This window comes from Labrus mixtus, chromosome 7, assembly GCF_963584025.1.
Source record: "Labrus mixtus chromosome 7, fLabMix1.1, whole genome shotgun sequence".
NCBI lineage: Eukaryota > Metazoa > Chordata > Actinopteri > Labriformes > Labridae > Labrus > Labrus mixtus.
Genome location: NC_083618.1, coordinates 17,609,662 through 17,898,019, shown reverse-complemented (window position 1 = coordinate 17,898,019; position 288,358 = coordinate 17,609,662). Strand labels below are relative to the sequence as shown.

The 288,358-nt window shown below is 40.4% G+C and overlaps 7 protein-coding genes across 10 annotated transcripts in view; 3 read left to right on the top strand and 4 right to left on the bottom strand.

The window, feature by feature from the left end:
• Nucleotides 1-48,408, bottom strand: part of tafa3a (TAFA chemokine like family member 3a) — a 113,512-nt gene extending 65,104 nt beyond the window's left edge. Inside the window, exon 1 of the mRNA XM_061043366.1 lies at nt 47,956-48,408. The gene's annotated coding sequence lies outside the window, so the exon portion shown is untranslated. The remainder of the gene's footprint in view (nt 1-47,955) is intronic.
• Nucleotides 48,409-58,720: 10,312 nt separating this feature from the next.
• ppm1j (protein phosphatase, Mg2+/Mn2+ dependent, 1J) lies at nt 58,721-78,055 on the top strand. The gene is made up of 10 exons (XM_061043354.1): nt 58,721-59,316; nt 67,060-67,174; nt 68,554-68,883; nt 70,106-70,218; nt 70,505-70,589; nt 71,002-71,120; nt 72,043-72,106; nt 72,470-72,577; nt 73,345-73,496; nt 75,797-78,055. Exons 1-10 carry the CDS (start codon nt 59,051-59,053, stop codon nt 75,942-75,944), a joined length of 1,500 nt encoding a protein of 499 aa, XP_060899337.1. The 5' UTR covers nt 58,721-59,050; the 3' UTR covers nt 75,945-78,055.
• Nucleotides 78,056-81,598: 3,543 nt separating this feature from the next.
• On the top strand, nt 81,599-101,196 carry LOC132978232 (rho-related GTP-binding protein RhoA-D-like). Its single transcript, XM_061043365.1, has 5 exons — nt 81,599-81,749; nt 92,149-92,306; nt 95,327-95,447; nt 96,065-96,195; nt 98,601-101,196. Exons 2-5 carry the CDS (start codon nt 92,151-92,153, stop codon nt 98,772-98,774), a joined length of 582 nt encoding a protein of 193 aa, XP_060899348.1. The 5' UTR covers nt 81,599-81,749; nt 92,149-92,150; the 3' UTR covers nt 98,775-101,196.
• Nucleotides 101,197-102,370: 1,174 nt separating this feature from the next.
• Nucleotides 102,371-115,603, bottom strand: mov10a (Mov10 RNA helicase a). Its single transcript, XM_061041703.1, has 21 exons — nt 115,260-115,603; nt 114,699-114,883; nt 113,326-113,567; nt 111,401-111,422; nt 111,171-111,311; nt 110,862-111,024; nt 110,618-110,772; nt 110,302-110,472; nt 109,469-109,616; nt 108,962-109,123; nt 108,133-108,236; nt 107,899-107,996; nt 106,648-106,746; nt 106,424-106,526; nt 106,197-106,314; nt 105,039-105,230; nt 104,886-104,957; nt 104,587-104,712; nt 104,375-104,463; nt 103,047-103,165; nt 102,371-102,892 (listed from the first exon to the last, which is right to left on the bottom strand). Exons 1-21 carry the CDS (start codon nt 115,575-115,577, stop codon nt 102,846-102,848), a joined length of 2,874 nt encoding a protein of 957 aa, XP_060897686.1. The 5' UTR covers nt 115,578-115,603; the 3' UTR covers nt 102,371-102,845.
• Nucleotides 115,604-118,227: 2,624 nt separating this feature from the next.
• On the bottom strand, nt 118,228-125,534 carry capza1a (capping actin protein of muscle Z-line subunit alpha 1a). The gene is made up of 10 exons (XM_061043363.1): nt 125,431-125,534; nt 123,853-123,916; nt 123,713-123,764; nt 123,566-123,629; nt 123,237-123,443; nt 123,067-123,146; nt 122,843-122,921; nt 122,686-122,757; nt 122,438-122,500; nt 118,228-119,189 (listed from the first exon to the last, which is right to left on the bottom strand). Exons 1-10 carry the CDS (start codon nt 125,464-125,466, stop codon nt 119,049-119,051), a joined length of 858 nt encoding a protein of 285 aa, XP_060899346.1. The 5' UTR covers nt 125,467-125,534; the 3' UTR covers nt 118,228-119,048.
• Nucleotides 125,535-128,393: 2,859 nt separating this feature from the next.
• Nucleotides 128,394-138,380, top strand: ncoa5 (nuclear receptor coactivator 5). Of its 3 annotated transcripts, none has more exons than XM_061043353.1 (12): nt 128,394-128,504; nt 129,907-129,966; nt 131,395-131,668; nt 131,952-132,059; nt 132,966-133,029; nt 134,276-134,683; nt 134,769-134,890; nt 135,278-135,407; nt 135,567-135,769; nt 135,901-136,105; nt 136,435-136,526; nt 137,406-138,380. In XM_061043353.1, the coding sequence occupies exons 3-12, from the start codon at nt 131,500-131,502 to the stop codon at nt 137,960-137,962; spliced, it is 2,058 nt and encodes a 685-aa protein (XP_060899336.1). In that variant the 5' UTR covers nt 128,394-128,504; nt 129,907-129,966; nt 131,395-131,499; the 3' UTR covers nt 137,963-138,380. The 3 variants fall into 3 exon arrangements, with proteins under 3 accessions (XP_060899336.1, XP_060899335.1, XP_060899334.1); XM_061043352.1 differs by having other exon boundaries at nt 135,260-135,407; XM_061043351.1 differs by having other exon boundaries at nt 135,260-135,407; nt 135,552-135,769.
• A 2,004-nt stretch (nt 138,381-140,384) lies between these two features.
• slc12a5a (solute carrier family 12 member 5a) lies at nt 140,385-247,332 on the bottom strand. 2 transcript variants are annotated; one of them, XM_061043357.1, is made up of 26 exons: nt 246,274-247,332; nt 191,029-191,129; nt 190,317-190,454; nt 173,075-173,221; nt 162,736-162,790; nt 161,444-161,574; nt 157,468-157,715; nt 156,739-156,950; nt 155,771-155,938; nt 155,460-155,558; nt 154,306-154,363; nt 154,056-154,230; nt 153,841-153,959; nt 153,462-153,560; nt 152,852-152,971; nt 151,549-151,653; nt 151,194-151,362; nt 149,908-150,103; nt 149,318-149,487; nt 148,782-148,913; nt 147,871-147,978; nt 147,241-147,366; nt 146,400-146,632; nt 146,157-146,171; nt 145,791-145,924; nt 140,385-144,573 (listed from the first exon to the last, which is right to left on the bottom strand). In XM_061043357.1, exons 1-26 carry the CDS (start codon nt 246,326-246,328, stop codon nt 144,482-144,484), a joined length of 3,405 nt encoding a protein of 1,134 aa, XP_060899340.1. In that variant the 5' UTR covers nt 246,329-247,332; the 3' UTR covers nt 140,385-144,481. The 2 variants fall into 2 exon arrangements, with proteins under 2 accessions (XP_060899340.1, XP_060899341.1); XM_061043358.1 differs by having other exon boundaries at nt 146,400-146,593.
• Nucleotides 247,333-288,358: the final 41,026 nt, after the last annotated feature.

The following is a 288,358-nucleotide window of genomic DNA, read 5'->3' as shown; positions in this document are numbered from 1 at the left end:
AGATTTGCTTGATCAGAACTTTCTGTTGTATAATGTTCAATACGTTTAAATGTCTGTGGTTAGTAACATTTCGGAGTGCGAGAAATAATAAGGGAAGGTAAACTAAAGAGAAAACATGAGGTCATTAGACAGACAACATGAAGTATACATGGAGTGATATGGTTGCTGATAACTTTTGGATGTGATCTTTGTTCGACTCTAAATCAACAAAATGATTGTTGCCTCGTGACAGGAGCAAAGAACCACAGAGGACATTAAAATCGGTTTCATTAATATTGCAGGCAGATGTTTAAACAGCTCCACGCACTAAAACACATCCAGTTGGAATATGTGATATCTGGTAATCCTCGCTCCGCCTAAACTGGCAGAACAAAAACAATCCACGCACATTAGAAGAAGATTTACAGAAACAAGATATGACCTGATTTGCCACAAGCTCAAGTCTTTAAATTCTGGGCTCAGAAAAGAAGAAGCTCCGTGTTTTCTTCAAAAGACAATAAGCGGTATTAGCAGACTCTGTGTGAGGTTTTTCCCTCCATGGCGGAGAGATCTGCAGCGTGGACTGCACAGTCTTGGCAGGGTCTCGTGTATTCTGGGAGGAAGAACTGCGACGCAGAAGAGAGGAGCTAAAAGAATCCCTTTTCAAACTCGAGCCAGTTTCATTTTTTGACAGGCCTGCTTAATTCCCTTTTAGAGTCCCTTCAAAAGATTTGGTTCTGTGCTGCTCCTTTGTGCCTCTCCGGCGGGGAGCCTTGTGTTTGTGTTTTCCGGGCACACTTCAGCCTATTTATGCGAGCTAATTTAAAGTATAAATGAGGCCGCAGTTTTGGTGAGTGCACAGTCAATCGCAAGAGGGAATAGAGTTTACAGTTTATTTCTTTCACCTATAGTCAGCTGAGCGAGGATACCGTCTCTCCTGTGACTTCTGTGAGAACGCTCTGCTGCATATAATTACACTTCCAATGAAATCCTTGACTTACATTATATAAAGCCGAGGTCGGTGTAACTGTATTACAGTATACAATCAGGAGTTTTAACATTGGGTAAACAGAGCTCAGATAACAACAAAATGAATTAATCAGATAAACAACAGGAACAGTACTTTAAACCTAATATGCATCACAGTATCAACTCACATCCATTCAAGAAGTCTTCAGTGTGACTTTACCTACTTCATTAAACTCAACTGAAATCGTTTTCATGACCACAAGCAATAAGTCTTACTGCCTTTCAAAACTATGACCATTTAACAATAAGAGAGTATTTGTTTTTATTAGGGCTGGGCAACGATTAAAAGTTTTAATCGCATTAATCGCATGATTTCCTGCGATTAATCACGATTAATCGCATTGTTATACGCAAAATCCAATAATGAATTCAAAAGTAGTGTATAGCGCACTTTTATTGTAAATGTACTTCTCAACTTAAACAATGTCATCAAAGCAAATAAATACAAAACTAAAGCTTATTGCCACTGCAAGGGCATAATGTCATCCTGTTTGTTATATTAAAAAAAAAGCTGCCCAGAAAGGTTTTAGGCTAAGAGGTATAATGAAAATGTCGGGACGTCATTTTTAAAGTGGGGGAGAGTGTGACAGGTCAATTGAGAACATTGATGTTTATTGTTTGGTTATCGAGGACCCCACAAACACATTTTTGTTGTACTTGTCATTTTGAAATTCTTCAGTTTATAATCTTTTTGAATTCATCTTCAAAGTTGCTAATGTTAATGTATTTTTCTGAACTGCAACATTATTCAAGCAGGTGATGTTGACATGTTATTAATTAAATGCGCTGCATAATCTACGCCACAAGGTGGAGTCTGTGAGTGAGAAACAGTGACATGCAGGAGTTCAGAGAAGAAGAGTGTTGTTGTTGCGATGCTCCGGAGTTAGCAAGAAAGCTGTAGTTATTATTCAGCAGCTGAAGAGACTCGTAGGCAGAGTGAATGAAGGTACTGGGTCTTTGTTAAACGCTTAAATAAAGTGAAGACAAGTGAAACGACCTTTCAGCGTCCGCCTGAGTTTCTGGCTGCAACATATTTTGGAGTACTTATCAAGTACTCCGGTGATAAGAAAATTAAACTTCGCAGTGGTTACAAATAACTTCGGCTCTGTCGACTGCGCCGTCTGGAAGAACTTTAAAATGAAAATGGCCATGTAAAAGTTCCGTACACTTCTCCATGCTTGATTATCCGCCAATTATTTTCTGACTGTTTCCTCTTTCCTGTGAGCGCCGCAGCAGTAAGCAACATACTAGGCTCGCTCACGATGGAATTTTACAAAATAAAAGCCAGTGAGCAACAGACTTTTACAATAAGAAAATAAATAATAAAAACTGTGTTAATGCGAGATAAAAATAATTGTCGGCGATAATTAACTGATTAGTTAACGCGAAAATAATGCGTTAACTTTCCCAGCCCTACTTTTTATCCTATGTGCACTTTCCTTTAGCCTTCGTTCAAAGGTTCTGCCATGCAGCCATGGTGCTGTGTCAAGGGATCATTAATATTTTGTCTTTGTGTTACCAAACCAAGTCTTTTTATACATTAACATTAGTTCATGCTTCAGTTACCACTAGAGTGGTTAATACATGGTAAACCTTTTGCAGATACAGTCATTAAAAACAGTTAAGTGGTAATTTAGAAAACTGTGATAAAAAAAAAAACTATCAAATCTGGGCATTGTAATGCTGCTTGCGAGATGTATTTAGCCAAACAAATTGATTTAATATAAACACAATGTCCATGCTTCCGGACATGGTCATCTCAAACTAGTTACCAGAACGTATCCAACTGTGTGACCTGCAGGTAGTTTAAAGGAAGAACGTGCGACATTTTAAACATGAATACAGCAGAAATCAAGAATATTGTGTAAATGTCTCTCTGAGTCATGACTGTCTACAATGAGTGAGAAGCTCGAGTCCCGCTAGCTGTACTGTTGTCAGAGCTGTGTTTACATCATGTTTACATGGACGGGTCAACCTTGCGTATAATGCTGTTTTAGTCAAGGACAAGAGAAAAGTGGAATAACATACTCACTGCTTATTTAGATGTCACGTAAGTGATTTTAGATCACGGTCATTCTGTGTCAATTTATGTGCAATGTGAAGCTTTGAGTTAACCAAAGTGTGCTAACATTAGCCAATTGCAGTTCGAGCAAAGGACAATTTCGCGCTTAATGGTGCGTTCTAATTCCTAACTCCTTTGTGCAAATTCGAGTGGAGAGGGGTTGGAGGTGTGCTGCTTCAGAATAGCGGAGGTGTCACCAAACAGCATTTTTTTTTGGTTTCATGCTGGTGCTCAAGGCGACGTCTACTGAATCAAAAAGCCGCACATTCTTCCTTTAAAGAAAAATATATTTTATGATTAAATATTGTTTAATTGTTTCTGCAGTATAAATACAGTATGTCCAAGTATCACAGGAGGTGTGATTTACTGCAAACAAAAAAAAAAAAGTTATAGCAGTTATATGCATCATCACATTTCAGAGTTGCATCAGGATCTGAGTGATGAGTCTGTTTCTCTGAACAGCAGAGCTTCCTCGCAGGTGTCCTGCAGCTCTCACAGCAACACTTCCGTGGCAATCATCAGTTCCTCTCTGAGCGTGTCACTGTGTTAGCACGGCACCAGCGCAGGAGAGAGGGAAGAGCCTGAGGGTCTTCCATATAGAGCCAGATGTTTCACTGGGAGGCAGGTGATTATGGGGATGGGAGGCAGGACTTTCCTTTTTACTCCTTGACATGTTTCTGCATCACCCTATAAGTTTGAATTCCATTCGAAGTGCTGTCACTGTAAGAGCAGATTTAGCCACGTGAGATCGTGAAGCTTCTGTAAAAAGACAAACATTGACGAACCTTTGATTGGGGTGTGCACTTTTGGCCATGTGAAGAGAAAATATCCCAATAAACAAGGATAAAACACAAACATGGTTATCAGTGAGAGAGTGTCAGGCAGATCACATGCTTAGATTATTGAATGATGATTATTTATTTTTAGATTCTACTTGATTTGAGACACTTGTCTCATGTAACCTGAGATATCCAAGTAGCCTTTTCCCCACTTTTGTTTGCTTTGTAATTACCAATATAAATGGTAAATAGACTTGAGCTTGTATTGCGCTTTTCTACTCTTCTGACTACTCAAAGCACTTTTACACTACAGGTCACACCTACACATTCACACCAAATTAACAGAATGATGGAAGAGGTTTCCATGTAAAGTGACCATCAGAAGTAAATAATTCATTCATACACATCCACACTCCACCCATGGAGCATCAAGAGCAACTTGGGGTTAAGTGTCTTGCCCAAGGACACATCGGACATGTGGCTGGAGGAGCTGTGGTTCAAACCCTCGACCCTCTGGTTGAGAGACGACCGACTCTACTAACTGAGTACACAGTTTTCAAAAATTCATTTTTATGTTTAACTTGTCTCTATAAAGGAGAAATTATGTGTCTCTTCGGATGTTTTAAAATGACTATCTGTAGTACACTTAATATTAATAAGTACCAGGATGGTAGAGCAGGTTCTGCTGCTGTTATAGATCACAAATCTCACGGTTCTATCGGATCACAGATTTATTGATCGGCAAAAAAATATTTATAATGTATCACATTATATATAGATATTTATAATACAACTGCTCAGCTATAGCTACAAATAAAATTGCATCGCTGTGCATTTTAATATTGTATCACATTCTCAGTTCTCTTCACTATAAGCCATACGCATTGCTTTAACTCCACTAATAAAACATACAAGTAGTGAGATAAACCTGAACTTTCAAACACTAAGAAGAAATCTTTTTGTGAATAACAAGTTACTACAAGTTTCAAATCTTGTTTTTTTTTTTTATCTTCTTTGTGATCTTTTACCTCCTTGACAGAGCTAAACATGTAATACACACCCTTTCATTCAGTGGATGTGTGTGTGTGTGTGTGTGTGTGTGTGTGTGTGTGTGTGTGTGTGTGTGTGTGTGTGTGTGTGTGTGTGTGTGTGTGTTTGTGCACAGTCTGCTCCTGTAGTGCATGCTTTGAGAGTCAGACATAAGAAACAGGCGCGCGCGTTAAGGACGTATATCTTCAGTTTTTGGACTGAACAAAGCTGTCTGTAAAGGAGTACGTTTGGCTAAGTTCACGGATAGAGAACAAAAACAGGCTGTGACATTACTCACGTTGAGTTTACGAGTTTACTCACGTTGAGTTTTACGATGGATGCTATACGCAGAGACCGGAGACAGTGAGATGAAACAGAGATAGGTCGAAGTAGCTATTAAATCAAATTAACCATCAACAGTGAAATCAACTCTTCATGAGCTGTCTCTGTGTGGAAATCAGGTGCGGCCCGAACCGTGGGGTTTGATCCGAACTGATCAGGGATCAGCTGTGATCCATTTCACCACTAGTCCTTATGGCACTGGCTGTAGGTTTAACACCCGATCATGACGCTGTGTGGTGCATATCATCCCCCATTACTCTCTTTTTATTATTACTCTCATTATTTCTTGTCACTCCATAGCTCATCCTTTGCATATTTAGCTGTGGCACCTCTTGAATCACATGACCTGTCAGTTTCCTCTCCCAAGTATCTAAATACTGCGCATACCTTGTCGTCTCCGGTGTCAGAAAAAGAAAAAAAAAAACCTGCTCTCAGCTTATCTTACAAACCCACTCAGGAGAATTGATTGATTCATCACTGCGAGCTGTTTTTAATTACAGTGTCAAATGATCTGTTAATGGACAAAGTGAAATCTATTACATCATTCTATATATAAGCGAGCTTTCTGCGTCTACAGCCAACAATCGTCGGCCTCCAGTGGCCAGGGTCATACAGGATTACTGATATATGAAACTGTACTTGGAGGCATAAGCAACACTTAATTAGCTCGGGCCCTGCTCGCTTATCATTGTCTCAGTCTAATCCTGCAGCTCAGACGGCGTTTGACACCACTTCACAAAGGACGTGTACTTTAACGCCTCAAGTGCCAATCAGACGGAGACCGAAATTATAATATCAAACATAAAAGAAGCCTGATTTTAAATGCCGTAGTGTAGTATTTTGAGCAGATATAGCACGTGAAAGGCTTCAAAATGCAACCTTGATATTGGGGTGAAATAATTGGCAGTGTTGTTGCCGGCCCGCGAGGCGAGCTCAAGGCCCCGAGGTTGAAAACTGCTTTCAATGCGTTTGGCCCGAAACGATAGCACAGCACATATTCTAATGGCATTCCACCTAACGTCAGGTGAATGTTGATATGTGCTGTGTTATCACTTTCACTGAGACTCTTTGAATGCTTTTTTTCCTCCGCTTTGTTCTTTATTCAGTAAATTAAAAATTAATCTGCAGATCAAGGGCGGAGAGTCTCCATAATCTGTCTCTCCACAACATATGTCTAGACTTTCTTTCTTTTATTTCTGCTTTGTTTTTTGTTTTTTGTTTATTTCTCACTTTTTTTCTACCCTGTTTCAATGAGGAATGAGGAGGGGTGGAGGAAGGAATGACATTTTCAATAAGGAAGATTTATGGATGCTTTCTGACCCAGAAATGTAAGAACTCCAGGAGTTGCTTTGCCTGGTAAAAAAAAATCCCTCACAGGACTCAGATGTTCTGTTCTAAAAAAATCTGTCTTTGTGATCACCGCTATATCAAGCAGCCTTGGAAATATTCAGGAGTTGTTGCCATCAATTATGCTCTTGAACTATCTCAGACATTGGTTTGTGGTCCCCGAACACCTCTGAAATCTTGTTTTCACTGAGTGTCGAGTCTCGTAGCTTCCATTAGCATCGAGATCAGCTGAGAAAATGTTTCGTTTAAACAATACAAGGCACTAAATCCCTCTGTAAACGGTTACACTTGCATTGATGTACAGTAATGACTGAGCCAATTCCCTCAGCCAGGCTGCAAAATTCATGAAAACATCAACAGAGAGTCAACACAGGAGTGAAATTGAAACAAGTCATTCTGTCAAACAACAACTGTTAACATTTAAAGCCGCTCACAGTGACAACTAAGAGGCAGGGATTCTCTCGAACGCCACCTCCTTTGACTTGAGACGTGGATCGGCTCTGAGGGGGCTCAGGTGATGATCTACTAATTGCCGCTCATTAAACTATATTACATTACGCTGCACCACCCGTGTGAAAAACACCGTCCACACGTCTGAAGCCAATTTCAACTCTTTGCCTGTTTACTACCCACTCTATCCCTTTTATCCACACTTAACACTCTTTTCCACTTAGTGTTGCCCATATTCAGCGGCCCCCTCTCTCCGGGGGACGAGCAGTGCGCACACGTGTGTTGGAGGAGGAAGAGATGGCAGAAGAGAGGGAGCGATTCCACACACAAGTCCACTAGATCTTCAATCTGCACACGACTCTCACCTTGTCCTCTCACCACTTCTCAAAATCCTGTCAGTGTTAAAGCTCTGACCGGTTCATGGTGGAAGACCTACTCTCTATGTACGCTCATTTTAATGTAAACTGCAAGCTCTGGGAAACAGATTGGGTCATGCATTAGGAAAGGTTCTGTAGCACTGATGGGGATTTGTAATTGGTGGAGTGATGGAGGGGCTCGATTGTTTAAAGGAGACATTTTGGGAAAACTAAATGATACAAATTAAAAGTATAATCTTTTATAATGAGAATGCATGTTACCAAAGGTACAGCACCAGCAGATTGAATTCTGCTCATTCCTATTTAACAAATCCAATATATTCTCAAAATTAACGACAACAATCTCAATCCAAACTGCGGTCACCACAGAAAGCATCTGGAAGTTCAGCTAGAGTTAAAAACAAGAAGTTAATTTTATGCATTTTACCATTTATTGGAAACAGCCCAGTACAACTCATGCTACCCAGCAGCTGCCTGCTAGCTGTAACTAATATAAGCTTGAGGCAAACAGCATATGACAGAATGGTCTTGCTTTCGGGTAACCAATGCTAACTGCCGGCATTAAGGCAGCCTGTTTGGCGGAGGGGGTTGTGGTGGTGGCTCAACACACTGCTTGCCCCCTACCCCTTTCTCAAACTGTTGAAAGGACCTGATTGGTCCATCAGATGAGTTTTAGTAAAGTAGAAGGTTTTAACTAATCCAGATTGCATACTGTTTATGGAGAAAGAGCAAAAGGGGATGGTTGGGTGATATCAAATAAATGTTAACATCTTTTAAATTAATTCATTTGCTGTTGTGTCCGGCTTTCTATTGACCCACTTCTTCAGAGCAAACACACACTTGTTTGAATCCATTCTGTGGTGTAAAACAATGACTATGAACGCACTGTTTGTGAATGAAGACCGTTGTCCTTTGTCATTTTTAACTCAATAAACTGAGAGCAAAGAAACCAGGCAGGTGTAATAACGAAGAGTTATTTCAGTCCTAATTATACACATTAGATCTATATTTTTATCATGTGGTAATTTACTGTACAGCGGATGACACTGGATTAGATATGCTGTGATTGAACTGTCATCAGTTAGCATGATCAATAATGTGACGAATGACACTTGGTTATTCACAAATGAGAAACTGTGAGAGGAGCGGATCGTGCAGCGGGAACAACAGAAGTTGGTGCAACGTGACAGAACGAGCCGACGGCTTCACAGCAGAGTGATGACAGCTGATCTGAGCTGAAGGGAATTCAATGGAGGCTCATCCCTACATGTGTTTTTAAAATCAGATTAATTGATTGACACTTCTCTCTGAGCGTGATTGGAGGGGAGGATGGAGATGACGTGCGTCGCAGGGCTTGTCATTAAGTCTTAATGAGATGAATCAAGGAAGAGAATAGAGTAGAATAAAGTCTATTTATCAGGACCTGCAGATTGTCTTATATGACAGTGAGTTCATTTTCTAGAAGTTTTACATCAGCTTTGTTTGAAGGGATTCTTTTAAAAACATTCTGAAATTGCACAGAAAATTAAAAAAGCCATATTTACACTGTGATTAATTGATGAAATAAATCCTGGCTTTATTTCTCGGTCTCTCTTTGATCAACCTCACCATTCAGCGACAAAAATAGTCGTCACAGTTTTAACCATTTCTTTTATCTCGGATTTATTTGGCCCGTGACTGTGCATGGTAATACTTTATTAAAGCCTGTGTGCTAAGTGGATCTTATAAGCTTGCTTTGCATAATCTCAGAGGTGCAAGCATATGCACCACCGCACGCAAAAAAAAAAAAAAAACAGAAACACACACACATGCATGCCATGCACACACAGACACGCACATACATGCAAACTCTTAGCTAACAGATGCTAAACCTTCAGTTGATCCAGGAGCTTACTTAACAGTTTGTGATTAGCAATTCTTTCATCTTTTTCATAAAGTATGACCCAAAATGCATCATCTTTGTAAAGTGTGTGACCACAAACGTAGCATAAAGGAGGTGTGTTAGTACACCAGGCTATCTTCTCGCCCTTTTGAGAGCACTTGGTAACCTGGAGAGCAGTTTGACGTGCTGCTGACTGCTGACCCAAGCTGTTTTTTTTTTTCTCCTTGTCTCCTCGTTTCCTCCATTCCACTCTACTCTTCTCCTTTTCTTTTTTTTTTTAATCATCGCTGTTGTATCCTTTCCTCCTATTTCTTCCCTTCCTTCTCCTCTTCTACCTCCCTTCGTCTTTGGCAGCTTTCACCCCCCCCCCCACGTTCAGCATCACCTTCCAGACATCCAAGTGTACTGTACAGCTCACAGAAATAAGCCTCTTTTCTGCACTACTGTTCTGCAGCAGAGGTGCAGATAAGGCAGAGAGAGGTCTGCTGTGAGAATGACCTTTGCTTTTTCATTTAGAGAAAAAAAAAAAAGCAGAAGCATTAGCACGGCTCATGTGAATAATCTGCTTACATTCATGCAAAATATGCACACAAGATTTATGTCCTCTCATGTTGGTATAAAAAACATTGGCTTTCTTTGAAGAGTAAACTATTCCAAGAACACCTGAAATGTATTCTAAATGCTGATTCGGAGCGTATTCTAAGTGTGAATACTTCTGTTTTCTCTTCCCCTTGAATCTGATCAAAGCATCGCCACCTCAAGTGTCCCTCTCTTGTTGTATTCAGTCCTCATAAGAAACAACATGCAATCACTTCCCTTCAGCTGAGGCAGACAGATGAACAATGTGCTCGTCTACAAAAATATCATCTGAATAATAAAGTCACACTTCATTTGACCCACAACATATTTTTTATGAATAAGAGAAACTGATCCGAGGCGTGTAGCAAAAACATGAATCTGAAATGGGAAGAGAAGCCGAAATACAAGACAAGAGAAATCGAGAAAACCTGTTCCTCAACATAATAACTAAATGCCTCGACAATGACATGAATGAAGGTAACTTGATGAATATCTTTCCATCCTCTTGATAGGCAAAGATACAAATGTTTATAAGAAGAAGGTCAATCACCAACTGGTGCCTCTTTTCAGTATGATGAATATTAACTTATCCTTAGGAGGCTGTTAGCTTAGCATAACGAGGACAGGTCTACATGCAGGAGGTCAGCTCATCCAAATATTAAAAATTGCATCAAAGAGTTTCTTTTAGAAGACTAAAAATGTGTATATCAAGTTTTTCATAATAGATCAATGAAAAAATGAAAGAGAAATAGAGATGGGACATGTTAGAAGAACTAGATTATTGATCAAAAATGAGACAATAAGTACAATATTTAGTAAATAAGCTGGTTTGTTTTTTCTTTCAGGAGTTAAATTGACCTCTTTTGTGTGTTTTTTAGATGTCATGAGTGATTACTGATAAGTTATCTGTTCTGCATGTCTACCAGTGTGATAGTGCTCTGAAGTGACTGACATCAGAGTCTTACGCTGTCAAAGGACACAGATTCACAGACTGGTGTTGGCGTAATCAGAATTGATTGTATGTAACAATCCACCCCAGGATGTCTTTGTGAATAGAAACAGAAGAAAAGGCAGTGAAATGTAGTAATTGTGGTTTACGTGGTCTACAAAGTGAACTGTAGTGATTGTACATATACAAATTGAGACATTGTTCTGGAATCTCCGTTGCCTAGCAACCACTATCACTATGACTGCAGTAAGTCAGTAAGATGTGGATTTTAGCTGTTTCCAGTCCTTATGCTAACCCTGACTGTAGCTTCATAATGACAGCAATCAGAGTATAATTAGGTATATTTTTTCTTTTTTACTGTCTGAAAGAAAGAGAAAGACTGAGTATCCAGAAATGTTAAACTAGTAGGCTACCTAAATTTAAAAAACAGTCTTCCCCTGTAAAAGACCCTCATTCACTGGTGACGGACGAGCGAGCAGTTAAAATCCCCAAGCCTCAGGTTGTGCAGCAGACATGAACAGTTTAGCAGATGTAATTTGTTTCAAAGATTGCAAGACTCACTGAGATAAACAGCCATGTAGAGATAAATTCCTTTGATGAGACTACCTTGTACAACAATCAAAGTCAGGCTCAGATTCCTGGCACGCTCGCTGATGGTGTCTCAGAAGTGGAGCTAAGTGGCGATCTGTTATTGACATCACCCTGCAACCTGAGAGGCCTGTCACATCGAGTCATATCAGCTCTGTTGTGCTGCATTATAAAGGACAACTGAAATGTGTCACCGACACAGACAGGCACACACACAGCACTGCTGCTCTGAATGTGCTGAGGAGAAACAAAACAAAAAAGAGTGTAAATAGTCTGAATGCTGTTTGAGTTGCTATTTTCTTAACAAATGTTTCATCGTTCCACATGAGGGTATAAATCTTTTATAAACTTGTTTTTTATGTAGGCTACACAGCAGCATTTAGGGGAACAAGTGTGCTTTTGAACGTCTATATTTTTGTACTAATATAAATGCCAGCATGTTTTCACATAAGGCTCAAGTTTGTTGTACCGTGCCCAAGCACGATTGCTTCCCCCTCCCCCTCTGGTCTGTATATAATATCAGGTACACTTGTGTATGTACACAGTCTGATACAGCAGTAGCCTATGCACATAGTTTGCAACTCTGCCAAGAAGCAGAAAGAAGAAGAAGCCACCGTGTCAACCACTAGCACTGAGTCCATCTTGCTAACTGTGGATATTTTGCTATTTCTTAAACGCCAACTATGACCCTCTTCCTACTTCCACATGCGCCGTGCAGCTAAGAGGATGAAATTGGCCCATGCTGTGTGGCTATAACTGTTTTTGAAGCAACAGAAGCCGTGAAGCATCACGTCATAAAGCAGTCCACTTCCTTGTTTGAGCTCAGTTGCGTTCACATCTCCCTTAGACTGTACTTGAGTACACATGAATCGTGCGCGACACCATCTCTTCCAGCTGAATCGGATAAAATGAACCAGACTTTGGGGTCAAGTGTACTCGGACCATGGGCCCAGGTCGTTAATGTGAAACCACCCTTACTTCCAGATACGTTAGATTTCATGATGATTTGATTGTATGAAACAACATAGATTAGAATAGCACCTTGTGTTTACTGTGATGTCTAAAGGTGTGGATGGTGCAGCAGGTGGACTTCAGGACTCTTACAGAAACAATTTAAACCTGAACTCTAATGGACGATGCAAGTCAAGAAATATTAAGAAGAGTGCTAATGGATTTCAGAGAAGACTGAAAGTCAATGGCAGTGTAGAATAAGAAGCACAAAAAACCTTTACAGCCAGGATGTATTGAGAGTGTGACATTAGTTGGGGTTATTTTTTGGTGACTTTCCTGGTATGTTTTGGATTCGTTGTGTCTATCCTTCTGAACTGCTAAAACAGCTTCCTATGTTAGACTGCTGAGTGTCCAGCTGGGCTGTGCCAGTTCTTCTTTTGGACACTCGGTTGTTTTGCCTTTCTTTGGGGAGTCAATCCTTTTCTGGCAGAAAGTCATTTCAGAGTTTGTCTTCAGAAGTTTTATTTCAAAGTCTCCCTAAGCCTGGCCCACTCCAAAAGACATGAAGGTAAAGTTTGGTTTAGGCAGGGTCTGGCTGAGCTATATTCATTAGCAGAAACATTTGAAAGAGATCTGTTTTTATTGTGAAAAGGAGCTCAATTCTTTTTTCTGTTTTTTACCAACAGAAAATGGTTTGCTAATTGGTGCTTCTTTTTTTTACATCTAGTGCCAAAATTCTTCTAAATTTTCACTTTGTACTTTAGCTGTTCATGGCACTAAACATGGTGAGAAATCATTCATTTTGCAAACATAAGAAGTCAATGGCTCATAATAACTAACTACTGCCGTGACATTTTTTTCGATAAGAGGATGTGATTTTAAGAGCGCCAGATAAACCTCCAACAGTTAAGAAATGTTGTGGAAAAAAATGTGCTGGAAACATGCTCTTTGTTTTTGTTTGATGTATTAATTTGAGGAACGTTTTAGTCCCATTCTCTCCCCCCCAAACAGATCTCATGTTTTCATATGCTGCTATTTTTAGTCTTCTCACTGGAGCGGAGGCGTCACTGGATGTTCAAGTCGCACTTTGCTTTTATCGACTCACCAACATTTCCACCTCAGCCATGCGGAACAACTTTATTCTGTTTTTTTTTGTTTTTTTTGGGGGGGGGGGCACATCCATCCTTTTTTTCCATGTGCAGATTGAATATGCACATAAAATGAGGTAGATGGAAACCCACAAATAAAACTACAAGTGTTTGTGAATGTGACCTGCAAACAAACACAAATAAGCACATCACTCAGACTCAGAGTGGAAACCTGCAGCTTCCAACACACAGACATCTGGTGTGTGATGATGACATCTTTCTCTCACATCTAAATCTGCCTCTTTCACTCATCTCACACAAACATACCATAACAAAAACAGAAGAAACACACAAACAACGGGTTACTAACTGCACAAACAAGGGCTGCATGGATGTTTTTTTTTTATACACAACTATTGGCAGAGGACTTTGTGAACACAGGGGAAAGAAAGAGAGTCGGCCATCTTTGTCCAGGCTGTCTGCTTCGACATTCAAAATGGGGAATATTGATTTGTCTATTAGTGTCTGCATCTTTCCTCTCCAATCCACGTCACACTCAGCGATGACTAACCCTCCTCCCCTTGTCAGAGTGGATGTAGCTTATACTGCGTTTTGCTGAGGGGGGATCAATCCATCCGCCTAACAACGTGACAGCTCACAGCAGCAGGTTGAAGGAAATGATGATGTAAAAGTATTAATCCCCCTTGATGGTTGAGTAATGCGTAAGAATTCCTGTTTTTGTGTCTAATCATAAGCATTGCACTTCAGGTAAAATTGTAATTTGGAAATTACAGAACAGGAAAGCCTCCCGGGTATCCTAAATGAAGTTGGATGGACATACAGTATGTCAGAACCAGGGATGTTCCAAGACAGCTCTCCTAGTCGGTCAAACAGAAATTTTAATTCACCGTCGAGGTATAAAAAAAAAAACGTATTTAAAATTGTCTGCAGGTAAACGTGATTTTAACAGTCACATGTCTGTTCTGGTTGATATGAAAGTTTAAGCTGACACAACCTACCAACATTTTAAACTCTACTGTCTAGATCAAACTGCAGTGCTTGTACAAGACGCTGTGTGTTCACGGTTTGTTTACATCTTGGTAGTAGAGCGGGGAGAGCAGGCCCATTAACCAGAGTCACCAACCAGTCTTTAGCTACAGCTCCACCTAGTGGCGGGTGGCTGCGTTGCAGATTGAGCATAACGTTTGACCGGCATCGAGGGCCAACACAAGTATTAATATTAAGTTCAACTGACAATTTTTAATCATGGTGCCAACTAGTGTGGGTTGCAACATCTTTCCATATAGTCGACTGAATGCGCACATCCCTATTCAGAACAGGAAGGGGCCGGATAAATCTGCCAGGGCACATGAAAATAAACATGAGCAGATTTGTCCGCTATCTAACCAAATGACATCCATTCATTATCTATACTGCTTACCCCGTAGTTGGGGTTGCAGGGGGGCTTGAGCCTATTCCAGCTGTCATTGGGCAAACGTGGGATACAAGTCGACTGATAATCTTTGGGTTGACACAGAGACAATTAACCCACCATGCTCACATTTAAACCCATGGGAAATGTAGAATGACCAATTAACCTACCCTGACATATTAAACATCTACATAGTCCCAGTGACGTCAACCACTGGATTATGAAGAGCAGAAGCCCAAAGATGGGACTCCCCATAAATACAATACTGTCTCAACCAAACTTTCGGTCAACCTAGTAACAGGCAAAGATCTGGAGCTGAGGCGGACATTTTACCTCCTGACAAACAGCTACAACATGCCCGATGCTCTCCCATCGGTCACACCCCTTATACTGTAATGCGCATGAATTATGAATCCCTCCCCGCCTATTTTTACAACCTGATACAGCTGTATCAGGTTGTAAAAATGATATTTCTGCTGTTCAAATTTACATTTTGAAAATGAGGTATGTATGGGAGATGTGGGTCGTTCGCAGCCAGAACAAACTCGCCACTGTAGGAGCTGCAGTTTTTGTACATCCACATTGGCTTTATTTTGGGGGGGGGGGGGGGGGCAGGATGCAGAATACCCCTGTTCTCTGCATCACAATCATGTGTTATGCATGCCCAACCATCAGCACATCACAAATTCCTCCAGCAGCTATAGATCCATATGTGTATTTAGCAAAAGAAATTAGTTGTAATGTGCAAATGTATTTTTGTGGGAGACACTGAATTAAACTGAGCAAACCCTTCAGTCTCCTTTAGTCTCTAAGATTCAAACACAGATGTCACAGCCATAACACACAGGCACAAACACGCTGTCATCACCCAAACACGCTCATGAGTGACAAGACGCGCAGGCGGTGTTTTGAGTGCTGCTGCCGACAGTGTGAAGCCTTCTTACTCGACTGGTTAATGAATTGGCAGAAGCCCCCTGTGTCCTCTGCCAAACAGCAGAGGGTATCACAATGAAAACCCTGACATCTGTTTCTCAACCAGGAGGGCCCGTCCCTGCTACACCCCTTTTCTGTTCCTCTCTCTCCATTTATTCATCATCACTTTTTCACGATCTTGTTTTTCTCCTGGAAGAGCAGCGTGTTTCTAATTACCTCAGGGCTATTCATTACAGATGACACCCTCCACATTGCACTGCGGAGATACACGGGGTGCAGAAGAAGAAAATGAGGTTTGCCTTCACACTGTGTTCTTCTATATTGATGAAAAAGGGAGATAGAGGGGAGTACGGCTTTTATCTTTTGACAAAATGCTACGCCAGGGCATGAATATCTGCTTTTATTGTCAGACTATCTTCTGTGTGAAGAATCTTTTAAAAGGGGAGCTGGTCCTGCTTGAGAGAGCACAGAGGAGAGTTTTGATCTGCAGCGTTGAATCACCTGGAGGATGCGTTCAAGTGACGTGAGATAAATTAATTATGCTGCAAAATGCATCAAACTCACAGGAGACATTGCCTCTACTTAAAAGTGGAACAACAACCTTGCATTTCTGCCTCTGCTGGTGGCAAAGTGGAGGATGCACTATTCTTCAAATCTCTCCGCATTAAGAGTTTGTGGTAACAGTCGTGGTAATCAGGCACCCGGCTGCCTGCATCGCTTCTGGACAAATATTAAATAAACATATTCAATCAGCCCCCAGTGGTGTGCAATATTTACCTCCTGCTAGTTAAGGCATAGCGAGTACAGCTGTCGACAAGGCTAATATTGCAATCAGAGAATCAATGGAGTGAGGTGATTGCTTGGTCCAGGCTGCTCGGAGAGAGTTTCTAATGTTTGTCGGTTCTGTGTAAAGCAGAGAAGGCGAAAATGTTTTTCAAATTACTGATCGCCTCAGTCAAAAGGTTTGCAGCTGTGTTAAAAGCCTAAAGTAGATTTATTTTCTGTGAAGATAAAAGTAAAAGTGAAAATAACTGAATGAATTTCCCTTAAAAGTTAACATGTTGGAGCGCCGACAGCCTAGCGGTTATGTTTAGCGCCTCATGTACAGATAATGTAGTCCTCGTCTCAGAAGCCGCGGGTCCGGATCTGACCTTGGCCCTTTGCTGCATGTCATCCCACCACTCTCTCCTCAACATTTCCTGTCTCTCTTCAGCTGTCCTAGCCAATAAAGGCATGCTAAAGTTAGGAGATTTTTAAGTCTACAGCTTTGTCATGCTGCTATGTGGCTCTGCACTCTGAAACAGTGGTTTAGTTTCTAGACTCCAACATGATCAAAATCAGGACATGAACCCAGTAGCATCAGTTGGTTGCATCATTACATCCCTTCTACATCTCTTCCTAATAATCATAAGATTTGTAAAAATGTATTGATTAATTTAGGGGATCCCTTGGATGTATTTTTGGCACCCACAGATGTCCATCTAAAATTATATATATTGTATCATGTGGTTATTTAAAAGTATAAATTAAACACTGACTGTCTAGTGTTATTAAAGTCAGTATGATTCATCAAGTGTGTAACATAAATATCTGTTAGTTTCACTCCAACCATAGACCTTTAACCTTTAAGTAGAAGTAGATGTAGCCTCTTGGTTTTAAAAGTGAAGCTAATGTGGCAGTGCCTTCAAACTGCATTCTTTCTAACAGCCAGCAGGGGGAAACTGCACTGGTTGTATGGAAGCAGATGGACCCTGTGCAGATGTTTTATTACCAAAGGAAACATTTGGCTGTTGAGTTTATGGTCTCTATCACTCAATTTAAGTCTTCGTCAGCAAAGTATGATGTCATATTGTAATCATGGTCCTACAATAAAGCACAGAAGGCTTCAGGGCGTGGCATCCTGTAATTAGAAAGTTACCACTATAGCAACCTGTCAACCAAGTTAGAGATCAAAGGTGCACCAATGGATCGGAGGGTGACCGGAATTGGACAATTTCCCTCAAAAATATAAACGATTTTGTGCCGATCTCAGACTCACACATGAGCTGTTTAAAAGCCGACTGCACAGCGACACGAACACTAAAAGGACGGCTACACACACAACAAGCTAACATGTCGTCACGTGTGAACGTTAGGTGGCCATCAGCAGAGGAGAAAAAGGTTTGACATACAGGAGGATCAAAACACTGTTTCAAGCAGTTGCTCCTCTAGCTTTAAAGCACCTCTCAGCTCATGCCGGATCCACTTGTCCGTGCTGCCCATACGTATGATCTCTCTCTCTCTCTCTCTCTCTCTCTCTCTCTCTCTCTCTGTCTCTCTCTCTCTCTCTCTCTCTCTCTCTCTCTCTCTCTCTCTCTCTCTCTCTCTCTCTCTCTCTCTCTCTCTCTCTCTCTCTCTCTCTCTCTCTCTCTCTCTCTCTCTCTCTCTCTCTCTCTCTCGGGCCGGGGCAGCCAGCGAGGGGGAGTTACATTAATGACTTACATTTCCAATAAACTCATGTATTATTTTAAAAGATAATTCAATACCTCTTTCTGGTTTTACTTTACACATATAAAGTCACTTCCACCATAAATTATGGCGTCATAATAAAGGACATACAGGTTGGACTCTTCAAATGTTCTAGTGGAGATTAGTTTGACTGAGAATAAGAGATGATGTTACCCGATGCAGTTTTTTTTACATATTTTGAAACACACAGTTACTTAACAGCCTGTGTGTTATTATGAATATTAAATTAATTTCCATTAAAGAAAAACTCCAAAGAATCGTTTGTTTTTGCTGTCGTTACACTTGTACAGATACAATAAAGATATCTTATATCAGTAATCGGCAGGTCAAACTTGGTAAAAATTAGAAATCGGAATCGGTCAAATAATTTGCTATCTGTGCATCTCTGGTAGAAATACCTCTGCTGTCCAAACATGCTCGACTTTTGTTCCAGAAGAACAAGATAGCAACGTCTTCATGCCATGTTTAACGATTTGAAACAGTAGTCCACAAACCAAGCGATGAAGTCACAATGACTGTGTGAACATCATATAGGCTATACAGTCTATGAGTGCAGCCCATCAAAGTTATTATGATCATTAAAGTTGATCAAACTGACTCTGACTCTGCAGCCCAGTGAAAAGAAAAGAAAATAGGCAAACCAAAAGTTCACTTTCAGCTCTGATGGATAAACGGACAAATCTGTAGCATCTGGTCCTCACAGCAGGTTCAATAAATATTACCATCAAACACTGTTTTCACAGATGCAGGGAAAACCAATCCAACATGGGCTGAACAACTGTCCTCCACGGCTAATGATCTCTTTGTGCTCTAATGTTTCCTCGACATTCATTTGAAGACATTTACTTTAAAGTGAAACACCACAGAATGGCTAATGACTGAGGGGGGTGATACTACAGTTCTGATCACGTATTTGCCCTTTGGGGATCCAGCAGATGGAAATATGTAACATCTTCATATTTTAAATATTCCCCCCAACTGAAAAATTCTTCTTCTCCAACCTAGAGGCGTTTTAAATATCGACCTGGAACACATCATTAGCTTATTATTTGGTGACTTATTATTCTCGTTTCCTGCCAAACATGTAAGGTTACACAAAGCTGTAGTAAACACGGCATTGCATTTTTTTATTCAAGGAGCAAAAAATAAATAAAATATTTCCATAGAAATGTATTTGTGCTGGTTTCACATACAAACAGGAAGCAGCGACAGCTGTCTGGGTTTTTCAAATTAAATGTTTTAAACTGAGGTGTAAGAATTGTACTTTTGATCAAACAGAACGAGCTGTACCATCCCGTCTGAACGTCGTCATGGAGACGATTCGGGGGCATTTCTTTCACTTTAGTCTGAACGTCTTTCAAACGAGACGGTGCGAGTTGAGAACATTTAAAGACACCAACCATCTTTCTTGATCGGTGACGTGGATCGACGCAGTCAGTCTAATACCCGTTATGTGAATTACGGATCGTTCCCTTCTCTAAAAGTAACATGACATTGAGGTCTTTTGCAGCTACAACCAACTTCTAAAGTTGAAAAGTTTGAGTTATATAATATCAGTAAATATCATATTTACGGTAGGTGTTAGTCACTCTCAAGGAGAAACAATGAAACTTTCTTCAGAGTCAGTGACACAAAGCTCTCCGCTATTAGCCCGTAATGCAGCGCACCCAGCAGACATGTAATGATGTGACTTCAGAGTGGGACTGTCACATTTCCTGGAATAGAAATACACTTTATCTCTCATCCTTATTATGTGATCACAGTTACTTTTGCTCTCTCCACCTACACTCACAACCCTCAGCTGAAAGAACGAGTTCAGCAGTGAAGGTGTGATCTCTGTGTTCCTGTTTGTTCTCTCCACGGCATGTTGGAGGAGAGAAAAAAAAATGTTCTGCACAGTCACAAAAGTATGAAGCAGGCATTAATGCATCAGCAGATTCACCTTGATGCGTCACACTGAGGGTAAAAATGTGGCGAGAGAAACATAAACATGAAACATTTGCACAGAAGTTGTGATCAAAGGAGGAACATAAATGTGAGGAGTCTTTCTAACAGGCACATGGTCCAAATGATCTCTTTAAATATTAGCCAGCAAAATCCTCAGCATTTCAGAGGAAAAAGCCAAAAACTCATATCCATCTCATAAACAGTACGGTTTGATAAAATGATGAAAAGCTCTGCAGTTAGTTACAACAGAGCAAAGAGCTTCATGAAGGTGCATCCTAATCACCTCTTCACTCTCTATGTAGACATGGAAGTTGTTCCTGTTGCCCGGCCGATTAATCGGAGAGCCGATAAAATCGGCCGATATTAGCATATCAAGTGACTATCGGTACCGGCTAATTTTATAGCTAATATTAGCTGATATAACTTGATGTATTCACCTGTCAAATAGCATTTCATTGATATTCATTGCATTGCACTAGCAGTTCACTCTCTCTCAGAGTGGTATTTGAATTACAACAAGCATTATCACTCTCCAGAGTTGCAAATGCTGACACACGTACGCGCGGTTACTTTCCAGTTGAGTGTCCATCTTGTCTTCATTATATATCTTTTCCACAAGTGTTTGAAAACATCAACACAATAAATGTTGATATCTATATCTATCAGTCTCTAAGGATCAAACAGAGATCTAAGAAAGATATAAGACGATATATTGGTCTCTGATTTATTATCTCCCTAATATCGAAATCGGTATCAGCCCCAAAAAAATCAGACAGGCCCTGTTACAGACCAAGAGATTTACAGCAGGTTGCAGACTTTGATTAAAATTTCCATGGATTCCAAGATTCATGCTGAGTGATATGAATTACTTTGAATTAATTACAACTGGTGATTTTGATTTTAGGAAGGATAAGAGCTATTAAGAGCTGGCAGACTCCAGCTCTTTATCTGTTACTAAGTTGACCAAAAGTTAGTTTGACACAGCATTTCTAACATGGCGACTGCCATCGATGGGCTTCCAAACTTTGCTTCAAAACCATTGGGTAACATCTTGAGATCACGTCCATGTTTTATACAGCCTGAATCCCTCACAGGAGCTTTAAAATGTAACATGAGGACAAAATGGCATGTTTTACATTTAAAACTTGTTGAATTAGTTTTCTTTTTCCATTCCATGAAAGTTTGCGTTTTGAAAAGTGTTGTATTTCATATCTCCATCTGCGGGAATGTCAAGGTGACATTCAAAGAATATCTCTCCCTTAGGTGCCTAATGTCTGTAACTAAATTTACTTCACAAAGTTTTTTTTTCTAAGGCAGGAAACAAAAACTCTGGATATAGAAAAGAGCTGAACTAGAGACTGCTCTGTCCCTGGTCGACGTGTATCATCAGCCACCTCTGAGACGAGCTCCAGCGAACAGTAAACACACTCAGGCTCAGACCAGAGGCCCATGTGTGGAGCCTCTCAGTGAAGACATGTGGGAGAAGCTGGAGGAGTGATACTCAGGAGAGAGAGAGAGAGAGAGAGGCAGGGAGGGAGGGGCTGACAGAGCACAGAGGGAGTGAGGAAGAAAAAAAAGAGGAAGAGGAAGCACGGGAGGTGAGGCAGAAAATGAAGAATTAAACCGAGGCAGGAAGATGGAGTCAGGGGAGGAAGGCAGAAATTTAGGGATGTTAAGGATGAAAGGATGGGGGGGGGGGGGGGGGGTTGGAGAGAAGGAGATAATCTAGGCTGAGTTGGAGTATTTATGAAACAAAATGAGAGAGAACGAGGTAAAGAAAGAGAGGATGAGGGGAGAAAATATGGCACAAAGATCTATAGCGACAGATAGACAGAACTGTAGGAGCTCAATTATCCACATTTCCCGCTGCTTCTCTCTCCGTCGGTGATTGGACAGCATGGATTTACCACCACTCACTGCTAAATAATTATTGTTTGTTTTAGGGCTATCATTTGAAACAAAGTGTAACTTTGTGTCAGTATTACTCGTGAAATTCCAAGCTGTTAGTGCATTGTAAACATTTGATTAAAATTAATTGAGTGTCGGGAAGCTCTGTCAGAACACGCGGCTGCACAAGAAATCAGATGTTTTGGAAAAATTGTCGATTCCTCTGAGAGATGATGTCATAACAGGCTAATAATAACAATTATTTTTCACACTTTCTCTGCTGCCTGCACTCGGCTCCCTGCTTGATTTTTTTTTTCCCTTCTTCAGTGTTTGCAAGAGCCCGAGCAAACAAGACCCTCGCGCAAACACAGAAAAACCAACACACACAGTTTTATTGAAAATGGCAGCAGAGAGATCCAATGCTTCTGCAGCTGACGGGGGCCAGATCAATAAAGCTTTTGGATATTTTAAGAAAAATGACTGAGGAGCCACGCAGACAGCCAAAAGCTGTGCCATGGCTTCAGAGCTGTGTGTATTTAGAGAGCTATTCCTGAGGGGGAAGGCAAAGAGCAGCAGAGCTCAAACAGAGCCACAGAGTCATTATTTTTAGTCCTGTTTGCTGTGGGCTCGTTCCAAACGCCTTCTCTCCCTCCACGGGGATAAAGAGCAGCAGCATGAGAAGACGAATGGAACAGGGCCCCTAGGAGAGCGCACGCATCAATATCAAATCAGATACAGCCGTAATTATAATCACTCAGTTTTCTGTTTGTTCTTTACAGTTGTGCAAAATCATTATGAGCCGAGATGCAGACTGGAGGAGAATAGTGTGGAAATAGAGGTTTCTCTGAAACATCATGGTGTATAGGAGATAAAAAGCTAAATATTCAATGAGAAGGATATTCATGAAAAGATGTTCAAATGCACAATTACTTTTGATAATGTGCATCATGTGAATGGATCTCTAAAGGGTCATAAAAGACCTCAGAACTGCAATGAATGTACTTTTTTTTTCTGCCTTTTCATCTATCTCTTTATGATAACTAATGGATTTGTTTATTTGTTCTCTAGAGTGTGTTAGGCATGTAAATCTTTTTTTTTTTTTTTAATGAGATGAAGAGTACATTTTGTTCAACAATGCGCTATGAACATTAAGGCACTCATTTCAAGTCTAAGAGGACAAGCGTGTGAGGTCTTAAAGCACACATCAGTCTGTCGTCACCAGGATGCCTGAAAATGCTAGACTGAGTGACTACTTCATCTACGACAGACTCAACATCTTATAGGTCCATAAACTGTACATTCACCGCCATTTCTCACTACAACGCTGTCTTCGAGACATTATTGTTTTATGCAGCTAACCTACTTTCCTAGTGACTAGACTCTGACCGATTCATCGGCTGGCTGATAATATCAGCGGATATTAGCATATCGAGTGACTATCAGTATCGGCTCATTTTTATCACAGATATGAGCCGACATTACTAGATTCACATAACAGTCAAGTCCTATGAGTAACATCACGTCAACATAGTTAACGTTAGAAAAAGGTTTTTGTTAAAGCAAATCAACTGCTAAGGCGCATCCGTCTGTGTCACGCCCTCTCTGGGAGATTCATTTGTTTCCACTGCACAGCTAGTGTGGCCAGTATACGCATACATATTTTCAGTTAGGTAAAGAGCGCGTCTATAAGTGACTTGGAAATGTGTATACTGGCCACACAATCAAGCGCATCCCAGAAGAGCCACTTAGATCTGCTCTGCTACAAATAAGTGCCGAGTCTTTATTCTACTGAGGTGCTTCCAGAGCGTGTCAAGATGAACAGAGGTCGACCGGGGCAGAAAGTCAGACATGTGAACGCATAGAGCTATCCCCAAGAAAACACCATGTAGAGATTCCTGATCCTATGTCCCATCAGTATTTATATCAGTATATATATATCATAATGAAAAGCAGCAAATCAACCTCCGAAAGGCAAAAATCTGATGGCAAAGTAAACTATTGTTTATGTGTTGTTCTCTTTATTATTATCGTGAACCCATCAATCCGACTGCCCACGCTTCAGAATTTGTACACATGCTGTGGGGTCTAGGAGTTGGAATTATGTACATCACACCAGGAGGCAGGTTTGTCATCCATTTCTGAACTTTTGTGCTAACCTTCCGAGTCTCCTGAAACTTCTTCCATCAGACGTGGAGATTTCCATCGGCTACAGGAGCTAGAAATCACGTGTTAGCATGGCGTACGTGTAGCTAAAACATTTTCCACATCAGACTGCATTATACTGTTGGCTCTCTGTGCTGCTGGACTTTTACAGGTCGTTAGAGAGGAGGAAAGGTCTGACACTGGGCCGCTGTGGGATTTCAGGGCTGGAAAATGCTCCTTTATCATAGCCGCTCTGCTCTTCCCTGCAAGTGTGTGCGGCTTCGGGAAACCCTGAACATGCACACAGAAATGAATCCATGCATTTAGAGGAGGACGTTTATGTGTGCACGCATATGTGTGTCTCTATGTCCTTGTACCTGCACAGGGGCGTCACTGAAGCACCGCAGACAGGAATTCATTCGGCTGGCGCTAATACAGAACAAAGCAGAGCCAGAGATGACATCTATGATCTATCACACTCAGCCACCTGCTTCCCAAAAAGAAGGCCATTTAAATGCCACATCTGCTCCTGTGCAACACCATCCGCCAGCCATAAAACACAAAGGAACACCTTACAGCACACCCAGAATACATCAAATAACTCCCATATATATATATATATATATATATATATATATATATAAAAAAGCACATATAGTATTCTCACACACAAGGGAAGAGCTCACACAGGACTCTGACAACCGTTTGAAAAGAAGAAAAGATATATATAACCTAATTTTTTTTTTTGTTCCCAGTAACCCAACAGGAGCCCAGTGATGCATGTGCAGCTGTCGTGTGTGGTAGAAAAGGCCGAGGATAACTTCAGAGGTCACTGAGGCGGCGCACGCTCAGAGCCAAAAGCCCACCAGTCATAGAGCAGATGAAGTCCAACACAATCTGACCGACTGTCTGTGTTCAGTGGGCTCCAACTGTCTGAGTGAACCTGGCTGCACTGGTGTGAACACAAACCTTAACAACCTTACAAACACCATTGTCAAATTTCTGCTGTTTGGCTCCCTCCGCCAAAAGATATGTGAGTCATGTGTTATATCTTGTATAACACAGGTGTAGTTTGTTTGTTTGGCTTTGCAGTCCAGAGAAAATACATCGTCGAGAATGTCACACACAAACGGAGGAAGAATTCAAAAGGCTTATGTCAAGATGTAAAGCCTTGAATATTTGTAAAGGTAAACATTTCTGTACTGTATGTTTGACACGGTCTTGACACACGTTCAATCACCTTTGAAGATTTGGACTACATAAATAACTGAATCTCGATTGAGGCGCCCCCTGTGGACAATGCTGAACATCTTATCAAAATGCAAATGCATAACTCATTGTGAGTATTTGCTGTGTAAAGTGTCTTGTAAAAAACAGTCCCGTTAAAAATGTTGTGCCTTGTTAATATTTTGCTTTAGAGTATTTTTTGAAACTGAAAAGCCCTTTTGAAGGTACATGCTTTATGAATGATTTCTTATTCACCAGTTCTTGGGGTTTTGAGGTGAGTCAATGTCTGATTTTTCTTTTCATGTGACACAAAAAATCCCTGAACAGTACATTCAAAAATCCTGACCATTTTTGCTGGACACGTTATGGCTTTTAGACGTATACAAAAAAAGCCTCCTGACGGTGTTTCTTGACAAACTGCTTGATATACAGTATACAGTTAACTCACTCATCCTTGATCATTTGTACTTCAGATTGTATTGTTGCATATCTGATCAAATAAACCACGCAGAGAAGGGCTTCTAGCACCGTCTACACCGTAATTCTGGACAAAGATGACGCTAGTGAGATATAAGAAAGGTTTCCAGGCAACATAAAGTGAGGTAGCAAGTAATGCTGTGCCAAGCATAAAGGTTTAAATCATTAGAAAATGCCAAACCATTGTAACAGTATATATCACACCAACAGCAGGTCTAAACAGGCTTCACTGCAATGTGAGTAACAAGCCATGAAAAAAGAAAAAGTCTGTCTGCCCCTCTGCTGTCAGCTCGTCCCCTGTGTGTTTGTCAGTGTCACGCTCAGCTTCAAAGAGGGACGTTTTCTTAAGTTCTTTATTTAGCATCAAACCAGGTAAGATTGCAGCGAGAGGAAATATCACTGTGCTTATCTGTCCCTGCAAAGAAAACTCCCATGCTTCATCATTAGACACAAGGCATTAAGAAACACGTGGATACATAGCCAGACATAAAGGAGGTTTCTGCTCTCGAGGCAGTAAATGTTGCACAGTTATGTTCTTTATATGTGGAATTTACAAAGTGAGCAACAGTGTGACAGGGAATAAAATAAAAAATAGAGGGACGGTTGGTACGGCTACATCGACTTCCTACATCATGGTCCTAAACAACAACAAAAAACAGGGGAATTCAATAGAAGAATATAAAGGTTTTAATTAAACCAATAAATTCCAGCTGTAGTGAGCCTGTACAAGACTACTGATACTTTTAGTTCAGGAGCTCCAATAAACGAGCCAGTGGCTGGTATTTGTCGAGCTGCTTTATTTTGCAGTATTTCTTAAAAACTGGACTACATTGAGGATAAAACTGGATGCCTGGGGATTTGATTTTGCTGCATGCATAGTGTAGCTTGAGACAGGTTTAAACTGTTATTATGTTTTGCTTTGATGATAGGGGTCTTAAATCATCGTAACAGTCTCACTCCTGGCTGAAAACTTTTGGAAGCTCTGTTCTGCTTGTGATTTTTTTCACTTTAAACACCTCTGCTCAGCCAAGGCCTTCAGGGACGAAGTTATGGAGGCAGAGTTACAAGTTCTGGTGTGAAAAAAAGTCTCCTTCATCATCAACTGTTGCATTTACCTGCATCCATGTGGTTTGTGATTGTCTTGAGTTTTCTCAGAACCATTATTACACAGAGGTTTCTATCTGTCTGCTTTATGAGCAGACACTGCTCCATTTCTTTTTACTGTATTTGTTTTATTTGAGATCGTTTTTACCCCAGCAGACATGAGGCAGAGAGGATATGTGTACAAGACGCAATCCGCAGACGGCAAAAAGTATGGGGAATATTGTACTTCTGGTAGAGAGCGCAGGTGACGACAACAGCGCCTTTCTAAAAAGTCTAAAGCTTTTCAACTCGATGCTCGCAGGGCAGGCGCACAAAAAAGGTAGAAAGGTAGAGCACTCAAAAAAAAAAAAGATGCTGGGTACTGCAGGCTGCATGCTGCTCCAAACGCTCTCTACTCATTGAAAACAATTGAAAAAAGGCGCTGGTGCTCAGAAAAAGCGCTAGGTGGACAGAGAGCCCATAGGGATGATAAAATAGTCAAATCAATGTTGTTGGGCTGGGGCGTCTGTAGCCTAGCGCTAAGTACACGGGCCCCATGTACGGAGGCTGTAGTCCTCGAGAGCGGGCAGCCTGGATTCAAATCTTCCCACTTTCTCTTTCCCTGATTTCCAACTCTATCCATTGTCCTATCTCTAGAATGAAGGCAAAAAAAAGCCCAATCATAAATCAATGTGGTAGGGCCTATATTTAGTATTTTAGCTTAATGATCTTCTTAATACTCTGTTTATTTACTGTGTACAGCACTTTTGTGGTTGCTGGTTGTGGTTCAGGAGCCACACAGGAGGCTGCGTGGGCTCTTTTAATGGACTCCTGCTTCACAGTGATGAAGGGGTTTGTCTTAGCTTAGAGTCTGCTCCGCCCCGTCACAGGGATCAACTACCAGGGTGATCGACAGCAGAGCCGTGTGCCTCCCACACACATTCATACAAATATTCATGCATACATGTACATCATATATACCAATAATGAACGCGTAAAAAAACACATATGCATGAATATGAAGGACTCAAATGATCAACACATCAGAATATTCCTGGAAAACTTAAAAAAGAGAGATTTCTCTTGAAGAAAAAACACTGAAGATGAAGGAGCTTATAAATATAACTGAACCAGACACCGCTTCACAAGGTAAATACTGAAGAACGTTAAGTTACTGTTGCTGTAATTAAAAGATATATATGAATATGAAGAGAATGAAACCCCATGTTCCCACACAGTGTCCCCATATGGGCAAAGGGGTCTTAAAGGTCCCATATTATGCTTTTTCTGGTTTTATATGCCCTTTAGTGTGTTTTCCAAGTGTCCTGTGCATGTTTAGGCACATCTATGTGCAAAAATTCAAAGTCCGCAGAAACGCGGCTTCTCCTACGTCCTCCTGTTAGCTGTAGCATTAGCTGCATGTAACGCTCGGTTCTAGCCCCCCTCGATAAAAATGTGTCAGTGCAGCGTCAATGTCAGTGTGAGATTACTGATCTAAGCCCATTGGCTCGTTGTGGCAAGCCCTGCAGCTCATGTTGAAATTTCCGAGACGCGTGCTGAGTAACTGACCAATAATGACAGAGCGGATCGGCAGACCAATCGGAGCAGACTTGGCCCACGTGGGGGCTCAGCAGAGAGTAGCTGACGGACTCAGAGCATAGATGGAGCAAGAAGGAGCAGTACATGAAAACAGACACTTTTTTCAGACTTTAGCTATTGTGAACGTACAAAAGTAGGTACATAGAATAAATATACGAACCCCGAAAAGGGCATAATATGGGCTCTTTAAATGAGTTCACTATTTTCTGCAAAAGTTGGAACAATTATCTTAAATGTGCACCAATGACATCAAAAAGTATCTGGAGAACTCCAAAAAGCAAACAGGATCCTGTGGCATGTATACGCCTCATGCTGGTTTCTGACTACCTTCAAATTCAAAAAACTTTATTTGTCCCCGGGGGGCAATTCAAAGGCACACAGAGCAGTAAATTAACAACAGTGCAAGTAGACGAAACATTTTAATCTAAATATAAAGTGTCAATTTAAATACAACTTAAAGCTTAAACTTAACTTAAAAATACAAAATATAAAAGAGTAGATATAAGTGGACAGTGATCGGACTAACAGATGTAAACAGATGTAAACAGAACTATGTGCAGTAAACGAGAAATAAATATATATATACAGAGCTATGTGCAAGTAGGCAAATACTAAATGATAAGTTATAAGGTGCATGTCGAAAAGTGGAACAACAGAACTAATATATACAATATAACTGTAAAGGTAAATATGAGATAAATAAAGTGACCGAAGTGCAATGATGGATAAGAAACAACAGGAATAAAGTAACCAGAGCTGTATGAATACTGAAATAGAAAGGATAGAATAAAGTGATGTAGTGCAGGAGACCAGATAATGCAGAGCCTGTTAAGGTGCATGGCGGTGGCGCAGCCTCAGCCAAGTGATGTATCAACAAAACAAACATGGTGGCGAACAACGAGAGTGTCTTACTTCTGAAGCAATGAAGAAGCTGAGTTTTTTCTTTCAGTAATGAAAAATATAATTGGAAGTTTAGATGGGAGAAATGCTGACCTATTTAAGTCTGTGGTGAGCAGACACCTAACACCCAGGTCACCTAAACTGTCCACCACAGCAGACAGTGGACATCACAGTCACCTGCACAAATAAGATGCAGTAATCAGAAACTGGGATATTAGTATTGATCACGTATACAGGGATATTAATAACCAGGCTTCTCTGTGTGTATGTTAATGCCAATCCAAGCAATCAATCTATATTTGTACAGCGCCAATTCCTAACAAGTGTTATCTCGAGATACTTTAAATGAAGCAGCTAAAGACCTTACTCATTGTTTTATCACAAAGACCCAACGTCACTCCATCATGACCACTTCGCAACATTTAGCAAAAGTTACAGTGGCAAGAACAACGTCCTTTAAAGAGGCAGAACTCTTGGGCAGAACCAGACTCATGATGAACAGCCATTGTGCCAGGTTTGAAAATAGGATTGGGGTAGACAGGATAAGATGTATATCCCTTATATTATCAAGTCCATGTAAACGCAGTCCATCATACAACAACCTCTCAGTTATGCTTTCAGATATTTTTTAATGCAAATATCATAATCCATATCACTCGCTGTGCATTTAAAAGATCTAACAGACCACCAGGAAGTACCCAAGTTTTGTGGTCAGGGTTAATTCTTAAATTACTTAATTATAATGTAAGAACTTATTAGCAGATATTGGTGTCAGCAGCACTTTTGGCTCCATCAAACAAGATTGTGCAACCAAAAGCCAAAATCCAGGCCACAAAACAACAGTTCTATTTTGGTGCCGTCATCTTGGCCAAGTCCAGAAAGTTTTTTTCAACAAGTTACTTGGAGGTCAAACCCAACCAGGCACAATTATAATATTGGAAGCGAGCATGCAAAAATCTAAAAGTTGGTTCGACTTTGATTTGTATTCAACATAAGGGTTTTTTTCTGATCATTTGAATGCTTATATTGGTTGACTTGATGGACCTTTTTGTTTGTAATGGTTCCACTTTCCCAGTTCTCAGCTGTTATTTTGGTACGTAAAATTATATCATGAACGATGAACAACAGCTAGAGCTAAAAAAGTAAAAGTCATGTAATAAAACCCCGAACCAACCCTTTCAGAGAATCGACTCGAGCTTGAATGAAACTAGAAAGAGAAAATTGTACTGGAGCACAGTTATCCGGTGTTTGTGCTGTATAGGGATGTTAAGCCAGGGTCTCAGGAGCTGGATGTATTAACCTTTATTTATCCACGGTAGACTTGAGGAAAAGATCACCTCGTGGTTTTTGCGTTTCACGTACACCAAACTGCCTGCGAGGACTGATGAGCCAGAAACATACAGTCTCCCATCCCCGCAGCCTTTCAGCTTTTCACTTCACAGATGGAAGTGACAGCTTCTATAACATATCACAGTTCATTAGCAGTGAGCCAGAACCGCTTCATTTTCTTCCCATTTCAGCGAGGATTTATTCTCCTCGTCACAGCCGTCACGATGATGTTCTGTCAGATTCGTAGAAGCACGCTCTTTGGAAAGGACGGGCTGTATCTGAAGCCAAGTCTTTTCTGCTCTTCGAGGGGAGATTCCCTCTAAAAACCCTCGCTGTAATGCAAATGTCCAAATCTGTGTCCAACTGTGTGGTCCCAGTGGTGCCTGTATGAGGCCTTCAGGGCGAGATCTTCCATATCTTAATACAGAATCACTGTCCGTCAAGTCTCACACCATTAATTCTGCTCTGGCTGCACAAACTGTGATGTCAAACTATCGGCTCACTCTTTTCCTCCCCGTGTCTCCTTCACTTCTCACAGACCTCATTTGAAGATAATAGGCCGTACAGAGGGGGGGGGGGGGGGGGGGGGGGGGGATTGCCCTTTTTTAATTATCCCCAGGATTATGAGCTTTCAGTTGTTCCCAAATGCTAATACATAGATGGCAGCTGTGCATCTTTGCATTAGTAGGAGTATATTACCCTTCCAATTTGGCCTCTGTTGCTGATGGCTTACAGCTGATCTCTGCACACCTCATTTGACGGGAAAATAAGAGTGTGAACGGCGCTGCGCGAGAGACGTAATGAGATTCTGAGATCCGACCAGGGAGTGCAACGGCAGAACTCACACGACGTGATGACAGAAATGAAATATAGAATCAATCAGGAATCCGCTCGGATTGTTTAAGGACACTAATGAGGATGATTTTACGGCTGTGAGTCGAAACCATGAATCAAAAGAAGTGATCAGTGGAAACAATTGCAAGAGTTTAGTTTCATTTAAAGTATTTTAGCAGGCAGACGGGAACGTTGTTTTTAAGCGGTTTTCTTTAATGTTCTCAACTGAATTCCTGATTGTCTTCCCTAATCATCCACATTTATTTACATTTACTCTGCTGCCTGTAAAAATGGAGCCATCAGTAACTATGAGGAGTTTAAATGTACAAACAAAAACACTGGCTTGAGGACGGAAAAAGGAAACACGATCAATCTTCTTCTCCATGGATGGCACTCGATGAACTCTAAGGGTAAAATAAGACAGACATCCTGTCCATGATTCATATCCCAGAGTACCTGCTACAGAGCAGAGCTCGATGTAGACTCTTTTACTCATGAGCTCCTGACGATTTCAGGTCCTGAAAAGTATTCACAAACCGAGTTCACACAGACTTTATTTTTAGGAGGGCTAGAAGGAAAAAGTCTGCTTCAGTTCTCAAAAGAGCAGGCGGCAACCTCCGGTGTTGAAAAATGAAGCCAATGCGGAAGTGCAAAATCAAAAGAGCTCGTCAAGTGTCCGCTAGAGGCTGGCTCCAGGAACACCAGAAGACACATACACACAACAAGCAAAAAAGCAGTTTTTACAGCTTAAAGAAACATGTTCACAGCCTGGTACAATAACGAAATAGGTCTGATTAGTTATTGTCTTCACTGGCACACACCGAACGAGGGATGAATTATTTCAAATTGCTGTTTTAATTTTGAAAACGATACGTGTTATCCATAGTTAGGCGCGTGGCTGACATGATTGACAGGTGGGCGTGATGTAACAGTTTGTCAAGAGGCTTAAAACCCGCCTCCGCTCCAGCTCTCAGCCTGTTGTTTGGTTGACTGAAAGCATGGCGGCTGCAGCCGATGAGCCTCCGGAGCCCCCTGCAGTAACAGATGGCTAACGTCACTCAGGCTTGGTCCATTAATATTTACAGTGTATGGGTGAGAGGTTAGGCTGTTTGCAGTCGAGGAAGCACCCCTCCTGGACAACGTCAGAGTATTTTGCTTGTGCACAAGAGGCCTATAAAAGACATAAAGAATAAATAAGTGCTTTAGCTTTAAGAATGAGATTTAATTTTAAGCTTTTCTAAGTCTATATTCCATCCATATGCACCGTAAGATATCACTATAAGCAAATCAATAACTTTTACAAACCTCATTAATTACAGATGCTTTGCAGAGCTATACAGGATTTAAAATCACCCACATCTTCTTTACACAGCGTCCCCCAACAACACAGAGGAGACTTATTTATTTTCTTCTATTTAATTCTGTATTTTCTTCTTGGCTCGCTTAGCTGCTACTTTGTCAGCGAGTGTGGGAGACAAAATAATTGCCTCTATATTTCCTGAATTGATTTCTTGCACAGTTCTAATACAGTGGTCAGGCCAGCACTCAGGCATCCGTGACAGGCCGCTGTTCTGCAGGCTTTGTGTTTCAGGAGAAAAAAAGCACTCAACAACCAGCCTCTTTTTTTTTTTCTTCTTTTCTTTTCTGTTTTTTTTTTTTGGTTTCTACAGCTTGTTATCAAGGTCGAGCATTAGCAATCCAAACAGAAATCCCTCTGAGCAGAGCCATTCATTCATTCAGACTTCTCAGCTGGTACAGTTAGAATCAGTGAAAGTAATTCTGGTTCTAATAAGAGAAAAAACTATTGAATATGAATTAAAAGCACAACACGGCATGAATTCCTGACCGGAGGGTCAGCCACAGGAAGACAAACGATGATTTAAAAACATTCCTACTGATCTAACAGCTACATTTTATAAATTTTCATGTTGGGTGTAGTCTTTCAAGAAGTCCTGTATTGGTCGGCCTCCAATCCATTATAAATATTTGTGACAATGTGTTGCGAAAAGTGCATGGAGTGTTGATTCAGTTTATAAGCCGAGGGCGAGATATGGCTCGTCATATTTCCATGGCTTTGTTTTAGAGGTTGTAACTGGAGCCCGACCGATTAATCGGTCAGCCTATAATATCGGCTGATATTATCGTTTCCAGTGACTTTCGGTATCGGCTGATTTTATATCAGATAGGCGCTGATATTACTAGATGTAATCACTTGTCAAATAGCATTACATTTGAGTTTCATTGTCTTAAACTAGCAGTTTTCTTTCACCAGCAGAGGGCGCTATATGGATTACAACAAGCATCATCACTCTCCAGAGTGTCAGGCTGTGATGCATGTACATGCGCAGTTACTTTCCAGTTGAGTGACCATCTCATCTTTGTTATATATCTTTTCCACAAGTTTTTGTTAGCTGCATTTGAGGGATTAACATAATTCATGTGTTTATCTATATCTATTTATCTCTACAGATCGAACAGCAGTAGATCTAAGAAAGATTTCGGCCAATATATCGAAATAATCTTTTTTCTTCCTAAAATTTATATTGTATCGGATCCCAAAAAATCCCCTATCGTTCGGACCCTAGTTGTGACTTCTGGTGTTGATTTGTTGTCTGCCTGACGTTTACCTGGAGGTCCTCTCACAGTATTTGAAATGCTTTTCTAGCAGTGCAAAACAGTGTGCATTGTTTTTATTTAGCCTAGGACGCATCAGGGTCATAGCCAGTGAAATCAGATTTACTTTTATTATTAATTGCATTGCTTCTATTTACAGTATGTACTATTCCAAAACAGTAAACAAAAATCTACAAACAAATTGGCACCCTAGCACAACATTACATCACAGGTGGTAAAGGCAACACTGAGCCTTTTGTAAATCTTGGTCGCTCTGCCAGTTTTCCAACATGTATAAATATGAATATGCATCCACCTTCCTCAGTTTGAACCCCCCCCCCCCCCCCCCCCCCCAAAAAAAAAGAGGACAGAATCAGCTATAATGAACTAACTGTAAAGTGCTACAAGAAATATTTAACTGCAGCTATTAAATAACCTTTAACTGAAGAGCTGAATAAAACATGACTGAGCTGGACAAACACAGAGATGTATCAACAACAAAAAGTCAACAGCAGCCGCCCCAAATTCCAAATATTTATAAGAGGCTGTTAAACACTTGCATTCTGCCTTGCTCACACAAACAATGCTTTTCATATAACAACATATTTGTTGTCCAGTTTCTCTTCAGGAAATCAGAATTACTAAAATAAGCAAAGCTGGTGCACGCCTCACTGAAGGTACGAGTTCCTGAGTCACTGCGGGAAAATCAAACATGACCAACTTATTGGGCTTGCACACTTGCATAAAACTCCTGAAAAACTCCTGATATTTGCCGGAGGAGCTGTACGAGTGAACAGCCACATTTTTAGTTCAGACTTCACCCCGAGTTTCTCCTGCCAGAACCCTGGTATTTTTTCTCCGGAGAATTCACCTTGAGCCAATGGGAGAGGGACGCTAGTATACTGTATAATGTATAATATACTGTGCTGCAGGGTGCATAGAGTGTATGCATGTGATCGATACAATCTCTGTGCAATCCAGTGGAGTTTAAAAATAATCAAAAATATTGGCAAATACTAATAAAGAATGAGAAGAAGTGAATGTCATTTATTTTATTCATTCCCTTCAGTGAGCAGTAAGCTACAGTAAGTTTCACATGTTGCTCTGCTTGATCAACTTTAGCTGCACAGTGTTTGATTGAGCTTCTAACAACTGTAAGTGTTGTTCTGCTTCCGTTTAGAGGCTTGGCAGTCAATTTGGTAAAGGAGCTTTTGTGATTGTTGTACTTTGTGCCACTGAGACTGACTGACTGTGCCTTTTGTCTTTTGGAAAATAGCGCAGGAGAAAAGATCTGTTTGTTCAATTTTACTAGCAATTGTTCTAAGTTGATATTACTTTGCTCTACAGCGTCGCTTGAACAAAAAAACTGCAGGATTTTCTTCTGGCACACATTCTCCCTCTCTGACTGAAACTTCAGATATGATGAAGATAAGTTGTTAAAGCAGATCATTTAATAAATCTTCTTCAAAAAAAAAGCAAAACCTGTCTTCTCTTTTTAAGTGGCAGAAAAGACTGACAGTATTTCTTGTATGATTCTTAATTACTAAACTTCGCTCGGAATAATGACCCCCTTTGAACCGCCTCTTCTGGTGCAGACTGCTTTTAAATTAGGAAAAAGGCAGAGGAGCGAACCTTGTACCACCCACACGCTGAGCTGAATGAAGGAGAATTAACGACAAGGCTCCATAGAACGAAACAAGGAGAGAAGTTCAGAGATAGAAGGCCGTGAAAAGGGAGAAAAGTGATGTCACTCACATCGGTCATGACTTCTGTGGTTCTGCCATGAACAGACTTTTCCTTGACATCCAACCCCTTGTCTGACAAATTCTCTCCTTTCACAGGGTCAATGAGTTGAAACCACTTTTTAAACCTTTTAAGCCAAGACATTTCTGCGAAACAAAAAAACTCCCTCCCTCCTTGTGAGAAAGAGAGAGAGACAACATGCAGGACTGGCAGGGACAGCGAGCAGACAGCGCGAGTGCATTAGGCCTCTGGCGTCAACCGAGGCATCGGCTAATGAGCAGCCTGGGATTGTGTCCATTCGGACGCACTCCACTCACTCGGGGTGCCGCAGGAGGCCAGGGCCACGGCCACAGACGGCTGGGGGACATGAATAATTGAGATCCCTGTTTTAAATGTTTAAATGAATTAGGGGGCCGGGGGAAGAGGTGTTAAGGGATGTTCAAAAGAGAGGGAGGGAATGGCAGCAGGAATTACCTCCATTATGTTTCTAATCGTGAGACAGAGAGGTGTTCAGTGTCAGTGGTTGAGTAGGGTGACATCCTGTAAGTGCATGTTAAGTGCTACATAATACTAGCTTCGGCAATTCTGACAACATCATTCTATGCATCTGCATGTAAAATAGTCATTTTGACACAGTGTAAATACATGCATGTCCTGGCAATGGCCTAAAGTGTCTGTCTTGCCCTACTTACTTTTTAACACTTATATCCTATTAAGGAGCAATGTGTAAAATAGATTTACATTTATTTTACAAACTTTATTAGTCCCTGAGGGAAATTCTAGTTTACACTCTCTTATTTTGAGATTATTCTCGTATTATTCTGGAAGTAAAACCTCAATTAAAAAGCTAAAAAAAAAAAAAAAAGGGAATACTCAAAAGCATTTATTGATTCACTAAGTTGTATAACTGCAGATTGACATGGCTTATCATGAAGTTATTCAGTTATTCAGTTAATAAATACCAGTAGCAATTAGCAGCAGCTGCTGACTTGACTGTCATCATGGTGATTGGTTTCTCACTCTCTCACTTTATAAACGTCAAATCTGCAGCCATTCATCAAAGGATTTGAGTCAGATGCTCTTTAGCTTCTGTTTTTTTTTATAAAGTTAACCCATCAAATCATCTCATTGCTGAACCAAAGAGCAGCTACGACCTGGAAAACATGATGTTATTTTTTTCTATGATAAATGATTGTAGAGAGGCAGAGCTCCATTAAAAAGTTAGCTAATATCGCACTGCAGTTTGGGAGTATTTTCATTTATAAAATGGAGATAAAGTTTTATGTAGGCTGAGTCAGGTTAAAGCGGCATATCAACTGGAGCCATGTATAACTACACATAGCCCAGCCATGTGCATGTTTACCTACAAGGAGGACTGAAGGCTGGTGTTGTTAGCAATGCTAACGTTAGCCACGTTTTGCAAACCTATTTGAAATTGTTTACAGATTGTTTACAGATATTCAAACCACAAGGAACTGCATTTTAGTTCACTTCCCTTGATAAGTCCAGAACGCTTTCTCACCTACGGCGAACTGAAATCTGGTGCACATGGAATGGAACTGGGGCCACGTTTTGAAGTGGACCTGAGGGCGGTTCTTTGGTACGCACCAGAGTTCGTTTGAGATTTCAGGACTCTACTCCACTATAAATATTTGTGATAAGGTGTTGCCAAAAGTGCATGGAGACGACACAACTTCTAAAACAGAGACATGGAAATATGATGAGTCATACTGTATATCTCGCCCTAGGCTAACATACTGATTCAACACAACCCTCCATGCACTTTGAAGTTTTCATGACGAGGTTTTCAAATGAATACTTGTTATTTTTCTATAATGGCTCTGCAATTAAAAGCAGTTCTCTAAATGACTATAGGGCATTATTTGTACAGTATTTGTAAAACAGTATTTGTAAAACTACAAGTTTACACACCTCTTTCTGCTGGATATTACACTGAATTGTACAATGGCAGAATGTGTGACTCTGCAGCAGCTGAAATGTGTAGCAGCCAGTTCTCAGCAGGTTGCACAGAGTAAACAAAGCCCTACTGACTGGCAGCCATTCCTCTCCACAGAATCCATCAAAGACGACTCAAATTGGATGCAAAAACATGACACTTAGGTTTCAGATCTTCCTCGCAGATGGGAACACACAGCACACATTGCCTGTGATGTGCCTCCAGTACTCCAAACTGGGGAGTAAACAATGATCAAATTGACACCGTCCCTGTGAGGCTACACGCATGCTGGTTGCTCTGGGCTCGTACTGGTTTGAGAAACAGAACAGACAAACGGGAGGACAAAGAAGATGCTGGTATCAGGCTCCTTCGATGTGGGTGGCTTCCTCTGAGCTGCCAGTGCACCACCGCTTCTCCTCCGTCTTTCATTTTCTCCTTCTCACCCTCCCTCATGCCAAAGTCCAAAGCCCAGGAGAAATTAGTCACTCCGCGCGGTGTGTTGTCTGTGTGTGTGTGTGTGTGTGTGTGTGTGTGTGTGTGATCATGTGTGTTTGAACGAAAGACAGAGTGCAAGCAAGACGAAAGAGAACAGCGAGGGAGAGGGAACAAAATTGTTTTCCATCCCAAGGCTTATAATTCGGGCCTTTTATCAGAAAATTGATGCTGGTCTGAAAACAGGGACATCAATCTGAGCATCAGAAATGTGCTGCAGTAACAGGAAAATCCTCGCTGTGCTGAACAGATACAGCCGAGGAAGGACTGGGAAATGATAAGGGAATCTCCAAGAGCCGCTAAGCTTAGGAAATGTTCACATGGACTCATGCAGGGTGTGAGCGAGAGAGCTACACTGCGAGGAGGAGGACCTCTTTACAACATGAAATGTCCCCTCACTACAATCTCTATACCCACCTAATTGTCCCTCATAAAATCAATGGAAAGATCAATGCTGTAAGCAGGCTGTCATGTATTGTATTTAGGGAGTTAAACTAGAGTTATGATTCCTCTGCGATGTAGACGAGAGGCTGGTGGCTGGTGGCTGTTGTGTTCAACCTCAGGATGAAACTGGAGTGTGCTCAGCTTTGAAAGCTCACCCACAGGTTGAATAAACAAATTGAAAGAAGCTAAAATGATTTCAGTGGTATGTTTGTGAACTGACATTGTGACACCATGGCTTCAGTGTCCTAACCTTTGACTATATGTAAATAAGGGCAACACGTCTATATTCCAGCGTTGTATTAGTGTTACTGATCACAAATCCCACGGTTCAGATCGGATCGCAGATTTTGATCATCAATCAAATGGGTTTTTCTGTGCGACAAAAAAGGGGGAAAAAAGACATTCATGATATAACTGTTCCACTCCTCAGCTGGTAATGACTCAAACTGTGCATTTTAACATCAATATGAATCAAAACGCTTCTCCATGAATCTAAATAATGAGTCGGGTTTTGTTCACTATGTCAGTAACTCTTTAGGAGCCACATTTTCAACAGAGCTGTCTGAACAATTCTACGATTCATTCAGCCGACGCTTCTGCCCAAAGCGACGTAAATCAAGAGAGTTATAATAACCCGTTGGTGTGGAAACTATTCAAGATTTTATCTTTTCTTTGACCACCAGGGGGCTCTCAATCAAAACAATAACAAAAGAGGGAATCATGGGAGTTCTCTCTGCTACTCCACCTCCACCTCTGATGAAAACAAACTCTGAGTTGTCATAGTCCATACGAACAGGCGAAACCGACCTGGGGAAGAGAATATGTTTACCGATGATGTATCTGAGTATAATTTAAATGACGTTTTTATCACAGCAGCACATACAGCAAACAGTCGCCGACAAAAACACTTGAAGGAATCTTGGTATTCATGCCTTACTTTTAATGACAGCTGTCCTGTTCTATCGGAAAGGTATCCTTAAATGACTTCTTTCCCTGATTTCCGACTACCCCATCTCTACAATAAAGGCACAAAAAGCCCAAAAATAAATCTTAAAAAATAAAATAAAATAAAAAATTCAAAAAGGGGCCACCCCCCTAATATAAATATAAATAATATAAAATAATGGTAGGGGAAACACTGACCATAGATTTAGTCAATTTTTAATAAATGTAGATATTTTAATGTCAACATTGTAATAAAATTCTACATAATATACCTTTAAAGCAAAACCAACTCAAATGAATACAAACTTGATGTAACATCTTAATAACATAAGAAAAATATAATATTCATAAATAAGCATCACAAACCAATCTGGGTTTGAAAAAAACACATTTGATTATTGCAAGTGATTTTTTTGAATAATCATTTTTATTTCAGCTTCAATCTCGAGGTGTGTGTTAAATGGTTGATTGTAGAGTTGGGTTTAATGACAGATTTGTTTTGAGTGACCACAGTGGTTTTGAATTCTAAATATTGTAGTAAAATGTCACACAGACCAAGTCTCAATATGTTCCTTCTTTGCATAAATGTATTTACACATATGACTTGGGGCATAATAAGCCAGTACATCCTAACAGACACTACTGTGCTTCATCAGTTTGTTTCACTAACGGCTGACTGGTCAATCAAACTGCTCGAGAATAATAACAGCAAAAGTATTCTGTGCGTATTTATAGTGCAAGTAATATCATACACATGACTGACTGATAGAGGAGGCCCGTTTGAGCGGATGAAAGAGAAGCTTGAACTGCAGCTACCCTTGAGCTAATTCTATCATGGTGGAGAGATAACACCCAGATTTCTGCTTCTCATTCTCATCTTGTACATTAGATCAAGGCTCAGGCGTTTGGCTTCTGCACAATGCACTTAATGACAGGGGTTCATTTCCTTTTGAAGATAGCAGCCTGCTTTGAAGAGTCCTCCGTTCTTCATTTGCTGCGATCAGATGATGGAGAAACTCGACCGGCCTGCCATTGTTTGAGGCGAGGAGGGCAGAAGGAGAAGGGCCGGCCAAAACCATGAAAGCAAAACCACAGGAGGCAATTGCCTGCCTCATTTTTTTTTATCCTTCATTTTTTTTCCGAATGAAACTAATTAAGAGACCTCTGCCATTTATTGCCAATTTCATCAAGTCCGATACATTCAATTATAATCACAACAGAGTAGCCGTTCTGCTGTTTTCTCAACAAAGAAATGACAAGCGTGGAAAATAACAGGCTCATTTTAAAACCCTGTAATTGCAATTTTCTGCCCAAATTGCAGTCTAATGATTACAGGCATGAGGTGGAGCTTGACAACAACACAAGAAAAGAGTATGAGAGGGGGGAAGAAATACTGCTATGGACCCTCAGGCAAAACAAGAGAGAGAGAGAGAGAGAGAGAGAGAGAGAGACAGGGATGGGGAAAAACTGGCAACAAAAATAACAGGGCTCCCTTACCCCCAATAGAACCCAAGGTTCAGAAGTGGGCTTCTTAAAATCTGCTATTCCCCAACCTTTTCACTGGGCCAATGGTTAAGGGGTAGGAGAATTGAGTTCCTCGCTCCTGTGCTGGAGAAGGGGCTGATGGGAATTCAGCTCAATGGCACAGTATTGAGAGTGAAAGCTGCCAAATAGTGACTGACTCTACCTCAAGGAGGGAGAACAGAGCGACTGACTGGAGGAGGAAGAAAAAGAGAGAGAAAGAGGGAGAAAAAGTGGGGTTGGTAGAAAAGCCTAATGCCTAAAACCAACTCCATGGAAGAGTGGATTCCTAAGCTCTGCTGAGGCTCTTCTCCACTCAAACCTCATTGTCCTCAGCGTCCACAGCACTTGAAAAGTCAGCTGGAGAAGTTACAGAGCTGAGTCAAATGGCTCTTACACTGAACACAAACTATTTTCAGGACTAACAGGACCATGTGGGCTTAACGAATGGGAGTTAGTTTGCATGACATCATCTCTACATATTTAAATAATCGGGGAATGAAGTTGGATATGTTTCAAAAGATTAGAGAATACATTTCAAACATTCATATTGTGAATCAAAGAGTTTGTGCAGACTGCAGGCAAATCAGATTTGTTCCTCCAGTCATACTGTCTACTGTGTCATTTAAAAGTGATCAGTTCAGATTTGTGTCTCCAGATCCCTTTAAACTATCTGCATGGTTTGCTGTGGTACAAGCTAGACATCACTAACTCCTTATGCACATGACAGACTTTTTAGAGCAAAAGCAGGGTGACATGAGGTCCGTCATGCCCTCGTAATAGATAGCAGCATGTATTGCAGTGCGGTGCAGAAATCTATCGTCGCACTTTTTGCACAAGACAGACTTTGCAACGGAGAAGTTGATTCTTCTGCAAGACCCTGAGTCACTTCCCTCACTCTTGATTAAGTTACCTTGAGTCTGATTTGAGCTGCCAGAGTGTCCAGACTAAGATGCAACTGTAGGATGCAATTTGAATGTAATTTGGAAACATGTCTCCATGGAGCTTTTATGTCATTTGCAAAAATGGCATTTAAGTCTAAAGACTTTCTAAAAAAACAAAAATCATTCTGGATAAAAAGACTGAATTGGGAAAGCAGTGAACAAGGACTAAAACCTGAATGCAATTTTAAGGAGTATGTTCTTCACTCCCAACCTTGAGCTCAGGATTCACCACAATTGGGGTCAAGGGGGATGTCAAGAGACACATCTGAGGGTAACAATTAATGTAAAAGAGGGTGTTTCTATGACTCTCATCTGATTGCATTTTTTATTTGAGAGAATATTTTCTGGCCACAACTAATAAAAACATGGCAACAAAGGTGATTTGTTCATCACACTTCTCAAAACAAGAACATCTTTATGTTCCAAGGTAAACGGCTAAAATTTTAGATTTGATCTGACAAGACTAAAATGTATCTTGAAAGTTTCAAGAACTCTCTGTCCTTTACTGGTTTAACTTTTCACCTGAATGTAGTGATTTGAATGTGAACTTCGGGACACTTTGACATCACTGTTGGCTGTGGTAAAAGGCTTTCAACTGGAGAAAATATCGAAACACTGCTTTCAGCTTGGCAGCAAGACACTCTTTCAAATCTTTTTCTACTTTTTTTTTTTTTCAGATCAAAAGCTTGTTCCCCTGACTTTTTCGATCAAAGACATGAATGTTTTTGTAAGGTTTTGTTCATCTATTGTACTGATGATTCAGCAGAAAGAATGTATAACCATGAAGGACATAGAAGTGTTCCACTAGTCAGCAACCTCACCGGGTTCACTTTGAAACCAGAGGGGCCGCAACCGCTCTCCCCATTTTGAACTCTGTATATATTTATACGGTGGAGAAATTCCTCTTACAAATACTCATAAAAAATTCAGGAGTTTAAGGAAAGGGTTGACTCCATTCTTGGTTGGATGCCTTTAAATGCATGACATGAGCTGTTTTTATAACAGAGTCATCTGGACGTTTCATGATGGAGCCCTGCAGGCTGGTCTCAGTCATGTACACTGAAGTGAACAGCAGGGGAAACTCATACAATTCAATCACAAACACAGACACAGCATAAACAGAACAAGAAGAGCTACTGAATTCTGTACACCAAGCATGACGTGCAAAATGAAGAGAAAAAAAAACCGATTCACATCAACACTCAGCAAAAGCAGCCAGTTTTAGGGAGATTTCTGCACTTCAGCTGTGAACACGCACCCTCTCCCTCTGTCTCACATACACTCATACACACCCACAACCAAACAAGCACACAGCAAATCAGCATGAATAAATAAGAGATGGAGTTGTGCTTCCCAGCCTAATCTCGGAGGAAAAAACAGCTTGCCGCATCGGCAAGGATCAACCCCGGGAAAGTGAGAGGGACACTGCTGGCTTCCAGGAAACCAATTTGTTTGTTTATTGTCTTGGTGTTTTGTCGGCGGTTACAGTTCATTGCAGCCAGCCCATCTTGGGCATGCTCCTTTAAATGGCATCTATAAAACATGGGATGTGCTCTCCTCACACCCACCACCACCACCACCTCCTCCTCCTCCTCCTCCTCCTCAGTACATGAAGGAGCTGCACACGAGCGTAACAGTGCTGCAGATCGTTCTCTATGGTTGAGTTTTGAATTTCCCTTTAAACACCCGATGGATTCACCTCAGCAGCTCCAGTAGGCACTTCGAGAGGTGGAACAAACGGCGCTTTCTAAACACATTAGCCTATGAGCAGCAAATCTCAAGGTGCTGAAATCAGGTGTAATCATGTAGATAGATGGCTGACTTTTTATTGTTCGGCTAAGCCCCTTTTCGCAGGGGCTGGTGGTGAATACGGGGTCTCTGAAATGATGCAACACCCTGGATTTTATGGTTAACTCGTCATGCTGCAGCGATACATTCTCTCTGAAAAGACACAAGGCTGTCACATGTACTGTACATGCATCTCAAGCAGCTTTGGCCTTCCCATTCTAGAGGAAAATGCAGAAACATCAGTGCAACATTGAGACATTTGGAAAAGTCCCAACGGGTTAGCCTAATAATACAACTACAACAGGGCCCTGCCTACACACATATACATAGAAAGCAAAAACCTAAAGTGTATTGTTTTGTCTCATGCCTGCAAACACATGCCAGACTCTCATATCATGCCCTATTGATCTGACAGAGCGAGCAGGAAGCCGGCGGAGAACACAAATACTGCCTGGGGTGGCTCCTTAAAACTAGAGACAAGCCTCTTATCCACGGTGTTCTCTTCCTCTGGAAATCACCTGGTGGCTCATGCATATCAAGTACTTTCCCCAAGCTTCAGCCTGAGCGCTGCCTTCCTCAGGCTCTGCTGTTTGTTGCAACATCTGTGTAATGGCGGATTTGAAAACACACATAACTGAAATTGCAAAGATAATGTTTAACCCCCCTGCTGGTCTTCTGGTTAGAGATGCAGTATGTTTGACATTTTTTGTTCCAGCACTTATCTGGGGATATGCGTGCCCATTCTGAACTCATTCCCAATTCATCAGATGTGACAGCATGATCAGTGGCCCAACGTGTCATAAAATGATGCTGGTGTACCTCTGGATGCAGTCCTCGAGCTCTTTGCTTTCATAAGAAGTCAGTGTAGTATTATAACAATAACAATAGTCCACTTAAGATGGGGGCAAAGGAATGGTCAAACGTGTATAAGACCTACATCCATGAGGTTGAGAATTGATCTTTGTTTAACCCCCGCGGGGTCACCAGGGGGCGCTAAGGGGGTCACAGAAACTTGGACGAAAGAGGGAAAATGGAACAAAAATAAAAATCAACTAACACATTTTACAGAATGACATTTTTACATGTGTCTTTTTTTTTTTTGGTGACAATAATCACTGAATATTGAAATCTGTGTTATTTTTCTGTGCCAATCTCTTGATTTTAAATAAATAACACAAGTGTGGGAAACCTCTCAGTTATGTAACATATCTAACGGACATTATCTGCATGAGCTACATTATTGACAGTTGGGCAGTGAAATTAATCCAAATTTCATGGTCATCACGCAAATAAGCAGTCGTACCCGAGACACTGCAAAAGTCGGATTTTATCGCCGTGCAATTCTTTCTCACTTAACATAGATACATTTTACCTTTTGTATGTATATAATGGACATGCTTTCAAACTATTTTGATGCAGTGACATGAAGCTCCAGATAGCTATTAGCTCCCCTCAGATCAATTGGTGCCAATTTAGAGGAAGAAAAGAAAGCTTTATGAATTGATTTAGTATTCAGAAGAGACATGTTGCAAACTCAATAGGTCACACTTCATTTTTGTTTATTTACTGCACATCATGTCATTATTACAATAAGAATCATGTTATCGCACATCACATATTATGCTAATATCTTGCAGGCCTAATAAGCAGTGCATCTCATACATCTAATGAACGTGACAAGAATGTGGACTTTAGTTAGTGCCTTAACTTGAGCTAGTTTGGAACCTAAACCTGACAAAACTGGATCTATTTGAAAAAGTTGAACATGTGTTTATGATTGTTGCAAGTTTAAAAGTCATCGATCCATTTGTTACTGCCAGCTTGATTCCTTTACTTTAAACAAAACCAACCACAAGTTGCATATTGACTTCAGACAGCTCCAAAGCTGCTGCTATAGTTGTACCTGGAGCTTCACATTTTGAAGGGCCGAAGACAGAGCTCCCTTATTTGACCATTTGGAAGAGAAAAAGTGCTGGCATGCCAGAGTGCAGTACGCCGAGGTCACGGTTGCATTGTTTTTACAGCAACAGGCTCAACTTTATTAAAAGCCTTTAGAATCATAAAAAAATCCCTTTTTTTTTTACAACAACCCCTACAGAGTGCACAAATCTTTTCCAAGTTTCCTGCATTAACTGTCAAACCCACTGGAACTGTCACAGGGATCCCATCTCCAGTAATCCCACGGTGGCCTTTGCTCTGCCTGTCAGCAATACCGACCAATAACATCGCACAATAAAACCCTCCAGAACAACAGCGGGCCGCAGGCGGCTTCAAGGGCTACTGACGGCGATCTATAAAACAATATAATGGGTTGGCTGTCAGTGAGTGTGAAAGGGAAGATGTACGCCTTCTCTGACTCTCTGAGGGGACTTCAATTAATCACAGCAGAATTGTATCACCCTGCAATAGGAGTGTAAGGTTATTACCATCCCCATATTCCGCAGGATGAAATGCGATGATAGCACTAATTGAGGGAGGAGGGAAAAAAACCGCTGACCGCACAAGGCTTGTCAAGGGGATGAAGGGCAGATGAAAGAACGAGGAGATAGACTGAGATGGGGGGGAGGAAGAAAGAGAGGAAGTGGGAAGGGGGAGAGAGGAAAAAATAAAGAGAAATATTCACAGTGGTGTGTAAGCATAATCAGAAATATCTACAGTGAGAGTGTGTGTGTGTGTGTGTGTGTGTGCGCACGTGTGTGTGTGTGCGTGTGTGTGTCCGTGTCTGTGTGTGAGTGCAGGGCAGCTGACAGCACACACAAGAGCCATTTTCATTAGGGACTCCATCCGTGTCTTCTCAGCGTAATCCAACAAGATAACAGCATTGTACTTTCCTTAAGTCACAAACAAGCCGCTTATAACTGGAGCTTCTTTTTTTTCTCCTCCTCTTCTTCTTCTTCTTCTTCTTATTTTAGAGTTGAGGGGGATCAGGCTGATGGAGGACACGGCACACACTGCGATTCAGCTCCAGGTCCCAATTTCAGAGCAGATTTGATGTGGCTGTAGGAGCCATGTTTATATTTAGGGGTGCATTAAGTTTGGATATAGAAATGTTCTGCACTATTTATTTATTTATTTTTTTGGGGGGGGGGGGGGATTAAGGGTTCCAAAAAAAAACGAACACCAGATACGAAGTACTCCACTGCATCATAAGCAGACAAGAAAGACAGATAGAGTGATAGATTCAAAGGATTGCATGTGCTTCATCAGGTAAAAGACTTCAAATGTATATTTTCTGAAACCATAATCACATGACCACTCTGCACTCTCACACATTGCTCATTTCCATCAACAAATAGTCTCTAATTCAAGTTTCTTTACATATCTGCACACGTAACGGACCTCCATCAGTACCTTTGGGCGCCCAACACGTGTAGGCAGATCTCTCTTGGGTAAAACTTGTTATTTGGGGTCTAATTGGCGCTTTCAACGATGGTTTCAAGTGGCTCCACAGATCTCTCAATGTAGTCAGCATGAAGCCAGCAGCCTGGAGCTACACCTGCACGCCACTTCTTTAAGTCATTAGTTTCCAGTAGCTTGCTGATGTCTCACAAGTTATAGGCTAATAACTATTTATCATACTGGAAACAATCGATGTCCTAATCGATGAGGGTAGTTTATTCATAGGTTTGGCTGCTTGGCTGTTTCGCAGTCACAAGTGAGATTTCAGGTTTTAGAAATTCACAGTATGCTAATTGTTTGATGACATGATTTCCCGTTATTTTAGGCGTCATAAAAGCCACAAATACAGCAATTTACTGTACAAAATTGATGACACTTACCTGTCGTTGTGCTGTCAATTAATCCCCTGGAAAGGTTCCTTTCATTTATTCTCCATTGTCAACCACCAAAGCCAGAAATGCCATTTCCTTTCCGCTTCTAGACGCCCTCGACAACACATAACCTTAAAATACTGCACTTGTGTCAAAGCTGTCCACAGCGAAGTCCCCGAGTCTTACGAGTCTGAACTGGGGCTGTTTTGCGACTTGCACTCGGCGGACTTGAAAGTCTATAAAAGTTGCTTCAGGTCCTCCGCCTCTGACTCACAACTTCCCCTCCGTCGGAGAGTCCTCAGCATCTGGACAACACGCCGGACCTTCACTCATAGTTTCTGGGCTCAGACATGATATTTTTGTCACAATCCTCCTCTTCCCGGTGGGTTTTGGCAGCGTCTTCATGCAGTCAGAGAAATGGATTTGAGGTGTCCGCCGGCTGAGAGAGCAGCCGGATTCATCCCGGTGTGTGTGGGGGCTGCAAGTGGTGCTTAACTGGTGTTTTAGCGCCATCCAGTGGAGGTACGTGGTAGAGGGGCTGTGGTGGTGACAGGAAGGAGTGCAGACATTAATCTCAGCCAGATTTAGAGAATGATAACCGAATGACTGTGCTGTGCTCTCTTGGCGACAGCACACTATCTACAGACCCTTTAATGTTATTTCATTTGTGTGATTCCAAGCTTTATTTGTATAGGCCTACATGTGTTTTTGTAGCAATTCTAAACTTATAGCCTATTGAGGAGATGTGATGCAGAAAAGCCAAAAGGGCCAGTTTATTATATGAAATGGTTTTAAAGGAAGTGTTTGACGGTATGATGGGTAGCTGGGTATGCAGGAAAATGTAATTCATACATGAAAGTTGGTTGGTAGAGGTGCTCCTTATTATATAGAAAATTAAATTCACCCTCTTTCAACTGTGGTCATTTTAATCCTGCATCAAGCTCATGGTGATTAGCTCATTATGCTACTTTAGGCTACTCTGTGTTTCTATTCTATTCGGAAATCTGACAAATGGTTAGGTTATGATTAAGCCTACGATCTTTGTCAATTGATCTACAACTTCAGTATGAACAGTTAGCCTTTTATGAGGCTAAATTTTAAGGTAAAATGAACATTATTATACACTTTCCAGTCATTAATTATTCATTTTTAAGACTTATTTTGGATCCAAAGTCCCCAAATATCACTGTAAGACATACTAATAAAAAACATTGAAAATTGGTGAATGTCCAGCCAATTTCTGAAAAAATTACAGCTTGTATGTATGAACAAAACAGCAACAGCCCAGTGCGGTGGAGCTTCTTTACAGCAGATAATATAAACGTCTTTATCATCTGCATATATATTAAAGCACAACTCCATGGCGCTCATGATGTCGTTACTGTTTCCTACTTTACAAATTCCCTCTCTTTTACATTGTTTTATCGTTTTTATATAATTGTATGCAAGAATGTAGAACTATGAGCAAAGAAGAATAAAAAAAATGGCTGCTATCAAAAAATTTAACTTTCCTATTAACCAAAATAAAAATAAAATAAATAAATAAAACAAATAATTTGTGGACACTCCCTTACTCAGAAAAAACTGGTGTGTTATGACATGCTTTAGGCTTCTGACAACTCATCCAGATTATTATAATACATCTGTTTGTCTTTGACATTTAACTTCCGCTCTCCTCAAGCATTACTGTCCGCTCCTCAAAGTCTTCCCCCCCAGTAATTGCATTATCATCTCTCCATCTCTCAAGCATTCTCTTTCGTCTGCCCCTCCTGAAAGGCAGGAATGGTTGGAATAATCAATACCAACCTTTGAAACAGCCTGTGGAGACGAGAGGTGGGCATCTAGGTTTGGATTTGATTGATTTTGGACACCCTCAGAGAGTGTTATCATCATAAAGCTAAAGACAGCTACTTTATAGACACACACACACACACACACACACACACACACACACACACACACACACACACACACACACACACACACACACATAACACATGCATGCAGAATCAAAGGGCAGGATATACAAATCCTAGGGGACTGAATAAAATAAAGAAAAATCAGGGTATATTCACTGACCGAGCCGAGGTATAAAACCCACAGCAGATATGTTGTTTCACATCTCTTCTTAATTACTTATGAATAGGAAAGCTGTTATCAGTGTCAGGGAGTCATACATTACTTGTAATTAATCTACTTGTTTAACTACACTTTGCAGTAGACTTCTGGTAGTTCAGCTACAAACATTGCAACCGCAATTGCCCTTGACCTGCGTTGTTGTGTTAGCAGGCTAATGTTAGCGCACTTTAACTCATAGCTTCACATTGAACATAAACTGATACAGAATGACCCTGCTCTAAAGACATGTATGTGACCTCCAAATAAGCAATGAGACTGTGTTATTCTTCCTTTCTCTAGTCCTTGACTAAAACAGCTATAAACACAAGGTTGTCCCGTCCATGTAAACATGTACACAGCTCACACAATTGTACAGCAGGCAAGACTCACGCTTCTCACTCGTTGTAGACAATCATGACTCAGAGAGACATTTACAGAAGATATACATGATTTCTGCTGTATTCATGTGTAAAATGTCACACATTCTGCCTTTAATTTCATTTTTGCACAAGTACTGATATTTAATACTATCAATGAATGTTCAGTGAAGTTATTGCATGCCACTTTAGACACTACTTGGCTAACTAAAAAATCATGCTTGCTGCAATTACACCACTTTGTCATCCTAAAGGAAGGTCTGACTGAGGGTCATTGTTAACAAAATCAAAGCTGACATTCATTGCACTTTATCATCAGTATTTTAGAATTATATATTTTTTGTTTTTTTCTGTAGACTGTATAAAACATGGACATAATCTCAGTGACGTCACCCACTGGTTTCTGAAGCACATTTTTGAAGCCCAACGATGGCAGTCACCAAATGCTGTCTCAACCAAACTTTCTGTCAACTTAAAGGCAAAAAGCTGGAGCTGAGTCGGGTCTTAAGCCTCCCGGCAAACAGCTACAGCCTGCAGTCATTTCAGTCACACTCCTAATTTTTGCAAAACTCTTATCCTTCATCTTCAATCCATCAATGAAAAAGATAAAAAGAAAGTCCCCCCCTTGTACAGTGTCGGCCGATAAAGACATCAGTGATAAAGACCTAAATCATTTGAACCAGACTACAAACATGTTTATCCGTTCTGAAAATTGTCTTTTTTGAAAGGGTGCGTATGGGACTTCCAGGTCATTGGAGCCAGTCTCGAGCGGACATTCATGGAACTGCAATTTTTTAGCCAAAATTTAAATTAGCTTGCAAACACTGACTTTAGCTATGATTTTACACCACATTTTCCATTGTATCACCACCAAACAGCAATCATAGAAAGGATGTGGTTAATTTCTGTAGTTAGCTGTTTTGTATTTAGTTTCTGATACATAGGAAAGTAGTAAAAGGATAATGGCTTGTCAGGTTCACTGTGTTTAACATTTGCAAACCGGGAATACGTCAGTACAGTACGTGAGCTACCCACCCTGAGTGTGGCATCAGATGAGGTCAGTTGTAGCTCTGCTATATAGTTTACCTTCTTTTCATTTGAACAAGCTGTTGATTTCAAAGCTATTCTTTTAAAGCAGCTTACAAACGCATGCTGTTATTCTGAGTGTCTTTACATCATTTATGCTATGATATCCAAAGACATCAAGTCTCTTTCTTCCTCTCTCTCTGTCACAACACAGACACACACACACACACACACACACACACACACAAACACACACAAAGTGACGGAGGAGATGACCTCATTAATCTTGAGTGCATTGTATAGACCTCTCCTGTCACAGGCCTGACACTGTGGTTTGTGACACGACTCTGCTCATTAAATCATATGACAGGATGAGGTCAGGCGCGAGCTAAGGTGTCTCAAGCTGTGTGAGAGCTGATAAAGCTGGCTGCATTAGTTTCTGCAAGAGAAAGGGAGCTCCACAACAAATGTACTGTAGGTGGCTGCTGAGGTGAGTCATGAAGTAATCCTGGTTAGTGACATCAAAATCTAATAAAAGTCTCTGGTTTTGTGTCTTGGAGGTCACACAGCAGGAGAATAAAGACAACATATCCGCTGTGTTTTTTGAGGTGTCATGGGATTCGTCGCCTCACAGAGGAAGCATCACTGCCTCTTTAGGTCTTGTTACAGTAGATGGCACCTTGCATCCTGCTTGTCATCCGGTGATTACTTTCACTTCACACCAGGAACAGAACTTGTGTGGGCACCGTGGCCCCGACTCTGATTGTGATGGTGGGTCTTAAAATAACAGCACCCTGCAGGGAGGAGTGCGAGCCCTCTGCCTGAACCCGCACTCACCTCCACCACCTAAGTGTGTTTGAAGACAGTGGGACGTCTAGCAGAAAATTGCAAGAGGAAAAAACGGAGGCATAATGGCTTCGGGAATGGAGCCGACTATCAATAATGCAGAGGAAGCAGCAGTTAATGCCCCCTTTAATTCAACAGGTCTGCAGACGCCGGGACAGTTATTCTTCCACAGCCGCAGATTCTCAATAAGAGTCGGCTACATCAGGCTTTATGGCTTTGTGTGCCGTGGTTGCACTGCCGGGTCTTTCCCGCCGACCTCAATCCAGATTGCGGAGCCATTAATGGGTTTTCATCAGTGGCCCGCCCTAATGGAGTTTCCAACTTCAGCAACTCGCTCAAATACCAGAGGGGAGCCGTGGTGCCACAGAGTGAAATAATGTTCACACAAAGTCAGGATATATGAACTCAATTTAGCCTGAACAGTGAGAGCACTCACAGCTTCAATAAACAAAGATAAGGGCCCCAACCAAAACAGGGAGTGTTACCCTGCAGAAATTATCATATAAAACATACAGTGTTAAACAAAAGTGACATTTTTTACACAAGTTATTATTTTGTGCACACAGGATCCTGTGGGAAGAATAGGAAAAAAGTTACTATCTTGTTGGTACAAATTACAGTAAATTTGTGGGGCAAGATAATTTACTTGTCTTTATCAGTTTGATATTAAATACATTCATCCTCTTTATTGACACTTATTTTACATTGAATGCATGAACTACTGGATGCATAAAACAGACAAAATTAGCCTTTCGCCCATGGCCACAAGTTGTTTCTGTCAAGTTTCTATCCAATCGTAAAAAAAAATGCACTTCCTTCCATTTGACACTAGCTCCGCTTTGAGGACTTTATCTGAATTTAGGGACACCAGTCACATACCGAAGTGGGGGCATAGGAGGAGGATTTTCTCATAGACTTCCATGCAATTCATTTGTTAATCAGTGGTTGCCCCTTGCTGTTCATTAGAGAATGCAGGCTTGAGACTAACAAGCAAAAAAGGTTGTGATGAAGATGAGAGGTGAGCGTGGATGATGGAGTCACACAATTCTCTGAAACTGTCTAAAATGTTGACAGAAATCACATTATTGGCTCACATAGTTCATACTTGCAGATCAATGTAATTAGTTCCTGCAGGGTTAGGGTTAATTACGCCAATTAGCTTCTTTTTCAAATAAAAACATATGGCTGCTGTAAATGTTTGTGCCTTTCTCCTTTCTTTGCTGTACCTGTAAACCAGCACTAGATTCAAATGAGACAGGATGAAAAGCTTGATAAAATGAAGGTTTTTGCAGCATATCTTTTTCATTTCACATTGTCATGCTATAAAATATGAATGGTTTTTTTTTGGTCTTGTTTTTTCTTTTGATGAGTTGCATATCTGATGACTTGATGACTTCTAAACCGAGATCATCTGCACTGGAACAAGTGTCTGCACCCTCACCGCACACACACTCACAGAAGAGAAAGAAAGAGGAATCAGAGAAACAAATTCTCCCGTCGCTTCCCTGCTTCCTTCGATTCAGTGCAGTCTCCCTCTGCTCTCTGTGACTGAGGAATGGTGGGTGATTCATCAGCAGAGAGATTACATCTTCATCCTGTGCTGCTGGATGCTCAGGGTGCTTCATCTCTGCAAAGGGGGGGTACATGGTTTATATTTTAAATCCATACTTTGAGGCTAAGGGAACCATTTTATTTCTTTTTATCACTTCCCAGCATATTGTACAGCAGACAGTAGGAAACAAAAAACTACTACAACAAAGAAATAAATTAAATCAAAATAAAACGCGTTAACAGAATCATACAGATACAGAGTTGTTTCTTCTGATTCATAGAAGTAGCCTACAATATGTCAAGACCCACAAAACTAGCATCTGTTTAAAAGGCCAATGAAGATAATGATGGCTTCATATGAGATTATCCTGCAGCTGCATCTTTGGTTTTGTTTTAAACAACTTGTCATTGACTGTACTTTAGCTCCATCTGCTGGAAAGCCTGCAGAGGTGCAAACATTCCTGGATTTCTGCACTACAGTGCAACTCATTTTTCCAAAAGTTTAAAGTACTAACTGTACTTTTTAAATGACTTATTGATAAAATGTCATCATATGCTCATATAAGCACCACAAGGGAGAGTCCTGTCCTGTTCAATCACTCCACTGTAGCAAGTGCGATCTTCTATGCTGCATTGTGCTCGGACAGCAGGTTGAAGACAAATTATGGCTAACAGGCTCAAACAGCTCATCAGGAAGCCTGGTTTTGTCCCGGGAGTGGAGCTTTTGAGTCTGTAGTGAAGGGTCTGAGAGGAGGATGCTGAGGAAACTGCTCAGTATCATGGACAGTACCTCCCTCCATCAGAGCCCCATCAGCTGTAGACCCAGAGGAGCACCACAGCATGCTACAGGAGGCCAGCAAGTGTAATAACTCCCCTACTTTCTGTAACAGGAAAAATTTAGCATATCTTTAATATCATGCACAGTGCTTCCAACATTTGCAATAATCAGTCGTTGTTTTTTTTAAATCAATACTTGCAGAGACAGGAAGCAAGTGTTAACACCTCAGAAATGGAGTGATGCAGAGTGCTGATGGCCTAGCGGTAAGGTTGCACCCCATATACGGAGGCTATAGTCCTATAAGCGGTGGACCGGGTTAAAGTCCAACCTGCGGCTCTTTTCCTGCATGTCATTCTCCACGCTCTCTCCAGATTTCCTACTCTATCCACTGTAAAGGCAAAGGCCCAAATATAATCTGATAGAAATAAAAAAGAAATGACGAGATGTGATCCACTTTCTCTGTCTTTCTATCTAAAGCGTTCTGAACCAGCTGAAGTGATGTGATGCATTCTTTTAAGCCGACCTGTAAAGACGCTGTTACAGTGGTTTAGTTGACTGAAGAAAAGTGCATGGACAAGTTTTTCCAATTCCTGCTGAGACATAAGTCCTTTAATCCAACCAATATCCTAAAGGGGATATTAGGCCGACTTTGTAATTGTCTCCATAACACTAAAATTAGTGTCTGAAACCATGACTACACCCATATTTCTGTCTTGGTCAGTGGTGTTGAACGGTGACTTTCGATCCCTCCTCCTTGGCTCTGAAAACTACTATCTCAGTTTTCTCTTTGTTCAACTGAAGAAAATGATGCCTCATCCACTCCACTGATCTGTTCAATTCATCTACCCAGTGCTTGTATTTGGCGATAGTCACCTGGTGACATTGTAATGTAGATCTGTGTGTCATCTGCATAGTTATGGTAAGTTGTTTTTTTATGATCTCAGCCAGTTGGAGAATGTAGATGTTAAACAGAAGAGGCCACAGGGGAGGCCTTGGGGAACCCCAGATGTATTTTTTTTCTGCTCAGATGTGAAATTATCTGTCGGCACAAAGTAGTCCCTGTCCTTTAAGGAAGACACAAACCAGTTTAGTACTGGGCCAGAAAGTCCCACCCAGTTCTCCAATATGTCAACCTGGAGATCCAATACTAATAGACTGAAATTCTGCCACTGTCTGTGTTTAAGCAGATGCCATTATACATCTTAACAAGAGCAATCTGAGTTCTGTGGTGTGGTCAAAACCCTGACTGGAAGACAACAAAGCAGTTGTTTAACTGTTGAAAAACATCTTTTTTAATTATGTTGCTTAATTATGGTAGTTGTGTTATTGATAATAGTTCCCTATAATGTATGTAGTTCCGTCCTAATATGGTACATAAGGGTTGTAGTGACTATCTAATGTCTACATTTCTTATCTTGCTTTTAGTCACTTGCATAGATGTATGGAAAGTCCTTGACGCGTAAAAATGTCCGAAATTAAATGACTTTCTGATGTTCCAGTTTATTGTCACATATGAAGCAGAAAACCCGTGATGATGATATGATGAGTTGTTATTTCCGAGATTATACTATGTTGGTTGTCGTTCTTTTGTTATGTTAAATAGCCTATTTGCATTATGTTGTGTTACGTTGTGTTACGGTAAGAACCGTACGTTCCCAACTACCTATGCCCCCGTTTCCTGTTCAACGTGTGACATATAAACACTCAACCAACCACCTGACCAATTAACCCAAATTATCAATTATCACAACCTAGTGTCAAAATTAAGTAAATAAATAAACATATAAACAAAACCCATCAAAATATTTTATTATAGAGTATAAAAACAATATTTACCCTTGTCCACTCTGATTCACGGGGCAGTAGAGGTCAAACGAAGAGTTAGATGGAAATACTCATGTAACTTTCCACCATTGTATTAAAATATTAGAATAAAACTTGCATTGCAGTAGTATACATGACTATAACGTGTGTAAAATGCAAATGCATTAAAGGTACATAAGAAGTTATATTACTCAGATATGATACACCACTGTTATGAATAAAGAAACACACACACAATAGCTGTGATCAGACTCTGGGTTTACTCCTTGTAAACAAACCTCTAAATAAATGAATGACACCTGAGCATCAATAACATGTTTTAGAGACTCTGCAGGAGAGGATAAAACATGTTGTGTGCTATTTATTAATACAGTTAATAGATTTATTGACGGTAAGATAGGGATATAAGGGCACAGTTTGCATCTTGAGTATAAAAGCAGTGTTGGCAGGAACAATCAGTAAAGGTTGAATGGAGGTTTTGCGTCGACAGTCAGCTGAATGATGGACTGTGACTGCAGATAAAAGTGATTACGTAACACTCTTTGCTGGCTGCTTTTCATGAACCTTTTGTGCTGCTCCTCTTTCAAAAACCAGGACTTTTGACTCACACCAAACTCAAGCTGCTTTCTGTTCCGACTGTGTTTTGGGAACGGGGAAATAAGGTGAAATAAAGGATCATGAGGCCTTTTAAACCAAAACAGCAAACCACAGTGATGGGGAGACAGACAGATACAAAAATGCAGTTTAAAATGTGACGAGTCAGTATATTTCTCAGACTCTGCTGCTATGGCAAAGTGATAAATAACATATTGTGAAATCAGGTGTCACTGAAGTCCTTGTGTGACTGTAAGAATCCTCCCTAAACCAATAAACTTTTTTAGAACTGGCATCAGCTTGTTTACTCTCTCTTTTTCAATACCTCCTCATAGGGCCTTTATGAAGAGTTTGTTTATTTACTTATCATTTCCAGATAACTTTTTTTTTTGGGGGGGGGGGGGCTGTTTTGCCTTAAATTAAGAGACTGGATAGAATGATACAATCTGAAATCAGAGAGAGAGAGAGAGAGAGAGAAAGAGAGAGAGAGAGAGTAGGGAATGGCATGTTGGAAACAAGCGACAGGTCAGATTTGAACCCGGCCGCCCACTTCCAGACAACAGCCTCTGTTCATGGGACACACAAACTAACCACTAGGCCACCTGCGCCCCCCTATCTAGATGACTTTTAAGGTAAGAATCAGAAAAATAATAAGGATTGTGAGGGTCTTGTTATTTCAAGTGTTTCACTTTCTCTTTTGTATGCTATTTTCCAGCCAGGCCTCGACATTTCTTTGCACTTTGCGGAGGAGAATCAGTCAACATTTATAATTTAAAGCAGCTTGCTTAATTATTTCAACAGACTCAGTTATCAGCTTACCAACCGAACACAACATTTAATGATGGATGACTTCCTAACTTTTCCTGTTAACTTGCTATGGGAGTAAACAAGAGGCCAAGCCGATAACTGCTCAAGTAGTCATTTTAACTTCTTAAATTGTTTAATCTGGTTTTTTTTTATATGCATAAATTCATCGAAGGTTTGATGTGAAATCCTAATTTGCACGTAACACTCTGAATAGTTGATTTTAACTGAAGTCCCGCCTCTGATAAGGCAAATAGCTAATCATCCTAGATTTGGATTTTGGGGTGGCACCGAGGGTGGCCAATCAGGTTTCAAGGGGGGCCCATGCCACCCCTGGCCACCATATGCAGTTTATGTATAATAAATAAAATGATAAATTAACAGGATGATTAATGATGAATGGAGAAGGGGTGGGATTCAAAAAGTGTATACTTTTCCCCTCTCCATTTAAGTAACAAGTATTTGAAAGCTTCTTTCGTATGATGTCTTTCATTGTTTTTACATTTGACTTTTTCTCTGCTTATTTGTAAATGTTCTTTCCTTCTCTGTTTGTACATTTGTACAAAAACTTCAGTTCAATTAAAAAAAGCCTAAACCACCCTCAACAATAGCCTGTTTTAAGTGTCATCTTCTTTACAGCATAGAATATTTTTTTCTGTGTAAAAATTAGATTTAATGTTCAATACGATATAAAAATCATATCTTGAGTATGTTCTATTCGTGGCTGAATGAATGTCCATAAATCGACTTATCATATCTTCCTACTATATATATTTTTTGCTGACTTTCATACTGCTGACAGTCCTTCCTCGTGACTGAAGCAGCCTATATAAACGTCTCCTGTTAGCTGTCGAAGGTTTTGCGTCATTTGGAGGTTTTTTGAAAGCTTGCGATGTGTTCACGGTCTCTGTGAAGCCCAGCCTTCAGATGAGATAGGCTACAGCCATCTGCCGGATTACAGAAGATACGCAGCAACTCAAGCTTCTGCTGTGTGAATGAGGAAAACACCGCGTCTGCTGTCTGAAAACTGTCACATGGGGCCGAGGAGGAGGACAAATCGCTTCCTGAAATGATCCTTGTCACTAGCCGTCTATTGTTATTTCTTTTATTTTTTTACCCTCACGTAAAAACATCACATCGCGTTTAATTGCCAACCCGGATCTCTGTTACGCGCGTCTTTTTGCGGATGATGATCAGCAAAGTTAAAAACGCCATGTCCACTCTGGTGGGAGGGATGGTGCCGCACGGACATCACCACCACCACCACAACCATCACTCAGGTGGCGGCCAGACCTGCGGACCGGAGAGCCTCCCGCCGCGCTTCCCCTACGGCCGCCCGGATTTCTTGGACCTCACCCCGGAGCTGCTGCAGTACTCCACCGAGCACGCGTCACGGCCGGTGCTCACCTTAAAGAGGGACAGCAGGCTGCCCTGGAAGACGGGTTACGCAGAGTGAGTAAAACCAAAGCATGCATTGACCAAACAAAAAAAAAAAAAAACAATTTAAGGTTTTATTCGTGTTCTACCGGGGCTGTTTTGCAGCAGCATCAGCACTGCAGCAGCCAAATGATGGCCTTTTGCTTTTGTGCAGTTTCTCTCTACTAACACTGTTCCTCCCCTGAGCTGCTGCATATGATATCTAGAGCAGTGTGTCTGTCTGCCTGTGTGCTGTAATTAAACAAAACAACCCACTATCATGGCTATCAGATTTGTATATTCAGGGATCTTGAAGCCAAAGGATCGTCTTTTGGAGAAACTTTGATGCTTTTATTTACGGGAAGAACAAAAGTGAAAGCAGAAAATGTCTACTGTACCTAATCACAGTCATTTGTGATTTTTTTTTTTTTACATGTATGATGATTTTGGTATTTAAAAAAGATGGCATTAACCTCTAAATTTCTCATCCAAAGCGTTGTATTCTTCTTTGCCAAACACATCGAGTCTTAAGCCTGTTTTTAGCCATTGGATCCATCGGCTATATTTATAAAACACAAAAAAATGCAGCTGACTAAAGTGCTGTACAAGGCACAAAAGATACAATACACAAGGACTATCATAGGAAATAGCAACCAAGAGAATACTAAAAATGACACAAATAGGAGACTCCAGGAGGTTTCATATTTGTCTTTCATAAAAAGGTTTTGCTGCTGCACCATGTAGTGATGACCATTCGTATTTTTTGTAAGCTTGGGAACAGATCTCCTCATGTCCTTGGTTTTTATTGCAGGATTGTTTTACTCCACAGTGATACACCTGCAGTAATCTCAGGTAGAAGCACAGCAGTGCAGTTTCATTCACACTACTGTCCTGACCACAATTTTTGCTGCTCTGGCGATTCCCCGCTGAGGAAAAACACTTTCAGACATTCCACTCTTCCACAGGGAGCAGGGGGGTTATGAATGACCGAATCGCTCCAGTCCTTTACAGTATGTGGGCTATACCATCCCTGCATTGAAACAGGAGGGGAAAAAAAGCTGACTCATGCAGAGAGTCTCACGGGGACAGGGGCCAAATCTGTGACGACAGCCGTCTCACAAGACCGAGTGAAGAGAGGTCACAAGAGGACACTGTGATGTAAAAAAATAAATAGATCTTGAGTTAGTGTGTGGGAATGCGCAGCCTCATCACTGCTGTCACATTACTTTGATCTATAAGTCGCTGAAAGTGTAATCACAGCATTAGCGGAGCTGTTTACAACACAACCTAATCGGCTGATCTGATCCTGCATCATCCTTTCTGTGCAGAGAGTGTAAACATCCAAAAAGTCCACACTCATCAGTGTTAAATGATCACACGGTGAACACAAAACACAACTCAATCCCAAAAACATGCAACTAAAACCATCAGCGTGTACTCTTTCCAAACAGCCAATAGTCAAGTTTTCTATCGGCAGTCTTTGTATGTATTGATATCTTAAACTGTGAGAATTCTAAAAGACTCATATTGCAGCTGTGCATGTTATTCAGTCACTCATATGACTCATGTGTCTCTGAGTACCAAGAGCTATCTGAAGTATACAATAAACTGTGATGTGTGTGAACTGACAGTTTGGCTCTGCAGCTTCACCTTAGATCAACCTGGCTGAAATGATCATCTTTACAGGGCAAAATATACTGTATGGGAAAATGCTGTCCAGGAAATGTACCAGATGTTCAACCAACTCGTCTTACCTTTTACCTGGTGCTGTTTACGTTTTTCTTGCCGTAACGAGCGGGACCAATGGTGGCCATGTAGTGTGAATCCAGTATTTTCCAGTTGGAGGTCTCCCTGCTGGATTACAAACTCTCTCCACTTTGTTATTACTTCATTAGTGTCTGTATCTCGTTCTGGCTCTAATGAGGAGGGTCACTGTTGTTAGGTTATCCTGGTGTCGTGCTGATTGGGCTGATTCTGCCATGTTTACTGATCCTGATGTACTTATTCTCTTTTTGCAAAATACTAAAACGGTTAAAGCTTGCCATCGACCCTACACAGAGGGTCTTCTTTCAAAGATAATAATTAGGAATCCAATATCTGTGTGCAATTTTAGCTGAAGGCGGCTCAAGACAATGAACCTAATTGAAGCCGTAATGATGCTGCACAACACTCTGTGTCAGCACAAACATGTGTTTGCACTTACACTAAGCCGCTCAAAGTGCTCTTGTCCAATTGATATCTAATACAGTTTAATATGACGGCAAGCTTTCAGGCCCTGGCACTGAGATCATGAGAGAGAGTGAGAGGAAGCAAGCAAACACTCAGTCGTCCTGTGCACAGATTCATTTTGGAGAAAATACTTTCATGGAAAACGTTCTCTTGTTGGAAGGCAAAAACAGGCATTATAAAAAACTCATGTCATGATATGCATAACATCTATGACATCGTTAATAATGATGTCATAGATGTTATGCATATCATGGTGTGACAAAAGAGCTGCATGTGGAATTATCAATAATACATGTTTAAACAGATAAACTGTATGTGCAAAAGGGTAAGAAGGGTTCAAGACACAGTGACAACCATGTGTCGCTGAGAGGCGTCACTTAAAGTTGAATTACCTGGAAACAATCTGCTGCTTCTCTGCTTTACAGAGGTTTTTTTTATCAAGTATGAATCAAGAGTGATGATGCACTCTCACTGTTCTCATCTGGTGTTTTCACACATGTTTTTCAAATGTATGAAAACTCCCTAAAAAAAATATCTGGATGAACTGCATGTGTGAATGCCATCAGCCAGATTTTTCACCCCGACTTTACCCAGAATTCCCCCTGCCAGCACCCTCATACATTTTCTGCGCGATGTCCTGGTGAGCCGATGCGAGAACACAGCAGGAAATTTTAGGCAAATGCATCCTTAATTGATGTCAATATCGAGCAACTACAGTGAGCACGCAGTGGGATAATCATAATGAAACTGCTTCATGAGGTTTCCAGTTTGTTCTTCTCAGCCCTTTTGTTGATACCGTGAATACGTGGAACTACAAGTAGCATTGATATGAAGGCAAAAATTGTCATCACCAGCATTGGACCCCAATGGTCCACCATTTCTGCATCCGACAGGGAGGGACAGCATCCTGCTGTGGTGGACATGTTTGAACAAGCAACTCTTGGAGATTTCAGGAGCAGCCTGATTCAAATCTTCTTTCAAAACTTTTCATGAGTAAACGGCTGCAGTGTTGTCCTCTGTCGCAGTTCACTTTTTTTTGTCTAAAAGCTTGAAACAGCAGACACCGACAGTAAGAGGCGAGCCGGTTAACACAGTAGAGCTCTTGGCAGCTGAAGCGTTAGAGTTCTCCCTCTGTTACTGGTGGAGACAAAACATTAAGATGGTGTAATCTTGGACATACGTTCATCAGGTGGAAATAAACATGTTGCTTTGTAACTGCTGGAAGTTTGCTAACATGGCAATTCCCCATCTACTTAAAAAGAGAACATGTCAGTGGGTGTTTTTTCTTTTATGCATCTTCCCCAAAGTGACCAAAAATATGTTTTTTGCGGTGGGGCCGGATTTGCCATGTCCTTATGACACCCACCCCATGCACAGAGGCTGAAGTCCTCATCGCAGCGACCGTGGGTTTGAATCCGGCCCTTTGCTGCATGTCATCCACCACTCTCTCCTACCAACATTGTCTGTCTCTCTTCAGCTGTCCTATCCAATAAAGGCAAAAATGGCCCCAAAAATAACCTTAAAAGAAGATGTTTTTGCAGGAGTCTGTACATGTTGGTTGGTATATAGAAAGATGCTTTACTGATTGATTATGTAAAAATGATAACGACAGTTAGGCAGAAAACCTTCAGTTGTTTACAGCTATGAGGAAGTTGAGGTTAGATTAGCTGTGCTTTAATGTCAGGATTGAAAATCCCTGATATTTTGAATATTCACTTTGTGCAATGGAGTGCCGATGCTCATCCTGATGCTTGTCATCTACGATTCAAAAGTCTTACAGGATATGTGTACAGATCCTGAAAGGCGTTTTTGCAGCATGTGTTAGTCATAATAGCTGCATTATGTTCTAAACAATAGTCTAACCGCTGCACCTGATGTTTTTGTGGTTATTGTAATAGCTCTTTCAAACATGTAGAGCAAGTTCCTCTTCCTTAAAAGAAAAGCAAAGTATGCCGACACCTACTCTTAAATGTTTGACATGTTACATATGACGATTTTACAGCAGACCTGCAGCGTTTGTAGCTGCTGAACTCCACCTCTTGTAGTTAACAACTTGACATTGTTTTTTCAAAATTCTCTCAAAACGTACCACTTTCACTCTTACTGTAGATTGGCCTGTATTAGGATCAATCAGTCTTTAGTTGTAAAGCGCCAATTCATAACAAATGTTTTCTCAAGACACTTTACAACAGACGAGGTCTAGACCTTACTCTTTCTTATCTCATCTACAAAGACCCAACATGAATCCATCATGAGCACTGAGCAACATTTAGCAAAGTTACAGTGGCAAAGAAAAACTTTGAGGCAGAAACCTCGAAGAGAACCAGACTGATGATGAATAGCCATCTGCTGAAACTATGTTGGGCTTGGATTAACTTCTGTAAATCAGTGTACTTCTTGTGATGAAAGATACAACATGTGTAGTATTAGCAGTAACAGCTAAGTGTGATAATAGACTCACAAGCCTAATATTACATTAACAGCTGTCATGATGATGAAACAGGGAGGACTGATTATGTTATGTCAACAGGAATAAAGGAACTGAATTTATTTAAAACTCCTTATCAGAAGAAATGCAAAAGAGGCGCTGGTAGCCTAGTGGTTAGTGCGCGCGTCCCATGAACCGAGGCTGGAGTCCTCAAAGTGGGCGGCCCGGATTCAAATCCGACTTATGGCTCCTTTCACGCATGTCATTCCACACTCTCTCCCTCCCCCGATTTCTGACTCTATCCACTGACCTATCGCTACAATGAAGGCATACAATAGCCCAAAAATGAACCTTCAAAAAGAAATGCAACAAGCAACAAGAATTTGAATCTTCATTACAATATAAGTAGAAATCTAACTTCTGGTATCAAAAGGATGCCAATTTACAACACTTGTGTTTATTATAGAGAGTGTTTCACTCATAATAACAGATATTGTATCGTTTTAAAATGTGATGTTGAAAAGTATTGAACATTTTCGACAACTATAATGCAAACCCATTCCAAAGGCAGTATCACATGTCAGCTATTCAGAATAGAAATGATCAACCACTCAGAAGGATTATTTCAGAGGTGTAAAAACTCCCCGTAATAATGAACTACTGATCTGCCTCTGCCTCTGACTCAAACTCTTAAACAGCCTCTGCTGAGTTGCAGGGTGGGCATGACATGAGCTGCATTACAACATTTTTAACCACAGTTGAACACAGAATTGGTCATTCCCCTGTGATAATATAAGAAAAACAAAACCAAGACGTACATTTAAGTAAAATCTATGACGTTGAAAAGGTCCTGTTGCTGCATGTCGAGAATTCACTGGAAGTCCCAGCTTCCTCTTTTGAACCTTCCTTGCATAAGAAACTTTAAGAGCTGTAGGGTTCAAACAAGGGAACTTATTTTTTTTTAACCAAACCTGACCCATACGGTTTTCAGTCACAAGTTGTTGAAACATATGACCGAAACAAAGATATGTGAAAGAGTTAAGTCGCACTGTAGGAAGACTTGAGCTCCTGTTTTTAGACTCACATCCTCCCACGCAGCAGACATTATGTTCAATTACAGCTCATTGAGCGCATGTGACGGCTTTCAAAACACGGAATCATTACAGGATCTCTTCTGAGGGAGTGGTAAAACTGGACATAAGCCAACAACAGAGATTTATATGTAACCCAGTCTCCCCATTAAACTGGTATTAACTATATTCAAGGTGTTTAGTTTCATTTCAGACACTCCAGTTTGACCTTTTTTGGTTGCCAGTTCCCAATGTAGGCCTCCAAAAGCTAACAGAAAACATGCTTTTAGTAACACCAAAAAAAAGTTTTGCCAACATTAAAGTCCTTCAGAAAGTTGAAGTGTCAATCCTGTGCCTTTAAACTCACGGCTGTCATCAGTTGTGATGCAGGGAGTGCAGTTCAGGACACTATGATGGACTATCAGCTGATTACAAAGTGAAAGGGCTTTTTATAATCCAGATTTGAACAGCAGTTTTGCTTCATATTTGCTGCTCTCTGATATCACAGCTTAAGTCTGACCAGTGAGTATTTTTTGATGCTGGTGAATGATAGTAATCAGCTGTGAAGAGTAAGAGGTCTTCATGCCCGTTGTTTAACCGCACACTTTTTCCTCTCTAACTACCAGTATGCTTTTTTTTTTTATTTCTGGTTCATAACTCTTTTTTTTCCTTGTCCTCTTATGACCCCAGAAGTAATCTCTCCTCTGCAGAAGTTTTTTGGAGGGAATCTTAATGACAATACTTCAATTACTGAAATTGCGCAGCAGTCATTATGCTGTATTATTCAGCTAATGTGGCACTTATCTCTAATTGAAACTGAAAATGTGACATAATATGCCAGCGTGAGCTCCAATCTGCAGCTTTTTCCATTCAGCCTCATGTGGCAGCTTAAAGAATCATATCAGTGAATTTTCCTATGTCGAAGCCCATTTGAGACAAACTGGGTGTAATTGAAAAGATGCAGTTTCATTTTGTACTGTTATGGACATCAATTAGATTCCATCCACTTCAGTGAAACATGCGGGAGTTATGTAATCTGTCAAAGTGAACATCAAGTCTGCATTACTTTTTGATTCTGAGGGATCATCATTGTATCATATTTAGAGCCCGGCTGATAAATCTACCAGCCGATAATATATGTAGTAAAGGTATAACATTAAATATCAACAATAAACACAAAATAAGCAACGACTAATATTTCCAAGACTAAGTAGACAATAGTGCATGATAATAAAATATGTAATTATGTGACCGATGGGTAATTTTCCATGAGGTATAGAGTTGTTTTTTTACAGTATTTATCTTAAGAGTGTGCATAAATTAATATCAGAGGAGGGTAATAATAATACAGTGCTTACATGATTAAGTTATGGTCCTTAAAATGAGTTTAAATTAGACATTCACAGTGCGTGTTGTATTCAGGGTTTCCAGTATTTCACAACGGTTACAGTTTGTGACTGCCTTAGTTCAATCCTTGATAAGTAACTTTTAAAAAGCATCTGTGAAGAATCAGTTTGTAGTTTTTTTTGGACTCCAATAGTCTATAACTAGCAGCCATGCATGAACAGTACTGTTTGCAATCTTTGTAGAGCTAAAAACAAAAACACTTGTATGTTCAAAGTCAAAGTGGGATGTGATTGTTTGAGCATGCATTTTTTTAAATTAACTGACAGATTTCAAGGTACAGTAGGTAAACGGATCTGTGTGTTATACTTGTTCATTGTTATAGGTTCTGCACACACTTCACTGCACCAGTCTTGTGAATGCTGCTGAAGCACAGAATGCAAAGAAAAATGCTGCTGCTCGTGTATGAAACAGCACATTACTCTCAAGCCATTATCCTCCACAGGCATCAGCTCATAATAAAAACACTTAATCCCTCCTGCAAGTTCCCCCTGGGACATGACTGCATCCTTTTTATCTTCTTACTCGTCCACTCTATCCATCTCTCTGGCTACTGTTATGATTTCATGTGGTTAGAGGAGTGAGAGCAAGCACTATAAATCATCTGACTCCATTCTCGCCTTTCTCCCTCTCCTGTGTCTCCATCAGGGTGATCAATGCGGGGAAGAGCATGCTGAACGAGGACCAGGCGTCCTGCGAGAAGCTGTTCGTGAAGAAGCCGAGCGGCAAACACAAAAACTCCACCATGCTGGAGGACAACGGGGTGAGCGAGGGGAGAGGGGGCTGAAATCAGAACATGCAGGAGGCACTGAAAAAGGGGCAAAATATGCAGTCGAAGGCTGGCAGCTCCAGTGAACACAACCCCTCAGAAACATCCAATCCAGTCTGAGTAATGACCTGAAGAAGAAGCATGAATTATAGTCATCTGATACCCTGTAGGGTTGTCTTCATATCAGTTTCAGTATTGATGGATTGGCCTTGTTAATTCTATTTACCCTCCAGTCCTCGTGGAACTTCTAGTTTTTCTCCTATCATACCATGTATCATGTCTCTCATACTCTCATACAGGTGTTTGATACATCTGTCGCTCCTCTCTGTCTCATCATAAGAAAACAAAGCATCAAAAACAAATTTGTCTGAGTAAAAAAGAAATATAGCCTAAGCAGTGTTTCCCCTAGGTTTAAAACTTTTTTGAAAATTATCTTTGGAACATTTATTCTAGATTTTAAGTGGAAGACCTGGCTACGGATTAAGTTTTTGTTTCTCTTCAATCAATATTTTGTCTGAGTTTATTTCACTGTGATTCATTTACTCCCCACAAAAACACAAAATGCAGACACGAACATGCACTACAGGTTTGGCTTGTGGAACAGCTGTTTCATAAGAACTATGTCTGAGTCCGTCGAGCACAGGACAAAGATGTAGCTCTGTATCTGTGGTCCTGAAATCTTTCTGAGCACACTTATCTAGCTAGCTTATATAGGTAGGCCTATACTATGCCCTCACAAACACACATCCTCCATTTGGTGTAAAAGAATGACATCATCCTGCGTTTCACCCCTCCCCCCTCTTGTGTCTGGCATCAGAGGGTAAAGCCTGTTCATCTGTTAGTTAGTCGGTGAGGCCAACTCGCAAACATGCCTGTGAAAAAAACAACATCAACACATTGCATCATGGGAGATTAGGGCAAGATTTTTTTTTTTAGGGCAGGATTTTTTTTTATCACTTTCACGTATTAGCTCAAGTCAGGGAAGATATCACCAAACACTTTTTATTCCTCTTACTCACTTGAATCTAAAGTTTTCACATTTTTGTTTAAGACTTAAACTTTTTCACATACATCTTTAAAGGTGAAGCTTACAGGGATATTCTTTTTTTAATGTTTTTGTTAACTTTGCCAGCTACATTTACAGCAAATAAAAAAAAAATAATAATAAAAACATATTGCAAAGTATTAAAAATGATGACAGCTGCAGCCAAAGAGCTTGTGAACCAAAACAAATCTGTGCCTTCTGCTTGGGGTTGTAATCCCATCTGCAAATTTTAAACCAGAACCAGAAAACATTTTGATTATCTTTTAAATCACTACTACCATTTTGACAGCATTTATTTGACTTGAGTTTTGATTTCAATTATTTTTAGGATGGAACTGGAATCCCTCTCCACTTCTGGGGCGTGTATGACGGACATGCGGGCTCCGGAGCCGCCATCATGGCCTCTAAGCTTCTTCACCGCCTCATCAGAGACCGTTTGGGGGAAATCTCCCACCTGCTGGAGAACCCCAACGCTGCACCTCCAATCTGTCTGGCCAAAAATGGCAGCCCATACCAGGCAGACACAAAGAAGGGGGCAGCACAGGAACCCGAGGACCCGGATGCTATTAGTGACTCCACAGTACGCTTTCACATGGAGAAGGTGGTGAGCCTGGAGAGCCTGGTGATGGGAGTCATAGAGACGGCCTTCTCACAGATGGTGAGCAGATTACAGTCATTGTTATTACTGAGGAACTTTAATTCTCTGAGAACACGAGAAATACTGTCTTGATTATTCTTTATAGGACAGATCTCATCTTTGGGTAACTCTATCATAACCCTTTTTCTATGATGTGCTATGACTAAGGGATGGAAATGTCCATCTGTCTGTTGTTCAATCACTTAATCATTAAAAGATATTAAGTTCCCAATGTTTCTTGCTTATAAAAAAAGAGGTTAAGACAGTCATGCTACCAATAGGATGAGTCCCACAGGCTGTGGTGATTACAAGACATTTGCCAAAAGGAATTTCTCAACATTTTTTCTTGCTAAAAGAAAATAATAATAAATGGTAAATGGACTTGAGCTTGTGTAATGCTTCTCTAGTCGTCTAGATACTCAAAGCACTTTACCACTGCAGGTCACACCTACCCATTCACACACTGATGGCAGAGGCTGCTGTGTAAAGTGAACATCAGAATGAACTAATCCATTCATACACTGCTGACGAAGCAGTGGGAGCAACTTGGGTTCAAGTGTCTCGCCAAAGGACACATCGACATGTGGCTGCAGGAGGTGGGGATCAAACCCCTGACCTTCCAGTTGAGAGACGACCTACTCTACCGCTACAGACGCTACAGTCCTCGACACTTATGCCGCATAATCGACCCTTTGATTCATGTCAACCCCTCTCTCTCCTCCCCACATTTTATGACTCTCTTCCGCTGTGTCTTTAAAAATAATGATATTCCCATTAGCCTCAACTTAACTATGTGTAGTGCTTATTATACGATGCTAGCATGCTTACATTCTAAACTAAGATGTTAACATTAAACATCATGAACATAAGCACTGTAATGTGACCATATTGCCATCCAACTGCAGCTACACAGCACTGCTAGCTTAGCTTAGAACGTGATGTTTTTGGACAAATATTGTACAAGCTAGGATCCAAACAGGCTAAATCTAACAAGCCTCCTGCATTAAATTAGCTCAAAGTGTGTCCCTTCTCTGATGTAACCTCTCTGTGCTAATAACACGCAGCCTTGGTTAATGTGTTCTTCAAAGCCTCCTCGAGCGCGGCTGTTTTGTTTTTGAATATAAATATGTATGAAGAATATAAAGAGCTATTCTGTGTGATGAGGGGCGAAGTGGGTTCTTGAACCTCAGAGGTTCTGTGGCCTTTTGTTTGCACTCAGACTTTTTTTCTCTCTGCATTTCAGGATGACCTCATTGAAAAGGAAAAATTGTCGTATGCCATTTCTGGTGGATGTTGTGCCTTAGCTGCCATCAGTATGATGGGGAAGCTCTACGTGGCTAATGCTGGAGACAGCAGGTAAAAAACAACAACTTTGCACTACAGACAGGATTAATGACATGTCTGAGTAATTCATCTCTCCCGTGTATGTTGTGTGGAGCTTTATATACTTGTGGGAAATCTTCTCAGACATAGTAGCCTCTTGTGCCCCCTGGGGTTCACTTTTCACACTGCAGTGTCATTTAGCTTTCAAAAAACAATGTTGCGACCTTAAAATATGAGATGTTTGTGTAAAATAAAAAAATAAAAATGTTCTCGTTCTGTCTTAATGAATCATAACTCCACTCTTTCTTTCCCCCTGCAGGGCAATAATCATAAGAAATAATGAAGTAGTTCCCATGACGAATGAATTCACACCTGAGTCAGAGAGGCAGCGGCTACAGTATCTGGTAAGTGTTCATGGGATTGTATTATCTCATGAGAGCATAGCAAGCTGGAAAATAAAAGTATAAATATAACTTAAGAGGTGAAGGAAGGATTGACATACAATAAAGATGAGTATTGGATAATAAGTGGGCAACCCGAGGAAGAGGGAGGAAATCCGCTATCACTCTTAAATAAACTGGTGTGAACCTGCTGCCTGTTTTAGTAGCAGTGGATGTAAGTCAGTGAGTGGGTGGATGATGTATGCTGCTAAACAGGGAGCTGTTCTGTGCCTACAGTATATTTACTGTACTGCAAGTTACACATGCAATCCTGTAGTTTGTCTTTTGGAGGAACTTCAGCATCTTCGGAGAGAGAGAGAGCTTTTTCATTCTGTTTTTTGAGGTGACCTGTCTTGCTTTTGTCTGTGCCTTTCAGGGCTTCCTGAGGCCGGAGCTCCTGGGTAATGAGTTCACTCACATTGAGTTTCCTCGTAGGATCCAGCACAGCGAGTTGGGCAAAAAGATGCTCTACAGAGACCACACCATGACAGGCTGGTAAAGCTGGAGAAACCTCTGTGATCACTTTTCTGACAGTTTATCATTTTGCATGAACAAGTAACTCTATAGCTTTATTCACACATGCACAAAAAAAACCTGGAAATGTCCTGAAATTGTAGGGTTGAGCTGCATGTATGAACACAAATGGCTAAATTCTTCACCCCAGCAGAATTTCTCCTGCCAGTCCTGTCGTGAAAAAGTCCCCAAGAAATTAGGGTGATCAGATGAGTGAACACAGTAGATGAAATTCTGGATATTTCACCACAACTAAGTAGGATAGTGGGTAATGATGTTTGTATCCTGCGACTGATTCCATTTATACTGTGAGTACATTCAATAACACGTAGCATTAATCTAAAGGCAAAAACAGTCCTTATAGTGTCAGACCATGTTGCTTGTCTCCCCCCCCACCCCCCAAGCCAACAGTGAAAACTTCCTGCTGTGAGAGAAATGTGTGAACAATCAACTCCAGAAGATTTTAGAGAAAATGCTGTTTGAAATCTTCTAGAAATTCCAACGACACGAGTGACTATGCACGGCCCCCATAACCGGATGTATGCAGCAATTGGTGTATCGAGGGTGTGTGGTGGAAATTAAATTAAATTAAATTAAAAAAGAAAATCATGATTAATAAAGCTACTAATTATCCATCAGTTGTTTTTGTAATAGAGTAATCTTTTTTTGTGTGACAAAATTTCAGGATAATCGTCAAACTGTTCAGTGCCCAGGTTAAGTTAACTGATGTGAAAACTGAACCAAAAAACAAACAAACAGAGAAAGCAGCAGATTAGAGAACGATAGAGTCATTAATTTCTTGAAACATTTCTGTTTAGAAAAATAATAACATCTTATCTTATTGTTCTTGGATTTATAGCTGTGGTTTAATAACTTAGATCCGACCTCTGTTGTTTTGTTGTAGGGCTTATAAGACAATCGTCGAAGATGACCTGAAATTCCCGCTCATATACGGCGAGGGTAAGAAGGTAAGGAACAAACGATGTAGTGAACGTGACACACAGGATTTTGTACTAAATACAAATAAAATACTTTAATGATTCTCCACAGCAGGTACATAACTGTTAAGACAAGCTTTCTACAACACATATAGGAGTCTGTTTGTGTGGAATACAAATCTTTTAATCTGCAGAAGTTAAATTGTTCAGTGTTTGCGAGGTTGAAATGACGATGCTCAACTTTTTGATTACTGTCTGAGACAACATGGTCTTTATTCAATAATCCCTCCTAAGTGGATTTTCCTGGAACAAACTTGGCAATAATCTACATTTTGTTTATTGGTGTGTGTTTGTCCTTACTGTATGTGTATGAATGTGTGTCTCTATATTCAGGCACGTGTCATGGCGACCATCGGAGTCACCCGGGGGCTGGGAGACCATGACCTGAAGGTTTACAACTCCAACATTTACATCAAGCCGTTCCTCTCCTGCGTGCCTGAGGTGAGTTCACTGTGTGAAGACTGGACTCCATCTTTAGGACACGTTTGAACAGCTTTTGGGTATCAGGCTTTACTCCCTGGAAGAGTCAGAGTTCAGAAAGCTCGGATACAGGGGAAAGAAACAGCTAACTGATAACAGCAGACGATTTCATATACATAACTGAGGGGTGTATAAAAAGGCTTTTCTATATGTCCATTGTGATACAACTTATTCTGTAATCAGTCTAAGATACGTGATGGAAACACAAAACACAGTCCGAGCACACTACAATGTCGGGGTTCTTCATGAGTTTACTTGCCACTGTGCACTTCTGACCGCAGGCGTCATCATGTGGGCTAATTTCAGTTGTAAATCATTGAATCCTGATGTGGAATAAATAATTAATTGACTGAATGTCAGTGATTAGAAGTAACGATACAAGATTACAGAATACATTATGTTGAGCAGCTGTACTATTTAATGCTGCTAACATCTTCTCATAGAAGCACTTCCTGTTTTTGTTTAAAAATATCCTTTCCCTCATTGGTTAGACTTTGTTTTTCATTTCCTGTTCGAGAACTTTTCACTTCAGTTTTTAATGACTAAAGTCAGTCACATGTTTTTTTTATGAAGTCACTCTTATTAAGATGCTTACGAATATAAAGTAACATGAGCTTCTTTACTGCTGTCAATGGAAGTTAAGCCCCCAGATTATTCTTCTAGCACTAAATGTTCTTCTGTGTGCAGGATCATTAAAACGTAATCAATGATTTGTCTTTCCATCACAGGTGAAGGTTTATAACCTGGATGAAAACAAACACGGCCCAGACGACGTCTTGGTGATGGGCACAGATGGATTGTGGGATGTGACGACAGACAGGGATGTGGCAGACGCTGTATCAGCCTACTTGTCAGGCTGTGACCCCGCTGATCCCATGAGGTATGAAGTGTGTCAAAGGATGATGGACATCAGCATCGTGTTCCTGCTGTATGTTCTGTCATGTGTTTTGTGATTATGTTCAGGAAAACTGAAAGTCAGCTGCAGATTCCAAAGTCCTGTGCAGTACCCGGTTTGTCCACTTGGTGGTGACAATAGTTGGGCCCAGTAAACCCTGTTCATAGTTTTTACTGAATATATACTGTAACTGTTTATAGCATCAAGGTTGAAGGCTTGAATATGGATGGTAAACACATGTAAATGTAAATGTAAATGACAAACCCAAATATTTTCTTCATCTCACTTTGGACCAGAAACGAAAAGACCACGTAAGAGCTTTTTTTTTAACATTTCCAACATAATGATTATTACATAGGGTCATATTTACATCGAGTGGCTGGTGTCACATGCAGTCTGTGGATAATGTTAATGACTCTACTCTGATTACTGTTTTAATCTGCAGAAATTCCAACAGTTGTAACTTTAAGATCCTTTGAGGAGCTTTTCGCTGGTTATGAAACAAACTGAAATAAACCTACAAAAACAAATGACACCATCACTAAGAAGATTAATTATTTCTTTCTATATAGTTATTTTTACATTTTCCATGGCAACGATTGTCAATGAGGTACAATTGACTTTTAAAAGAAAGCAGACTAAGAATTTTCCTTAAAATAAATGTACTGTACAGTGTATAGGATAAAATCATCAAATTCACACGAGGTAACACTTTGTCCTCAGGGGGGCGCCAAAATGGACACAAACAGAAAGTTCCTCACAGTAGCTTTAACATCCTACATTGTTCATAAAGTTACCACTGTGTTGTTTTATATGTTGAAAACTATTTTAAACAAACTTAAAAGACCTGGTATCTCCTTGTGATTGCATACAAGTGTGTTATAAACCATTGATTTGATGATAAACAGTTTATGATAAAGGTCAAATGTGTCCTCAAGCAGTATGTAGCTGAATCTGCTCAAACACTGAAATTAAATGCTGAATCACAGTGATTCATTTACAATTTTAATAGTGAAACCAGAACAACACTACTATGTTTAATGGAAGTTAAAATGGACAGAGACATACAGCAAACATGTATATTTAAGAAGGACTAGGTGTGAAATTGAATGGTGTTATTGAATAGTTGGTTAAACAGGATTATAAACCTGAGCCCTACATGCTGCTGAAACCTCCCAGAGGTCTGATAATGTGTGTTTGGCCAACTAAAGATTAGCTGTAAAGATTTTCACAGCACAATAACTGGAATAAGCGTGAAAAACAGGGATTATATTATTGGTCAATATTTTAACAGGCTAAGCTTGACCTCTGTTTGACCTCAGCTTAACATGGTGAAACAGTCGTCATTCTGCTCTGAGGAGAGGAAGAACAGGCTAATACTCTCAACCAGCGATTTGTTTAAAGGGCTATATGTAATTTTTTACATGTATAAATAGTTTTTTATCGCCCATTAATAAGCGAAACGGTTAACTGATGTGAAAAAGTAGATGTTGACTGTCTATCTGTGTTGCCTGTATACACTTTTTCCCCGGATCGTATTTTCCGCGAAAGCTCCAGGAAGTGACATTTTATGTGCGTTCTCAACGTCCTCCTCACTCCGCTCCGCTTACAGAGATCAACAGTACAAACTCATCACACACTCCCGCTACAGCCAGAGGCCGCCTTCCACACACTTGTATCCGCCCTAGGAGCTCTCAAAGGCGGACAAACTCATCACACACGCCTGCTGAAACTGTCGTGTGTAAGATGGAGAATGAATACAGACACACAGACTCCTTCACAGACTGTCACATGTGTATGACCACTTACCTCCTCTGTAAACATTATGCCAGTAAATATCCAGTGTTTTGCGGCCGATGATGATGCTTGTTTGTGTACGTACGAGCACGGATGACGAGCACGCGAGGGAGAGCGAGCAACAGGTTACTGGTGCAAAATATTCAGCACTTTTAATTTAACCTCCCCTTCTGACCAGGACTCTCTCTTATAAAAAGGGGGAAAGGGGTTATTCAATGTTTTCCACAAGGATATTAAGTGGCCAGAGAGCGGGAAAAAAATTCTTGCAAGGGGGGTCCAGGGGTATGCCCACCCACAGATGCTCTCTAAATTGCAGAAAACAGCGTTTGCAACGGAATTTACTTCCTCCAAGTACATTTAAGTCCATGTCCATGTCCAAGTCCATACTACAAAAATCAAAGTGAACCTGTTTTTTTTTGTATGTTATTGTGCTTGTCCTATTCACAGTGCATCTCCCTTTTGTAATGGCTGTTTTGTGTATCACACAGGTACACACTGGCAGCCCAGGACCTGCTGATGAGGTCTCGAGGAGTGCTTAAGGAGCGCGGCTGGCGGCTACCCAACGAAAGACTGGGCTCAGGCGATGACATCACTGTGTTTGTCGTCCCTTTGGCTGGGTATGAGTCAGAGACATGACGAGGTCCTGACACGGCTGACTCTTGAGGGTCCTTCACGTGGTCCCTCCAAGCCCCCTAAAGCCTGAACCGAGGAAGCAGCAGCAGAAGAAAAACACCTTTATCAAAGAAAAGACTCAAGTCTGAGCAGAGACTCCCATCAACCCAAGAGACTGAACAAGTCCCAGCCGCTTTACTTCAACCTCGTCATGTAACAAAGATTGTCAGTGACATTATAAGAGGAGTCACGCTCTTTCTCCTGGACCTGCTGTTTTGTGAAGGTTGCCTGTGAGAATTACACCTTTCTAGTATTTACGTTCCCTGTTCATGTTTAATGCCAGACCGCTTCTCGCTCCTTCGAATGGATTGTTAATTTTCATGTAATGTCCTAAAATGTGGCTCCCTTTTGTAAGAAAAGTTTAAAAAATGTATCTTAAAGGGGATTGCAGAGGAGAATGTGAGGAAACCAAAGAGAGGCTGTTATGGCATAGGGATGGGAATCTTAAAAACAAATACACACAACAAACCATAAAAGAGAACTATAAAAACCCATATGATTCATGTCTGTACATTAACAAAGCATGCAAGATATAAAAACAGAGGAATGGACCTTTTTTACGTTTTTTTGTTTTTTTTCCTGTAGATCTTTGCCTAATCGTGCCTGCTCGTGCTGTGATTGGTTCAAAGGCCAAAACCTCAAAGACAGGATTTACTTTAGTACAGTTTATAACAACTGTAAACTGAGAGTAAACATTTCAACAAGCAGAAACCCCTGGTGTTCAAAAATGAAGCCAATGCACAAGAAACAAAACTGCAGTACCTCAAGTGTCCACTGGAGGCTGGATTCAAAAACAGAGGAATACCAATAAGAGCCCCGTATTGAAATGCCAATTTTTTACAGCAGACAAACATTTTTACAGCCTTGTAAAAAAAAAAAAAAAAAGAAGAATTGGTCACTATATATGATTTATTTATTAGTACAATCTGTGCAGGGGATATATTTCTATGTAAGTAATTTGTTGTGATTTTATTAAGGCTAAAAGATATGCAAACATTTGCATAATTGGGGGCATAGCTAAATTGACGGACAGGTTGGTGCGTTGCAGCCCAGAGGCTAAAGACCGGCCTCAACAACTACATAGAGCGAATAGGGAAAGATAGCATTTCCAACATGGCTACCTCCATTGTTGGGCTTCATATTGCCTCTTTAAGAAAAAACAGTAGAAGACGTCCTCGAGACCATGAAGAAGCTAAATCTAAGAAAGTGCATGGATGACATTGTGAAATGGCTTAAGCTGATGTAGGATAAGGCTCAAACACTACTTGATTAGTTTAAGCAAAATATCATCTGTGGATTAATAGGCGGCACACAAACAGCGAACACCCTTAGTCCTGGATGAAATAACTTCAATGTTCTGTGTTGAGAGAGCAACAATCTGAGGCAACAAAAACTCTTCGATCACAGCACAAGGGGGCAGGATTTCACTCGGCTCTTTTTGGGAGAAGAAAAAAATCTCTTACCCTGAACCGAAACAGAATCTCGTGAGTCTGTTTTGGTGTATTATCTGTCTTTAATTATGTTTGAATGAGGAAAGAAACTGTAGACACTGTTGCTCATGCTTTCTTTGTAGCCTGTTGATTTGTGGTATCTTTCTACTGAATGTACTTTTTGATTATTTGTTTTATTTCTGTCATTATCAAAATTGAGACGAGAGGGTTTGAGCACAGCCACCACACGTGTGCCATTACAGGTCGAATAACCGACGTCTGCCACCGTCTTATTCTTCTTGTGCTGAACGTGGACATGGACAAACGAGGCCGACTGAGGTTAAAGTTTGTTTTAAAAAGTTTAAAGCGTCTTGAGATAACATTTCTTATGAAGTTGCACTTTACAAATAAGCATTGATTGATATTGATCCATTGATTGGTCGAGAAAACAACTATGAAATGACTTGTTATGACAGGAAATAGTAGTAAGCTAATCTTTGAATGCATGTCCGCTCAGGGCTGACGTGTTTCAGCCAACAAGTGAAACTGTTGGTTTGCGAAACAACTCGCCCTGGTTCTACTTTAGTGACGTTTTGCACACTTGCATTTCATTAACCGAGTGATAAATCACACTAAAAAGTTGTATCCCCTCTTGCTGCTGTAGCATCTTCATGAATCTGGACAATGCTTTCCACATGATCCGCTGTAGTTTGTTGGCTCGCTTGCTCTTAGAAAGAGATGTTACACCTGTAGTCAGTAAAGATATGAAGGAAGAGGATCATATGTTAAATTTGTTTCTCGATTGAACCCTAAGAGGAGAAAGTAAAGTGATCTCGATAAACGAACGGTGTAGTAAGATGTGATACATTTCACACATATGCCTTATTAAGAACTGAAAGGGACTCAAGACTTTCTTTCTCTAGCTGCACTAAATGTAATCCTTTTACAGAAGGAAAAGGAACATTATTATCTGCCCTCTAGTGTACTGAATACCTCTTTTGTACCATTGTTTTGTCATCTCATGTTGTTATTTAGATCAGCCATATTTTTTTACAGACCGCTTTGGTTGTTAAAAGTATCAGAAGTTTTATATTTTATGTTTCTATCCATTGCTGTTGGAGATGATTGTGTCCTAGAATAGGAGACTTCAAAATGTGAGTTAAAAGGAGAACGTGTTTCAGCTTAGAAATAAATTTGATTTTTTTTCCCCCCCAAGTTTGTGTGATGTTTTTTTTTTAAATGTCACTGTTTGACTAGGACCGCCGTCTGGCTCCTAAATATCCCCTACACTGACTTCTGTCATTAAAACCATGCGCATTAGGAGTTCACTCACACAGTTTTCAGTATTATTTCCCCAGTAGAAGAATTTCTCTTTACATATATGTTACACCTCAGAGGATCAGAGGAAAAGCTGTTATGTCCATGGCAGACTTTACTGTTACACCAAGGGTGGAAGACGTCACTATGGAGGGTGGAAACATTGTTAAGTTTACAGATGACAGAGCTGCTGTCTGTCTCCCTCACTGATATGAGTCATCCCTCAGGTCTGCAATCTGTGATGGTGCACAATGGTGTCATGACCACTGAACATCACTTCTGCCCTCAGTGATTGTTGTTCAAGACAGGGAGGAGAAGTTGTAGAGAGCTACAGCTACCTCATACTTACATGGACCAGACATGAAAGCTTTGATCTGCACTCTGAGGCAGAAAGCCAGAAGATATAAAAGAAAGTGGAAGTTAAAAGTGTATTACTTTGGCAGGAACTTAATGGTGCTCTACAGATGCATTTCAAGCCAAACATTCTCATCTTTTTGTTGGTTTTGAAATTTGAATGTAAAAATAGGGTTTCAGAGGGGAAACACTTCCAACGCAGCTTGTGAGTATCTCCCTCTGATATTTACAGCAATCAATACTGATACAAACTTAATCTGTCAAATAAATCCAAAACTATCCTCTACTTAAAAGAATAAAAGTAAGCTATATCTGGGTTTTTTTAAGATGCTTAAAGATAGATTTTTTTTTTTTTTTTTACATATTTTGTTAATCCCCATGGGGAAATTCTGGTTTGCTTCTCACACACTAAGACCCGAGTTACACACCTGCACAGGAGCTGTGGACATTCATTCATGGAGAGATGCCAGACTGGGGCTGCTACACACTAGAGGGAGCGCGCCAGGCCTGTTGGGGGTCCGGTACCTTGCTCAAGGGCCTCAGCTGTACTGGGGAGGAGACCCGGCACCTATCCAGTAACCAGACCAGCTTCCATACTTTGGTTCGCACCACGAACTGAATCGGTGACCCTCCGGTTCCCAATCCAAGTACCTACAGAATGAGGTATGCATATGCAATCGGTGCTCCAATACTAATTTATTATAAACTGCCCTTGAACACAAAGGCATATGAATGTATACATCTAAATATTCATTTAAATTGTAATATGTATTGAATATGTAAAACTTTGACATAAACAGCCCTTTCAATAAGAATGGCAAAATATGTAAATAACCATAACACATCAAAGTTATCTTATATATTTATTGTAATGTCATGTAGTCTGTTCATATACTTTATATTATTATCACGGTATATCTTTATTTAAGGCTTTTAGCTGTTCTCAGGGGAAAGGAATAAGTACCCAGTGTTATTTTTAAAAGCCCACCCTTGTTGTTTGAATCAATTTTTGACCTTTGGTGACCTTAAAAAAAAAACCATAATAGTTCCAGTCAACCTCAAGCTGAGAATACATCAAACAAGCATCAAGAATAACACCTGTGTGTCAGTGAGCATGACCTTTAGTCAATTTAAGCAATACCGCACAAGAGGGAGTGCTGGATATCAGTATATTGTACAAGAAGTCAAGAAAAACAATAATGACTTAAAATAAATAATATTCAAATTAGTTTTGGTTCCATTATATATTAGGCCTACTTGTATTTTTGTTGTTAGTACTAAATGTTAAGTCAAATGTCAGGTCCCGCGGGTCTACAACTCACCTGTCAGACCCCAGGAAGTTTGTTAAGATATGAAGTGATGGATTTTCCCTCTGTTCACATTCACACCCATCCCTCCTGTTGCACGAGCCTTCTTGTACTACGGATGATGTCATCTTTGACTGGGGAGAGGAGGAGGGACCTTGGCGACTCCAGCGGCTGCAGCATCTTAATCAAGCTAGTAATAGGTAATCATAACATTACCGGAAATACAAGTATCAGCCTTAAAAATAAAAGTGAAAAAAACATCAATAGCCCTTAAAAAAAAAAGAAGCGTCTGTAATGTGTGTGTTTTTTTGTTTTTTTTTAAAGTTAAACGAATTATAGAAAAAAAAAAACATTAAAGCTTGGGGGTGGGGCAAGGTGTGCAACAAGTTTGAAGGTTTTTTTTATTTAATTGGTGCAACAACTTTAATGTTTTTTTTTATGACACGGTGCCCTTTGCAACTTTGTGGACACAGTAATACAAACACAAATAAATGACAAAACTATGGACAACAACGTAAAATATACCTTTGTAAAATATATAGAAAACTATGATGTACTTACAGGTTTTACATAAAAATATATGAGAGGCAACATCACCTTCAAAAGACATTTTTTATTTACACTAAAGGTGTTTGTGTAAATTGTAAACAAAAACCAATAAGACAGAAAATAAATAATATTGCATGCGTAGTAAAATTACAACATTTTACATATAGAGAGATTACTTAGGTAGCCTACAATATATGTAAGCCTACATAAACATGCTTTTATAAATTATAAACAAGCGTAGATGATTCTTTTAAACAGCCTCTGTTGTAAATATATTCCTTGTGATTTGTACTGGATGAGGGAGAAGATTAAATAAAATAGCTCATTTGCACATGAACAGAGCTGCAAAGAAGATATTAGATTTTCTGAATTAAGTTTCTCTCAAGCTTTATGTTAACATTACTCCTATTTAAAAGCATCAGTTTACACAATTGGTGATTTGTATGATTTTACAGAAAGAAGTAAAGATGCCAGTGTTTCCTAAATTTAGTAATACAAATATTGAACTCAAGTCTGAAATTTTTACATGTAATAATAGACTGTATGGTCATGATAGGTTTACAATTTGAACGACTTGCCCTTTTTATGTTGAAGGCCCTAAACGGAAGTTGTCGCATGTTAGTTTAGTCTAGCTTGTCGCTGGTGTGGGTGGGAGGATCCTGCTCGCCTGCCCCGCTCCTCAGCCCCCCTCTCTGTGAAATTAGCGAATACTGCAGCAAGAAGTGAGTGTGTGCGTGAGTGTGTCACGATCAAGAGGAGCCAACAAGCGGGGATTAACATTTAAAGAAGAACTCTCACCTGGCTGGCGACAGGTAAATATGAAACAGACGCAGCAGTTTGATAAAAAAAATAAAGAAAATTGACACAAGTCGACAGCCTAATTATAGCTCACTTTCTAGGATGAGAGAAGGAGAAGGTGGATCGTCCTCAGACTGATATTCGCATGTTTCTAGTTCAGTCAGTAGTTTAAATCATTGGAGGTGTGAATGTTACAGTCAAGTGGATCCAGGTTGTCTGATAGTTGTCAGGTAGTGTTTCTGTACAACTGTTGATATCTTCGTTGTTGGCATAGTTTGAAAGTCACGGAAGCACATGAGATCTTGTTGGTCTGAACAGTCTGTTCAATGAGTGCGACCTCAATAAGAAACTCCGCATGGCAAATCATCTAATGAGCGTTTCTATTCCTGGAAACACTTCCATTTTCCTCCCAGTAATAAACCTCCCGTGTCTTAGAGAGCATTGTTTGAACTGTCAATATCATTTTCAAAAACAGGTCTAGGAGGGTAAAATGTAAGGGTATAATTTACCTTGAAATCTAAATGTGATTTAAATAGGAGGGCCACATTCATCAGGACTTAATATTTACTGTATGTAAATTATTACAATCACAAAAGTTCTCTTATATGTGTAAATAAAATATGAAGTATGAACTCAAAATCTTAGTTTGGGCAGAACTTGCAAAAAAAAAAAGTGTTGTCAGCATCTTTGAAATACATAATAATCACTATGTTCAATGTATTTATGCTGTACATAGGCCTATAACAGGGCCGGGATGAATGATTATTTATCTATCCTTTTTCATCAAGCTGATAGTCGCTTGAACTTTGACATGTTAAGGAAATACTGTCTTCTTTAAATTGACTGGCCTCTCTGATAGACATTTGTTGTCCTTGAATTGTTTTTTTGTAAAACATATTTCCACCCCCTTATATTGTATCATCTATTTTTTTAAAACACTTGTTTACAGTAGCTGAGTGATATATGAGTCATCCAACAGAAAATCAGCGTATTTGCTAAATTAATTTTTCCATATGCTGGTTCTAAAATGTGAACTTTTGATTTTAATTTTCTTGAACGATATCTGAATAGTTTTGGCTTTGAACAGCTGGTGGGGGAAGAAAAGCAGTTTTAAAAGTGTTGCCTTTTCTTTAAGAAATTCTGTTGACATTACAGACCAACTAATGTATCGTTTAGTACAGAAAATAATAATAAGCTGCAGATTTCGATGGCTATGTAAATACTCGAGATAGAGTAGTGTCCAGTAGAGTCCTCTCAAAGGGCCAGTCTGCTACGTTTGTCTGCTTCTGACCCGAGTTACTGAACAGAGGTGAGTCATGAGGTGTCCATTGTTTCGGAGCAGTGCATCCTCTGCTTCTTGTCTTTGAGTTTGATCATCACACTCCAGCAGCCAGCAGCTGACTCAACCTGTTCATCCTGCCCTACTTCCTCTGGAAAGGCTGCAAGAGACGGTTAGTGTTAGTGTCTTAAGTGTGAAAGTCATGATAAATTCATGTCTTTAACCATGACAAGACTGCAGGCGATTCATTTGAAGATTCCTGTTTATGCTGTGGTTAGAAGTGAACAAGATGTGATGCTTTCTTTTTGACAGGCCCATTGAGTCATAGTGTCCAGGATACCATAACCACCTAAAATAAATAGTTCAACCTCAGGAATGATCTTATTTCTGTTTTGGAAAAAAAAAGTTTCTTTAGTATATCTGAAGTTTTGTCTATTTTAGAAGAAAAAAAATACCCATCAGCACCAGAAAAGTAAACTCTTTATGTTTTGCTTATTTGCCCTAATGGCCACTACTGGCATTGCATTGAAATAAATTCCCATAGACCAAAACTATTACAAGTCACTATTAAAACTGAAGACCGTCACTGTAAGGAGGCTAACTGAGATTTATGTATGCTAAGGTAAGCTAGGCTGCTTCTTGCAGTAACCTGAATATATCTTTATTGTTTTTGTGTGTATGGCTGCTCGTTGTTGTCTGAAACATTGTGTGCTGATCTTGGCCAGGACACTCATGAAAAAGTCATTTTCAATCTCAATCTCAAGTTTTTTCCTGGTAAAATAAAGATGAAATAAATCATTTAAATTTATATTTACCAGACATGACAGTGGGGTCATTCATTAAATCTCTCGCCCAGCAAAAAGGAAAATAAGTGTTTTACAAACTGTTGAAAAAAACTGCCATCTAAAGCTTAATTATTTTTTATGTACAGAATGAGAATCTAGCTGTATTATGGTTATAATAGATCATTCCCCGTAAGAGGCATTAAGGAATATGTCATACTGGGTGATATTCCATGGGCTGGTTTGACTGCTGGGACATTTGATCATTTCCATGGGTGTACCGGTAAAACCATGACTCAGTGCGACTAAGGCGCTGCAGTGTTTGTAACATAGAGCCGAAGACTGTGAGAGGCTGACCTGATCTGTGTGTGTTTTCCTGCTGCCGTGTGAGAGAGCGCACTGAACATCACATTTCAATTTAAATGCACATGAGGCTGCAGGAGTCTTTTTTTGTTATTGTGCTCATCTGAAAAGACCCCAAAGCATTCTGCTTAGATTTGTTTTTGTCATCCAACGTCGTCGCAGATGTGTCATATGATGGCATTGCCTTTCAGATTTAGTCAGATGAGATGTTTTTACGTCCAGGTTGAGGTACGGGGGTGTAGACAGCCGGTGCCGCAGGCGCTCTGCTCTGTCTCAGCCTCTATCTCACTGCCAGTTTATGAACTTTGGCCCACTTCTCACACAGGCAGAGACTTCACAGAGGTGAGGTAAATTCTTGCATGCCTTCAGATCTTAAGTCTGGCAGCCAGCTCGTCTCTCATGAGACAAAAAAACACTACAACCTTCTTGGAAATAAGTTGTAATTGAAGAGCCAAGCATGCTAGATGACGTCCCTGTAAAAATGTCTCTCAAGTTCAGTAGTCATTTTTTATTCTGTTGTAAAAGAAATGTAACATTGTTCCATCGAGATTTAGGATAGACTTGTAATCTCTGGGTGCGTCATTATCTGTCAAACTGACAAACAGTCCAGCCTAGGTTTTATTGCTCTGATAGTTATGAAGCCTTTATCTGGTGATACTGAGCTGCTTGACAACTCCTGTGTGATGAAACCAACAATCCAGGAAATAACCTCTCAGTTTTGATATCAGCTGATCTGTAAATCTGGACGTTTGAGTTTTTATCTTGTTGGAAACAACAATGACCCATAGGAAGCCAATAAGACGAATAAAATGATCAATCTCGGGCTCATTTCCTGTAATATGTTTGCTTGTTTGAACAATATCAGAACAAAATGAAAAAAAAAAAAGTCTTCCTCCTCATCATCATCCTAGAAACAACAGGCCTTTTATTGGTTGGATGTTTGTCTATGCTCAGCGTTGTTGTTGAGTTTGAACGCGTGTGAGGATTGAAAGGCAGCTCTACCTCATTGGTCACAGGGTCACGCTCTGCCCCGTGCTAACTCCCCGCTCACTGTGTGTTGCATAACTGTTTATGGCCCCTAAGCTTCAAGAAACCTCCTTAGAGAAAGGGAGAGAGGTGCTGTGTTCATTAACCCGGGGCATTACTCAAATAGTTGTCGGAAGTAATGGTGCTTAGCTCTCTTCTCCCCATGTTTTAATGGCTCCTTGGGTTCAGTGTGGATCACGTTTATGTATGCTGCCCAGTGTTTCAGAGTGTTTAGTTTTCTTCATTGTTTAGAGACAAGATGAACTCACAAGCACTTTGAAAGCTCCCCCACTTGTTACATTTCTGAAATCTTTCCGTCTCCACCTAAAGTCTACTTTCTTGATGTATAATTATGAGGATTTTAAGCTTATAAGATTATTCATTGTGGTTTCCTGGACGACAAACTCGCGTCTTGAACTTGTGAAGTCTGATTAAATTCCATACCCGTAAAGTGTTAAATGTTTACTGAGGTAACGTCAATCCTTCTAAATGAGAAGCTGAAACCAGCACATGTTTGGCAGATTTGATTTGTAAATTCCTTAACAGATTAGTAAAGTATCAGATTGTTTGTGGTGGATTATCTGGATGTCGGGAGGGGCTGTGAGCTGAGCTGCTGCTGGGGGCAACTCAGGTTATTTCCTTCAGTCTTAATGAGTGAGGCCACACAACAATGCTAGCAATCTTATAGCATTGATGTAGAGTTAGCAGGGAAACCCCTAAAGTAGACAATTCAAAATGATTAGTCGGGAGGTCCCCTTTGGACTCTCGTATGTTCAGTTGTGTTTTATTGCTGCATCGCATTAACTAAACTTAACAGGTCTTGTCTCAAAACCGACCCTCCATTTGCTAATCGTTCCTGTTTTTGAATCTGGTCGATAAATCATGCATAGAGGTCTCCTCCTCTCCAAGACAAACAAACAGGTTATTTAAAATTGGTATAAAGAAAAACACTGAACGACTTCAAATCCTGTTAAAAGTCTGTGTTACTGTTTTTCCAGGCAGGCATAGTCAGGAGGGGCTGTGAGCTGAGCTGATGTAAGCTTGTTTGTAGTTACTGCTTGTTTTTAGGTCTGGGTTCCTCCTATGGTAAATATGTTGGTAATGCTGTCTCATTTTTCTCTCTCTTGAAAACAGAGCAGATCAGGTTATTGAAAACATTAAAAACATTTAATAGAAGAAATTTTGTGCTACGGTGTCTTTTTAATGCGTATAGATGGGTCTATATGAGGACTGCCAGCTGAGCTGCCGCTAACTTTTGCACAGCTTGTTTCTCTCTTTCTCAAACTATATATAATTTAATGTGTTATAATAAAAAAAACAATGGTGATGTGACTTGAAAGCTTTAGGAAGATGTTGGTTGGAAGTGTTTTAACATCCAACCAAAAGATTGTGCTTATGGGTGTGTTAGTCTTACAAATAAATGTGACACTTAGGTTGGAATAGGAGTTTGTTGTGGCACTGAACTAAATAAAAGTTATTTCTTAATATTGAACGACCATATTTGAATAGTGTGAGAAGAACTCCAAGTTTGGGTACCACTTTATCTCTCTGGTACTGGAAGGTTTCTCATCAGTATCAGCCAATGATTAAGTCTAGGTATTTTAATTTCTTGGTATTTGGCATTTAAAAAAAAGATAAATGTTTTTGGTTTATCCCTCATAAATAAAAAACTCTTATGAAGGACTGGTTGACTAAAGTTCAGTCTGTTCAGTATTATTTTTCTATCCTTGTTAAGTTGTTCTCTGTTGTTGTAACCAGCCAGGAGGAGGTGCTTCCTGCTGTCTCACAGTTCGTCCTCTGTCTACCTCAGCATGACTGAAGGCTAAATGGATATGTTCTAGCACACTCCTCTCCACCACAGGATAAATCTCGGTTATGTTTTGTAGAGTGAAAGGAAATGCCTGCACCCTGAACTGAGTTATGGTTATTTCAAGGCGACTGATTAAAGTTGAAGTATTTCTTTTTTGTCACTGCTTATATGAAAAGGGTTCATCTCTCGGCGTCACATTTCATCCAGTAGTGAATTCAGGTGAGATCAGGCTTTGGGTTGGATGTGCAGAGAAGTTTTTTTTCTGCCATTAACAAGATTAACAGGCTTGATTTGTTATTTAAGTTCGTTTGTTCTCCTGCCAGGAGGAGTGTCACATGATTTTTATGTTTGGGGAGCTCAAACGCTCTTTAATGTTGTACTCCTGTGTTCCTGTAAGTCAGTTGTATATACTATATGAGGTATCAATTGTTGATATTGACACTAGGGCTGGGATTCTTTGGGTGTCTCACGATTCGATTCTGCATCTATTTTCGATTCAAAGCAATTCTGGATTCATGATTCAAAGTCTGTTTATGAATTAGTAAATACTTCAGGATCTACTCCAGTCATCTGTGAGACTGGCTAAATTTCTTGCTGCTCCATTTAGCGTTCTGCTGAGTTGAAGCGCTAGCATTAGCGCTTAGCAGGGAGTGACTGATTAATGAAAAAAAACAAAAAAGGATTTTTGGAAATAATGAATCTATTTAAAATCTCAGAAGATAAGAATCTAGATTTTTACATAAATCTTTTTTTTTTTTTCCCCCACCTCTACTTGATACACCACAGAGTACCTCTACCCTAGTGCCCGACCGATTACTTGGATAGCTGATAATATGGGACGATATTAGCTTATCCAGTGAGTATCAGTATCGGCTAATTTTATCGCAAAGTGTGCCGATATTATTAGAGTTATTCACCAGTCAAATAGCATTTCTATTTGAATTTCAGTTTAAACGCAAAATATTTGCCAGTAACTCAAATTTATACGACTTATAACCTGGAACCAACAGCATTTAAGCTTCCTGAGCGTGACATCACAGAAACATGACTGCTTGGTGAATACTGTTAATCCACAGCCATCTTAAGTTCCCCCTCAGTTGTTGCAGTCATTAGTAACCATTAGCAGTTAAATTAGCTATTGAATCAATCATATGGGGGTTAATTATTGGGCACAGTGAGGGACTATATGCAACATTTTCAAGCATCATTCCCTTCTGCCAATATGTCAAGATGTCTGTGAATCATCTCCAAATATCACTGCAGAGTGAATGCACGTAAGTAATAATGTATGTAGGAGTGTGTGCGTGTTTGTGCGTGTTTGTGCGTGTGTTGTTTTGCCTCTGGCAGCCCTCTCTGTGTCCCGGCTCAGCTGAGGCCTGTCCAAACACATCTGCAGCCAAACGCTCCTCCCCGGCTTCGCAGAACAGGAAGTGGATTGTTTTGTTTCACAGGGTGAGCCTCTGAGGCCTCAGTGCTGCTGTCTCCCACTTGTTTGGCTTTGAACCCGTCGTGTAGTTCAGGACAATCTCTGGTACCCTTGGCTCTTTCCTGGAAATCAAAAGACACTGCAGTTTCTCCGGAATCAATATGTCCACTTATAGAAGGGAAACAGAGGTTGTTATGTTCTCAGTAAATATTCTGTTTTTGTTTAACATACAGGGACGCGTAAGTGCATGGTGATATTTACACTGTATACATTTCAGGAGATTTTGCTCACTTCGTTAATACTCATTAAACAAGTAGAAATAACAGGTGTGAGCATGACACTTTGCTGAAGCAGCCTAAACTCAAACTTGATTCTCTGAGCTGCTGTAACTGAACACACCGCAGCAGAAGGAGTTGTGCTTTTGGCAAAAAGAAGAAAATGTTGACAAACCAGTTACTAAAGATGTTAATAAAACTGTCAAACAAGAAAACACATCCACAATATTCAGGATGGCTACTGGTTATGCCAAATATCCATGGAAACATGGCTGGGTATTACTGTATTCTCTTGTGTCTGTTGTTTTTTCTCTCTGCTCACTCTGACTTAAGAGCTTTTTAAAAAAATAATTTCCCCTACTCATTTGTGCAGTGAAAGATAAGATTGGTCTCTTGGTACACATTTATTTGAGATATGTTAAAAGCAGCTATAATTTAAATAAAAAAAGAGTCTCAGGTCACAGTTTCTCAAACGTGAGTATTTGCTGATTTCTTAGCTCTGGTTAGGCAGTTTGACAATACAACCCTTACTTTATAGGCTTAGGTAACAGAAAGCAGGAAAGCCTCTTTTTCACGTAAAGCCAGCTGTTTCCCCCTGTTTCTAATCACTGTGCCAAGCTTAGCTAAGCTAACTGGCTGCTCGCTGTTGCTTCATTATTTCTGCTAAAACATGATTTGCATCGATCGCTCTCCTTGAAAAGAATCACAGAAGTGAGGAACAATTCTTCTTGCAGAATCACTGTATGATAACATGTCCGTCTAATTCTCTTTGTGTATGTGCACTCAATTGTGTCCTACAAAACAAATGGAAGACTGACTTAGCTTCTCTGTGTAATGTGTTTACTATAAATGCTCAGATCTGGTTATAAAACAAAGTGGACCTTGGAAGAAAACCAAATGGTAACCAGCCATGTAGATGAAATTATTGACACCAATCTGCTCACCTGTTTGCTGCCAAACCAACAATAGAGTGAATAATAACTTCAGTCCATATTTGTGATTATTTTACTGGTTTGATGCTTCTTACTGAAAGGGTCGTTGCCATGGCTCTGAACAGACACTTGAAGTGGGCGGTTGGGGCAGGCTCGACACCAAAGTTTTCCCCCGCAGCACTGAAAGATTAATTTCCCCTGATAAGTGGGTGCCCTCGTGAAGAGGGTTGCTGTCAAGACTGTCTGGCAGAAAGTGGATGAGGTGAGGAGCCAAATGACTATATGCACAGCTGCTCCCAGGCAGCAGGGCTTCAGCTCATCCATCAGGTGCACAGCAAACTCATACCCTCACAGCCTGCACCCACTCAACCAGCTCTCGTCTGGGCTTATTGCAGAAATGTTTCTCGGTTCATCGTGCAGGCCTGAAGCATAGCTGTAAGATTGAAAGTTCCTGTAAGTAGTTTTTAACTAGTTATCAAACAGTCTGTGATACATACAGTTGCCTCTATTTGACCTACAACAGCAAGCAGCCAGGGGTGACTGGGTTGGCCCAACTGGAACACTGACTTATGCAGGGATGGCATGAAGTTTGTGTGCACACACCAATAAATAACATGTACTTACCTTTTCTATCTCCAGTAAACATTTCTACTTTAAATACTACCATTGAAACATCATACAGATGTTATATTATCGTGTATATTTTAACCTAAACAAGCAACACTTCAGAGTGGAAACATGTAAATCTTTGAAGCTTTAAGGACTCAAAAAGGAACTGTGTTCAAAGTTATGACATAAAGAACTAACAATGGGGTGCAGCTACCAGGAGCCTATTGTAACACAGCCAAAGTAGTTCATTTTAACATGGTAGTGTTAAACCCCAGTAAACCCCATCTCTGACAAAGCCCATAGCCGTCATAGTTCAGGATTTTGTGGTGACCCGTGGGGATAGCCTATCCGATTTCCTGTCCATTTTTGTTGTTTGTTGGGTAGTTCATTCTTAAATGAGAGTTGACATCATAGGCTGCATATAAGAATTCAACTTAGCCTCAAGTTCCAAAAGTGAAACCTATGCAGAAGAGCCTTTAACCTGCTTACTTTCTAATGTCCAGCAGGGGGCCACTCATCTTATTCAGTTGCTTTATTTACTCAGCAAACATTTTCCTCATGAGTTTATGGTCTCAATCACTTGTTACAAGTCTTCTTCAACATAGCGTGGTATTAATTTAGTCCATTACAGTCCCATTTACGATAAAGACAAAGGTTGAGGAGAAGTACATTTTAGGGCAGGGCTGTAGCTCAGTTGGTAGAGTCGGTCATCTCTTAACCAGAACATTTGGGGTTCGATCCCCAGCTCCTGTAGTAACATGCCCGCTGTGTCCTTAGGTAAGACACTCAACCCTGAACCGCTCCCTCTGCTTCGGCAGCTGCGTATGCATGTGTATGAATGGGATTAGTTACTTCTGATGGTCACTTTACATTGCATCGGTGTGTGAATTTGATTAGTCTAGAAATGCGCTATACAGGCTCAAGTCCATTTACCATTTGCCTGGGATTGACAAGCTGCTACCACGCTTAGCAGTCATCCAGAATAGAGAAGTATAATGCAAATCCCTCCTATCATAAACATGCATGTTCAAGACTTCAAAAAGGGGCTGCACAAACCAATGAGTGATGTCATGGGGGCAACATCTACATATTTTAAACAGTCTTTGATTTACACACATGCTAAAGCTCTCCTAATACTACAGCTAATATAAAGAGGTACAGGTTGTGATCATGCTTCTTTTAATGCAGAGCTGTCTATCTGGAGATAAATAGGTTATCATCTACTATTAGAGTGTTCCTTAAGAGAACTAAAAAAAACATCTGGAGGGATCAAAAGAAGGGCTGTGTTTTATCTCCATACGAGTACTTTACCAGCTGCTCCGATTTCCCAGACGCTTTTTCTTTCTCCACACTTTGCAGAGGGAAACAAACAGGGCGGAGCAGAAGCCTGATAACACATTCCTTCATGTCCTTACTTGTCTCAACACCCCCTCCTCTTCCTGTCCTTCCACTATCTCCCCTCCTCTGCTCTTTATGAAGCTTTTGTAGTCTTGATGATGTGGCATTGGGGGATCCGAGGCCTGTGCCTGCAGTTGCCCGTGACAGCGTGCAGATCAAGGAGCCCTCCCTCAGGTGTAATGTGATGCGTTGCTGTCAGTCAGAGATGTCAGAGCGGTCGCTTTGGAGTCACACAGCACGAGCAGAAAGTTTTGAACAACATTGTGTCCCTGATCTGACTCGTGTTCCTACTGCAGTCTCTGCAGTCTCACATAATTTAACCATCTGTCATGTAAAGTTCAAAAACAGAGTGTTATTTGGCTTGTTTCTACAGCAGCATGACACGTTTTATCTCCCATGGAAATAAAGATTATTTTTTTCCTGTTGTGGTACTGCTGATGAATTTGGCACTGAACAGCCTGTTTTTTTTGTCGTCTGTTAGTGACAAAGTTTTGTTTTCTTGTTTCCCAACAGAGATGGCAGCCATCCGGAAGAAGCTGGTGATTGTCGGGGACGGAGCTTGTGGGAAAACATGTCTTCTCATTGTTTTCAGTAAAGACCAGTTTCCTGAAGTCTACGTCCCGACAGTGTTTGAGAACTACATCGCTGACATCGAGGTCGATTGTAAAAAGGTTTGTTGATTTGACAGCAGAAGAAGCAGCCTGGAAATGTGTGAAAGTCTTTCTGTTTTTATCAACTATCTTAAAAGTCATGAGTCGGATTACACAGTGTTGACAACAATGATTCATGTAGAAGGCATGGGAATACAAAAAATAGCGTTGTTTAACTCCCAGATTGTGAGTTACAGGTATCAAGGGTAAAATACAAGATCACACTGTTGTGTTATCCTACCTTTGTTTGTCTGAGGTCTTCTTTTGTACATTTTATATCTTTAACTTTCATATCATATAACAGACGGAGATTTCAGATTAAAGCCTACCAATATGTTTTTAGACTCTTTAGTACCTTTAGCTTGAGTTAGTCTTATTTACCTTGGTTAACGAAGTCCCAGTTACTAGTTTGCAACAAGTCGGACAAGCGACATGGCCGCCTCCAGGTGTACCTTTGTTTTGTCAGCTTATACCAGGCGATAACAACACACTACACAATAGTTTGCAGGCGAAACATGTCCACAGATCAGTGTGATGATTTGATTAAACAAAAAGAGGACTACGTTGCTAATAAACACAATATAGTTGCTATAATAGTTGATTCACGTAGCAGCCATGTTGGATTTTAGGCTCGGGCTACTGAAGGTTTTTCCGGAGTTTCCGATCCGGAATTCTGACTTTAGGAGGGCGTTCCTGATGACGTATCAGACTGGCAACTTGGAATTTCCGACTTCTGAGATCAAATGGAACGCACCATAAGCTCTGATAACGTCCATGACCAGTCCAAGAAGGACTTGGAGGACTTCAAGAAGGAACTCCTGAATAAACCTCTTGAACTATGAGCACTGAAAAAAATCCATAACTCACAAACAAGCTGAGGTCCTGAAAGCAGTTCAACTAATTGTTAAAAAAGAAAAACATCTTTCATAGATATAATATCTGTCAGTTCTAGATGAGTAGTTTCATTAAATGACACACTTTTGTAGTATTGTTGTGACTTTTTTGATCCAATTTGGGAATTTGTGTCAGCACAAATACATTTTGGACACTCTGATAAAATGGTTTAGATACAACAGTTCAGCCATTAATTCTACTTTAACAAAGCTTTTACATTTTCAGATGTTTTCACACACTTCAAAAAAACGTGTTGCTTTCCCTGACTCCTGACTCTCCTGTTACTGTTCACCTGTGTGTTCATAAAAGTTGCCACACAGCAAGTGGATAGTGATTGCAGATGAAGACAGGGTTATGAAACCATTAAAGTCCTTCTCCAAAGTTTGTGTAACATCTTGACTCTGAGTCACAGGAGCCACTCAGCGATGGTCGAATCTTAGCTGCAGATGGTTTGTTATGTCAAAGGGTTTTGTTCTCTTGAGCCGACCACCGCTGCAGGATCACAGCTTGGCAAAACAGGAAATGACTCTACTTCCCAGCTTCCTGTTCAGACAAGGAACAACGATGTCTCCTGGCAATCCCCCTCCTCACATCAAGACCCTCTTGCCTCCTCCATCTGCTCGAGAAGCGTCTCTCATTTCCTGTCCTGGTTCTGACCGGGAGGCAAGGAGGGGTTAATTGTTGTGGTCTGGACCTGAAATGTAAAGTAATTGGGGAAATATGATGGAGTGGTCTAGCTGGGATAAATTTGGTACAGATATGTGTCATCCCCCTTTAAGTTACCCCTCCTTCCTCTTTCAAAAGGACACTGGCCCCTTGAGAATTATCCCATTACACAACCAGCTGGATTTTGTTCTCAGACCCTAAATCTGATTCCCCCCGCTCCTCCCCTCTCGAGGGTAAAAACATTTCTTTCTCTCACCTTCCGAGGATTGAGCAGTCTCTTAAAATAGCTGTTTTTTCCCCTTCTTTCTCTCCGAAGTCTTCAGCCTACGAAAAGGTCCGGTGGGAACATAATCGCTCTGGTTGCTCATGCTATCTCTCCCGTCGGCTGCCACCTCCCACCCTCTGCCTCTGCAAACGGCTATTTTGGGACAGTTGACTGATGCGTTTGCTCTCTGTGGGCTCAGCAGCATCTATTGTCATTCAGTAAAGTTTCAGGATTCAAAACTTCTAAAAACTTCCACCCCTTCGCTGAAAATAGTGAGTCAGCTAAAGAGCCGAGTGAAGACCGGCTGTTAATGCCTGCTCAGGGACAGAAGGTATCTGGATGGATGCTCGCTAATCTCCCACTTTCCCTAATTGAATTAATCAGTGGTGTGACGGGATGAGGCCATTCCCTGAGTTCATTTCCACAACGCAGACAACATTACAGACTCATGAAGCTGATTATGGTGATGAGAAGCAAAATATCCAAAGAAGGAATTCAAAGAACGAAAGCAGCTGTGGAAAGTTATGATCAATATGCGAAGCACGTGGAGCTAAATGTCCTCCTGAGGTTATGTAAACGTAACATTTTCAACTTCCTGGTACGTGAAGCACTTGCCCCTGGGAAAATATCTCAGATGCAGCACACGTCATACTGTCAGTATGCTCAGGCTCTCAGTGAACGAGACAATAAACGTCACCACTATTGATGTCATGACATGTTCTATGTTTGTGTGTTCATGTGGAATGATGAGCAACATCTCTTTCTTCACTGGACAGACAACTCATTTTCTCTTTCAGCCCTTAAACTTCTGGTAAAAGTTTTTAACTGGTTTTAAAAAAAACAGGCTGAATCCATACTAATGCCTCTTCATTACATACAAAGCAAACAAGGCAATCAGCGAGCAGATAAATTATTCCTGTAAAGTGATTTTTGATGCCTGCCACCTCAGTCGATAAGTCGGTGTCAGAGGAAGCGACTTACAGCATGCTGCAGAAAAGCCTTTGTTTACATTTTCACTGCAAAGGTTCACAGTATGCGATACATTTATTATGACCAGCTCGTTTAGGCCATAACAGTAAAGGGAGGTCCATACAATAAACTTGCTTTTAGCTTATAAGTGCAGGTTATATATTATTTTAAAAGAGCTTAAACAGGCCTGACTCTAACTTGTTTTTCAGTAACTTCTCCTCATTGTTTTGTTTCTGATTTCTCCCAGGTGGAGTTGGCGCTGTGGGATACTGCAGGCCAGGAGGACTACGACAGGTTGAGGCCTCTCTCCTACCCTGACACAGACGTCATCCTCATGTGCTTCTCCATCGACAGCCCCGACAGTTTAGGTAAAAAACTAGTAACTTGTTTAAAAATGCCAAATTTGTGGGGCGCTAGATAGGCTATCGCTTTTGTCCACGCTCCATGTGTAGAGGCTTTCGTCCTCATCACAGCGGCCCTGGGTTCTAATCTGACCTCTGCCCTTTGCTGCATGTCGTGCCCCTCTCCCTTCCACCCAACATTTCCTGACTCTCTTGAGCTTCCCTGTACAGTAAAGGCAAAAAGGGTCAAATAAATAAATGAATAAAATGCTTAATTTGTATAACTTTCAATATGTGTATACAGTTTAGCTTTTGTAAGATAAACCAGACTGAGACAGCAGCAGTACAGGAAGATAACTAATGTGGTTTGTATTACAGAACACATGATTTATAAAGTGTAAAAGTGATATTTTGTCCAGTCAGTTTATACGAGCTTTGGAAGCTGTTCTTAAACATCTTAATGCCTTGATGGAGAACAGGATTAGTGCAGCTAAAAACATTTTTTCCTCGAGCAGTCTGCAGAGCAATCCATCATGAGAAGTGTTCTGCTCTGTGACTCTGCACAGCCTGTCTCCAGCCCAGCCCCCTCCTTCCCTCTTTGTCTCGAGTGTTTCAGCTCACTTCTTGTCTCTCTCCCGGGACAGAAAATATCCCTGAGAAGTGGACGCCCGAGGTGAAGCACTTCTGTCCCAACGTCCCCATCATCCTAGTGGGGAACAAGAAGGACCTGAGGAACGATGAGCACACGCGGAGAGAGCTGGCTAAGATGAAGCAGGTACGGAAGCCTCAGAGGGCCAATGAACAGAGGAAGAGGGTAATCAAGGGCAAGTAGGAACCTCTTCAATAGTCGGGCACTTAAACCTGAATTATTTATGTACATATCCATGAAAGGTATTGCCTCACTGGGAGCTGAATTTGACAATAACACTGCATTAAAACTAGCTGCTTCATTTTAATATAGCCTCAAATAAAAGTATGGTTACTCTACACTTCTGTCCGGGGAATAGATGCACTGTTTCCTTATCATTTCCATTGAATACAACTCAACAGTTCAAATTCAAGCCAAGACCAAGACTAATGCACTAATGCAAAAGTCATTATGCCATTTTAGTTTTTCTTACAGTTAGCACATAACAGCATTCATAGGTGTAGCATAGCATCAAATCATCAGACATTTTTTTATTTTTCTGCTTGATATTTTTTCCCTAAGTGGGAATGATGACATCCTGTCTTGAATGAGAGATAACTTTGTTGAATGAGTGTAACCTGACCTTAACATAATAAAAATACAGATGTTTCCATACCCAGTTTTCCTTTCCAATACCGTCGGTTGAGTATTGGTTATTACCAAGTAACCCTTTGATACCGGTGTGATGAACACAACACAGCATTTTTTTTACAGTATCATCGTGATATCGTAAATACAACATGTTTGTTTTATTTGTATAACTCAGAGTTTGATTCAGAAATACTTTAGTTATACCTGAAGGGAACTCAGGGTTGCCAGTTGCTCTTATACAGAGAAGCAGCATGAGCTGACTGAGCCCCTGTGTTTAACCAGCACCTTAAATTTGCTTCAAAGATCCTTACCGACCTCAGGAGAAAAACATCCACCATAGACATTTTTCTTGAACATTAATCAAAATGCTCTCTTCCCCCCTTTTATATATATATATATATTTATATATATTTTTTTACACCTGTCTGTCATTTAAAAGGTAACTTCCCCAGAGGTTCCAACAGTGACAGCTTTCTGAAAAGGCTGTCAGAGTCCTTTCACTCGTACAATAATGACAGCAGCCTGTAGTTCACGGCGTCACAGCACTAAGGCCGCCTCTCTTGTCCGTCTCCAGGTCCAGCTGATAATAGAGACGTGTTAACAAAAGTCTCCAGCTCGTTCAGGGGCCTCTGTCAGCTTTTTCCTTTCTGTAGAAACCAGGAACCATTCGACAAAGAGTAGCACTAAGTCATCAGTTTCACATGGTCACACGTACATCGGTGGCTGAACATGTATGACAGGGACGTAGCTAAAAGTTAATGAAGTAGTGTACCTAGGCGTTGGTACCCAATTTGTATCCTTAATTTCAATGGTGACTTTCAGGTTACTTATGGCCATTATAGAAAATAAATCTCTGGGAAGTGGATGGACTGAACATGTTTACATCTTTCTTCTAATAGTTTATATTGTTTTAAAAATATGTTCTTCATTTTTATAGCTCTTTATAGCTGACTCACTATTTTCGACTCAAAGACATTCTGTAATAATTGCGTGTTTTGTTTTTCCGACTCATGGTCAAAAACAAACACATTAAATTGAAGGAAGAATGTGCAACATTTTTACACATAAATACAGCAGAAGTATAACCTCTGTAAATGTCTCTCTGAGTCATTACTGTCTACAATGAGTGAGAAGCATGAGTCCCGCCAGCTGTATTGTTGTCAGGGCTGTGTTTACATCATGTTTACATGGACGGGAGGGCCTTGCATATAAAGCTGTTTTAGTCTAGGACTAGAAAAAATAAAAATAACATACTCGCTGTTTATTTGGATGTCACATAAGTGTCTTTAGATCTCGATTATTCTGTGTCAATTCATGTGCAATATGAAGCTATGAGTTAACAAAAGTGTGCTAACATTAGCCTGCTAACACAACAATGCAGACCCCAGGAAATCATCTTGAGCAAAGGACAATTTTGTCCACTGCTTGCGCTAAATGGTGCGTTCTAATTGATAACTCTTCCAGTTGGAGGTGTGTCGCTGTAGGAGAGCGGAGGCTTCTGAATAGCGGAGGTGTCACCAAACAGCAGTTTGTTGTTTGTTTTGGTTTAATGATGGTGCTAAAGGGCGACATCTACTGGATTAAAAAGTCGCACATTCTTCTTTTAACTGAAACGCACAACAGATTAAAGCAGCAGATGAATAAATTGTAAGCCAGAAAATGTTTGTAGTTTTTGCCCGAAAAATAATAATGATCAAGATAGTTCCTAATTGAATAGTGGATCCCTAACAATCTCACTAATTCAAGAAAAACAAAAGATTTTAAATTTTTCGTACAAAATGTTCTTGTCATTCTGAGATAAACGTAAAACAGTAAAACAGAACTTTTTTTTTTCTCAAGTGAATGCAATACGCTTCTGTAGTTTACAGTCCGTAACAACAGTATCTGACATCACCATGCAGGAGCCGGTGAAACCAGAAGAAGGCAGAGAAATGGCCAACAGGATCAGTGCCTTCGGTTACTTGGAGTGCTCTGCGAAGACCAAGGACGGCGTGAGGGAGGTGTTTGAAATGGCCACTAGAGCGGCGCTGGAGGCCCCCAAGAAAAAGAAGAAAGGCCTTTGCACACTGCTGTGAGCTGCCTTCAAATCAAAACCAACCGACCAATAGGAGAAGAACAGAAGTGATGGAAAGGACTGACCTTCTACCAAACTACATTTTGTACTGTATGTTGCATTTCACGATAACGGTCAGGTGGTTAAATGGATTGCAAACAAGATGATTTTGTCTATATTACATTATTTGTTAGAAATTTACGTTTTCTGTCTTCACACACAGAATGTTTTCCTACTTGTTTTTCTTTATACTTGTGATGCTTTGAGGAGTTAAACATGCACATATTTGTATGCAATATTATTGTTCACGAGCAGCATTTTACTGGGCTTGTATGAAGTACTCATGATTGTCCAACAGTCCAGGTTGTCGTCTAAGTATCAACTCTGCTCATTATGCTAGCAGCCGTCATAATGGAAAATGAAAGTTGTTTTTTTAGGTTTTACACCACAGTCCTCTAGTGTCGCCTGTTAGCTTACATTTGAGCTATAGACTATTTGTCATATTGTGCCTCATTGTACACAGGAATGTTGTCATTGTGAAACCTGAGCAGACATAACTTAGGCTTTCAATGCTGATGAAAACTATTCAAGCACAACAAATGGTTGCTTATTTTTAAGATGTTCTAATAAAGCAACAACCTTCAGTGTCGAAAAGTGAGGCCACTGCAGTTCCTCAAGTGTCCACTTGAGGCTTTCTCCAAAAGCCAAGGATTCCCCATTAGGTCAGTGGAAATAAACATGTTTACAGCCTGGTACAAAAAATGTTTTTGTCTCTATAACTAATTTCTTTACTGGTATAAAATGTACAAAGGGTGTTTTTTTCTTATCATTGTTCTACTTTCATTTCATATTAGGAGGAAGAGTTTGAAGAGATTGTGACTGACAAGCAGGTGCATTGTAGCTGTTCGCTGAAATGCTGAAGACCCGTCTCACTCCACCTCTTTATCTGTTTCTATATCGATCAAAAGTTAGGTAGAGTTAGCATTTCTAATACAGCAAGCAGAATCGCTTGGCTTCAGAGTGCTTCTTCAGAAACCAATGGGTGACATCACTGAGGCTGCGCCCATGTTTTATACAGCTTTATATAGTTCCTATGTCTTTTTTTTTTCTTTGTGATTCTGTTTCTGATAGACTTGAGTAATACCCAATACAGAGAACCAGTGTGATACAAGACTTATGTATCATTGCTGGAAAATCACAAGCTCAATTTCTCACAAGTCTAAGTCAAGTTTATGAAGTAGACCAGGATGGGTGGGTGGATCAGAACTGGCTAACAAAGACAAAACAGAACTTTGCTCAAAGGCTGTAAGGACCAACATGGAGATGACACGGCTGAAGCAGAAATCACATGAAGGCTAAGGTTCCTGTTTGTTTATTGTGAATGACACGAGTTCGGCTTCTGCTACAGCAGAGAAGACGCTGTAGGAATCGGTTTGTGTCAGACAGGTTCGCCCGGTCTTTGAAATCACGTCTTGTTAAAGAATTTGCGTGAAGGTGAAATTTCCCGTCAGGTGACATTCTTTACATGTTTTAGAGGAGCTGGGTCGTGTGTGAGGAGTTTGTTTTTCACCCCGTCTGCTCTGTTGTGCCTTCTTTAGTTGCTCTCTCCCAGACCAGATGGACCAGTTGCCATATTGAACCCCAGTGACCTTTCTGGAATGTTTAACTAATCTCGCCTCAAAAACAAGACGACGATTAGGCCTACACAAATTATGTCAAACGTTTCCTAAAATTTCAGCCAGCATAAGCTACATATAGAAATAAACCCATAACTTTAGTCTCCTTTTTATTATCCTGGCAGTTAAAAGAAGGTTACACCAGCATATGTCATGTACTTCAGCATCAAGAATGAATAATGGCAAAATGACTTTTAATATCACATATTTCCTAAATATAACTGGGAAAACATCTGTCTGCAGCCATAATATCTTTGATGTTTTATTTAAAGTTGTGTATTCATGCCAAAATAGTTTGTTTTGTAAGAACTTTGGAAAGATGAAAATTTGATACATTTGTCTGACTTTATCCTGATCTTTGTTTCTTCTCATCTTTACTTGTTGGCAAGACATATTTGGTTTTTGAAAGTAAAGAAGCCGCAGATGATTCAGGTCTTGAACTGTACTTGAGCAGCTTTTAGGGGCATGTCAGAGATGTGGTTCTCCTTTGTTCACAAACATTATAAGAGACTGGAAAAGGGCTATCTTTGCTATTCTGATTGTAAAACAAAGATGAAGAGATGAACATCAAAAGCTCCTGCAAGGAACTTTCGGTTTGTGTCAACTTTGGCGCCCCCCTGTGGACAAAGTGCTATCTCTTATCTCTGCTAATTTTGTCCTGTACATGTGTTAAGTGGTGCTTTTTTATCATCCTGATTTCTTTTAACAGTCAAATGTATCACTTATATATTTGCTGTTGAAAATGTTATTAAAGGCTGTTTCAGCATCGTGCAGCTTTTCACTTTGTCAGATATCTACCCCGGTGCAAGAGAAGCATTGATATTAATATCACTGTCGTATAACCAGCTAAAAAACCCTTACAGGAGCTTTTGAATGTAATTAGGATGATATATTTATTATTTGATATGTAAATATGTTTTTGTTGTTTTTGGTAAATGGTGATGATGAGCAAGAGCAGTGTGTGCAAATTTTGCAATGACATTCAGAAACCTCCCTAAGGGTCCCATCTGACAGCACTCACTCTTGATGCCTTGCTAAGCATGGGGTGCATTATTGCTGTGAAAACCAAAGTTTGTCAATGAAAGTCACCAAAGATTAAAGGAAGAGGAATTATCTGTCTTTAAGAGAGAACATATAAACAGGAAAAAAGAGGATAAGGAGTAAGTGTCGGGTCACTGGCAGACAAAGTGGTGATTTAATGTTGTAGGGCCCCCAATTATTTCTTGCCTGGGGCCCTAACATACTCGAGATTCACCACTAAGACACAGTAGAAATGTTGTTACCTCAAATCTTTGTAAATTGAATATGATTTTATAGCTCTGGCATTTGCGCATTTTTCTGGACAGCAATAAGCACAAAGACGAGAAAGCAATAAAGATATTTTACTCATTACCTTTATAAAAGAAAAAATAAATTCACACTAGTGTCTTATATTTGCGTCTCAAAAAGCTTAAAATCGATTAGTTGTTGAGGTCAGCAGAAGTAGTCGAATAACTCTCTCTGCTGGAAGCACATTAAAATGATGAGAGTATTCCCATGATGCAGCAGAAGCTCTAGTGTTGAACATATCTCTGGGAGCATGTACAGTATAATACTGCTGTAAATGTCGAGCTAAATCAAAATCTGTCCTTAAGATGCATTGCATGAGAAAACAACTCGTTAGCACTACACAACACAAACGTCTTTGGGAACAGCTTTCGGCACAATGTTGTGCTTTTTTTCCGGAAGAATTTCAAATAATCAAGGATTCAGATTTATATAAAAAGCTCATTGTTATGACGCTTTGTAAACAAAAAGCATGAACATCTTTAATAAACTATTTTTGAAACAACTCCCCTTCCTCACTCAGAACTTGTTTTACTTAATCCGATCAATTACAGTGGGTGATGATTCATTGATTCATCAAAGGGAAAGGTTCAAAATGAGATAGAGTGCACCACGATAAGAGTAGAAAACAGTTTATTACTCAGTCAGGCTTAAACTGCAGACTAAAAGGAATGCTATAAAGATAGGAACTTGCTAAGAGCAAACAGGAGTAAGACAAATGCAGAAGAACAACAAACTACTCCTTAGATTCTCAAACACGAGGGTTGTGAGGGTTGTGTGCAGAAATATTCCTGCTGATGAGTTTTACTGCAGCTTTATCAACAAGCTACTGCAGAGACAAATAGAAAAGTGGTCAACGAAATGTTTGTTGATCAAATCAGAGCACCAAAAAAATCTTTGTAACAAAATATGCAAACTGCTTTCAAAAAAGTGAATGAAAGGAAATATTCTTCAGTCATAGATGCTCATTTTGTGTTGAAAGCCAAAAGAGAAGAAATGAAATACAGACACTTGCTTTATATTCATATGCACTTCAATGTGTTGAAGGTTTCACTGGAATGGTTCTTTGCATCCGATGTTTCATGGAGATTTTAAAGCTCATCTTTCTGCTCGAGGGCGCTCTCCTCTGACACAGGATCTAAAAAAAAAAAAGACAGGTTTGCAGAATATTTAATTAGCTTTGTGGATCTTTTTTGATGAGAAGAGAAAATATTTGAATTGATGTTTTTCCAGCTGTTTCTGCATCTGATCCAGCAGAGCCTCACTTCACAATGTGTGACTGTGGGACTCACGTTCAGAATCTACGTGGATTTTCAGGCTTAACAGTTTTGCCGAAAGGTCCGCCTCTCCATCTGGTTTTTTAAAGACACATCCTCTGTATCCCCCATTCTTCACACAGAAGTCGATGAACCTGCACAAGAAAAAAAAAAACCCAACAAATTGAGCAAACATAAACAGAAAGTGTTCCAAATTAAGAAAGAAAGATACTTTGATAAAAGTAATCTGGGTTATTCTGATCCCAGTAGTGGGCTGGAATCAAACATTAATACTGTATCTGTGGAACGACTGGCCCAAGGAGATCAGGTCAGCCGAGTCAGTAAAGTCTTTTAAATCCTGTCTTAAGACGCACTTTTACCACAGAGCCTTTCCTGATTTTAGTTAAATTTTACTTCTTAAAACTCCATTAAAAGAATTGTTGTGTCTTATATAGGTCTTCAAAATGAAAATATTTGCTGTTTCTTTATCTTTGCCTTGTCTCGGTCTCGGACTGGGCAGACTCCAGATTTTAAATCAAGACCTGTCAAGACCACCACTGATCGGCTATTTTTCAACATCCTTAATGTGATTCGAAGGCAGACAGCCCTGTCTAAAACAATGTATAACTTTAATTCAATTATAGTTATATTTTTATCACCCAGTTAGGTCTGCTACCTTCCCGGTGTTACGGTCTAAGTGAGTGACACGTCCCTTTTGGTCTCATCCTGCATTGGTCTTGGTCTTGTCTTGTCTTGTCTTGTCTTGGTCTCGGGTAAGTCTTGGTCTTGGTTAGTGTGGTCTTGACAACAACACTACCTGCCTGTATTAAGTTTCTTTTATTATTGTTCTCCCTTTAAAGGACTTTGTAACCTGATTTTTGAAAAGTGCTCTATAAATAAAGGTTATTATTATTATTATCATATCTTATTTAGCCGAGAGGATCTGTCACTTAGTGTGGATTTTGGTGCCCCTTGTGGACAAAGTATGTAAAATAAAATGTGTGACGTCTCCTTTAAAGAAGTGCTCATCCAGATGTGGTGATCCTTAAAAGTACGTGTCTGGATCATGTTGAGCCTTTCAAATGCTTCTTTGAAAAAACAGAACTAAAAGTCAGCTGCTGTCCTGTTGGATTACTTTTAAACAAGCCCTTAATAGATCATGATATGACTGAGTTTGTTTTTTTAACTACTGTTATGAGTAATAATGCACTTTTTTTTCTCATGTCATCAAACCCTGTCTCTTAAAACTGTATCTGCTACTGACAGAATCTTCAGTAGCAGATCTTTTTTTTTTTTTTTGCATTTTCTGCCAACCTTGTGTCTCCCAGCGAGGCTCAAACATTGTGTTTGCTGCTAAGTCTTACCCGCTCCAGGTGGGTTCCTTGCTGAAGATCACAGGGTTTCCCACCACTATCAACAGGGACTTTGCTCTGGTGATGGCCACGTTGAATCTCTGCAGAGTAGAAACATATATTTAAAAATAAGAAAAAGGAAGAAATGAATCGTGATCTTAATAACAAAAGGACCCTTTATGTTATACTCTCAGTTTGCTGAGAGGTAAGACAAATTAACAGACCTTATTATTGGCCAGAAATCCAATGTTGTAGTTTTGGTCCATCTTGACATAGCTGTTGCTGCTGCGGACAGTCGAGACCATGATGATCTTCCTCTCCTGTCCCTGAAACTCCTCCACACACCCCACCTGACACCAAGAGGAGAAAAGCCTTTATAACACGTGTGCATGGAAGGAAACATGAAGAAATATTTTCCTTTCTTTGCATTTGTTCTGAGCAGAAGGGACTCAAAAAATGAGCACCCCTGTATTTATTTACGATTAACTCATAAACAGGGATGTGTTAACAGATTGTTTCAAACCTTGAGCTCGGTGAGATCACCCAACTCACGGAGATTTGAGTCGGACTTCAGCGCCTTTCGGATTTTCTCCACCTGCCAGAAGGGCGAGCGTATTAGCAGTGACGAGTGCAAACTGTTTACACACATTTCACAAACACAATCATGCACACTCACTTGCTTCCTGTACGGGGCGATAATGCCAATATCTTTTGCAGAGACTTTAGGGAGACCGTTCTTTCCCTGTGTGTCGATCAGTTTGTGGAGGTAGTCCTTCAGAGTGTTGATCTCAGACTCATTGAAGAAAGATTGACTGTTGCCCTCTCTTTGGTCTTTCCCCATCACTCCGTGGTAGATCACCGGGAAACCCTGTAGCCAGGTGAGAAAGTGCGATTAGACAGAGAGCAGTGTTGGACTGTTGTTGTTTTAAAAGTGCTGATAATCTCACTTTGATATAGTGCTCTGCAGATAACTACCCATGTAAGGACACGTAAATGAGTGTGCAATGTAGAACACAGCCTGTATTTTTGTTTGCACTAAATCCTGTTTATGTTTTGCTGTTGAATGAATCGCTGCTCACTTCTGATTCTTCTCTCCCAAAAGAAGCATTCCTCTTTAAACCACCAATCAAAGACTTTTCCAATTTCTCCTGGAGAGTGAAGAGTTTTCAATTATTTAAGTTTTGCCCCACTTTGTTTCTTAATGAGATTTTTTTTTCCCCATTATAAAATCTAATTTGCTAGTTCTGATTTTTTTGACCGTGTTTCTTGAAGCAGGACCCACTTGATTAATAACACAATGATATTGATCACTTCATACACCGACTGTAATTAAAGGGACACTCGTGCAGATAAGCAGGAAACTATTGTAAAGTCTGCCCACACTTCAGAGAGAGAATAACAGATAAAGTCAGTCATTATCAGTGAAGATGAGGCAGAGTTATCCCGACCTAATGTTTGACATGTAGAGAAGTTGCATAGAAAATGTTTGAAAAGTTTTGTTAAGAACTACAGTGTGTCAAGGCTTGATTAAACCAGGAAGTTAGCCGTCGCTCCTTGAGGCTAAATTGTTGTCAGACGTTAGCAGATGGGTCCTGAGATTGTGTTTAAGCTAACATTACTCGTGGCTAACACATTTAATTGATATGTAAAAAAGAATGTTGTTTTAAGGATGTATGAATTAACTTAAGTCCATGAGATACAAGTTCAGTCCCTGATCAGGTAACCATGGTCAGATATAGTTCTCAGACTGGTTGTGTATCAGGATGATTCCTGTAATGACATCTTTCAGGAGCATTACCAAATTTAAAAAAACAAAAGGTTGTTGCAGCCTGACCTTTTCGGTAAATGTATCACAGCGGCAGTAAGCCTCTCGCTCAGAACGGTCAGCATACGCCTGCAGTTCATTATCATAGAACTTCTCATTGGGGATTTTCAGAATGTCAGGATGGGACCTAGGATGGGAAAGATGGAGAGCTTTTATGAGCCTTAATCAAAACAGGACAAGTCCAAACAGGCCAATTTAAAAAAGTCAATATGAAGGTGAGAAACTGAAGCATGAACCTGTAGTTTCGCAGGAGTTTGATCATGAAGCGGGGGTCAAACTGTCCGGAGTCAATCTTGTATAAATCATTCTGTGTCATCAGTCTCTCGAGCAGAGAAATTCCTGAAGAACACCGTTGAATCATATTTATATCATATATTTATATCATATTTAAATCCCTGAATCATGTTGTTGAGAGCATCAAATCCATGAACATATACTAATGTAATCCCTCCCGTCTCACCGAGTCCATGGTTCAGAGCCAGACGGGAGCGAATCATCGGCCCCAGCTGCTTGGGATCTCCTGCCAGTACCAGCTGACCCGTCTTTGCAGAAAGCAGACCTGTGACACAAAGTGATCATTCAACCAATCAGAAAGAAGTTTGTAAGTTTCAACATTCCTTAACACGTTTTTTTTTTTTTTTTTTTTAAATAAGAGGATCGTCTTGAATGAAGCATTTTTGTTGTGTAAGATTATGTCATTTGGCTTCAAGTCATATAGTCTCCATCTCTGAGGAGTGCTGCATGGAGTGAGGAGGCAGCCATCTTTACTTTCTGCAGACATGTTTGCAAGAACAGCTGAGAATGAACAGAGCTGCAATTGTTGGAGATTTTTTTCCCCTAAACATTTCTCACATTTCTGCTTCGGTAAGATCAGGTTCTGAACAATGAGCAGAGACAAATCTGTTCAGTGTTTCAGAGTCCTGCTGGACAAACTCTCCTCCACGACTTTATGCTAATCAAAGTATCCTTACAAGATGAACTCAATAAAAACACTTTGGTTGAAAGTAACATTGTATTTGAGTGTAAAATAAAAGAGGAAAAATGGGTTAAAGTTCAATGCTCGTTTACTTGTAACAAACTACAAAAAGATCTGAAACTTAATGAGCTGCTCTCATTGGATGCTTTTAAGATGATTTCAAATAACTTGGCTGCAGGTCAATCTGGCTGTAAATGTTCTGTCTCATAATAATATGAATGTTGGGTTGATTTCCACAAACACAAACTGGTTTCACTTGTTTTTTGTGACTTTATTTAGAGACAGGACAGTGGATAAAGCCGGAAACCAGGAAAGGAGCCACAGGCGGGACCCGAACCTGGGCCGCCCGCCCTGAGAATCACAGCCTCCTTACATGGGTCACACGCACCAACCACAGCGCCACCAGCGCCACAAAGTCATGTATCTTGTATAATTCTTGAATGTACTCCTACTATTGTTTGTCAGAAGATTGTTTTATTTCAATAAGCTTTTCCTGGTTAAATGAAAATAAAATAAACAGTGTAATACTAAGACATTACATTTTCTTTACATTAGATTATGATGCAAAAACGGATCATCCTTCAGATCTGATAAAAAGAAGACCTGATGTAAGATGGATACAAAAATGTTTTCACTCATCAAAAAGGGAACAGAATTTAAGACTTTGCAGGATGTGTCTTCAGGTTTTCAATAAAACAACAGACTCACTGAAGTAATGACATGTTCTACATTTACCTGCAACAGCAATGATGCACTGCGGCTCTTCTGCCTGGCCTGCCTCATCCAAGAACACGTGAGTGAAATGGCCAACTGGGACTCCTTTCGACACCAGCCTAAAAACCAGTAAGACAACAGCACACATTGGACAAAAGCAACATGCGTGTGAACTCTGTGTAGCACTAATGAATGATGCCAAAGAGTCAATTAGTGCCAAATACTTCATTATTACTTCACCTGTAAGCAACCTACCTGCCAGCTGTGAACATGGTCGTAACTATGACTCTGAAGTTCATTAGAAAAGATGCATCCGGAAACATGTAATCATGTTGAGCCGGGTCCCAGTTGCAGTGTTTCTTGGAGAGATAAAAGATAAAATTACAGTGGATCTGCTGCTGTCGTTCCGGAAAAGTGTAAAAACAGAATGAAACATTATCTACCTATCCATCCTTAAATTAAAGTACGTCTATCTTAGTCTTTTATGTTATACTTGAAGGTCATTTTTCAGCAATGATCCCAATGTTTACTATCAGAGAGGTTTAGTAAACAGGCACTATCCAGAACTGTTCCGATGTAAACAAACTTTTTTAAAGTCATTAAGGCATAAAAAGCCCCAAAGGCTTTTTATGCCTTAATTGGAGATGGAAAGGAGCCACAGGTCGGATTCGCCCTTGACTCGTAGATTTTGATAACTGTGATAAGGTATCTTCTCGGTGAGTGCTGGTGCTGGATTGAGTCAGTAGCCCTTTTACAGACTGATTTTTTCGCACGTCTTTGTAATGAGAACGATGCCAGGAAAAGAGAAATGTGCATTCTTTCTATCTAAGCAGAAAGTCTGACCGTAACAGGTCCTGACCAGGTTAACTTTTCACTGTAAGTAACCAGCTGTGTGACCAGACATACTTAGATTCCTACTTAATCTGATTTGAAAGTACACCCCTCAAGTCACACATTTAGTATATTTAATAAATACTGGCTTTAGCCGCATTGAACAGCAGGACATCATAACCTGTGATTTGATCTGCTTTGTGGCCGGTATCCAGATGTTTCTGTGGATGCCAAACTGCCAGCTCAATCTCACCCGTAGTTGTTCCGGGATAGTTCTGGGGTCATGGTTCTTGGCGTACAGACGGTAAACCTGATGATGAGCCATATGGACCATCAGTCTCTCACAGAGGAGGTCACACGCGTTGTTTGAAGGGGCACAGGCGAGGATGTGGGCTGACGAGTCCTTCTTTCTGACCTGCAAACGTAGGTAAGGTATCAGGTCAAACATTTGAGAACACGTTTCGTTTGCTCATTAGCAATGGCCAAAAGCAAGTACAGCCTGAGGTGAAGAGAGCATCCTAAGAAGGCAATATTGGTGATGAGTTTATTGCCAAAAGGATGTATAAAAAAAGATTTATGCTTGATGTTGAGACAGTGATATGAAAAACACACGCATTAGCCTTGTCTGACGGATGAATTAATGATTTCATTTGGACAATTTCTGCGTCTGTTTTCAGTTTCTTTTCCAATGATGCTTCTCACCAGAAAGCTGGTTCCTCGAACTACAGAATAACAGCATGACTCGTTGAACACTGAGTACCTGATTCATGGCTTCCACCAGCGTGATTGTCTTTCCAGTTCCAGGAGGTCCAAACACGAGGTAAGGAGCAGGCTTTGATGACCCGGCTACGATGTGCTGGACTGCAGAAGATTGCTGCGGGTTGTTTTCCAGCTGACGATTGAACATCCTGGAGGCGGGAATTGGTTTTTAAACTTGGCACAAATATGAAACCAGAGGCTCAAAAAAGGGAACAATCAGTTGGAAAAAAAAATAATAATCAAAGCTTATAATTGGCAACGTCCTTTGTTTGTGTGCGATAAGAGGGTGAAATATTGTTTCTGGGTGGATTATGATACATTTTGTCTGGTATGTGTTCGAGGAAACAAGGCTTTGCATAAAAGTCCTCAGGCAGCATTACCCCCATGTTTAAGCATATTCACTTTTGTGCCTTTATTCGAGAGATAGAACAGTGGATAGAGTCGGAAATTAGGGAGTGAGAGAGTGGGGAATGACATGCGGGAAAGGAGCCACAGGCTGGATTTGAACCTGGGCCGCCCTACAGCCTCCATACATGGGGCACGCACTAACCACTGCGCCACCAGCGCCCCAAGGATATTCACCTTTGAGCATAAAAACAAAGAACCCCCCCCTTCTTACAACAACATGGGGGATTTGTTCCTAGAGAGAACTGCAGTGAAGGTTGAACGCCCCTTACACTCATAGTAAACCGTTTTCACTCGCTGAAGACTTCTTTGAGCAATAAGTGCACAACGTACAGCCCTTCAGGTTTGTGTGTTTTCAGATGATACAACATTTATAGGTGTTGTCAGTGTTCTATAAGCCTGAGTCTTTTATGCGTGTAAGCAACAGACCTGAGTTTAGGCAGGAAGCATTCAGCTGCTGCTGCTCCAGACGGGAACAGCACCTTTTTGAGGTGATGTTGGTCTGCCAAGTCCACGGCACGATGCTGCAACTGCAAGGTCAACCGGTTGAACGGAAACTCCACGTTGAACTTCATGTCGCTTCTAAAAATCAGCAGGAACCTGAAAAAGAAAAGAGGAAAAAGGAGTGAAAGGGGGCTTTTCAGTTCTTCATTCACCATCTGAGATATGACAAATGCGTAACTGAGGGTGTCCTCCTGATATGATATGGGATCTCATCCCACATAACCTTTGTGCATCTCTTTACCACTTAGGGAAGTCCAATATCACGCTGTCCAGTTCTACTTTGAACACCTTTCCGTAGTAGTATTTGGTGCTCGGCTGGACCGTGTCGTCAGAGTTAGACACCATTATGATATCTCCTTTTAGTACAGACGGTGGATTCTCAGCAACACCGGGAACCTGTGGGAGAGTATCATCATTTCTTATTCCCCTATACAGATCAGCTTTCAGAAGAGAACAACTTAGAGAAATGATGTGAGGAGCCTTACACAGAGTTTGAACTGCTGTTTGTTGCTTTTGTCTTGAGTCATGGTTTGATCGGAGAGGTCATACTTCCTGCTATCCACCTCCATCGTTATCTCTTCCAGGTGCAGCAGGAGATGGAATAGGCGAGAGTATGTCTTCGTGTTTAGACCAGAGGTGAGAAGATGCCTAAAAATATTGTAAACACACAAACACACACAGACACACACACATTAGGAGCCATCAGACAGACATTATGATGATAGAGCTGAGCCAAGTAAAAACCAAACTGATATAAGGTAAGTTAGCCATGAAGAATTTGGCCGTCTTCTCACGTCACTGATGGGAGTCTCGACCTGGCATCGTAAGAGAGATTCTTTGTGTACTTCATCCTTCGTTTAGCCAGTTCCTTAAGGTGTGGTGGGCATCTGTATTCTCTTAATCTCACTGCCATCTTGGGAGGCCGTCCAACAGAACTGAGGAAAGGAACAGAAAAAAACCACATCTCAATTTTTGATTGTAACCATTATAGGCTGATTGATCGATTAACTTGAATCAGTCAAACCGGGTCAGGTTTCCGAAACGTTCTTTGGTAATTATAAACAAGACATTTGCCAAAACTGGGTGCCTAGGACTTTCATTGTTGTCGCTGTGGGAGTGAAACGGGCGTCCATGTTGTTTCATTTTGACTAGACTTGTTTCGAAGTCATCATCGCCTCTCCCGCCATAATACCCTCAAATCAAATGCTCAAATTACCCCTGAAACATAATCATTACACAAACTCTCACCTCTCACACCACAACATTGATCAAACATCAACATATTCAACACATAAAATACACACTGCTCAGCTCTCTTCTCCCGCTCAAGTTTCCCTTTCAAAGCTCCATCTCTCCCGCCCCTTCTCTCGATAGCTTCTTGTATCCTTTCTTAGGTATTTTGTACAGTTTTGTAATGTCTTTGCTGGTTTTAGTCAGATGTGTGTCTGTTGATGTCTCAGTATTTTGCTGTCTTTATTTTTTTTATTGTATTTTGTCGTTGCTGTCATGATGTATATGTCACCAGTTTGTCACGCTATTGCACCTAATAAATTTTAATTTTTTTTAAAATCTGTCATCATGACTCAAGTAATTGTTAGCATACCCAGTTGAAAGCGTCGCTGATCAGTTCTCTTACCGTCGTGAGTGTCTCAGGTTTTTTTAGTTGTCTGAACCGACCTCGAGCGGTGGCAGTCTGCTGCTTACATCACCAAATGTGATTCTGGTGATTTTACAAGGCGTAGGCTAACGTTTGCTTCCTGTCTCACTTCCTCTTCAGACACAGAGCACTAATGGAAAGTCCCCTCGGTGTCTGGATCCGGGCCCAGGTGCCATCACATCCTGACCTGGCCCTATCTTTGATGAGCTTGTCTGTTCCTACCAGCTTCTTTTAGCCTTTAGGGTAGCCTGTTTTCAACAGTGCTGCACCTTTACAATAGCCATTTTAGCAGCCCAGATGAGTCAGACAGACAAACGCAAGCTTTGTAAATCTGACACATGATGCTCCTCAGCTAATCAAATCAAACTTTTTTAGCCCAGTTTTACGACTGAGTGAGTGTGTAAGATCCAGGGATCTGATAGGCAAAGGACAAAGACGCAGGAAAATACTGTGCCTACAGGTTAAGTTTATAGAAAATATTTCTGTCTTCAGAAACAATTTGTTGGTTAAAACCATGAAATAATCAAAAACTTGCTGTTTGACAGCTGGAACAATCAGTTAATGGGGGTCTGGGGGTCGCCCTTTTTTTTAATCTCTGTTTTAATTTGCACACAATGATAAATGAATGAATCTGAACACATGAACAAACACGTCTACCTCAAGTGATTGTGTTTCTGTACGATTTTAGCCCTGCAGCATCTCTATAGCTGTAGTTAAAAGGTAAATGGTGAATGGACTTGAGCTTGTATAGCACTTTTCTAGTTTAACACACACGCCAAAGCCTACTTCTCTCAAATAACTGGTGACATGTGAGAGTGGGATGAAAGAGGGGGAAAAAAGGGAAAAAGCAGGTGTTAACGCTGACAAGTGTTGAGATTGTAAAGAATATAATAGTTTTTGAATTATAGATTATATTCAACAAAAAGGAGAATATAAGCATCATTACCCACACCTGCTGGCTCGGGGTGTGTTTTCCTGAATATTTCCTGCTCTGTTCACACCAATGGGTTCACTCCAATTTTACTAAGGGGCTGGCAGGAACAAAGTCCGGGTAAAGTCGGGGCAGTTTGAGTTAACACATGCAGCTCAACCAGATTTCTTTTTTAAGATACATACCAGGCGTTTTGTGCTTGAAACAACAATACTGATTTATTGTGCTAGTAGCAGCCGATGTAGCATCCAGCCGCTAGCCTCGAGTAAAGTTTAGAATCAGAAGAGAGTGCAGGAGATTAACGTTTTAGTGTGTTGTTTTTTTTTGCTCTGTAAAAAGAGAGGAGTGTTAGTTGTGTTACCAGGACAGAGGAAGACTGGACAGGCTCGAGTCACTTTCCTCTCGTCCCTCAGAGTGAAACAGTGGGTCTTGTGCAGGGCAGTGTAGAAAGTGAAGTTGACGTAGTTTGTGCCCTTGTTAAGGATTTTGAACGTGACAGTGAAAGACTCCCCCAGACGGTCCACAGTGAACGTGACCTTTCCTCCACTTGCAGCAGGGTCTGAAGTGATCTGGATGCCCCCCTTGTCAGCTGTCAACTCTTCCCTGTAAGAGAGCCAACATCAGGTGAGAGAGTTTACTACTGTATGAGCTTGTACAACCCTACATATAGAGCTCAGTGTTACCCCTCAGGTTTATCTGTTAGGGGAGGTGGCCTGGTTTGCTTTTGTAGGTCATATAGAGATTTCAGTATTAACTTTGGTCCGGTTCAAAACCAGGTAAAAACTCCACACAGGAGCTTAAAACCAGAACAATAACTGGGTTTTTTAAATTACAAGCCGCAGTTGCATTACTTCAGGCCTATAATGGAACAGTGGAATGACAACAGAAGATGTGTGGCCATGAAGTTGTAGGAGATTGAAAGTATTTTGAGACAAAACATTTATGCACTGTATCCGGAGGGAAGTATACTCTGAGAATGAAGGCAGTCACCGGGTTAACAGAGCAGCCTCAGAGCACTGTGCTTTAGGAAAAACCTCTTAATAAACCCAAGTACTCTATGCACAAAACGCCATGGTTGTAATCAGAAATAAAAATACGGCTTTACAAAGTAGTTTTGTGAAAAATGTGCAAATAGTTGTCACTATTAGATGCAGTTGCAGCAGATGTAATCGTGTTAACAGTATAATTATTTTTAGCTGTGGTTGATGACTGACTCAGTAATTCTTTACCTAACTGCTTACAAGTGTGACAGCGTTTTATGTCATTCTTACAATCAAAGAATATTATAATCGTTCACAATTGTATAGAAATCTAAAAATAGTGCTGTGCAGAAAACGTTGGTTGTCTCTGGACAAATGTTGTCTCATCCTCTCAATAAGGTCTGTACATTTAGTCCTGGGAATGTGAGGAAACATTTTTGCTAACTGTTGGAGCGGACCAAGGTTGTTAGCGTGGAGGAGGAAGCAAAATGTCACACTGCCTTTCTGTGAACAGAAACAGATAAGGATGTTATTGCAGCCTTGACCTGAGTGGAAAGACCAAATCAAACCTGCTTTTTTAAGACTCTTTGGAATCCCTTACAAACAGACCTGAAAGGGTTTAGACTGCCAGTTACACTCCTGTTCAGAATTTCAGAGGCAAACTTTGGATCAAAATATAACTGAGGCTCTATAGTTTTCTTTTTTCATTTGTGTTGACAAGTTTAAGAAAAAGTTCATACTCAAAGAAACGTACCTGTTAACCTTTAACTTGTTAAGGATTTTCTTAAGGTTATCCTCTGTGGTCAGAACAGGGTTCAGGGGGGATGAGGGGCTAGAGGAGGCTGCAGGTGTCTCGTCTGTCTTATTGGGGCCGAGGCCGAGGCTGTGTGGAGGCTGAGGGTCCCGGGTCCTCCTCCACTGGGGACAGTACCTTCGAACCTACAGTAGTGGTTAAAACACATCATTATTATTATTTTATAATAATAATAACTTTATTTGTAGAGCACATAATAGATAAAATAACAACACAACATGTATACAAATCACAAATAGAAACACAACAAGTACAACTAAAACCACATCAGCAGTCAGAGATAATACTGTTAATTGTTAGCTGAAATATTAAATAAGATCAGGTTATATAATATTAAAAGATTATCTTCATAATAGCCTGTCTGTAAAAGTGTGTTTTAAGGTTTTTTTTTTAAAGGATGAAACTTAATGTGCTTGCCCAATTTTCCATTTTACTGAACACCAAACATGTCCAGACCTAGGTCCAGACTTGTCCCCTGATAGGAGACGGCGCTCATCTTACCTCTGGTTTGACGTCGATGTAGACGAGCCCCTGCTTTAAGTAGACCTTTTTGGCTTTCACAAGAGCATCGAGAACCTTTGAAAACTCGGGGTCCCTTATTCCTTCTCTGTCAAAAGAAACACACAAGGTGGTGTAGTTGGATTGTACACAGGAGGGTCCAACACCTGCTAGTGTCACACGCTTGTTTCTTGTCAGCCTGGGCTTAAATTCCAGGTTGTAGATGTCCCGAAGATCCTGTTTGCTTCTGCTGTTGAATTTTCTGTCCCCCAAGAATTCAATGAAGTCGACTCCGGACCGAAGACAGTCCGAGGTCGACATGTTGCCTTTTTACAGCCCGCTGCTGCTGACTGCCTGACTGACTGACTGACTGACTGACTGCCTGACTGACTGACTGCCTGTGCACTGTGAAATGAGGAAGTTTAATGGCTGATCAACTCATCTTGATGCAACAGTGAGTACATTTTAACATGTGACGTTTTATGCGTGACTTGTGCATTTGCGCATAACTTCAAAGGCATGGAAGTCAAACTTTTAAGTAGAAATCGAGTTCTAATTCAGTTTTTTACATTAGCATTTGGCATAAATTATTAATAAATCTAATATTTTTGCGCACTTTAGCTCAGCCTTTGAAAGCGCTCGGATGGTTTTTCATCCAAGATGAGGGAGTGACTGCAAGTGTTTTTGACACCCAGAAAACGATAACATCTCAGCGTCAAACAAACTCAAGTCGTCAAAACTGTCGCGTTTGATGCGAAGTCAATTATATTTACATATCTTTCAGAGTATAAGTGCAAATTAAATGTCACTTATACTTGTCACTGAAACCCTCGCAACTAAAACATTTTTAGTTTGCACTCTGGTATAAAGAGAGAAATAAATAGCCTAATTCTCAATTCACACAATCACGAAGGGACAATTTGTCTCCTAGGCAAAAAAAATACCTAATACATAATTGTCGGGATGAATCATTTCAACCAATGATCTTCAGTCAGGTCCTGCCCCTCTACAGCCTTCCTACTACTACATACTGACACAAAACAACTTAAGTTGCAAATGGAAAGAATTGAGAGGTCACCAGAGAGACATGAGTTCCTGTCTGAGACCAGCTCCTCTTAAAAAGTTTGAAGAATAGTCAAGAGAAATAAAAAAATCAAAGTCAATCAAATGCACACTTGTATGCAAATGTGCCTATAATGTTCCACTATTGTGGTGATTCCTTCAGAGGGGTTGTACTCACCTTGGTAGGGTTTTGCCAAGCTACTTTCCGATGAGTGTAAAGTCTTTCCTTTCTGGAGCAGGTTGTAATTTCCACCTCTCCAGCTAGGAGAGAAGAACGCCAGTCTGATGCTATTGTACTTCGCGCGTGGTTGGTTCATCCTGCGCATGCGTCGGCGTCTTCGCTCACTGGAGAGAAGCGCTGCCAAAACTTTTTACTTTTTAATCAAGTTTTAACTACTTCCTCGGTTATACTTGTGTTTTTAAGTTTAAAGTATTTATTCAACATAGATAAACATTTTTAGCCTTTGGGTGTTTGGATATTACTTTTAAAGTGTGGTAATCAGCTAGCCATACGAACTGCGAACATCAGTACTCACAGTTAAAGGACGATATCCAACGACTTAAGTCCGAACTTCGGAACAAGGACCATCTGATTGAAGGCTTTGTTTCCGTGGCTGCTGCACAGTCAAAACACATATCTTATATGCACCATCCTCGCCAGCATCAAAGCTGGTGTCTGCCTCTGCCGCCACTCTTCCCTGGCTGACCTCCACTCACCTCGGCCTCCCGCGGGTCCTACCCGGAGGGACCGGTAGCCGAAACGACCGGGCACCGCTCTATGGGAGACCTCAGTACAGGGGCCTCGGGCACCGATGGCGTTGGGACAGAGGGTCTGGTCCAGCGCCCTCACTGCGCTGGACCAGGACGCCACAACACCGGCCCCGTCAGGTAACTCCGAGGGCGCGCCAGGAAAGAGGCTGCTGGCCCCAGGACACAGCTCCACTCCGAAGCCGCCCGAGCTACCCTGGAACCGACGCGGTGCGCCGCAGGCGGAAGACGGACCATCTGGCCCCTCCGCAACCCCGGATGACCCTCCACAACCGCTTCACGCTGCTGAAGGACAATATTATAGTTTTGGGTTTTTTGATCCTTTAACCACTTGTTTCTATTTCTTCTACTGCTCTTACCTTCTTATTGCTGTTATCTTTTTATTTGCTTTTATCTCTTTTAGTTTCTTACATCTTTTTAAATCTTTGGTTCCTCTTGGTCTCAGCTCGTGTTGTTGGGTTCTTGTGTTGCCTGGGTTCTTGTGATGGTTCTTGTGATGGTCGGGGTTATATATGTCTGTTGGGTATTGTGCACTTTGGGTTCTTTTCTGTTGAATTGTATTTAATTATTCTTAGTATTTTGCATTTGTTTGTTCTTGCTGTTGTTTATGTTCTTCTGTGTTTGCTTTAGTTTGTTCTTGTTTTTGCTGTTTGTCAAAGCACTTTGTAAACCTGTGTTTTTAAAAGGTGCTATATAAATAAAGTTATTATTGTGTTATTTATGCTGTGAGCAGAGGATTGGGGTGTTACGATGGGTTTCAGCACCCTCCCACAGGTCCTTATGCTGTATATCTTCTTCTGCATGGCATGGGGGGTGTCTGTGTCTGTGTTGTTCCTACAGGCCTATGGTTACCTGCTCCTTGGGGCCTTCTGATATCTGGAGTTGAGGATTTGCAGCTGCAAAATGTTTAAGGATGTACTAATGCTCATGTCAATGGAAAATCCCCAGACTTCCTACCTTGACCAAAGGGATTTTTTTTGTATGACTAAACTCTAGAGCCTAGAGATTTACAATGTGTACCCTATTATGAAAAGGAAAAAAAAGTCAGAATTCTCAAATTCCCAATGAGAAGGGAAGATCTGGTTCACAGGCTTAAAAAAATGTAATACATAAAGGAAAAGACAAACCAATACAACGCCACTTCTTGCAGATCATAGTTTTATTTCATGAATAATAAATGTACTTACAGTTTGTATAAAAAATATAGCAAAAGCTAAAGGTAAACAGCTGTCAGGACGACACTGATACTTATCAGTCCAGGGGCAGATATACTGTGGAGAGGTTATCACTGGAAGTGTCTCTCTACATCAGAGAGAAGCAAGAAAACTTTACCTTAAGAGGGAAGACTAAATATTTTTGAGTGAATAAGAAAAGAAATATTTATGCTTTGGCATGTCCGCTGGTGAAAATTCAGCGTCCAGAGGGATGCATACATCTTTAAAATAAAATAAAAATGGCTGAGTTTGGAGCTGTAACATCTCTTTCCAGTCAGTCCAGTCCACATATTAAATTGCACCCCCCCCCCCCCCGGTTAATAAAAAATGATAAAGGTAATGGAAGCTCTAAAAGAATATCAGTTATTTTATATGGAGATAGAGAGTTAGTTGCTACAAGACAGTCAATGTTTTGGAGAATTTGTGTTCATTAGAAGCACTCAGGGGTCAGAAACTGTTAATAACATGTGAATAACAGGTCATGACCCTGACCTTCACAGAGCCACAAAAGGCAATATTTGTTAGAAAATTATATGTTTGCATACAAGCGAAACATTACACCAACCAATGTCTTTCAAAATGAACAAAGAAGCTCTCTCTCTCTCTCTGGAAAATAACCCAAACAAATGTCTCTCTCTTTTTTTTTTTTTTAAGACATACAATTTATGTTCCACCACACATGTCTGCGTGAGCTTCAGCGTCTTTTTTCTTTTTTTGCGTTTGTCATAAACTTTAAAACGACTGCCTTCTAAGAACCCTGCATCTCTTTGCCGATCTTGTAGCTGAGGATCTTGTTCCAGTCGACCTTGGTGCGGGTGACCGGGAGCTGTCTGCGTAAGGCCTTGAACGTGGTGTCTGACATGGTCTGATAGTTCTCACTGATGGCCACCTGAAAAACAAGGTAAACTACGTCAGTCATGCTGTCAACCTAAGAGCGAGTTTCAGCGAGATATCATCTGTCAGAGCTAGTTAACTGAGAATATTCAGAGGGTAAATAGCTTGTGAGACAATTAATCCTTCGGTATTGTACTCTCAGTGATGATTGTGGCATAGACATAGAAAAATAAAGCCGAACATTTCCTGCGGGCGCATGCTGAATCAGCATCAGTTGAAGGCCAAATCCCCCAAACCCCTTTTCATCATGGGGTTACCAAAAGTGAACCCTTTCAAAAGGGCTCTTCTCTCGTGCCATGATTGACTTCAGTTGTATATGTGACACAGTAACACTATCCAGACCAGAACTTTGGTTCCACAGCACATTAAAAGGAGATGCTTCGAGCTGATAGGACATTTACAACAGGATGCAACAACAGACCATAACCTGGGTCAGTTCTAGGAGGTAACAGCCATGGAATGAAACTAAGGCGACCCCTCCCCCTTTCACACTTCGCAGAGGAAAGCCAGAAACATCATAAATCTCAGAGGAGGAGAAATGCATTGAAGACTTCTTTGAAGAATATTGAACAGGGTAAACTACTGATGAAATCTTCAAGTAATGCCTCGTATGTTTATCATCTTTTGTTTCTTCATACATTGATCCAACCAACGACTCTGAAGCCATATTGCCATCCAAAGCCTGCTGCCTATGTTTGACTTGGTTGGTTATACAGCTGTGATTTCAATGAACAATGCTGGAAATGAACTTCTGAAGAGTCATTTTGTTTGGAACTTTAGAGAACTTAGGATAATGTTTTATTCATTTTGGTTCACCCTATAATGATGTGTTTTCATATGGTTATGTGAAATGTTGTGTCTCTTCATGTTTATCATTGCTAATTAGACAGTTTGATAGTGGTGAAGAAATGTGACTGTATGCAACAACACAACTGGATTAGTGGTGGGCGATATAACGATCTTAGATCGTGAAGGATTTTAACTTGCTGACGATCTGCCAAAGCAGGGAGATCGTAGAATCGGGCTAATGTGTTTATTCTATCATGCTGCAGTTTATGCTCTTACACAGACGCGTCTCCCTCCCTCCTTTTTTGCTCCGCAGCGGTGAAAACGAAAATGAAACTTAAAAGTAAAGTCCGCAAAAACAACTCCATCCCGGTTATATGCAAATGTTCTGATATTTTCTCAAACCGACACGCTGTGAGCAACAGTTAACTTATTTGCATAGTTAAGTTTACATCTCAGATAGCGACACAAGAAACCGTTTAACGAGCCGGAGAGACGTGAACAGTCTGCTGAGAGTCAGACAGATTTGACAGATTGTTTAAAATATTGCTGTCGGTGTTTTCTGCTCTCTCTCAGTTTTTAAAAGTTACTATCAAGCCTCTTCACCTGAAGCTCACCTGTTGTGATAACGGGACCTATAGGGATTACACTAAATGACGTTACAAAGCAGCAGGCAGGTGAGAGTGAGTAACCATGGTGACTGTCTGTCTGTCAATCAACAATGTCCCGCCCCCTCTATGAATTAAACTCTTCTGTCAGTAAAACTTACTTTGATCATGTGTCACAGAATGAACACATTCTGTATTATGTTTGATTATATATAAACTAAACTAAAGTTAGTCCAATGATGAATGAATAAAATGTTCTGGGTGAGACCTCCAGACCTCCTACAAAGATGTTTTTCAAATAGACTCAACTTGTCAGTGCAGTTTTTGTGCATTTAAAAACATTATACAGGGAAATAAGTTTGGTTGAACTAGTCAGTAACTGACAAATTTGTCTAAAGATCAGTATGAAAAAAATTGTGATCGTGATTTTGCCAAAAAAAAATCGTGATATGATATTTTTCCCATATCACCCACCTCTAAACTGGATTGATTGGAAATACCATGAGACAAAGTAAGAACATATAGACAGATAAGTAGAAGACAGAGGAAGTCACCCTGCAGACAGAGATGACCCCTAAATGCGGCCCTCTCCCTCTATATCTGGTGTGCTCCATGCATCTTCCGTCTGCTTCATCTTCTCTTCTTTTGTCTGTGTTCTTGTCTTTTTATTATTTTGTAACTCCTTAAGTTTTGCTTTTGCGACTTTAATTCATGCATATTTTCTGAGACATATTTTTTTCACTGCTTTAACACCTTTGAACAACAAAGTTTTTGAACTGTTCTTGAAGTGAAACCAGCCAGCCAAGCATGCCTGTTTTTTAAAATGTTTTGCACCTGAAGAAATCTAATTTTTATACATCTAAAGTTTAATCGACAACTTGAGTAAAGATTTCTGTTGATCCGACATCAGTTTTTGAGAGACCAGCATCTGAAGCAGTACCTGCACTCCTGCCTCTGAACGATAGACAGAAAGTTAAACTGCAAAGACTTTTCCACCGAGTCTGATGAGGTGGACGCTTTCAGCCAGCTCAGAATCATCCCTACTCGTCTCCATCACCCGGCTGTAGCTAATGGAGGGCTGGTTTCAACAGATTGGACAGATTCTAGAGACTTTGGGCTTTTTCCTTCTGATAATTTAAAGCATTTTGCCTGTTACTATATTTACTGCTTACCCTGTCTGAACTGTCATGTTACTTTACAGTGTCTTTATATTTACCCGTGCATACGTATACAAACATTTATATACTAGTGTACACAGATACTTTCTCAGTTGTAATATTCATTTATAATCTCTCTGTTGTTTTTACAGGTTTTGGGTTGTCAGTTTTGTTTTTATTTTTTTGTGTTCTTTTAATTTTTTTTGTGTCTTTTCAAAATAAAAGACTCAATTAGACTCAATTTTATTTCTAGACATTTGGATTTCAGCAGTATTAAGGAGGACATCAGTTTTATTTAAGTAGACATGTATATCTGATAATCCAGTTTGAGGACGGAGAGACGCCCACACACGAAAAGTTTCATTCCAGCACAATCACAACATCTTCTTCAGGTGATAATTTTTTAACTGTAATTAATTTTACATTATATATAATTTTTTAAGTATATCACCTGAAGGAGACCTCTGGTCCAGACGTTGTGACTGTGAAGGAATAAAAACTTTTTGTGGCCTTTGAGCCAGTGTGTGGGCCCTCCTCCGTCTGCTGTCTTTGCACTACACCTACGTGATGTGTGTATAAGTACCTCCTTTTTTCCAAAATAGTTTAGTTCTTACATTAATCCAGATTTTTGCCTAAATCATTTTTTGTTGTTTTAATATTGTTTGAAACAATGCATAAAAAACCGTACATACCTGGTAATCATTTTCTGCATTCTCGATTATTTTCACAAATTCCTTTGCAGTCTGGTTCTCATTCTGCCAAAAAAAAACATTTGTAGGTGAGTCAAACTAATAAAATAAATTAAATACACCTCAACATATATCATATTTTAAATACCTCAATAAGTCCTGACATTTATTTTCTATTTGCTTCTGAATTACTAAAGATGTTGATCTTAACTCCACAGCTTGAAATAAAAACAATACGTTAAAGTACTCACAGACACAGTCAGTGCTTCCTGTACATCTTTGTGGCTGACCAGCTGCACATTCCCGTCCTCGTAATAATGTACCTGAGACAAGCAGATGACAAGGACAACAATGAAACAAATCCTCACAGCTAAGCTCATACACACACCCGAGTATTTCTCAACATACCTGTATCTTCATGACTCCAACCACCTGAGCTGTAGACTGCGAGACACTGAACTTCCACTCAGACCGGCAGCGACCATTCCTAGAAACAGAGAATGAAGAGCTTGGAAATAAACACCAGACACCTAATGCGATATCATTACTGTCTCTATACCGCAATAAAATGACTGTCTGCATTAATTTGTTTTGGGCATTTAAACTGAGGTCATTATCCTCGATCAACTTACCAGAAGTTTTTAGGCTCAAATTGATGCCCCTCAATACAAGCTATGATGGTCTGCTGCCCATCGATTGTTTTCCCGTAAACCTGAAGAGGATAAATCCGAATGAGTGGGCAATTTAAATGTATGGTGCTGAAAATAGCTGCTTTGTTTTCAGGCTTAAGGAGCGATCTTACGGTGCAAACTCCACCCGGGTAGTGCTCCTTAATGTAGGCCTTCAGTGCAGAATCACAGGCGTCTCTCCATGACCTGAGGGCTGACTCGCTCTCATGGGGTCGGGGGTCGCTGGCTTCCTTTCTCAGGTGGTCGTATTTGAAGGAGATCTTGTTATGAGGGTCAAAGAAGCGGCCGTTACCTAGGTCTCCGTGTTCTGTAATGAGGACCTACATAAGGAAGAGACAGAGACACTCAAGCATTAGAGATTGTCGAATAAAATAACATTAAAATGAGATGGTTTTGATGAGAAAAGCAAATGATCTGAAGAACTTTGTAAGGAAAAGCTTGCCTGATCTTCATATCCTTCAATTTTGGCAAGGCTGAACTGATCCATGTTGTACTGGGCAAAGGCACTGTAAATAAAAAAAAGTACAGCAATGTGAAGGAATGTCAAAAAAAATCATCAAAAAGGAGAGAAAAAATGAACTAAACTCACTGAGCAGCTCCCTCTCTGAGAAGTTTATCATTGTTGAGCAGTATCCGCACATCTGGAAGAAGAATTAACAAAAGTAAAGTGTGAGCAAACTGACTCCATACAAAGCAAAGGCCTAAAGATGTTACACACAAAAGACTCACCATTGAAGACTTCGTTGAACTCTCCTGGAGGAGCATGCAGCACAAAGTTAGCTGCAACTCGGACCTACAAACAAATCCCATATCTTGTCATTTAAAGAACTCAAAAATAGTAAGAGGCTTAACATTTAATGTAAAATCAGTGTTATTTTTTCTTTTAAATCTAGTTCATTTTTATGTTTTCGGATATGGCAGGATGTAAACATGGGAACAGTGAAAACCCTGCAAAGAAATAACCACTAGAGTGAAGCAGAGAGCAGTCTGTTAAGATTCTTGGCTGCAGGTTTGTTGGCTCTAATTTGGCCTCTCCTTAGATGGCAGGTGGGGTATGTCTCCCAAGGGCTTTTCTTAGCAGCCACTATGCAAGTAAGCATGTGGTGTCAAAGCTCAGAGTGAAGCAGTTGAGGCAGCTCTTATTAGGACACTCTGATGTGTCTAATAGATGTTTGCAAGCAAAACATGGACAAGTGCAATCAAACTTTTCTGTCAACAAAGACGCTTCAATATTTTAAGTGTGCTTCACTGCTTTAACCTGAACATCACTGTCACGTAAAAGTCCAACTTTGCCAGTGATGGCGCCGGTTAGGCAGACAGGGTTTTTAAGCCTGCAGGCTGCAGCTGGCAGTGACCTACAAATGGGATGTCCAGCTGAAAGGGTGGGGGATAACAATGAGTAACCCAGTTTAACTGATCTGTGTAGTCACTCCATTCAGAACCGTGAAAGCACTCCCAGGCTCAGGCTCTGATCCCCCCCCCCCCCATGCATTTCAGCAATTTAGACCTACATCTATCAAGGACACAACACAAACTAGATATCTGATTAAAGATACAATAGATAATACCTCTCCTCTCATTACACCACACTAATATCTATTTTAAATATGTATGTATATATATATATATATATATATATATATGAGTAATGCAGGGAGGCGTAAGCTCTTGGCCACGCCATCAGCTTTAGGAATGCAAAGCATTATTTTACAACATGTAGCAGCAAGAGGCAGAGGGAGCAGCACAGGCCACTGCAAGCCCCAGTATCACTACAGGAAGACTGCATCTGTCCTGTGAACTTACAATCACATTTAAAAATAACTGTTAACTCGAGTAACATCTGTCACCATGCTATGTCATGGAGTCAAGAGTAGGCATTACATTAAGCCAGAGATTGGCTGGTATTAAGCTGCCGATGCACTATCATTATCCTTACTGTAAATGCAGGAAGTAGCTCCACTTCCTTCCATTTAGCTGAAGCTAACATTATCAAGTAATCCAACCTCAAAGCCAGGCTACATAAGACACCAAGCTCAACCACTCGCATGTGAAATGTTTAATCAGTTTAAGCTAACTCGCTTTAGTAAGCATACATGCATCATATATCCCTTTTACAGGAACAAAATGCTTCAACTCTGAACTGTCAAATGCAACACTCGCTTCGCTAGCTCCACCGCTGCAGACGTCCAACACTGCTTGCTTCACAATTCACACCACAAAGTAATGACAATACAGAGAAATGTTGTTTCCCCTAGCTTCACAATACACAGAAGAGAATATTGATGATATAAAATTAAATAGTAATACCTTCTCTTCATCGCTGATCTCATCGAAGTCTGCCATCTTGGCTCAATGAAGTGTTAACAAAGCGACTGTCCGTGTTGCCAGGTTTGTCCTCCACCCTCCCTCCCTGCCAAATCGCAAATCATCTTGAAAACGACTGTGGTGCTGAGTGTCTGAGTGCTGGGTTTGAACTGTTTTTTCGAGATAATATTTAGAATATTTATTTGATAAATCATTTTCGAAATGATACATAAATATTAACACACACTCCCTTGTCGTAATGGATGGTTTTTGTTTTTTTTAAAACTGAAGCTGACACTATTCAAACCTGGCAACCCTGATACGTCCAAGTTATATGGAATGAATGGGACAGATGGGAAAGTTTTAATTTTTGTGATTTTTCACGACTTTGGACTGGAGTTTTAAATTACCTCATCAGGTAAATACATTTTCATATATACTTAAGAATTTGCTTTCTAGGTGGTTAAAAATTACTTATTTTAAATTAAACAGCACCATTATCTTGAAAGACAGGGTGTGGCTAACAAGAAACATATTTATTTGTTAAGTATTACGGTGTTCGTTTGTTGATATGAATCTGGAGAGTAAAATATGATATATCACGAGTCGTAGCATACTATACTTAAGCCATGTCAGTATGGGATGTAGAAAGGAGCGCTTTTTATAAGAAGCCATTGGTAATTACGAAATTACATGAACGCAACATGAACGCCACAGACACAAACCCTTGAGCTGATGCGTTTTATGGCTTTACTTATCCATAGGAATCTGCATAATGTTGACAAAAAATGTTTTCACACTTTCATAGTGTTTTTGGATGCTAGTTTTAATTTATGTTTATTTGGCCACAACATAATAGCCCATAGGCCTTTAGTTTTAACTTGTACGAATAGGCTACGTTAATCTAAATTTGCATAGTGGCTGTATTCTAACCAAAGTGGTCAAATTAAATATAGCAGTAAGCACATGTAACAACAATATTGTCATGGTTGTAGCTTCTGGAGGAATATCCCAGAGTCAAAGCGGATGTTTCTGGCACAACTTCACCAATAAGGTGCCTGAAGAGTGAGAGGCTTGAACAGGTCAAAATGCTTCAACAACACTTGTAGTATGAAGATCAACTTTAATAACAAATTGTGACCCTGATGAAGAAGGCCACAAGCCGAAACGCGTCGGTCTAATTTGTTAATAAAGTTTATCTTCAAGTGTTGCAGAAATATCCCAGAGTGTCAGTTTTGAATAAACAAGATGTGTGCAGGAACTTAATTGTTATTTTACAGTTTTCCTGCAAAGTAAGACGAGCTGTCTGAAGATAGATTTTCATAATGAGCTGTCAAGTGTGTTTCCATATAATCCGTTTGTGTTTTTTTTTTTTTTAGCAATAGTGCGGCAATAAGGTGGACACTGGTGTCTCAAATAGGGTAACAACATTTTTAAACTTTGGTCAACTTCAAGTTCAATGGCAAGTCATTTCACGGAAAGACTGTTTCATGTAAAGTGACGTGACTAATGCTTTCCTCAAGGTTCATCATTGGCTTCATCAGTTTAACATACAACATCAAGAGAAGTGAAGTGTCTTTCAAGAAAAGGCGTGGGTATGAAGATTTTAAAAGACTAATACTCACATGCCTCTAAATCATATTGGGGGGGGGGGGGGGGGGGGGGCAGCTTGCTTGTCAACAGGGGTTTATCATTTTCAAATCCTGTAATTTATTGTAAATCATAACCATAATGGAGCTGCTCCTCAATGAGAGACAGTTAACAGGGATCTGATATCGTGTTAGATGGGCATAGAGGAACAGGGATAAAAAAAAAAAGAGTTAGAGAAGATGGGAGACATTATTTATGTGGGGCTGAAGGATTTGGAATTGGTGGAGAGATTGCAGCCATGAAGGTCCAGACTGCAGAAAGAAATAGAGAATTTAGTTATAAGGAAAGTTAAGAAAGCAGGATAGATGAAACGGAGGAATTTCTGTTTTGCAAGGAAACCAAAAAAAAAATGGTGATCACTTACTTTGCAACAATTTCAACTTTCAAATTTTGAAATTAAGATGAGTAAAGCAATAATTTTCCAGTTGGATAGGCCCCCACTGTCTCAGTTTAAAATAATAACCTGTGGTGGTGATGCAGTAGAGCTCGGAGTAACCATTACATTTCTTGCATTCGGTCGTTCAATAGTTGCAAAACCTCAGATTAACTGTAAACAAAAGTCTACCTGTCCAAATCTGACATGGAATTCTGACTCAGTTCCTTCAACTACTTCATGGAAAATGATAAACAAGGAAGATACTGATGCCTTAAAATTGACTTTTGAAATTTGTGTCCAAATTTGTGGTTGTGGAGACATATAGATGTGCGTGAGAGAGATTCATTATAGGCTCAACCGGGACAGCAGGGACTCCAATGTGACATTTCTTATTACACTTTTAATTGTTGTAATAGCTGAAGACATTAGATATGTTTCTTGGATTATATTGTGAGATGGGGGCAAACTGCGTGGCGACCCCATAGACCAGGGGTCTCCAACAGGTAGCTCGGGAGCTACTGGGGAGCTACCCTACCCGCCTATAGGTTGACCGACTGTGTTCAAAATCAAAATCAAAATCTGACAACGGTAAATGCACCTCTTCCCACTATTCATATATTTGGCCCATAAAAACAAGTATGAAGTACTAATGTTTTCTTGGACATTGATGTGAATTTAAGATTATTGATAAGCATTGGCTTATTGCAATTTCACACATGTACAAACAGCATCTTAATTCAGCTGAGCTATGTAAATAAATGTGCAAGCGATTTGATGCAAGTAGCCCTTGGCCACTTTCATTTTTTGAAAGTAGCTCTCAGATGAAAAAAAGGTTGGAGACCCCTGCCATAGACTGTAAATGATAATGGACGCCGCCGTCACCAGGCATAGTTCTCCAGTAGGGGGCGATGTCTGCGCAATGGACGCCGCGACCGTAGAAGAAGAGTCGCTCACGTACAGAGAGCCGTCCTCATTGTGAGCAGAAGCGAGCTAACAACAACCTGTTTGTGGCCTTCAGTAACTGTAACCGGGGATAATATTCGCGATTGAGGTGAGTAAAGACGCGCTCTGTTGTGTTCAATAATACAACAAACGCTGTAAAGTGGCGAAGCTTAATAAATTGGCGGTGTATCCACGAAGCTCGCCGTGTCGTTTCCCTCTCAGAGGTAGCTGATGCTAACGCTAAGCTAACAGACGACGTTCAGCTTACGACTGCATCGCAGTAAACCACGTAAATGTACACATTTAGGACGAGGTCTGTTGGTGTGAAGTTGCTGTTTAGTCAGTATTTACATTCTAATGTAAAGAAATAATCTGTGCAGTTTATAATACAAGTGGAGTAATGACGTCACGCTGTTTGCCTGCGCGCACATTTAAGCAAAAAAAAATACCATAAAGTTTGTTTCCTGAAGTTCATGTTTAATCCTATCAAGAAATAAACAACATGAAGTCTGTCGTTTATACACTAACACGTGTTTTATTGCACCACTGAGATAACATAAACAGATCCTTCATTCAACTCGTTTCTCAATGTTTCCGTGTGTAAACCCTTTAATCCAACATCTCAGGTAGTGTGTCTGCAGGTGTTTGTCAAGCCAGTGTTGATTGTAACATAGGTGTGATCACACAACTTGATTTGAGTTAAGAGGTTAGTTAATGATAGGAAAGGGGGTGATGATGATTCACTGCTTTGTTTCAGCTGTTGACACGAGGCAGCAGGTCAAGTGTTGAAGATAACACAGTGATAGTCTGTGCAGCTTCATGCCATGTGGTAGATATCCACTTTACATTAAAATCAAAATGTATTATCAATAAACATTTATGCAGTCGGAAAATTGTATTAAAAAGTAATAATCATGAAGACTGATTCATTTCTGCTCCAACAACTCAACTTGTTCCTCTACTTAACTGATTACTTGGGCGTTATAGGAGGTAGAGTCGTCGCCTCTCAACCAGTCGGTCGAGGGTTCGATCCCCAGCTGAGCTACATGTCCGATGTGTCCTTGGGCGAGACACTTAACCCCGCATTGCTCCCGCTGCTTCAGTGGCGGTGTATGAATGGATTAGTGTTGTACTTACTCTCTGATGTACGTCGCTTTGGATAAAAGCGTCTGCTAAGTGAATTGTAACATTGTACTTGACAGTTGCCAAGCAACCCAAACAATCTGACGCCCTGTTGCTTGTCCAAGACCAGCCTTTTTGTTTGTTTTTTTCCCATTTATCATCTCCAACAAGTCTAATTACGGTGACTGATGAATCAAAACAAACAGCGTCTACTGCACAGACAGTTTTCAGAAATAAGGCTGAAGCGGAGTTATGCATATTGGGGAAAGTCCTCGTGGGTTTTTGCTCAGCATCCGCACTGGACGTAACTGTTGTAGCATTTACAGAGAGTGAAATAAGAAAAGAGTTATTTATTTCATAATCTCTTACTTTTACTGTTTTTTTTCTAGACACTAAGGGGTTTCTGGATATGTGGATACGAAATCAGGTGCATCCCGGTTCGAGTTGAGGTATGTAAAGGGCTGCTCCCTGAAAAGCATTATGTAGCAAACCCCCAACCATGAATGTAAAGTAACAACTATTATTTTTCCTTCTTAGTTGGTTTTCTAAGTAATGTGTATTTGGATTGAAAACTCCTACAGATTCCCTTTCGTTGAAATCGATTTACATTGTGCTGCTTATTCAACATAAACCCATTTACTTACCACAAAGTCATTGATATCTTCGAACAGAAGAAAAGATTTAAATTGAGGCATTTCCAAACTCGCGATTTCATTTCATCGATGCGATTTTTCGTTGAGACTGTTCTCGCTACTTCACGCGATGAGGATATTTGAACATGTTTTCCCGCTCAACATTTGTGTGAAATCTGACAGACCCCAGGACATAATTATGTCTTGTAATCAAATAACTACAACTTTATCAACAATGCTAAACAAAGTCACAGAGAGTCAAAAACAGGATTGGCGGTGTGCCTCTTAACCGATATCGTGGAATATTTTAACTTCTGACTCTGGTATTGTAATGGTGACCAGGACGAGTCAACTCAAGGAGGCGGAATAGTTGGTGTCACAGTGATGGCTGTGTACCTCTCTGCGCCATTTCACATTTCTGACAACGACTGCAGTGTAACTTTGCAATGTTAGTTTTGCAAGAATTTTTCATCAATTCATCTTGCGTAAGTTGAAGTAAAACACACTTATCGGTTTAAACATCTACAATGGCTCTTTAGTTTTTCTTTTTTAACCCCTCCGGTGGAACCACTTCCTCAAACCTTCATAAACGCTCTGTTCGCCGTCGTGGATTCGTCCTGCCTATTGGTCGATTCACTTCTCACGATGGACATGTTGCGTTTATGCCATCTCAACTACGTACCCCTCAGAAAATGAACTCAGGGCTGCGTTAACTTAATTTTGACTGCGCAATAACGTGAATTTCCAATTTTTTGAAGCCTTGCTGCATGTTTCGTTCTTCATGATCACTAAAAGATTTCAGTCTGAGAATTCGTTCAGTTCAAACCAACACGGGGAAATGTTCAATGTTGGGACCTATTAATTTCATCAAACGACTTGCTGCTCGGACCCAGACAAAAACACACACCCAAGATGTTATCACAAAGGATTTTGTCAAATTTGCAGAGAATTTTGTCGTTTTCATATTTGATACTCTGCTGGAAGAAGAAGGAGAACTGTAGCAAGCACTCGTTTGTCAGATGACTTCGTGAAGTGGTCATTTGTGAAACAACCTACACTATAATTTGTCCCAGCGCAGAGATAGATTACAATATGCGACGCACAAACGCACCAGAGAGTCTGTGAATTTTCCCCATCATCTCCACTGTCTGACCTTTTGACCTGACTTAATTGTACATTTTTAATAAAACTTTGAATCCTCCCAAGAAATGTCATCCTTTCTTTTAATTCACTGACATTTTTCAGGATCGTGGACAACGATTTAAAGACGCTTATTTGCAAACATACCAACCTTTTTCAAGCATTTGAGACGCACAAAGAAATATACAAGTTAACCTTTGGGATCCAGTCATGTCTCGCCGAAGAAGCCACAGCTCATCACCAGGGCGTTTTTCACGCTCCTGCAGCAGTAGTGATCCTAGAGATTTGGAGAGGAGGATTTTTGTTGGGAATTTGCCGACCTCCGACATGGAAAAAAAGGATCTGGAAGACCTGTTCTCCCCGTACGGCAAGATAGTCGGTCAGTAAAGAATTACACAAAATAATTTGTCCATTTGAATTCATGACAGTAACTTGAAGCTGGCCGTGTCTGTCACAGTTGGAGTGTTTTCCAAAGGAAAGTGCATTTTGATTTCAAGTAGCGTTAACTGAGACATCCTGAGTCTGGCCTATTTATTCAATGCAAGCATGTAAACATTTTGAATGATTTTCCTACTCATCATTTCTCAGAGTGGGTAGCTATCTAACTTAAGTGAAATTAAAATTTGAATCCGTTTCTGCTACTCAAAATGTTCCTCTTTCAGGCGTATCCATGTTTCGTGGGTTTGGATTTGTACAATTTGAACGCGTTGAGGAAGCCGAAGCTGCAAAGGCTGCCGTAAAGGGTCGAATATATAAAAGTTATAAAATAGGTAAGCCTTAACTGCAGTGGGTATGATTGTCTGGTTAAGAGAATAGGTTTTTATTGGTGCACAGTGAGCAACAAAACCAAGTTAATGAACTATTATGGTTTTGATGAGTGCACATGATGGCCTGAGTGTTGATCCTTAAAATAATCTGGATTTGCTGATTTTAAAAATGTGAAGAAAATAAACTATTTTAAGGATGGACATTTGACCACTGGTTTCTGTTTCGAAGTGTTTGTTTTATATTTACAGTTTTTATTTTGTTCATAAGCCCTGGCCTAAAATAAATCACATTGATGAAGTCATATGATACAATCAGTAAATTATCGCCCATAAGAACAATGATAAAAGTGAAACCAACTAGGTCTTTGTTTGATTAAATGACCGAGTCATCAAAATGAATTTAAGACTTTCTGATATTTGTCCTACACATTTCTTTTAGTAGTTATGCTACCTCTTGTGCTAACACAGTAATAAAACAATTGCTTTCCCAAACTCTGGCAAAGCCTGCACATATAAGCTCTCACTTCATTTGCAACACTGTCTTGGAATTTTCTTTTAAATCTTTATGAATATGTCAGTAAAATGGAGCACTTGTGCTTCAAAGGTTCCTAAAGGCTAAATTTTGTGTTTAATTATGTAACAAACACGTTCAACTTTCGCCAATTATCCAATTTTCATGCGGAGGAAAGCATTTCTTCATCGTAAACCCTATTTGGCAGATTTGGCATCTCGATTTGCTGCATTTTGACTCTCCTCCAGTTTGGATTTACCACCTTGGATTCTGGAGTTACTTTCATTTCCAGCTCAGTTTCATTTGTTCCGCGGCCACTTCAATCTGCGTGAACGCATAAGCTTATTTTTACGTACATGTCACTATTATGTTCAACGTTTGGATTGATTTATTTTCAGATGTAAATATGGCCGTGGAGCGACGGGGCACTAAACCTCAATCCCAGCAGAGCCCCCCACGAAGGTAAAGTAACGCAAAATGGGTGTGAAGAACTACCTTCGCCTCTGTGGTGAAAAAAGAACCTAAAATTATTGAAACAGAGCATTTAACTTTGTCTTCAGATTTGATTTACACCGCTGTTAAAGTGAGGTTGATGGAAGCCACTGTACCATCAGATGGTTTGTGATTGTTTCCCGGGCGTTTGATCGTTCATCTTAAATTAACTTTTCTCGATGTGCTGAAATAAAGAAAAGAGCCATAAAAATGTAATTTAGAGTGTCTTTGTCTCAAAGATTCTTTTGGCTTTCCAGTGCTGTTTTTTTTGGTGTGAGTTTTGTCCGACATTTAATCTCCAAGCACAAATGTGCAACTCTGACGATCGAGGACACGCAATCCCAATTCCTAATCAATGAAGCAGGTCCTATCGGAAGCGTGACCTTGAACTAACGAGATTTGTACGCTTTGTTACAATAATTCTCGACATAGCCTCTCTAAAGCAACATACATGCATACATAAAATATACACAACTTTGTGCAAACCACAATGAAAATGGAATTACAGGAATCCCGTGGAGTATAAATCACTTACTCACCAAAACATATTTTACTCGAGATCTGCAGAGTTTAATCGTTTGCTAGCTGTCAGTTTTCTTCTTCGCTGGTGAACTGATACATTTCTTTAAGCGCAACCACCAGAAGATACCGTTTGTCGGGTGACATTAAAAACGTACAAGTTATGACTTGTGACAGTTTAAAGTGAGATTAACTTTGACAAGATTTCTCCAGTTTTACCTTGGAGCAAACAGACACTTTTTTTTTTTTTTTTTTTTAAATTAGCAACATGGGACGGATTTAATTGAAAAACAAGGCTGGAATAGTTTCATAAGCAAATAGAATTAAATGTCCCAAAAAGTGTTCAAAAAGGTTTCACCTCCCTGTTACACTCGTGTCGCTCAATGGAATGGTCGATTAACCACAAATGGCCGACGTCTCGTGAAAACGGCTCACTGGACATTTTCAAAAGATCGTAAAGGAAAGGACGCTTACAGGAATCCCCTTCTGGACCGCTTTGTCGTGTTAACCTCTGTGCACAATCGTTACTTTTGCTTGGGCATGTAAACACGTTTATTTACTCGTTTTTTATGAATGAATACAGATGAATTAAATATACAAGACCAACTTTAGGTCCGTCATCCTATTGATCCTTTGTAATATTACACAGAGCCTAAATTCTAACCTTCCTTTTAACTAATTAATGATCTCCTCTCAGGGCCCCGTATGCCAGTTACGCGGACAGCAAAGAGCCCCGGCCTCGTTCGCGGTCACCCGTTTACAGCCGTGACGGCCGTGATGGACGCGATTCACGTGATTCCCGTGAGCCTCGTGACAGCAGAGACCCAGGTAGAGAGCCCAGGCCAGCTGGCCACTCCCGTGACAATGATTACAGATACCGCAGCTCAGAGAGCCGAGACAAAGATGCCAGAGGTGACCCAAGGAGTGATCCCAGGAGTGACCCCAGGAGTGACCCCAGGAGTGACCCCAGGAGTGATCCCAGGAGTGATCCCAGGAGTGACCCAAGGAGTGATCCCAGGAGTGACTTAAGGAGTGATCCCAGGGGTGACCCCAGAGCTGACCCTAGAGCTGACCCCAGAGCGGACCCCCGAGACCCGGCTTACAGGTGACTTTTGACACCTATTCAATTAGTCTGGAGTACAAAATGAAGTGTTTACATTTTTGTCTAAAACTGTGATGCTGTTTTACAGCAGAGAGGACTACGATCGATTCTTCCGCAGTGGCAGTGGGGCAGAAGATTATTACCGGAGGAAGGATGAACCCTTCAGGGACCCCTACAGAGATCCCTGGAATGGACGGCGTGAGCCAGAGGGTATGTTTACTCTACAGTGTACAGACTAAATTCACTATGTACAGTCACTATTTACTTTAAGAGTTCTCAACATCCTAGAGGAAAATGGGGTTTATTTGAAAATGATGCATTTTGTAATTTTGCTTCTTTTCTTTTTTTTTCATTACATCTAAGAGGTTATTTTCCTTGATTTTGGTTTTCAGTTTCACCGTATTATTTCAAGTCTGTAATGAGAATTTAAAATGAAGTTACATGTACATGAAATTTTAGTCCTTGAAAGTTCTGAAAACTATTTTGCACAACTGCAGACTTTGTAGTATTCTAGAGTTGAGGCTGTCAGCTCAGGCTGATTAAAAGTGTATTAAATCCATCTGATATTTAATTCACCAGCCACCTCCTCCTCCGTAGATGATCGTGCTCGCCCTGAAGAGCGTCGACGTAATGAGTTATATCGACAGTACTATGAAGAACTGCAGCGACGCTACGACTCTGACCGTCCTGTCGACTGCTCTGTGATTGTCGTCAACAAAGCACAGAAGTAAGTCCACTCTCTGGGTTTTACTCTAATCAAAGATGTTTAACCTTAAACACATCTGTAAATATTCAACCAGTACATGGCATGTTTTTATTTCATACGGTTCCTGTGTTTGTGTGTGTGTGTGTTTTCCTGTGTGTATTTTTGCTTCAACAACAACTGTAGGGAGTATGCTGAAACGGTCGGGCGGAAAATCCGTGATTTGGGCATGGTGGTGGATCTGATCTTCCTCAACACAGAAGTGTCCCTAACCCAGGCACTGGAGGATGTTGGAAGAGCACGCACCCCCTTTGCCATTATCATTACCCAGCAGCACCAGGTCCACCGGTCCTGCACTGTCAACATCTTGTTCGGCACACCACAAGGTAATAAAAGATGGCAAAATGCATCTGTTGACTGATCACTTTTTATCACGCCAAAAGTAAGGATTCAGAATTTCAAATATGACGATTGTGGTGTTTTTAACAAGCTTTCTTTTTTGTCCTCATGGCCGTAGAGCATCGTAACATGCCAATGCAGGACGCCATGATGCTGGTTGCCCACAACTACGATGCATACAAAGTTGAAAACCGTGAAAAGGAACGTGAGGAAATTGCCAGAAAGGCTGCCAAGATGGCGGATGATGTGTTACTCAGGGAGCCTGACAGAGAAAGCCACCCCATTTCTGTGCTCACTGCCATCACACTTCTGTCTGAAAACAGGTATCTATTTGATATGTTATGTAACCTGATGTATAGTTTGTAGTGCTGAAATGGATCCGGCTTAATTTGTGACCTGTTCGGATGAACCCCTATGGTTCGGGACACCAGTGATCCGTGCATCAATGGAAAATGTATAAACATGGTGTAGCCTTTAATAAATACTAAACCTAAGTCCCTGTAGTCTCAGTGGCTTCATGTTAGTAACGTTACGAACTGTTGTCTGTTGCTGTAAGCTTGGCCAAACTGTTGCAGAGCGCTGTCTATCTAAAAGTTAAGAATATTTACATTAGATTAATCCTTTCTCCCCTTGTTCCGTGCTCGTTTCATAGATTTGTAACCCCAGAAGAACTAGACAGTCTCCTTGCTTACCTGAAGGACAAAAGAGCCCGACTACTACGGAGCACTGCAGACCCTCTGACAGGTAAGAAGACAATACGTCATGATAAAGGATTATTCCATGTTTTTAAAGTCATCTCTTAAAACAAAAACTAACACATCCCATCCCATTTGAAAATGTGAGGACATTCTTTCTCTCCATACTGGTCCCTAAAATGCTTCCTGATAATTGAGTAAAAGGTTTTAGTATCTATGCAAAAAACATTTCACGATTGAGTTATTTTAATGCAAAAGTAGCCTGAGAAATACAATCATAGAGATATTTTTAAGGGTAATGACTTTGTTAATTTACATTTCCTCTTTGCATCATTATCCCTCCAAACAAGACAGAGTATATTACACCCTGGAGACCGTGCCCACACTTTTAGTTAGCTAAAAACAAGATAATACCATTTCAAAGGATTGCTCTTCCCACTAGATGTCCAGATATTTACTACTGAAGATTTGACAACACTTAGTTTACATTGATAGATAAGATCATCATTTAATGCCTTAAAGCAACTGTCAACACACATGGCGTTGTATAGCTCAGCTCAAACCTCTACGGTTTGTCTGACCAAATTACTGGGCGGCATGATCCCAGCTTTCCTGTTCTACTGACTGCAGTCTTCTCATCTCCAGTGTAGGTGGGACTTTATATTTCTCTGTGCCTATGCAGCTCAGTAGGGGGGGAAAGCTCTCTGGAAACTGGGAATTTTGCACGTAACGACCCCCCTTACCGTAGTTTCCTTACTTGGACTGCTGAACGCTTAAACTCAACTTACAAATGAAGACACTGTAATGTGTCCATCATCTGTAACATTGTACATGTAATCATTGTGTAATGAGACTGTTTTATTTATTAATTACATAATATTGTGTATAACCTGTTTAATGCAACACATATTGACGCGTCTCTTTACAGCTTCAGTCCATGCTACTCCTGCAGCAGCTCACCATGACATTCCACCCTCGACTGCAGTACTGGCTCCTTCATCCCATTCTACCCTCGCACCCCAGCAGCCCAGCCATCTCGGACTATCAGCAGCTTCAACAACCTCTGCTAACCCCAGTCATCAGCAGGAGCTCCAGGCTAAAATCCTGAGCCTGTTCAACAGCGGCTCCGGAGCATCAGCAGTTCCATCCTCCACTTCTCAGGTGCAGGCCTACAGCTCTCTAGGTCCGGTCCCTTCTCAGAACCCACCACCCCGCCCAGCCATGACTGGCCCTCCTCCTTCTGCAATGCAAGGTTATGGCAACCCACTAGGCCGCATGCCACTCCCACAAAGTCAGAGACCCCCGAGCACTGCTTCAGGAATCAATTTTGACAACCCAAGTGTACAGAAAGCCCTGGACACGCTCATACAGAGTGGACCGTCTCTCTTGGTGGGCACTAGTGCTTCCCAGCAGCCTCCACCCTCTAGGCCAGCACCCAGCATGAGCCAGGTCCCTTCTATGTCTATGTATCCCCGACATTACTGAAGGGTTGTATGAAATTTACGATATAATGTGAAGTCCACTTCTCCCTCTGCTAAAAGTAGACACCCCATCAATTCTCTGTGCAGTGAATTTACATGCTGTGTAAAGTAAGACTGTAGGGATGTTTGTAAAAGCTTTTAAGTTTTTATTTTATTCTGGTTGTTGTGTTCAGTTGGTTAAATTTAATGACTTGTTCAGACTAAATTATGGTCTGTTTTTCTAATAGCTAGAAGATATTCAGTCTTCGTATATGTGAGTTAGAGTATGAAGTGTGTCAACTACAGTATATTTTGAATTTGAAAAACTCCTAAATTCTTTTCCAGCCGTTACTTCTGATTTGTTTTTGCAGTTTTGTCGTTTTTATAATTTGTAACATGTTCTTTGTCATAATGAGACACGATTAAAAAAACTCAAGACACAATTACTGTAATAAAATGGTATTGGTTTATTGCATTTTGTGCTGACAAATCTATAAAATGGAACGGGTATCGCCAGAAGCCATAGAGATATAAGCATTTGAAATGTAAGATAAAACTACTTTTCCTCTTTTTAATGTACCATGAAACACAATAGAGAATAATACAGCTTTTTTATTTTAGAATATTTAACTTACACTGACACAAAAGAAACACCTCCACACTAACTGTATTTGATATATTTACATGTAGCCCCCTCCCACCCCCAGCAGTTACAAGTGCACATGTACACACATACACACTCCCACAGAACTGAAAGGAACACACTACGGCTTTACCTTAAGACTAGGTACAGTATCAAGGAAGAGCAATGAACAGATCTGAATGAAAACTTTTTTTTATATATATCACTGAAATTTGATACAGGTGTGTCTTTGTGTGTATGCTGTATATATATAATCTATATCTACATCCATTACATATTTAAGCATCCATAGAAAATGTTTCCACAACTCCAGTGAATTAAAAACAAACCTAGACAGCGATAAAACTCAATGGAAGGGAGTACATGTTAGTAAATTAATTACTGCATTTTTAGAGGTCTAAAGTATCAAGGGGAAAATACATTTCAAAACTAGGTTCGCATAAGATCAAATCAAATACAGGAATTGAAGATAACTTCGGCCGCTTGGTTACTCAACTGAACGCAGGGACGGGTAACAAAATCACCTCTCTGCCCCTCTCAAACTTAATTATATTTTATTTGAAACAAACACGGAGGGGAAAAATGTAAAAACGATTAAAAGCAGTTTTCTGAGCGGTGAAGTACCAGAATATTTTTCGTAGGGACCACTTCCTTATGGTTTTTCTGGTTGCTTGGCAACAAGCTACACGACCTAGCTAGTTACAAAACGCCATTTTATATCATTTTTTCCACTTTGCTTTCTGTGTTTATTTTTAACAAACCAGATTTAAACGTTAACCAATGAGCTCTAGGGAATAAGGTAAACTAAATTCCCCCCATTCATGTGTCTTTGTGCAAAGTTACACTAAATACCGAAAAAAATATTTTAAATTTCCTAATTTACACTGAATAAAACCACGGCTATTGACCAGAAGTGATCAAATATAAAGGCTGTCAGGCAGATACACTTCATAAACTTTGGCACTCACTATTTTCTCGTAATATTGTTAGCCTATTGTCTGTGTCTAATTCACTGGAGCACACATTTGCACACTATCACCTATGTAGTCAACTGAAATATACTTTGGTACTCGGTTTATCTGCAGTTAATATTTGACACAATGTGATGACCTTTTCAACAAATCCACCATAAAAAATAGAATCTTGTACCGTACTAATAATATTCATCTTGGATATAATGATTGGCCAGTCCTAAGGAAAGAGAAAAAAAAACATACTACTAAAAAAAAAAAAAAAAAAAAAAAGATTCTAGCTGATAAAACAAAATACTATTATACCACAAACACCCAATATATTTTCAATACACCTTGTTCAGGGTAATTGCATGCATGCACTGAGTTACACAACATAACTGGATCAAGGCTCTGCTTGAACTGCACGAGTAGCCACTTTAGTTCTTCTCATCTGACTCCCAGAGAGACAGACTGAATGTAATGCAGGTGCAGCTGTTTTACCTCCGACATCAGACAGGTCTGATGCTTCTGTAAAAATAAACTGAAGGGTTCAGTCTTATCGCAGCTACAGCCCTCTCTGCCTTTATCTGGGATTTGTTTAGTATTTTCTCTGAACAGGAGAGCCTCCTCAACCCGGTAACAGATGTGTTTCAGAGCCCTTAATATCCACTTAAGGATGGAGACTGGGTAATGATCACCGGCAAGTTTGTCTCATGCTACAGTTGTGCAGGCGAAGGACCTGATCTAAATCATTGATCAGTTTTGGGGGATAGGGTAAAGAGAGGGGATGTGCTGGTTTACCAAGTCGACTATCTCAAGTCATCCAAGCAGAGCCAGTACCAGAATTGGAAGCGCAAGTTTTATATTCTTTGATCATTTTTCAGAATTATACTGCAATCACATTTAAAATACAGAGCTGGGGTGATTCAGTGGCTGGGATGGGGGAGGCTGGGGGATTTTGGGGGGCAGATAGGTCAAGGAGAGGGATGGTTTTGAGGGGGGGGGGGGATGTGGGAAAGGCTCACCTCACAGATTGATAACTGACTATAAATTTAACAGTTACTATTATTCTTTTAAAATTTTTGGCAAGAGAAAGTAAAGAGTGTGATGCATGCTTTAATGCTTTGATGCAAAAAAAAAAATCAGCAGGTAGGTTTCTGTTATTGCAGTTTATAACTGCTGCAGGCTGATGGGTATTAATCATATTTTTTATCGTCTGAAGTGTCAGACCGCCACAGCTGGCTGGAATACACTCGTATGCCACTGGAGATCACTGTGGGATGAGTCTGTACAGAGCCCACAGGCTCCTGCAGACTCACCCTGTCACAGATGACCCCCCCTCAGTGTAAAGTGCTTTGCCGTCTCAGCCACATTTGGAATGAACAATGTAAATCTTTATTGTCCATAAGACCTGGTGACAAATATTCTGATGACGACTACTGACGCCTCTGTTGGTCTATAAGAAAAAAAAATGAACACAAAGTGACAAATGAAAAAGCAAAAAGAACAATGTGAGAACAATATTGCAAATGATCATACAAAAATCTAAGACTTTGCCCACAGTGATAGAACAGTGTACAACAAAAGACAACACAGGTAGGTTACAGTGTCTCTGACTTTAGTGAGATATATTTACAAAGGTGAAATGACCATTTCTAAGGCCCAGTCATTCGCAAACTCAAAGTCTCCTATTATGTTACATAAGACTGCTTGAGCAAGAATGAAGTATAACAAGTAACAATATAGTGAACTCATACTTTTTCTTATTTTTTTGCAAAAGACTTGTTTTCAAGGTGTAGCCACCTCGCCAACCGAGCGGCAAACACTTCAGGGTTCTCATAAGCTCTGACTTTGTGTGAAAATTGGACAACCTTTCATCCCGCTCTGCACCTTTCTCAGTAACATGTAAGTCATCACTATAGAAACCACTAAAACAAATATTGCCACATAGTACCATGCAAACAGCAATTATAAAACATGTATAATTCAATAAATAAATTCATTTCCAATAAACGTCTCCAATAAACATCAGATATCTTCTCTTTTTTTAGAATACATTTTTAAAAGGCTCAGTTGATGCAGGCAATGTTTGTGGAGACAATCCCAAATCAGCAGTGTTCTTCAAAAAACTGATGTGAGCTCTAAACAACCCCTCTGTTAGAGTTCAGTGTGACAAGGACATTAAAGGAAATCTTCATCACTTGGCACTGAAAATCTTTGCAAACTAGGAGTGGCTGCTTCTTCAGTGTTATAGGTAGATGTTTGAAAAATGTGTGAAGAGCAACTTTTAGCAGATAATAAACTATTCTATTTAAACATATTTAGGTGTTTCTTTAAGTAAACTACGTAAATTAGTATCTTAAAATTGTCTTGTTGAACTTAAGAGATAATCATTGAGAGAGCTTTTTTTTAAGACAATAAAAGGGTGGAGGATTGGCCCTCAGGTGTAATATTGCATCAAGATATTCCATAGTTTTCGAATGAAACAGAAAGCTAACCCTGTCAGAGATCACAGGCCAAATGTTTCCAGGTACAGCCTTGTCTTTGTTTGACAACCACCACCTCTGATATGTATGTCTTTACCCTTTTCCACTTGATCTTTAATGTTGCTTTAGTCATCTCTATTTACAGTACAAATAAATCTATAGATACTAGCAGCATTCACAACATATGGTCAGACATTCAAGCAACACTAAAAACATTGAATACGCTTTTTAAATAGTTCTAGAAACTAGTTTGTTTTGCTTCCCTATATAGTATATACTGTATATATATACGTATTTATTTATATTCATATTTCTACTACAAGTGCAAATGACCAAAAACAGTTTCTTCAAGAAAAGAAATCAAAGTAAAGTGACAGCTGTCCTTGGTCAGAGTGAGATGATTCTGGATTTTTTTTTTTTAGACTTACGAAATCTACATATACAAAATATGTGTAAAAAAATAAATAACATGATCACATGAATCCGGATTTCCAATAATTGCACATTCCTTCCAAGATGCTTTTTTTTTTTTTTACCTAAATAAGATTAGCTCACAAGTCATTCAGTCAGGGACGCGAGTGGCTCAAATCTTAACCAATCTAGAGGATATAAAATCTCACAGGAGAGTCTACTGCATAGAGTTCAGTCTGCTGGACAAAGTGAGTTTCCTAGCTACAGAAGCCTTTGTCCTCTCTCTCTCTCTCTCTCTCTTTTTGTCGACTACAACCTATAAAGGAACAAGCAACACATGTTCATAATCTAAGTGAAAGGTCTGAACATCTATTCTTGAATCATCTATAGGCTGGAGCAGTGTCATCACCATACTTTAATCACCTCAGATTTGTCTCTTTAGCGCTCTTTGTTCATTCTAATTTAAGCAAAAGAATTGTTGTTCACTATTTCTCCTTGAAAAATACTTTGATATGGCACATTTAATGAATATAAATTAGGCAAAACAACACTATATCTTTGAGTGACAATCAAACAATGACATCAAACTAGTGTATCAATATGTGTAACATCTGTCTATAAACATAAATACATATTTTGTTCTCTAGATGAAAAAATAACATTTAGTATTTTTTTTTTCTTCGTCATTTCATGAACTGGATGAATTCATCAAAATGTCACTTGTTGCACAGTGGAGGACAGTGCAGGTGCAGTGCTTGTTGAGGTTACAATGACAGTTACCATAGTGACAGGAGCCTATGCCATCCAATGAATAAATAAATAAATAAATTTATATATTTTTTAAAAACAGCCTTTTTTGAGCTGTCCCTCTGAGCGAAGGAGCCGTTTCCTCTCCACTAGAAGCTTTTTTGTATGTCACAAAAAATACTACACTCATACTGAACAACGCGTCAGAGCTTGTACATTATTTACAGTGATCCACACGTCGGTCGAGGGAGTGCTGGCAATGTTACTCTCCATAGGGTGGTGGGTAGGGGGGGTGTTTAACTGTCTCCCCACTTTGCTGTCACGCCAGCCTTCTGCTAGGAAACACACTATTCACAGTTTAATTACGTGTCAATCTACAGACTAAGCTAGCCTTGTATCTTTTTTTTTTTTTGGCACTAACAGTGGCCCCGGGGATAAACAGCCACTAAGAAATCAGTTGAAAGGAAGATGAGTAGAAAGACAGATTAAGTGGAGTAAAAACACACAGTTATAAGGATGCCATGCTAAGGAAGTGATCAGGTTAGAGAGAGAATACTGCACTTTTGATCCACGTTACTTTTCAGTCCTCTTGGAACATCGATGTGAATGTCACAGTTCATATTCTTCCAGCTGGTGGTCCTGACCGTGGGGTAGCAGTGTCTTTTTGCCTTGAAAGTTAAAATCACATAAAGACAAACAGGCTGGAGCGCTGTGGGAGGTGTCCGATCACAACGAGGAAAACTAAACAGACAAATCCAACACTGAGCTCATTTCAGCCGGCTCTCGGTCTTCTCGAGCAGAAGCCGCTGCTATGCCACACTTGTATTTGAAAAAAGAAAAAGAGGAAGAAAAAAAAAGGACAACAACCAAAAAACTGCAGATTTCTACAAAGACAGACACATACATGCATGTGCGCTCACACCTCAGCTAACAACCCACCACCAACACCAACACCACCCACTCCTCCTCCTCCTGACTCAAAGCGAGTTACTACAGCAGGTTACAGACTACTGAAGGGAAGAAAGCCTCTTTAAGAACAAATCTAGATAGCATCCAAATAAGTCTAAAGCCTACAACAGTTATAGTAGCTTACTGGACTAGAATGAAGGGTTTGTAGCTGAGGGAGAGGTGCTGAAGCTGAGCTGGGCTATTGGTTAGGTGTGAGAAGACTATCTTACGGAAAGAAACGGTAAGAGGGACGTGATGATGAAACAGGGCTGATGAGAGGGTGGGAGTACAGGTGACACAGGAGCAGGGCTGAGGGAGGAGCGAAGGGGGGAGTAGCGGGGATAGGGGCTGCTCTTTCAGGAGTAGATAGTGATAACCTCCCGGCCGCCCCCGCGGACCAGGAGTACCCGGTTGAGACCATCAGTGAGGACCTCGAGGAACTCCATGTCTGGGAGAGAGGAGTTAAAGAAACTAGGGGAAGAAAACTCAGAGGAACTTACGGAGACACAAATGTGAGACAAGAGACAGTTACTTTAGCTCACTTAGGCTACGGATGCTAATAGACAGATTTTGTTACCTTTGGTCTAAGCTAGGCTAGCTCCTTCCTTGTTTTCATTTTTTATGAACTCATTCGAGAGAATGCTAAAGGACACTTTTATCAATCTATAAGATCTTTTTTTTTCTATTTAAAGCTGAAATCATATTTTTGGCCACAGGGGGGCAATAGCAAACACTGTAAAGATTACAACTAGGTAGTTGTACATTTTTTCACAAGTCTGATTTAATAATCTATCAGACAGCTGCAGCTCATCCTGAATGCTGCTTCTGCCAACACGGGCAGAACTCCAGTCCACAGAGCTCCACACTGCTTTCTTTCCTCTGGGTCAAAGGAAAGTTTTAAAATCTTACTTCTAGTTTATAACTCAACCCGAGGCTCTCGAGCAACATGTGGCTCATTTGGGACTAGTTGTGGCTCTTTTAGGTCCTACTTGGAGAAAAGAAATCCAGAGTAATTATTTAAAAAAGGGAAACATTGTCAGCAGAAATTAATCTTTGCAAGTCATGTCACCGCGTTTCCCACGCATATTTTAGGAAAGAAAGAGGGTTTTTGATTGTGTCTCTTGCAGAAATATTTTTTGGTCAATGTGGCTCCTAAGTCTAACAAGGCTAAGTACCACTGCACTAAATGGTCTAGGGCCAACACACATTTCAGACCTGCTAGTCCTTTATGAGGCATCAAGAGCCCTCAGGTACTCATGGACAGGTTTACTCACTGTTCCTAGAAGCAGAACCAAGCAGGATGAGGCAGCTTGTATGCTCCTCAACTGGAACAAGCTGCCCAAGAACCTGAGGCTTTCTCAATCTGTTTGTTCAGTCCATTTTTCATCTATAGTTAACTTTAATTTAGATTACTTTGCATTTTCTTTTGAAGTTATCTTATATTTGCTCTTATAATGCCTCCTTTTTACTCTTTTACTTGATTCCTTTAATCACTATTTATGCTTATTTTTTCCCCACATGTCCTAGTTCTGGTTCCTAATGTTCTGTTATTAACTCTGTCAAACACTTGGAATTGCTCTATGTATGATTTGTGCTTTACAAACAAACTTGCCGTCCTTCCTCCTGTGTGCTCTGTTTACCTACTTCTGGCTGGATGAAGGATACAGTTCTCATCACCTGTCCTGTTCTTGGGTGGGCCGGGCATATTGAGGAGGACTAGCTTGGCCTCCGAGGACTTCTTGATGATGACTTCATTCAGCCGGAGTGCTGTGTGCATACGACGCACATTGAACTGGTTCCTGAGGGGGGGTGGGGGGACAAGTTGAGGGAAAGTGAGGTCAAACAGTTTCACACTTAATTACGACGGTCATTATTTAAATCATGTCATAAAGCATTTTGTGACTGAGATTGTTGAGGTGACGGATGCTCATTCACACACAAATGTTACATCCTCATCTGCCCATGTGGCCGAGTTGATCGTAATGACATATGAATGGACTGAATGATGTTGATAGGGACTTCAATACTTACAGGTTCTCCCACTCTCTGCAGCATGGCAAGAAGAGAAATACATCATAATCAGTACTAGGCTATTCATGTTTTTTTTTTTTTTTAAGTGAACCTGATCCTTAGTTCTGCTTAAAACCTCTAACAGCATTCTGACAGACCTTTCTGCTGCTGTGTTGAAGACACACTGTAGAGACCTTTTTTCAGAAATAAGAAAGACATTCACCTTTCAGGTTAAAAGTTCAATGAGCATTTCAAAGCACTCACGGCTTCATGTTGAAGATGTCTTTGATGCCCTCGGGTGTGGCTGCGCCCGGTGGCTTGGCAGGCTCCCCGTCAAGCTTCTCGGTCCAGGTCATCTGGACCTGCTCTCCGGGGCTCTTAGCCCCCTCTCCAGGGGTCACTGGGGTGGCTGGGGTTGCGGGGCTGGCTGGGTTGGTGTTGTCGTGGATGAGCTGGACCTGAGCAGGGGTGGAAACAGGGGAAGAGGCCGACTTTGACTATGAGACGGGAGGAAAAGAGGACGGATGTGGATTTCACATGTACATTACATGGACAGAGTCACAGTTGAGGTGGACATGTTGGAATGCAGGTAAAGTCACAGAGAGCCACAGTGTTCGAGAGAGGGGGAAGAAAGAAAAGTCTGATTAAAGAACCTTACGTGCTTTAGTCTGGAGAATTTTTCGGGGGCTTTCCAGTGAAATTGGCTGTCACATCACATTACCTTAATATGAACTGCAGTTAAATTCCTTTGCATACCCCAGCACAGAAACACAAATCATTTTTTACAGATTTTTTGATGTGGAAAAAAAATACAATTGAACAGGTTTATTAATAGGATTCTTGAGACAGAGCAAGGCTAGCTCCCCCATTTATTCCCCTATTTGTAGACTTCATGTTAAGCTAACTAGCTGCTGGCTGTCACCCCTAATCCAACAATTAGACATTAAAAACACAAGAGTACATCTCCCAAAATCTCAAAGTATTGCTGTAAACTCTCTTAGGTGTCTGGTGATATCTCTGTGCTCAGCCTGGCACATTTTCCCTCTTTACTCAGTGAGCTGACAGTTAACCTTTTTGACTCATATTGAGGTCAGTGGTGCTCTACCTCTTCCTCAGGCTTTTCCTCCGTGCTGGCTGCTGGCGGCTCCTCGGTCACACTCAGCTGGGTGGTCACAGCAGCCGGATTCTTACGGCGGATAGACCCGCGGGATGAATCAGTGATGCTCTGGATCTGTGACAAAACAGAGGAAGCAAAGCAAAGAATGAGAGATGTGAGACCAGGGTGTTGCTCAGTAATTATAGAAGCAAGGCAGGTCAGGGATTTGTTTTTACAAGACACTTTATTTACTGTACTACATGTACTTCTATCAACCTGGAGAACCAGGTAGTCTTAAAGTCGAAAGAGGAGGAGGAGGTAATAATAGTAAAACACTCAGATCAATAGCTTTAATTCTCCACATGTGTCAGGAAGCCGTCATGCACAAAGGGATTGAGGGAGTGTGCTTGTTGCTCAGGCTGTAGTCATCACTGACAGAGAGGGTAAATATGGTGTCCCACTGCTCCGATTTAAGCATAGATATGTTTTTGTCCGGAAGGGCTCATCTGTCATGTTAACTTAAGTCAAGTCAAATCACGCCGAGCCACGCCAAGTCGGCCTGTCAAGTCCTGTCAGGTTTACGTGTGCATCTTTGATCACATTTCTCAACAGCCAAAGTTTCACATCAACTTTTCTTACCTCTCTCTCACGCTCGGTCTTGGTCAGGTTGATCTGTTTAAGCATCTGCGACCGTTGTTCCATCACCAGAGTCTTCTCATAAGTGTAGGCCGAGATGTCGCTGTCATGCTAGGAGGAGAGAAATGGACTCTTTAATTTTCTTCTGCCATGTCTTGTTTTCTCTTCCTGATGACTCCTCTGTTGACCAGGAGCTGTATTAGATGTGCTCCAGTATGTCTTAACCCATGTAATAACTTGAACCAACTGAAATGATCAGGCTGAAATTGGCTACACATTGGTATTGACAGATATAGCTGATATTAAAACTTTTCTACAGAGCATTTGATGCAGAAAACAGGGGTTGTTGTTGATTTGGAAACAAAGTCATTGTGTAGTATGTCGAGAGCTTGCTTTGATTCCTTGACACAGAATCAACGCTGTCTGTAGCACATGAAGTTTTTTCATCCAAGTCTAGCAGAAGTTGGTCGGCATTAGGATGGTTTACACTGTACAAAAATGTAAATTATTCTTTATTTAAGTAATGTGTTAAAAATCCTCCAGACCACATTTGACCACAGATACTGGTGCACCAAGAAAGGTGTGTTTTCATTTCAGATCAAAGCTTCACTATAATGGTAACTGGTAAACCTTTCCTCTCTAAAAATCAGCGTAGATATCCCATAATGCTCTGAATGTTTCTACATTTTAGCCATAAACTAGGTGAAGTCAGAGGTAATCTTTGAACCGTGTCTTAAACTTGAGGGCAGGGTAATCATTCATGAGAAACGCCTTTTGTGTAGAACAACCAGTGATATGTTCTCTAATACTTTAACCAGCTGAGCGCTTTATGTTATTATAAATCTACAAACATACTTCTTTAAAAAAAATGGTTACAGATATTTAGAAGACGGTATATTCTTTAGATTATTCACCATTTCTACAACTTCCACCATGGCGTCGATACGGAGGTGATAGAGGAATGTGGTCAGGTCCTTTTTCATCTGGATGCTGTTGTCGTCCAACTGGGCCACGGTGAAGATGCGCATCTTGCACTTCCTCCACACCTTAACAGCAAACACAACAGCATTATCATACCAGCATGGCGCCATTGGTCTGGGACTTGTTGATGTAGCTTTTTAGCATAGGTAAATATTTTATATAAAGTAATATGCATGGGTAAATCTACCTGTCTGCTTGATCAGAACTATAGAGACATTACACACATTCTACTGGATTGAATCATTTTAAGCTGCTTAAAACTGAAAAATGAACTCAAATAAAATGAATCTTCTGAAAACATTACAAGGAATATCATTAATCATTAACAGAAAAGGACTGATATCAACACTTTTTAATCGAGTGTATATCTGACCTGAATCTTGGCTGTTCATGTTTCTATACTTTGTTCTATACTTGCACATTTTCCATTGTTTTGTCTTTGGGTTTAGTAATACCGCTTCCACAGTACCTTGTGCTGTCGGAGAAGGAAGGGCAGCAGCATCAGCATGCCTCCATCATGCACAATCCACCACACGTCAATGTGACCCTCAGTGAAGCGCTCGCCATTAGACGGGAAGGCTGAGATGTTCTTTGGTACGAGCATAGCCAAGTGAGCAGCTGTGGTTTCTCTGACCAACTCTGCAGAAGGGACACACAAAGTTTTAGAAACTGTCTTCATTGCTTTGAATTTCATTTCCTAAATGACATGAATTGGCGGTTGTATGTCTGCATGTATGGTCCGAAGTGGTTTGAGTTTTTGTTCATGCATCTACAGTATGTCTAAGACTTGTTTGTTTCTTGCTGTAGCTTATTTTCACAGAGAGGATAAACAGCAGGATGAGTGGCTCGGAGGCTGCAGCTCGTTGGGATTTTGTCTTTCTGAGATGCTTCAGCAGAACATATGATGAACATAAAAAAAGCTTGAAACTCCAAATATAATTGCATCACTTTAAAACAACCCCACATAATCCTCCTAAGGCAGACTTCAGCATTTTTGCATTTTAGTCTCTTTTTTTAAAAAACATTATTGTCGGTCTGTTTGCTTTCCCAACAACCCACCAATAAAGTTCCTCCAGGTCTGGTTCTCGTCTCCCTGCTTCCAGTTGCGTGGCCAGGAAACCAGCACAGCGTTATGTTTCAGGCCTCCCAGCCCACTGGCCTGGAGGAGGTGGGAAGTGGCATCACGTAAGTTTGAGGACACCGTCACTTGAGAGAAGCCCTTCACCTTCTCCGTCTCCATCAGTTTACGCAGCGCCTAGAGAGGCAAGACAGAATAAAAAAAGTGTTACCAACGAGCAGAGACGCACCAACAGCTATCTTAGTGCTAGCTTGAGGATGACAGTTTGTTTTTCCTGTGAAGCTCACAAATGTAACAACCTAGAGTACCAAACTGTAGCAAAATATCAAACATTTTCAAACATACACACAGCTGTGGTTTTATTCTGGTGTCAAAATGTTTTACATTTTTGACTTTGACTGAATATGTCTGGGAAGACTCGACTTGATGTTTGACATCATACCCAGGCTCATGTGGTGTAGATACTAAGATACATAAGTACATTTAATATGACATTAGTTTGGTGAAATATACATATATATATATAGAGAAAATATATATGTATTAAATATATATATACAGTATATATATATATATATATATATATTTAGCATTTGGTTACCACAGGTAGGCCTAATTGAAAGTTAACATTAAGTTATAAACTGCTCACCCAGGTTAATGTCTTTAATGATAACTAACAAAGTCATGAAAACCAGATTGGCATAAACATTTTGGTTAACTGAAATGAAAATTAAAATGAGTCTATTTAATAGTCTCACCAACTGAGACTGTTAATCCTGATTACAAAACTTACAACAATTTTAATTAAAGTTTTTATCTTTAATTTATTTCAACACATGCCAAGTCATTTGGGTGGATTTTAAATCCAAATACTGACACACATACTTCCTTTCTGGGTTTTTTTCGCGGATTTTTCATCTTTTGTAGGCCTATTTTAATTTAATATAATTTTAAACTTTATTTTTAAAGCTTGGTCCAATTTCCAACTTTGGACAGTGGACAAAGTTGGGAATTGTGAACAGAGAGGGGAATGACATGCTGGAAGGGAGCTACAGGTCGGATCTGAACCTGGGCCGCCTGCCCTAACCACTAGGGTGCTTTTAATACGCAGCACTTTATTGGCTCTTTTGTGTTTTGCCCTTGATTGATAATTTTCCCCCAAAAAACAGAAACTGACACTATAAATTACAAAAACCTAACAAATAAAAACCAGTGATAGTAGAAATGTAAGATATTAAAATCTGCAGTAGCATTTCAAGCTCCCCACCTGCTCTGCACGCTGACTCCGGTCGGAGTTCTCCAGGAAGGTTCCCTCCAGAGCTGTTCCCACGATTGTCAGGCCTTTTCCTGCCTTCAGCTGGTTGGTCAGAGAGAGCAGACGAGGTTGCTCCACATTCTGCTCTGAATCTGTACTGACCAGCACCAACAGCTGGGGTCTGAAGAGAGAGTTCAAAACAAAAATGAGCAGGAAACAACAAAGGACAGAGAGAGCCATTAAGAATTAAATAAAGGCCAAGAGATAAAGGGAAGAGCTAAAGTTAGGACAGAGAGAGAGTGAATAATGCTCATCATTCATTTTCATTCATTACATAAAACACAGTCTGTGACTGTGTGTGCCATACCTCCAGTTCTTGGTGTGAGGGGGACCTTCCTCCAGCCGCATGAGTGCGTAACGTGCAGCGCTCAGAGACAGACCTCGTATCCCATCACCCCACTCTTTCTCCGCACTGTGACACAAAAAAAACAATATTTGTCCAACAATAATTATTTTGCAACATTAGACTAAATGTGAAAATCAAATCAAATTCCCGCCATGGAAGTAGGTTAAACTACATTTTCATGACATTTTGAAGTCATTTCAATTTGTACCAACTGAATCCCACAGAAATCTGTTTTTGTTGATGTTTGCTGTCATATTGTAGCTGCAGAGCATTTAGAAGCTAATGTACCATTAAAAGGTATACGTTAAAGTCAAGAAGCTTAGAAGACATTACTTTCACCTCAGGATTTTTTAGCTGGTTTCACTTAATTTGCTGTGAGTGTGCTATGAGTTTTCTGATCATTATTTCCAACTACAGCAACGTTTAAATGACCTGCTCCAGCAAGATTTATGTCCCTATTACAGTCTCCTAATGCATACCTGATGCTAATGATGCAGTGAAATTAAGTTCTCTGCCTCTCCATGTATTTAACACTTTGCCGAGAGTGTTGTAGATCACTTTAAATGATAGACCTGTTCAGTCGTTATGGGTAACTTACCAATTTGAAGTTTTCTTATGACAACACATATCAACACGCTAAGGTTCAGTCTAGAAGCATTTATTCTAGATAAACCAGAAGCTTAATCAAGAGTATGTGACGAATATTTCACACTTATGGGAACTTCTTTACGACTTCTGTCGTGCAGCAATGTTTCAAATACTCGCTCCCTTTATCCTCAGGATCCCAAGCCCGATACAGAGTCAGACAGCCTCTCTTCATATTTAGCTGAAGTTAATACTTAGCTAAATACTTAATACTTGGGTGCAATTTTTGCATCTTAAGCGGAATCTGACAGCTCTGCTTAACCTGCAAAACATCCCTTGAAAGACACAAATCAACCTAAAACAGACACACACATATCCAAAATAAAATGATTGCAGTGTTTGAACAAACTGCCATGTCATTGCTCTGTTTTTTATATTCTGTTAATATTTATAAGGAGGATTTGACAAAAAATGTATTCCTACAAGACAAAACCCACCATCACAAATACCCACTGAAATGCCTGAATAAGAATGATTGATGGTGTCAGTATAGAAGCAGGAAACTCTTAAACTACAGTCTAAACACGCACATTTATACACTCATACAAGTACACACACTTCAGCTAAAGCTAAAAGCAACCAGCGAATCCCATCTCTCCTGAGGTTGCGCTTCACTCACCCTGCAAACTCGATGTACTTGTAGATGGAGCCGGCAATTACCATGGCGACGATAGCGTAGTACCATGAGCAGAGGAACATTAGAGTGAGACACAAGCTCATCCCCAGGAATGACAGAGTCCTGTAGGGATGGACAGAGAGACAGAGAGATAGTAAGAATTTAAATAAAAAAAAGAAAATTCAGCTGCTGTTTCTCTCTGAAGGAACTGAACCATGGAGTTAGATCAGTCTCAATATTCATGAATGCACACAGAAATGTATTTTGTGATTTATATATAAAATTACTCTATCCACAAAAATATTTTTCAATGCACATGCAACTATTTATCATTGACATAAATGTAAAAAATAAAACCACACATAAAAAATAACAAATGTATTTCTGATCTACACACAAATATGTATTCTTTTATATGAAATAGAAATCCACAAATATATATATATATATATATATATATATATAATACAGTATATATATTTAAAAGTATTTGCAGTTTTCATCAAAAACACATTTGGATCTTGTTACATTTATATACGAAATGTTCATTCTGCATTTACAAACTGTTTGAGCATGTGATATTGAGACTGATCCAACTCCATACTGAACTGACCAGTGGTAAAACTTAAAGCGAGGTCTCCAGTTGGGAGTCCTCAGCAGGGTCTGCAGGGCACAGGCCAGGTTTACAAACATGTAGCACATCAGGAAGAACCTGCAGGACACACAAAAACAGAGACTACATTTAAAACAAAGTGCATTCAAAGGATGGTGTGTGCGCTCTTTATATCCATCACATTCTCTGGGATTTGAACGTGTTATCAAAAGCAAAAAGCAGCTTGTTCCTCTGGGTGATGAGCTTAATCCTGAGCCCACAAAATTTGGCATTTGTATATTTAAAGGAATTGCAGAGGATAGAGCTGCTTTGAAATATCCCTCTGCTGGTTCTTAAAAAAAGATGGCAGCAAATGAGAGGGTTTGTTTTCAGTTCTCACATTGAGAGGATGGGAGCCACAGCATCCAGGGAGGCAATGATGATACCTATCTCGCAGATACACGCTGTCAGCAGGAGGGACCATGTGGGCTCCCCATTTGCCTTTCCATGACCAAAGATCTGTGGGAACGACACAGAACCATGTTTACACTACTGCTTTTTAGAAGTCTCTATGAAGTACTATTAATAAAAAAAAGGTTAGAATGACAAACTAACCCGAAGGGCAGGCACAATGCTGTCCTTGGCGATGGCCTGCATGAGACGAGGAGCTCCCGTTAGACTCTGAAGCCCCGCCCCACAGGTGGAGAAAAAGGAGCCAATCACGATCACCCATGGTGACGGCCAAGCCAATGTGCCAATCACCAAATTCCCGTGGACTCCTTCTCCAAATCTGAAGGAGAGGAAGAAATGGCGTTAATCTCAAGCATCCTGGGAGGAGTACTTTATTAAAGAAGGATGTACTTACTTGTCCCTGAGGACCACACCCTCGATGCAGGCACCAAACAGAATCACACTGGACATATCTGAGCAGTTATGGATCAGGAAAGTAAAATTGTGTTGTATGGTTTAAAAAGGGTGATAGCTGCTGTTTGTTCAGCATGGATGCTCGGTCAGACGAGCTCCGTTCAGTGATTGACAAAACTTGATTACCAAAATCATGAACCTTTCCTTTCAGAGATGCACTTAATGATCTGATAAATTAATCAAGCACACTCACCGAGGAAAGAAGCCTATTGATTTTGTTTAGGATAATATCTCAGAGATCAATGGCATTGGAACTAATCCGTCTGCTTTATTAAGTTGTGATTGCATCGGCAGCCTGATGATGCGATTAGACGTCCTAATCAAATTTGTTTAGAGCACAAGCTGATTACTCAGAGATATATGGACAACGTTCAAGATCGCTGCAGTTAGAGGCCTTCCATAACGTCTGCCAACAGTATGATCAACTTGTACATGTTTGGAAGCAAAAATCAGGTTTCTATTGATCATCATGTTATCATCATCTTAATCCTGAACCAATACAAATAAAAATGTAATGCAGAGGCAGGAAAATAAACATCACACCAATTTTCCTGTGCTCAGAAACCGGTAGTTTTACATTCCTTGTTTCATACCAACCTTGCATCTTGAATATCTGTTGAATATTTTTCTAGAGATTATTTGAAGAGAAACGTTTGTCTTGAGGGGAAGAGAAAGAGCAGATGCCATTAATCTGTTATATGCTGCACCAGAGGGGCTACCTGCATCTGTTCTGTTCAAACATATATCATCAAAAAATGTGATGTGGCATAAATACCCCTTGTCACAATGAGGTTCGTAGCGATGCAGTAACAGCCTTTTACATTTTAAATAAAGGTGACCTTTAAATATGGTCCTCTGTACAGGCCAATCAGTGTGTTTGTTGCAGATGGAGGCAGCATGGTACTTTACCTCTTTAAGCTCTCCTCTTTGTACCACTCTAATCAAAAACTTGAAGATGACTAGTGTGACAAGTTAATGACTGAATGACTGAAAATGTTGTATCATTTAAAATGTTATAATTTTTGTTAAAACTTTTTTTTCCTTTTCTGTGCAGTGTCTCCTGTTATCCTGCAGGGGGCAATAGTGTAAGGATACAGACAATGGAGGTGGTGGTGATGGCTGCAATGGTTCCAATGGGGATCGACTTCTGGGCATCACGCAGGTCTCCCGATCGGTTGGAGCCGGCCATGATCCCTGAACAGATAGACAGGAAGCAGAATGAGATCAAGGTCAGGACATGAGATGAACACAAACAAACACAGGGCGGGCTCGAAGCCGCACATGGGCTCCCTTTACATGCAAAGCACATGTTCAGAGGACGTTTACAACACAACCTTTAACCCTCCTGAATTTGAAATAACAATCATCACAACAGCAAAAAATAATTCAACAATCAAGACTTTCACCTGTCACAGAGGGGAAGTAGATGCCGACCAGCAGAGTGAAGAAGCTGGTGATGTCGGCCAACACATAGCGGTTTGAGTTGGTCAAAGGATCATCAGCATCTTCCACTGACTCCATGTTGGTTCTGGCAATCAGATCCCCCTTCTCATAGTAGGTCCCAAACAGGTTCTCTGAAAGGGTAAACGGGACGTTAGACGGAATACAGTTGAGATAATTGGGTGAATATTTCAAGAAGAGTCAAAATAAATGTAAGAATGCCTGTTTTATATGAGTAAACTAATCAATCATACCTTCTTATAAATGCATTTTGTAGGGATTGTGATATACGGCTCAGCTTTAGGCTCTGGTCCTACAGCACCAGAGGGCTTCAGATAACTTTGGTTTTATAGTTTTATGAATCAAAAAAACTTGAATGCAGCTTTTTTAAGGGGGATAAAGTAATAAAGGACCCTTTCGAGACAAAGAAAAAACTCTACGAGGGAATTATTTAGATTCAAAATATAAAATACCCATTTAGTTCTGCATTCTGCCCCTTTGATAGAACACTGACAATCATTTTGCTCTATGTGGCTGCTTTTAGACATCTGAATCTGAATCTTTTTATATGAGTACAACATTAACCATAGGCTTCGATTCAAATCATGGATCTTAACACAGGGCTCACTGTTAGCGCTGTAATAGAAACAAAGTTAAGCTAGCTCTGTTCCTCTTGGCCAAATGTGTCAGAGAGTCTGAAGATCACACACACAGGTGCTGCTACAGTCAGGGCGCTGTCTGTGCTTTCCACGGCTTTGTCTCCTCAGAACCCCTTTGTAACATTTCATTTAAGCCCTCCCTTTGCACTAAACAAAATGTTTGCTTTCAAGTGGTGTGTTTGCCAACACCACTTGCATAAAACACAAACACGTCTGTGTACTGTACATCCATATTTGTAGCCATACAGTACAAGATCCAGACCAGAAGAACCAACCTGCTAGGATTCCACTGGTGACCCCCGGGATGCCCTGGATCTGAGACACATTGTTGGAAGCAAAGTACTTGTCGCAGGTAGCGTTGAGGAAAGGTGAGTCACAGAAAATGCGCCACATCTGGGTGGTGACTGTCCCGTTAGCTGTCTCAATGGTCTTGGCACACACATCAAAATTCTTCGACACTAAGGTGCGGTTGCCTAAGAGACACACACTGGAGAGAAAGTAAGCAGAAAATGTCTGTCAGAGCTTCGTTTGAGTGTCTGGCATGTGCTTACTATGAGTACTTTGATAACAATTCAGCATGTTAAACCTCAAAATGCCTCACACTGACAGCACGGTGTGTTGATTCCCTTCGAGTTGATTCATTTGGTCCAGTAATACAATAACAGCTTGACAAATGGAAGTATTGTCAGTCACTAAACTGATTAAGTAAGCATAGCAGAAACACTTAGGCACTTAAATGTAATCATTTCTTTTCAATTCCAAACTTTTGTCCCACACAATATGATCCACCACGGAGAAGTGATGTGGGGATTTCTGCAGGTCCAGACATGTACGTTTAAAATGTCTTTTAATAACTTACATCTCAAGTACAACCCTTTCAGAGTCAACCATTTCTGTATAACTCTCTGTCTGATATAATGTGTTTTGTCGTTGTTGTCCTGTATTAGAGGAGAGGGGTTTGGTCTGTTGGACTCATGTTGGACTGTTAGGTCATCACTGCTTACGGGAAAACTGGAGGATCGACTGCTGTCTTGATGACCCCGGCGTAGACGGCCAGGATGGAGAGGATGACGCAGGCCAGGAACACCAGGGCCAGCTTGTTGACGTACTTCACGCCCACAAACACCACCGTGGCCATGGAGAACAGCAGGATGGTCCCGTACACACGCATGTTGTTCAGCAGGGCGGCCTCTGCCTCGGCACCCTCCAGACCCTCCAGGGGGAAGATAGCTGCTTTTGGCACTATGTAGATCTAAAGAAGAGGGGTTATGTTAGTATTTTATATATATATATATATATATATATCTAGGGAGAACACCTGTATTTTCTCATAAAAGATCCATACACTCTTCCATTGCTCTTGGGTATGTTCATGTCAGGTGTTTAGGGAGCATTACTCATCCTCTTTCCCTTTTCATATTTCCCCAGTCTGTCTTGGGATTCAAACCAGCAGATTGCAGGTCACAAGCCTAACCCCTCTAGCTCATTGTTTACTGGTGGATTTAATAAATTTCACCATGTGTAAAAAAAAAGAAAAAAAAGAAAGAAGAAGAAATACAATAAAAGGGAGGTGAGAAAGGCGTGAGGCGAGTGAGGAGGACAACTCTGTGAAGTGTGAAATCATGCGATGCTCACATTAACAGTCCTCTGCTGGAGCTTAAAGCCGCACACATAACACTGCTCTTCTATTTTAATTCAGCTTAATTAAAGAACTCAAGCATGGTATTAAAATATGCAAAATGAACTGCCATTATTACACTTTTACTACAGGTCACTCTAAGAATAGTCCCATCATATAAAAGACGGTAAACCCCTCATTAGCCTGTCAGTATCTGTCATCAGCTTCAGATGAATCATGGCGTAGCGGTTACATAAGCATGGGAATTTCTTCATTTTGCACATTATCACTTGGTTTCCACTTAAATTACCATAAAGAGGGAATAAAACGGAGAAGAACGAGCGGGAAGTCATGGCTCATTTGGGTCATCTGGCTGCAGAAACTGATCCGCTGCTAAGAACAGCGTATCACTAGGCAAACAAATCTCCTGCTTCCCTGTGAACTGTTCATGCTGCCTAAAATAGCAGCATCAGTTTGTGTTCTTGGCTGTGGTGGAAGGATGAAACATATTCAAATCAGCCTTTTCCAGATCCGCTCCTTACACAATTCTGCAGGGATTGTTATTTTACAATGGAAACTAAGCCAGCATTGACCCAGAAGACAGAATTAACCTCCAGGCATGATCAAACCCTGCATATCCATTAGAGGCATCCAGAAGCAGAAGAAAAATGATTTAAAAAAAAAAAAAAAAAAAAACACCCAACACTCTCTGGTTTGTTGATAACAGTGGACCGGAGTGATGAGAGCTGTTTCAAGGAATGGTCTTGTTCCTCCGCCAGTGTCTTGATAGCTCACTAATGCAGTATTTGCATAATTACCCAATAGTCCATGCAGCGTGGAGGACTGCAGTGGAGGAAATTGTGGAATATAAGACAGGAGGAGGAGGAGGAGGAGGAGGAGGAGGAGGAGGAGGACGACGAAGAGAGGAATGAAGATGGAGATGAAAGATTCCTGCATTTCATCAACGGATCAGATTTCACGTTGAAAAACGCACGATGTTGGGAAAAAAATAGCTTCAAAGTGAAAAAAGAAGAAAAATAAACCGAAGAAGAATAATAAACCTTTGTTCACAAAGGCATGAAGAACATGAAGCTGCTCTGCACGCATTCATTTCTTCTGCTTTGGGGGGGACAGGAGTTTTTTCTTTTCATGTTTGCCAATCATCACCATCATCAGTGTCTGCAGAACTCAAAACCATCGTGGAGTGATGTCAAACCTCTTTCTTACTACGGTATGTTCATTTTAACTGAATGGATGTGATAATGACTGAATGGACAGCTTTACTGCTCCAAGGGGAATTTTCACTGCACCCAGAGTATTAAGACAAAAGACGAGAACGACCGTACATGACAGCACATAACAAACATGAAACACAAATCATTAAAAAAGAATACATCATTAATCAAATCAAATCTGGTTTTGGATGAATAGCTTACTCACCCCTAATATGACACTCTACTGGACTATTAGCCTGTGCCTTGCAGCATTTATAAAACATATTTCATAGGTCACGTCTATTGGTAAAACCTTAGAGAGTGGTTAAGATCTTATTTATTCATAACTTCCTGATTCTTCTCCTCTTGGTCAAACTGACACTGAGAGGTTGGTGCAGTTGGACCTAAAGTTCTCTTTGTAGACAGACTAGGGACCCACATTAGTGTTAAAACATGGAAAAAGTGTATTTAGCAGAATATTGGACCTTTAACTCAGGGATATGTTCTCTACTTCCACCAGTTTTGAGTCTTTTGTGGCAATATCAACAAACTACTTCTTCTTCGGCTTACATCATCAGTCTGTTATGTTTCGGTCTAAATATGCACACTCAGAAAAGGAAAACAGCTAACATCAACACATAATGCCAGATTGAAAAATGAAGAAGAAAAGAGGCTATTCGGCCTGAATATCATAATGGGCCGGGTTTCCCCCAGCAAAATAAATTATAATACCAATGGCACCTTTGTCTGGTTAAAGAGAAGGAAATAAAAGAATAAAAAAAGGTGCTCAACATTCTCTGTAGACATCAGTGTTTGGTTTTTGAAAGCATCTGTGCTTCTGGTTATGTTTGGCTCCTTGCCTCTTTTCATTGAACCACTTCCAATATTGGCACCACTTTATTCTTGGACCAGAGCAACACGGAACCAAATCTTTTATGTTTTACCCACATCATTTCATCCGAGGGGTCATATTCCATCGCTGCAAAGCTGCACTTACTGCACAATGGCATATCCTTCCTCTTGAGAGAAGCTGTGATGACAGTGTATGACTATGACGAGTCACAAGTGTGATGTTGCAGAGGGAGGGACAAGCTGTGATTCAAGTGGTCATCCTCCACTAACCTGGCAAAGCTAAACCATCATTATCACTTTCCCTCATTGTGGTTTGGAAGCGCCACGGCTGGATTAACTTGAAATTGATGTCATGTCAAGTAGGCGGCACAAAAAGAGACATTTGACAGCTCTTTCCTTCTCCCGCATTAACATGAACCTACTCACTGGGCTGTCACTGATATGTGCGTCTAATTTTTACAGTCTGAGAAAACATGGCAGGTGTTACTGAAAATGCTGTCAAAATTTTCAACTATTATTAAGTCAGTCTCAGAATAAATCTGGGTTAAGAATTAGGTCACGCACCTGCAGAGAAATGTTCTATTTTATATCTAAAATGACTCATTTTCAGATGTGATAAAATGGCTGGGTGATTTGCAGAAAACAGTGAGTCCCCTGATCATCAGAGGAGGCAAACGAGCAGAAATTCTAATTTGAAGTAAAGACACAAACAAAGTTAAGAGTAGAAGAACTGATTCAAGTAGGAGTCAAAAAGTAAAGGTTCTGAAATGTCCTACAGTACAACAGAAGATAGTATCCGTTGAAGGACATTTGTACAGCCTGTTACTGTGCTAAGCGTTTTGATCATTGTGGCATATTTGGGAAACTTTTAAACTGAAATTATCCTGTTTTTTTAAAGTTGATTATTTTGGCTGTAGCTTTAAATGTTGGCTGATTCATTTTCACACCTCATTCTCAAAAGTAACCTTCACTAGTCTCTCTTTTCTTTGGTTTAGTTTCCCAATCACATTGGTTTCATCTGGTCCCTTACATTGTTTTCTTCATGTTAGGTCTCTCATGGCTGATTTTTACGTCAAAGAATAATATTTAACATACATGTGTATGTTTCTCCTGGTCTCTACTCTCTTCCAAGCAACATCTCATTAGTTTCAGTTTGCCTTCAGCTACAAAATCACAGAGTCAGCATACCCGGTGGGCTCAAACTGTAACTGTGGAAAACGTTATGAAAATGACACCCTTAAAACCACGATGAAGCACAAAAAATGAGAGGGGATGTGAGGAGGGGATGTTTCTCACCAGGAGGAGCTCGATGGCCCCCAGGATGTACATCGCTCCAGCGAAGGTGGTCCCCAGATAGAAACAGATCCCCACTGCTCCCCCAAACTCTGGGCCAAGCGAGCGGGAAATCATGTAGTAGGAGCCTCCAGCTGTGCACACACACACACACACACACACACACACACACACACACACACACACACACACACACACACACACACACACACACACACACACACACACACACACACAATAATGTTAACACAAATACTTACTGTATGTGGAGTTTGTATGTGGGTTCATTTATGATCAAAATGGATTGAAAAACTTGGTTGGTGTGTAACTGCATGAAACACTCAATCAGCTCTCACTTTGGGAACGAGGTCACTTTCACTGGAAACTTCATAAGAATGAAATTCAACAGAAGGAAAAATGTCAACGTTGATGAATTTGTGATTTTGTTTGACAAATATGTAGTTATTAAAGGACTGATTGATATTTATTTATTTTGGGGCTTTTTATGCCTTTATTTGGAAACAGGACAGTGGATAGAGTCAGAAATCAGGGAATGACATACAGGAAAGGCGCCACAGGTTGGATTCAAACCCAGGCCGCTTGCTTGGAGAACTTAAGCCTCAGTACACGGTGCGTGCAAACTAACCACAAGGCTACGGGCAACCCTTGATATCTATTTTGACTAGATTCACTTATAATAACATCACGTAAAAAAACAAAGTCATTGAACCAATCTACTTTCGTTTATGTAACTTTGTTTTTTACTGTTTTTGTGTCTATTCTTTTAATCACCATGTTTCACTTCACTGTTTGTGTTTCCAAACACTGTTCAGATGAGTTAACCAAACATAAATAGATCAACCTTAAACAGCACTTTGCAGCAGCATAAGAAGCAGCTTCCAGTTATAACACAGACAGTTATAATTGGCGATCACTTGCACACTTCTCCACAAGCCTGTAATTTCTTCTGACCCCTGCTGTATGAAAATCAAGTGCTAAGACGCAGGCCTCCATTACTGAGTGAACTGACATTATATAATATATATTTACTGCTTGATGTGTACAGGAATGTGTCTGCACACAGAGATTTGGCCGAGGTTTTATTTTGTGTAAACAACCTTGTGCGACGACAAAGTTAAAGTGCAAAAGATCCCAGACTAAAGCTTGAAATGTTTCTGGGGATATCAAGCTGCGCTGCTTGTAATGTGCCAAAAGCAATCAGTGAAAAGAGAAAATTTAGAAGCGGGCAGACTCAAACAGTGATAACGGCATGGTGTCGGCGTCTGCTCACCCACCTGGCACTACTCCATTGGTAGCGATGGCACTCATTGAGATGGCAGTCAGCATGGTCTGCACAGAGAGGGAGGGGGAAACGACAGAGGAGAGGAAAACGGAAAATGAGTTAGTCATTTCTTTGAGAAGTAAAGAAAAGAGAGTGTACATGATTATTCTGACTTTATGAAACATGAGAGAAAGAGTTAAAGGATATCCAAAACTGATACAATTCAAGGGAGCATGAACGTCTTTCATATTTCATATTTGGGTGTCAAAAAACAATCAAACAAGCACACAGATGAAACTTTTCAAGGCGCTAGAGAAACAATCAGAGCTTCAACAAAGTCATAGGATTCATCTTCAGTGATCCCTGAATAACAAGTATAATAGTTAAAAGTAGTTAACCTGCTGATAGTGCCTTAAGAATCAATCTCAGGTTGTTAAGTTTCAGATAAATCAGCACTAGAGCAGACTATGTAATCCTTACTAGTCATTATGAGTATGGCAGAAGAAATACACTGATCATAGTATTTTAGGAGCAGCATGATATATGAGTACAATAACTTTGCAATAGTATTTTTTCTCTTCAATATATAATGTCAATTTTCTTTTAATTCACCAGTTACTTTAAGTGTGAAAGTCATGCAGATGTCATGGTGAAAGAACAGAGTCATAATTTTAAAAAACTAAACACTTAAGCGTTGCAGTTGGTCTTCACTGTGCTATTTACATGTAATCTCATATTCCTGACAGTGCTCAAAGACTAATCTGCTGCTCAGTGAATGATGAACACGAGCCTCTTGACTTGGCTGGTGATGTTCATACTCACTCCAACATTCAGGCATGGTGCATCCCAGCAGCACCAGGACAAGGATCAACTGATTAAAACAGTCCAAAATCTGCTCTGAACTAACTCATGGCTTGCCTCAAGCATCCAGGTGTGACAGCAGCCAATGTTTGTGCTTGCTTTCAGGCAGGTAATACACAGACTCTGCTTTCTCAGGGACCAGTATATGCTGTGCTTTGATAAAGGGCTACTCTTTTTATTTAAGGTTTATGTTTGGAACTTGTCATGCCTTTATTGTAGAGACGGGACAGTGGATAGAGTCAGAAATTGGGGATAGAGAGAGTGTGGGGAATGACATGTAGGGAAGGAGCGACAGGTCAGATTTGAACCCGGGCCGTCTGCTTGGAGGACTACAGCCTCCGTACATGGGGCGAGCGCGCTTACCACTAGGCTACCGGGGCACCAAAGTGCTGCTCATTGATGTCATAACATACTGACCGACTTTTCTTGCAGATTACAAATGTACTGTGATTAAAACTCTGCACGTGTTCCTTTGATATTAAGCAGCATTAAAGTTGTAGCATGGCATGTTTGACATCAAACATCCTGCTGAGGGATTAATGCACATGATCACATTCACATATTAATGCCTTAACAATGAAGCCCTAACTTAAAAACAGCCGCCATTCTGTAAAACTTTTCTGTCAGGCAGCAACTTTTTAAAAGTTTACTCTCCTATTTGATTCCCTTTAAGTGATGTCCATCATAACAGCATCAGGCCCAAGGTACATCAAATCGAAACAAGCTGTGACTGAGTTAACGTGAGGACAACATCAATTTACAGCAACGCTGGATGCTGCAGCTGACTGGTTGTTGATTAGATAAATAATAATGCCACCGGGGCTGTCAACAGCTGTCAGAGCACATCCAGACAGCCAATGACAACTGTGATGTAACAGCGGTATGCAGCGGGAGAAAAACACTAGGAGAAATGTGAGGGCATGCTAGAGTGGAGATCAGTGTTAGCCTGCAACACAAACATGCAGCCTTCACTGCCCTGCAGAGGGAGAGATACAGCCAGTGAGCGGAAGAGCGGGCCAGAGAAATACAAAAAGGAAGACGTGAGGAATACAGAGAGCGAGTGTGTGTGTGACAGACAGTATAAAGACAGCATTATGATTTCATCTTTCTTTCAAAGGCTATTGTTGAATTTCTGAGAGTCTTTTTGAGATTTTCTGCACATGAAAGAGAGACGGACAGAGACAGAAAGAGAAACCTGACAGGCTGGTCAAAATGTTGTGCCATCCTCTAAAGCAGCTTCTACTCTCTGTAACAACACAACCTCACAGCTGTAATGACATCATTTGCTCACTTTTCTTTTGCAATCACTTGCTAGTTTTCTTGTTTATTCACTGTTTTAATATTAAAAATGTAATGTTTTGGTAAATGGCCTGGAGCTTGTGGAGTACTTTTCTAGTCATTTGACTACTGAAAGTTTTTTTACATCGCAGGTCACACCTTCCCCGTTCACACCACATTCACACACTGATGGAAGAGGCTGCTATGTAAAGTGTCCATCAGCATCCATCAGTATTACTAATCCATTCATACACATTCACCCGCCACTGACGCAGCAATTCTGGGGTTCAGTGTCTTGCAGGAGGACACTTCGATGTGACTGCAGGAGCTGGGGACTGAACCCCCGACCTTCCAGTTAAGAGATGTCCAACTCTACCACTGAGCCACAGCCGCCCCAGGATTTTTAAATGGCTGTTATTGATGTTGCTTTAATCCATTTTGTTAACGCATTCACATTTAGAATTTCTTCCGCATGCTTTTAGTGTGGGATTGGTTTTTCCAGGGCATAATTATTTTTATCTTGTGATACAAAAGACAAACGTTGTAATAAAAAATAAAATCTACCTTGATAATGCTAACGTGTGTTATCTAAGGAAAAATAGCCATCTAATATTCCATGATGTCCCATGTTTTGGGTGATTTCTTGGCACCATTTTTTGAACACATTTTTGTTGTATTGTGAATGTTGTTAACAGTTGTTTTGCATTAATCTTGATCTCAGTGACAGGTTAACATTCATATTAAGCTTATGTGGGTAATTGGTTAATAATGTGGTAGTTCAGGGATCTAATCAGGAGGTCTCCCGGGGGCCTTGCTTTGGAGGATTTTCTCTGGCTCATCCATCTGGTAGGAGACCTCAGGGTAGACCCAGAACACGCTCGAGAGAGTTTATATCTCATCTGGTTTGGGACCACATCTGGATCCCACAGAAAGAGCTGATATGAGAGGGAGATCTGGACAAGCCTGCTTAGCCCCTTTACCACTATGATACTTTAAGCTGCTGAAAAAGGTGAAAAGATGTAGTAAATAAACACAAGATAAATAAATAAAGACAAAGCACTTGATACATTAATCACACTTGACATATCTGCAGACAAATCGTTGGCAGATTATAAAGTCTAAAATATAGATTTTTGTATCATGATCAGAAATGCATTATGGTTTGGCTCTACATTGAATCCAATGGTTTAATGGCTTCATTATTTTTAGATCCTTAATGCATATTGCTTTGTCTTGAGAGTGATGCACCATAGGAATACAACAATAGCTACACGACTAATTAAATGATTAACAGTTTTCATATAGTGTGTAAGAATATTTTTTCCTTTAACTGCCTCTCCTGAAAATTAAATCACAAAAAAGAGTCAAGTGATAAACATTATTTCTACTGAGGTTCCTCAGAGCAGCAAGAAAAGCAAATAAAACGAGGATGGTGTAATGGAAGAATGTCTAGTGAGTCCCAGCCGGTTATGTTCGACTATCATTACGTCCGTCTCTGTGAAGACTCTAATGTGGTTATTGGCACCTGAGGGCCAGTGAACTGACGATCAGCAGTGAAGAATGAGTGGGACTCGGCTCCTCTCTCTAATCTGGTCATAATGAGGCCACAAGCTCTTCTCCCACCACAGCAGATAAGACAGTAATTGTTTAAGTGTTTTATCTGATGTGGGCAGCAGCCACGCAGAGGTACTCCGTCGCATACTGAGTCACTGAATCACCGCACAACTGTACAGGACAGGCATCAGAGGATTTATATGAAGAATTACAGGAACAGTGAGAGAGGGCTGAAAGAGTGAACAGGAGAGGAATAACAAGGCTCTGGATTAACATTTATTAAAGGAATGATATGGTAAAATAACAGTTCAGTATGAAGAAGTCATCTTGATACCCTAACAGACACATTTTCTCCAGAAAATTAATTAAATTATTCACAAGGTAATCGATCAACCAGCTAAACTGAGGTTGCGTGAGAGTTTGGAGCTTGGTTTCTTTTAACAATGTGTCCTTCCTCTTCTGTGAGTGTGCCTGGCTGACTGGCAACCCCCTAGAGTAGTAGGCTAATGTAGCTCTTCCTCTTAAGAATAAAATGACATTCATTTGCATGGTTTCTTAAGATATCACTTAAAGATCGAGATCGTTTTCCCCCCGTAAATTTCTCTTAACATCCTGCTCATAAGCCTTACCACAGCTGCTTCATGCTTTACATGAACTGCTGTAAGAATCTTCTGGTGACAATAATGACATTTCACACTTTAGCACATTTGGATTTATTTAGCCATCAAGGGTACTTGGCGCCCGAAAAAGTATGCTAACAACACTCGTACTTTAGCTACACATATCAGGTATAGCTGGATTGAAATAAAGGCCACATTTTTTTAAAGGACCAATATGAAACTCTGACTCCTAGTGTTTAAAATTAGTACTGCAGTCCAAATCCAAAACATTGAAAACAAATTAGGAGGCTTTTTAGGTCGGCTAGAATCAGTTATATCTGAACCAGTTTGCTTGCCGATTTTCTTTGTTGCAACACCTGTTGGTTTGCTGTCTGCCTGGAAAAACAATCGGCCATGTGGGGTGACATAAAATAGATAGATATAGTTAGGTCTATGATTTAATTCAGGAGATATCTTACATATTGGACCTTTAACAAAAAAGACTTACATTACATTTGTAAACATTGAGAGAAAATTAACCAGAGTTGCAACAGAAACTTAAAGTCAGTCGGCCTGAGCGGTATGGGAAATGTATAGCTCTCATTTAGTTTAATTGAACTTATCTTGTTTCTAGATTTATCGTCTTTTTTAAGTTAACAAAGTCTAGAAGACATTTTTTCGTCTGTAGCATGACAAGCTCCAGACAGGATGCAGTGGCATCTGTGACCTTTCAAACCCACTCTGTTCTCTCCGGTGAAACAGCTAATTTCTCTTCGATCCTCTGGTCTGGTCCTGATGGACTGTCTGTCATTTTGTTTTGACTGGAGTGCCCCAAGTGCCGTGCCACCATTAGATCAGATGAAATCATATTGTTCCCCTTTGCCTATTCTTTGAGCAGTGTCCTACTTTATCTGTTCTGACTCCCCTGAAGTCACTGCAGTCAGGGAAATTATGAAGCGTTATCAATCAGCGGCTGTCACAAACACGGAGGATCTCTCCGGCAGGTTTGCAAAGTTTGCACGGATCTCAGAAGGTCACACTTTGATTTGCTGCAAATGTAAATGAACTTGATGTACTCTCTGGAGCAGATATCTCAAATAAAATGAACTCTTACTTTTTGTTCTTGCATTTTCCTCCCTGGCAAGATGATTGATGGCTGAAAAGCCTTGTTAGTTCACCTGTGGACCTCATGTCTGATCAAACCTGTTGGATGGCGTAGTACCGGAGGCTCTAGTATTCTGCTGTAGTGGATGCAGTATGTGTAGTGTCTTTTTCCCACTGACCCAGAGCCTGTGGCCTGTTTTATTGTCCCAGTTTCCTGCAGGTAACCTAAAACTGTGAAAGATTTAGAGTTTGCATGATGAGAATATAGTTTGTTCTGTGGTATGCAAACATTATATTGCTCTATGAATGTTGGAGTCTGTGCCTGTACCTTCAAACTCACATGCAGCCATATGCCCTGTGGCCTCCTAGCGTGCAAGTAGAAAACATCATAATGCTGCCTTGCTATCTGTCTATAAATATGAGAAACAACAGCAGCATCTTGAAATACCTGGTCCCATTTTCCTGTTATTGTGAATGCTAGCAGTGCTTTAATAATTGCTAAGCCATCTTTAATTATTTCTCAGCTCCAGGAATTGTTTGGTGCGATGAAGAAGCTAATTTGAACTTTTAAGAAAGGTCTGCTTGCTGTTACACACAACGCTGAATATAAAGGACACTTTAGGTCTGTTTCTTTCGAAAGCTACAGAGAAACTCTGATGTGGCCTTTCATCGACCTCGCTGCTGAGCAGAAATTGGTTTTGACAGGAATGGCGTTTTGCGATGCCCTGAGAGCGCGCTTCATTAGCATGCTTCATTACACAAATATTTTCTCAAGTACAACTTCATCAATTCTCATACAATGGTGAGGTGGAAGTCTATTTTCAGTGTGCTGTTTATCGCTTGAAATCCCAGCGGATGGTATACTGTGGAAGGCAAAAGTGTCAGATGAAGGAGAAGGAGGTGATTTTTACTTTTTAGACAGACATCAAGGTGAAAAACTGAGCTCCAGAGGACGAGATGCAGCTGCTCTTTAGAGAAGGAGAGATGGTAAAAAAAAAGGACACAAATCAGACGATAGAGGTGAAAAGAGAAAGAAAGGGGAAAGAGAGGCAGAGGCAACAAAACAGAGGAGGAGAAGAAAGAGGAAAAAATGAGACAGTAAAATGAAAAAAAAAGGCTGGGAGAAATTGAGGAAGAAGCGAAAGAGATGAGAGTGAAAAATGAAAAGGGATGAGGGGAGAAAAGCATCTTTAGCATTTAAATGAGTAACGACAGAGGGCAGAGCACTCTTCGCCTCGCAGCATTTGGATTCAAGACCTGGAAGTAATGAGGAAGGCCAAACAACAGATGACTTTCCATCTAGAATATTAAATCTCATTTTATCTTGGTGACAAGCCTGCATTCGTTATCGGGGCTAAAAATACACACAAGCACCGCATGGTTGAATATATCTGCTCGGAGAACGCCGTCTGCACTCGTATTCGGCTTTTTCGACACGGTTGTGTGTACAATCTTATGGTTAATGGTATAATGTGTCACACGGAGGCTCTGTTCTCGTGTTAAAATGATTCCAAGAATGTGCAGCGGCTCGTTAATGTTCTGTCAAAATGCCGCGTGATGGAAGAATAACGGCGTACGTCCTCGACGGCTACAGATGTGTGCGTTGCTGTGATTGAGTGTCCAATGAAAAGCGCTCTGTCAGTGATATCCCATCATGCCTTCACGTGAATAAAACATATGAGGGGGTCTTGCTGTATATTATCTGGCTTTACAGCACTTCATGTCCTGTGGATTTCACTAAGGTAAGGGATCACTGCATGCATGTTTGTACACACACACACACACACACACACACACACACACACACACACACACACACACACACACACACACACACACACACACACACACACACACACACACACACACACACACACACACACACACACACACACACACACACACTCCTGCGGTGTGTATCTGGTAACCCCCTGGAGGGCAGGGTGGTTATGTGTTATGTAAGGAGCTCAGGAGGAGAGAGGTGGGGGTTTCTCCCACACCGTTCACGCTCAGGCTTATCACCCCGGGGCTCTGCGATGAGCACGCAGGGACTGATAAGAAATACAAGTGTGTGTGTGTGTGTGTGTGTGTGTGTGTGTGTGTGTGTGTGTGTGTGCTGTGGTGTGTGTGTGTATGTGTCTAAAAAAAAAGAAATGGTGAGAAAAAATGAGCTGAAGGAGAAGAGAGGAACATAAATGTATTTTTAAAAGATTAAATATTCACCAGTGTGTGACATGCAAAGAGATTTTTGTGTGTGTGCAATCGTACAACATTTAACATGCTCTGTGTGTGTGTGTTTATGTGTGCGTGTGTGTGTGTGTTTGCTTGCATGGCTTCCTGTCAAACTGAGTCTGAACCAGCTTTTATCTTCCAGGCTTTTTTCTTTTGTTTTTTTTATTACACTGCACTTTTTTTGTACAAAACTGAGATCCATATATATGTTGATGCTTAAATGGAATCTCTTTTGAAAAAATAAAATAAACCAACTATAACAAAGTAGTATGTGTTTTTAACACCATGACATATGAGAAAAGAGGTCAAAATATCACACCGTATAATATTAAGGTACATCCAAAATTTTTGATGCACAATATGATTCGCATAACTATTTACAGTACAAAATAAATAACTATATTTCAGAGGTAATCATGAACATATTTCTCTGCAAAATGCATGTTGCTGTTTTCAAAAGGGTAAAAGAATCAATACAAAACACACTTCTTTCCCTCTCTTTAGAGCCCTCTCCACGCTGTCACACAGAAACATGATTGGGAAGCATATTGCCTGTGTGTCTGTACAGGCAACTTTGCCATGGTTGGGATTTGAGGGGGTTGTTCTATAAATACCCTCAGTGCTAGAGGAGAATCTAGGCTGCACAAACACACAGACATGCCAACATACAGCCCTGATACAATGCACACTGCGAACCAGAGAACAGAAACACAACCCTGACAGGCTGCTAGACCGCACAGTGTGAGCTAAACTGTCCTGCACTATTACATAAGCATACCTAATAATAACTCCTGAATAGATAAGGTGTTTGGAAGCAGATTATATGTTTCCTGACAATCAAATGCATCAAACAAGTCAAACACAATCATCTTGTAACAGCCACTCAGATCGCTGACAGCAGCTGAGCAGTTCCTGTGGGATGCGGTCTTTTGTAATACGAGTCTCAAGGCCACAGCGGGCCGTCAGTCCCACACCAGAGTCACGCTGACATATGACAGATCTGTAGCAACGATATTTATAGGAAGAAGGGAAGTGTCATCACCTATTTCGTTCTCTTAACTGAACAGAAATGTGTTGTTAGAATAAAACTGAAAGACAGACTGATGACAGAGCAGCGACATCTTTTAAGCTAGTTCAGAGTTGAACCTTGTGTTTTTTGGAAGATAGCCTTCGTTGCTAATGTCACGGCGCTGTAGTTGCAGCAACATCACTCCTCACCAGTGGTCAGAGTAATCAAATGGATTTAAAATAGATTAAAGTCAAACTTCCTCTCTTGAAGAGTTACCTTAACAAGGCTATATTAGGGTTTGCAGCAGGGTCAATATTACCATTAGAGTAAAAATAGTCATTATTTCTCAAAGGCAGTATGTGTTTGATAATCACATGCTGGCCACTTGTCGGACTGTAATAAATAATCTTTGTTGAGAATTGAAGCAACAACAACAGCTCGACTTTGGTTTATTCTTTGGGAAACTTCTGAGAATCGTGACCAATGCTGGAGTCAAGTTGTGCATTAGCTAATGGGTGATTCCTATAACGTATAGATTGCATGTTTTAGCAAATTACCCGTGCATTTGAAAGACATTTGAAAGCATTTTAAAACAAAATCAACAAAGACATTTCAATACGAATGGATGCTCCTAAAACTGTCTCTTTAATTGAGCTCATTCCCCTCCAACAATCACCTACATTTAAAAGAACGGAGTAACAGTGTTGCAGTAAGTGACATGTTCCTTAATTAACATAAAAACAGACTCTGAAGTTGATCCTGATTTGATTGCACATATACCATCCTGTAGCTGCATATCCTTACCTGCAGATGAATATAGAACTGAACAAATACACAATTCACTCCTGTTTAAAGTATTTGATGGAACTACAGCACCCAGACACCCTCACATTTCTTTAGATTAAAGTACATGGTATGGTAATGTCCAATATTTGAAGATGTTGGCTCCTCGTGGTTATGAAAGGACTTGAGGCAGTGAACACAGTCAATCATAGAACCGCAGGGACAGAATTGAGCACAACCAGACTAAAATTACTTTGAGTCTGCATTTGGATGCACTGGAGGACCATTTTTTGACACAGTGGTTTGTAGGACTGTGAAACTGAAGTGTCAGGACAAAGTGATCAGAATGGTTTCAGCTTCAAGTGAGGGTCGTCTTAACTCCACAGTTAATGTGGTGAAGAAGAGACACTGACCGTCGAAAGACAGATTGTGTATGTGATTTGTTGCTATATTTATGTATCTTATGATGCATGATGAACCATTATTGATTAAAATATACAGATGAAAAGGTTTGAGATTAAATTAAAGGAGTGAATGAAATAATTAATTAATCAAAGTCCACGACCGGAGATCATCCCAACTATGACCTCTATCAGCCACAAATACATTTTGAAAATTACCCCTGTGTATATGCTAAACTAAAGTTTTTCTGAAATTAATTTTATAAATACCCCCCCACCCCCCCCACACACACAATAATCTCAGAAGCTCCACAGATCCTTTATCCTCACTGTCCTCAGAGAACATTATAATAGTGAACAGCTGCTACCTTTTACTGCTGCACAGCTCATTACCTGTAAAGCTGCTCCCCGCTTTAAGGTCATTCTTCAATGACACTTTTAAAAATGCGTGCACGTCTGATTTCAGGTTGCACCAGGTCAACCTGCTGCAAACAGAGGGCTAGCATACACGTAGCAAGGTAGCACACTCACTGTGGTACAGCACATGGTGACGATGACGAAGGTCCCAATGACACCTCCGATCCCCACCAGCCAGGTCATCCTGAGGAAGAGGATGACGCCGAAGATGTTCTGGATGCACGGCAGGTACACACCCATCAGGGTGCCGAGCTGGGGGGCCTGGGGGAGGAGGAGAGAAGAGGAAACGTAAATCTTGGTGAGAAATCAGGGACTAAAAGGTTAGGGTTCAGTTCCTGATTGTAGCTTTCTTTTGCCTTATCCAGGTGGTAGAGGGTTAGGGTTAGGGTTTTGTGACATAGATTTGTTTTTTTCCTTCTTACAATTTCGATTGAATCAAAATTAAATTCTGTTTATTTTATTTGTCTTACGCATTCAAAAGTACATTGCACAGTCAATGAAATGCATTTTGCCCGGACACCCAAGTGAGATTAAATCAAAATGTTTGCCATAATGTGCAGAAACAGAATGACTCCTGCTCACTTTAAGCATCTGTGTGAATCAATAAAAGTCAACCCAGCAGCCGTGCATGCTGGGAACCACAGCGTGCTCATTTTCTTAATAAATTGTCTTTTGTCTCTTTGGGTCAGAGAGAACAGACTGCAGATGGTCAGACTGCCATGAAGGCAAAACTTGTAGGACTTCACAGATTGTAACTTTCAAAGGCTCAATTTGTTATTGTAATACGGCGCTTTGGGTTATAATAGGCGCTGTTACCGCAGCAATGCTTTGATTTATTTGAATTATTTGGCAAACACATATTTTAAATAGTTTCACTGTTGACTTCTTATTTATTATGTCTTTTGCAGCTTAGCATGCACATTAAACTGCAACATTGTTAAGTTATTTAAGCATTTTAAAGTCAAAAAGGCAGGGCACAGGATAGCCAAGCAGTTATGCCGTGTACAGAGGCTATGGTTCTAGTCACAGAGGCAATGGGTTAGAATCCAACCTTGACCCTTTGCTGCATCCCACAGTCTCTTGTCCCAGCATTTCCTGTCTATCTCTAGCTGTCCTATCCAATAAGGGCAAAAATGACCCAAAAAAAGTCATAAAGGTTCCATCTTGGTGCTTTGAGGGAATCTTTTGTTGATTTTTGAATCTACTGAACTACTTTCAGTCCAGAAAATGTTCAGATCAGTAATGCAGGCAGGGGATCAGTCTGATATGTTTTTAATTTCTTTACAGGCTCCTTCTATTTTTGTTCTAATGGATTTGTTGGGGTTGGTTTGGCAGCAGTGCTGTCCCTGATGTGGATCATTGGATAAGCGAGAGCTGCCTTTCACGTCCTCACACAGCACAAGAATCAGTGTCAAGGCCGTTCTACTGAAGGCAATCAGTGACACATTTTGTCTCATTTCAGATTGATTAAGAGGAGTTTTCTTTTCCTTGACAGTTTTGACTATGTTGTTCAAGTGTGTGTCTGTGTTTTTATGCACCTATATGTTTGTGTACAGTAAATGTGTGTGTGCGTGTGTGTGTGTGTGTGTGTGTGTGCGTGTGTGTGCACCAACGTAATGGCATGTACAATACTCAACCTCAAGGACACAAGCTGACCCGCTACATAATTGAGAAATAGTCATTCCCAGCTCAAGGACAACTTAGCAAGTGAAGGGTATTTATTGTGATATCCAGCATGGACACATTAAAACAAGTGAGATGTAAGGATGAAGTGGAAATGGCGAAGGAAGCAACAGGATAGTTTTTGCCTTCATATCAAAGCTATACACTTTGCTTTGTTCACAGTATGAATTATTAAAGATGGCACCACTGTGTCTCTGGTCCCGTGATATAAACGTAATGTCTCCTTGCTCACTATATACTGATTATCTTTATAGATGTATTTTCATTGAATGTGAGTATGGAAATGAAATGAAAGTTTAGAAATATATTTTTTTTAAATGGCAAATGTGTTTTATAAGGAAGTAAATGCATTCAAGGTTTTTATTAGACCTCACAATACCAACAACGTGTCCATAAATTTCAAAATAAAACTTTATTGTCCATTACCTCTGGACTTATACAGAAGCTTGGTTTTTATATCTGCTGATTAAAGCATGTTGAGAGTTATTCAATCTGTCAAATCTACAGGGCAGAAATGCCAGAGTATGTTTCAGGTCATTCAGAAAAAGTGACTATTTTCAAAAGAAGAATGAAAGTCTTCTTTGTTTTCTGTCCTGCGTACATTCTGTATAAAAGACAGCTGGCCAATACTTCACTGTCAGATTTTATAAACTCAATCATCCTTAGACCTCGACCTCAAGGTAGCATATTGGCGAGGCGGTGGTATTTTTAATTTATCTACTGTTTTAAAATGCATCACTAAAAAGGCTCTTAATAAATGTATTCAGTAAAACTTATTACATTTGCAGTGGATGGACATGAGATGAGAGAAAAAAAAACCCAGCACTCGGAAGTGACAGCAGATGCTGAATTCATAAAGCAGCCTTTTAATCAAATCATCCTGACAAGTGGCTGACATCAAATGAATAATGTTGTTTGTGAAGCTACAATTTGTGATTTGTTTGGAGAGGTTTGCTCTCCAGCATTTATAATGAACTGTTTGCAGAGAGGAGAGGAGAGAGCCCAGGCAGGAGAGACGGAACGGAGACAGAGCAAGTCCAAACAGGTCCCGCAAATATAATTACCTTCTAATTTCCTTTAGATAAACAACAGAGCAAGAGCTCACACAAGGAACTGTAATTAGCGAGCTTATCACTTTGGAAACCCTCGAACGGCTTATGAACACGTCAAATCATATCAAATCACAACGTATTATACAATCACGTTACATCGTATCGTATCATAACGCATCATATTATATCTTATCAAATCATATCATGTGTTACAGGCACACATAACGCAGCACACGTTGTGTCACATCGTTGAGTGACATTAACACAATGTGATACTCAATATTACAGCATGACAAGCAGGCAACTCGATGTCTGTGAGAGAGCTTGTGACACCAAAAACGAAATATCAGGCAACATGCCGGAACAAAATTCAACATGACTTTTTAAGATTTATTTTGGGGCTTTTTGATCCTTTATTGTATAGATAGGACAGTAGACATAGAGTCGGAAATCAGAGAGAGAGAGAGCAGGGAATGTGCTGACATGTGGGACATGCGCCACAGGTCGGATTTGAACCCTGGGCCACCCACTCGGGGGGCTATAGCCGCAGTGCAGGGGGCATGCGCACTAACCACTATGCTACCGGCTCCCCCATTCACAATCTTTTATCCTGATTCTAACTATCTGTACGTTTTCTAGTCCTACTTCTGACATCACACTCTATCATCTATCTGCACTGTTCACCATTATACCATTGGGACATGGTTATTGACTTCTACCTTCTCAGACTATTACTATAGGACAAGAAGATGAAATAGCCGAATGCTTTAAATGCTGTACCTTGGGACTTAAAGGTGCCTTGTGAAATGTTTATGTCAAATAGTTCAGTGACAGTTTTAAATTTACCCCTTGACAATGTGTGTGTCGTGTGTGTGTGCATGTGTGTGTGTGTGTCTCCTCTGCAGAGCTGATATGTCAGCCACAACCTTGCCTCTTCTACACCTTAATCCTCACAGCAGGAAACCTCTCCACCTTCAGCCTCATTGGGTTTTAATCAAAGAAACACATCGCAGGCCTCCAAAGGTTTCAACAGCAGAGAACAAACGTCGTCCGTCTCTGTCACCTCCCCCTCTATATGATAATGATGTGCACAGTTTGCTATGCTAATCAGATTGTGACTCACAGCCCTTCAGTGGATGGCTGAGAGGATTTTTCATCGTCTGCTTGTCAGGGGTCTTAATAAAGTTTTTTTTCCTAATGCATGCTGAGACACTGACAAGGCTTTTAAATTACAAACCACATTTGAATCAGCAAAGAAATGTTTGCATTTAGTGGAATCATCTTGCTCCCAGATATCACAATGTGATGTGGCAGTTTAGGCTGCTCGACAAATGTCATCACCGTCAGGTTGCACTTCCTCTCATTTTATTTTGAAAATCAAAGTTGCAACATGCATTTGTGCTTTTGCTGCCTTATTTCTTTCTAAGCACGTTAAACAAGAGTATTTTCTTTTAATGGAAGATTGTAAAAACAGGATTAAGGATGTTGATTTATAGTTCGATGATTTTTTTTTGCTTGTAATAGTCCTGTTGTTCGTTCTTTATGTGAAATTGTTTTCATGCTGCTGTCTTGGTCAGGACTCGTAAAAGAGATTTGGTATTTCCATTCGAATGTTCCTTGTTAAATAAACGTTTGATGAGAAAATAAGAAGCACTTTAATAGAGCAGTGCGTGTCTGTTTTTAACTACGCTGTGTTCAAAATGAAGTGTGTATTTTTCAAGAGAATCTCAATGAGCCATGTTTAGATAAATGAACTTTAAGACAGTTTATTTGAAATAATAACAAATCATACTGATTAAAAAAGGCTTCACGGTTAGTCTTATTGCTCCTCAGCTCTTCTAAGATCTGTCCAAACATAATCATCCATCTTTCCCCCTATAAATCCATCTCTCTCCATGACTCCCAGAACACCCAGTAGCAAAAGCTGTAATTAAAAACACTCAGTTTCCACTGACATCTCCTTCAGGGATTTGGTGTGAATATGCATCAACAGTCCGGTGCTGCAGGTAGAAAGGTATGCCTAACATCAGCACTTTGCCGTTGGACTCTAAACTGCTGCAGCTGCACAAACGGCTCTGAGGTCAGTTTGTAATATTAAGTAAGTCATTAAAGAACCTGTAATCATGAACAGGATGTAGTGTACAAAAGCAGACAGAACACGTGGGGGGAACGCGTTCTTAAAGTCCTTTCAAGGTGAGCGACGCTAATTAAAAAGGATTTCTAAAACTGCAATGACTTACTGAAAAAATGAACACATATTTTAGAGCCTCTTTTATCAGCAGGATCCTTTGTGGTGTTTCGCTTCAAACGAGCAAAACAGAAAAAGAGTTGTCTGAGAAATAGTTGCAATCAAGATACCAACTTCCTCGACTGTTGATTTTTATCAAAAACAGATAAGAAAGAAGTAAAGAAAAGGCTTTTTAAACTCAAAAAGCGCACTGAGCTTACACTGCAGGGTCCACATAAGATAACATCTCAGCAGAAGAGTTTGTCAGAAACGCTCAAAGAGAGGAGTGTAAGAAATAAAGTCAGTTATTTTTGTCCTCTGATGATTTCCTTACAGATTTGCAGACTTAGAAGAAGGCAGGTTAAAAATCGTAGACAGACTGAAAATCATGATTACAGATTATGCTAATCTTCCTCAAAAGGTGCATGTGTACATATTATTTTGAATCGCTAAAAAGGTGTTTGTGGTCTACAACAGTCCACAGGAGAATAAAAACAAATTGTCAGAGTAATTGTGAAATAACCCTCTCCAGACTGCTAAATGTCATTTCCCCGCCTCTACTCTCCCACACAATCATCACACCTCCTATGTCCACACACTACACGAGTATCTGCAGCAGCTCACAGCTGAGTGATAAATTATAATCCGGATGCAACAATAGGTGGTCTGTGAAACATGCCGTCTGCAAGAAACGCTGCTCGTTACATAAGAATGTCCAGATGCAGATAAAGATCCTGAGAGGGCTGAGATCAGGGCCGAAATAGACTGAAATCGTAATGTTCCAAATTCTCCTTTCCTTCAGGATGCCGATGCTGATAAATCAGTTTTGATCCATGCAGGCGACCTCTCACTGACCTCACTGATCAGTTACTCTGCAATCAGTTACTCTCTGCCAACGCTGCACTGTTGTTGTTTGACACAATCATAATTATATAGTTATAATTAAACTCAAACCCAGAACAAACTCATGACCTGCACTTTTAGTCTTGATAGAATTATAATAATTAAATCTAATTTCTTGTATCTGGTATTGAAGTTTGGTTTATATTCTATTCTACTTTTTCTTCTGGACACAAATAATGTCTGGATACAAATAAAGTCTGATTGATTGATGAAAAGTATTAACTTCTTGGAGGCTGATGGGTTTGGTGCATTGACTACTCACCATAACTGATACCCTGTTTAGGTGGTTTCAAATGCCAGTACTGATACTGGTATAGGTATCAGAACAAATCTTAGAGGGATACTATACACCTCTGTGGGTTTGGTGAACAGCCTCTAAAACAGATAATCTGCTGGACTAATGGAGCTCTAATGACTTTATATGGAGAAATATCTTGAAGCAGATGAAGCGCTTGTGTATGCATTGAATCAATGACCCTGCCTGGGAAAAGGGTCGGACGTTTATTGGACGTTGCCGCATTTCTATTTTCATTCAATTGGTGTTTCATTTGTTCATTTGAGGACGGGGGATTGCAGCCCTGACCAGCGTCTGCTCTGAAAGACACGCACAAACCAACACACACACAAATGGAGTGCGTGTGTGTTTAATGCACTGGGAGCCAGCAGAGGGAAGATTTCCCCAGAGAGCGAGCCACCGCGAGCAGAGGCACCACTGACTGCTGCAGAGCCACAGGTAAGCCGGCAAGGCACCACTGAACTAGGAAGGAACAGCTGCTCCCCCGACCCCCTGAGAAGTGCCGACAGGCCGCCGAATGGATGGCTCAGGTGTGTTAGACGCACAACAGGACCTTTCAATACATCTGCCGTGGCAGCTACTTCAGATTCCCCGGCCTCCTGCTGCCCTACCACTTACCACAAGCCTCTCACCAGGCTGGACCTCTCTCTCTGCATCCATCAGGAGCACTTTACTCACAGGAGGCACTGAGCTCTGAAGCCCACTGGAGCAACATCCAAACAAAATGTCAATGCATTAAAGGGAATGTTTGTCCAATTTTCAACCTTATTTTTATCTACCTGGGCTAAGTTCAAAGTGTTAAAAAAGGCCTGCAGGTGTGTATGTAATGTGTCTCTGGGGAGGAGCTGAGCACAGCTGCAAATTGTTTTGTCCTGCCTTACCAGCACCGTCCCTTGATGTTGCTACTTTATTTGCTATTTGAGCTTGGATTTATTTGTACCTCCTTAACTTGTGTTGGTAAATAGCTAATATGTCTCACAGCTAAAAAAAGAAGACAATTTAAATAAGTATGCAGAGGATTATTGACTCTGCATACATTGACTATGTTACAATAGACGTTGTTTTGGAGGGCTCCACTCATTCAAGCCAAGAAAACGGCTTCAGAAAAGCAGCTGTGGAAAGGTGAGGCTGCTTGTATGCAATGCATTCTGGTACATGAAGGCTACTCAGCTGTAGCAGCAGCAGAATTCAGCTAACGCAGTCGGGACAGCTGACTGCACTGAGTCTTAATTGAATACTTTTACCACAAATTATCTATATCTACTTAAAATAATCCAAGCAATCTCTTGAATCTCTAAACACTGCCTTCTCATAGAAGCAAATGTCATGTGATTATGTTTTAATACTGTACAACCTTTCTGAGGCTGTGGCTCAACAGAGCATATGACTGTTACCAAAGCATTAGAAAGATGATAATGTTGATGTTAAGATTACTCTGCTTAACCCCAGAATTAATTAATTTGTTCATGGCCTGTACAATGTTTCCTTCTGTAATTATTGGTTTCTTAAAGATCTCAATACTGGGGCTACAGTGAAGTCGGAGTTTAGAAAATAATATAGTTATGGTGTATTCAAAATAATCAAGATATTGTTTGGGTTAGGGTGGATTTATACATCTGCATTACATGTGTACATCAAACATATGGCACCATGGTTTTTAGAGAAAAATTATAGATGTGTTATTTATTATCCTGCATTACTAGGGAACTCACAAATGATCACATGTTAGTCATAGTCATTGTCTTCTAAAGTCCTGCAATCCAAAGTTTTCTTGCATGTTAAACAAGGTGCCATTAAGGTAAGGGAAGAATCTGTTAATGATCAAAACAAACCAACAGAGAGACTTGAGTGCATCTGTTAAAGTTCTGAACCATGATGAGATACAGAGTCCAGTCTCCTTCAATAGTGTCAGTTGTGCTTTGGCCGATCCAATGCCCCAAAGCTACATTAATTATTCCCTACCTTTGCACCAAACTTACCCTAACCTTATCCATCCAAGAGGGCAGACCAGAAATCACAACCATATTTAGTTGTATAGTTTAGTAGAAAACACTTAATCATGACTAATATTGTCCATGCAAATCTACTCTGTAAACTGTAACTTCATAGAAATAATTATTAAGCATGTATTGGTTAAGTCATAATTTATTGTTCCTTTCCTATCTTCATCCCAACAGTCTTATTTTGACCCTTTTATGGACGTCTCCTGAGGCTAGCAATGGAAGCACTTTCTCTCCTCTCGACTTTAGAGTTTGGACAGAGGATTTCAAAAGGGAAGGTGTACCTCATATCCTCAGTTAGCTGCAGGGGACAGAAAATGAAAGAGGGAGAGCAGGGGGGGGGGGACTATACATCTGAAAGGAGCTGCAGGAGAGAGGAGAGGAATCATCCAGCCCTCCGGCTCTGGGACACCCTGCCAACCTGCTCATGCTCGCAGAACCAGAGTCAAGTTTTAAATCACTTCTTACAGGAATTCTTTATGACCGCCAGCAGGAACCAGAATCTAAAGCATCCAAAACCTCCTGGACCTGCAGTCAAATGTGTTTTATTACTCATCAGACTGAGGCCGTCTTTATAGGGCAGCAGCTTGTAATATAAAAGGGTTACTGCAGGAGCACACAGTAGCAAAATACATCACGAGATATAGATCATTAAAATTCCACCAATACTTTATCAATACATGTTTTATGTTTGGTTATGCCATTAATGCCACACATCTTTGTTGGATTTCATTATTGTTGAATCATGGGAAAAATGCGTTCCCGTTTTTTACTCCCTGTATGTGAAAAGATGTGAAACTTAATGTGTTGGTCTCTTTTGATGCTTTGAAGGAGGATTTTTAATGATCAGTGGCGGACACATCTGGCTGCAGATTTTCTTCTTTCCCTGATTTCTGACTCTATCCACTATCCTATTTCTACAATAAAGGCACAAAAAGGGCGGGCCGCCCCCCTAATATAATGGTAGGGGAAACACTGTAATGTATTGTAGTCATGTAATTTGACTTGTGATTGTTTGTATGACTGCTCATTGATTGTTGTAAACTTTGTACTGTGCTGCTGCGTTGAACAGGACACTCCTGGAAAAGAGACTTTTTAATGTCAACAAGCTCTTTCCTTCAGGAGTTCAGGAGGAGGGAGGGGAGGAGCTGGGAGGGAAAATACAGAGGAAGGGAAATAAGGCATAAATCACAAAGGAAGAAGAATAAGTAAAGGAAAAGAAAGAAGGAGGATGGGAAATAGAAGATAAAAGAACAAGAGAGGACAAGGATGAAGGGAGAGAAGATGCCAATGAAGGAGGTGAGGAGACTGAAGAGGAGAGTAAAGTAAAGGAAAGATATCAATGAGAAGACAGGAGGAAACAGAAAAGAGGATGGAGGGAAATAAACAGTAGATGTGAGGAAGAAAGGGAGGAAGAGGAAAGTTGAGGAACGAGTGGAAAGAAAAAAAGAGAAAACAAGAAATAAGAGGAATGGAGAAAGGAAAAAAGAAGGAGAGGAGAGGAGAGGAGAGGAGAGGAGGAAAGAAGGACTTGGTAGGTCAAGGTAGGAATTGAGAGGTGAGAAAAAGAGAATGTTTTATGGGAGAGATAAGAAAATAGATTGAAGAGAGGAGCGAATCCACACTTTTGGTTTCATTAGAGTGAAGACAGAGAGGAGGTATGTAGCAGAGCGGGGGAGGAGGAGGAGGAGGGGGAGGTTAATGACAGCAAGGGAGGCAGACTGGGAGCTTGTAACGGCATCGCCACGCTCTGCTGGCCAAACAGGAGCTGATCGGGCAAATGTGTTTCTGCTCAGGTGTGCTGAATTATTAAACAGACAGCGAGAGGAGAGGCTGGTCCACATCGGCCTCCCTGACCGGCTGTGGATCAACCAGTCAGTCAGCGGTCAGTAATGTGTGTGTGTGTGTGTGTGTGTGTGTGTGTGTGTGTGTGTGTGTGTGTGTGTGTGCGTGTGTGAACCAAAAATCAGGTCAGCAGTAACCTGGTGAGCAGGACAGGTGAGCTGAAAATGTAATCTGCACAAAGAATCAGCCTCATTTAAGCAAAACTCTGTTTAACCTTCTAGAAATGTAACATCATGAAACAAAAAAGCTCATAAGGTCATTTAGTCAACCATGAAACAAATTATTTTAAAGCTCCTGAGAGGAACTTTTGGTTTGTGTCGATTTTGGCGCCCCCTGTGGACAAAGTTGTATCTCGCATCTCTTTGCTAGTGTAGTGTTTTCTAACATAAAGACTCACCTGGCTTTTTATTTAAATGTGAATTGGTTAACAATAATAATAATAAAAAAAATCTTCATTGGTTACCCTGCAGCATCAGTTAAAGGCATTAAAAATAACCATATAGAAATAATCCATCACGCCCCTGATAGTCTTGTTTGCCTTTGTCATTCATAAAGAGGCATCATTAGAATCAGTCTGTTGCAAAACCAACTAAACTTACAAGTATTATTATAAGAAAAGACTCAGGATCTCAATAAATAATGCTTTTATACTTCTTTTTAATTTATGTAATTAACCTTTGAAATGTGATGCAAATTATGCTTGAAAACACTAATCATTATTATTATTATTAAACGATGAATCAAAGACACACAAATATATGTTTTTTCAGTAATAACTGATCTTTAATTGGTGTGGAAGCCATTTAATTGTATGTCCATAAACTTAAGGATAAAATTAAGCAATATTTTTATAATTACAGAACAACTTCTGTGATGTTTTCTTTTGTTTGATTTTTGCATAAACGGCAAAAAGGTCTTGAATGAACTGCTTCTTTCATATACGACTGAACGTCTTTGGTTTTTGGACTTCAATTGTGACAATTCTCACCCAATAAATTGAAGGAATAATCAGAAAAATTATCAACTCATAAACAATTATCAAAGTACTACAATGTTGAACAGAAACCTGCTCGTTTTGTAAGCCTCGTGTCTACAGCTAAATAAACAGTATGTGCGCTTTGTAATCCCTGCTCAGCTCTGTTGTAGACTCATGGGCACCCTGCTGTAATATATAACATGAAATGACATAATCAGGGTGCATCCTCCACAAGGCTGCTTATGACAGTGCAGATCTGATGACGGTCTAATGAGAGAGTTAGGGGTGAGGGAAGGTCAGAGCTAAGAACAGGGATCATAAAACACCTGGGAGAGAAACTGTATTTATGTGAGGGAACATTATGCTGTAAAGAGGAGGCACAGTAAGGGTATGTAACTCCCTTTAAGTGCATCCATCTAGAAAATGACTCCAATATAAGTAAAGAGGCTTACGGTTTGTAATGTGTTTGATTTTGTCGGTATTATAGAGCAGAAAACTCTATGCCTTTTTGTGTTGGATAAACAGAGCATAGCTAGAGGATATAACGCAGACTTTTGAGGTTCAATGCCAACATAAGACTTTGGGAAGCTAATTTGGACTTGATCTTTTTCAGGGTGCACTGCTGCAAACATCCCTTTTCTTTCTTCACTTTCTACATAGATCATTAAACCTCAGCTCTATAACGAGGACACTGCTGCCAGGATAAGAAACAGGAGAGCAGAACTCATAACTCCTGTTTCTTAATCTTCCACAGTGGCTTCAGTTTAGTTACATAACAGATTTGAAAAGGGCTGCTCACTTTACAAATCTGTAAGACCCACAGCAAAAATAAATCTCTGATCTTTAAGAATATAAACCTGGCAGGTCCTTTAGATCTCGGGAACCAAACACAGTAAAGTGACTGCGCTGCACACTAATAGACGGAACTTTTGGAAACGTGTCAGCATGATCACTTTGTGAGCTAATGAAAAAAAAATCCCCTTTTTAGTTGAGACTGATATGCTTACTCTTGACAAAAGCACTTAAATTCATCATTTTCATGGCAACCTCTTGTGTCACTGTAACAGCAATTGGATGTAGTTTAGATCATTTTTGTGTATTTGATTCTTGCTTTATTTGAAATTTCCTTTTTGCTGTTTCTTAACTTGCATTTATTGTTTTTTAGGCAATGTGGGGGGGGGGGGGGGGGGGGGGGGGGGCAGTGTTCAGAGGCGCTGCTTGTCAACAGGCAAGGCAGGCAACTGCTTGGGGCCCCAGACCAGTAGGAGGCCCCAAGCAGCGTTAGAAAATGTGCACATTTTGCAATGGGAAACCCCCCTAAGGGAGCACTCTCTCTGCTGAATGATGATTTTTGCCTAGGGCCCCAACAGACTCTAGAGTCACCACTGGCAGTGATAGCAGCACTGACATACTATTAAATAAATAAAGTTTATATACTGACTAATAAGCAACGTGTTGTGCTGACAACATAAACATTTGTTTGGAATCATATTTCTGGCCACCTGATGAATATTCCTACAATATTGATTTTAGCTTTGTTGCGGTCTCAACAATTTGACTGTAGAAAACATGGACGCAGTCTCAGTGACGTATCCATTGGTTTCTGAAGAGGCTTTATGAAGCCTTGTGATGGTGGACGCAGTATTGACATTCTACCTCCTCCTTAAAATTTGATTAATCTAGATACAGGGGAAGATGTGGAGTTTATGTAACTCAACAGCTACAATGCGTCCATCTTTGAGTCAACAGTAAAGTCCAAGACTCGATTTTAGGGGGTTTAATGCTTTTATTAAAGAGGACAATGGATAGAGTCGGAAATTGTTGAGTGAGGAATGACGTGTAGGAAGGAGCCATGGGTCAACCCGCTTGGATTACCCTCCATACATCAAGTTACATTTTGGTCAAAGGATTAACAGTTAAGAAAAACAGTAAAGTTCCTAACAAAAAAAATAATAAATCAAAGGGCCGAGAGATGTTAAAATGCTCAAATGACCAGAGGGAACCTGCTGTCAGGTGATAATTCCCCATGGGTTCTTAAAATGCTACTTCTGATGCAGTCATTAAATCCACAGCTGATACCTGCTTAAGGAGCTTTAAATGTTGCTCTAATTTCTCTGTCTTATTATGTAAAACACTTGAAGTGCCCTCTGTTTGAATGGTGCTCTGCAAATAAACTTGTTACGATGCATTTCAAATGTCAGGGACGAGAAAATCGCAGGCAGATTAGCAGTGACTGGGTTCCATCTTAACCTGCGCGACCTCCAGACTGCTCCCTCGTGTCACACGCCAGCCAAATCTCTAATCTTGGCTTTCACACTGCGACAAAGAAAGCCTGCTGCCTCGCACTACCTCTCTCACAGCTCAATTGCTTGCTCACTCGAGGGGCCGATGATGATGAAGGCGATGGAGAGCGAGGAAGGGAGAGAGGGAGTGGAGCGAGAAATGGAGAGGGAAGGCAATAGGGAGAGGGGGGGGAGAGAGAGAAAGAGAGAGAGAGGTTGCTGTGTGAGCTTTAAAACGCCACAGGCTGCCCTAATGAAAAGCCTCTCATGGCGATGGAGAGATTGCCTGTGGAATGGGCTGCTGATTGGAGAAGCAGCAGCCTGGTGTAGCGTGCAGACTAATTAAAGTATTGAAGGGGTCTGGGTGACGGGGGGGAGATTAGACCTGCTCCCAGGGTTAGCCAAGCCGAGGAGAGCCAGGCGAATGCACCTCACAGCTGGGAGGACTTGGATAATGGGGGAAAATATCCCACAAAGACATTTCAGACCAGTGAAAAACTTCCATGAGGACTTTGTTTAGCCAACTCCTGCACATTTGTTCAATCAGGATAGAAAGTAGCTCCAGGTCTGTCTAAAGGTCTCCGCAGATTTCACCATCTACTGTTTCATTAGGACTATTTCCTTAGTAGAAAGTGGTTCCAAGAATAAATGACAGTGGTGGAACCTGGAGCTGATGCTGTGAAGACTTTGTCTCTTTTAATGGGGTGCCTGCTCTACCGGCTGAGCTAAACCGGCCTCCCTGCTGTCTATGTTTTCAAAAGTAATTTGGATCGGACTTGGCTGGACACAATTATCCGACAACCTGTGCAAATAAGACAGAAATACAACCACAAGATGGCTATATACAACTATAACAGTGGAAAACAACGTTGTTTGATAATGTTTTTGGCTCCTTTCAGTGAAATGACCTTTGATGATAATGACTTTTTTACTGTGCTTTAACAGCATGTTTCACGCTTGAATGGATTCATGTCAAACTGTTGTCATCCAGAGGATTTCATCACATCACGTCAAATGCAGCTGACGGGGCTTCTTCTGCAAGTGTTGTTTGGTCTTTAGTCATTGAGATAGATTAGTTTAGTTTTTAGCACGGATAAGAGTCTTAAGCCATGACAGCAATACTGTGAGGCTTTTAATCCTGAGCTTAATGCTAATGTTAATGTGATAAGTGCTAAAATTTAAAAATGACAAGAGGCTGAAAGTTTGTTGTTTGTTTACCAGGTTCACCATGGTTTGAAGTGTTGGTATTTCAGCATTGGATAATTAGCCCTGTACAGAAGGAACAGCTGGGGCTGATGGAAATGTCATTAGCTTTACTACAAAGTGGTGTTGGACATAATAAAATGAATTTAATGATGGCACTAAAGAGAAAGAGAAAGAGCTCACTAAAGACACGGCACAAAACGGCCTGAATGTCTGAAGCTCAATTCATTGTAATCCATCAATAAATTGTCAAAACATTTGACAAAAATTACAAATGTCTCCCTGCTGGATGACTAGTCTCAGGATCCCCACCCCACTGTGAGAGTGCTTTATTCTGTGAGGGCAGAAAAACTGATGGCAATCAATCCAATAGTTGTTGAGAGATTTTAGTTGAAATGCATGTTGCATGTCCATCCATAGTTCAGTGTAGAAAAACAACTAAACTTCAGGCTCTAGGTCGTGCTGTATTTGCAGCCTATTATCACTCTTAAGTTGTCAAAAATGGCAGCTTGGGATAAGACCTAAGGCTTAAAAAAATGACCCTCTAGGTACCCATGAATCTTAATGTTTGACCATGTCCTCTAGCTTATTGTTTCTGTGTTTTACCTCAAATAGTCTCAGCCGTGAGTGTTTTCAAAGTGCGTGTTATATGTAAGATGAGAATCAGTCCATTTCCCGGGCCGTCTGTCACACTCATTTAGGAGGACTTCTTTCATTACTTGTATTATCATCGCCATTATCGGCGTCTCTTCTCATTTCAGCTTTTGCAATGTCACATCTCGCCTTTCTGCTAAAAACCTCCATCTCCCCACAGGATTAATAATGTAGCTGCCTGTCTGTCGATCAAGTACTGAGAAGAGCGAGAAAAAAAAGGAGCTTGAAAAATAAACTCCTTCCGGCTGGCATCTCAACACCCAGCAGTAAAAAAAAAAAAAAATACCAGGGGAAGATGATGTGGAAGGAACTCATTAGTAAGTGGCATTTAAGATGCCATCCAGTAACACGAACGGGGGATTTATAATATCAAGAGAGAATGACTGACACGCTCGAAAACTGGTGGAGTGTCTCTTTCTCCCCAGTGAGCGCGTTAACAAAACAATCAAAAACTCTGCATGTAGGGATTCATGATGTAATCTGACAGAAGGTATGAGGCTATATTTAGTAACATTAATGACCGAGCCTTAGCAACAAGCTCAACAACTGTTCTTCAGGTGAACAAGTCGTCTGGTGTTAATCCACAGGAAAGTGATTTGTCTCTGCACACTGCGTCACACTGATGCAGTTGATGTGTTTTAGAAGGGATCATTTTTCATACTAAAACCCCTTTTTTTCTGCAGACATCATTCTAACATTATTATTTTTTATTGTAGCCATAAATCTTGGCTGTGTCACACTGGGTACTGCAGCAGCATGGAAACTCTGCAGTATGTATTTCTGATAACAGCACACAACCTTTAAGCAAATTTTAATGATATTAAAGTGCTATAAAGAGATGATGAACACCTCAGCAGCATTCAAATGCAATATTGGAATTATTAGGCACAATGACCCCCTCCAAGAAAATCATTACCGTATTTGTGTTTACTGCAGCACACTTGTCAGATAATAAGCTGCAGTTTTCATTGATTTTCAATAGTAATATGGATAATATAATTTTGACCCAGCTTTACATCCTGATGCTTCAAGAAAGTGGTCTGTGTTGCTGCTACATAAGAGACTGAACAATGTGGTTTAAAGTAAATTAGGACCTCCAGTCCTGCTCAGAATATGATTTACCTGATAAAAAAAAAACGTTGTGGATAAAATGCTGATACCTTTATGAAAATCTGCCACAGCATGCACAATTATAATCTTTTTTTTCTGTGTAATTTTAGATCTATGTTGGTATTTTAAACAAAAGGGGGGAAAAAAACATTTGTTGGGATATTAAGAGTTAAATAAAATATTTTGTTTTTATGATAAATACATATTCATTGCACTTGTTATATGAATATACAAAACTTCTCATTTTTAACAACTGTCACACACTGTTTCTATATCCATCTTGACTCCAAACTGATCAGTAATAGCTGAGGAGCTCTTTGCTATCCCATGTTTTTTTTCTCATTTTTACTAAATTAGACATTATTAAACTCATGCATGTTTAGATTGCTGGGTTTTGTTATTTTAGTTTGGGCTGGAGATACCCAGAAATCCTAATTTCAGTTTTCTTATTTTTCTGTAGGTTCGTTTTTTTAAGTAGGTTTAGGGGGAGGTGCCCAGAGCGACATACCATTGCGAGGTTGGCTCGACGCCTTTGAGTCTTTTGTTCTTTTTGGCCGGGGTCTCCGGTCCCTTTTGTTTCATTTGTTGTATTGTTCATCTTTGATTACTTTGGAGGAAAATATTTACGTTACATAAAGCTCAGTGATGAAAAACTTTAAGTGAACTGTGTGAAGTCCAATATTTTTTTTGGTGTCCTTTTCTCTCGAGCCATACAGTATGTGTTTGATTTCTGCAGAGGCCGCAACATATATGGATAAAAAATATCTTGATCAGTAAGGACATTTTAAAGTGAGCCTGCAACAATAGTCTGTCCATTGCACTTAATATTACTACTTAACAACCCTTCAATATTCACCATTAAGAACCTGTTGCCTGGTGCCCTTCATTGATGTAGCTCTTTTGTGTCTCTTTTCATTATGTGGATGTTGTTTTGTTTGACCTGTGTACATGTGTTTGTTACCTTGTGTTATAAATGAAAATATTTGCTCAAAGACAAATTTACCCTGCTTGCTCTCCTCTCGTCTCCCTGCAGTTAATGTACACTATAATGAGTCAAATGGTCTCATCTCCACTTTATTAATGTTTATCTTTTAGTCTGTATTTTTACATGGATGTAGAAACATACCTTGACGGGTTTCTTGCGCGATGTCTCGGCCTCGTTGTTCTCAGCCTCCTCGTGCTCCTTGCTTCCTTGGGGCAGGTTGGAGTAGTTGGCGAGGCTGCTGAGGAGAGACGACACCATGGGGCTGGTGTCCATCTCCTCCTGCAGAGACACAAAAACAGACAAGAAGGCAGGAGTCAGTACTTTTGAACTGAGGTCTGAAAGAAAATTAAAACACTTTAAAGACTGTGAGCAAAACTTCATATATAATACAGATGTGGTAGTGTGGCAAGAGTGTCAACAGATCACAGTATGTTACCCTTCTTCTGTGCTACACCTCTCCTGCAAATGCAAACCCAACTGAGAACAAAGAAAGTGCCTACACAGTACATTGTTCATTTTCCCATTTTGTTTTCTTTCTCTTGTTTAGTTTAGAAATCCCGCTGAGAGCACAATGTAAATACACTTGTGCAGAGCTGTGGCAAATTGCCTCGTTGGACTCCCTTCCTGTAGCAGTGTGAGATTTTCTTGCTGTAACCTGAAGTTCCCACATGCCCTTCACACAGTAATTACCATCATTAATCGATGTCACAGCCCCTATTCAATCACCGAAATGGTGAGAGCGAGAGTATCCTGCTTCTTCTGATCATGCCTAATTGTGTGCGTTAACAAATACGCGTGTGTGGTGTGTGTGTGTGTGTGTGTGTGTGTGTGTGTGTATAACAATGGGCCGTACCTCGAACAAGGCCATGTTCTTGCCGTCATACTGCTGGCTCTTCTCTGCAGCAGCATCACTGCTGTTGATGAAGGGGCTGCTCTCCTTGGGGTTACTATCACCTGTGAGAAACAGACACACACCTTTAGACTGAAATAAAGCATGTCACAAAAAAAACAGACGGAAGAGCATCTCTGTGTGCAAAAAAAAACACATTTGCAATAACATCATTTATTCATCAACTTGTTGTTTAAAAAAAAAAAAAACCAGAAAGAAAACATCCTTAAACATCAGGAAGTTTGCCAGGAGAGGAGGAGAGTCGTACAATCACCACAAAGCGCCCACAGTCAGAAACCTAGAGGAACAGAACCACAACTAATGGAGCGTGCATTCACAATATGTGCAGACTGCAGAGCTATATTTTCCATATGGCCACAGGGGGAGCACAAACTGGAACATCTCAATCAGTTTTTTAGCTACGCTGACAAACAACGACATCACAAGTTTCTTTCGCTTGTAAAGAGAAAATATAAGAATTATTCAATCATTTTCCTGCAGCTTTTTTCCCCTCACTGCAAACCCACAACGGTAGAAAGAGTGTGATGTTATGAAGGTGACAGCTGGCTTTAGGCATCATGACTCCACAGAGCAGCATCTGCCTGCAAGTTCACTGTGGAAGGCACAAAGCAAAGCTCTAACACAAACAGATCTTTAAGAAACACGCATGATCGGGAGGTCGAGCTCTGGGAAGATGCATCGATTGGTTATTCTACTAGGCCATTGACAAGCCCATCGATTCCCAATAGAGGTTTCAAAATGGATCTCAAACAACACAAGCAGTTAGCCAATACATTTTCCCAGTGACTTTTCCAATCAAACCATGTGCAGTAAAACTTAAAAAGACAACAAACATGTTCATATTTGTCCTTCTGGGTTTTCCCTAGAAGGACAACCAGTTGTTTTTTCAGCACCTCAAGGCCTCAACGAGTAAAAGAAGCAAAACCAACAACAAGAATCATGAGGACAAAGTGTGAGAGAGAAGAGAATGAGTGGACTGTTTACTGCTCAGATTTGTTTTTGTAGCTAGAAAGACACTCAGAAATGGCATAAATCTGACAATGCTAATAGAGCTACATCTGTTGTATGCAAATCTGTGAGTCTAACCACCATATGTCCAGATAAAAGTATTATGTCCAAATATGGAAGCATCATCATATCATCTGTACATTTTTATGTCTTTATACTAAAGATATTTCACAGGCATAACACATATATGTTTGTATGTACATTTAAGTATGTACAAATATGAAATGTTCTTAAACTGACAGCTTGTATCCAAACCAGTTGTTATGAGCACTGTACATTCAGCCTGAAGACATTGATTCATTGTTTGGGAGTTGGCCTCAATATTAATGCTTCTGTGTGAGTCTGAGGCGGTCCAACATGTAATAGTTTCTTCCTTTGCCCATGCATCACCCTTCCACCAAGTGTCATGATATAAGAGCACAGGAAATACTGACTCTGTGAAGGTAATATTAGCCCTCCCGCTAACTAACTACTTCAAGTTTATCTACAGAAAGTTCTGCATAATGCTCACAATTAGTTTCAGCTTAATTTCAAGGAGTAATAGAGGCTCCAATTTTTGGATGTTTTAACTTTAAGTTGTTTTTACAGGTTAGAACTGATGCTGCTAGATTTACATCAGCTTAATTTTGTGTCTTCATTAGAAACCTGTGGAGTCTCTGTGGGTACATGGAAAGTCCTGCTGATACAAGGTTTCCTAACGCAGGAAGGTAAGACCAAATAACAGATCTATAACTACACTTACATGAATGCTACAAATACTGTAATTGGTCTGCTCACCCTAACCCTCCAATGTGTCCTTTGAGCTTTAGCTTACATTTATTTTTCTTAAACACAAGTTAGTGAAACCAGATCCCACAGAATACAAAAACATATTTGAGTCTGACTTAATATAACAAAGTAAATTAAGGAGGTTGTAATATTGTTATTTAACACCTTCTTGTTTTTAGCTTTTTATCTTTGATTATCCTAGTACTTGTCATGATGTTTGCTTTCTACTAGAATAACGATAAATTCAGAATCACTTTATTAACCAAGTGGAGCAGTCATATTTACACCTTCCCCCTTCAAGCATCTCTTGAGGGAGACAGCAGATTGCTCTCCCTCTGGCTCTCTGTCCTGCCTTGGACCGAGCACCACGAGGCCGGTTTATTTATAGCAAGGATGCTGCAGCCATGTGCCATGACGTCGGGGCACCGCTTACAGCCGCCACACTGTTCTACACAGACAGAGCAAGAGGGCCACTCTGACAGGGAAGCTGAGAAAAAAAAGGGGCATGCATGAAAATGCAGTGCACTAAAAAGCATGAAAAGAATGGGGAGAAAACGCATGCTGAGGGGATGTTAATACAAAGAGATGGACAGAAAGAGAATGAGAGTGCGGAGGAGAGGATGGAGAGAGACACAGATGGATGGGGCGAGAGCGAAAAGTGACAGGGAGAGAGAGACGCGGTCAGACGGACAAAGACGTGGCAGCCGGGGTTGAAATGGGATCCCGCAGAGGGAGAGTTGGGACGGAAAAGAGGGAGACACACTTCTGTCTCAGAATGTAAAAGCTTCTGCTTCTTTTAAGGTCCAGTTTAATTGGACCTGCTGCTTTAAACATAGGCTACACAACGGCCAACAGGGAAGGTTAAAGCGTCCTGCAGAGCGTTTAAGAACACCTGGATTATATAGTTCTTTGTTTTTTTTTACCTCTTTAGGCCGAGTGAGGATAATATGCGCCTGTGATATATAACAGTTTTACACGCCCCTGTGGAAACAGATTCAGATTAACTTTATTATCCTGCGCAGGGAAATGTGTTTGGTCCAGAGCTCGGAACATAAAACCACCATAAAATCCACAGCACAAACAATACAATACACCATACGGCCATAATCTGATCATAATAAAAACAAACTCGAGCAATTTAATTCTACTCGGAAACAAATAATATCAGCCTTGTAATACAGGGCATATGGGATAAGCATCTATAGGCTACAGAATGTGCTAGTGTATGTATGTGAACACACAAACACACAGAGATCTTTGGGTTTAGGACTGTTGGTAGGAAAAAAAACTTCATTTTCAAGATGTCACATCTGGACAACTTCTTTTCTTCAACTTTCTACAGCCTAACAAGAAAGCTGGTAAAGGTTTCACATATTAAACACCCTTTAGATGAAAGACAATAACCATTGCACCAGATTACAGGATAAAGAAAGTGAAGAACTGTTGAACTGCAGAACAAAATGAAGTCAATTACGCTTCCACTTGTTGAGACTTTGAAATGTGTCATTTTTTAATTAACGTAGCCTCGTGTGTGAGTGCTGTCACAGCAGAAGATTATAATGAACAGAGTAAAATGTTACAGGTTATAATAGCCGTGCTTTACAATACAACTCAACAATTTGAAATAGCTGGAACAGGTATGGGTGTCAGTGGGAGAGAATGGTAGATCCTCTACCAATATATTCAGCCCAGTGGGGCGGCTGTGGTTCAGTGGTAGAGTCGGTCGTCTATCAACTTGGAAGGTCGGGGGTTCGATCCCCAGCTCACGCAGTTACACCCGATGTGTCCTTGGGCAAGACACTTAACCCCAAATTAGTCAACGGCGAATATGAATGTGTACGAATGGATTCGTTAATGCTGATGGACACTTTACTTTGCAGCCTCTGCCATCAGCGTGTGAATGGGTGTCAAATGCAATGCTATACAAGCTCAAGTCCATTTACCATTTACCAATAATACGGTTACATGTTTGTGCCTTTGGTACGTGATACACCAATGTTGCACTTGGTAGCCATTTTACTTGAAGCAAGAAGAAGGGAGCCTAAGTGGCAGCTTTTTGGAGGTAATCAAGTTCTAAGGCTTCTTGCTGTATCTTTAAAGTTATTCTTGAGAAACACTTATGAGACTGATTATAACAGAAGTGTTTTGAACAATTCCAACAGCCCATGTAGTGACTGGAAAAGTCAGATAGGTGCATCCTTAATGAATTATTGTGTGATTGGCCAATGCAAGTCAGGTGTTGTATTCACAAGTGGCAGTGAAGCCATGATCGAAACAGTAGATGTTAATCAGCTAATGAACACAGGACGGCAGTGCTGTTCCTGAACCAATCTAAGAATCTATTAGCAATCATCTGATGACAATGTTAGTGCCTCTGGAATCAAAGGCCAACTTTGATTGTAGTTGACAACTACTTCCTGAGTAGACAGCGGTTAGTGATAAAGGACTTCAGACCAAGAAGACCCAATCCCTAATCTGCAAATATAAATTATGCCTAAACTAAACCAGTCCTCCATTGTTTCTAACAAAAGATACCATACAAATAATTCATAAATGTTTGACATCTCGATTTAATACTACTTACTATAGATCACCCGATAGCGTTCATCATGTGAGAAATAGTGAATGAGTGCTGGAAAGATCAAAGTACAAACATTAACATACTCTTCCGCACACACAGAGCACTTCTTGAAGGATCAAAGTGATACGTGATCTTATTGAGAACACACACACTCCTTCACACATTTGTATATCTGCAGGGCTAATGCCCGAAAGACAAACTCCTCTCTCCCATCACTTATCTCTCCATGGCCCATTTCTTCCCATCGTCTAATAATTAAAACTCCATCATCAAAGGGATGATGGATCCCCTCTTTTTGGAGAAATGACAGTGCCTAAAAGATTTCAGCTCTGGCCGCGTCCCCCGAGCAGCTTATCCTCCTTCAATCTGAGGGGATCGCTCCAACAATGGCTCTCACTATCAAAGCCTCTCCTATCTGTGGTCAAAATCCAGAGCTTTACTGCTCACTGAACATGCCGGCTTCTTCTAAATCCTCTGCAAAACAAAAACACTATCTCTTCACTTCTCCTTTCCTCAACCTAGTGCAGTTAAAGTTTGTTGGGAAGATGCTGAAACTTGAGGTACATCCGTTTAGCTGGTGTCATGCCAAAAAGGGAAATAAAAATATATTTTTTACAACACGGACTCAATTTATCGTACTAATTCTGTCTCTGTAGAACTGTCTGATGTTCTCAAAGGTATCTTGTTTGTAGCTGAAGTACCTCGATTTAGTTGGTGTCAAGCCAAGGAGGGAAATGATAGGATGTGTTTTACTATATGGACTCATTTAATGTACTATGCAGGAGATGCAGGAGATTATTTTTAATGCGGTGTAGATGCACTCCTCTGATCTCCTGCCAAAGTCAACTCAGTTTAACTTCAGCTCCCAAATAATTTGTCTTCCAAATCATGCAGCGGATTGGGTTCCAACATATCCATTGAAGCTAAACAAAAATATTTTATTTTAATGTTTGTTGAAATTGTAGTCACCCATTGGAATGAATCAATTTAAGGAGAAAAATTCAGATTGTTTTGTGGTTTCAGCATCTGGAATTTTGAGGATTTTCTACTTTTCTCTGTTTAAAGTCTAAAACGTAACACTAATTATTTTACTACTATATTAGACCAAGAGAGAAGTAGGAACAATACATACCCAAAAAAACTATTTATATACAGTACATTGACCAAAATAGTCTTTGTTTAATTTCCTGTCATCCAACCGCATATACTTTAGGATTCAATTAGAAGACAAATTAAAAATAACATGGAGGTTTAGATGGATTTAATTTGAATATAGATAATATGGACAGACGTTTATTGACTTTTGAATTGAATTTTTGCAACCAAAATGTATAAACCATAAGGTGATTTTAGGGTTTTAAGATGCATACATTTAACAATAATTCAGAAAGTAATTTGGTATGAGACGTCCGAAGAAAGAATTAGGCCCAATCACGATTGTAAATCACGCTTAAGCTTTACAATGTGGTTGGAAACTTCCACTCAGGTACTATCTCTCATGTTCTATTTGTGCTCTCTGTTGTCTGTGAGAATGATCTACTGCAGGAGTGAGGACACTGTCAGTATCTGAGAGTAAATGTTAGATTTACTACAAATGAGTGGAAGCCCCCAACGCTGCTCTTGATCGGACAATTCACAGTTTTCCAACAGATCTTTGAACAGAGGCTCAGAGGATTACTCTGAGAACTATTTGACTTTGTTTTATTGATCCTCCTTGTACAGTGGTTAGGTGGCGACAGTCACTGTTCTCTCTCTCTCTCTCTCTTTACTGTGTGCCATTCTGTTACTTCTCTCTGAGGAGTCACTTAAAGGGGGAATAGCCAACGCGCTGGATGTTGATTCTTGAGGAGCTGACTCAACAGAGGCTCAGAGACACTTGTTGACTTTGTGTGTATTTATGTGTGTGTATATTTAATATGTGACGACGCATATGTTTGGCTCAGACCCCACTCATGGTGTTGTACACTAGCAGCAGAACGGCTTCGGCCAATTAATCTTAGTCTGGCTGGATTTCAGCCATTTCATGTGGAAGTAGGGACACGTGAAATATGAAACTACTCGAGTGCTGCTGAGAAAGTGAGGTCTTTCATACAAAACGTACCCACAGCTACTTCATGTATGACAGTGAATACAGAGCATCATTTGGTTGTTCCTCACAGTGGAGTAAACAGTGAGTATTCGCGCATACAGAGACATTTCATTTGTATCCATTTAAATGGAATTAGTGGGTCGGAAACAAACAATTAAAAAAAGACGGAGTTGGATTTTCTGGCTGCGTTCCCCGCCATTGTTCCTTGGTGCATTGCCAAATCCGTGCAGGTCATGAGTTCACTCGCTGATTCTCTCATCTCCTCCGAATGTCACCACAGTGACACATCAATTCATGTCTGGAAATCAATCCCACAGCTCTCTTTCATTCTGCCTGTAAGCCTTATGACATGGAGGAGGAGGGGGGGGGGGAGGAGGGGGGATACTGGGAGGAGTCAGGTGAAGGATTAAGGTCACTTTAATCTAAATTCCAGGCAAATCAGGATTTAACATGGACCCAAACATATCCATTTTTTTCATTCCTATTCTGGAACAAAAAAATAGTTTGCCCAGAAATTGACCCTCATGTAAAAGCTTTCAGTTTAATATATAACAGATCGCAGAGGGGAACAGGATGTCGTGTAGCACATAAGATTATTAAAGCCAGATACAAATCCTCTGTAAAGACATTCATCTGGATGTCTCTGACTGTCACCATTAAAGACTATTCTTCTCATACCGATATAACAAGTAACCTTACTTTAAAATCAATATCAATGTTTGTTTTCAATATTAACAGAAACTCTCTCTTCTTAACACTCTATTTGTGACTATTTCTGTTTGTTTAATTAACTCTATTTAGAAAGGAAATCTCGCTTCACTTGATCTCATTGTTAAGAAATAAGAGAGAACTGATCAGGACAACAGCAACGTACAGCTGAAAAAAGACAGCATGAGAGAAAGGGGGTGGGTTGAAATGAAGACTTTGCCGTGTGCATGCTTAAGCAGGATAGCTACCACTTTCAACTAAATGTTTAACCCCCGACAGTGAAATTTTGAATTTTCTCAAGATTCTCTGCAGACGTTTGCAGTACCAGAAGCGAGTGAGGACAAGTGCTGTCCTCTGCAGACGTCTTTTTAAAACGAGGAACACAGGCAAGAAGAAGTGAACAAGTCTTGTTTTCCTTTAAAATCCTGCATTTACAAGTGATATACATAATGTACAGAAAGAAAAAATAGCAACAGCATATGGTTACAAGCCCACATCTGCTCCCACACAGTGTCAGAAATAGAAATTCTCTCTCTTCTCTCTCCATCATGGCTTCAGCTCCACATCAGAGACACAACAGCCTTGTATAATGGGATCTCACGCTCTGCTCTGCTTTTCTCTCTGTCTCCCACTCTCCCTTTTCTTTCTCTCTTTTTTCTTCTTCTCTGCTGCTGGTAACACACATGATGCGCTTTTATGGTTACATGCAGGCACACCTATTTCAAATGTTCTTCTTCTGTGGTTTTGCAGGAGAGAACCTGTGGCATGATCAGCATTCAGTCTGGTGCTTCAGCTCTGTATAAATTTTAATGCCGCCTCGCCTCAGCAACTGATTGGCTGAGGGAAGAGGGAAGCAGGAGAATATCTTTGCATGCACTGAACTCTTGGCATGTTGACCAGGCCTCGGCACATGTCACCGTCTGATGATGAATGGGTGGGTTTGGTCCTATTTCCCCCCACTGCTGCTGCCTCGCCTCTAGCTGTGCATGTCAAGATTCATTTTTGTTTAATGTCAGGTCCCTGCAACGCCTTCCCAGGGGCTCCCTCTCTATCTGACATAAGGCGTAGAAGGTGATTAGATGTAGGAGGAGACTGACACACAAATAAAACGAAACATCCTTTCCCCTTTTTATTTGTAAATCCCTGCGACGACCAGAGGAATATCGCTGGTGATGAGTTGATGCAGAGAAAAAGCAGACTGGGATTTTTTTTTTATTCACTGTATTTCATAAGGACTGTTTTTCATTGGTCTTATCGTTCCATGACAGAATTCAATTTATTCTTGGCCTTCTGTTTTCCCATTATCACAGAATACTGTTCAATAATCTCTGGCGCTAATATTTGGCCGATAAGAATCTTCTTCTATTTGACACAAAAACACAGATTACAAAACACTTCAGCAGCTGAGCTAAAGTGTCTTAGATTTCTATGCATCAGATAAGAGGAAATAGAGAGCTGGCAGGCACTCAGACGGTCGCTGTTACACTGTAAAAAAAATAATAATAATAATAATTTTAGAGCATAGATTTGTGGCCTTAAACACTGCCCTTAAGATAAACTTTAGTCTTAAAAATTCTTAGTAATTATTTTCAAAAAAATTATTTTACTGTCATCTAGATAATTATACCAATGACTTTGGTTAGGGTTTCTCTGCAAACATGCAAACACTAATTTGATGCTTTTAATACCAATGAAAAGATGATTAAAGAGAGGCTGAAAGCGGAAGAAAAGAAACATAGATTACAGTTTCCTAGACCCCTGTTTTTGTCTTCAAATGTCTAGAGTTATCTAATCAGCAATGCAGTAACACACAGTAATAATAAGAGTAATAAAATCAGTTCACAGTAATGAGAAATAGTGATAAAAAGAAGCTGATGCTCACATTAGAGAATCAGGAAGTGTCAAATGACATCATAAGAGGGAAGACTGAGATGTTAAACTGAAAAGTTGCTGAATCATTTGCTAGAGATCGATTCAGATCACCACACACTAGTCTTTGCATTCTGGTAAACTCTCTCCTCTCAAAAGCTCACATTTCTCCATTTCACATCCAGAATTACTCACAGACTGCTACATTAGCATTAACACTTTCAAACCAAAATCCCTCTGCTCTCTGCAGTCATACCTCGACTTGTCTTCCTGTCTGGAACCCTTTCAGGATGTTCACTTGTTCGGATAAGTGTCAGGCAGGTAGAGAATGAGCTGCAGTGAATGGTTAGCCATGTACAACCAGTAACACGGAGTTTGCAGCGGAGCCTGCCTATCAGACACCCTCAGGTGGTGGGCCGGCTTTGGGAGAACACCCTGTGTCGTGTTACTCAGCTGCATGCCTCCTGCATGCATGGAGAATGCCTGTGGGAGTTACTGGAGCTAGCTGCCCACTGCCACTGCTGTAATTGGCGAGCCACAGAGCCGAACGGGGCTTCGGGGATGAAGGAAAGAGATGAAAAAAAAAGAAAGAAAAGGTGTGGGTGGAGGTGAGAGAGTGAGAGCAGCAGGGAGGGAGAAGGATTGAGTGGGAAGAGAGAGGTGACGTTTGGGAGGATTATACACTGGTGCAGTAATTGGTAAGGGTGCAAAGGTGTCCCACACCTGCTATCTTTTACTTTTTTAGCCAGAAGAAAAGACACAGGGGCAAAGAGGCAGAGAGAGGGAGAGAGGTGACGGAATTGGAGGAGATGATAGCACCTGGAAGATTGACATATTTTCATGAGGTCACGGATTTAAAATTCACCCTAACTTATCACATGCCAGGAAACCAATTTAACTCGGAAACATAATTTCCTTTGGGCTGCTTTGGTGCCAGGTCCGGACGTTGAGCCAAGTACTATCACACGTTTATTACATTTGGCACATTTTTTTGGACAAGAAGGGGCAACCGCCTGTGATAGGACGAGAAAGAGAGCGACAGAGAGAGAGAGAGAGAGAGAGAGAGAGAGAGAGAGAGAGAGCAAAGTCCTTGATGGCAGAGAAGTTTCTGTGATCTCGGGGTCTGATCTAAGGTGACAGCACTATCATCTGGCCAGGTTTGCAGCCCTCTGAGAGAATGCTGAAGGTGTGAATCGAGGTGCAAAATTATCAACCGAGTATCTTGTCTCCTTACTGGCCCCACTTTCACTCCTCCGGCTGTGGCCAAGTTCTCCATCCTTTCCCATCTCCTCTTCCAAGTCAGAGAGAAAGCAATCCAGCCAAAGCCCAGAGGACAACAGAGGGAGGGCAAGTCCTCCTCTCCTCTCCTCCATCACCACCTTTTTCTCATTTATTTCCTTCCCCGGTCTTCCTCCTCGAAGGCGTGAAACCTCATCCCTGTGGTCTCTTCATTCCCACACCACCTCCTCCACTTTCCCCCTTTTCACTTCTTTCCTTTCTGCCCTTTTCCTCACCCCTTTGAGTCCTCTCTCCTCCAGGCCAATAACAAAGTCATCATGCTTCAGTGCAGAGAAGCATTCTAACATCCAGGGAGTGAACCAACGTTCAACTAAGACATTGAATGAAACAAACCCACAAGTATTACCATATACAGTATATATATACTGTGTATATATATATATGTAAGGGGCAGAATCAGCAGAGGCTCAGCAACACGATATTATCATGATACTAAAGTCAATATACAATGTTATGATGTATTTTTACATTTTGTATAAATGTGGTGACATATGTTGTGATATGATGTCATTATTTAGCTTTTTTCAACCAACACATTATCACCATCTAGCAGACTGAAAAAGGAGGTTATTTTAGAATCAAATGATTTAGTTTGTTCAAGTTTTATTATTTAGATTACCTAAAACATGAAATATGTAGACTCCTTATTGGTGTTTTGATACATTACAAGGGAACAAGCATGACCATTCTGTATTGACCCTTCTGAACGTAGAATATGGATGGATAACGTGCTCATGTTTCTTAAAGTCTGTGATCCGCCTCTTCTGCGGAGATCAAAATAAATTGACAAATGGTCGTATTGCAATCCTAAAACCCTTCTGCTGTGGTCTAGCTTTTCTGCCTAAATAAAAAACCTGGTCGTAGATGCTGTCCCTCTACTCTGACTTCATTCTGGTGTCACAAGTCTGTTAACAATCAGGAGCAAAAGTCCTAGACTGGATATCTGTCATTTCTTATATGAATAACTGCCGGCTACACCAGAAGCCCTGAAAAATTGGCATCTCCCTTAGAGGTTATATCATTGTTAAACAACAGCCAGGGTTGGAGAACAACAAGTCCTAAAAAGATAGAATTATTGGACAAGGATATAAGATGGTGGAAAAAATAATAAATGAGCAATCTAAGACTCATGCAAGTATTTCAACTGACTCTTAAGAAACCTTTTAAAAAGTAGCGTGACATTCATTTCTTAAAATTTACATCTCCCTTTTTTGTGCAGGACATTTTCATGGAGCTGGAAAATCGAATGCAAACCCATCAAACAGCATGAGACTTTATGTGTTTACTGGAACCTTTTGTGGTTCACAGGTTGACTTGCCGACTGGGAAAACTTCCACATACCCAGATGGTTTGTCTGCTTCTATTAGCCAAGAAAAGCTTGGTCTCTCCAACTGCTCTAAAATGTAAGCACGCTGCACCCAGGCAAGGTTTTACTATTTTACCATATCTGTCTCACAACAGTTTGTTCATATTTTTCTGGGTGATTGATTGACATCTTTTGTTTGTGAAAGAAAATCCTCGAAAAAAACTCTTAAGATACACAAGTATGAGTTCTTGAGTGCTGACCGGCCTGCTGAGTGCGTAGCATCACACCACTTCATGTAAAGAGACGGAAAGGGAGACTTATTATGTAACGTGGCCAAAAATAACTTCAGTGAAACATTTCACCATCCTCTCTGAAAGTCAAGGCAGGCTGGCATTAACCAGGAACTTACAGCATCAATTCAGCTGTTTTGAAAGGCAACAACATCAGAAAGCACATAAGAGACTTTAAAGAAACTCTGCAACTAACTCAATCGCAGGCGATCAGGCATGTGATGAACAACAGTTTGAACTGGCACTAATGTAGGACTAAACACCTTGGAGGGTGGGAAAAAAATGGCTTTGTGTTACTTTACATCTACACAACATCACCGTTTCTAGCTATCTAAGTTGTCTGAAGATGGCATACCCATTGAGTTTGTCTTTCCAACAATCTGCTTGTTATCAATTTTCGGAAGGCCCGGTTGACTGAAACTAAAAGTGAAATTCAACATGAATCAGGATTACAAGTTTCATTTTAAAAACACCTTGTGATGGTCAGCTAAATAAGCTTTGGACAACGCTAACATGTTATCGCATTTATCAGCATATTAGCAATGCAGGGTTTATTGTCTAAGTCAGGGCTGACCAAACTTTTCATACAGCCATTATATAATTGCATGCAGACTAGAAACATGAATGTAGGATGGCAATCCAGGAGAGAGTTCATAGATTTTGGTTGTGAAAGACAACTTCACTTTCAAGGAAGCGTAAAAAAGAGGCCTCGGAAACATGTCACGACATTTGCAAGAACAGAAAAGCGGGGTGGATACTGAGGACCGGTGCTTTATTGTTACTGGTTCTGGGCTTTAGCTACCAAAATAATGATAAGTTCCTGGACAGACAGTGCTGCTTTCAGTATATACTAATGTTTAACCATTCTAAGTAAGCTGGCTGGCAAATTCCTAGCTGGCCTCTAATGATGAAGTGGCCTGCATGGCTTGGTTTGCAGTTGCATAGCTTGGAGTTTACATTTATGGATCCACAAGTGACCAGGCAAAACATTCAAAGGTGTGGGATCGTTTTAGAATATCTAATAAAAACGCTTTAGGATTTCTTATAATTGCAATAAATGTAGAGGGTATTTCTTTTTGAAAGTGGCTGGCAACATTTAGCAAACACCTGATTTGGTAAATCTACATGTGAACATGTTTTACCTACCAGACTCATGTTTCCCTCTTCTTCATCTATAATGTTAAAACACCAGATTTCCCCACAGTCATAGAAAGCCATGCTCAAAATCAGTTATTAAATCCAATCACAGCACGGAGCAACTCTCCTGCCGGGCGGAAGACAACGCTGACGGACACAAAGTCAAACACAGCGGACAGCAGCAGAGCAGGCAGCAGTAACGTAATGGAACGTCACCACCGTCTGGCTTCAAAGTGTTTTTTGTGCCAATTCAAATTCAACTCATCAGTAAGGTGACCTTGCTTGTGTTTCATTTTGCAAACACAAATACTTGACACAGTTGTAGTGATGCAATACAGCAAAAGTAAAATTGGTTACATTTTCTTTGCAAACAACTTAATGTTGTTTTGCCCTAACTTTATGGAGCCACTCCTAATGTAACAAGGCACTGCCTCCTATTGAGATATATAAGAGGGCTGTCTCTTTAGGTGCTCATTTCTTAAAATGCAGAGCATGCACTGTGCAGTGGCTCTATCATAGTAGTTTTTACTGAAAACGACTACTTCCTTTTTCTCATAGGGAAAGCCTGTTAAACTTGTGAGAGTGACCCAAAACAGAAAAGTTACCTCACAACTTGTTCGTAGTCCTGCATCAGACCTGACAATTTAAAGAGATGAAAAAGTGGGAAAGGGATGGAGCAGGAGAGAGCTAGAGAGCACCCACGATTAGGAGAGTTTATAGCCTTTTGCAGGAAAAGTAATGGAGTCCAGAAAGAAAGACCGCAGCAGACCGAAGCCCTGCAGCATGGGGACAGGGACACAGACACAAACAGACTGAGGGAGCCAAACACATAAAGATTAGAGCCTTGTTCTTCAATCTGGCCCGAGTAGATAACACCAGAGCATTCTGGGATATATCAGGTGCCTCAGCACAGGTGCATTACCTGAGCGTCTGAGCGCTGTCCCAGTCGTTTACTGATAGCGTTACAGGGTATGTGCCTCAGTATCTCCGTTCCTAACACTTGTGTGCTCATTTTCCCATTTATTTGTGTGTGTGTGTGTTTGCTTGTGTATGTGTGACCACTCTGCCCAGAGACCCACCGCAAGTCTGGGGCTCATCATGTCGAAGCTGGGCAGATCTTAGCGGATATTTCTGGTCTCTGGCAGATAAATAAATAATGGAACACTGGTTTGGATTAAGACGGAGATGAAAGCTTTAAGAGCTTTTTACAGCCGTGCCCTGGGAGGGACAGACAGGCAGCGAGGGGGAGAGAAAGTGGCACCATGCAAACACACTCACACACACATGCACACACATTCATGCAACTTTATAAGGTTCTCACTTCAAACCATTATACAATAAAATGTCACAGCTAAATGTTGTCTAATAACTATAAATTTATTCTAGTTTATATTAATAATAAAATAATAACACAGTATTTAATGTAACGATGTATCACCTTAGCTCAGGGGAGTATTGGAGGGTTAAAGTACTTTACAATAAACTCAATAACAAAAATAACCGGGACCAAAAAGAAAGAACAGCTATATGCTAGCAACAATAAAAAAAAATGTAAACATTGAAAGAACAAATAGCATGAAAAGGTTAAAAATCTGTAAAGGGGAAGGACAATCAAAGAAATAATTGAATACAATCCTTGGTAAACGGAGTGACGCCTGGCAGACTACTCGAGCTGCACTCATTTCTTATTTGAAATATGTCATTCTCACATCACCTATCAGTTTATCCTCCCGATTTGGCAGTCTATTTAAGCTGCAAGATTTAAATTCTTACCCTCCGTCTGGTACAAGTGCCACACTTTAAACCTTCAGCCCTACTCACACAAAGCATCCACCTGCCGACTCCAACTGGGGGTTTAATATATTATCTCATCAGTCCTCCGAAGTTTCTGCATGTGATCGACTTGGAAGGAGTGATGAGGTCGGAGCCTTGACAGAAAACACTGACTATGTTCTGCTGCTCTGCAATAAACCTTCCAAACCTTTACTGTCGTCAGTTATTATAACAGTTGCTGTGGAATACCATGGTGTCACAGTTATGTCATGGTGCGAAAGTTTAAAAAGGCTGAACTTCTTTTTCATTTGTGTAGCAACTTCTATAATCAAACCTGCTGTAGAAGATTAAAGAGGCCATGAAGGGATATAAAACAACACACCATTGGTAATGTAGGCTCGGGCCAAACCATTAGGAGCTCTGCAAACAAGTAAAATCAATCCTTAAAGACACTGAGAGCTAGCGCACATTAGCTTAACTAAGGCTAACACATTCTTTTTCTCATGTTCAAGTTTAAAGCCTGGTCGTAGAAGTCTATATCAACAGTTATGTGTGTATCCATTGTTCTCAGTGACTGCTAGATAAAGCATTACATTTTACTCGACATAAATTCATGAACAATGTTTTGACATCTTGTAGGGAGAGGAAAGGCCAAAGCTTTGGAAAAAAAATGTCATAAGTGGAAGAAAGCCGCTTTGCTAACCTTTTTTATAGGTTGGATTTAAAATTAAAAACTGTGTCCAGGATAATACTTGTTAATACCTGTGACTTTTAATTTCACCTTTTGGGTCAAACTGCCAATTTGGAGTTCTATTTTCGTCTTCGGACCACGTAATAACATTTTTTATCCACCTACTACTTCATATAAGAAGGTTGGTCTGCAGCCTTTATTTTATGAAACATTAATGCATCATGCAGTTCAAAAATCTTTTCTTAGATTTTTTTAGACCCTTTGCACAAAACCCTCCTCTCTCTCTCTCTTCCAATGCACTCAGGAGGAAAGGAACAGAGGAAAATGAGGGGCATGAATGAGGAAGTAAAAGCATGTGAGCTCGGGGAGTTTATCTCTACTGTATTGTCTCTTTTGGTTGAGACAGAACTATTCTTTAAATTAAAAAAAAATTGGGAGAGGAAGTTGTAAGAGAGGGGCCCGTAGGCAGAGGAGGGAAGTGAAAGGGCTGTTTGAAAAAATCATCCGCTCTCTCCCTCTCATCGTTTCCTTTTATTCACCTCCTTCTTCTCCCTTGGTTAGCCTCTGTAGACTGCTGCCTGGCTGGTTGGAAACACTGCTCGACTGAATAGAGTGTTGCTGTGTGTGTGTGTGTTTGTGTGTGATCGTGTGTGTGTGTCAGACTGTGTCCTGGTGGGCCCACAGACTCAAAGACTGTGGCTTTGTCTGCCTTTGATTACTCTATGAATTATGCATCCTGCACCTCTCTGTTTGTGTGTCCATGTGTGTCTCGGAGTGTGTGTTTGTGGACTCGAGCCAGAGACTGCAGTGTTCTGTGACAGTGACTGATACCTCTTTGCCCTTCTCTCCCGCAAAGGCCCAAACACATACACATAAAATGCCCGCATACTCACACACTAACACATATTCATACAAGACACACACACACACCCAGGGAAACTTAGTTACAGTGACTGATATGTGTCCTTGTCTGCTCTTTACTCTCCCATCTCTCATCGGCCCTCAGAGATCTGAGCCTGAACTTCTGAACGGTGTGAAGGTCGGAGGCTGTGTGTAATATTAACGAAGCTGTAATGCCTTAATTAAGAGACGGGCGTGGCTTTAGTCCATGGTTGCTCTTTTATGGGGCTTCATAGAGTTTTTGGCCCATTTTGAATTTAAATTATATACTAACACATGAAAAATGTCCCTCACAAGTGCCTCTTTCAGTTATCTAAAAGTGAGAACCCAAGGACATAACTTAAAAAATACATAACGGAGAGAAAAAGCAGAAAATCTTCACATTTCAGAGGCTGATTTATGTTTATTTTTGTGTGTACTATGTTTCTGTTAGTTGATGGATTAAATTGCTTCAGTTTATTGCACAAGAGGGTACCAGCCCAGAGGGGATATTTGATGTACAGACAGCTCAGTATAAAGATCCTGCGGTCGGATATAATCTCAGAGAGCTGCCAACTTGTCAGACTGAAATGAAGCCGCTTAATAAAAACACAGTAAAAAAACAAAAAACAGCAATCAAAGGGAGTTTGAAACACCCATGAGGGGAAACAATTTATTTGGCGTATCTGTGATGCTTCCTGTCTGTTATCAGATCACTTTGTGTGAACTATTTAAAGGAAACGTTCTGATGAAATGGTTTGTAGATTAGTGAAAACCTTTTTGTCTACACTGTGGGGGTGGTGTCAGTGGTTTTTGTTAACAGGCATATTTGTCTGTTGAACTAATATTTGATAAGCTTCTGGCTTTAAAGAATATGTTAGTGAATAAAAAAGTTTCATTGTAAATTTATAGTTTAAAATAAGTTTAGCTTAATCTTGCCACCAGCCAAAGCTTTCATTCGGCATGACATCCCATTAGAACACTTCCTGTATGAAATATGTTTGCTGCAGTCCCAGTCCACAGCAGCCTAAAGGTATTCCTGACCTAACACGCTGATGCTGTCCTAACCACCATCTACTTATTTACTCACCTTGACAGGCACAAACTTTCTGTGTTCTTGAAAAAGGTTAAGGCTGATTAGCGCTGCAACCATTTGTCACCTGGCCGATAAATCAGTCTAAAGACAAACCATTGCAAATTAATAATCAATTAATTATCTAAGTCATTCTTCATTGAAGAGACCAAACTTAAGCTGGGTCATTCTGCTTTAAGGTATAATATGTAGCTATAAAATAGCTATAAATAGCTTATAAAATACTAAAGACATGTCTTGTGGCGGCCACCATGACAGACACGACATGTGTATCGTTGCCAAGGAAACACCGGATGATAGTTAAAGACCACTACATAAGGAAGCTGAAAGCTGCCATACTGGTGCTGCTGTGATAAAAACGTCACGTAAATTATACTTGGATACATTAGATCATCAGTAAACATATTCTCTTCCTCAGTTCTGTTTTGCCTGTTCGTCTTGACTAGCAGAAAGAATCACTCCCATGATTCCCCGCCAGTGTTGACATCATCTTTTGATGTCGGCGGAATTTACACCCATCCATCCTGCTCGATTAAAACAAACATGTCATTTATTTTCTAACTGTTATTTGGGAGAAAAAAGCAATTTAGGAAAAATGTTTTTGAGCTCTGAGCAATGGTAATTGGCATTACGATTTTCACATGTTACATTTGAAAGTTCTAGTCCCCTTTTAAAGCAATGTTTACGTGCAGACCCACCAATCACCTGCAGGCCTCTCAGCACTGCATGACTTTTCATTTATTAACACCTCTGTGTCACACACTGAAGAGCTGCCATTAGCTGCTCCCTGGTGAAAACAAACAACAACATTCAAAGGGCGGGAGATTGTCATTCTTAGATGGACCACCAGGTGAAAAGGACCCACATCAAGCATTGCTGTACAACGTATGAAGTCACAGCTTTTTATAAAATATTCCATAGATTTTGCTCGTCTTATATCTCATCTCTCAGGCCTTGCAGAGTAGGACATCAGAGAGTCTGGAACAACCCAGCATTCATGGCCAGGGAAATCCCTCAAGACGTAGTCTGCTGTGCATAAAGACAAATGGTGACGTCTGGGCATTTTGAAATATGCAGCGGTTTACATTGTAGCTGTGTGGAGTATGCCGCACAGTCATACATCTTACTGTCAAGATATAGCAGATGAGATTTTTTTATTCCCTCACAGAAACCTGACTCTCTGCTGCTGTCCTCTTCTACTCTATCTCTGTGCCCGCGGCTGGATATGTGGAGGAAGAGAGCGGAAAGAAACTACAAAAAAGGGGGACATTGAAGATAAAAAAAAAAGCTGGAAAAGGTTGGGCGGGTGACTGTCGTGTTGCTACAGTTGTGGAAGAAAAATGGCTGCAGCAGAGAGAGAGAGAGAGAGAGACAGAGAGATGGAGTGCAGGATACGAGAGCCATGAACAGAGATAGAAATTGAGGAAGAGATCAACAAAGGGAATCCATTCAGTGCAGACATTGCTTTTCACACTGCTGCTATCGGGATACATCCATCTTAGACACAATGCACCAGTCTCCTCAGCCCACACTGCATTTACGCTGAATAAAAGATACAGCCTTTTAGAAATGGAGCAGCTCAGCGGGGGGGACAGCAAACACAATGTCGAGCCTCTTACTCTGCTATGAGTTTGCACCTGTCCTCCCTCTCACTCTCTCCCATGGCTCATATTTCCCAGTCTCAACAGGAGGCAGAACAAGGTGAGATGATGAGCTACTTTTTTTAAATGGACAAATTCTGGTCATATTGCGAAATAAAATTGGATTTAGTTTGAAGACTCTAAAATATTTCCTGCCTTCTAAAATTGGTCTTTCAGCTCTGCTTGACATATGGCAGGGGCAGCAAAACAAGCAAATAAAAAACCCCTGCAATTTCTCAGTATTTACAAACACAGGATGAAATAAATGAAGCACAAGCAGGGCCACATATGTCGTGATGATCAGCAGTGAGGCAGAAGAGATTCAGTGAGCCTGGTGAACACAACAATGCAGAGTTTTCATAAAGATGCTGCCTGCACCTCTGCAGAGACAACACACTCTCCTGGAACACAACAGGGTTTGCACCGGTACAGAAAATATACATTTTTCATAAAGGCAATCCTGTGAGGGTGACATTTTTACATAACCGGCATGCTGGAGCACAGAGGATATTTATAATTAGTGTCTTCTTGTAATCGTGTTCTTGTTTTGCAATATTCATTTGAGGAATACTGCAGCTTTTACCATCTCTTATCTCGGCTCAGTTCGGATGCCAGCTAAATATTAATGTGATGTGTGTATGTGGGTAAAGGTGTACCTCTTTTTTTTTAACTCTCAACACATGAACCTTCTGATTTTTCTTTTTCTGCTTTTCTAGTTCTTTCAGAAGTAATGGCCCCAAAGAACGACGGCACGCAGGGACACATTATGTTGAAACATTTGGAATGATGCACTTGATGCATTTATCAGCAGGTGAATTCATCAGGTCGCTAAAAGCTTCAGAAGAGGCTACTTAACCTTCAGTTAATTTTATTAAAAGATAAAGGTGTCCACCTTTCGAAGGCAGCCAAAAACCATATACCTATTATAAAATTGTATTAAATGATAATGTGAAAACTATTTGACAATATGAAAGGGGTTGCCGGTTGATTAAGTTACAAAGAGTTATCACCAGAATCTGCAGCTACACTTGGCTGGATCAGGCTTTCTTAGAAGTTTTCAGCTTGTTGTTCAACTCTCTGGCAGTGAACTTCATTGTTCAAGTTGACTCTTGGCACTTTCATCATTTACATTTCAACAAAAAAGGCTCTAAAACCCCAAAGTATTATATTGAAGGATTCAGCAGCTAAAAATCTACAGATTTATCTCAGGAGATGGTGGAGACCAAAACAGAGAAAAAAAAGACTGAATATTGGACTTAAATTTACCAAGAGACCAGCATCAAAATGCCAAATCAATGATTTGTTAACCCTAAAAAGTTCACCATACCAACTTTACAGATGATGGCATATGAATGCTGTGTTTACAATGGACGAGACATCATTCATTGCATCAACCTCAGATAAATTCAAGCATTAATAAATCAGCTCAAATAAAGAGCTGATTGTCTTATGTCAATCTGAAGAAAATGGTGTGTGTACATGTGCATATGAAACACTGTTCTGAACAAACGGCCAGTTAAAAAATGAAACTATAAAGAACCACTGTACATCAGTGTTTCTAAAGATCTTCAAAGTCCAACTTTCCGGCAACAAAAACCGACATAATTTCATACAATACAGTTTCATCTTCACTTGACATTACTGTTGAAATTAGATTGAAAAATAGAGATATAAAAAAAGGCCAAAGCAAAAAAAAAAAAAAGACAAACCCTGATAAAAGTCTTTTCTTCTTGGCAGCCAGTGTGACTGATGTTGTTCCGGCTGCAGCAGCAGAAACAAGCCAGCGGGCTGCTAATCTCTCCCTGTCCTCCCTTGTTGTGTGTATTGTCTAGTGTTTGACAAGCCACCTCTGCCAGCGTCCAGCCTTCAGCCAGAGGACTGGCACAGTCGCCCATGAGCCTCCCTCAGTGAGATTTAATGGACTCCCACAAACAGACCGTGAAAGAAAAATGACAAAAAAGAAAAAGAAAAGAACAACCGCCATTTTGGGCAGTCCCTGTTTTCTCCAGGACTCCCTTACAGGTCAGTGACTCATTTTTGGTGAAAACTCAACAACAACAAAAAATACCATAGAGGAGGAGAGAGACTTCAAAATGTTAAGTATAATGTCAGCTTTTTGTAACGTCTGTCCTGCCTGGTATTCTCCAGTCTAATCAGTTTTGTTTCAGAAAAAAGAAACTTAAATTGTATACTGAATTGACTTGACTTCCTGATTAGCATCAAACATTAGACTCACACAGTTGGAAACTTCCTTGTGAATAGAATTTTCACAATTTTGTGGCTACAGAGTCATATATATGCCTCATGGAGTTGGTGGAGATCAGAGCAGAGCTAAAACAATCAACGGTTGATATGAATTTACCCAACCAGGCTGCCATTTTGCAAAGTTCTTGTTGCCTCTGAGATTCACCCACAGATCAGTTACGCCATCATTAATTTTATACAATGAAATTCAGTGACACAGCTTAACTAAAGTTGATGCCAAACAGAAGAAGTGGGATGTCAAGATGGAAGCTCTGCAGCTTCTTGGAACTCTTTTTTCCCGTTTGGTTTTCTTTGGTCAAAATTTGTGCTGTGGTTTTTCAGCCAAAAGTTCTACCACTGATAGTTTATGCACATAATCTGGAGAAGATAGTAACTAAAAAAGACAGATATTTCCCTTAGGTTTTGCTTTGAACCACACCACAGACGGGACTAGGTTGGTAACTAGCTGGTGAAAGAATCTGAAACATTTCGTAGCTAAAGAGTAAGATATTACCCTAAGGAGTCGGTGGAGACCAAAATTGGAGCTACAAGGGGATACATATTGGTCTTATAATCTCTAATAATTTAAATGGAAAATAAAAACAAAGCTTGACTGAAGTCAAATCCAAACATGAGGAAAGAACCTCAAAAAATGTTTTTGCAGCTTTTTATAACTTTTTGTTGCTTTGTATAATCTGCTTCTACTGGCATGATTCAGTTGTTCTTTGAATGCGTTGTTGGTTTGAAAATGCCAGAAGGAACAGTCAGTGATACAAGGTTCTTTAATATTTCAGTGGGACTGTTTTGTCCTCTAAAAATTCACAGTGGGAGTTCTTGAACTATCCCAGCATGCTCAGTAAATGCCTTAAAATACCGAGCAGCTGCGAGTGAGCGATGCCGCCCTGTTAGTCGGACAAAATGTGTTGATTCTGCTCCCAAACATCAGAATGTTTAACGAGGCGATCTTGGGTGTGATAAGCATGTGTTGGAAGTCAGTCATGGTTCCATTTTGCCACGTTTGTTTCTGTCTGTGAGCGAGAGGGGCTTTGTGATGAATTTAGCGTGTCAGTGATTCGTTGTAACTGCTTAGTTTCTACACATCACTCCGCTGCGTGAATACTGAGCATCCAGCTATGTGTGTGCGAGGGACTGTCAAGAAAACGGTTGTGACTGCGTGTGTTCAGGGCTGACTTTCTACCGTGTGTGCCCTTCAGTTTATTCCGTGTGCACGTGAGCCACTTGCATGCAGATTAAGTCAGGAGGCGGCTGTTGACATGACCATGCTCGGCACATCTTCTTTGCTTGTCTGAGTGATGGAAGGAAGACACACTGCTGCTGAATAAAACATGAACTCAGACACACTGTCAGCAGACACAAGCCTCGGCTGGATGATATGACAGATGTGTATGTGCTCGAGACAATAACAGCCTCTCTAGAAGATTACATATTTATCATAATCTTTATCTACTTTGGATTCTTTCACTGTTAGAACAAAAATAGCTATTTTGTTTCCTTGTTATTTTTAGCAGAATGGTTTTAGGGATGATAATGTTGGCCTGTCTGTCAAACAGTCGGTCGGCCAAAAACTTCTGTTCGAACTGACAAATCTTAAAGAATATTTTGATGTATTGCCATAAAATTTGGTACACAAATTTACGGGCCCCTCAAGATTGACTGTGATATCTTAAGCGCAGTCATCTAGAGCAAATATGAAGGCAAAAGCCAACCAACTCTGCCACTACATAGGAAAGAGAGATGGCCCCGCCCACTCAGGGAAGCTGTTTGTAGAGGCTTAAAGAGCCACCAGACAAATCCAAAGAAAATACTTGGGTGTAAAATACTTCAAAGAAATGGAGTAAAGTCATTTTGGGCTGAATGTCTCAATGGAGATCAGTCTTATAATCGGTTGCACTTGGTCAGAAAACGGAGGAAGGACAGGGGAGGACGGTAAGTGGTGCACAGGGGGATAGAGGAGGTAAGGCCAAAGAAATCTTTGTTTTGGTCTGAGAGACTGGTTCATGGGTTCAACAATTACATTATGACCATTGCATAGATCACCACATGGATTATTTTCCTGCTTACAATCAAAACCAGCAGAAACGCTGGTAGACGGACGCTGACTACGAGCAGAAAGCAGGACGCTTCAATTATACGCCTAAATCAGGTCACTTGCCTACAAATTTATTGCCTTTTTATGCAGAATTTGTGATTACCAGTATATACTGTATGTCGCCATATGATATCAGCTATTGGCCAGAACGCCTTACATTGCACTGACCTAATAACCTTACCAAATAGCCCTTCAAATAAAAAGGGCTTTTCTAAGGGAAATGATTTTGTCATGATAGCAAACACCAACAGTGTGGTGCAGATAGTGAAACATTATTCAAAGCTAGCAAAATGTCAGTCAATTAGTGGTTATCCACCACTATTATGGACGGTCTACCTCCCCCCGCCCCCTTGCTCTCTATCCCTCTTCCTGCATCTTATCCCATCTCTCCCCCTATCCCTTTCCAAGCCCGGCGCAGTCTAGGCCTGTGAAGACTGTTTCGTCATGAGCCGGGGATCCGGCCGAAGATTTCTGCCTTTTAATAAGGCAGTTTTTTCTTACCACTGTAACTTTTGCTGCTTTGCTAAAGTGCTCATGATGGATAGGCCGGATCTTTGTAACATAGCAATAAGTAAGGTCTTTTACCTGCTTTTTGTAACATAACAATGAGTAAGGTCTTTTTACCTGCTCTTTTGTAATGTTAACAGACAATGAGTAAGGTATTTTACCTGCTTCTTGTAAAGTGTCTCGAGATAACACTTGTTATGAGTTGACGCTATACAAATAAAAATTGATTGATTGATTGATTGATTGATATTATGTATAGTGTTTTCATACCTCTGGTAACAGCCAATACAGAAGACTAAGTTTAAGATTTGTATCAGAAAATCTCTACATATACAAAATAAAGATATTTTCTAAGTGAGCTAAGATAAGGCTCTGCATTTAATAAGACACACTGCAGTAGAGTTATGCAGAACATCAAGGCGTACTTAAATCAATTCTTTCTGCAACCAAATCGCCTCAGGGAAGAGAAATGATTTGAATATGCAGCTAAACAAAAAAACATGTAAAGCTCTTAGTAGACAGAGAAGATGTCCTCTGAGTGCCACAGAGGTAAGCAATCTCGCTCAGCTGAGTCATTTATGACTAACGTATGGTACGCAGTGTTCTGTCCCTCAGCTTCCCTCAGCTTAACCTTGTCACAACATCATCTTGCCAGTTTGTTTCTGAGTCTAATCTCCTGTGTTCCCTCTGACCCGATTGTCTCTTTTCTTTAAGTCTTCTGCCGTCTTCTCATGTCCTTAACCCTGGACCTTTTTCCTTTTCACTCGTTCTCACTTTCTGTCCCACAATCCCTTTTTTTTTTCTCTCTCACATCTTTAGTCTTTCGTAAGTAGTTGCTAGAACTTGTGTCAATGGATTCTTAATAATGAGACACTAACTCTAGCTGAGACTTAGCAGACGTGCTGCTTGTGTTAAGTACGCTCCTACCAAGTACACTTTGGATTCACATAATCTAACAGAAGCCTTCAAATTGCAGGTCGACCGGGGTAAATGGGAACAGCTGGGGCACTGACACAAGATCAGATTGGCTTATTACCAAAGATAAGATGCACAGAAACAACTTTAATAAAGCAGTCATATTTTAAATACATTTTATTCTAAAGGCAAAGAGCAACAAGCAGTATCTTGTCATCAGACGGTTTTTAAAGATTAGGGGTTGGGAGAGATTTCATTTTGGCCTGATAAGGAGCTGTTCAAAGATGAACCTTGAATGAGTCTTTCTCACCAAATCCCAACATTCAAGGTCAGTGCAACAATACTTTCCATCTTCCCTTCAATGTAATGGTTACCTAAGACAAAAAAAATCAACGCCTTACAAAACAATCCATTTTTAAGACCCATCATGGTTCAAATTTGGTTTGTGAACCTTCAAACTTGGAAGGATTGGAGACGGATTGTGACTTGATCTACACTTTTGTTTCTTCGGTGAATTTGTTGGAAAGAAACGGCCGTTGACTGACAGCAGCAAATGAGCAGTGGTCTCATGTCTTGTGTCAAGGTCACTCTCTTTGTCCTCCCTATGCGGACGCTCCATGTCAACATCATGCTACTTCTGTCAGACAACAGTCACAACATGCTCTGCTGGTAAGGGGCACTTGTCACTTCACAAACATCTGATATCATATTCTTGGGAAGACAATGTAAAAGTAGGACACATATTTACATTTTATCTAACCAAGTTCATACAAAGTAGAACAAATAGTGTATTTGATGGGGACTTTTTAATGCAGAGGATTAAAACATCAGTTATGGTCGAACAGTGTTTGTGGCCTGGACGTACAATGCCAACATTAACTGTAATGATAATTCATTTTACCATTATCACAGTAATGAATCAATCAATCTTTATTTGGATAGCGTCAATTCACAACAAACGTTATCTCAAGAAACTAAGACCTTACTCTTTAAACTATTATTTACAAAGACCTAACGTTAATCCACCATGAGCACAGCACTTAGCAATTTTCTGAAGGAGGATGATTTTCCAATTGCTTCTCTTGTCCACCCACCCAAAAAACATACAGTTCCCATTTATATAACATAAAGGTTAAATGAATAATTAGAACAGTTGGTGTTACACTATTCCATCAAATGACTAATAGATGAAGCTCTTCAGATATCTATAGATAATATTGGCACATAAATACAGTGCTATTGTGCAGAAAAAAGCTCTTGCTGTCAGGGTTCCCAGCTGACTGACCCGAGAACACTGAAACATTTAACCGCAGCAGCTTTTCAAGCTATGACTTTGGACCTCGCTGCTGCAGAGGACAGGAGCCTCTTTTGATATGAACGTGTGTGTGCGATTGCTCCTTGCTTCCCCCCGCTGCCTTTGAAGATGGATGCCGGTGAAATGCTAATTACCACAGGCCACGAGGCTGGACGCGTGCACAGTTCAAAGGCTGGGGCGGGTTGCTGCCGAACCTCAAAGCGCAGAGCTGAATCTGTTCCACTCTGAGGATCTTCAACTACCGAAGGCCGATGCCTAAGCGGAGACCCCCTCTCTTCTCTCTTTCACTACATGCATTACACAACACCCCCCCCCCCCCCCCCATCCCAACACCCCCAGTGTGTGTATGTGTGGGGGCGCCTGTCTGCATATGCTTTTGTAAGCAGTGCAAAATGAAAGGCTCCTGTCCTCAGTGCATTGGGAGATACTTTACTCTTCGTGATGCTGCAGATTTTTAAAGCTGCACTCTCCTCACTTTTTTTTCTTTTTGAAAGCAATTCCTCACAATACATGTTTTTTTTGTTTTTTTTCCCCCGACTTCTACAGATTGTTTTTGTCCCTTCGTCATTCTCTTTTCAAACTGATATCTTAGTTGTAATCCCTCTGGTTCTGAGCTGGCAGCGTGTGCATGAATAGCACCGACTTGATGCTGCATTGTACTGCAGTAACTGTGTGCAACTGTGTGTGTTGGGGGAGGTAACGACGTATGACAGGTAAATAGAGGTCACTTCCTGAAAGAGGATAACAGAGGAGGATTCACACTCAAACACACACACACACACACACACACACACACACACACACACACACACACACACACACACACACACACACACACACACACACACACACACACACACACACACACACACACACACACACACACACACTCTGACTCTTCAGGTGATTTATGAAACATGTCACCTTTGCAAGTGTTTGCATTTGAGGAGGATTTTGATGTATCACCCTCGAATGCCCAGTTCCAACAAATAACTGCTGCATGCATTTTCATTGCACTTGACAAAATGTGTGTGCGTGCGTGCGTGTGTGTGTGTGTGTCTGCGTGGCAGAAGGGCGTGTAGAACAAAAGACCCTCAACATTAGATAGAGCTGGCTGTGTCATCAATCAGTGCTGGAGAATAATTGCACCAGTTTGCTGCTTCTGACAGTTTACTGTCTGTGAGCGTTTAGGAAAGTCACACTGCTAGAGGAAAACACAAGCACACACACTCACACACAAACTGTTGCGTGGAGAAAAAGAAGATCAGTTATGATAAAAGCAAAAAATTATGTATTATTCAACATTATGTTCTCTGGTATCTTTTACCTGCATAATTTGTAAAGGGCGGGGGGGGAAGCAAATGAGCATTCATGAAATTACCACACCCACACAGATATTTCAAAGTGACATGTCCGTGACTAAAAAGACACACAAGTCAAAACTTCTAAGTGTTTTAAGAAGTCTTGACTGTGCTATTTTTGTCCTGTCCTGGTTTGGTGCCTGTGACTGAAGCAAGAAGTGATGGTGGGATGATGAGACATCATTTCTAGTTTCATCTCCGAGCTCCGTCCCATCCAGCCGACAGGCTCTGTCCTCAGAAGCAGTCTGAATTAATCTTTCATGGTTTTACATTTTTTAGATACCTGTGTCAACGACCACTTTCTAATTAAAAGGAAATGCTTCAACATGTCGTCCCGACTTACATTTCCGAAGCTGAGAGGTACGTTGTGACTGCAACAGCAGGAAGTCTGCAATGTTAAGGAACTCTGCGTATTGTATCTATTTTTCATTATGTTCCCTAAATCTATGTCTGTAAGACCCTTCACACTCTGCTGCCATTGACTAGAATGCAGCCAGTAAGAAATGAGAAAATTCCCTCGACTGTAGCTGTCCTTCAGTTTCCTGTAAGAGGAAACATGAATACATAACACAGCTCATAGAACTACTTCCTTGAGTTATACGTTATTTTGTTGTTTTTATCTTGATATTTTGTCAGGATGATACAATTATAAAGATGAATTTAACAGTCATTTTCCGAATTTCAGTCAACACCATCTGGATCTTATGTTGTGTCAACTCAGCTTGAGCCTATAAAGCTTCATCAAAGACTTTCATTGAGGAACTGGTTTAAGGTCAAAGGAATTTATGCCGAGAACTGCGTAAGGTCTGCAGTAAGAAATAGGCGTGCCTTCCATTCTATAGATTTTCGGCACAGAAAAAAGCTTGCAATAAAATGATGATAGTAAACAACAAACTGGAGGGATGATTGATGGACAATCAGGATAGGCTGAGTCAAATGGCCATGTTGAGCTGGGACGGCCGCTTAAATAGCTCCACATACACACACAGTGACAGACATGCTCACACACACAGCTGCACTTCCCTGCTGCATCCATTAAAACCGCCTCACCTCTGTTACTTCCTCCAATGACAGTACTGAGGGTAAATATCGTGGCTTGAACTAGCAGTCTGAATAGGGCTAGTGACACTTGAAACGTAACAGATAAAATGGTGGTGAACTTCTAAATGCTGAGGTCCAAACTCTTTCCTTATTCATGATCTCTGTGCTGGCTGACAGTCCAAATGTTAGAGATTTGAGGATTACTGCTTTGAATAAGACTTATGACATATTACTTAAAGATGAACTCGCCGAGTCATGGTTCTCCCATTGGATTTCTTCTACAAGAGGTAACATATAGAATAACATCAGTCTTTTCCTTTTCCTTGTATTACTGTAGTGATCCTCCCAGAGAGCAAAGGTGTCCCACTGCTGTGGCTCTAAAGTCGACACTCGTCACACCTCTTCATTCGTCACCATCTTTGGCAGAGCTTCAACAGGCTCAAGGCCAACGATTAATCAGACGATATAAAGACAGAAGAGGAGGGAAGCATGAAGGACAGGGCAGCAGCTGTTGCCATGACATTTTCAATCCATTGATAGATGAGTGATCAGGAGGGTTTCGAGTTGTATGCTTTCTCTTTTCCACCTCCACTGCAGTATACTTTGTTCAATGGTGATAAGAAGAAACGTCTCTAAAAAAGAGGCCAGATAGCTGCCTAACATTTGTGACAACCAAAACCTGGAACTCTTTGAACCTATTAAATCAATACTACATCTTCAGAATGTGTTCGGACCTCTCCTCCACTTTCGTCTCTTCCTCTCTCCGTGCCCTCGTCACTCTCTCGATCTTCCCCCCGCTGCTCGCTGAGAGGGAGGACTGCACACCCTCTGCATGGCAAACAGTTCAAGGAGAGGGAGGAGGTGAGCTGCAGCACTGATGGAAGTGATTCCATTATGAGGCGTTGACACTGGCATTAGAGGCTATTGACACGGCCACAGGTATTAATAACATAATGAGGGTGTTAAACTGTCACAGTGTGCTTTGTTAACACTGTGTGTCTATGTGAATTTTATGTGTGTGTATGTGTGTGTGTGTGTGTGTGTGTGTGTGTGTGTGCTCTGTAAAGCTCTGTCTTGTGCAGGACCGGTGATGTGAACACAGTAAAGATGCCGAAGACAGATACGCAGCAAGGAGGACAGAAGTGAAAGAGAGAGAAGTGGTGTTGTATGTTGTCTTAATGGATCAGAGGGAGAAGGGGAAGAAAAATGTATCTCCTCTTATCAGACCTCGCAGATGTGGAGGCTGAGCTAAAGTAAGGTCACTGTAACAGATATGTGCCAAGCTTCAGCATCAACTGATCTGAAGTCCGAGGGCTGGGACACTGTAAAACGATCTTCAAAAGCATAAATGTCAACTTACACATAGTTTTAAAGCTAAAATCTTAGTGAATGGGCATATTCTGTGCATATATACAGATGTATGGCTTATCTATCAATATACAATACAATCACAATAGGGTAAGATCAACATTTTGTCTTGCCAACATATGCTAATACTTCAAAGGGTATTCATTTAAAGAGAACAGTTGAGGCATGTTAAAGCTCCAGTGTGTGTTGATTTTGATTACCCCCTTTAACTCTTTGCTGACTTTGTCCTGTACATGTGAAAGTGCTGTTTATTTGTCACTCAGAGGATTTAGGACCTTTTTTTTTTTTTAGGAGAAAACCATTTCAATTTTGTACTTTTGTGAAGAGCAGAGTGCAGAGATTATGAGAACTAAGTTTTTGTTTTGTGTGCATTGCTCGCTGGAGAGAATTCCTGTAGCACAGACGACAGACTGACTGGTGCTGTGTGCTTTTGATGCAGTCTCAGCTGGCATGGGAAATCGAGGTAATCCTCGTCCCGAAAACTGTATCTTCTAGCTTATGTGCAAGTGACACCAAAATGAACAAATGCAGGCTTGAAAAAAAAAAATTTGAACTGTAAACAGAAAGACATGTATCACAACCTAATTATGGATATATAGGTATGTACATGTATGCATGTAGCACTGATCAAATCGTATCTACAAAATCTACCATCCTGCTTGGATTATAAAATCAACTCCCGAGTATAATGCTTTTTTTTTGTTAGATGTTCTTCATTAAATGCTGATTTCTGCCCGACAGAATCCTTTGGAAAATAACATTGCACAAATTACTGCTCTACAGTGTGTTGATACGGTTGTTTGTTCTCATTCCATTGCTCGATTACACACAACAACACCCATTCTCTACGAGTGTTTTCTGAATAAAACGAAGTAGAATAACAAAACAGCTCAATGAGAGAAGGATCTGCTCGATGTGGCTGTCGTGTCGGTGCAGATAGGACGTGCGTATGTGAGATTTTCTTTTCTTTGCCTAACCATCTCCTTCTATGAACACTCTGCTCATCAGCTCTCAACCTTCGTTTCCATCTGATTTCCGTTCTGTACTGCAACCTTGAATAATCATTGCTTTTACAAAAATCCACATCTATAAATCTGCTTCTGTCTTTTCGTGACTCCTCTGCCTCGTTTCCGGTTAGCTGCAGTCTCTCCTCAGTCAACCAGCTCAGCTCTCGCAACTCATCTTCTTGCTCCTCCCTCTTCCTCCTCTCTCTGCCTTCTTTTTCATACTCATGTCATTCCTCCATCTTTTGCATCATTTTCTCTTTTAAACCCTTCTTTATTTTGCCTCCATCTCAATCGTTCTTTTGTGTCGTTCTTCCTTCTCTTCATGTCGATCTTTCGTTCTTTCTCTAGCTGAGCCAATGCGACTGCAGTGTGACCTACTTAGCAGTGCTGCTGCTGCTGCCGCTGCTGACTGGCATGGTTGGATAGTTGGCATAGTGATGTAGGCACCAGAGAGGCTCCTATGATGGGCACTGCCAATAGAAACTTACCGAGCATCAGGAGACAAAAAAAAAAGAAGGAGTCATCAAACCACTCACTGTGCATCTGTGTGTCTACTGACCAGTCTAAAAGCAGCAGCAGCAGATAAAGAACTTCTGTTCCACAATTATATATCAGACAAATGGTTGAATGTAGCAAAATAATGCAGCATGGCCTAAAGTAACTATGAGAGTTCACTGCAGGTGCATTTGAATCATTCTTGTCCATTTCCTGATGCCGCCCCTCGTTATGAGAAAAGCACTTTACTGACATAAAATTGGTTCATTTAGGTTTGAATAGTGTTAGTTGCTTTTGAATGGAACTTACTGTCTGTTAGACACATTTATGTCACATTTAGGTAGCAATCACCATTGTCTGTCCAATCACTGTAGCTATAACTGCTAATGCAAACTGCTAATTTTCTTTATTTGCCCAAAACAAAAGCTTGGTACAACTCATTGCTTGATGTTCACTGAGGCAAAATCAAAGTGAAACTACAAAAGTTTACTCCAATTGTTTTGCTAACGGGTCAATTCACATTTTTTTGGTGGCACAACTATGCAAAAACGTTAGCTTTGGCTAGCCACATAATAATTCTCCATCACTATTTTGCTATGTAAAATTCATGTAGCCTGAGGTTATTTGTTTCATTTTGATGTAACCATCAAGACAAGTTGTTTTTTGTGTATTTCTCTCTGCAGTGAATACATAGACTGTGTAAAACACTGACCTATAGTCTCTTTGACGTCACCTATTGGTTTTCCCCTTTATATTTTTCAGAGAAGTCATGCAGCCCTAGGCCGAAAATACAAACTCCATCAGTCGGCAAGAGCGTTGTTCTTAGGTTTGGTTGCAAACCACTGCATCACAGTGCCGCCTAACGTATTACATATTTTTGTACTTTGTCTTCAATATTGCTAGCTAGTAAGCTAGAAAGGGAATTACAGCCTCATTTCTTGGACATAGACCATCTAACTGCTTTAAAAAAAGAAGATGTGAGCTTATCTTTTAATAAAATATTCATGTAAGGTTTTGGACCAAATTACTCTATGCTACTGCTGTTTTCTCCAGGCTGCATAAAAAAACAGATCAATGAGAACAGTTCAATCAGAGTTAAGCAAGTTGCTAATCACAGTGACCCAGTATTCAGACCTGGATTTTAAAAACTCCTGTTACTTTCTGGCACTCACTGTTTTGTCCCTTTGGGCAGTGAGTTCTTAACAACAAAAAATATCTGGATACTTCTGACCCAGGTCTGTTTATTTCTCTCAGTTCTCAGAAACCCACAGGGGGAATCACACCAGAAACACAAGGAAGTGAGGGTTCATCAGAGACAAAAAAAAACAAACAAGTGGGAATGTTTTGTTGAATTCCTGTCATACTTAAGTCCTTTATCTCACCAGACCTATAGACCTTTACAACACAGTCTCTTCAAAGGAACCAGTTTAACACAGAGGGGGGGAAATGAATAACTGTCTCCCAAAACCACAACCACACTGCACAATTCTGCATCACTTAAATCATTCAGGGGGAACCCAGTTGTTGTGTAAATGACACAGGAGACATTGCTGAGGTGTGATTTCTCAGTGCTGCTCTGTGCCTGCTCTGTCACTCACAGCCAACAGTGGAACATGCATCAACAATGTAGGCATTACTTTCAATGAAACCTAGAGAAAAAAAAAACAGCAAACAGTGTAGTCCTACAGGATGATGTCTGTGTTCATGCCTGTGTGTGTGTACATGATTGTTTAAGACTAAGCAGGCATGCATGCACGTATGTGGTGACAAATACAGCTCCCATGTGAAAAGTGAGAGTGCATTTCCCTGTATCTTCCTCTGTTTGCTTTTTGCAGCATGGTGTGACCCACTCCAGATGTTGTGCTAATGAGCTGGGAGATAAGTGCCACCTTGTCATACCATGTATATTAATCCAGAGTAACGAAGCAGTTTTTTTGTTTGTTTTGCCTCCTTTTAACCACAGAATCCTAATGATGCTGCACTCAACTTTCTTACTTCCTCTTTCTTCTCATTTTCTAATAACTGTACTGTATTTTTGCATTTCCTTACTCTGCAGATACCTTGTTCAATCGCCTCTATGCACAGTCCTGTGCAGTGCAATTTAGTGGAAGACTACAATATGTACAATGATCTAATTATCCATCTAGCTTGCAGATTCTAATGATCAGCCGTTCTGCTTAAATTCATATGTGCACTAGATAAGTAGAGGCACTTGCATGATTGCACTGCACACAAGGAGGAGGGTGGAGGAAGACGAGCAAGAGTGTATTTCATTTCACAAATTTGCATGTGGGTTTCTGTGCAAAGTGTGTGGGAGAACCAGAAGAACGTGCACTTATTTTTATTTTGTCATGAATATTAGATATCCAGAGCATACTCAAAAATTAATGTGGACATGCTGCTGTAACCCTATTCCTATATGAGGCCGTGAATGTGCATACATATTAGTCATTGTTTGTAGATATTTACTATATGTATGAGTATAAATAGAACTCTGTGCAGATATCACTGGAGTAGAAATGTACTTTTACGTGAGAGCAGAGTTGTCACGCCTCAGTGCCTCCAGCTCAGGCTTTACTCCCTGCATGCCTGGTTTCCTCACGAAGGACTGCCTGTCACTATCCATCTATACACCCATTATGCAGGACCCCGCATAAAGCTCTTCCTTTCACTTGCCTGATTAAAATGGGCTAATTAGCAAAATACCATTCCAGGGAAAACAGGGTTCAAATGATGGAAGCTGTGACACGTGAGCATGGTTCAAATACATTATAAAGAGTGTGTGTGGCATATAATTGGTCCTATGTAACCTCTGGCTATACAATTTTCTCATTCTTCCTAGATCTCTCCGGAGAGAAAAGGATGCCATTCCACTACAATAAACATCTGGTTAGTCTCTGTCAAACGCCTCTGCTACTTTTCTTTTAAGGCAATGATGGGATGTACAGTATCTGAGGTGGTCCAGGGACACTCCAGATCTGGAGTGCTCACCCTGCTCATGGTGAATCATTAGCTGGGGGCATGACTTGCTCTGTGGGAGCGGTGTTGCCCCATGCAGAGAGCCCTCTGAATTAAAGCAGCATTCTTGTCAGCAGCAGTCCTTTAAAAAAACCAGTGTAGGTAAGTCAGCCGCAGTAGTGAGGCATTTCAGGACAAAGGAAGGTTGGCGAGGGAGAAGCAAGAGTGAGAATTGATCAAAAACGGCAGGTGAAAAGGAATGCGAAGTCATGTTGCTATAGCAACTGGCCATGCAGCCGAGGATAAAGGCAGGAGTTACATGCAGTCCCTTTCTCTCTCTCTCTCTCTCTCTCTCTTTCTCTCTTCCCAGAAATATGAACAGAGCCGCTAGTTGACCATCTGAGCAGCTTCCTTATGCTCCGGGTGAACAGATAACACGTCAAGTATACTGTCAATCTGACTCTGTCGTTTCATATTTACTCGCAGGGGGCGGGGGTGCACTTTAATCCTGATACAAGGTTTTTCTTGTTGTCACAGCCAGAGGAGTGCGATCCATTCCAGGATGGATCACATGCTAACCTTCCCATTTGTATGCATGAGACAATGTTGCAGCCTATATCATTTCCAGAGGCAAGTGGCTGCGTTGTTGAATAATGGAGCCAGGAAGACTGCTGGTTGCTACAGCAGCAGTGAGGCTCGGAAAAATGTTTTCACTGCGGCAATATGAACCTGTTGGAGGGATTATTCTGAGACCAATAGCACTACTGCTAATTAAATAAGCTGTTCTTCACATGAAGCAGACTTTGGATCCACTGCAAGAGATTGCAAGGATTTCCACATTCCTGCCCAAAAGTTCACAGATCAGAGCAGTGTTTTTAACTCAATTTGAGCATCTCACGACATCTCAAAACCCTGGACACAAGAAAGTCACGTTTTATCAATTGTATTTTGTTTTGCGTTTGTTCCTATTTGTGTGTATAAGACTGTTGTCAAATCAATTGGTTGTTTGTCCATAGCCATTGTGATGTCACACAATGGCAATGTCTAGCCACGAGTTCGCCATTTTGGCTGTATAGCTTTGAGTGAAAATTAACTGTGTATGCCCACGCCCCTCTCTGGAAAGGGATGTGGCTTGGGCTTTCTTGCACCATACACAATTATTGTTTACATTGGAAAGGTACACTCAGAGTACAGAGCAAACACCTAGCGATGGGAGTGTCACCCGCCTGGGAAAGGTGTTATATCCCTTTGTAATGTCATAAAGGTAAAAGCTCAAAAACAGCCTCTTTGAGCACACATTTTCTGAAAAGTGGAGCAGGCAAAAGACAGAGAGGATGGACTTTTCTCATAATCGGGGGGTTTGTAGACAGACTAGGGACACCTATTAGTGTTAGAAAACCATGGTAAAGTGCATTTTGCATAAGACTGCATGTGACCTTTAAGAGATTTCGGGGCCTACCAGAAGTAAAACATGTAGATTTAGTAACCCTGGAGGCTGCGGATATGTTTGTGTAACATTTTGTTTGATGCCATCTGTGTCCCGTATTTTTGGATTGAAAGAGAAGCAGCAGCAGCCAGGCTGCACTAATGACTGAGGCTGTGGGCTTCTTAATGAACAAATATATGTTCACAGAATTAATACTTAGCCGGCTGTCGCCTCTGCTACAAAGTGTTAATGTATAGCCTCCATCTCTAAAATCTCAAACATGAATCTGATGGCCTCATTCAGTCAGACATGGTTTGGCCACCATGGTACCATTAGTCCTGGCAGGCCTTCAGGCCCAAAACATACCAAACACAGATTATTAGTTCCTGTTGCTTCCTCCTCTGGAACAGAGGGTGACAGCTGCCATAGAGGGAAAACAACAAGGCCATAGGCACATTATTTTGACTCTTTTTCTTTATCCGTCAGTCTAAAGATTGAAAGCAGGGCAAAGGCACTAATTCACAATTCCAACACAACAATCTCTTCGCCACCTCTGTGGGATCAAAGGAAACTTCAACCCTTCAAAGTAAAATAATTTAAAAGTTTTAAAAAGTTCAAAGTTCTCTAAAAAAAAAAAAAAAAAAAAAAAAACTTCCCGCTGCATAAAAAACACCAACCTGCAACCTTGCTGCATAAACAGAAACCTGTTCTTGTTGCTGAGGTAATTGACTAAGCTGACCTGGCAGCCATCTTGTTCGGAGACATCTGCTAAGGAATCCTTTGAAGTAGCTGAGCAATGATGGCAGCCCCCCTATCCCATGAGCCCCTCTGTTTCTTTCTCCCTGCACATTGTGCCTCCCAAATATCAAAGGCTCCTTAGCTCCCTCCCTATGCACCATCACAGATAATGAAATTAAATGAATGTGTGACAAGCTGCAGCAATCACGTCCAGGAGGAGTCCGAACCACGCCTGGGACACGGGGAGGAGAAGGTTGAGAATGAGTGAAGATGATTAGTGCAAGCAAATGGGAAGGAGGAGAATGACGTATTTCGGAATCAAAGAGTTTGTTCATAGCTTTTGGATGAACACATTTATTTTGATGACCCAGCAGAAACGGTAGCAACTCAGATCTACAACTGTGATTACTCTCAGTTGACTTGGCAGTAGCGAGGTCTTGAGGCGAGGCCCAGCTGTGATAAAGAGCTGCTGAGCCGAGGTCCCGGGTCGCGCTAAGCTAACAAAGTAGCGGTCTGATGACCAATCTGGGAAGCAGCTGCCGAATAGGAGAATGAGGGGATTAGGACGTGTGGGGTTAAATTATCTAGACATCCTGGACCAAGATGACAGGGTGGGAAAGGAAGAAGTAGAGAGATAGTGAATGTGGAGGGATCAGCAGTGCGTAAGTAGAGGTCAGGGGATTACTGGATGGAGGTCACAACGAGTTCTGGATCTCACAGATGGGAGCACACATGTAGAAATGTCTTTCTTCAAGACAGACATGGAGCATGGAACAAATGGTCCAGGATCTGAGATCAGAGACTTAACAGCTCTTTGAAAAATAAGAAAATCATAAAATTTGAAGCACCACCAGCTAGGGCTTTCAGTTTTAAGCATTCATAGAATATATGGTGCTACATGAAATCCTTCGCTGATGGATCATGAATAATAAGACAAAACGGGAGAACATAAGGGCTTCTATTTTAGGAAGCGAGGGGCTTTCATGTCCCTTAGCGGAAGTCTTAAATGCATTATTGAATGATAAAGACTGTAAAGGCCATAAGAGCAGAATAAATGTATTTATCAGCTGAGTTACAATGGTGGGAAGTGTCACTACCGTCATTGGATTGCTGCAGCTTGACAGAGTTGAGACATCACTATTCAAATCAGTGTGTCAGAACAGTCCTGGAGAAGAAGTGATCAAAGCACACCAGTGTGATGAAAATAAAAATAAATGCAAACTATAACCAGTATGAAGCAATGTGACTCTCATTTCTGGCACTTCACAAATTCTTTGTCCATCAAGAAAGCTGTTGAGCCTCATCTCGTCTTTTTAGCAGGATCCATTAAATTATCTTTCTGTCAGACTGAATGTCTGGGCAGAGCAATGATCTGCTAAATATTTGAAGTTGACAGTCTTATTATTCTGCTCCTTAAAAGTGTATCACCTTGTAAAACTGTTAAGACAAATGTGTTAAATGTGCTTGTTGGGTAAATCGGCAAATAGTCGCCGATTTACCCAACAAGAAATCATGATCAGAGAACATTAGTATGATATATCTCCCTTCATGCACGATGTATTTTCCGCCTTTGTATCTCTTCTTTGGTCTCCACCAACTCCAGAGGAAAATAGTTGTCTCTTTAGAGGCTGTTATCACCTAGCTACAAGCTTTGTGTGTCTGTCGTTTGATGCTGAGAAGACAGTGTAGAATGACTTTTGAAGTCTCTTTGCTAAAAAAAAGCTGTAAACAAGATGATGAGGGCAGTGAGAAAGAACATCAACTGTAAACTTGTGAGCTGTAAAAAAAAGACTGCAGTGTCAGGTGATTATTTTGTAGAGGGTCATCCAGGGTTGTTTACACAACAAAATGTCATTATTATTGGAAAAACATTGATTAGGGCGGCTTAAACAATGCATGACCTCCAAGGATAAAAATTATCAGCTGACAGGCTACAAATGTGACAAAAAGTAAAATGTCATTTTGTCACAAATTAATAAAACTTGTGTAAATTGGGAATCCACAGAGACAGAATATCCTCTAATCCTGCTTGCTAAACATAAAACATCAAACGCTTAGAGCGCCTCGAGAAATCTTCTGTACAAACGCCACAGCACACAGCACACCGATCCCAGAGCTCTTCAGTTAAGTTGCTCCATTTCCTGTGTGACAAAATATAAATGGGCTCCTATTGAGGGCCGAGATGGGACATGGGGCAAGTGGCACGGCTCTCCGCCGCCTGTGGAAGGGCCCCAACTGACAGATGGTTTATTTCCATTTGCTGAGAATGCTGATAGGCTCTGTGGGCTGTGGCGAAATGGGAAATACTATTCATGCAGGCATATCAGCCCCAGACACTCGGCATCGACTGAGAGTTATGCAGAAATGTCAACTAAGCTGTCGTCAAAGAGAAAGAGTTGGACAGATAGACAGCGAGAGAGAGAGCGAGAGAGAGAGAGAGAGAGAGAGAGACATGAAGAGGTGTTGTAGTATCGTGAGCTAAGTGGTCAGCCTAGCCGGAGGCGACACTTTTCTCAGGGGAGCTTTGCATGAAATTCATACCTAGAGACATACATATTTGATTGTGAGTGTATACTTTACATCTATATGTCCACTCAGTTCGGCTGTGTCTAAGTGGTGGGCTGAAAGGCAATGACCGAATAAGATGGTACTATAGAGTGGGGTGTGTGAGAGGTATTTGATTGAGGGCAAGAAAGATGGAATTGTGTAAAATGTTTAGATATTCAGCTTGAATATGAATATAAGTGCAGTCAATTATTAAATAAACTGAAATCAGATGAACCGCACTGAACTATTTGTGTTGATGGATCCCTGAAAGCATTTCTACTGTGAGACATACCACATTGCGTGTGTGTGTGTGTTTGTTTAAATTAATGCAATAATCAAAGAGGCTATTAGTCAATAACAACAGTATCAGTGACAATCTGTCTACCACTGAACGCCCTCTTCTATCTTCTCTATCATTTCTGTTTGATCCTTAACAAAAAGCTTTGTAATCTAAGCTTTGTAATCAATGTGTCATGAGGTAAACACTACAGCTGTTAAGACATCAAACAGCTGTATAGGACTGTTCAACTAATTGGACCATTTATCTGATAATAGGTTTGTTTGTATGTGTGTTTTCCAGGGTTAGTTGTCTACAGTTTGTTCTGGGAAAAAAGGGGGGAAAATTGTCCCTTTTCTCTACAATGAATGACTGTTTTCCCTGAACAGCTCCACTCATTGAAATGGTTCAAATTATAGTGCTGCTCTTTGTGTCCTGGTAGTAATTGCCCTAATCTAGTAATGTCCTTATACATTTATCTGTCACTTCCAAGCGTCAACCTCTGGTGTTGAAAAATGAAGCCGATGTGGAAGTGCAAAAAAAACTGCAGTTCCTTGAGTGTCCACTTGAGGCTGGCTACAAGAGATAGAGAAGTCATATACACACATCTACAGTAGAAATTAACATGTTTACAGCCTGGTATCAAAAACTATACTGATCTGAGTAGACTAAAAGTTAGGGTGACACAGCATTTCCAGCATGGTGACCACCACCAATGGGACCTGTAGTAACAGATGGATGATGTCACTCAGTCTTCATCCATTAATATTTATAATCTATGTTCACTTCAAGCAGTTTGTGAAGGATAAAAAAAAAAAGATAATGGAGAAAGTTATCAACAAATACAAAAGTTTAATTTTACCACAGATAGAATGTTATGCAGATGATATACATGTTTGGCTTCCTATTTATAGTAACTCAACTTCTAAATTAGTTTTGTTTTGTGGAAGAAAAACACTCCTTAAAAATGCAGGCTTCAACTCACCCTTTAAAATGAAGTCAGTAACAATATAAGTGAGACTGATGACAGAAGTGCTTCTGAAGCTCCCCTCTGCTCTCTGCATTACAAGCCTCAGAAACAGACAATTCATTATGCCCCCCTCCCAAACCACTCTCTCTCTCACACACACACACACACACACACACACACACACACACACACACACACAAACACTTTAATATCCCTTAATGATGCTCTGGGAACTCTAATGGCCAGGAACTAACTGGAAAACTGGAAAGACAGAACAAGCTAAAACTTCTCCACTTCTGGCCATCACAGCCTAAATTACAAATGGACCATTAGGCTTTAATGTGGTCAATCACGCAAATGGGCAGATTTATAATCAGCGGCGGCCTTTTATAGGACAGTGGCATCTGGACCGCAGGTTGCAGCAATAAGGGAGAGGCACTATTCCTGTACCATATCAATTTTCATGAGTGGAAACATCCCTATCCATTGAGTAACTGCGGTGAACAGACACTGTGGTTAGTCTGCATTTAGACAGAGACACTACTCCACTACTATTACTCCATAAACTTTGTTGTGTAACCTACATGGACCTTAGTCCCTGTTTCATGGTAACAAATATTTGACTAGACTGGTTACAAGAAAGTATGATATGGATAAACCCTATTGCTCAATACATGTCTTCAAATTGATATCTCCATATGCAATTTGTGGAACCAATAGAAACATGGATATGGGTAAAATAATAAATAAGACTATGTTTTTTAAGATAGGACAGTGGCTAATGTAGGAAGTCGGGAGAGAGAGAGAGAGTGGGGAATGACATGCAGGAAAGGAGCCGCAGGTCGGACTTGAACCCCGGCAGCCTTCTGGAGGACTACAGTCTCTGGGCGCGACCTTAATGCTAGGCCATTAGCGCCTAGAATATGATGTAATTTTAAGACTTACATTTTTTTTGCACCACTAGTTTGCCATATAAAAAAAATGGAGGATGATTCTGGTGACTTTAAGAATTAGTGATCCCTCTCTTGAATCTCTTAATATTATTAGATGTAGTGTACCTCCTCTATCATCCTGAATCGCTATCGTACTATATGAAGACTATAAACTGTCCACCTTATGAAGTACATTGGCTTAGAAATGACCAACACCCGGAACAAGTTATACAGAAGATGTACTTGATAAACTCATTTGTGAGAATTCATCTTCTCCTTATCCATCCGTAATTCCCTGATGTGTTGCTACTGCTTTTAGGAGCTCCCTGTTTCTTTAACTTGTTCACTTTACTGTATCAGTAATTCATCAGTAGGAACTCTTCTCTTCATCTTAGCTACATCATTTGCATGATCTGAAATTCAATCTGTGCATTGAAGTTCTTATGAAAAAGACTGATGCTGGTACAGTGCCCATCTGCCTCATTAGAATTTCCAGTCCACCCTGAACATGATATCCTACGTGTGTGTGTGTGTAGTGAATCCATTGGTGTACTTCTGGCCAGAATTGCAGTCCTGGCACTCAAGCAGACTGTGAGGGATTGATCCCCCTCTGTGCCCCTCCCCGACACCCCCCTCCCCTGTCCAATTACAAGACTGTGTGTTTGATTTTGGTCCAAGGCGGCCGTCCGCTGTTTCTTGGTTCTTCAGAAACCTCCACCGCTGGCCCTCGCAGTTGCCTAGCAGTCCCTCTGCCCACTCATACCAACCAATTAAGCCGCTTTCTAGTCTAAAGACGCAGCAATCCCACAATGCCATGCTGCACAACAGAAGATCCACCCACGCATATGCACACACTGGGGTTTCCGCGGATGAAACTGTAACCCCACCCCTCATTTCTTCTTCTAACACACACATGATAATGAGCTTCTCTTCTGCTGCTGGCTGACTCCAACAGCGCCCATTTTCTCCTGTGAGTCCAGCTTTTTATTTGTTTTTGCCAACATCAACATGCACATACATTAAAGAGATCCCACACGCATGCATCAGTCACACTATGCATACACATGCTTAGAGCCATGTGGACACGTGATGGTGGAGAGCGTACTGAATAACAAGCACTCCTCAGATGAAAGAGAGGAGGGAAAAAAAAACACTTTTTTTCACTTGGCTGGTGGTTACCTAGGCAATTAAAGACAGAGCTGGGTGGATTGTTTAAACTTCCTCAGAGACAGGGAGAGTGCCGGGATGCTGAGGTAGAGTGTGAGCTTAAAAAGAGAAAAACGTGACTTCTGTTCTGTGCTTTATGGAATTGCAAATGATTTATTCACAAGGGAAATACCCCTACTTGAATACAGTGCGTTCAATAAAGAAGTGGACCTAGAAACCGATGAATTAGAAGAGAAAAGAAATACGTACTAGGTGCTGTATAAGCTATAGCCGTCAGGTTTAACCTCAGTGTAAAGGGTTCATATCTTACAGATATGTGGAACACATCCAACAGCCCAGACTGTAACCATGGCGATGCACATTACCTACTTGGTTATTTTTCTCTCCTGAGCCAAAGGAAAACAGCTTGATAAAATGGGATGAAGCCAGGCTATGACTTAAACACACACATGTAAACACAGTAAAAGGGTTTTTGGTCTCCTGACACGAGATAAAACCAAGACAAGAAGTCTTTGTGCACTTTGATACACCTACTGATTGCTGAGATACCGGACTCAGTGTGTATCTTGGTTCTGCGGCTCGTCTCCACCACACAGCAGCTAAATCACAGCAAATAGGTGCATGAGTGAGAGCAAATCAATACGTGGCTTTTCATTATGGTTCCCTCTCCTGGCTCTGGTCGGTTCACAGTAATGTCAGATAGGGTGGAAATTGAGAGGCTCATCAAGGACTAAGGTGTCTTCAATAACGAGCCAGAGGGAAGCAAGGATGTGTCACACCTCCGCGCTGGTGTGTGATATGTGTGTGTGTGTGTGTGTGTGTGTCGGATCTACTGAATCAGTTTGATTCACTTTATCTGCTGTGTGCAGATTCACACACTGTGGTGCATCTGAACCGAATGGATTCCTTTTGAGGAGAAAACTGCATTCAAAACATTCAAGAGAAGCTCACATCTGAAGACCATAAAAGAAAAGTTAATTTTTTGTAGATAAGATGGTAGAATGTGAGTTTATAGATCTGTGTTCTATGTATTGAATTCAAAAGAGAGGTCTCATTTCTCATGTCCCTGATTGCACAAAATAATCATGCAATTCCCAGTATGCCTTTGACAATCCCAGTAGAGTATGTCTAATGCTACAGACTAAGCAATGGTGACAGTAAAAAGCAGTTGTCCCTTTGAGAAAAAAAGCTATCACCTATCTGCACTTCAGTTTTCTACTTAAAAAATGAAACAGAAAACAATCATTTAAAAAATGAGTCTGGTATCAAAAAGAATATAACCTTGTTAACAATGTAAACTAGAGTGAATGTATTGACACTCTGGACATTTATAACTGCAACTAAAAGAAATGTTTTGGAAATAAATGGAACAAGGGAGGAAGCCATCAAGATACATATCAGGTTCAAAGCAGCACCTTCAGCTCCTCTGCAGGTTACAATGAAATTCTGGGGTTGTAATTTTTGTATTTTTTTTGCCTTCATTATTTATACGGTTAGCTTTCTAGTTGCAATTTCAACAGTTTGCCCTTTTGAAGAAGAAGATATGCTATGATAATTAATCCCCCCAAGGGAATTCAATTGTACACTGTTGTTGAACATGCTACACAGTATGAAATGCACATACATGCACAAACAGGATGCACTAATGGAGAGATGTTGGAGCGAGGGGGCCGCCCACAGTGGGCGCTCCTGGGCTGGTGCGGGGTGGGGTGCTGTGCCTTGCTCAATGGCACCTCGGCAGTGCTCAAGAAGTGAACTGGCACCTCTCCAGATACCAGACCAATTTCCAGACTTGGTCCACACTTACAGTACTCTAAAATATTTCAAATATATGTACCAACTTTACCATCACCCGTTGAATTCAGCATTGCTAAAGCATGTTCACTTTAGACTGCAGTGTCCTGAGTAAAGATGTAGAAGGACTACACAGAACTACTAGTACATGGATCTTTAAGAAAATGGATCTTTAATACATCTGGTTTCCAATATTTTGACAGCCATTTCTTTCTTTCTGAGCTTACATTGTCCTAGAGGCGTATAAACTTACTGAACCAGAACATTATTCTATCTGGCTGATGGTTAGAAGCCTGCTGTAAAACAAGTCGATAATGATATTTGAATAAAACATGAAGCTTCTCAGACATTGTCTCTTTGGCAATATGCCAAACTTTTTTTACTTTGAGATATAGTTAGGAATGATTTCATCTCGACGTGTATTCAGTTACTAAAAATGAATCTCCTTTACCAGAAATCAGCAACATTTCAATAATAATAATAATAATTTATACTTTATTGATCCCGCGAGGGGAAATTTGTGCTACACAAACACAAACATAGGCCGAAATACACACACATGCACAAACAGGATCCTATGGACATGCACTAATGGAGAGGTCTCAGAGTGAGGGGGCTGCCCACAGTGGGCGCTCCAGAGCTGGTGGTGGGGGTTAGGTGCCTTGCTCAAGGGCACCTCGGCAGTGCTCAGGAAGTGGACTGGCACCTCTCCAGCTACCAGACCAATTTCCGGACTTGGTCCGTGCTGGGACTTGAACTGGTGACCCTCCGATTCCCAACCCAAGTCCCTACAGACTGAGCTACTGCCGCCCACAAAGGATGTTGCAATGCATAGAATTCACCATATTGTTTTGCCCTTCACCCTACATAGAGGACATCACATACTCTGTTTCTCTGTGATTATTTATTGCCTGTTAATATCAATGTCTTGGGCTAATCAGTTCCCCCCAAGCACAGTCTGCCTTATTTTTTCAATAGCGTCTTATTTCTCATGTTTTGACATTTTTTTACATGTTTGACTTGTGCAGTTGTTTCATACATTTGTTATAATGTACAGTACAAAGATCCACAAAAGTCATAGTTTTTAGTGCATTTTTATCAACATGGGAAGAGAGAAGCATAGGTTTTTTTTGTGTTCAGCTTGGTTGAGTTTCTTTTGGCATGATTCATCTCTTGCCTTCACTTCCACTGACCTCCTCTTCCCCTCTGTAAACCTGGCCATCCATTTCTCTCAGAGACCATCCTTCCTCTTTTCAATTCCTTTAACTCAGAAATCCTTGGAGCCTGTATTTTCTTTCAATTCTATTTGTTACTGTGCAGGGATTAAGATGTGCATAAGTATTCACAATGTATGCATTCAATGAATTTAAGTTTTGTGATAAACATATTTACGTGTTCCAATTGAAAAAAAGAGGAAAAAAAATGTCTTTGCGTCTCTAATCGGAAAAATGAAGAAAAAGAAGTATGACTAATGGTGTTCTTTCAAATCAGTGTGTGTGTGTGTGTGTGTGTGTGTGTGTGTGTGTGTGTGTGTGTGTGTGTGTGTGTGTGTGCTGCGAGCCCCTGCTTGTTCGTGTTTTTGTGTGACTTTTTCATTATCGAAATATGACTAAACGGTAAGCTTAGGGGAAGCAGAGTCCTTCATCGCTGATTATACTCTCCTGCTTCTTAATTTACAAACAGATGAATGAATACCCAGCCATTATTTCTGGACACCCACCCCCTAATGGCAACCATCCTCTAATTAGAAAGAAACCAATTCATCTGCCCCTTTCGTTACACAAGCCATTGTGTCCCTGTTTCATTCATACCTACCTTTGTTAAATTCAATTAAGTGATACATAATTACGATCTATATTTGGACTTGAGGAAGCATGAGCAGGATGGTGGGCAATACACTCTTGACTCATAAGCAGGTGAGTTTTGTGAGTAGTGTTGGTGGAACATGTAAACTAAAAGTACTGCCCATTGGTTGTTAGCACCTTAAAAGGAGTTTAGTTGCCTTTGTGCTTACATGATAATCCAAAGACTTTATAATGAATTTAAATTCAAGTATCAGGTTCTCTTTTAATGGAAGTGACTGACTTGAATGATTCTGATGACTCATTTTTAAGAAACATTTTTGCAGAAGAGAAGAAAGGCTAGAAATATATGTGAAAGCATCTTGTGAGACCACGACCGTAACCTTTATCGACCAAAAACAAACCAGTTAATGGCCAATGGGAATGACTGATGAATCACAGCGTTGAAGGCAGAAAAACGATAAGAACGAGGTGAACGGATGAACACAGGAAAATCTGTAACTGACTGCAATACCTGAATCATTAAGGCTGCATCAATACATCAACATGGATCAATATATTGATCAACAATTAGAACATAGTAAGTGAAAATATTTATCAATTTTGTCATCTGTAAGAAAGATCAAGCAATAAATCTGCTGTCTGACATGTCGAGTATTATTTTTATATTAGCCCCCCGCCTTCAATATCTGTAAGAGATTACAAGTAACATGGTTGTATCACATTTTGTCTAAATTCAATTCAAATCAAAACCATCACTATTATATCCAATCGTTTAGAAACTTTTAATGAAAAGCCATTCTGTCTGAGCCGCAGTATTTTGTACAATATGCCATTTGTCCCTCTTTAAGCAGTGCTCGGTCTTATAATAAATGCAATTAACTTGGATGACATGGCGATAAAATATTGAACCTGACCTATACAGTTCTATACCGCAGGCTACATGCCTATGTATGCGTTTACTCACATGGACATGATGCACTTTAGCACTAAGCTAGTTAAAAGGCATGTTTTTTTGTGTGGAGCCAGGGAGCTACCTTTCCCAGTAACAAGTGCCGGTGGTTCTGTATTAGGCGGCAATCTCTCTCACTTACAGAGCATTTCTGCTCTCTCTCTCTCCATTCACAGCAGATAAGTCGCAGAGCGGGTAGACAGAGAATAATGACGTTGAGCATGCACAACAACTGCCTCCCTGGGAGAGGGCCCTAGGGAGCATTTTGCAGTATTATGCAGTCAGCCATAACTAAAACATCATTACATCCCGATTCACAGGCCTGACCAACACCACGGACCAGTTGGAGAGAGGGGATCAGAGGATGGAGAGATAGAGGAAAGGGTGGAACTGATAATAATTTGTATATCAAATTATCTCACTGCTGTTTTCCTGATTTTTTCTGTGGGAAATCAAGTCTCGAAAAACTTGAAGCTCCTCATTGATGACATGAGGCTGATTGAACCGAGGTTAACAAACTTAAAACCAACAAACTTTCTATTTCATCTCTTTCGAAAAATATCCTGGTTTAGATTATATGTATTGTTCTTTTGTCAGCTATGACCATCTGATGTATGTTTTTGTATGTAATGTAATATATGTGTATATACTTGCACTCATTGAAAATGCAATGCATTTGTTACCAATGACGACTGCTATTATTCATCAAAAACACTGCAATGCAACACTTTATACAATAGTTTGCCTGCTAATAACAATAATAAGGGGATACATTTAACATGAAGGAGCAGCCATTATGAATCAGATCTTAAAGGCAGAGGTACAGGTGACATGCAACACCTTAAATTAAATAAAATCAAGGTGTCTTTTTTGTCTGACTTCATGATAACTGAAGTTTGTCTATTTGCATGTTAAACATCTTCACTTGTTGCTTATCTGTTGTATTAGTGACAAAGCAGTTACTTGAGCATTACATGAGGTCAAACCGTCTGCACTTATTGTTACCATGGTAACCACTGAAGTTGTAGTACTTGAAATTTGTCTTGGTCTTTAGACCGGTCTCGAGACGACTTTTCGAAGGTTGCATCTCAGAATCGAAAGCATTTTTCTCCAGTCTTTTCTCGGTCTCTGACTGGGCGGACTCTGGATTTTAAATCAAGACAGGTCAAGACACCCACTGATCGGCTATTTTTTTCATTGTCTAAGTCTTGGAGCACTCTGGTCTTGGTCTTGGTCTTGGTTAGTGTGGTCTTGACTACAACACTAGTTGTGGAATTGCAGGGACTGCTTTGAGTTGGTTTGAATCCTACTTGTCGGACCGATCTCAGTTTGTACATGTTAATGATGAGTCCTCTATGCACACTAAAGTTTGCCATGGAGTCCCACAAGGTTCAGTGCTTGGACCAATTCTTTTTACATTATATATGCTTCCTCTGGGAAATATTATGAGGAAACACTCCATACAGTTTCATTGTTATGCAGATGATACTCAGCTTTATGTATCAATGAAGCCCGATGGCACCAGTCAGTTATGTCAGCTAGAAATGTGCCTTAAGGACGTTAGGACCTGGATGACCAGAAAGTTTTTGCTACTTAAATCAGACAAGACTGAAGTTATTGTGCTAGGCCCGAAGAACCTCAGAGAGACTTTTTCTAGTGATTTGACTGTCCTTAGTGACATCAGCCTGGCATCTAGCACCACTGTTAGGAATCTAGGAGTTCTATTTGATCAAGATATGTCCTTTAGCTCTCACATCAGGCAAATTTCAAGAACAGCCTATTTTCACCTTCGTAATATATCCAAGATCAGGAATATCCTGTCGCAAAGTGATGCAGAAAAACTAGTTCATGCATTTGTTACCTCCAGATTGGATTATTGTAACTCTCTTTTGTCAGGGTGCTCTGGCAAGTCTCTAAAGACTCTTCAACTAGTCCAGAATGCTGCAGCTCGTGTACTGACCAGAACTAGGAAGAGGGACCACATTACTCCTGTCTTGGCTTCTCTGGACTGGCTCCCTATACAGTCTAGAATAGAATTCAAGATCCTTCTTCTCACTTACAAAGCTCTAAATGGCCAGGCACCATCTTATCTTAAGGAGCTACTAGTGCCGTACTGTCCCTCAAGAACATTACGGTCCCAGAATGCAGGCCTGCTAGTGGTACCTACAGTCTCTAAGTGTACTATGGGGGGTAAAGCCTTCAGTTATCAGGCTCCTCTCCTCTGGAACCACCTTCCAGCCGGGGTCCGGGAGGCAGACACAGTCTGTATTTTTAAGAATAGACTTAAAACTTTCCTTTTTGATAAATCTTATAGTTAGGGCTGGTGCTGGTGTAGACCAGCTTAGTTATGCTGCTATAGGCTTAGACTACCGGGGGAACTGGCACACTGAGCTCCTCTCTCTCTCTCTCTCTCTGTGCATATACAGTACATCATATTACTGCATGTATCTATCTATAAATCTCAGTCACTAACCACCTACTTTCCTGGGAGCTCTTGAGCTCTCTTAGGCTCCTCAAGATCGTCGGTTGACGGCCTGCCAGAACAACCACCACCCCACACACCCCCTCCCCACCGGATTGCTGATGGACGGTTTGCCTCCCCCCACCCCCTTGCTCTCTATCCCTCTTCCTGCATCTTATCCCATCTCTCCCCCTATCCCTTTCCAAGCCCGGCGCAGTCTAGGCCTGTGAAGGCTGTTTCGTCATGAGTTTTTAAAATCTTAAAAACTACAGCTTTATTTTTTTATTACCACTTGTGTCTCCTGTCATGCTCATAATTCATATCTAATAGTGTACAAGCGGGATTTCTCTGTCTCCGCTTTGCTGAGTGAGTGATGAGGTTACACCATTGGTCAGTTATCTAATGGAGTTCCTCCAGTGGCTGTTGTCCTTTAGTTAAAAGAACACTAGACTGACTTGTGTTGTCAGGTACACACTGGCCGTACAGCCTCATACACGGTTTTAACTTTGCCCTGTTAAAGTTTGTTATCCAAATCTTCCATGTATTTTTGTTCATATATTGGTTTGACATTTAACTCCACCTGCATGGGATCAATAAAAAAGTATCCATCTAACAGAGCCATTAATGTCTGAGAGGTTTTCTAAATAAGCCCCCAGAGTGGGATCTGTTCATAGTGAGCAGGCTATCAGCTGTCAGTCGACCTGCTGAGCTTAATGCTGTCCAGGCAGAACTCATAAGCAATATTCAGTTGTGCACACAATTCAAAAATTACTCAGTCATTAAACCGGGGCGAATAAACTGAACTGACAAATTAATGAGCAACTTAATACATGAATTAAAAAGTGCAGACAGTAACAAACATTCGGAGAAGTAGCATGAAATTACTTCTGCTTGCTAACAAGAAGTCAGGCACTGAAACAGCAGCACAAACAACAAGTGCTCTGAGCGTCCGAGCAAACACTGTGACACTCTCTAAACATGCTCTAATGATGGCAGAATCTAAATTGTAGTATTTGTTCAACCACATAATATGTATACGCTTCTTAACCAAGAATGCCTCTTTATGCCTCTTTTTATTGTATCTTAACTATTTGATTAATATGTGGACTGTTGGAAAATATCTTGTCACATATAATGCACAATACTCTTTATAATGTTTTTCTAACACTAATATGTGTCTCTAGTCCATCTACAAACCCCCAAATTATGAGAAAAGTCCATCCTCGCCGTCTTTTGCCTGCACCACTTTTCAGAAAACGTGTGCTCAAACAGGACGTTTGTAGATTTCCCTTTGTGACATCACCAAGGGCAAAAACCCCTCCCTCAGCAGGGTAACACTCCTACAGCTAGGTGCTTTTTCTGCCCTCTGAGTCTACCTTCTTACTGTAAACAACCGGGCATGGGGGAAGAAAGCCCAAGACAACCAAGCCATTCTAGAGAGGGGCGTGGTAAGACACAGCTCATTTGCATTTAAAGCTACAGACACAGAAACAGCCTGTTCGCAGTAGGGCTGAAATAGAGAGGTTTATAGGCATGATCAAATACAGGATCAGATTTATAACAAGAAACTTCACAAACATGTTTTGGGGACCCCTAAGACTTGAGATTTAAACTTGTTGAAAAGAAAGATAATACTAAGTATTTTCTTAACTCTGCTTCGGAAATACTTCGGAAAATAGACATTTTGATAATTCTCATGTTTTGGCCCCTTTTCTTAAGATTTAATTAACTAATAAGGGCATCTATTTTAACATTGAATTATTCCGTCTTGTGTGATTGTACAATTAACCTTTGGTGTGATTAATTCAACTAATTAAACTATTAATTTACTAAAATCAAACTGCATTCAGCATTTTCTGCATTTTGTCTCACATGCAATGGAGAAGTACACTCGTTCATCTTTTTATATTTGTCAGGTTATTTTTATTTTTATTGTTCATATATTTTAACATTTATAGATTTTCAACTTAGGGTCTAAAATTTGTATAACTGCTGTATATCCTATAATGGCTTTCATGATTGTGACCTGAGTACTTATTTTTTTCCCGTCACGTTCTTTCATGTTCTTGAATTATCCTTAATGCGAGGTTAAACAAAATCCCTGAAATACAAAATCCCTCTACACCATTGTACTCCTTTAGACTAAATCAACAACTTGTCGACCATCACCCCCTTTGGGATTCATCACCCTGTATCACTAACTCTTTCAGACGGTAACAGCTTCCTCTCTTGTCCTACAATAACAAGCCCTGCTCTGCCATTAAACCCTCTGTGTGCAGCAAATGATCACTGAAGCCTCACCTTCCCTTCAACTCTTGATTGCGTCCCTCCTCCTGGCACATCTTACACCTCACCTCTCCTCTTCTCCAAAGAGAAAAAATCTGAAGATAATTAACAATATGCTGTGAAAGCAACATGACAACTTATGAATATGTAAGAATCTGGCTTTGACTCAACCTGCATCCACTTCTCTTTGAGTTTCCTTAGAAGCTTTTTTAATTTCCCTGAGAATGATGCCTTTCATCTTTGCGTGCTTATTAAAAAGGTGCACAGTGCAAACACACATACACACACACACACACAGACACACACACACACACACACACACACACACAGCTGCTGTTTGTAACTGGTTGTGCTGTCCTCTCCCGGGTTGTAACCCAGCCGTGTAATGAAGGCTATAAATCAGCACCTTGGACAGCGCCAGGCAGCCCTGAGCTGAACGGGAGAGAAAGAGGGGGGAGCCGCTTTCAGCACCAGGAGAGACGGACAGCGACAGCCTCTGACATTCCTACTGTAAAGAGGCTACAGACCCTCCCTATCAGAAGCTGTCCTGCATGTAGTACTGATGACTAAACAGAGTTATTCAGGTTGTTACACTGCTAGCTTAGCAGAGCTATGGTTCAGATGAAAGGGAAGGATGTGTGTGTGTGTGTGTGTGTAAGAATGAGGTCCTATCCTTTGAGATATGTTGCTGCAGAGTGACAAAAAAGAGAGAGATATGGGGGAGAGTCAGTGACACAGGGAGAAACAGAGGGAGATTATGAAAGGTGTTGCGGGGAGGAGGTGTTTGGCACAGACCGCTCTTGGTGAGGGTCCCAATATGTGCACATTCAACATGTTTTACCTCAAAAAAATAATACAATACAGCTTGGTTAGCAGCCCTAAGCTACAAAAAGTGATGATAGGTAACATTTGGCTTGAGAAGAGATCCACAGTTAAGTCAGCAATAAGGATTACACAATGTCTGGTTAGACTTTCAAAATAAAGCCGTCAAGTTAATGATAATAATAAGCTAAATCAGGTCAGATTTTAAATCAATCTTGGCAAAGATTGCAAACATTTAATTTTAATTTTACTTTTTTTATTCTGTACATGACACATTCATTAGCATGTGGTTAACCTTACCAAATAGACACTGTTTGGTTGTTTTTAGGCACCAAACTCAAAAATTATAGGTTTACGGTTCTTGAGAAGTTTTTGACTGGTTATGAAACAGACTGAAATTAGAACTGATGCCTCTTTATGACCTACAAAAGCAAAAAAGACTATCAGCAACAAAATTGAAGATTTATTTTTTTAAGATTTATTTTTTGCCTTTATTGGATAGGAGAGTGGATAGAGTAGGAACCAGGACGAGAGAGTGGGGAATGACATGCAGCAAAGAAACCATTGCCTCTGTACATTGAGCACAACCTAACCGCTAGGCCATCTGCGCCCCAGATTGATCATTTTTATATAGAGTACAGCCTGACGAGTTTAACAGCCTGACATCTTTATATAGCATAACAAGTAACAAACTACAACCACACTTATTCTCAGCACATTAGCATGTGCTCAGTATGATCATGTGCGCCCACGTTCAAACTCTATTCTGCACACACATGGATGCACACCAACACACACACACACACACACACACACACACACACACACACACACACACACACACACGTAAATCAGACGGTGAACTTGACAGAGCAAAAAAGGGAGAGGCTCACACTCAAGTAATCATATTAGCTTGACACTTCTGCATGCGCTGTTATTTGGCTTCATGTCACGCTTGCTAACCTGCCCTTGATGGTTCCAATTTGACGCACTTATAAATGGGGTCATGCTTCAACCCGGCTGCTAACCTCTTACAACTGCTGTCCGTGCTCTCAGACCGTCATTGTAATCCCCCTCTACACACACACACACACACACACACACACACACACACACACACACACACACACACACACACACACACACACACACACACACACACACACACACACACACACACACACACACACACACACACAAAAAAAAGAGATGCCCGCATTAAGTTAAATATTCATGTTCCCAGTGCTGGTCTATTTTTATCATTAAGCCCTCACAGGTAGGAGAAAGCAGCATAGTGACTGTTCTCTCATCCGCAACCTGTCTCCACAGAGCATCCCTGAGAGTCCTGGACTGACGACAGAAAACAGGGAGATTTTTGCACAGCGCAGAATGAGAGGCAAGAAAGAGTAAGGGGGGGAATAAGCTGCGATGAATGTAGGAACATAAGGGGAGAAAAAAAGAGGGCAGTGAGGGAGAGAGTTTGGCCTTGAGGGGGGGATGTGTGCAGAGATAAAATCCTTCACTTAGAATAGCACAGAGGTAAAAAGAACACAGCTGGTTTTCAGCTTCAGATTCAGGGTATGAATATGAACGCCAAACCAAAAGTTACCTGGGAATTTGACAGCACTAGTGATTTAGTAAAGCTCCAAAATGTGCTTTTCGTGTTGCCAGCACATTGAACAAGAATAGGTTCAATTCTCCTCTGGGCCTGAGAAGGTATGCGCTCTCTGTTGAACAGCCAATATAAGAGCCCTCAACACCGCTCTTTACAAAACCAACAACCTACAGGTTTTTCTCCAGAACCCCCGTAGAGACTGAGGACCGGGCTGAGAGCTGGGGATTGGATGGAGGGCTGATTTTGACAGCTGGGGGCGATGGGATTAGCAGCAATGGTGGCTTGGTATCTGTAATTGTGAGTGGCTTTACTTGTGTATGTGTGTTAGTGTGTGTGTGTGTGTGTGTGTGTGTGTGTGTGTGTGTGTGTGTGTGTGTGTGTGTGCCTTTGTGTACACATGCCCGTACTGGCTGTCCACAGAGTGCCATATGTGGTGGGAGTATTTATGTTACCATGCACCAGAAAACGCTCTGTATTCTACATGCATGTACTGTATATTCGATTGTGTGCTACTTTGCATGTGCCGTTGTGTGCATTATTGTGTGTGTGTGTGTGTGTGTGTGTGTGTGTGTTGGACAGAGCTGTAATGCCCTTACACTCACCATCCATCGTATGGAGTGAGCCTATTACTATTCCTGTCACAACAGCCTTGCAGTAAGAGCAGCAGCAGAGGAGGCAAGCAGGCCGACCATCGTACAATGCTGTAACACTCATATGCTCACACACATTTCGTCTTCTTCTTCTTCCAATGGCCGCTCACATGCATCAGGTTGCGTGTGTAAACCTTAATCATGCATGTATTATGTGCTCTAATATTCATGTGTTTGTGTGGGAGTGTGTACAGTATGTGTCTTGCATTATCATATGAATATTCCTGTATCTGCTCAACTGCTCGTGTGTGTGTGTGTGTGTGTGTGTGTGACCGCATGACACATCCCATCACTCACCCTGGCTCTGCGCTCCTCCGTCCCCCTCCTCTGTGTCGGTCAGGTTGTTAAGCATCCCGACGCTCCTCTTCTTCTACTTCAGCTGCTGCTACTGCTGCTGCTGCGGAGCAGTGTCACCGATTGAGCTCTCGGCGGCTCTCCCTGCGCTCCACCCACCGTCGTACAGCCTCAGAAAACGCGGGGAAAGGAAGGAAGCAGTGTAGAAAAAATATGCCAGCCGGACGGACGGATGGACGGCTCCTCCTCGCTCCTCTTCTTCGCTCCTCGCTGCCCGTAGGATGCACGAAGAGAGGCAGCAGGAGAGAGGGAAGGATTTTTTTTCTCTCTCCCTCTGTAGATCCTCCTCTTGACGTCTCTTCTCCGCTGGCTTGTAAGCGTGATTCTCTCTCTCTCTCTCTCTCTCTCTCTTTCTGTTGCTCCCTCTCTCTCTCTCTCTAGGAGGAGGAGGGAGGGATGAGGGGAGCTGCAGGAGTTTGGTGGATGATGGAACGCCTCAGAGCTGCACACTTGCTCTCTCCCTTCTTCCTTCTTCCTTCTCTCTGTCTCTTTTTTTCTCTCCTGATCTCAACCTCTCCCACTCATAGATTAAAAAAAAACACTCACTCTCTCTGCTCACATGATGTTGCTCAGTCACTATAGCTGCCAAACTACTTACATATTCCAGCAGTAGGGTGATTTCCTGTACACCCCCCTCACACACACACAGACACACACACACACACACACACTTAGTTTTGGCCAGGTGATTGAGGAAGTGGAATTGATGCTGTCAGAAGCAGCCGATGGCCTCACTGCTCTGATGTTTTCTGTCCACAGAGGTGCATTATGCATCAGCTTTTCCTCCTCCTGCTTTGTAATAAGCCGCCTCGCTCCCTCTCTACTTTAATGTCACATGCAAATAAAGCCTTCCTTCAAGGGATGGACAAGCTCTATCTGCATCATCTGTATGCAGATGGACACATATGAAGAGAACAGAGATGCAAACATGTGGAAATCAGCAAGCGCTTTCATCAATAGCTGCTGGTTTCTGCACAGATGCACACTTGCATCGCTTCTCCATCTCTTCCACATATGTTTTATGTCTTTCCTTTTAATCCACCACTCTAAGAGTGTAGTTACAGCTGAGAGGACATGCATGCAGCGCAGCATCGAAGCCTCACTGTCAATTAGACTGTCTCATTCTGATCCATGCAGATTCATTTTGATTTGGTACACAATGTACCATGTGCACAAATGTGCTTAATACGAAGACACTGCGTGTGTGTTTCTATGTGTGCAGCAGCAGTTGGGATCTCACACCAGAGATATGAAAGCAATTAATCTTGGTTTTAGTCATGGTAGCACTGATGCACAGAATAGATATCAACAAAAAGGAGACGAAGGAAAAACAGAACCGTGCACTCGGCTTCAGTGAATACATTTATTACCAAGGTCTCAAACAAAACTGTTTTTGTCAAGGTACAATTTCCTTGACAAAGAACCAATACCTTGAAGCTTGGCAATAAATGTATTCGCTGAGAAGCATGTACAGAGTCATTTCTCTCTCTTTGTTCATTAGTACTCACACCAGAGCCCACGGATTGTTTGTAACCACACACGCACACGCACGCACGCACACACACACACACACACACACACACACACACACACACACACACACACACACACACACACATATATTAAATCAGAATATCCACAGGGGGAGAACCTTTGCATTTACAGAATGAAACATTTATTTGGTTCAATTGTGTCCCGAATGCTCGTCAGTGAAAATGTATAGATTCCAACAAGCAATCTGAATGGTTAATTATTCATAGGTATGAAGTCCTGCTGATTATTTCTATTGTTTAACTGGATGCACATGCAGATTTCTTTTTAATGATGTGGTAAATAACCTTGAAGCACTCGAACAGAACGTGTGCATTATTAACAACTCAAGTGCATTGTTTACTGTGATAACAGACACTTAACGTGAACACTGGGGTACTGCGCCCACAATCCTGGAACTGCACACCAACTTCTTGCATTTCTACTTATAAACACCAGCTGTTGTACAGTTTGTCGATGTAGTACTGATTCACACAGTAAATGAGAATCCTGCCCTGCAACTGTCACTGCTAGATAATCATTAACTCTGCAGGGATCAGTCGTTGCTGCTGTCATTTGGATGGATGGAAGACTAGTAAATGGTTAACTTCATTTGGGGCATTTAAGGTTCTTTAAAGCTGCCTAAAAAGGACAAAATAGTTCTAGTTTTACTTCATCAATTGAAGTTTGTATGAGCTTGCATTGTGACTGTTATTGCATTTCATTATGGTTACATAACTGGCTTGATTGATGTTTGCACTCAGTCATTGAGGCATTAAGCTATCTTTTATCTTGTGAATGAATTAAATGAATGATTTTGTACTATCAAAAGCCCCAACTATGGCTGAGCATTTCAAACTAGCATAGCATTATAATTGATGTAAATGGCATTTATCAGTGCTGCATTAGACAAGGAGTCGGGTTGTGCTCGAGCTTTCTGACTGTTAAGATGAAGTCAGTCTAGTCCAGTTAGGTTAGTCTAGCTCATTGGTGGATTAATGTGGAGTCTCCTTAAATAATACAACAACGAGTAGAGTTTCGACCTGGTCTAAATGTCACGTGTCACAGATAGCTTTTGATGTGAAATGGTGCTTTAAAATAAGAATTGATTAATGGATAGTACTTTTTTTTTTAACTGTGTCATCTTGTTTCACTGACCAACTAGTTGCATCCCATTTTGAAAAGAGTTCCTCTTGTTGTACTGATATTTCAGGTCCCGTATTAACTGGAGACTTGACTGGAAAAAGGGGAAACAGTAATTATTATTAATTCTAAAAACTGGGTTTTAGTAAGGTGTTTAACTGTAAACTATTGTACCTATTGAAATTAATGCTGGGTGTACCTAGAAAGTGTTTTTAAGGAAACTGGGTCTATGACTGACATCACTGATGAAAAAAAATGAAAGAAAAATCATGCAAGGTGATCTGACAAATTTATTTTTACAAAACCTTTGAGACCCTTGAGACAGTTAAAATGTTCAACTGAAGTATGTGACATTATTGACTCTTTGCAGCAGAGCTTTTTTAAGTGAGTTTTTTATGCAATCAATGCTCAGCTTACTTCATTGGCTGCTGTTTCAACACCTCACCATGACTACCGCTAATTACATGAAGCATTCAAACAGGCTACATCCACTCACAGCATCCACCTGTAGACACACGCCCTGAGAGAATTGGTTAAAGGACACCACCATGCAGTAACTGTGCAAACTCAGAACTCTTACATTGACAAACAGATTGGTGTGAGTCTGCTGAATGACACTAAAACTTATTCTAAACACAACCAAACCAGCTGATGTTTGCTAACACACTGCCAAAGCAATATTTAAATTAAGAGGGAAAGATGGTAGGCCGAGAGCCAACTGGATATTTGAGTAAATTGCTGTTTTACATTTTTGAGCAATGTAACGTCTTGTCTGACAACACAGACTTTGATATAGAGCTCCTTTATCAAAGGATCCATGAATAAGCATTTTATAGTGACTAAGAAATTATTTCAACATAGCTTATAATGCTGTTGCTTGCTGTCAGTGTTACTCAATATACCCCAACCGCTGACTCACTTATGGTGATTTAAGTATGAATTATTTACAGCTGATGCTTGGATTTTGAATACAATTGCCCTAAACAAGAGAAATCTCCAGTTTCTCAGTTTTCTATAACTTTTCTTGTGAAGTCATGTTTTATTTACATTCAGGACACAGAGGAAGAGGAGAGGAAGTCATCTTTTATGCTTGAAAAGCCGAAGGAAAATAAAAGGGAGAGGGTGGTCGATATATCTCCTTCATAGAACAATGGACGAGTGAGAACAAGTACACATCAGGAAGATGAAAGAAGTGTTTTAACTTCAATATGTCTGCTAACCGTTTAGAGGAACTGGTCTATTGCACTTATCTGCAGCCGTACACTCATCACTCAAACAGTCATTTTTATGCACTGCACTGTGGCATCTTTGAAATTAAAAAAAATTGAGCAGGTTTTAGGATTTCAAATCTGTGATTTGATAATTAGAACTATTGTTTAGAAGATGAACATTTATAGAGGAGAAAACTAGGGAAATAGAAAATTTGGAAACACTTTATAAGAACTCCACACTGTTTTTTTTTTTTTTAATCATTTCCTGACACTTAACAAACGATCTTATGAACCACTGACGACTTATCCATACATGATTAGAAATGATGTAATAGTTGATATAAAAATGGTGATTCCATAATCTATAAAGAGAGAAAACTGTGGTTATATATTACATACAAATAAGTATTAATATAGAAAAAATGCTTAATAGATAAAGGATTATGAATTAACTAATGCTTGATACTGTGCAGTTTTTGATAAAGTACCTAATACTGATATTTATACAGTTGAAGTTCCACATTTTTCTGAAAAGTTTGAAAATGTTGTGAAAATTCAAGGTTCAAGTCTACAGTACTTCAGGGTTCAACCTATACACTATTCTGAAAAAAGTCAAAACAAATTTAACTTCATAATAAATAAAGAGAATATCATGGATATGGGGACAAGATGGTGCTGTTCTGCTGTTTACTGCAGGTTCACTTCAATGTTTGGATCTTTTTATACTAGAGCCATCTCAAAGTCTAATTAATGCAATACAAATTTTCTGTGGGCACTATTCACTGCGTGTACTGCTGACTCACTCAGGCATCTGAAGGCTTTCTTATTTCTTAAGCAGCATGGCTTGCTGACAACTTAACAGTGTCTTGTCTACAAACGGGGCCCTCTTATTGGATTAGCTCAAACCCTTACAACAATCAGACACTGCCAAAAGCAACTCTTCAGCTACAGTATGGGAGGTAGAGACAGTGAACACTACAGCAAGAGAGGATGTAGGTAGCACTACAAAGATAGCAAAATTTGGATGCTTCTTTTAAGTGCCAGGGAGTAAAAATACATCAAACTCAGCCTAGGGGCTTAACGGTCAACAACGGCAGAGTGGCTAAAAATACATTTGTGTTGGTTTGGCTGTGCATGCACCATGAAAAGACACAGACACTGAGAGAAAAAGAAGAGAGAAGCTGATTGGGCTTTTGTCAGTAGTACGGGTTGGCCATTTTCCTCTGATTTGTTGCTCAATTATTTCAAATCAAAACAACATATCTGATAACCTTAAATCAACTGTTACACAGCAGCTAACTTGAGCCTTCTACTAACATCACTGATTGATAGTGTTTCACACTAACAGGAGGAGTCAATTCCTAGCTTACAGTGATGTTAGCTAGCTTAAAGTAAAGTTAGCTAGTATATGGTGAAATGTGAAATTGAAAATGGCGAATTAAGCTTATTTTACAAATACAATATAAGTAAGCTTAAACCGCTGTCTAGCTAACATTATCAAGGTTTCATGATAAGGCGTACAAGGCTCAAATGGATTTTTTTTATTGTTCATGATTAATATTATTATTATTATTATTATTATTTACTATTTGTTCGGAATATCTGTGTTTGGGTGGGTGGGGGGTTTTGGATGTTTTTTGTCTAAAAAATCCATGCAGATAATTTGTTATGGCCATCTGTTGGCAATATTGCTGTACTATCATAAAGGAAAAGTATAAATAAAGAGCAAAAAAGTTTGCTAGCTAACAGTTATCTTCGAATGTATTAATTAGATGCTAATATTAGTTATTGTGACTTAGCTGTCAGTACCTGTGAGTAATCAATTAACCAGCAACTGAAAGGACCATAGATATTGAAAAGCATGTATTTTTTCATTTCTGTTTAATAACCCTTGCTAAATAAAGGTTAAATAAAAATGATCAAATTGATGGTTTTCATTATCTATGATCTTTTCAGTTGCTGATTAATGAGAAAGGGCGAGATGAAAACGATTCTTCAGATACGTTTAAATGATTTGCAAACGGAAACACACCGTACATCATTGTAACAACATGTATGACATTTAACTTCCTGTCCTGAGCTTTACATCAGAGGAAAATATAAGTCTAGTGAATATGACTGAATGAAAAACATCAGGCTTTGACAAACAGCAAGAAATGTACATGCATAGGTGTCACATAATCCTGAAGTGGTACTTAAAATTTGTGCTTGATTATTTGTGTGTGAGGAAGTATTCGTGGATATTTTTCTGTGCCTGTGTGATTGTGAGTAGCTTACATCCCATTTTTCTCATACCAAAAAAAAAAATCACCTTTAAACCTTTTAACGGAAGGTGTATTTAAATTTTCAAGAGTCTGATTGCAGGCTCTTTAAATGTCACAAACATAAAGTTCTAAACAGGACATGGAATGGAGCAATCTTTGTGGAGTAATGTTAAATTGAGCAGAGCACCGTGAAGGTCATATTGACCTGCTTTACCCTACTCAAGAGCCTGCTAATGAAGGAGAGGGACTCATACATTCCAAATACTTTTAATGATGACAGGTCATGGTCAAAAGAAATTCAATTATGTTTCAGAGCAGAGCTCGCTGACCTCCTGTGATCTTAGGTCATCAACAGGAGCAAGAGGGACGAGGAAAGGAGGGAGGGATGATGAAATAACTTTTAAAAAGATACAAGGCGTAAATAAATGTCATTTGAATATGAAAGAGGTTAGAGGTATGTAGGATATTTGGACGTTTTCTGACCAACAACTTAATCAAGCTGTGAGATGGATTTATTGTGCAGCAGTGCAGAGGGGAACAGATCTGAGGTGTTTTCACCAGACTGCAACATCAATTACATCTGGCAGCACATTTAATTTATGGTAGATCGTCATGATTTTGGCCAAAATGATAATCATTTCAATCAATCATAATTATTTTGATTAATATGGAGATCATGATTATTAATCACGAGTATTTATTATTCTAAGGAACACATTTATTGTTTATTTTGAAACATATATCCTGCTACTCACCTACTGCCCAGGCATTGTTGGCCTCCTCCAGCCCCTAACACTCGACAAATAATGACCCGGCGGTCGCCCACATAATACACCCACTGTTCAACTGTGTCACTCTTGGCTGATTCCCTGGTGATTAAAGATTGCTGAGGAGTAACCTTTTCCAATTTCTGTCCCCCTCCCTCTGGAAATCTCTCTTCATACACATTTGACACAGTACTGACCAGCCAAGACTCTAGGCTGATAAAACCCCACCTTTTTCAGAACAGCTTTTAACAGTCCATGGTGTTGTTTTAAATGTGTTGTCTCCTTTTAGTGTGTTTTCCTTTTATTATGAGACTCTGTAAAGAGTATTTTAAGAAGCAATATATAAATATAATGTATCACTATTGTTACACAATATCCATACTCAAACACAAGTGTGTATGAAGTGATATCATAGAAAAAGCTAGCGTTCAGTATTTATAATTATCTAAGAATGTATTTGATTTCATGATAAGTCATACTTCAGCTTGTATGAGAGCTTTTGCTGTTAAATTAGCACAGCCTTGAACATCTGCAGTAACATAAAATGCATGACGCACATTAATGCAGCAGTATCAAATGCAACATAGCATACTTTTATTACTTTAAAACAGTTATATGGTAACACACTGACTGGCACCATTAACTGCAGCATCAAAGCTCTACTTTGTAAACTTCCTATATGAACTTTGACTTTGATGGTAATAACAGTCAGGCACAGCACAGGCCTGTCCGAGGACTTTTACTTGTAGCGGAGTATTCAGTTAGTGGTATTGATACCGAGCCATACACTACATTGAACACATTGTACCACTCCACATATACAAGGACACATACAAGGGGAAAGACATGGTGCCAAATTTGTCTTTCAAGAATCAATTATTTAATACATCCCCATGTTTTATGCATTGTTGGACCAGTTCCAGTTCAAAGACAATTTTCAGGACCATACCTTGGGACAAACAGAGGTTAAACTGCTTCACATTTTCCCACTGTGCAATGGTGAGCTGAGCCGCTCAGGTTGTTAAAGGACGAGATAAAGTGAGAAGACAACCACTTCCAATCTATGGGATCAGCAGCTGAGCTTCGTCTCCTCATATGTTCTTGTGTCTTGGACTCCTGCCAGATCATTATGGTCTGTCTGAGCACCTCCAAACGTTGACAAGGGCACAAACACATTTTACAGCACCAAGCAGCCTAAAAATGAAAGCTCTGCACAGGGAGTGAAACTTCAACTGGACATAAACGAGCACACACACACACACACACACACACACACACACACACACACAAAAAAAAGTACACAAGATATAAGAAAAACCTCAAGAAGCTTGACGCTTAAAAAAGGTTCTTTGCTTTTCATCTCCAAGTAAGCGACTAGAGGAGCGCCAAAGTTTTGAAATGAAACAGCATTTTTAATATTCTCCAGTGTCTGAAATCAAAAAAAGAAGTGAGTGAGAGAAGGCACTAACACTTAAATAATGCAATACGCAGACTTTCTTGATCTCAGCCAGAAAAAGGGCTCAGTCAGCATTCGCATTCGACACATCTAAGCCACCAAATTGGTCCCGAATAAGGGTGTTTACAATTTTATTTAGTTCACATAAACAAAGCATTGGGTTGATGTAGACGTTTTTACAATCAAGCGATATGTGTAGGGTTTAAAGTGAATCCGCAGGAAATAGCCTCATAAGTCATTTTTTTGCTCGATAATGGCTGCAGTGAATCTAACTGAAGCTGCATTTTGATAAATAATGCATTCTGGGTTCCTGTCTGAGCCTTTTTGAATGAAATATGCAAACATTAAAATGACTTCCATAAACATAATGTGAGGCTGATGTGCTCAGAGCGTTATTGCAGAGCCGTAGTGAAACAATTTGCAGTTTCTTAGCCACCAGTCACTTCCGTTGATGAGGTTGGTCGACTAGATTTCCCCTGTGTCTTATTCCCTCTCTCCACTGTAAATCTGATCAGGCTCTGCTCAAAGAACGGCCTCATTTCCTCCTACCGCAAGCAGGAGGACAAACACAAACATGCAGAGACCCTAAAGCGAGTGGTTATCAGTTTATTTGTTCCTAATAGTGTTAGGATGGGCTGAAGAAAATTACATGGTAACTGTGTGAATTCAGCCCTGGTCTCCTGAGGGGTAATTTACAGTAGGCTGTGGACAATAATAGATGGTATTCAGCAGAGGCTGGGTGGATTCCATCTACCGCTGTCCATCAGTTTACCTGGTGCTGCCAAATTGAATAACAAGTTTACACCCACTGTGCAAATTCTCTTCATTGAATTGTCCCTGTTTTTTTTAATTTGTCCTTCACAAACAAATCTAATCATAGCTTTGTCCCTCGTAAATGCTTGATTCTGCAACATGATAGAGTACTACTCTCACAGTCAGTCTGGTATATGTGTGGGGAAAAAGTTTCTGTGAGCATGTCTTGAAAAAATACAGAGTATATTTTCAAGACATGCTCACAGCGACCTTATCTCCTTAGAAAACTCAGCGCTGTTGGTGTCAGTCCAACTGGTGTACAAATCTATTGTTGAGAGTGTCTTAACTTTCCATCTTCCTCCCTGGTACGGTCACCTGAACTGTAAATTCAAGAATAAAGATTGTGTCAACGGCAGGCAAAATAGGGCGAAAACCACAAAAACCTCTGTCTCAACTATTTACTGACAGGACAAGGAAGAAAGCGAGGAGTATCCTAGCAGATAATTCCTAACTTCTCTTCTGCCAGTTTGAGCCTCTGAGCTCTGGGAGGCGCTATAGAGCCCCTCTGGCAACTAAAAATATATTAAAGAAGTAATTTATCCTGAGTGCGATAAACATCCTTAATCTTACAACATGACTGATGAGATCAGAAACATGATAAGAACTGTTTTTAATGTGTAAATGTAGCTGCTAAGTTTGTCTGTGTTATTAAATGCCTGAATGTTTTTAGACTGTTTTATGTAGCTGACGAGCCTAAGGCCAATTTCCACCTCTGGAGGACTATAATGATTTATTCTGTATTCCATTCTAAACATTACTGAGGGACAAAAGAAGAAGAAAAGCTGAAGAAAATAAAGCACATGGAAAATGTGGAAAGAAAAACACCTTGTTAGTGTTCCAGTTGACTGGCTATGGTAACATGACTGTAAAATAATTTATTGCTCATCAGAGCAGAGAGACTTTAACATGTGTACAGAGTCAGAGATTTGTTAAGTGTTAAAACCTGCAGGGCCTGCAGAACCTTTGAGCTCTCAGAGGGGTTGTCGAGTAATTAATCTGAGAATAGTCAGGGCAGTCCTGAGAAACAACCCCCCCCCCCACCCCACCCCACCCTTCTGACGAGGCTTTGATTGCCAGGCAGGCATCTGAAGATGTGAGGGAGATTCTTGTAGGAGATCAAAGTGGTGTGGGGATGTTCCGACACCACAGAGCTGGGCTTGTGTTTTCTCTAAACATGTTTTATCTGATTGAGGCCTGCTGGCCAATCTCAGTGTTGTCTGTCTAATCGCCTAATCCTTCAACAGCAGCATCTGGTTCTCAGGGGAAAAAAACAAAGAACTGAGGTCATCTACTCTCACAACATGCTGACTGTGTTTAAAGTCAACTGTGAATATGTGGCCAGATGTGCATGTTAATGCTCAGTACAAATATAAACAAAATAGATAGCCTTGTAATCTGTGTATAAACAACAGTGTGTGTCATGTTTAAATTGATTTTTTTTTTGTAATTAATTTGACCCATCCCTTCACACTATACAGTTCCATGTAATCCCAAAATATTCCCACAAAAACAGAAGCAGCAGATAAAGAAAACGGATTGACATTTTAACCCAAATGATCTTATCTAAAACATCTGTATTTTGTGGTATCATTCTTCATCTGACCAGCATCCTCGATAGCAATACAACAGATTAATGTCAAAATTTGCAGTAAAGACCATCTGTATTAGTTGTGTTTATAATGTTTATCACAATTATTCAGTGTACCAGTCAGGGAAATCACTGTAAAGATTTTCTGGTGATAATATAATAATCTCTCTCTCTCTCTCTTTCTCTCTCTCCCTCTCTCTCTCTCTAGAATATGGTAAATTGTTAATGGACTTGAGCTCAAGCGCTTTTCTAGTCTTCTGACTACTCAAAATGCTTTTACACCGCATGTCACTCCTACACATTCACACACTGATGGCAGAGGCTGCTATGTAAAGTGTTCATCAAAAGTAACTAATCCCATTCATACACATGCATACGCCGCCGACGAAGCAGTGGGAGCAATTCAGGGTTAAGTGTCTTGCCCAAGGACACATCGGACACGTTGCTGCAGGAGCTGGGGATCAATCCCCAAACCTTCTGGTTGAGAGACGACCAACTCTACCAACTGAGCCACAGCCGCCCCTCTATAAGACATCCTAAAGTGTCCTTGAAATCCTCTCTTTGGTGAGTTTAAGCTGCTGCTTGGCAAGAAAATACAGATTACCAAACATGTCCAACAGGTTGAGAAATGATTTTACATATTCAGTATAGAACTCATGGCATCATGCTACTCATTCTGATTATGACCCTTAAGACTGATAATGGGTTTTGTTTTAGTTTTAATGATGGGATAACGGATGTTTTTATATATTCTGTTACATCATGTACTCTATAGTATTTATGTGTTAAATGTGTTTTATGCTGTTTTTAATGCCTGACTATGTGCCTGTGTTTTCTTTATGTTTCTTTTTCTGCTAAACTAATTTGGGGACAATGAAGTTAAAGTTGAAGTTAAAAATTCCCAGTATCCAACAGGCCTTAACATGTAGTAGTATTGTTATATGAAACCCACAGTTCAGTGGTAGTATTGTTTTTCCACTGCTGTTAGATATAGCATACAGTATTTGTGAGTCTTATCTTTGTGTGTGTTAGCGGAGGGAGACTCTTGACATCTTCCCACATTTAAAAGGTGAATCTGACAGAACTATTGAGCTGTGGCGGCAGGCAGTCCACGCTGAAACCCCTGAAATGTTAGATAAAGACATAGCAGAAGGAAAAGCAGCAGTGAGATGGTGGGGGAAAAAAAGGGAACACAATGGTGGATAAGATGCCATGTGAGAGGAGAGATATGCTTCAAGTGTCTCTGTATTGAGAATTATACTAGATGAAATGTATGAGCTGATACGTGTGGGATGGCCATGCCTTTACTACCAACCATACATCCACCAGCAGTGCATTAATTCGCTCTTTTTTTCCCTATTTATTCCATATAAGCTACTGAAGAGGAGGAGGAAGGAAAATATGACCCAGTTTTATTTCCTCTGAAGAAAAGAGACGGAGCAACAGTGAGAGATAAATGAAGTGAGAGCAGAAGCAAGGGAGCGGGGAGAATCACCCTGAATGAGAACACAAAGTAATGAGGTCTAATTTCCATGCACGGCACTATAGAACCTCGATTTTCTGATTGACCAAACATGCGTTGAAATCATTGAAGGAAGGCAAGAAGATCCTTTCTTGCCTTCCTGGTATGATCACAACACATGTTTGGTCAAATCAGAATCGAAGCAAGCTCTTCACACACAAACTGGTTGCATACCAGACTGATAGGACAAGCTTTATGATGCACACTGTGACGTAATCTGTCCTCATGTTCTGGATTAACCTGCATGATATTTGTGTGAGGAAGGACTACCTGTCTCTGTCTACATGACATATAGAAGAGAGTGGGAGGAAGGAAATGGATTGTGCAAATAACAGACATGTGAAGAGAGATTGATTATGTATGCAGTAGAATTAATTGAGGTCACACTGTTGGCGTTTTTTTTTTTTCTGTAATGTGGCAAAGAGTTCTACACCTCTGAAAAGGACGCCAAAACAGTAAGACGGCAACAACAGTTGCTTTAAAACATAGGCTGGCTCTGCCTTGTTTTGTTATTATTCACTTGAGAAGCTAAAAAAAAAAAAATTCTGAATGGTAAAGAATGATTATTCTGCTTCTTAAGGATCAGCAGCTTTTTTATTTGAAAAAACAAATATATGAGATAGCACATTGGATTGTCAACCTCAACCACCGCCCGACGCTCAGCCTCCACCATCGGACTGTATCGACCCTCAAGTGTGGACAACAGGAACAAGAGGAATACAAAGAAGAAATCCTGCCTGCATATTATCCCATAGGCTCTGTTGTACAGCATCTCGCGATAACACTTCTTGTGAATTGGCGCTATACAAACAATGATTGATTGATTGATTGATTGATTGATTGATTGATTGATTAATTGATTAATGTTAGCATTGATTAAATCCCAACAACAACATTAACAACAACAACGCTACATCCTTCGGGAATCTTCTTCAAAACACAGTGTGAATACACACTTTCTTTTATTTATCCATTCATTCTGTTTTTTCTTTTGTTTGTGTGTTATTTTCTCTGCCGTAATGTAAAGTGTCCTTGGGTTCCCTAAAAGGCTATATATATATATATATATAGATATAGATATAGATATAGATATCTACTATAAGACTACCTGGAGCTTGCATATGAGCCTGGGTCTTTGTCTGAACTGTCAATACTACTGCCAATAATCCTAGTACTGTACTTAACTGACAATGTTACTAATCTTTTTATACCTCTACTTATCCTTTTTTAGTCTCAGTTTCTTTGAATATCCCCCCCATCCACTTAATACTTTATAATAAACTCTACTTTCTTTTTTTTTTTAAATACCACCTATATTTGATGCTGTTTTGTGTTCCTCTTTTTGCACTGTAATGTTTGAGAAACCTAGCACAAGGATTTCCTTCAGGATTAATAAAGTTCTATTTAATTCTAATCTTATTATAAGGCCTCTAATATGTTGTTTTACATTGGCATACATCCATATTATAATGGACAAAAATGTCACAATATAACACAGAATTCAAACCTCATTTTCTTGCTTTTTTGTTCAATTATAAAACAGTGGTGGACTACCAAGTGCCCAAAGTGAAGTAAGCAAGCTTTGCCAGAAACAAAGACTATACTGACGTAGGTTGTTTTCATCATTTGATGATGGAGGCAGATTCAAAAGCACTAGACCTAATTATGTGAGCGTCTGTACCTGTACACCTTACAATACAAGAGCATACTTAAATGTTGAGGCTTAATTCAATGTTGTAACAGTAGATATATAATGAGTACCACAACAATACCCCTCCAGAATGGTATCAATATGCTGGTACATGATGTCAAAGACACAGAGGTACTTCAGGCAGGTTTTGTCTTGTTGCAACATACCAAATGTTCTTATAGGCTGCTCATGTAAGCTGTTCTAAAGCACAGAACATCTGCTTACATCGAGAAGGAGACACTTAACCGAGATGGAAAGAGAGCGATTCATCCAGTGTAACACAAATCAATGTTTGGTTCAGGCTTCACAGAAACATGATCAGAGGGACTTGTCTTAGTAAGCAGCTGGCAGCCATATTTGGTAAATTTGTGGAAATTAAATGCAAGTGATGTTGTGATAAAAATAACAAAAGAAACTTTCACAACTAGAACAGCACCCCAGTTTCTGCCGCTCATTTGCTCCTGTCTCAGGAGGAAAAAATAGATTTGAAAGGAGGAATGATCTTGGCTTTGTTGGCTGAAATCTATTTTGGTTGCTGTAATGTATGAATTTGGTTCTGTTGTGTAACGTTTCACAATGCTCTGCCTGCAACACTAAAGTAGGAAGGTTTTAAAGGGTTATTGTGAAAAGCGTGTGGGCTTTATGATTTTTATAGACTTTCTACTGAGGTTGCCACTAATTTTGTACACACACACAAACACACACACACACACACACACACACACACACACACACACACACACACCTACAAACACAAACTAAACTGACCTCTCTGAGCACAAAGATGTGTTTGGCTCAGTTTGCTGTCAGCATAGAAACACTGCTTTAATTTTCCAACTTTATACTCTTGATGATTTGTATTTTGAAATGTACACCACTAAAACTTGACCAAGCCCCAGTGGGATGACTGAACTGCTTTGTTTCTGCAGAGGAGACTAGAGGGACTGCATAATATGAATATCACAAAAGGATGTTGTATATTAATGTTTTTTAATCATACTTTTGACTTTTTGGTTCATTCAATGAGTATAAGAAACATTTGAATGTGGTCCGTCTGCTTTAGATGTTGGCTAGATTTGAAGAATCAAGATAAGTAACCCATTAAAAGCTCCAACAGATGTTGGCAGTGGCCTAAACTTGTCCAATGGGTGTAACTTAATAAAAGCTGTATAGACATTTGGCGAGGTCCCCCATAATGCGTGGGCTGGCTCTTGAGCATGATTACTGGCACAGTTAATGTACTTTCCCTGCTAAGGCATGTCAAACAGTTTGCTGTGAAAGTGCTTAATAAGAAGAGTTTCTGAGTTTCTGAGTTTAGTTAAGCGGGAACTTAATTTTCTTAACAATTGATTTAACTTCTGCTGCAGTGATGTTAACTCATACGACCCGGTGTGTGGTGTTCATTTGGATTTGGGGTGTGATCAGAGGTGCAATAAACTTTTAACTGTTAACTAATGTGTTGCAAAGCTCCTTGATTTAAACTCTACTTAAATACAACATTCCAGATTCAGAGAGGATTAATGATCAGCCATGCATTTCCCTCAGTAATATGTGTGTGTGTTTGGTGAAGGGAACAAACCAGAGCTTTAAACAGAGTGAATTAAAAATATGTATTTTTACAAGCAGTTCCATATAGAACTCTTTGACGGCTGAAGAAGTCTGCATATGTCTCTGTTTCTGAATCTGACAGCACTACACTCATTCAACCAGCACCTGGCTCTCTTGCTTTCTTCCTCTTTAGTTTATTTAAGGGAAGTTAGCAAACAGCTTTCAGATGTGCTACAGCCTCCGTCTGGTGGTAGTATGGCATAACATCCATTTGCCGGAGGAGACAATGGAAAAAATGATATATTTAAATGAGAAATGAGAAAGTAGTCACATTAACTTTTCAATTTGTCAAAAATGAATGACTTTTAGAATACTTGAAAATCATGAAATGAATCCCTACTCCAGATAAAGACAGGGCTTTCCACGGACACAGAGTCAGTCAGTTAGGGGGGAAAGTGGCCAGCTAGGGGGTCTGGGGGCATGAACCCCTGGAAAAAAATGTGTGTAAAAGCCCAAATTTGGTGCATTCTGGCCCATTTTAATGCCACTATTCAAACATATACACTGATAATTATAATGACAAATGTTCTATCGAGTTTGTAAACCCTAGTAACAGAACTGGATTAGAGTTACACAAATATACTGTACAGGGTTCAAGTTAACATAGTGAGGGACAAGTAATAAGAGGGGTGTTTGTGGGTCCTCTTACAGGACATTTAGAGCATCCAGCAATTAAATCTCGGCGTTCTGGTTAATATCTGGTGGAAATTCAACGTTGTTGTTTCCTAGTTGAAACTGCCAAATATTGAGCACAAAAACTATTACAACATCAAGCCATCATGCAACATCAAATTATCAAAAGGTAGAAATCACACTCGACTTCACAAAGGGCTAAAAACTGAAAACACAAATGTAAGGGTATCCAACCATGCACATTTAGCAGCCAGGTGTGTCCTGCGCCTGCTTTGTAACGCACTATTTCTCATGAAGGGCTGCAGGATACGAGGCCAGAGCGAGTGAGCTTTTACAAGCCTGTCATTTATCTGATCCGCTCCTGTGCAGCTGTACAAGCTTACAGGGTATGCACAAACAGGTCAGCCATTATGAGGGAAAATGTTTTGTGACCAGAAATAAGGACAAGTGGCAAACGCAACACGCTACCAATTAAAAGGCAATTATGTAAGCAAACCTAAAGAGTTCCTAAAATAGTAACAAGATACCATCCTGCCTCGCTCCTTTCTTAAAGAGGTCAGATTCTGTATCTATCTGAGGAACTTTTCCCTAATGTGTGTGCTTCACTGTCCGTGCTTAAAACTACAACTCGCAAGATATGCGTTCCTCATGAAAGGTCACCTCATTACTGTTCCCACATTAAGCAATCTGATGTCAATTTTATGCCACATTGACCTTTGTTTCTATTTCTGTCCGTTCTGCAACAGTGCACCTATAGGCTACTCGGCACTACGCTGACATTTCCGCCCAAAATACTCAACAGCACTCAGAGGGTGCGGGCAGACACAGGCATTTAACGAGTAGTTGACCGGGCCTTCTGCTCCTCTGCTCCCAGTCTGTGGAACGCTCTCCCCGAGCAGCTGAGGGCTCCACAGTCTGCTGATGCTTTTAAAAGGGCCCTAAAAAAAACACCTTTTTAACAAAGCCTTCTGCTTGTGCTTTTAGTTTCGTTAGTTGCTTAGTTGATTAAATTTGTTTTTATTTCTATTTTTTTCTTCCTGTAGCACTTTGAGATTTTTTTGCAAAAATGTAAAGTGCGTTACAAATGTATTATTATTATTATTATTAGTTAGCAGAGTACACTGTGTTCTGCAATAAGAAAATACAGTCAAACAAGCGTTTTCACTAATTATTTCTCCATCTTTAAGACCAGGGGATGTTGATTATTCGACAGACACTAAGCAATGTTCAGAATCATTTCAGAAAATATTCTACCTGCTGAATTAATGCTAAAATGCTCAAAAGTGTGTGCATGTATCTATCTGCTCTTTGCTGCTGTGTTCGGATTTTCTCCCCCAGCTATTTCCTTTTAGCAGTTTTGGTCTCGAGGTTTCAGCTAAGACAATCTGGCACAAAAAAGAAGAAACAGAAAATTGAAACCTCTGAGGGTAGATCTGCATGTGCCTGTATCATTTAATGATTCTGTGTATTCCAATACCACAGAATGTCACTGAACACTCCTTTTTTCAATGTTCGAATTTAATGTGAGGTTTTTTTTTTCATTTATTCCATCTGTTTGCAAAAAAAAAAAAAAAAAAAAAGCATAATCAGTGATAACGTTAAGTTTTTGTGTTCACAAATTGGAAAGGAAGCCAACTGGCAAGACATGGCTGATCAATAAGTAAGAGAACTGGCATGTTATTTAAAGCACATCCAAACATTTAGGGGGATTTGATTCATCATTTGTCAAGTGGGTGCTTTTCTATTTGATCACATCTTTAAAGAGGCTATAAATAGATTATTGTGAAAATCATTTCTCAAATAACACATTGGGAGACTTTATCAGCTGGACAGAAACACATTCCAAATGAGTCATAATGTAGGTTTGCCATGTATCAACTTAAAGTATATATTATACATACATTATTATGTATTTTGATCAATTTATTTTGTTGGGGTACAAAAATTAGTTATACTACCTTTTATCAACATGGATTTTATTCTTTAAATCCATTATCTTCTGAAAATGTGTCATGCTAACTTTGTGCTGCGCCCATGGATATTTGATAAACACCAATTCACCACACCAGAAAATCAGCATTCATTGTTGCGAGTAAGCGCAGCCCTCAGTGGGCTTTAGAATACATAAAACATTTTTCATGTCTTCAAATGAGACTGAACACAGTGAGTGTCCACCCTCTTGGATAAGTCAGTAAAGCTTCTTTCACACTACAGACAACTTCCAGACATTCAGGTATTGATATTTTCCAGACTTGCCTTTCACACATGTACCTCACTGTGACAGACTTGTCTGTGTTTAGGAAAGGTGGTGTCTGGGTAGCACATGAAGGCAGAAGAGAACAAGCAGTCTTCTGTAACACGGTAACTGTTTTTGGGTTAATAACACCACAACAAGTACAGTATAAGGAGGTTTCAGCAGCACTAATACAATGGTGGTGGTGAATGTTCCATACTATGAATCGCTATGTTTGCATGTTGGCTCAACCTGACTTCACACTGACTTGCTACCAGGGGGCTGACAGGTAAAGGTCTGCTTAAAGACTGGTTTAACTAATGCGGACCTGTGTTCTCACATGTACCCCACACAGATAATGTTGAAGAATTTTGGGAATGCAGTGCATGTGTAAAAGCGACTTAAGATAAGAATCTGCTGTGTGTTGGTCACAACACAGCGTTGTCAAAGTATTAAAGTTGAAGCAGATAAAAACATAATTTATGTCCAACAAACAGGTTCCCTGAACAAGGCTTAGCTTTATAACCTACTCATAAAAACACTAATGAATTCCCTGATAGCAGCAGTAACTGAGTGGCAGCTGCTGTTTACATCAGTAAGTGACTAAGCAGAACGTGAAATGAGTCACAAAGGTCAAACCTCCGTCCTCACATTAAGCGTATCTCTGCAGCGTGTAGAATCACGCAGTACAGTCACACACCAGCAGACTGCTCTGGCTCTGCCCACAGAGGTAAAGAGTCTCATTTTCTCTGTAATTAACTGGCGATGGGAGTGGCCCGCATCACTAGAGGGACGACGTGACTGGATCAATTGACACCTCTGGCTTTTGATAGGTGATAATGTCCTATTCTGAGTGGATAATTCAGAGGTAATCTGCCCTGTGGAGATCCCCATCACTGCCGAGCCCCCACCCAACCCCAACTCTGTTAACGACAGATAATAAGATTACAGCTCGGCCCGTGGCTGATAGAATTAGGCCTATATCAGGTAGGCAGATCATCAGGTTACAGCATGCCCAGGATCCAACTGGGGAAGGCCACACATTGACGATGCCTCACCTCAGTGTTGGACGTGAACCATAAATGGGGTTAGTGTGTCAATAACCTTCACATATTTTTTTTTTTTTTTTTTTATTAATGTAGGTGTTGCATAGAGTATGTTTAAAGTTCTGCTAAATAAATAAAAAAAAGGAGGAAGAGAAAGGGTTAATTTGATAACCAAGTCCAACCCTTGAATTTGAAAATACACACAAACAAGAGAACAACATAAAGATTTTGAAGGCATTTTTCCTATGTTTTGGACCAAACACCGACTGAATCCCCTGCTAACAGGGATTAAAACTTGGCACTTCTTCAATTCTTTTCCCTCATCACTTATGTAGCTCTGTAGCCCGAGGCTGTACATACACAATGGGGTTTTGTTAAATTCTCTTGAGCCGATAAACTCCAAACTCAGGCAGTACAGTTGCAACGTCAGCTATCAAACCCTCACAACAAACCGAACTGGAACTACAGACACTGAAGAGTTGTGGGCCGCTGAAGGTCTGGTTCAGCAAATCCACAAATTAGAGGCGAAAAGCAGCAGCATGTTGTTGATTTAGTGCTGCTGAAGTTTCCACGGACTGCACGGTGTAGATCTAGTCAGCTCCAAGTGAGAGAATGTCTGCGTCTGGATCTAAATGCTATAATCTTATCTGCCCACCGGAGCAGGAAGCAGAGAGGCACTAAATTCCCTCCTGGTGATTGGCTCTGGCATCTTTGAGCATCACTAACACACACACACACACACACACACACACACACACACACACACACACACACACACACACACACACACACACACACACACACACACACACACACACACACACACACACACACACACACACACACACACACACACACACACACACACACACACACACACACACACACACACACACACACACACACACACACACACACACACACACACACACATTGGACATCCAGGGCTGAGGAGAAAGAATTTCTGAGGTTCTACTCCTCTGACTTTGTAATTTAGAGAGTAGATTTAAAGATAAGAGAAAAGAGACTAACAGTGCTGTATCTCAGGGAGCTCTGCAAAGCTTGTTTTGCTGGCTGGCTTGTTGGCTAACTGACAGTGACGGTGCTTTCACACATGCACAAACTTCTGAAAACTTGAAGTTTGCACGTGTGAAAGCATATAGCCAATTTTCCAGACTATTTCCTTCAAGCCCCCAAGTAAATTTCCCTCGTGAATTCAGGGTTAACTGTTGTGAGAACCCAGTAGGAAATATTCAGGAACACTCTCTTCAAGCAAATGGGAGGGGGTGACAGCGTTTATATCCTGCGACCAGCACCTGTCCTGCACATAATGATAGTGCTTCATTATATTTTCTGTTTGCCAGTTTGGTCTTCTCTTCTCTTTTGTTCAACCATGAATTTGTCAAACTACACACCCCTCCCCTTCTGCAGTTTTTCTTCTTTTGTGAGTGATGCCTTCTGAGACCATATCCTGTCGCCTGGAAGGGATAGCCTCCTGCTGTGAGGTTCATGCGTGAACATGTTACAAATGTGTTACATTTTCTGGAGTGCATACACTTGAAAACAGCTATATACAAGGTTGGTGTATAACTTCAAGTCTTTGATTTGTGTTCTTGGATCGTGTATTACGCTCAAGTTCAGTTCTCTCCAATATACACCTATAGTGATTTGTGAGGAACTGCTAAAAATCGGAGTCGGAGAAATTAGCCTTTTTTCTCAAGCAATGGCTAGGGCATCACAACTACAGCTGCCAGAATAATTGGTCTCTCCACACCCAAACTAACAGAACTCAACAACAGGGCCATGACACTCATTGCAATTCAATAGAACAGGACATCACACATCCACTAAACACCTCCTCACCCCTCTGGACAAAGGTAAAGGGCACTAAGGTGCAGAAGAGCTCGCCATGGCAGAACCTGATCCCTGCTGTTATAGCTGCCCTGAACAAAAGACCTCGCTGAACAGGCCACAGTGGGAACATTTGACTGTTGACTGACATTGTTTGTTTAATACACTGTGTTTTGTGTCTGTACTTTTCTTTATACTGTTGTGCATATACGGTGCTGTGAAAAATAATTTCACAATAGGGTAAACAAACTCTAAAGGGCAATATCTTCATGTTGGGAATTTCCAATGCCCGAAGATAAGATCTTTTTTTTAAGATTTTTTTTGTTTGTTTATGACTTTATCACAGAGACAGGACAGTGGATAGAGTTGGAAATCAGGGAGAGAGAGAGAGAGAGAGAGAGAGAGAGAGAGCTTGTTTTGTTGCATTGTGGGTAATGTATGCAACCAGGTTTTATTGATCAAGAGGAAAGCATTAAATAACAAAAAAGTTTACATCCCTGATTCTGCTGTTATGATCTTAAACGCTTCTTAAGTGAGTCCGACAATGTAAAAAGTATCCCAGTAAGAACATACTCAACAGATAAAACAAAGCACCAAAGCTGAACGTGGTTTACAACAACATTTTGTCAGATCCTGTTAATGCAAAGCATAAATGAAACTCTTCTGCTGAGATCTTTTTCAGAGCCGTGACATGAAGCAAATACAGTGCTGAAGTCATATTTGACTTTAATGGGGAATTTCCTCAGAGCTCCCCTACTGGTGCTTCAAATCTTCTGTGTGCTGTGAGCACTAATGGGCTCCCTACTGCAGCCAAGCAGGGCTTCTAATAAACAGTTTCAGTTTACTGTTGATCAGTAAACAAGCATTCTGTCCTCTATAATAACTGCCTTAAACACTGTCAAATTGTAATCACTTAGTGGGTGTTGTTTACAGTGTAGTTTGACTTTACTGAAATGTGGTATATTATTACTTTTTATGGAATGTTAGATTATCTTTTTTTTTTTTTGCAAATCAGTTAAAGTAAACACAAGAAACATTATTTTCCTCCTCATCGCCTATAAGTATTTTTGCCATCTTCTACAAAGTTACAACACTTGAATAAAAAAAGTCACTGCACGATTTTAACTCAGACTGTAAATATTAATGGACGAAGATGAAGAGTGACATCCCCCATCTGTTACTGCAGGGGGTCCCAGAGGCTCATCAGCGGCAGCCGCCATGATGGAAAAGCTGTCTCAACCTAACGATCATTCAACCTATCAACAGGCTAAGAGCTGGAGCTGAGGCGGGTTATAAACCTCTTTACAAACCATTACTTCACGCCCACCTGTCAATCATGTAAACTACGCACATAACTATGGATAACAAGTCTTGTTCCTTAAAAACAGAGCCGTTTTAAAGAAGATTCACCCCCCGTACAGTGTGTTCCTTTGAGGACAATAACTAATCAGACCAATATCATACTTTAACCGGGCTGTAAACATGTTAATTTCTGCAGTAAAAATGGGCATTTTTTAATGCAGTGTCGTGTATTTGACTTCTGGAGCTATTGGAGCCAGTCTTAAGCGGACCCACGACGATTTTTGCACCTCTGCATTGGCTTAATTTTTCAACCCCAGAGATTGCTGCTTGTTTTTACTGCATATGTTTTGTTCCAAGATGCATATAAAACTTTTCTGAACATGTCTTTTCTGCAGCTTGTTGTACAACAGCTCTTGGCCTCATTGGCTGATATCTCTGAGAAAATGATCACAGGATAACTAAGCAGGGATTAATGATTCATACCAGGTTGATGTATCTACAAAATTTCACAACATATGCAATATTTAGAGAGGATAAATGTTTGATGAGAGGAGGTGAATATAATGCCACTCTAATGTGGATGTTATGGCTTTCTGTTTTACATTTGACTCTGATACTCTGGGGGGAAATTGAACACTCTCTGCTTCGCTTTGCTTGTTAGCAATTACTCTGTCACACTGTATTATGTGTGTTTGTGTGTGTATGAGTGTGTGTGTGTACATTCACAGTGTGGCTCCAAATAGCTCTGTGAAAAAAGCACTATCGAGGTTACTTCTCAGACGGTTCAGTAAAGAGCAAAGTCAAGACAGAGAGACCAAGACAGACAGCTTCTATGAAATCCAATCCCTTCAGTTGAGGAGTTGTGAACTAAGCTGTTTTTATCTATATCTCTGCTCAGCATCCATCTGTGTCTGTTGGCTTTGATAACAGAGTGCACAGCAGGAATAGAGATGTCCCGACCAGGGATGCAAAGATTTACAGATTTTGACGGTACGATTAAATCTGACAAATAATCTTGGTTATCTCTGGTGGTATAAATGAAATCTTTAGAACAGGGGTGGACGTCTATGTAACATATTGACCTGAAATCAACCCAAAACTCACAGGACATGAATGAAAACCCCCACTCTTCCTGTTTACTGATAACAAAAGCCATTCAATTGATTAACTGTGAAAGACACTTTACATCGGAATGTGAAGAACAGGACGTCATAAAAAACAATAAGCCTTTAATCCAAGTTAATCAACACGGCAGGGGAGGCCTTTGATGTGATCTGGACTATCTCAAACGGACTTAATAGCTTTTAGACCCATTGAACGAACTAGCTTAACCAACATAATCCATTTCTGTTATAAAAGAATTTCGGTTCATTCCCCGAATCGGATATATGTATCCATGACATCAAGACTAACACTTTCATGCAAGTTAGATTCCGCTACGATCATCTATGACGAACTTAGATATTGAGAAACTAAATCACATTACCTGATGAATTCTACTTGAGTCTTACGTGGAGCACTACTGCCCCCTAGTGGCAAGAGCGCTGTACCGACCTGAGTTTCAGGACGGAGGAAGTACGATAGTTACTATGTGATTTTGTCCTAGTTATAAATTTTGTATTTTAAGATATGATGCTATACCCTTCATACTATATTAATGTGTTTTTTTTATGTTGAATGGTATAATGCTGATTTCATTCCCATACAGGCGGAAATCGTCTAACTGTCTTCAGGTTAGACGTAATGTCTATTTCATTGCATAATTGTCTGAAATGTTTACTGCCGGAAATAATCCTACATACGAATATTGACATGGTGATGTTCATATGATCAAAGTTCTTATTTATGCTCTTAATAAGTAAAGAACTTGGAGTGGATTAAAATTAAAAAGTAAACATCGGAGGCGGGTTAGATATTAGGCCCCGCCCCCCTCGTAAAGTCATCCCCTGGATAAAGTAGCTCGTCTCTCAGGAGCGCACGCTTTTTTTCTCGCTTTTTCTTAAATTTTCCTCGTAACTTCTTCTTCTAAACTCTCTTAGACGTCTCTTGTTAAATCCTTGTTCCAAACCACTTTGTTTCTTCAAGTTTTGCCGACGCGAAACTCTTTGAATTTAAGTCCGGATTCGCAGGACCTGCAGAACTCGAATCCAACTTAAACCAACCCTGACTTTCCATGCCCGCATTCTAAGGTTTTTTCTTACAGCCTAAGATTGACCGCCTCTGTCTTTTTTCCCTTTTTTGAAGTATTGATCATTCGTCTTCCAGAACATAATTTTTTTCTATCCTCACATTTGACTACAAGTGACCATTCAAGTCAAGTGAGGATCAACGAGCGTCAATCCTGACGAACGTTAATTAAGACTCTTTGAGCCGCTGAGAGAAAGACCCACGGACAACTGCTTGGACCGCTGTGTTTTTCTTCAAACCCATTTCATTGTCGACTCCGACCAGACCTGCTACGGCGGTTATTGTGGGCCACCGGCATTCCTGATCCGAAAGAACTCGATGGGAAGTCTTGGTACCATTCGGCGAAGTTCAATTGAACACTATGTCTCAGTAAGGAAGCGTTCTGATTATGAGATTGGGGTGTTGAGTCAAGCTTGTGGTATCCGAATCAAAGCCTCAGAGTCAACTTTCACCAAATTTATTAAGTTCCCTTTTTATTTTTATTTCTCAAAATCCCACTTCGTTAAATCCCTCAAACAATATAGTTAAACTCCAAACTTGACATAAGGATCTCACCATGGCAACTTAAACAATTCAATATTATTATTCAAGTTATATCACTGTTGTAATTATACTGATATTACCTATGCATTTCCTTTAAATTCTTCTGTTCATCATTTTTCTTTATTAAACTTTCATATAAACTTTCAATACTTTGTCTGTGTAATTGTATGGTTTTTACTGCTTGAGAATTCATCCCAATGATATGAGACCGATTTATAGATTCATTAATTACTACAAGTAATATTAGTTTCCTTACTTAACAAGGATGGTGCCCTGAGTTATATATATATATAAATATTATAAGTAAATACGCTACATCTACGAGCTGCTGATGTTAAGTTTGTGTTCCTGGTACATTAACTCAAAACACAGAGTGTTTAATCCACACATACTGGAGGAAGAAACATTAAAGGTCAGTGACTGAGGTCCTTCGGAAGGACTATTTTGTCTTCTGTAGACATCATGCAGAGTTACTGCTGTCTGTTTACGTTACACATTAAGCCAAACTGTTAGTGATACTGTAAGTGGCACGTTTAAATTGAATTCCTAACCAACTGGATGTCTCATCAAGTAACCTGCCACTAACATGATATCACCGTTATGATGTATTACCTGTACTGCATGGTGGTGATCTGATCTCACAGATGGCGTAAGAGTACATCATGATTTTTGTTTTTTAATTAATCTGACACAGATGGCACCTTAAAGGCTTAATATACGATTTTTTGATCCAGCAGATGTCGCCCTTGAGCACCAGCATGAAACCAAAACAACTTGTAGCATGCTAATGCTAGCGATCTTTAGTATGCTCGTATCGTCACACTGCATGTAAATTTACCCGAAATGACCGTGATCTAAAAACGCTTACGTGACATTCAATTAAGCAGTGAGTACAGTATGTTATTCTTCTTTTCTGTAGTCCCTCAATTAAACAACTTTTATATGCGAGGGGATGAGCCGGCTGGCTGTTTCACTGGTCAGAGGGTACATGAAAAAATATTTTTAAAAAAACGAGATTTGTAAAAAGTTTTGGAGCCAATGCTCTAAAATAATTGGATCAAAATATTTCTTATTTCTTACAAGTTGAATAAAAAAAAGCTTCACTTTCTGTGAATCAAACCTTCTGAGGATTACAGATATTAGTGTTAATCACACTCTCCACATTATAACATAAACTGTAGATATGCAGTATATCTTACAAGAAACCCTTTCACATATACAGAAATCTCCTGAAAAACTGGGAAAAAAAAGAAAAGATTTGGCTACGCGGAGGTTCTTTAGGCTATGTGTGAACGCAAACAGCCGCATTTTTCGTGTGGACTTTACCCAGAGTTTCTCCGGCCGGACTCCTAGTATTTTATCCGCAGAAAATCTGAGTGAGCTGATGTCTGAACGCGGCCGCATATACTCCGGAGATTTCAATGCAAGCCAATGGGACACGAGTGACGTTTATATACAGTGATTAAACGGCTGCATTATGTTTTCTGCTCGTCAGTATGTTGTTCTCCTCTCTTTTGTGGATGTTGTCATTCCATTGGACTACACATTGATATAAAGGCAAATATTCTCATTATAACGTCGTGTAGCGGACGCTACTTCCGCGTTGGTTATTTACGTCACATCTTACCTCAGGAAATCCCCCGCCCCCCCTCCCCTCTGACAGGGAAAGTCCCCCGCTGTGAGGAGCATATGTGAACGACTAGGTCGGGAGAATCTCCGGAGCGGTCCTCCTGTAATTATCTAGATATTATCCGTAGTGCATATGTGAAAACGGCTTTACGGTGGTATTTCCTGTATCCTGCTAGCGTCATCAGCCTTTTGAGTGTTCTTCATATAGGCCTGAAAGGAGCCTGAAGGAGAGAGAGGCAGCGTCTCAAACAAACTTGATGTGAGTTGGAGTGAAAGTGACACAGTGAGGTCAGCCTGCACCCTGCGGCGTCACCTGTTCCCACCTGACACACAAACTGGTACAAGCTCTGAAACCAGCTGCTGAGTCAGCGGGTTAGGGGAGAGGGATTTGAAGGAGGGAAGGGGGCCGAGGTGACAAAACGAAGTGACGGAGCCAAATGAAGAGAAGGGAAGCTAATGTGAAGTGTGTTAGGTTTAAAAGGACATCAGGAAGGGAGCTGGAATAAGAGAGGGGGGAGGGGGGGCAGCACAATAAGGGATGCAGAAGGGAAGTTAATGCTGAGTAAGTTAGACAGGAAAGGGTCAGCGAGGTTAGGAGAGCAGAGGACAGGAAAACAAAAAGAGCGTTAAAGAACTGAAGATGATGTAATTCCGTAAGTGTGAAGACGAAAATCACATCAGCCTCTTGAGCCCACACCTTGTTGCGTTAGCATATGTCACACATTGGAAGGTGTTTGTACAAAGACCAATACAAGGGTGTCATGTAATGAAAACCTATGTTCATGCCTCTAATGATTTCTTGCACTGCATTATGGGCCCAAGTTCAGCTGGACTTTCCTTAGACTTTGAACCAATCCTGTCTTAAGCTATCTTTAATGAGAAACTCAACGATCCATTCTACAAACATTTGAACTAATTGCATCTGTTGCCTTATCAATGATTTTGCACTGTAGTTTACCTCCACTATGCAATATCAGGCATGTAGTGTACAAAGGACGAAAAAGCTGAAAAATCAAGAGATTGCATCTGAGACTTTTGGAAACAAAGATTCTGTGAAAAGTTGCTTGTAACGTTTTTTTTTTTTTTTTTTACCAGCATAACTGTATTTAAATAGCAGCTAGGGATGGCAGTACAGGAGCTACACAAACAGACATGTTGGCCCACAGTGTCCCAGTTAAGTCGGCATGTTGAGCTCAAGGTGAAAGATGTTCCTGCGGATACTCTGGTTTACATTTTCAGTTCGCATAATCTTGAATTTGGGATAATCCCAACTCTGATAATAAAGCTATATCCAACAAGTAGTTGAATTTATAAATTCAAGTTACGGTGTCCATAAGAGTCCTTCTTATTTAGCTTCATGAAGTTTAATGGAAACAAGTTTGTACCGTTGAGGACATTGTCCAGGTCACACAGTGTTGACCAACTTTACACAGTTGGAGGCAAGAATCTTTGCAGCACGTACACATGTCTGAATCACTCTCTGTAGCCTCTGTTGTATCTGCTACAGCCTCGTTAGCATTCATGACGACAACCCAGTCCTGGACCACCTTTTTAGCCATCACTGAAGGTCGGAAACTCAGAGAGACACTTCTTCAGGTCATGCAAATAAAATGCTGGCCATGATTTGACCGTGGTAGACATCAACACAAAAAAATAATATGCAACAATAGTTATATGAAATCTGGATAGCCACCAGATTAATTAGCCCTTAATATGGTTTAAACACGACAGCTGTCCAAGCGTGCAAAAGACTGATGAATGCTGGATCGACAACCTGACAGTGTTTTGAAAGGACCACACCGACATGACCCCTGTGAGCGAAGATGCAGGAAGAGACGTGTTAAATGAACGTCAGAGAGAGGAGACGTCAGAAGGAAAGCTCCTGTGGGTATTTGTTCAGAGTCCGTGGCTCTAGTGTTGTGTGGCCAACTGATGTCTGGATGTTAGTCATTATGTCAATCTTATTATTATGGGGGACGCTGCTGCTTTATGCAAATAAAGGTTTAAAATGAATTTGATTGACTGTGTGGACGTGCTACTAACATCTATGAAGAATGAAAAATTAGATTAGCCTAAGAATTAAATTAAAACATAATGAGTGCAATCCTGCAACTAAACATAATTGTAACAGATATTCCTTTAGGATACATATTTTGTGACTAATAGGCCAGATGTTTCCTTAAGACAAAAAATACTAAATGTAATTCATTCAGATTTAGATTTAGTTTCCTATGGGTTCACACACGTATGAGTAATTGAGAGAAACTTATGAGGCTGACCTCAGGGGAGAAAGTTTTTCCAATGTTTACAATTGAACTTTATGTCAATCAATGATATTCTCCCAGCGGTACAATAGGTAAAGGGCCATGAGACGGTTAGGGTCAGCTTAAGGTGGTAGTTCACATGTCCCTAAGAGAATATATATTGTTATTCAAGATTAATACAGACTAAAAAGGTGATAATTGTGCATATACCCTCAACAAGGCTTCAGAACAACAAAGTGCTGCTCTATTCTGATCAAAAAGCAAAGATCATTAGATTAGATTAGCAATAAAGTAATCACAGCGATGAATCGGTTAACTGTGCACAACGTCACACATCTCTATTATTCTAAACTGCTGAAGATACAATCACAAGAGTGTAAAAAAAAGCCAACAACAGAGTATGTTTTGCAGAGACTCATGAATAGCACATCTCTACCAGAGATTGTTAGGAGCTCTTATGGACGTGCACTAACTAGAGATGATGTCGCCTCCTGGGTCTTGTAAAATATTCTCTTTGCTACCTTGAGGGGAAATGGGTTTGAATGGGAAATAAACAAAAGTGTTGCAATAGCCAGGGACTTCTGCAGACCACCTCGTTGTGTCTTTAAGTGTTTTCTGAGTCTGAAAACAGAAGTCATGAGTACGCCTGGGTTCCTAGAGGAGCGCCCTATTTATTTGATTAGGAATCAGGAACTCATTGTAAATTAAATGACATCATGTCATAGGAATGCATTTATTTAAAAATGTCCTGAAGGACAATCACTTGGACTGAAAAAAACAATAGTTAAGGAATTATACTTGGTTTAATGGTAAATAATTATTTACCAAACACAGATAAACCTTTTTATATACTAATACTAATCTACTTGAATTTTTAATCTTGTAAATATTACTACTAAATGCATTCAATTGGTCTTACTTCTGTGCTTGTGTCTGTTTGCAATTCTTCAGATGTGCATAGATCCCTTTATGCCTGTTAAATTTTGTCCATTCCTACCAAAGCCAACTTGAAAAATTGAAACATGATTGCACAATCTGCACTCATGTGCATGTGAGTATAATTGTAAATTACCCGTAAATCGGTATGTGGCTGTAAGCATGCATTTCTATTCATGCGTGTACAATTGTGGCCTTATTTGGATGTGCACTCTATGCTTTTGGTATCCTGGGCATAAACTCACTGTCACTAATTATAAACAAAACATGCAAGTCCATTAGCCACTAGGTAAACAGAGGGGGGGGGGGGGGGGATTTATGAACATGCATGCCCTCATTTAAAGGGACCAACTAACAGGAACATGTTTCTTTTTCTGAAGGTAAAACTTGTCAGGCAGTATATAATGACTAATCTGCTACCAAAGCAGATCTTTTCCTTTCAATGCCTTTCCTTTGTGTGACTATTGCAGATTTTATTTTATTTTTTCACAGTTTCTTCAAGGCACTGAAGCTCAACTCACATATTCTGAACAAATGAAATTGATATTGATCAATTGAACCAAGCCAGTTGAACTTTAAAGAAGTGTTTGAAAAAGAGTCATCAAGACCAAAGCTTTACTAAGTACTACTTAGGAAACAGTTTTTTGAGATGTGGTGTGAGGCTGATGTTGCCTTCTTTACTATGGGTTGGACAAAATATTGATATGGCAATATCCAATATATCATCATCTTGATTCCTCTGAATAAATATTGAATAGCTGGTGATTCAAAAAACTAGCAGCCCAAGCAAACTTGAGTGACTCTGCTCCCAACTATAGTTAAGAAAGTGCTTTATCTTGCTAGCATCAACCAAGCTCTGTACCAATGATACAAATTGGGCCAATACCATCGTACTACCAAAAAAGAAAAGCAAATTTATCGAGAAAAGGGTGCTTAATATTGAGGAGAAACTGACTGAGCTGCAGCGTTTCAAGCAGGTCAATCAATTGGCAGTATTTTATTTCAGATTAGCAACCATTAGTTGGTACACAACAAGTTCATTTGTACACTCAATGCCTGGACATCCATGTCAAGTTTGTATTAGTCACATTTACAGTTTTATGAATCCTTTTCACATTGACTTGATGAGGTTATTCAGAATAACACATGAACATCAGGATTTTATTGTAAACAGTATAAGTATGTGCTGAATGGCTGAGATGATGACTGATAAGCTTTGTATGTCGGCCCGTTACACTCACTCAGCAGGCGCGTTGAGCTGAGCTCTGAAGAGATCCGTAGTGAGTACTCCCGGGGGAATGGAAACACTAATATGAATGATTGAAAGACATAAGAAAAGAGGGCAGGAGTGGAGAGCGGGAGGGTTAGTAGAGTGGTAAAGAAAGTGGAGTGTGGAAGATGGAGGAGAGTAAAGATGAGGGGTGGGTGAGGGGGGGGGGGGGGGGGGGACGACTCAGAGGTACCTGGAGTATAGGAGAAAGGGTAGAAAAAAATAGATGTAATCCATGATCCAGATGGAGGGAGGCTTGCTGTTGGGAGCAGCAGGGGATTCGGGGCTCTCAGTTAATATGACGGGCATGCTGGGTAAAAATAGCCCGGGGAAGCAGGGCAGGAGTCCTCTATGATGAATAATACACATAGGAGAAGACGGCGGAGGAATAGGAGGGGGGGTGTGCTTCTCTTAGATAATAATATAATTAACTACAAGAATTCTGCTTTCTCATTATCTGCTCACTATAATGACAACTACAAATGATGTTGAGTCATTTCTTACACTTGTTTATATGAAAAAAAAGTAAATACCTTAAGGTTACCCAAATGTCATAACATGCCTTAACTCGTGTGAGAGCACAGAGCACAGAACAGAGAACATTACAAAACCATGAGAAGTGAGAAGGTCTTACAGAAGTGAGAGCAGAAATGTGGGGCTTTTATCCCCCCCTTATATCCACAGAGACACCGGGGTGAAGCAGTAAGCTCTTTCTTTCTATCAAATATTCACACAGGAGAAATGCATTGTATAACACAGATCCCGACAGATCGGTCTAAGACACTTTGTACTGTGCATCAATACAGGTACATTTTGTTCTAAAAAATCCAACACGATGCATCTTCTTTTTCTTTTCTGCCAATGAAAAGCTTTTAATACTGATATATGTATGTACCAGACAAATTAAGTTGTTACGATATAGATACCAAAATATCAAAACAATTTTGTAAAAAACACCTAAATGCGACAGGTAAGTGTGTGCACCCACCCGATTCAGTAATTCATATTTTCTTAATCAAATCAACCGGTAATCTGTCTGCTCCAAAACGATGACCCACAGCCAGCTTCCCTGTTCTGACACTATGGATGTGTTATGGCCTCCAATGGTAACTATTGTTACAGAGCAGCAAAAAAATGATTTCCATTCATTTATGTAACGATAGCAATTAGCAAACAACAAGAATGTTGTGCTAGCAGAGCATGCAGTAGTTGGAGCCTCCGTCAGATAATCAGTTACTTGTTAATGTCTTGTAACATGTTACTCTGACATGCTGGAGGACTCAGTTTATCAGAACAAGCTGCCAGATGAAATGCAGCTTACATTGTTAACGTTTGTAGGGGCTGTGCCATTTTTTTTGGTCAGGATTCCTTAATATTCTTAATTTTATACTTAGATATAAGTTAAATAACAAAGTAAAGCTAACAATGTGAGGTATTTCAAAGCTTAACTCAAATATGCTGTTTCACTTGAAATCAGTGATTCACAAACACTTCAGTGGACTCGGCCTCCTGAACAGGCCACCATCTGAGCTGCTGCTTAAGTTAGCTTAGCTTACTTCAGTTTATTGCTTGTTTTTTTTATTTTTGGTAAGTATTCCCTAGTGTCCATCATTCTTGAGTTATTTAACAAAAGCCAAATTATGTGCAGGTGTCTTCTCCTCTCCCAAACAGACTGACCCTGTTAACTCAGATTAAAACGGCTTCACATTAGAAATAAATGTTTCTCCAATGTCAAGTAAGAGAGACATGTCAACAACTCTTCTCCATATGGAAACATAATTCATTGCTAGATTTAATTTTCTGTGTTCTTCCACAGTTATTACTATCTTACCATCAAATAGAAGAAAGTTCTCCGTTATAAATGATCTTAGCCAGGATAGTCTCATGCTGGTATCGGATCTGTACTTGGTATCAGCCAAGACCAAAACTCTAAATACATTTTGGTCTTGGCAGACACCAAGTTAAAGGTTGAGACTTTGTATATATAAGAATTGGTATCATATAGAAAAACAGTAGCAAAACATCTCGAGATGAAAACCTTTCAGACAAGACAAGAATTAAAAAGCATCTGTTTTCTGGTGAGCTGCACTACCCTGGAAAAAAAACACAATTTCTTCTCCAAATAAAAGAGAAGAGTCGATTTTAACGCTGTAGTGTGTTTGATATGAAGCTCTTGTGTTTTTCTTTTTTTTTCATTACTTTCTCCATCAATCTCATGGGTCAAACTTTTTGCGATAAATGTATCTGGTCACACTCCGCTCACTTCTTCGCTCGGTAGAAAAGATCAGTCAGGAAAAAAATGGGAAACCTAATCCATGTCAAATTCAACAATGACAGTGTGTTTCAGCCACTGTTCCTGATTGAATGCTAGCAGCGGCGGCAGCAGCAGTGGCGGTGTATTGTTTGAGCTTTACTACTGGAAAATTGATTGCCACAAGCATTATGTTGCTGAATGAGTTTGTTTACCCTGCTCAGTTTACAAAAAATGATGGGGGAGATGTTGCAGCCACTCTGACAACATGACAAAACAATGATGTATTTGTCTCAGTGAAAAGGTGGACTAATCATGCTGGCCGTTGTTTGACTGACAATCCCTCCGATTGACCATAATGCATTGCTAATTGCCAATCCAGCGCTGCAGGGTGTAGAGCTTTAACAACAACGATGTGTCGGAGCACATATTGTTCCACAGTAATGGTAATGTCATTAATATAACCTATCTGTTAAAAAGAAGCTGAATGGATGTGAATTTCTTTTTGTCCAGCTGGCCAATTAGATCACGCTAATTGTCTTTATGCTCATAAATATCATGTGTTAAGACACAATAAATGTGGACCATGTTGTCAGTCTGAGGGGAATCCGATAAATTCAGTTAATTGAGAATTTGAGACGGTTCAGACTTTTCAAAGTGGGCTTGTATGACGTACTTGACAATATTAAGTGCATTAGCCACAGGAGAGGCCTGTCAGCTCAGTCCCTTTATCGAGGAACTGTTAGGAGTGTCACAGCAGCACAGAAACTAGGCTATACCCAACTTCAGACATGGCCATTGCTACCATGTAATTGAACTAATTGCCAGAAAATAAACGAGAAGAAGAGAAAATATAATCATAGTGAATCCGATAAAGCGAGGGTGCACCTTAGGCTGGCTTTCAACCCTTGGATTTAGAGTAGGCTGGCTTTCTTTTGGACAGACATGTGCCAAACACCGGTAGTTAACTTGTGCTAGCATGCAGTAGCTTGCAGTGTAGGTACAAGCCGTGATGGTCCTCTTCTGTGGGCAATGAGCCCATGTGGAGAAACCTACTTTGAACGTTGTGATTACAAATTACAATGAACAATGCTACTGACTCTACCTTTAAAGCCCCCGCTGATAAATGAGAGAGTGCTAAACCATGTGGCCTGCTGACGGTGAAGTCAAGCGCTGAAAAATTCATAAATTTACAATAACAATGTTTGTTAGGCTGTTTTTTTCCTGAAAGTATCTAAATTACTCTAAACGGCCCCCTATGCAGCGATGCATGCTGGGCCAGTTTGTTAATAAAGGGGCTGAGCTGACCAGGATCTCCTGTGGCTAATACACTTACTTATGGCTTACAACCCCACTTCAAAAGATCTTAACAAACCCCTCAACAGGGGACACTAATGGCTTTGCGCCCCATGTAGTATGGAGGCTATAGTCCTCCAAGCGGACGGCCCGGCTTCGAGTCTGACCAGTGGTTACTTTGGCCACACGTCATTCCGCTCTCCCGATTTCTTACTCCACTGTCTTATCAAATAAAACTATCCCTTTAACATGCAAGGTTATCATTGCTGTTAATTCTGTTTTCAAAATGATCATCTTGGTTGACCTAAAGACTGTTTAGTTTTTCAGTTTTCTGCTTTAATAAGCAGCCAGTCGATGCAGCATCCTCATCTAATGCTGCTGTCTTTTTTCTTATTGTTTCCTGGTGCATTTAGTAGCTTTTTCAACTTCAAAGGCTTGGATAAAACCTCTTCTGCATGTCTATAGTAAGTACATTTGAGTGTGTCTGTATGTGTGTGTGTGTGTGTGTGTGTGTGTGTGTGTGTGTGTGTGTGTGTGTGTGTGTGTGTGTGTGTGTGTGTGTGTGTGTGTGTGTGTGTGTGCGTTTGCCCTTGTGTACTGTATACACATGTGAGTATGCTTAGAAGGAGGAGAGAGAAGTGTGCGGTGTAAAGGATTTGCAAGTGGTGCATATCCTCAACCAGATGCTAAAAATAAACTCAAAGTGCTTCCCAACCTCCTTTTTCTGCTGGAAGGGAAACACATTCAAATATTTAAATGACAATGGTGGTGTGACATTGAACCCTTTTAGCAGATTTATCAGCTCAAGTAGAAAGAATGAAGGAAGCCAAAGTGAAAAGTTGAAACCACTGAATGAAAGGGGGGGAGAGATAGGCAAGTGTTTGCTTTGAAATTTAAAATGATATTTATTTGAAGTTGTGTTTAGTGGAGCATGCCTTGCACAGAAAAACATCATTACACAAATATGTGAAGCTTGTTTATCAAATCGCAGAGGCTACGAGACGAGGCTCTGCAGCTGCTTTGTGGGCAGAGGGCACAGCGGGAAGTGTGTGGCTTTCAGAGACTTTAAAAAATAATAAGTGTTTGGGTTTTATTTGTGGCTTAACCGAACCTAAATATCAAACCTTAACCGTGAAATCATTAAGTGTTTTCAATCTCATCTCTCAGTGTACGTTGTTCTGACTCAGAGAGGCACCCAGGAGAGGAAAGAGATGTTTGACAATACAAAGTAAGGATTCAATCTTATTTTCCATTATGACTTATGGCTTCCAACGATTATAAAAACAAGATTAATTACATAAAAATGTTAGCGTGCCTTACTCCATTTTGCATTGTTGCTCTACTTTTATCTTTGTTATAAAACCAGCACACAATGTGCACTTTGAACGCTCCCAAAGAGCCCAAACTCTGCCTGTGTCACACAGATTAAGGCAGACAGACAACATCTTCTTCAAGGCAGAGGAAAAACAAACAGTCCAACGAATACATTTTGCAGGACTGAGACACTCACAAGCTACTCATTTTGTTTTCCTTTTAACTAATGATACTTTTTTTTGTTAGCCCCAAACACGCTGACCTATCTCCTGGTCAGAATTAAATTGTTATCCAGCGTACAGTCACGTTCAAATGAACTAAGGATGTTAAAACAAATACCAAATCATATAACTACATTTATTGCAAAAATTGGGGAAATCTGTATATTGTAAATATACCAGTGCAGCCTGTGTTTCTATTGAAACAACATTGAAGCACTGAAAGCTTGTCAAAGACACTGAATTTTCTATTTTTTGTCACCTCATTTAAAATTTCTATTCAAGTTCATGAAAAGCTGGTTCGTTAAAACTGGCTCTACCATGTTCATCATCAGCCCAAAACCTTCAACCCTATTGCACATAACAGCTCTGGGACTGTTGCATTCCTTTAAGGGAGGGGGGGGGGGGGGGGGTTCAAATCTTCTTCCTAGTCTGTGTTATTAATATGATGCTTGTGTCTCAAGCTTCAAAACTTATCAACATTTAACATGCTGCATCACGTTGGTTGTTCTATTTGTGTCGCTCATCAGTCTCTTGTAATATTTGCACACAGTTTTTTTTTCATGACCGATAAGTCTCCATCAGCTGCTTTCCAACGAGAAGTGTTCTCAACCTTAAAATATTTGCTTGCTTCTGCCGTGTCTGTACGCCTCTCTTCTTCAGCTTCTGATGTCAAACAAGAAAAGCCAAAAGCAGATAACGTTTTAAAAAAGAGAATCACAAATATTTGTGAGTCTTGTAATTGTATCACAAGGTATTGTCACATCTCTAGCTATCACTTTAAGACCTAGAAAAAAAACTGTTGAAGATTTAGCTGAATAAAAAATATCCCTGATGTCAGGAATACAACAACAAACAAAACTGGCAACACATTGTAGTGCAAAGTAGACTTTCACGGATTGGAACCCACAGCTCTGTTACATTTCTGCCTCTGGAATCACACTGGTGAACAATCAAATGACAATATGTAGTACTGGTTAGCCAATCCATCTGTTCGTTGTGTAAGAAAACACCTCTTCTTTAACTCAGAAACCAACTCAGGTACTTAGTAAAACATGAATCAGACACAGAACAGTACATGCAAACTAAATGGAAAAAGATAAACTCCTTCATCTTCCCTGAAGTGAATAAAACATGATCTACTCAAAAGTGCAAAGTCTACCCAAAGGTCCCTCTTCTTTAATGTTACAGAACCAGTGTACATGCTTCACTGTGCATTGTCTAGTCCAAGAATGAACTCTGTGGTAAAAAGCAGTCATTTTCTATCAGACTGAACACTGAATGAGACGTAGATAAGAAAACATGAGTCCCCATTTAATATAGAATCTCAGGGTCTTCTGAGAGAGAAAAAAATGTTCATTATGTAACAACTGACTGTTTTCGTGCGCTTTCATTTCATTCATATAAAGGACCCGATCTTCAACACGACGGCTTTAGGAAAGTGGCCAGATTAAAAAAACACAAATTTTCACAAAGCCAACACTACCTCAACCAACAAAACACATGTTCAAATCTGCCAATCCGACATTGTACTCAGTAGCACAAACATCTGTCAGGACGGAGAGAACCGTCGCTTAATCTGACACACAGCGAGAAGAGATTTTGACGGCTGGTGGCTCCATGTGCCAGCCGCCGTTTCCCTAAACGAGGGATTGCCGGTACAGAGTGCTGCGAGCGGAGGAGTGTAGCTGATTGTAGTGCCCATATTAGCTGACCCCAGATGTGTACTGAACATCAAATCCTCTGCAGTAATTCAACTCGCTGCTCCAAATTCCTACCCAGGGCTGCCGGTTGCCATGGCAACGGCACTCCTGTCTTATATAGCAGAGCAGTGGATCTGCCAGTGTCTCTATTTCCCTTCTTTCCTTCTCTTTTTTTCTCTCTCAGTCTTCCTAATCCTACACAGCATGCATTTACTTCAGTGTTTGTTTGTTTTTACTGGAGGCTTTGGTGTGACTGGCCCCCTGCTATATTTATGGACCGTGCCTTTTTTTTTAGTTTTTTTTTTTTTTTTTTGTCCTCACTGCCAGTGAGTCTGATTGTCTTTGATGTGATCCGACAAGATGAGACATTAGCATTTGACTTTCGATCCCAATTTGTGAGGCTAGATTTACGAGTAATCGGATATCTATTGACAGTTCTTTGCTCTGCGAGTGTGATCCGCTTTCCGTCTGGGGAGCAACGAGGGTTCAGCTGCACTTGTACTGTTGATATGAATGGTTTCTGATAAGTCAGGAAATGGTGAGAACCATTAAACAAAAAAAGCTCCAACTGCAAAATGTACAAAATTTAACCAGAGAATAAAATGGGATTGTTCATACGTTGATGTCTAAATATGTCAATCAGGATGTAAACCAACATTTCTGATGGGTTTGGAGAACCAAAACAACAATCCCTGCGTAGCAACTTGATTTATTCAGACCATTTTCAATGCTTGCTCAACAAACAAAAAATGTAAATTGACATGAAAAACAAAAAAACTTGCATTAAAGGTTCAGAGCGAAGAAAGCCATGTGGCTCAAACAACAGCTTTAAATACTTCCTCGTTAAACCATGTTGCTACTAGCATGGGTCAACTTCAACTGACTATCAGATCTTAAAAAAAATCATCCACATCAGTCCTTCCATTGATGAGACCTGAAACTACATTTAATTTATCTACGACAGGTTTCAAACAAATATAGAGAATCTTCTGCCAGAACCCCCCCACCACCCACCCCCATTCCAGAGTGCCATTTGGTACAGTCCATACAGCCAACACCTGGTGAGGCATTCATGTGCACATGTTCATGAGAGCGCCAACCCCAACCAGGAAGTGGACCTGGAAGATTTCAATAATTAAAGATCAAAGCAAACAATTAAAACATATTTTTGTGAAGAAATCCTCCTACATGTCATTCAGGACGTACTAAGCTAAGGTGTCATATCAATTTAATACACCGTATTCTACTGCCATGTCCCAGATTCACCAGACTGCACTTTTCCACTCGGCTGCTTGGATGCTCATGTGCCATGCTGTGGAGTCCACTGCCAGAGCTTTGCCCTCTTCCAACCCACTGCCCCACCACCACTAAACTCCTCCACCCTCTACTTATGGAGCTCTCAACTGGCGGGCTCCTCTCACCTTTACGTCCTGACACTCAACACTATTTGGAAAAAGTTGACCTGCTAATTAGTATCCAGATTTTGAGCCAGACTATTTTACGAGGAAACTGGTGTTTCATTCATCCCTGTATACATGCTTATGAAAGTTTATCACATTCACACAGTGGCCATTTTCCTTTGACTTCACACTCACGGTAGTAAGCTCGAATACTGTTATAATGTTGTACCGCTGTGTTCAAGGTTGTAAATAATATAAATGTAGTGTATGGGACTATCATTAACATTTTACTGCTTCTCTGTTAATGTGCAACTAAAGAGACATTTGATATGAAACATCCAGGGGGACGCCAGAATACAATGTAAGTTAAAACAATACCCAAAAGATACCAGCAGTTAATTTAACCTTTTCATGGCTTACATTTCATCAGCTAAGGTGAATGTTGGTCTTCATCGGTTGCAAGTACATCTTATGTACATCCATCAATCTGCTACAACTTTAGAGATATTTTAGAATTCTTCATGGATCCCTGCTATAGCTCATAAATACCCAGGCCTATTGCTACTTCCCCTGATCAGTATGAATAGATTTGTGATTAGCTGCTAAACACTTCACATGTTCAGCTGCACAGTTACCCCTGACCTTTCCAGAGGAACATGACCTTCTTGGATTAAAGGGTGAAATTATTACATGACTCTAATCACAGTACATGGTGTTCCTTTTCATGGTTGAATCATAGCTGTTCAAAACAACATTGATTGATGCCACAGAATTAACTGGAAAGCTGGAATCATTTTTGAGCATTTAAAAGTAAGAACGTATAGAATAGGTGCATACAGCAATTTCTAAATCTTATTGTTGACTGCATCACCTCATGTCATCTTTCTGACTGACTGATCTTTCTCTATACCTAAACAAAGTGATTCTAACTCATAGACATAAACAAGAAAATATTTATAAAGCTGTGGTCACTAAAAATGTAACAATCCCTTGCAATACCATTAAAAATCAATGCCAATATGAACAATTTAAATCCCTTCTGGCTTATCTTGTTCTACCACAGTAGCTGATGTTCAGAGTATTGTTTCAAAGACAAACTTTTGGACTACACAAATAATATTACCAACATGATGCAGCACATAAAACGGCATAATGCTGTAAACCTCGAGACAGCATAACATATTAACAACATACGCTTGGAAGTGGATTTCAAACACGCTCACCTGAATGAGTGCAAGAGCCAGAGAGATTACTACATGCATTGGTGTTTGAAAGATTTGGGCTGATGATTAACATGTAAGGGCCAGTTGTAAGATCCCAGCTTTTAAAAAAAATCCGAATGAAAACTTATATAAGGTGAAACAATGTCAGTTGTTGATAGGTTGACCAGGTGTCCTGCTTTGTGCAGTCTAATGGGTGTGACAGTCACATTTCTAAAACCTGACTTTAATCCAACGGCTGAGTAGAAAGCAAAAGTCTTATTCTTTGTATGTGATAATGGTCTCAGTAGAAATTTTTATTTTTTGGGTTAGATGGACATTATATTGAAATCTAAACTACCCCTCAGCATCATGGTAACATGTCCCACATTGTTTCACACAAACCTCATTTTTGTCCCACATTTGGCTTGTCGTTACATCCCTAGTGGTCATGTTATGTATTTGTATTTTTTTCCCTATTATGTTCATAAAAAAATAAAAAAAACAGTCAACATTGGTCTAAAATAGAGAAAGACATTTTTCTTAAGGGAAAATGTCACTTAAATTATGTTAACATCTTCTGTTATGTCTTTAGAATCGAAATAAGATGTTATCCTAACATGGCAGGGTTTTAACATATGATCTTTTCCACTGGTAAATGTGTGAGAAAGGAATTTTGTTGTTCAATATTTATAACATTTCTGAAATGTCTTGTTTCACCTGACTCATAACAAGAGTATGATGAATTATTCTTGTAGTTCTCATAGCACGGGGCCCTTCATGCTGTGTTGACTGAACATTGGCCTCAGGTCATGCTTAAACACAACAACACTGGACAGATGTTTCCGAGCTCTTGCTTAGATCAGCCGGGCCACTGGGAATATCTGGCCAAGAAAACACAGCCATGTCTTAATCTGCTTTCACAGCTAAGCATATTTAGCCAACAGGATTACAAGCATGACCATCACAGCGTGCACGTGTCAGTGGAGAATATCAAATCAATGTTTGGCTAACCTATAAGCTTCTTATAAGATCCGCATGGGAAAAGCACATACCAAATTATTTTGAGGTGTGAGGGATGGTGTCCGACTCGGACAAATGCACTTTCAGAGATTTTAACAGCCCGCTAATTAGCGCTGCTAATTATTCTTTCGTTAATTA

Coding starts and splice junctions, on each gene's coding strand:
- capza1a (XM_061043363.1), bottom strand. CDS start 125,466: ATGGCAGACTTCGATGAGATCAGCGATGAAGAGAAG. Junction 122,922..123,066: donor TTTGAGCCTAAAAACTTCTG/GTAAGTTGATCG, acceptor CTCTGTTTCTAG/GAATGGTCGCTGCCGGTCTG. Junction 122,501..122,685: donor AGGAAGCACTGACTGTGTCT/GTGAGTACTTTA, acceptor TTTTTTTGGCAG/AATGAGAACCAGACTGCAAA.
- ppm1j (XM_061043354.1), top strand. CDS start 59,051: ATGATGATCAGCAAAGTTAAAAACGCCATGTCCACTCTGGTGGGAGGG. Junction 59,317..67,059: donor TGGAAGACGGGTTACGCAGA/GTGAGTAAAACC, acceptor TGTCTCCATCAG/GGTGATCAATGCGGGGAAGA. Junction 68,884..70,105: donor AGACGGCCTTCTCACAGATG/GTGAGCAGATTA, acceptor TCTGCATTTCAG/GATGACCTCATTGAAAAGGA.
- LOC132978232 (XM_061043365.1), top strand. CDS start 92,151: ATGGCAGCCATCCGGAAGAAGCTGGTGATTGTCGGGGACGGAGCTTGT. Junction 92,307..95,326: donor TCGAGGTCGATTGTAAAAAG/GTTTGTTGATTT, acceptor GATTTCTCCCAG/GTGGAGTTGGCGCTGTGGGA. Junction 95,448..96,064: donor CGACAGCCCCGACAGTTTAG/GTAAAAAACTAG, acceptor CTCCCGGGACAG/AAAATATCCCTGAGAAGTGG.
- slc12a5a (XM_061043357.1), bottom strand. CDS start 246,328: ATGCTTAACAACCTGACCGACACAGAGGAGGGGGACGGAGGAGCGCAG. Junction 156,951..157,467: donor GTCGATCCTCCAGTTTTCCC/GTAAGCAGTGAT, acceptor CTTTCTCTCCAG/TGTGTGTCTCTTAGGCAACC. Junction 150,104..151,193: donor GGAGTCAGCGTGCAGAGCAG/GTGGGGAGCTTG, acceptor TTGCCTCTCTAG/GCGCTGCGTAAACTGATGGA.
- mov10a (XM_061041703.1), bottom strand. CDS start 115,577: ATGTCGACCTCGGACTGTCTTCGGTCCGGAGTCGACTTCATTGAATTC. Junction 105,231..106,196: donor GTGATACATTTACCGAAAAG/GTCAGGCTGCAA, acceptor ACCTGGCTACAG/GGTTTCCCGGTGATCTACCA. Junction 104,713..104,885: donor GTGATCTCACCGAGCTCAAG/GTTTGAAACAAT, acceptor TCTTGGTGTCAG/GTGGGGTGTGTGGAGGAGTT.
- ncoa5 (XM_061043351.1), top strand. CDS start 131,500: ATGTCTCGCCGAAGAAGCCACAGCTCATCACCAGGGCGTTTTTCACGC. Junction 134,684..134,768: donor CCCCGAGACCCGGCTTACAG/GTGACTTTTGAC, acceptor GCTGTTTTACAG/CAGAGAGGACTACGATCGAT. Junction 134,891..135,259: donor TGGACGGCGTGAGCCAGAGG/GTATGTTTACTC, acceptor TTAATTCACCAG/CCACCTCCTCCTCCGTAGAT.